The 288,358-nt window shown below is 33.5% G+C and overlaps 1 protein-coding gene across 1 annotated transcript; it reads left to right on the top strand.

Moving 5' to 3' along the window:
• The first annotated feature begins 143,075 nt into the window (after window positions 1-143,075).
• beat-VI (Immunoglobulin domain-containing protein beaten path VI) lies at window positions 143,076-285,986 on the top strand. The gene is made up of 6 exons (XM_075288612.1): window positions 143,076-143,147; window positions 232,296-232,403; window positions 246,827-246,918; window positions 249,491-249,601; window positions 281,145-281,414; window positions 285,440-285,986. Exons 2-6 carry the CDS (start codon window positions 232,319-232,321, stop codon window positions 285,899-285,901), a joined length of 1,020 nt encoding a protein of 339 aa, XP_075144727.1. The 5' UTR covers window positions 143,076-143,147; window positions 232,296-232,318; the 3' UTR covers window positions 285,902-285,986.
• The last annotated feature ends 2,372 nt before the right edge of the window (window positions 285,987-288,358 follow it).

Below are 288,358 nucleotides of genomic sequence, written 5' to 3'. Positions count from 1 at the left end.
CTAAAAGTTAAGAAAATATCATTGGCGCCAAATCACAACCCTATACTTCATTCCTTCAATTATTATTAGAAGTGCATACAAATATGTCTTTTGGCCCTTATTTGCAAACGAACGACGATATCCATATATTACTGATATGAAGTGGAGCTTGTCCAAGAGATATCGAAAAGCATAACATTTAAAAAATAGAATATAGGGCAATACATAAGGCAGAATATAGGGCAAAATATTAAAGAAATCGAGCAATAAGTTCATATCGAAGCTTGATTAAAAACTGATTACAAAAATAGTTCTCCAATTTGTAATTGATTTTTTCTTAATATATTTTTGAACAAATATGGTTAATTTTTCTTACCGTCAAGTATTCGATAGAATAATAGTGAACTCATTAGCAATAAGTGTATGTATAAATTTCATGAACGACAGTAAAACTCGAACTCGAGGTAAAACAGTTATAAGGACAAAATTTTTACTACATTAAATTGAACTGACTGATATTAAAACGTTTCGTAAGTTGTATTACAAAAATTTTCGAGACTTCGATGAAAAACTAACCAATCTTTGTAATTTTAAACTATTTCAGAGTATCAAAACTTAAAGAAAAACAAGTAAGGAAAGTCTAAAGTCGGGCGGGGCCGACTACATTATACCCTACACCACTTCGTAGATCGAAATTTTCGATACCATATCACATCCTTCAAATGTGTTGAGGGCTATATATAAAGGTTTGTCCCAAATACAAACATTTAAATATCACTCGATCTGGACAGAATTTGATAGACTTCTACAAAATCTATAGTCTCAAAATTTAAGTCGGCTAATGCATTGTTTGGAACACAATGTTAGTAAAAAAATATGGGAAACATTTAAATCTGAAGCAATTTTAAGGAAGCTTCGCAAAAGTTTATTTATGATATATCGCTTGATATATATGTATTAGAAGTTTAGGAAAATTAGATTCATTTTTTCAACTTTTCGAGTAAGCAGTGGCGATTTTACAAGGAAAATTACCATTTTTGTCGAAATCGGAAAAACATATATATGGGAGCTATATCTAAATCTGAACCGATTTCAACCAAATTTGGCACGCATAGCAACAATGAGAATTCTACTCCCTGTGCAAAATTTCAACTAAATCGGAGTTAAAAAATGGCCTCTGTGGTCATATGAGTGTAAATCGGGCGAAAGCTATATATGGGAGATATATCTAAATCTGAACCGATTTCAACCAATGCTAATTCCCTGTGCAAAATTTCAACTAAATCGGAGTTAAAAATTGGCCTCTGTGGTCATATGAGTGTAAATCGGCCGAAAGCTACATATGGGAGCTATATCTAAATCTGAACCGATTTCAACCAAATTTGGCACGCATAGCTACAATACTAATTCTACTCCCTGTTATCAATTTCAATTAAATCGGAGTAAACGAACGATATATATGGGAGCTATATCTATACCTATACCTAAATCTGAACCGATTTCAATAAAATTTGGCTAATTCTACTCCCTGTGCAAAATTTCAATTAAATCGGAGTAAACGATTGACCACTGTGGTCATATGAGTGTAAATCGGGCGAACGATATATATGGGAGCTATATCTAAATCTGAACTGATTTCAATAAAATTTGGCACACTTGACTATAGTACTAATTGTTCTTCTTGTGCAAAATTTTTAGCAAATTAGGGTAAAACTCTGGCTTCTGGGGCCATATAAGTCCATCTCGGGCGATATATATATATATGGGAGCTATATCTAAATCTGAACCGATTTCTTCCAAACTCAATAGAAATCTATTCTGAGCCAAAACACATACTTGTGCCAAATTTGAAGTCGATTGGACTAAAAGTGCGACCTAGACTTTGATTACAAAAATGTGTTCACGGACAGACGGACATGGCTATATCTACTCAGGAGCCCACCCTGAGCATATTTGCCAAAGACACCATGTGACTATCTCGTCTCCTTCTGGGTGTGGCAAACATATGCACTAACTTATAATACCCTGTTCCACAGTGTGGCGCAGGGTATAATTATAACTAAAATAGTGGCACAAACTATAAAAACGTTCAAAATAATAATTATTACGAGAATTTCATATTTTTTTTTTAAATTGAACTAACTGTTGGCAAGTGAGATTATCTAAATTGATGCTCGAAATTTGTTATATATTATGAGCTACATTTTTTTTAATTGCATGCGAACTGTATGAAATAAATTGGAGAGATCGAATTTATTCTTCTCAAAATTAGAACGCTATATACCATATAATTGAACGGTCGACACTAGCACTATATTGGGGTGCTCGATAACAAAAATTGGGTCTATATCTTTAAATAAAATCATATATTCAAAGCCAAATAACATTTAAAAAAAAAAATATATAAATAACAAAAAAAATGTTTTTACCAGAAACAGAACTACTTCGTTCGTCACAATTTACTGATATTTAATAACCATGAGATTCTTCCATCTCATAAAAGCAAAAAGATGACATTGAACATATTTGTACGGTTGCTGAAATTTAGTGGGTATACAATTTTTGGCGCATTCATGGACTAAAGAAAATTTCATTTGATGCAGAGATTTGAAAAAAAAAAATGAAATAAACTAAAATAAAATATTTTTTTGGAATAAACATAAATTTAAGCATCAGTTTAACTAGGATTTATTTTTCTTATTTTCAAAACCTGAAATCAGAACAAAATGTTTGCATGTTAACCCATTCAACTCATACTCACGAACGGTTTCGTGGTATGAATTCACGCACTCTACCAAAACTTATCGTGGCGAACAAAAATTCTTTTGATTTGACAACAAAAACTCATCAGGACTTAATGTGACTTACGACTTACGGTGTCTCACACTGAAAAAAATATTGTGGGAAGGCCAAATATTTATATGAATGCGTATTTTGTTTAGCATAGAAGACACGTTTTTCTCTGATATAAAGTTTTTTCCTTGTCCAAAATTCATTTTGGAATTAAGTTTTCGTTAACACGTTTTTAAGGAGTTAGAGTGAAGAAAAATTAAAAAAAGCTGTTTCCTAGTATCAAGTACGAAAACTATAATTTACAAGAAAATTCTTGCCTTAATGTATTTTTACTTGAATTCTCTGCCTCTTTGGTTCTGAATACCAAAATTATTATTGCAAAGACAAAATCTTTGTAAGCGGGTTTGGCTTTTTCACGAAAGATTTGAGGATAGTCAACTGAAAGAATATTGTTGGCAAAAAGATTGTTTATCCTTGTGCTACCAAGACATTTTTTTGTCTAGCATATAAGACACATTTCTCTTATATAAAAATTTTTACTTGATCAAAAGTTTATACAATTCCAAAGTCGTTAAGGTAAAAACCAAAATCTTTGTTTTTTTAGTATGAGCAAATGTAAGCTCATTTTTTGATATTTTTTAGAAGAAGAAAATATTTTTTTCGGTTATATTTAGCAATTACTTCCTTTCTTTGTTTGTGGAAATACTTTTTATAATTGGTTCTTCTATATAATTTTGTTTTTTTTTTTCCCTTCAGTTAGAGGACAGGTCTATTTGCGTTTCTTCTACAATACTAAAAAAATGCTTCTTTTTTTAAAACAATTTTGTTCTTTTTCACATTTCGCAGAATTTAACGAAATTGAAAGATTTGCATTTTTTCTTCTTCTTTCGGATTTAAGGTCTTAATTTGCCTTTACGCTTCATATATGCGGATGTTTGCGTTATTTTGATGAAGGAAAAAGCCTTTCTTAAAAATAGCTCAAGGCTATCATTTTGGGATACCTACATTCATCCCAGTCGTATTTATTTCTTAGCTTATTGTCTTTCTCTTTTGCGAGAACACCATTTAAGGTAGGTTGGTAGCTATTGTCATTATTTATTCCGTTTTTATGGAATTTGTCACATTTCTGTTCTTTATACTGCCTTCTTTTGTCGGGCCTTTTCGGCATCTTTTCCTTTCCGTGCGAATCTCTGAGGACAGTATTTCGTCTTCAGTTCGTTTCCGTTTCCTTCTATCATGGATTCTGAAGATGCGACATCATCCTGTCTGTCACCGTTACTATTTGCAATTTCATGTTGTGCTTAACAACTTTATGCGACCACGCATACACACACACACAGACGGAGAGAGGCTTGAATACATGTACAAATATCTCAGAATATTTGCATGTCAGTTTGAGTGTGTGTGCGTGTGTTTAAATGAATATGAATGGGGAGGATTGAACTCGTGGTTTACTTTGGCATTTGGGAAAATGGTAATTGTTGTTCGTTTAATGCCATTGCGGTCTGTGAGGCATTAAATGCCATAAATATCCCAGTCAGTATTGCTACTGAGCCACTCTTCCACGCTGGAGAATCCTTCCTTTGATGGGTCCCTTGTTGCGTTTGCCAGAGATGTAATTGTTGTTGTTGCGTTATTAACGAAATTCTTTTGGAAAATTAAAATATCTCTTTTTCTCCTATTCATTTGTTTTTGTAGTAGATGTTTACTTCCGCAGTTCAACCATCTTTCATGACATCCATCGCTTTGACAGTTTTAAATTTAAACCGGACAAAAAATTTATTTTTCCACAAAATATGGAGACAATTTCTTTCGGCCATCATAATCTTCATCATGGACCTTGATTATCTTTATTATCTCCAGTGTCAGAGAAGTTTGTGGTGTACAGCTATAGCAGCAGCATCTCTGTAGATTCTTCAATTTCTTGTTTTTATGGCAGATTTAATTAATGAAAGTATTTTGCACCATAATAAGGAACAAATTTAAAGGAAATGCCTTCTTTGTTGCGTTGTGGTGGAACTGTTCAAATGAAAATTTTAAATGTTGATTATGATGGCACTTTGTCAGAAAATGAAAATGGAAGACAATTATTAAAAATGACTACTAAACAACAAAAAGACAATTTGATGGTATATCTCACACTGACAAAAAAAAAAAGCATACTCGGTTCCAAAGATTTTGTCTTTACTTTAAAAAAATTGGTATTGATTCCGAGCCAAAGAAGTGGAGAATACAATTAAGAATACTTTTAAGACACAATTCACTTTTAAATTTAAGTTTTGTGTACTTGCTTCTAGGAAGCAAATTTTAATTTATCGCTTTCTCAGCTTTTTTTCTTCATATGCTATCAAAGTCCTTTAAAAACGAGTTAACGACAACTTTATTTTCCAAATTAGGACTCGACTTCCAGTAGAAATAATGCTATGTTTGAAGTAAAAAACTTCTTTAAAATAAAGTTTTGAAAAACATGTCCTATATTTGAACGATTTTTTGCTTTGTAGTCAAGATGCAAAAAGACAACAAATTTAAAGACAATTTCATTAAATTTAAAGAATTTTTCTGAATTATTAAAGCCAAGTTGACCTTAGCCTAAAAATTTTTTCTTTCGTGTTAAGATACCCATTTATAAGTAAACTCACTTAATTATAAGGACAATACGACTTCATTGAAACGTTTATCGACTTTTGGACAAGGGAAATAACTTTATTTTAGAGAAATGCGTCTTCTATGCTAAGCAAAATTTTTATTCGTATTTTAAAGACATGAAATCTTTGACTTCACGACAATATTTTTTTCAGTGCAGAAAATGAGTGCAAAAGATGCAGTGAAAAAAGAACATACTCGATTTGAACAGAATTGTTCTACTCTTGTATTTTTATATCCTGCGCCACACTGTGGAACAGTTAGTGTATATGTTAGCAATATCCAGAAGAAGACGAGATGGTGTCTTAGGCAATATTGCTCAGGAACGATTCCTGAATCACTAAAGACATTCTTGCAATTTTGAACTCCAAGTTTTTCCATCAAACTACAAAATTTTCTTTAACAAGTGAAAAATCTTAGTTATGTCTATATTTTCTTGAATATATTTTCTTGAATTTATCGAAAAATATTTACTTATTTTTATGACTTCGGAGTGATGCCAACGTTTGTAAAACTGTTTAGTTAAAATTGTCTACAAATATTCAAAATTTTCTAAAATTAATCGAAAGTTTTCTTCCTGGTGGGTTCACTGTTTTTTCAGTGTATTCATGTACAAACAAATGCCAGTTTAAAAATCCAAATTATAACGGATACTTAAATATAAAAAAAAGGCTTTCTTAATTCCATAAAATCTTACCTATATTTGAAGCGCCTTTATCTTAGGATGATTGCATTAAATCAAAAATGTTTTTCTTTACTTTAAGGAAAATTTGCCCTAGTTCAAAGACATACGACTTAATGAAGACACCCAAGATTCCAAAATTTGAGTCCTAAATTTAAGAAAAGCAAATTTTGAAACAATCATTATAAACTATTTTTCAAATAAAATTATTTTTATATTAAAAAAACATTTGCATAAAAACCTATTTTTAGCCCGTACAGTGGAATGTGTTAAACAACAAAGGAGGAAGAAAAAAAAAACACATGTTATTGTGTTGTCCAACAGTTTATGACCTTTTACAAATAACCATCCCATAAAGTTCCATTTTAGTAACTGCTTTATTTTCCTAATGATGTCTTTTGCTTCTTTGAGGCATTTTGGTGACAAAATGGCACTTAAAAGGAAAACTTTATTTGGATGTTATAACATTAGCAATGGCTACAAAACACGCCCCATGATTTGATCCCTTTAAATGGAAATTATGATGGGTCTAATGTCATTCCAAAATAACTTTGGTCAGTTCTAGTTAAAGGCTACTCATTTTGCGGCTTATAAAATTGTCTACATATATAGCCTCCATACAATATGGTCTACAAAAAGGTTACTAAACTAGATATTCTCATGAAAGTCATAAATAATGGAAAATGTTATTTGCCTGTCGACTTGTTTTCCACTTGTATTAAGTAACTGAATGAGTGATATACAGCAATGACCACTCAATGTCTCTTCGGAATTTATTATTATTAATATATAAAAAAGTTGGAATATTAAAAGTAAGTAATAGATTTTGGGGAAATAGAGCTTTTATAAGAAGAAGGAGATGAGACATCTCTGAAATAAAGCTGATCTCAGACGAATTGACATATCATATAAAAATTGAAATTACACATAATTACAAAATCTAAAATACACATAAGATCAATATCAAATATTGATCTTATGTGTATGGTACGGTACGTTATATGGACACGTATATATGGACACTTTTACTACAAAAACTCAAAATGTGTCATATGTTATTTACAGAATAAATGAACTCGTTTCTCTGAAAAAAAAAAATAATTTATTTCAGTTTTATATCGAAATATTTATTTTTAGACAAAATATATAAGTCAAGAAGCAATCACGAAATTTGTACATATTCCTTTCTATTGAATTTTTAGCATCACTGCACTGAAAAAAATATTGTCGTGAGATCAAAGATTTCATGTCTTTAAAATACGAATGCAAATTTTGCTTAGCATAGAAGACGCATTTCTCTAGTATAGTTTTTTTCCTTGACCAAAGGTCGATAAACTTTTCAATGAAGTCGTATTGTCCTTATAATTAAGTGATTTGATTTAAAAATGGATATCATAACATGAAAGAAAAAAATGTTTGGGCTAAGGTCAACTTGACTTTAATAATTTAGAAAAAATCTTTAAATTCAATGAAATTGTCTTTAAATTTGTTGTCTTTTTGCATCTTGACTACAAAGCAAAAAATTTTTCAAATATAGGACATGTTTTTCAACACTTCATTTTAAAGACGTTTTTTTACTTGAAACACAGCATAATTTCTACTAGAAGTCGAGACTCAATTTGGAAAACAAAGTCGTCGTTAACTTGTTTTTAAAGGACTTTGATAGCATATGAAGAAAAAAAGCTGAAAAAGCGAAAAATTAAAATTTGCTTCCTAGAAGCAAGTACACAAAACCCGATTTTAAAAGAGAATTGTGTCTTAAAAGTATCCTTACTTGTATTCTCCGCTTCTTTGGCTCGGAATCAATATCAAATTTTTTAAAGTAAAGACAAAATCTTTGGAACCGGGTATGTTTTTTTTCAGTGTATAATTTGATGATGTTTTTCATTATCTCTCTCATTCGCCATCTTCATTTTATCTTTATACTCTCTCCCTGTCTACTTATAAACATATACTTTTTTATAGGCAATTTCTAAATAAATATATGTCTGCATCCACATATACTATATTTACAACAAAATTTTATGTCCCAAATATAATATCTTCCAACATATTTATATGTATGTTGCAAACCCTTGATGGTTAGGTTAGGTTAGGTTATGTGGCAGCCCGATGTATCAGGCTCACTTGCACTATTAAGTCCATTGTGATACCACAGTGGTGAACTTCTCTCTTATCACTGAGTGCTGCCCGATTCCATGTTAAGCTCAATGACAAGGGACCTCCTTTTTATAGCCGAGTCCGAATGGCGTTCCACATTCCAGTGAAACCACTTAGAGAAGGTTGGAAACCCTCAGAAATTTCACCAGCATTACTGAGGTGGGATAATCCACCGCAGAAAAAATTTTTGGTGTTCGGTCGTAGCAGGAATCGAACCCACGACCTTGTGTATGCAAGGCGGGCATGCTAACCATTGCACCACGGTGGCTCCCTTGATACTAATTTATGAACATTAGGTGCTTGCACTTAAACATCATGTGCTAAAAAATTAAGTCCCAAACAAATTCATACGTAGAAGCATATAAAAAAAAGAAACTTTAAAGACCTTTAAAAATAAGTTAACGACAACTTTATTTTCCAAATTTAGACTCGACTTCCAGTAACTATGTTTCAAGTAAAAAACATATTTAAAATAGAGTATTGAAAATTATGTCCTATATTTGAACGATTTTTTGCTTTGTAGTCAAGATGCAAAAAGACAACAAATTTAAAGACAATTTCATTAAATTTAAAGAATTTTTCTGAATTATTAAAGTCAAGTTGACCTTAGCCCAAACATTTGTTCTTGCATGTTATGATACCCATTTTTAAGTCAAATCACTTAATTATAAGGACAATACGACTTCATTAAAAAGTTTATCGACTTTTGGACAAGGAAAAAATCTTTATATTAGAGAAATGCGTCTTCTATGTCAAGCAAAATTTGCATTCGTATTTTAAAGACATGGAATCTTTGAGCTCACGACAATATTTTTTTTCAGAGTAGGTACATTCCAATAAAGGGTGATTTTTTAGCTATTACCTTGTATACAACACTGGTGTAAACAGCTGACACACTTTCATTGACAAACATCTTCAGTTTGGTCAACAATTTAAGCATAAATCGTCTTACAAACGAACAAATTTTATTATCAAAATACGTGCTCTGTTAAAAAAGTTAATCGCGTGCGAATTGTGTGTAGCTTATTTTTGGTTCAATGGCAGCATTGCAAAAGATACCAATAAAATAATCTCCAAACATTACGAGCAAATTATATAGACCAAACTATACCATTCGAAGAATGATTTCACGATCTTTTCTGAATTTAATGTTTTTTTATACCCTCCATCATAGGATGGGGGTATATTAACTTTGTCATTACGTTTGTAACACATCGAAATATTGCTCTAAGACCCCATAAAGTATATATATTCTGGGTCGTGGTGAAATTCTGAGTCGATCTAAGCATGTCCGTCCGTCCGTCTGTTGAAATCACGCTAACTTCCGAACGAAACAAGCTATCGACTTGAAACTTGGCACAAGTAGTTGTTATCGATGTAGGTCGGACGGTATTGAAAATGGGCCATATCGGTCTACTTTTACGTATAGCCCCCATATAAGGGGACCCCCAAATTTGGCTTGCGAATCCTCTAAGAGAAGCAAATTTCATCCGATTCGGCTGAAATTTGGTACATGGTGTAAGTATATGGTCTCTAACAACCATGCAAAAATTGGTCCACATCGGTCCATAATTATATATAGCCCCCATATAAACCGATCCCCAGATTTGGCTTGCGGAGCCTAAAACAGAAGCAAATTTCATCCGATCCGGCTGAAATTTGGTACATGGTGTTGGTATATGGTCTCTAACAACCATGCAAAAATTGGTCCACATCGGTCCATAATTATATATATCGGTCCATAATTATATATAGTTCGGCCTAATCAATTTAAGACTTATTATTATTGTTCTGTTGGTTAAGATAGTCTTGTAGTTTTAAACTAGCATATGGTTTTACCCCCATATGCAATAAAGTTACAGAATACTTCAAGCCTACTTTTGCCATATAAATTCATTCGATAAACTGTCAATAAATTGTTTTGCATATAGGCATTAATGTGTAATTTAAAAAATAATAAAATCTCTTTCCGTTCAAAGTAATACGTAAAGGATTTACTTAAATTTTATTTAATGTTTACTTTTTATTTAAAGCATTTTAATGAAGCTAAGTAAAATTGTGTGTTTCTTGTTGCTTCCCATGCATATTTGAATATTTGTGAAATGCTATATGAACAAAAAAATTTCTATCGTAACAATTTTTGTGTTTTCTTGTTCAACTACAAATATTCAGACCAAAAGTATACGTGCGATGTCCCATATTCCAATCTCCGACCGAATGTAGTACTCACTCTTTTGGAAAATGTTTCTTTTTGTGTGTGTGAGGGGTCTTTCTAATTTACGACAGAGACAAGTTTTTTTTTGCATTGCCACTTTTCTGTTCGAAGGAAGTCCTCTACTAAAAACTTCGCTTGGTGTTTATTTCTTTGCAAGGGCCATTTGAGGCACTTAAACAAAACTTTGTTGTCCCTGCGACCCAAGGAGGGAATAAACAACGAAAGCAACAAAAGTCAAATGAAAGTGGATTGCTGCGTGGATGTTTTGAACGAAAAGACATTATGGCAACATATTTTTCAAATTTGATTTATTCCGATTTACTTAAGTGCAGGCATGTGAATAGATGTGTTTGCATTTGTGTGTAGGTGTGTGAGTTTGAGTTCCTCCTATGTGTTTGCATGTTTCTGGCCAAGTAAGAATGAATTACAGGGCTTCATGGTGTGGGATGTTTTTGGTGCTGTTGTTTTGTTGTTGTACTCCTACAAGTAAGGAGATTTCAATACCCCCACACACACATGCACTCACATGCATAGCTTCACCATGGTACAAGTGTTTTCCCTTCTGGTGTATTGCTGTTCCTACTTCTAGAGATCCTTTTGAAAACTCAAGTGTGGTGAGCCCTGAATAGAATAATAAAAGGCGAAAAATTCCTTCGTAACAAAATACTCCTCACACTCACCGAACAAACACACGCTCACATACGTCACTGAGAACAAGTGACACTCACGAGAATTGTGCGAACTACGAGAGTACTTCCCCCAACAAAGAATTTCAATTCGCCAAGTGAACGATGACGGTGGCGGAACAATGGCAGGGACGATGAAGACTACGACTAAAGTGTATGCAATTTTCATTTTTTTTTTCTTTTCTGCTATGTTGTTCCGTTTCCGTTAAATATTGTTTACGCTGCCAGATGTTCGAATTGTCTGAATGTTTAGAGGCTAAGAGGGATGGGGCTATATATGAATCGGTTCGGTTCGGTGATTTTCCCCTCTCCAGCTTAAGGTATAGAAATGGTTTTGCTTTGGCATAAGCACGATTAACACGCTTTAGCAATTACATGAATATACATTTAATCTTTGTTGCTTATTCTGTCATCATCATCGTAGTCGTTGTCGGTGTTGTTGTTGTTGTTGTTGTTGTTGTTGTCGTTGCTCTAGTCCTTGCCGCATCTCGAGGAAACGTACATATGCCATTCTTAATTATGTTTGTATGGCAATTCATTTGATGACAATTCTAAGTGAATTGTTATTTTTCTGTTGAAAATTTGCTAGAGATGCTAGAAAATGCGTTTTAAGATTATTTTCATTTTGCTTCGAGGTAGAGAGAATATACTATGAAATACTTTAAGGGGACATGGAAACTTGTAGCCATTTATTTTTTGTTTTTATGTTTTGTATTTTATTCAGTGACATAGGCGATGCAAAACCATGAAATAGCAAGGACTTTGTGATTTTTTTTTTTTTGTTAAATGGAATACAAGTGATTGTTTAAATTGCACAAACGTTTGATGTTTGCGTTTATTTTGAAAATTCTAGCGATACAATTAACTTTTTAATCTAACTCGGAAGATTAAATCGGTTAAAAATTAAAGTGACACAATCAATTTTTTGTCAAACTAAAATCACTAACAGCCGTTTTCATGTAGCTCTGTTAGGCTTCAACTGCCAATCAACAGAAAGTAAATTACAAATATCTTCTCTCCGGTTAACTTTAACTGAAAAAATTTTAGCACTTAATTTCCTAAGTGGCATATGAAATGTACTAATGATATCAATTATTTTTTTTTACCAATTATTTTTTATGCGCAATTAAAACTGAGATTGATACTATCATTTTCGTGCTTGAAGCCAATTCAATTAAAACATTAGTTGGTATAATTAATTTAGTGATTTGTCTGAATACCATCACCGGAAAGATTCGGTTATAACACATCAAATTTTCAGAAGCACTACTCGAAGCCGATATATTTGTTGCACAAATTAAATTTTTACTCATATAATTTTTTTACTCATATCTCGTCCTCGCTTACAATTTAGCTCTTGGTAAGGCTGAGGAGAAATTCTTCGCTATATCACATTACTTTTTGGTAACTTTTTGAAATTAATGCCAACAATCAATTTTGAGCACTTAAAAAAAGGCCTTCCAAAGATAAACAGGTTGGCTGATAAGTCCCCGGTCTAACAAAGAAAAACAATTTTTTTGTCAAAATTCTTTTTTATTATTCAATATTCGCCCTTCAAGAGCGATACAACGATTATTACGACCTTCCAATTTTTAGATACCATTTTGGTAGTACTCCTTCGGTTTTGCCTCAAAATAGGCCTCAGTTTCGGCGATCACCTCTTCATTGCAGCCAAGAAAAAGTCGCTGGGAGCCAGATCTGGAGAATACGGTGGGTGGGGAAGCAATTCGAAGCCCAATTCATGAATTTTTGCCATCGTTCTCAATGACTTGTGGCACGGTGCGTTGTCTTGGTGGAACAAAACTTCTTCTTCATATGTGGCCGTTTTGCCGCGATTTCGACCTTCAAACGCTCCAATAACGCCATATAATAGTCACTGTGGATGGTTTTTCCCTTCTCAAGATAATCGATAAAAATTATTCCATGCGCATCCCCAAAAAAACAGAGCCCATTACTTTGCCAGCGGACTTTTGAGTCTTTCCACGCTTCGGAGACGGTTCACCGGTCGCTGTCCCCTCAACCGACTGTCGATTGGAATCAGGAGTGTAGTGATGGAGCCATGTTTCATCCTTTGTCACATATCGACGGAAAAACTCGGGTGTATTACGAGTTAACAGCTGCAAACACCGCTCAGAATCATCAACACGTTGTTGTTTTTGGTCAAATGTGAGCTCGCGCGGCACCCATTTTGCGCAGAGCTTCCGCATATCCAAATATTGATGAATGATATGACCAACACGTTCCTTCGATATCTTTAAGGCCTCTGCTTCTCGATCAACTTCATTTTACGGACATTCAAAATCATGTTTTTGATGTTTTCGTCGGTAACCACCTCTTTCGGGCGTCCACTACGTTCACCGTCCTCCGTACTTATTTCACCACGCTTGAATTTTGCATACCAATCAATTATTGTTGATTTGCCTTGGGCAGAGTCCGGAAACTCATTATCGAGCCAAGTTTTTGCTTCCACCGTATTTTTCCCCTTCAGAAAACAGTATTTTATCAAACCACGAAATTCCTTTTTTTTCCATTTTTTACACAATAACAAGAGTTGCTTCACAAAAGACGCTCTATCTCACAAACTAATTGACTTACAGACGTAAAATTTTGACACAAATCATTTGAAGGTTGGTACTATATAAAAATAATACGCATTTAATACTAGAGATGCCATCTATGTGTCAGATCGGGGACTTATCAGCCAACCTGTTATGTTTTACATTAATGATTTTGGTATTGATTCCGATCCAAAGAAGTGGAGAATTGAAGTAAGACACAATTCTCTTTTAAATTTGACTTTCGAGTACTTGATACTAGGAAACAAAACGGAATTTATTCGTTTTCTCAGCTTTCTTCTTCGTGTGCTATTAAAATCCTAGTAAAGTGTTGAAAGGCATCTCTATCTTTGAACGCTTTTTTGATTTGTAGTCAAGATAAAAATCCACAAATTTAAACACGATTCAATTAATTACGAAGAATTTTTCTGAATTATTAAAGCCAAGTTGACCTTAGTCAAACAAAATTTTCTTTCCCAAATTTAAGTCGAATCACTTAATTATAAGGAATCAACGACTTATAGAAAAGTTTATCGTCTTTTTTTTTGACAATGAAAAACCTTATATCATAGAATTCGCCTTCCATGCTAAGCAACATTCGCATTCGTATTTTAAGGATATGAAGTCTTTGGTTTCACGATAATATTTTTCCAGGGAAGCTATTCTACCCAAACAAAAAAAAAAAAAAAACAAACAAAAACATAAAAAAAGGTATTTAGCTTTCAGCTTTTTTTCTGGCTTGTTTTTTAGCTATTTTTAGCTTTTTTTATTTCGACATGTTTCTATTGAAATATGGATAAAACGGCCTTTTTATCTAAGTCTTACTTAACGTACACTTTAAGTCTACTATTACCATACAAATTCCTTAGAAAAACTGTCAGTAAATTATAAGGAATATTACCATTTGACTCGTTTATGGTGTCCTTTTTATGGTATTATAATATTCTCAAGTTATTATGTTATTACTAAGTTAAAATAGTGGATCTGAATTGCTTTGCATACTGAAGAAAATATTGTCGTGAAGCCAAAGATTTCATGTCCTTAAAAAACGAACGCGAATTTTTCTTATAATATTTGTGAATTTCTCTTATATAAACTATTTTCCTTGTCCAAAAGTCGACAAAGTATTTTTGTCAGTGTCCTTATAGCTAAGTGATTCAACTTAAAAATGGGTATCTTCACATGAAAGAAAATATCGTTAGGCTAGGGTAAATTTTGAAATAAAATTAATGAAATAGTCTTTAAATTTGTGGAGTTTTTGTATTTTGACCACAATGCAAAAATGCGTTCAAAAATAGAAGATGTTTTTGAACACTTTATTTTAAAGACGTATTTTACTTGATACATATAATAATATCTACTTGAAGTCAAGTCTAAATTTGGAAATTTAAATTGTCGTTAGCACGTTTTTAAAGCACTTTGATAGCTCATGAAGAAACAGATGAAAAAAAAACGAATAAATTTAAATTTGACGCGGAATCAATACCAAAATCATTAGTGTACAAAATCTTTGGAACCGGGCATGCTTTTCTTCAGTGTATGCAAGAAAAAAATTAAGGAAATAAAGTTTTGAATGTGGTATTCTTTTTTTTTTAACATCAAAAAAATACAATAAAAATATCGCGTTGATAGGATCAAAACATTATTAAATGCGCTATAAAAACAAATCTGCTATATGTTAATGGAATGGAATTACATTTACGAAAATTGGACAACAATAGGTTTGTTTGGGTAATTTGCCAATAAAAATTATTCAGTATAAAATTGTAAGGCAGTAAGAATGGGTTTTACTCTCTTAGGTGAAATTAGAAAAAAATTATACGTTCACGAATTCATCATAATTTCAAGGGATTTGATATGACTTAGATATTGTTGTAGTCTCACAGAAGTAGAATTAATATGAATACAATTAAATTAATATACATTTTAAGTGAAATAACTATTTTAAATTTGTTTCAATGAAAAATGTAACTTTTGATACAAATAAATTTAGCTTTTTTCTAGCCATTTTTTAGCAGTTTTTGGGGAAACAATTCTGGCAACGCTGATTGTCTTACTTTCGTAAGCCCTGGTTATAAATACAATGTATTTATAACCAGGGCTGTGGAGCCGGAGTCGGAGTCGGAGTCTGAAGATTTTGCTGGAGTCGGAGTCGTAAAAATTTTGCTCGACTTTATTTCTAAAGACAATTTTGCAAAAGTTTGTTTGTTACACAATTTTTTTTTTTAATTTTATTTCTATTGATATTTTATTTCTATAAAAATTTAAGTCAAAATTTCATTTCTATAGAAAATTTTGCCAAAATTTTATAGTAATAGATTTTTTATTAGAAAATTTGGTCAAAATTTTATTTCTATAGGAAATTTTGCCAAAATTTTATAGTAATAAATTTTTTTATTAGAAAATTTAGTCAAAATTTAATTTCTATAGAAAATTTAGTCAAAATTTTGTTTCTGTAGAATATTTTGCAAAATTTTATTTACTACACAAAAATTTTTCTAAAATTGTATTTTTGTTGATAATTTTTTCAAAATTTTATTTCTATAAGAAAAAATTGTCAAATTTTATTTCTATAGCAAATTTTCTCAAAATTTTTTTACTTACTGATGCTCACGGCTATAAAAAATGTATTCAAAATTTTATTACTATAGAAATATTTTTTTCTATATAAAATTTAGTCAAAATTTTATTTTTATAGAAAATTTTGCAAAATTTTGTTTGCTACACATCTTTTTTATTGTATTTCTATTGATAACTTTTTTAAACTTTTATTTCTATAAAAATGTTTGCCAAATTTTATTTCTATACAAATTTTATTCAAAATTTTGTTTCTATATATTTGGTCAAAATTTGATTTCTATAAAAAATTTTACCAAAATTGTCTAAACAATTATAAATATTTCCCAAATATTGCCCGAGATTTTGTAGAAGTCTGATTTAAGATTTTATCAAAATGTAGATCTAAATACAAAGTTGTGCAGAGTATATTATAATCGGCCCGCCCGACTTTAGACTTTCCTTGCATTTTTATTTTTTGTTAAAATTGTGTTACGTCCCATAACGTTAGATTTAAATTTTAAGTACATAGATTTTGTAGAAGTATATACAATTTTGTCTAAATCGATTCAGATTCAAATTCATGCATATGGGAATATAAACCTATGTAAATAAACAAATTTAAAGGATTTGAGATAGTATCAATAATTTTGGTCCACAAATACATATACTGTTGGTATTATCTCATATTATAATGGGTATTTATATCATTATTTTATTTATTAAACATTAAAACTAAATTTGAAATATAGAGTTAAATTGGCATCTCATGTGAAATTAAGACCTTTTTTTTGCACACATAAATAAATACGATACTTTATATCGATCCACTTACGGTACCCCCACAATAGAACTACAAATTAGTGGTATTAAAATGAGATTTAGTTATATTACCCGGAGTCGGAGTCGAGCAATATTGGCTCGACTCCACAGCCCTGTTTATAACACAACAAATGTAATAGTGATACAAAAAAACTATTTTTTTTACACGAAAAATAATATTATAATTTTTGAACTAACAATAAATTGTTGTTACAGAAAATTTGTAAGTTCAACAAAATTTTTGATGATATAACAAAATTTTTGTTGATATAACAAAATTGGTTGCTAATGTGACTAAAATCGTAATTGTATTTACAAATTGCGTTGTTAGCTCAAATTTAAACATAATGTTAATTGCATTGACAATAAAATTAATTGATATTTTTTGTGTGTATAGAAAAAATATATGTGTAAAAAAGGGGGTCAAATTTACCCCACGTCCCAAAGTACGCAAAAAATTTTTCATCTCACCAGTTAAATCAATGATTATGAATTTTCTTTTAATTGAAATCTACCTTTTTATATTCAAATATTGGAAAATACAGATGGATGGTCTTATCATTTTAGTTTGTTAGAAATTTGTTAAATTTCACAGATTTTTAAAGCATACATTTAAAGTTTCAAATTAATTTGGAAAGTATCCTTAACCAGGGTCTGCATTTTTTCCCGCATAGAAACTCTAGGTAGGAATTAAAATCTACTACCCTGCCAACATTTGGGTGATAGTTTTATCATCTTTCGCTAAGATGTCACCATTTCGGATCGCCACTATTTCGGATCGCGTGGGGTGTTTCCGTTACGAAACAAATTCGACTCTAACAGCGATCAAAAATCTAAATATAGACTCCATACATCGACATAGCTGCTTTCCTAATAGCACCACTCTGAGAGTGCATGTGTGTAAAAAGCCACTATCAACCAACGAGCTTGTGTTGCACAGAGGGAGAGCCTCTGACTTGAAAACGAAAAGTTCCGAGTTCAATGCTCGGTGCATCCGATCATCATTTTTATTTTGTAAAAAATAACTATCGCTTTTATTACTACTTTTAGTCACTGGTTCGATTCCCCGAGAACACTATCGCGTAGTGGGACATTTGTTCCCGAACGGGTATCCTAATTCGATAAGAAGGTTATATCGCCTGCGAAAGTTTTATCTTCCGCGGCAAAACTACTTCGATACACTTTCGGTAGAAAATGTTTGCAGGGCTATATTGAGTTTCAAACATCGCTATAGTTAAACCCACCAAATAGTATTAACACTATTGCTATGTTCGATTACTTAGGAGCTCACACTCTGAGTACGACCCTCTCACAAACGTATTGGGATACTTGGTTGTGTGCATGAATGCAAATGGTGTTGTGTTGTTGGCTTTGTATAGGCATTATGTCGCGTAGTCGTTGCAGACTCTCTCTAACTCTCTTTCTCTGGGTGTCTATAGCGAAATATGAATGCGTTGGCCGTAAGTATCAGGTGGCGTGTGATAACACTCTTGTATAAGATTTGCTACGTGCCATTGATAATTAAATTCTACATTTGTTCCCCTAAACTGAAATGATTTACACCACAGCCACAGTAGTGAACAAAGATGAAATTAATCTTTGTTAATTGTATTGTAAGGTGAATGGTAATGGATTTTCTCTTTTTTTTCTACAGATTTCTATGGATAAAGCAAAATATTTTTAAGTATACTAATGGTATAAACAGATTTGTTCGTAAATCTTATTGGTAAAAAACGTGCATTCTAAAGTATAAATTAAAATTTAAAAATATGAAATAATGGGCGATAATCTACGTTAACTCAATCCAGATGAGTATGTATTCCCAACGTTGTTGAATATCTGATTTAATTCTAATTGGATTGATCCATTATCCTTGGGCTATTTTGTACTTTATATTGAGTTTTCTTTAAGAGGATTTTGTTTCAGTTGTACAGAATATTCGATTTCATTTGAATACTAGCATTAAATTTTTATGGATTTTCCTTAGTCATGGTCACGCAATCATTTCTGATTTGCTATGGCAATAATCCTTGGATATTCCAATCATTTTAAAAAAATATGTAAATGTAAAAAAATATGCTCTATTGCTTTCGCGTCATCCTGAATATGCCATTAGAATAGGAAACTTCAATGGAAATGTTTTGTATATAAACCAATTTTATGAAAGAAATTGAAATTTTAGCTTAACCTCTTGGTCGCTTCATAACCTTTTGTATCGGATCGGTGATGGACATGAAATTGAGAATATTTTCCCTATCAATGAATGTCAATTGTAAAGTCATTGTAATATGAGAGGAATTTTTAAAGCTTCAAAATTGCTTTCTTGCATATCTAAGCCTACAAGGACCTTGTTGTTATAATCGTTAAAATATAAAATATAATACCTTCCACACAAACGAAATTGTAGACCATTTCACTTTTCAAGAAAAGTAGGGTGAGTAACAGGTTGGCTGAAAGGTCCCCGGTCTGACACATAGATGGCGTCGCTAGTATTAAATGCATATTATTTTTATATAGTACCAACCTACCTTTGACGTCTGTAAGTCAATTAGTTTGTGAGATAGAGCGTCTTTTGTGAAGCAACTTTTGTTATTGTGAAAAAAAAAAATTAAAAATGGAATTTCGTGTTTTGATAAAATACTGTTTTCTGAAGGGAAAAAATACGGTGGAAGCAAAAACTTGGCTTGATAATGAGTTTCCGGACTCTGCCCCAGGGAAATCAACAATAATTGATTGATATGCAATATTCAAGCGTGGTGAAATGAGCACGGAGGACGGTGAACGCAGTGGACGCCCGAAAGAGGTGGTTACCGATGAAAACATCAAAAAAATCCACAAAATGATTTTGAATTACTGTAAAATGAAGTTGGTCGAGATAGCAGAGGCCTTAAAGATATCAAAGGAACGAGTTGGTCATATCATTCATCAATATTTGGATATGCGAAAGCTCTGTGCAAATTGGGTGCCGCGCGAGCTCACATTTGCCCAAAAACAACAACGTGTTGATGATTCTGAGCGGTGTTTGCAGCTGTTAACTCGTAATACACCCGAGTTTTTCCATCGATATGTGACAATGGATGAAACATGGCTCCATCACTACACTCCTGAGTCCAATCGACAGTCGGCTGGGTGGACATCGACCGGTGAACCGTCTTCGACCGGTGAACCGTCACCGACTCAAAAGTCCGCTGGCAAAGTAATGGCCTCTGTTTTCTGGGATGCCCATGGAATAATTTGTATCGATTATCTTGAGAAGGGAAAAACCATCAACAGTGACTATTATATGGCGTTATTGGAGCGTTTGAAGGTCGAAATCGCGGCAAAACGGCCCCATATGAAGAAGAAAAAAGTGTTATTCAACCAAGACAACGCACCGTGCCACAAGTCATTTAGACCGATGGCAAAAATTCATGAATTGGGCTTCGAATTGCTTTCCCACCCACCGTATTCTCCAAATCTGGCACCCAGTGACTTTTTCCAGTTCTCAGACCTCAGAAGGATGCTCGCAGGGAAAAAATTTGGATGCAATGAAGAGGTGATCGCCGAATCTGAGGCCTATTTTGAGGCAAACCCGAAGGAGTACTACCAAAATGGTATCAAAAAATTGGAAGGTCGTTATAATCGTTGTATCGCTCTTGAAGGGAACTATGTTGAATAGTAAAAACGAATTTTGAAAAACAAAAATGTGTTTTTCTTTGTTAGACCGGGGACTTATCAGCCAACCTGTTACAGAAAATGTGGTATACCCATTTGTTTTTCGATAGCCAATTTTTTTGTTTTTCTTCGACGAGGCTAAGATTTTACCACATTCATTTTAATGCAACTATGAGCGAAAAATAAGAAACCCATAATTTCGGATATATTTGCGAATTTATTAAAAAAAACACACATTAAGCACGAATTCATAAAATGTGCAGGTAATGTGGTACACCATAATGTAGATTTTTTTTATAAAAAAAAATAAATGCAATATATGTATCGCAATTGCATACATTTTATGCTTATTTAGTACTTGTCAGTTATTTACTCCGAAAAATATACCTTCATACAATGATTAAGAACCACAAAAAAAAACATTCGAGCAGATGTAAATGTGTTTTTGTTGGATTTTTTTTTCAACTGGCACAAAGAAAAAGTTGCAAAAATCAAACTTATCTTTGATTGCTTCATTCTCTGACAGCCACAATCTATTCAGCTTGGTTAATTATTTGTATATTGTTAGATAGAGAAAAAAGCTACTATACCACATTACCAGCCTGTACCACATTTGCTGCATTCATCCTATAGTATTTTTACATCAAGCATTGACATCTTTTACGAATTTGAATATAATTTTTTAAAGGCTAATTCGATTTGTTATACCCTCCACCATAGCATGGAGGTATATTCACTTTACCATTCCGTTTGTAACACATCGAAATATTGGAGTCAGGCCACATAAAATATACACATTCTACTTCGCAATAAAATTCTGAGTCGATCTAGTGATCGGCTGTCCATACATCTTCTTTTGAACGCATTCTAAATTGCGAACGAAACAAGTTATCGATTTGAAATTTGCACCACTCCAGATCTAGTTTGCGATTCGGTCGATTCACGGATTATGTCAAAAGATAAGTCTTTTTTTCGTCGCGGTACGGTACGTTGCCTGTAAATTGGAAAAAAATGTGGGTACAAGTGCATAATAATTTGATTGATCTAACCGTTACAAGTTTTTCAAAATAAACTCTGCAATATTAAAAAAAAAAAATGACGCGTTTTTCATCGACGCCCTCCATATTATATGTCAATTAGAAAATAGTTACTCATACCATTTACAATAATCGTCTATATCATTTTTCTAAAATCTAGTTCACCTTCTCATTTTTGCAAACACAAAAACTATTCCTGTCGGAAATTCACCATAAATGACTCCTCATTATACAATTGAAAAATGACACAAATAATGGTAGAGGGGGACCTTATTCGTTTTTGCATAACGTAAATGTGAAATTATAAATGTAAACAACATTAAATATAATTTTCGTTATACATTTACCCGTATACGTGTTAATTATGATTTGAGTCTGTGGCTTAAACCCCAACTACAGTTCTCCCCCATTTACTAGGATGTGCGAAGGAATATCTCAAACCAAAAGTAGTTCAGACTCCACACCAAATGATTTCGTTTTTATTATTTTTTCTTATCACCACAAACGAACTGCTCTGCAGACGTAAGGCTGGAAGGGGAGAATTTCTTGAAGCAGAACTCATTAAAATTGTTGCACACAGCAAATTGTTGAATAGGAAACGAAGCAAAAAGCGCTGCAGCATTCTTCAAATATCATATTAGAATGGATGGTAGTATGGTCGCCTCTGTATTAAAGTGACTTTTGTGTGAATTTCACTTCAAATAGGCATTGCTTGAATGATTTTCTTGGCGTTTTTGGTCTTCAGTCATGCAAGCAATTTACTCGTCCTACTCCACAAATGGTGAGCCATTAACGGGATTTCAATTTAATATCCTGTAATGACATGTAAATTGAGTATAACATTTAACTGAGGAAAGTATTGTACACGTTTGTATGTGTGTGGGTGGATACGTTAGCTGGTTGTTAGTCCTTAGAATGAGGTGTCATTTCGATTTAAGAATTGACATTGTAGCCGTTTAGGAAAACGAGAGTCTTAATATGGAAGTGGGCTCTTGACGATATCTTCTAATGGTTTCTCTTGTACATTTAGAAATTTTATAACAAAATTGTAATTTAATATTAAGAAAAAGAAAAATAAAATTGAAGTATTTTTTTGGTTAAAATTTTTCTGGGCTTGCACGGTAATTTTTAAATTCGAATAAAGCAAGTATTAAATTATATCATTATTATTTTTGTTTTTTTGATCTCAGCTTAAAGCCATGCATTGACTAAACTACAAGTGTAGCTTAACCAATAGAGGAAAAGTATGCTTGTCAAATTTATTTGGGCAAAGCCCTATAGACTGCAAGATGGTTGGATGTACAGCTGTTTCGGAATTACCACATTCCTCATCAGCATCCTCTACTTCCTTCTACTACCGAATTTATTCTGATAATTGGTTGATAGTTTTGCTGCAAGTAGAGGATGCTGATGAGGAATGTGGTAATTCCGAAACAGCTGTACATCCAACCATCTTGCAGTCTATAGGGCTTTGCCCAAATAAATTTGACAAGCATACTTTTCCTCTGTTGGTTAAGCTACACTTGTAGTTTAGTCAATGCATGGCTTTAAGCTGAGATCAAAAAAACAACAATAACGATTGAAGAGAAGCCAACAATAACAAACAAAATGAATGAAGATAGAGGAAGTACGCTCAAAAACAAACCCAGCAAAATACATTCAAATCGATGATTTTAGTTTGGCAAAGGAAAAGAGATATGCTGGCAAATTTGTTTAGGCAGTAGCCGACTATCAAACACTTTTTCGGGAGGTTCAAGTGTAGTTCACGTTGGGTTGAGTGAATCACCCGAATTTATTCTGATAATTGGGTGATAGTTTTGCTGCAAGTAGAGGATGCTGATGAGGAATGTGGTAATTCCGAAACAGCTGTACATCCAACCATCTTGCAGTCTATAGGGCTTTGCCCAAATAAATTTGACAAGCATACTTTTCCTCTGTTGGTTAAGCTACACTTGTAGTTTAGTCAATGCATGGCTTTAAGCTGAGATCAAAAAAACAACAATAACGATTGAAGAGAAGCCAACAATAACAAACAAAACGAATTATATCATTATTTTAATTCCACGTTCCAATTAACTACCACGTGTGTAAATTGAACTTAATTTTACTCCATTTTTTGTGATTTTCACAATGCGTTGTTGAAGCAAGAAAAATGTAATGAGCTGGTGCATTTATTAAGAAAATTGGCGCCAAATCGTGCCCATTCTAGCCATACTATTTGTGGGAATCATACGACAAATTCCTTCTGCTTTCGTTAATATCGAACTTATGTTTGCGGTCATATTTACTTTAAACCCAAGTTAACTTCCTATAACTTTTGAGACATACGAGTACTTGGAATAAGGAATATTTTATTGAGATTTCGAAATAAATAAGAAAATTGAATTACAAACAAATACTTTTTTGAAAGAAACATATGTTAAGTTAAATCTAGCATTAGTTTATTTACGGACTTTTTTCTGTGTATGCACATGTGTACATTGGATGGACAAAAATATGTAAACGGACGTACGACATTGACCGCGCTGTGCAGGCATCTACAATTCCGAGAGAATTTACCAATTGTGTTGTTGTTGTTATAACAGTTTTTAATGTAGTTTCATCCATTTTGTTCTATGCTTGTGTAGTTCAGCTGGTAGCCAGATCAAGGAACTATGCGACAAGGATGGGATGTGTCCAGAGTGATCTGGTAGTGAGACGGGTAGGCTTAGCTGGGCAAGCACGAAGGTGACGAGTGTCATGTGGCCCTTGATTACAGATGGGACACACGTCAGCTAAAGGGTGATACGGTCAAGGGAAAACGCGTGTAAATCGGTGAAATCGTTTATTTAAAAAATCAAATTAAATTTCTTTTTCAAGTTCAATTAGTATAAAATTCAGGAAAAATATTCAGTTAGGCTTTCGCTTTTCCAAATCCGAATTGCCGGGCCTCACGCTTGACACCTGCCATCAGATTTTGTACAGCCACCTTGTCCTCCTTCTTCGCCGCAGGTTTAGGTTCCGCTTGACAATAGCCCAGTATTTCTCAATTGGGCGGAGCTCTGGCGTGTTGGGAGGGTTCTTGTCCTTGGGAACCACCTGCACGTTGTTGGCCACTCCATGGCCTTTTTACCGTAATAGCAAGATGCCAAATCCGACCAAAACAGTACGGAACAACCGTGTTTCTTCAGGAAAGGCAGCAGACGTTTATTCAAATACTCTTTCACGTAAATTTCTTGGTTGACAGTCCCGGAAGCTATGAAAATGCTGCTTTTCAAGCCACAGGTACAGATGTCTTGACAAACCAGATATTTCTTTGCGAACTTTGACAGTTTTATGTGCTTGAAAATATCTGCTACCTTTCCCCTTCCTTTTGCCGTATAAAACTCCTGTCCCGGAAGCTGCTTGTAGTCGGCTTTGACGTAGGTTTCGTCGTCCATTACCACGCAGTCAAACTTCGTCAGCATCGTCGTGTACAGCCTCCGGGATCGCGCTTTGGCCGTCGTATTTTGTTTATCATCGCGATTTGGAGTCACTACCTTCTTGTGAGTCGATAGTCCGGCTCGTTTTTTGGCTCGATGTACGGTTGTAGACGATACACCCAGCTTATTTGCGGCATCTCGGAGAGAGAGGTTAGGGTTTCGCTTGAAACTACCGGCAACTCTCTTTGTCGTCTCAGCGGCTTCCGGTTTTCGATTTCGCCCCGATCCAGACTTCCTGGCTGTCGACAAACGTTCCCCAAATACTTTAATTACATTTGTAACGGTTGATTTGGCAACTTTTAGCGATTTTGCCAGCTTTGCGTGCGAGTAGCTCGAATTTTCGCGATGCGCGAGCAAAATTTTGATACGCTGCTCTTCTTGCTTGGACGGCATTTTGACAACTGAAGAGTGAATTCCAAAATCAAAATAGGAGCAACATTCTACACACACACACCTTCAAAGTGAGGTGTGTTCAGGTTTTTTAAAAGCAAAATTGAAAGAAATACGTCAAGTTTATATTGACCAAATTTTGACCGTATCACCCTTTACGCTGCTATCAATCACTGATAAGTATGAATTGAGGCGGCTGCACTTGCCAGATCTTAGTTGGGCCAAAACTACCCTTGTCTGCCGTGGGAGGTCTCTCTCCTCCGGTGCTATGGGCGGCGGTCGGACTCCGAGAACAGGATTAACCTTGTAGCTTCTCACCGCTTCAACTACAGTATCCTCATGAATCCTGTTTAGACCTGTTTGGTATGCTGCCTGATCTAGAGGCTCTCTTTTTGTAGAAGGTGAAGATCAACCCTCACATTCCTGGGTGGAGGTTGTCTATCCACATGATGGTGATTCGGATGACAACTTCGATGGCAACCCAAGAGGTACTGCTTTGACAACATGTAGTTGTGTCGACGCACTGGAATGATCTTGGTCTCCGCATAAAGGTGATCCAGGGGTGTACTGCGGAGACATCCTGTTGCGGTTCTAAGGGCAGGTCTGTATGTTATTCCACTGCGTATCGCTCGTTTGAGGTGTCCACACACAAATTGCAGTGGCATGGGCGGACGACTTATAAAGGCAGTCGAATGTGACCCCGAGAATCTTGGGGTAATTTGTTGTCGGAATTGTTTCGCCATCGACTCTGACATTTAACTGCCTGCGTTGAATTCCACGTACGACTGGCGTCCACATATATAATACAGAACCCAACGCTTCGTTCCTACCGGTAGGGACGTGTTCTCGATGTCCTCGAATTATGTGGCATGGTTGACCGTATCGAACGCTTTCGATAGGTCATGCGCCACGAGGACCGTCCTATGACACGTCTTGGGCTGATTAAGTCCCCTATTGATATGTGTCGAAATTGCATGTAGGTCTGTCGTCGTACTGTGTACCTTACGGAATCCATGTTGAGGTGGGCAGCTGGAAAATTCTCCACAAGGCTGGGGAGGAGTAGAGCCTCAAGTGCCTTGGCTACTGGCGAGAGAAGGGATATCGGTCTGTACGATTCACCTTTACTCGAATCTTTGCCTGGCTTCAGTAGTAGAATCACTCTTCCCATCTTCCAGACATCGGGTCTAATGAGTGATTCCAAGAACAAATTTAGAAGTCTGGTCAGGTACTCAAATCCTAGCATTCCCAGATGCTTCAGCATTAGCATTGAAATTCCGTCGGGGCCCAGCGCCTTAGATGGTTTCGCGCTGTTGATGATAATTGGTTGTTGATTGATAATTGTTGATTGGTAACTTCGGCTGCAGTAAATTGTGGTGTGTCGTCGGCTCGGAGACCACGTATGCGACGATTGGCTCTCATTTTCGCTCTATCACTCTCGGGATGCTCGACAATCTGTCGGTTGAAGTATTTGGCGCATCTCTTCGGATCAGTCAAAGTCACGTCGCCAAAGGTGATTGAAATCCCATCATCCCTTGTAGTGGGGTCGAGAGGGCTCTCACTGTTGAACACAATTTACCTTGTGTTCGTCGACTTCCTCTTGTGTTCGTCGACTATCTTACTAATCTCTAGATTTAGGTCTCTGATTCTAGGATCAGCAGGGTTAGCACGACGGCGTTCATCACGCTCGTCTGCGAGTCCCGCCGCTTCGGCTGGGAACGACCTCTAGGCAACATGAACATGAGAGGGGGACGGGAGCTCACTGAAGCGGCGATCGGTGTATTCTCTGAAGCCTTCCCAGTTGGCTTTCTTTTGATTGATAAACGTCCGGCGTTCAGAGGTTATGAAATCGGAGGGTCGGTTAATGGTGAGAATTATGGGGAGGTTGTCCGATCCCAATGAAATGACGGGTTGCCAGGAAACGTCATTTATCAGACCAGGCGACGCTAAAGATAAATCTGGCGAACTGCTGCAGTCACCCATAATTCTCGTGGGGGCCTCTTCGTTCACCGTGCAAAATGTGGAGTCAACTATCTGCTCTGCCAAAGCTATGCCTCTCTGGTCATTACCTAGGAGTGAATGCCAAAGTTCATGGTGGGCATTAAAGTCTCATAGAACCAATCGGTTATGCCCGCACAATAGCCACTCAATGTTTGGGCAATAACCTGGAGCACAGCTACCAACCGGCGGTATATACACATTGTATAGCTCTATCTCGGCAGCCCCAGACTTGACTGCTACACCCATACATTCCATATACCGGTCACTAGTGTCTGGCACAAGCGGGATAGGTCTATACTGCACGGAACGGTGTATTATAAAAGCCAGGCCACCACCTCCACTTCTCGTGCGATCCTTTCGAAGCACATTGTATCCATCACAATGGCGTAGGCTGCAGGTGGAATTCAGCTTAGTCTCCTGGATCGCCGCTATCCTTATCTTTTTCCGATTCATAAAGTCCACGATTTCGCTAATCTTACCTCGGAGACCATTGCAATTAAATTGCAAAAACGATGCACTATCCGGAACTGGAACAACAATATTGGGTGAAGATGCTGCGGCGGAGAATATTGTTGTACGGGAGATGTCGGGGGGTCGCATCCTGCCACTTAGTCAGTATGACTATACTCTCGCAGCGATGTTAAGCCGGAGCAGTTCCGGCAATGCACCCACTCCAAGCACCGGTTATACCTGACCGAAACCGAACGGTGGTGAATCAGGTTTCGGCAGACTGAACAATACCATGGTCCGGGTTTCCCCTCTATCACGGCTCGGACCACCTTCTCCAACACAAAAAGACGGACGAAACAACACGTACACTGATGTGGTAGCAGCTGGCCAATGGATGGGGTCCATCGGGTCAATCCGGTACACAGAACCCTCCGCCGTAGGATTGGACCAATTGTCCGTGTCGACGGGTAGAGGTGTGCATTCCCCACCCTGTATATCCTATACTGGCCACCCTCGTTACTATGAAGCCATTCATCCTACGAATTCAATCGAATATCTTCAATTTTGATACATGGCCTTAGGAAATCCCCGTTTTTAACACACACACAATTTCGAGAGAATTGACCAATTGTCCGTGTCGACGGGTGGAGTTGTGCATTATCCCACCCTGTATATCCTATACTGACCACCCTCGTTACTATTAAGCCCTTCATCCTACGAATTCAATCGAACGGGAAATCCCCGTTTTTAGTACACATATACAAATATGTGCTCGCCTATTGGAGACACGATTTAATATTTCCTCAAGAAATGGACTTTAGCTTAGATGTAGTTTTCATGTATCCACTTTGGGCTAGGACTCTCTCCAGTTTAACACTCAGTTAACAAATATATCAACTCTATTCAACCAAAGTTTCTATTAACGTTTGACTTCAGTTTAGAAAAATTCGCATTGGTTCAGTTATAGAAACCATCGTTATGTTACCATAGCCAATCATAATTTTTTGGTGTTTTTCCTGAAATATCTCCTGAATAAGAAAAGTTATGTACATTTATTTCTAGTATTTACTTTTACTGACATCATATTTTGTTGCCTCAGTTCTATTCATAGACTTTTTCAGCATTAAATCCCAACATCTCCTAACAAATCCTTTGGACATAACAAAAAAATTACAAGCGGTTGTGCAATATGCGATAGTGAATTTTTTGTTCGAGACAACACAGCAAATGTCGCTTTATCATTTATGTAAAGTTCAATGCATATGCATTTCTCCCTGTAAGCTGATGTGTCGGGATTATATTTTTCCACTCAGCTCCTTTAGTTCCTCTAAAACTCTGAAATAACATTTCCAATAATTTTTTTGCACTCAGATTTTTTTTTTTTTTTTTGACAACAGCCATCCGCATAAAAACACTGAGAACTAAAAATGGGGGAAAATCGTTTGCGACAAAAATCAAATTAGTGTCAATACGTTGTTTTTATATTTGTCCATGTGCAGCTGAGTACAAAAAATGCCATAAAATTACTAGAGCTGTTTTTGTGTGTTTCGTTTTTTTTTTTTTTTCTTCTCCTGGTGTCTTTGTTGTTATTAGTACAGGAAACCAACATCAAGCAACAGAGTATGTGAATTGTATACCTGTGTTTGAGGAAACGGAAACATTATTTGATGGTTGTTATTAATTTCTATCAAACGAATGGAAAATTTTGTTGATGTACAAAATACATTTATGATATTCTTATTTAAAATTTACTAATAGGTATTTAATGATCAATTGCAGTTTTAAGCAAACGAACTGAAATGTCCATCATTGCATTTTATTGATAAACCACCACTATAGCTAATTTAATATAATTACAAATCACTATAACACAAAATATAAGCATTACAATGTTTAAACTCCCTACTAAACGAATGACAAAGTTAAAATTCCCCTTTCTTGGACTGACCATGTAGACATTTGTACTTTGTGGGCTTTCTAAAGTATTGCCGAAACAAAAATACTTGTAATAATGTTGTACTAAATTTTCGATCAGTATTTGAACTACATTGCATTTGGGCCTGCAGCAGCAAAACTTATAAACTTTTGTATTTGCAATTTCATTTAGGAGTATTTCTCTTAAGAAACTGACAAACAAAAAACAATCAAACGCATCTCATATTTCGGAAAAACAGTTTTCCCCTACCAGAGTCAAAGTTTTACCAAAGTCACGAATACGGGGACAACAAATAACCCTACAGCGTTTGTTTTTGTGCGAAAACATCAATATTGAAACAGAAGAATTAAGGAGGGGGCAAGAACAACTAAAGGGGGAATGTTGATGGATGCCATTTTGTGTTAGACAAGCTTCTGTGTTTTATTTAGACTCGAGTTCGAAACAAAAAGTTAAACATACGACAACCATGACCAAACTCCCAAACAAAACAAATGGTGCGGACCAAGACCACGAGGAACGACATTGTGAACAAACGGCTATGCGAAGATGGGTAGTTTTGTTCTAGTGGATCAAATGAATGGATGGGTCGACGTTCCATAGTCAATGTTGTGGCCTTGCTAGCAACAACAAACGCAGCAGCAGCAGCAGCAGTAGCAGCATCACTATCTCAACTACGGTCTCCATTTGCAACGTGAAGCCGAAACAGCATTCCGACTATAAAAAGCTGTCAGTTATTGTGTCAGTAAACACAAATTGAAATAAAGTTTTTGTGACATAATGCTAAAATACCAATGGAATTGTTTTTGTTGGTCCTCCTCTAAGCGATGTCAGCCAAAAAAAAACACGAGAGAAAGTTTTTGCTTTTGTTCGCTCAGCTGTATATGGGGCCTGAATTAGAATCTACGTGAGCGCATACATATTTGCGTGTGTGTGTGTGTGTGTGCGCGCATACTGGTGTGTCAAATTGTTGATGAAATTTTATTGAAACCACTCACATACTCAATACAAACAAACATCAAACACACACAGGCACACATACATATGGAGAAATGCTAAATCGCAAAGAAGGATAACGGCAGGGTGATGACGCTAGTGGCGGCTTATAATGAATGACTGTTTGACTGACTGACAATGGATATTAGGCAAAATTACCATAACAATGTTAATAATGATCATTATGTTAAATGTGTCAACTTTGTGCATGTTTTTCTGCTTTGCCTTTCCTCTTCATCTTCAGTTGACGATAGCGCAGAGTTGTATAGCTTTTACTATGCGACAGTGGGTATGTGATGGTCTAGGAGAATGTTTTTCCTCAATTTGATGAAAGGCTACCATTTTAACTTAACATCCAATGGAATGTTTGCTAATAATAACATTTTTAAAGCTTATCTCATAATGTATCCAGTATTTTTTTTGTCGCATCTAATCAAGGAGCATTCGTCTTTATAAAGTTCTTTGGTCTTACGAAACTATCAACTACCCAGCAACTACCCTTGCACTGAATTTGCATCACTTCTTTGGGTGTGATCCGAATTCAATGTTTTGGATGTAAATTAAAAAAATCTGTGATATCTTGTCAAATAAATAATTTTTATAATTTTTTATAATTTGTAATAGATTTTAACGCTTGTCGGAAACGTTTGACCTCAAATATTTTCAGATTCATATTTCAGATTGGATTTAGTATTTCTTTCGACAAAATTTAAACAATTTGCACCATTTTATGAATTCTTAAACTGTTTTTAAACCAATTTAAAACAAAAAAAGTTTAAATTACCCATTAAAAATATGAAAAAAGCATGCTATAAAAAATTGAATGAAAAGAACCGATCCCCAGATTTGGCTTGTGGAGCCTCTAAGAGAAGCATATTTAGTTCGATCCGGCTAAAATTTAGTACATGGTGTTAGTATATGGTCTCTAACAATCATGCAAAAATTGGTCGACATCGGTCCATAATTATATATAGCCCCCATATAAACCGATCCCCAAATTTGGCTTGCGGAGCCTCAAAGAGAAGCAAATTTCATCCGATCCGGCTGAAATTTGGTACATGATGTTGGTATATGGTCTCTAACAACCATGCAAAAATTGGTCCACATCGGTTCATAATTATATATAGCCCCCATATAAACCGATCCCCAGATTTGGCTTGCGGAGCCTCTAAGAGAAGCATATTTCATCCAATCCGGCTGAAATTTGGTACATGGTGTTGGTATATGGTCTCTAACAATCATGCAAAAATTAGTCCACATCGGTCCTTAATTATATATAGCCCCCATATAAACCGATCTCCAGATTTGGCTTGCGAAGCCTCAAAGAGAAGCAAGTTGCATCCGATCCGGCTGAAATTTGGTACATGGTATTGGTATATGGTCTCTAGCAACCGTGCAAAAATTGGTCCACATCGGTCCATAATTATATATAGCGCACATATAAACCGATCCCCAGATTTGGGTTGCGGAGCCTCTAAGAGAAGCAACTTTCATCCGATCCGGCTGAAATTTGGTACATGGTATTGGTATATGGTCTCTAGTAACCGTGCAAAAATTGGTCCATATCGGTCCATAATTATATATAGCCCCCATATAAAACGTTCTACAGATTTGACCTCCGGAGCCTCTTGGAGGAGCAAATTCATCCGATCCGGTTCAAATTAGGAACGTGGTGTTAGTATATGGTCGCTAACAACCATACCAAAATTGGTCCAATCACACAAAAATTGGTCCATATCGGTTCATAATCATGGTTGCCACTAGAGCAAAAAATAATCTACCAAAATTTTATTTCTAGAGAAAATTTTGTTAAAATTTTATTCGGTTCATAACAAAATTTTCATCATTGTCAAAATTTTATTTCTATAGAAAATTTTGTTCAAATTTTATTCGGTTCATAATCATGGTTGCCACTCGAGCCAAAAATAATCTACCAAGATTTTATTTCTATAGAAAATTCTGTCAAAAGTTTATTTCTATAGAAAATTTTGTTAAAATTTTATTTCTGTAGACATTTTTGTCAAAATTTTCTTTCTATAGAAAATTTTGTGAAAATTTTTATTTCTATAGAAAATTTTGTGAAAATTTTATTTCTATAGAAAATTTTGTTAAATTTTTTTTCTGTAGACAATTTTGTCAAAATTTGTCAAACTGAATTATATACTTTGTCAAACTGAATTATATACGTATTGGATCGATCTTTTTTGATTTAATATATACCACGTATGGACATACATACAATTTAGAAGATGGTGTTAGGAGGTTTTAGGATACCTTGCCATCGGCAAGCGTTACCGCAACTTATGTAATTCGATTGTGGATGGCAGTGTTTAGAAGAAGTTTCTACGCAATCCATGATGGAGGGTACATAAGCTTCGGCCTGGCCGAACTTACGGCCGTATATACTTGTTTAGTGTTGTAAATTATTTATTATTATTTTTAATTTCATTTAATTTAGTCAATTTTCTATTAAAGAACTAATTTTTCAATTGTAGACTGGAGTTTTTTTTCCACTACATTGGTGATTGGTGCTATAAGTTTCGTGATTTAAGCAATTAAAAAATTAATTGGATGAATTACAAATCAATTGGTAATGGAAAATTCATATTTTGATGGTTACTAAGGTGTCGTAGAGTTAAACTTTTAAAATATTTTCTTCAGAAGAGCCTTAGTTTTTCAATGTTGAATTATCCCCTATCAGCAATGCTCTTAACATTTCTGAGTGTTTCAAAGCTTTGTGAGTGGTTTCACAATAATGTTAAGTTCCATTCGCTTCACATTTCTATGCCTACAAGAGGGAAGTCCTCTTGCCAATGAGCTTAAAATCTGTGGTGGTACAATAGTTGAATGCGCCATTCAGACTATAAGTTTACGAAATGTCTGTACTTGTAAAGAATCTTACAGTATTTTACGAATTGTTGCCGATAACTAAAACTAATAATTGCATCTGTGATAAGTTAAGTGGTTCAAAAAATATCGATGCGAAAAAGCAAAATTTTCAAAAAAAAAATGTGTTTTACAATGAACATTTTCCGCCAGAAAAATATTAAGCATTGAAAAAACGTCCGGTTTATCTAGATGGGGGAATAGATGGTACTCTAACGTAAGTAATAAGACCAACTAAAGGGTGATTCTTTTGAGGTTAGGATTTTCATGTATTAGTATTTGACAGATCACGTGGGATTTCAGACATGGTGTCAAAGAGATAGATGCTCAGTATGCTTTGACATTTACGGTGAATGGCGATCGCTATCGTTCGATGCTAACAAACTTTTTGTTGCCAAAAATGGAAGAACTGAACTTGGTTGACATGTGGTTTCAACAAGATGGCGCTACATGCCACACAGCTCGCGATTCTATGGCCATTTTGAGGGAAAACTTCGGAGAACAATTCATCTCAAGAAATGGACCGGTAAGTTGGCCACCAAGATCATGCGATTTGACGCCTTTAGACTATTTTTTGTGGGGCTACGTCAAGTCTAAAGTCTACAGAAATAAGCCAGCAACTATTCCAGCTTTGGAAGACAACATTTCCGAAGAAATTCGGGCTATTCCGGCCGAAATGCTCGAAAAAGTTGCCCAAAATTGGTCTTTCCGAATGGACTACCTAAGACGCAGCCGCGGTCAACATTTAAATGAAATTATCTTCAAAAAGTAAATGTCATGGACCAATCTAACGTTTCAAATAAAGAACCGATGAGATTTTGCAAATTTTATGCGTTTTTTAAAAAAAAAAAAGTTATCAAGCTCTTAACAAATGACCCTTTATAAGCAATTGAATGATGTCAAATTCTGTAAATATGAGCCACTCACCCATACAAAAATGCATTTCTCTGTGGCCAAGAGAAATTTTTGTGTGGGTGATTGGCTCATATTTGCATGATTTGTTCACTCAATTGCTTATAACTTTCTCATTTTTCGGTCGATTTTCTTCTAGTTGGTCTTATTACTTACGTTAGAGTATCATCTATACGATCATGGAGAGAATTTTTTAAAATGACTTATACTTTTCTGGCGGAAAAGGTCCATTGTAAATGGAAAGGTTAATTTTGGCATCGATTTTTATTGAACCACTTAACTTATCACAGATCAAATTATAAATTATTATTCATCATCTTAATACCTTTCTTTTAAGTGCCAACAACAATATAATCGGACATTTTTAACTCGGGATATAGTTTGTTTAGTGAAAAAATAGCAAAAAATTCAAATTCAACAACTCATCAAGTGTACAGGATTTTTTTTTTTTGTAAACTAGTGTTATTAGCCCATGTAGAATATTTTTCTTGTGGATATTAAAGTTCATATGTTTCCCAAGTACCAGTAGTTTTTATTTCCATTTAAGAAGTTGATTTAAATTGAAAAAATAATGAATTAAAAAATCAACTGACAGTAATGAGTTTTTATTTCTGAAAAATAGAAAAATTAAGTCAGTTAAATAATTGAAAACTTTCATGGTTTTTATTAAAATATAAATTGTGTCAATTAAACTTTTAATGAAATTAAAAAAATATTTTCAAATAAAATCATAATTGTGTTCGAAAATAACTAGTTACTATAAACATACTGCAATCATGAAATTTTGGCCCAATTTCAAAGAAAAATCTAATTATCGGAAAATTTCCAAACAAATATTCTTTTTCTTTATTTTGCATATCCGATATTCGGATGTAAAGCGATCATACAATGTTACATTGTGTTTTTTTTTCAATTCTCATTTTCTTATAGTAATTGTGTCAGCTCTCGATTCTTAGCAGCATGTATTGTATTCGTTTCATCCCTGTATCCTGTCCAATCTTGAATGTTTTTAAGCCAGTACATTTCTCTTCTGCCTCTGCTTCAATATTACCTTTTAATATAGAGATTGTACATCTATATTAAAAAGTATTTCACTGAATAAAGTCCGTAGTCAAACTAACGATAAATTTAACTCATTATATTATTTTTTTTTCGAAATTTTCCACATCCCTATAAAATTCTCCTATGTATTAAACATTTTATGAAATAAATGTGCATATAAAGTTCAACGACCTTACAATTAAGTTCAATATGAACTAACGGAAAAGAAAATTTTCGTAGAATACAACTTAAAGGGCAATTTCTTTTGTCGTTTTTTAATTTTCCTTTAACCACTGTGTCGAGATTTCATTCCGGATTGCGTGTAAATATTCAATTCAACTTGGTTTATTCTCTGATGGGGGTGTTGTCTCGAAAACCCACAGATTTAAGTGAATATTTACAATGACTGATGATGGCCACTCAACATTCCGAAACCAACACATTAAGTAATTTTACTTGTTGGTTGTTGGTCTCTTTGTGGAACCTATGACCTGAAGCGAGTTATCCATCCAAACGGAAACTGTTAAGTATGGCCGTGTTGTATACACGTGTGTGGGTGTGTGGGTAGGTGATGGTGTCCTAGCTACCTTAACGCTCAACTGGAGTTAAGCACTCAATCAATCTGTTGGCGGTTTTTGAAACTTACCAACCACCACCTCCAACACCCCCAACCCCCTAAAGTCTAAACAGCAATAGAAGTAGCATAGCACCATAAAGCGTAACTCTTACTTGTATCCTTGTCAATATTCTGAACAACAAAACCACTGCAAATATAGCTTTTAGTTGTTAACAAAGAACAAGAAGAAGAAGAAGAAGACGAAAAAAATAAATAAAAATCACACAATTCGTCCGCAGGTTGTGTAGGGAGAATATGGGAAATTATGCCTTCCGATTTAACATCAATGCAAAATACTTCGTGCGCGAATTTTGAGTTTCAAGGAGCATGAATTATTTGAAGAACTTTTCAATAACACACACACACTCACTTCTGCCTCTTCTGCGGCTGCCTTTAAAATATTACTCAGCTCTGTTCCTGATGTGCGAATGCTAAGGCCTTTCTTTTTGAAGTAGTTGAAATTTTTTGTTGGGTTAAGTGAAGGGGAAAAAGAAAATAGCCCTGAGGGGTCTCTATACTAGACCGCCTTAGAAAAATTCCACAGTTGCTCCAACGCAATATCATATATACGCGTATATGGTAATAATCTTGGAATCTCTTTGAGGTACCCTAATATTGAGTTATTGTGCTGATTTCTATAAATTGCTTGGGAAGGCAACATTTCTCTACAACAGCAATTTTGATTTATTGGCTATATTAAAAGCATTTTACGTCTTATACTTGTACGGTGAATACGTGGAATATGTTCTCGAATACTTTCTTAGAAAAACAACATATATTTTTGTTATTTGCTGTGCTATTTCCTTTATTTTCCGGGTTAATATTAAAAGACTATTTCGCTTCGGTATTTTTCTAATGATATTTTCCTCTTTAATTTTCCACCTACATAGTATAAGTAAGCTAAAATGTGAATCTGTTTAATTTGCGAAAATTGTGTAAAAGAAAAATTGAGTTTCAAGCAATTTTCATAATCAGTGCGCCTTCTACACCCTCAAGAAGTGAAGTCGGTCTATATGGAGGCATTACCAAATGGACCGATAAAAACTTAATCCGATACACGTTTTTGTGAGCCTAAAATACCAGAATATTTACAATTTCAGGCAAATCAGATAAAAACTACGGTTTCTAGAAACCCAAGGAGTTAAATCGGGAGATCGTTCTTATGGGGGATATACTAAAATATGGACCGATACTCACTGTTTTCGGCACACCTCTTTATGATCCGAAAAAACCTCTAGATTTCCAATTTCAGGCAAATAGGATAAAAACTTCGGATTCTAGAAGCCCAAGAAATAAAATCGAGAAATCGGTCTATATGGGGGCTATACCAAAATATGGACCGATACTCACCATTTTCGGCACACCTCTTTATGGTCCTAAAATACCTCTAGATTTCCAATTTCAGACAAATTGGATAAAAACTACGGTTTCAATAAGCCCAAGACCCCAAATCGGGATGTCGTTTTATATGAGGACCATACCAAAACATGGACCGATACTCACAATTTTTGGCGCACGTATTTGTGGTCCTACAATACCTCTAGATTTCCAATTTTAGGTAAATTGAATGAAAACTGCGGTTTCTATAAACCCAAGAAGTAAAATGCGGAGTTCGGTTTATATGGGGACTATATCAAAACCTGGACCGATATAGCCCATCTTCGAACTTGACCTGCAAACAAAAGACGAGTTTGTGCAAAATTTCAGCACGATTGCTTCATTACTGAAGACTGTAGCGTGATTACAACAGACGGACATCGTTATATCGTCTTAGAATTTCTTCCTGATCAAGAATATATATTTTTAGTTTTAATGTCAACATCGTTTCTTTCCAATAACACAACATAAAGTTTTATAAAATGTATGTCAGCGGAAAAAAGTTTCCATGTGCTATTTTTAAATCAACACATATGTGATGCAAAGCTCGCAATATTGCGAAAAAATCAAAAAACAAAATATTAATTGCATAAGTGTAAATACAGCTGATCTCGCATTTAAACAAACATATCTAATTTCATTTTGAAAAACCGAGGAAAACAAAAGTAAAGCAAATCAAGTCTGTGAAATAAGAGTTAAATGAAATCATACTCAGTTAATTGGCTTTTTTTCGTTGTTGCTGTCGGTAGGGTTCCACTATTATCGCTCTATTAAAATTGCCTGCATTTTCAAAAGGAGAAAATAAACAATAACAAACAAATGCATAAACTTTTATGTTATTTTATGCCATTAGCATTGCTGTTGTCATTGTCGTTGTGCAACAAAACAAATGCTTTATTAATTAAAAGTGGTCATTGTTGCTTTCGTGTCATGTCGACAGATAATCTTGCAAATTTAATTGAATTTATTTATTCTACTATTTGCTCACATTTAATTCGTTTTACTGGCTGACATCCTGCAGCTGAGGATGTGTCATAGATAAATTCTCGAATCATTGAATAAATATTTATCCAACATGATGTATGAGTGCTAAGAGCAATTTTCAAACAATCGTAAATGTATTTATGATTTCTAACACTTTGTTTTTTGCTGGCACGAAATTGTGGTTATATCCATGCTAAATACAATGAGCAGGTATACACCGTTATTAGAAAGGCTTATTTGGTGATGGTGATTGGCATTATCAAGATATTGGATATTTTCAAATTTTATGAGCTTAGGTTTTTTTTCCACTAATTTGGTTGGTAGTTGGTTTAACGAATATAGGTAAAATAAATATTGTTGAGCCATTTAATGAAATAAATTCTTGTGTTGAATTTATAGAAGTAATTAAATAATTTTAGGGTAGGTTTTTAAAGACGCAGGGAATTGTTGAATATGCAGACAAAATGTTTTTATAATCAGAATGAGGTTAAATTACATATGCAACTTATGTGAAGTCTACAAAGGATATAACCATCAGAGATGGTCGGTATCAAACTTTTTTAGGTTTGCGACAGTCGAAAAGTTGTAAACGTCACATAAGCGTTGTAAATGTAGAAAAATTAACAAACGTCGCAAACTCAAAATACTTTAGTTACATCAGCAATACAGCGAAGAAGTTTGAATTCTCAGGATTGTTAATAAAATTTTTAACGAATTTAAAACTAAATTTATTCCAATGGGAGACTCCAAGAAAAAATTACTACTCGTGACGGTTTATATTTGCTCATAATTAACCTTTCATAAATGAACAAATTTCTGTAGGAACTGACAGCAAAGGACCACATCTTTAGTCTTGCAAAAGTAAACTGCTGTTTAGAGGAAATTTTATATTTTATAAGATGACTTTTTAGAGTCATACTAATTAAAAATTGTCAAAACTCTAGCTTTTCGTTCGCTGATGCAACAGAAGATTGAATGAATATTATGGGCCACGCAAACACCGAATAATTTGAAGTTGTGAAGGAGCAGACTTTTCAATAAACAAACGTTTTGCATCCCTTGTACCTAAATTATATTAAAAAAATGTTCGTAATTTCTTTTACTCAAAATTAGGTTTTCTACATAACATTTAGGACTTTTGCGACATACGTATTATACCGTTGCAAATGTATGTCGCAAAAGTCACTGTTTGCGACAGGCCAACCCTGATAACCATACACCGATCAAGGTAATTCAGCATTTAAGAAATTACCTTGCCCTCTTTTATTAATTAACAAATGTCAGGATGTAGATGACAATGAGTAGAAATAGCAAAAAAACGGCAAAGGAAAATATGCTAAGAAGCTGAAATAAAAATAAAATTTCATACACACTTTCTATTTTAATTTTTTGTGATGAGATAATTTTTATGTTCATGATGACCTCACTCAAACCATTATCGTGGGAACTTGTTTTTTTTTATCACGAATGTATTAACCGGATTTAGAATTACAACTGACCGACTTTCTCCACTATTTTCCACTAGAGCCGCTGCTTGTTAGTTCTATTTAAAGACTCTTTGTAGGCATTAGTAAAGCGTTATACCTTTCCGCACTTTAGTATTTATAGAATGGAAGCGACCGATTTTAAACGTTTACTGTTTAGTACGAGGGATGTTCGGAAACTTCTTAGCCTATTAATGAAAGAGAATAGTTAGATTTTCAAAAATATTTTTATTTTTCAATATAACCCCCTGAAACTTCAATACACTTAGTCCAACGCTTTTCTAGCAATTCTATCCCTTGATTAAAATAGTTTTCCTCAAGGTCTTCAAAATAGTGCTTTACAACTGTAATTGCATCTTCATTTGAGGTAAAACGAGTATTTTTTTAGGTTTGGGAACAAGTAAAAATCACTGGGAGCTAAATCAGGAGAATAAGCAATTCGTTGATTTTAGCCATTGTTAAAACACTCTTGTGCACTGGTGCGTTATTTTGATGAAAAATTATCTCTTTGTTTTGTAAGCCAGGACGTTTTTCTCGAATTTGTACATTTAATTGATCCAAAAGTTTGAAATAGTACTCTAAATTTTTTTAGCCTTTTGCAGATAGTCAGTCAATAAAACACCTATGAAGTCCCAAAAAACCGTTGCCATAACCTTACCAGCCGATTGAATTGTTTTTGCCTTCTTTGGGGCACTTCCTCCAGCTTCATTCCATTGTTTGGATTGTTCTTTTGTCTCTGGAGTTGAGAAATGTTCATTCTTATGCGTTTTTGATCGACTGTTAACAAATGCGGCACCCATCTTGCAGAAAGCTTTTTCAACTGTAGTTCTTCATGCAAAATTAAATGGAATCAATCATCTGAGATGTCCATGATATTAGCAATTTCACGTACTTTTATTCGTCGATCATTTAATTCCATATCATACACTTTGGCTACAATTTCTGTTGTTGTTACTGTTTTTGGACGTTCATCTTCAATGCTTGTACGACCACGTTAAGCAACCCAATTTTTTTACTGTTGCATATGAAGGAGCACTTTCACCTAACACATTCACCATATCTTTATGAATTTCTTGTCCCGATAAACCTTTTTTATAATTAATGACAGCACGCATTTCTAATTTTTCCATCGGAAAAAAAATGCGGATGCGTCTTTTTTGAACACCTGTTTCCATAGACAAATTAGAAGAAGACGCTGTCTTGTCATTGCAATACTGAAGCACCAGAGAACTCTGCCAACAAAATATCATAAAGTTTGCGTCGACGTGTCTCTCAAATGTATTGCCGTTTGCTTCGGAAAATATCATAAAAATTGTGTTTTTCATAAATTTCTGAATTAAAAACCACAAAAGCAATACCAAAACGATTGTAGAAAGTTAAAATAAAACGTATGTGTATGTTAAAGCGAATATTTATTATGGTTTTATGTAAATATTGCTGTTTTAATTTATTCCTGGGCAGAGCTGCCTTGGGAAAAATTGACAAATAAAACAATTTTTCTCTCATAGCCCTCTACACCTTGACATTTGTTTTCTCTTTATAAGAGCACAATGCTTAATCTTGTTATACTCAATTATCTTTGTGTTTCTATATGAAGGAGTTGCCAGATCGAAACAAAATTTAACATGTGTTCATAACAGAGATGGAAGTTTCCAAAACACTAACCTTTTTCCGCTTATACTGCGCTGTTTGTGGTAGGTTAAGAAGTTTCCGAACTGCACTCGTACATTGGGAGCTTTTTTGCATTTTAAAACCGTGTAAACCGTGTTCTGTATTACAAAAAAGAGTCCATATTAGAAGTGATCGTTTTCCGATGATGATAATTTAAATTTTTAAATTCATGTGGAAAAAAGTTAATTTTGTTAAATTTTCTACGACATTGCAAGAAAACAATTTTCTTCGTACCAAACGAAAACTTAAATTCTTTTTATTTTAGATTTGGTAGAAATTTCTAAAATTTTTTATAAATTATTAGAGTACTCGAGTCGAGTGGCAACGGGTGATAGCAATCCCTTAAATGAATTTAATCAATGGTACATTGGAGCGTATGTGGTATATATCCATGTAACTGTTATATCCCCATACGCACCCATGTACCACTGTGAAATATTATGTGTGGAGAAACATATAAAAATAATAGTAAAGGGTGATTCTTTTGAGGTTAGGATTTTCATGCATTAGTATTTGACAGATCACGTGGGATTTCAGACATGGTGTCAAAGAGAAAGATGCTCAGTATGCTTTGACATTTCATCATGAATAGACTTACTAACGAGCAACGCTTGCAAATCATTGAATTTTATTACCAAAATCAGTGTTCGGTTCGAAATGTGTTTCGCGCTTTACGTCCGATTTATGGTCTACATAATCGACCAAGTGAGCAAACAATTAATGCGATTGTGACCAAGTTTCGCACTCAGTTTACTTTATTGGACACTAAACCAACCACACGAATGCGTACAGTGCGTACAGAAGAGAATATTGCGTCTGTTTCTGAGAGTGTTGCTGAAGACCGTGAAATGTCGATGAATGAAATGTTGCAGCAATTGGGTTTGTGTTATTCGACCACATGGAAGATTTTACGCAAAGATCTTGGTGTAAAACCGTATAAAATACAGCTCGTGCAAGAACTGAAGCCGAACGATCTGCCACAACGTCGAATTTTCAGTGAATGGGCCCTAGAAAAGTTGGCAGAAAATCCGCTTTTTTATCGACAAATTTTGTTCAGCGATGAGGCTCATTTCTGGTTGAATGGCTACGTAAATAAGCAAAATTGCCGCATTTGGAGTGAAGAGCAACCAGAAGCCGTTCAAGAACTGCCCATGCATCCCGAAAAATGCACTGTTTGGTGTGGTTTGTACGCTGGTGGAATCATTGGACCGTATTTTTTCAAAGATGCTGTTGGACGCAACGTTACGGTGAATGGCGATCGCTATCGTTCGATGCTAACAAACTTTTTGTTGCCAAAAATGGAAGAACTGAACTTGGTTGACATGTGGTTTCAACAAGATGGCGCTACATGCCACACAGCTCGCGATTCTATGGCCATTTTGAGGGAAAACTTCGGAGAACAATTCATCTCAAGAAATGGACCGGTAAGTTGGCCACCAAGATCATGCGATTTGACGCCTTTAGACTATTTTTTGTGGGGCTACGTCAAGTCTAAAGTCTACAGAAATAAGCCAGCAACTATTCCAGCTTTGGAAGACAACATTTCCGAAGAAATTCGGGCTATTCCGGCCGAAATGCTCGAAAAAGTTGCCCAAAATTGGACTTTCCGAATGGACCACCTAAGACGCAGCCGCGGTCAACATTTAAATGAAATTATCTTCAAAAAGTAAATGTCATGGACCAATCTAACGTTTCAAATAAAGAACCGATGAGATTTTGCAAATTTTATGCGTTTTTTTTTTTTAAAAAAAAGTTATAAAGCTCTTAACAAATCACCCTTTAATATAAATATAAATATAATACCAATGAGGTGCTTGCAGATTATGTGCAAAGCTTAAATAGTTTATGTGGCCCAGAGGTCTTTTTCAATGGTCCTTTAATTTGGACACTATTATTGTGATATTTTTCATTCTGTTTCATGATTTGTGATGCAGAAAATTCCGAATTTCCAGTCCATATTTTGCAGAATGGGTATTTTGGGAATTTTATTGTATACACCTAGAAACAAGTGAACCCACCATAAAAGAACATTTAGGTTTATATCAAAAACAAAAATATTTTAGTAATACAAATAAGTGAATAATTTTTTGTTAAATTGAAGAAATTTTATTAAAAATATTATTTTTTTTGTTTAATAAAATGTCATATTTTGGAAAAAATGGAATTAAAAATTGTTAAAATGTCTTTAGCGCTATATGAAGTTGTACATAGACATAGTTTAAGTAAAATTTACTCATTTCTGAAATTTATGAGCTCAGTTTTAGTAGACTTCACCCATTTTACGAAAATATGAAATACTCTTTATAAAACTGTTTTTTCTCATTTTTTGTTTACGTCATTAAAGTAAGCACAAACTAATTAAAATAAGAAAAATTTCTTCACATTTGGCAAAATTGAACTAAAATTAACTAAAATTAAGTTAAATCGGCCATAAAACAAATTCGTTATCTTTTTTCTGGGGTACAATCGAACAATATTTCTCAGATCAAAAAATAAATTTATTATAGCATTTTGTTTTTTCTTTCTATTTTGTGGCTTACACAAACGATTTTATACACATGTTTTTTTGTAAATCCATTAATACAAATAAGTGCAAAAGCAAAAATTCTAATTTTTTTACAAAATTACCGAAATACCCATTACGAGCAGAGATAAATAAGATTAAGTTAAATGGCAGCCCTATTTATTTTCATATTGTGATCAGTGTTGCCACAGTTGGTAGAAATCTACCAAAAATGGTAGGTGTTTTATTATTTGTAGATTGGTAGAATTTTTGATGTTTTAGATTTTGCAAAATATTCCACGCCAAATAAATTTGGAAAAATTTTCTATATATAAAATTTTCTGTAGAAAAAAATTGACAACATTTTCTATAGAAATAAAATTGTGACAAAATTTTCTATGGAAATAAAATGTTGACAAAATTTTCTATAGAAAAAAAAATTTGACAAAATTTTCTATAGAAATAAAATTTTGACAAAATTTTCTATAAAAAAAAAAATTGTTGAAAAAATGTTGACCAAATTTTCTATAGATATAAAATTTTGACAAAATTTTCTATAGAAATAAAATTTTCACAAAATTTTCTATAGAAATAGAATTTTGACAAAATTTTGTTTAGAAATAAAATTTTGACAAAATTTTCTATAGAAATAAAATTTTGGCAAAAATTTTCTATATAAATAAAATTTTGACAACATTTTCTATAGAAATAAAAATTTGACAAAACTTTTAAGAACAAAAATTTGATTAAACGCTGCGAAATAAGGTTTTTCCTATGGTTGGTGTTTTGTTAAAAATTTGGTACTTTTGGCTCGAGTGGCAACCGTGATTGTTATACGAGGAAAGATGGCATTGAACTTTACATGAGTAATTCAAATATTATTAGACAGAGTAAGAATTAAAGTTCGAACGACAATCGAAAAGTTCTAATGTCAAAAGCCTAATTCGGCAATTTTAGTTACATTAAATTTTAAGGCAAGTTATGTTATATCTAGGATTATTGCTTGAGTAATATTTCATGCATATGGTATCCACTCAGATGACTTTTATACAAATAAAAGAAAAAAATTATCTCCATTAATGGTATGCTATTGTCGGCCAATTTGGAAATTCATTTATTTATTTCTCTTTGTTCCATAAGAGCTTAACGAACATCAGTGTCAAATTACGCCTGGCCAGCTTCAGTTGGTCATGAATCATGTGTGTGTGTGTGGACTATGTCACTTTGTCGACAACCTCCTTTCTGTGAAAGCACTTGTGTAGCTTACAAAAACACACACACATACACCCACACTTAGTCCCATGGATATTTCAATTGAGAGGTTTGTTTTGAGATTTTGGAATCATTGTAGTTTAGTTTCAGATGGCGTTGAATGCTGTCATTGATAATGTTGTGGGATTAAAGAAACAAGTATTGAGTAAAAATTTTCCCTCAAAAACCATTCAAAACATAGCCACAAGCTTATTTATCATTTCCTCGACATTGTTGTCATCGTCGTTGTTGTTGTTGTTCTGTAAGGGTTTTGTTTTCCATGTCGTCGAAGGAAATGCCTGCGGTGACGTTTCCACAAATACATTGTCATCGAGCCTTTAGTATTACATGAAAATGAGAAAACTATAAGTGAAAAGCTATCCAAGCTGCAGTAGTTCGAAAACATAAATTGAGGATTAGAAATGGAACTCTTTGCCAAGGGACAACATTCTGTCGTAAACAAAAATATATCATAATAACAAAAATAAATATTTCAAAGGAAAGATTAGCTTAAGTTATATATTTTAATTATTTTTTAATTGTCAACATAACAATCAATTAAAAGTATCACTTGTATTTAAGTAATACAGAAATGATAAATTTTTTCTTTGATAGCGTGTAATAAATCAAATATTTCAAATTAAAAATAGTTAAGAAAAAAAGCATAATTTAAATACTTCGTTTTAATAAATATATTCTTTAAAATGGGATATACATATTTCTATTCATTTAATGTTTTATTTCTTCTTTTTTCCAGGTAACAGAAACAACTATTAGACAAGTGTGTATTGAAATATGTGATAAAAAAAGAGTTACTAAAATTTTCGAAGAAGTAATAAAGAGCTTAAGTTGGAAGGATGAGATTATAAAATACTCTATATGAATCCTATGAAACTAGCGGTACTCGGTACGTTTTACATGTATATTACAAAACCAAAACAGCAACCATTGTTTAACCATGTGACTCGTTAAAATTTTCTTTGCAAAGTTCTACTTACGAATCTACGATAATATCATGCAGAGTCAAATTGGAAAAAAAATTGTTCGAGAAAGAGGCGATGATGTTAAAATTAAACCTATATACGAGGGCAGTTCGGAAACTTCTTAGCCTAGCACAAAAAACGCGGTATAAACAGAAAAGTTAAGTATTTTGGAAACTTCCATCTCTGTTATGAACACATGTTATTTTGTTTGGTCTGGCAACTCCTTAATATAGAAACAGGTGTTCAAAAAAGACGCATCCGTAATTTGTTTACAATGGAAAAATTAGAAATGCGTGCTGTCATTAAATATTTACATAAAAAGATTTATCGGGACAAGAAATTCATAATGATATGGTGAATGTGTTAGGTGAAAGTGCTCCTTCATATGCAACAGTAAAAAATTGGGTTCCTGAATTTAAACGTGGTCGTACCAGCATTGAAGATGAACCACGTAGTGGACGTCCAAAAACAGCAACAACAACAGAAATTGTAGCCAAAGTGCATGATATGGTATTAAATGATCGACGAATAAAAATGCGTGAAATTGCTAATATCATGGGGATCTAAAATGATCTAGTCCATTTAATTTCGCATAAAGAACTACAGATGAAAAAGCTTTCTGCAAGATGGGTGCCGCATTTGTTAACAGTCGATCAAAAACGCATAAGAGTGAACAATTATCAAGCTTGATTGGATCGTTTTAAGCGAAATAAAATGGAGTTTAAGCGTCGTTTCATAACTGTTGATGAGACATGGATCCACCACTATACTTCAGAGACAAAAGAAGAATCCAAACAATGAACTGAAGCTGGAGGAAGTGCCCCAAAGAAGGCAAAGAAAAAATTAAATCGGCTGGTAAGGTTATGGCAACGATTTTTTGGAACTTCAACCTTTTGGCTCAATTAAATGTACAAATTCGAGAAAAACTTCCTGGCTTACAACACAAAAAAATAATTTGTCATCAAGATCACGCACTAGAGCACAAGAATGTTTTAACAATGGCTACAATCAACAAATTAAAGTACGAGTTGCTTGACCACCCACCTTATTCTCCTGATTTAGCTCCCAGTGACTTTTACTTGTTCCCCAAACCTAAACAAATTCCTTGCTGGCAAGCGTTTTACCTCAAATGAAGATGCAATTACAGTTGTAAACCGCTATTTTGAAGACCTTGAGGAAAACTATTTTAATCAAGAGATAGAATTGCTAGAAAAGCGTGGGACTAATTGTATTGAAGTTTCAGGAGATTATATTGAAAAATAAAAATATTTGTGAAAAACTAACTATTCTCTTCCATTGAAAGGCTAAGAAGTTTCGGAACCGCCCTCGTAGTGAACTCCACATCATCTATTTTTCTCTATATGACAATTTTTCTGAATATCACTTGATAGATACAATGATGATCAGCCAAATACTTAACCCGCAAACAAGCAAAAATATGCTTCCAAATATGGCAATGATCCTCTCATTAAAATGCTATTTGTGACCAGTGAGAGAGTAGAATGCTGTGAAATCCAGACAAATTACGGTAATTGATATAGTAGATGGTAGCTCAATTCAACCAATTTAATCATGAGAAGACACGAGATTCACCATTATAGTGAAAGTCACATGTTCTTCCCCAAGTGAACCGTTTTTAGCCTTCTCACAATTTGGGAATCCTCTTTTCCGTGCAGAGGGGTCCATGTTTTTGTCGCCTGTCAAGAAGAAACTGGTATTTACACTTGCTACACGGAGTGGTAATATATGTCCACACATTTTCGATATCCAAAATTATATATAAACCAAAGAACATTTGAAACACTTACTATACGGGCATTATCGTATCTTCATTCGACCTTCTACCAAGACTAAATCGTAGGTTCTTGGAACTCTATCATCCATGTTAGCTAGTTTCGGTGTATGTGGAGGTGACTCATACAATCTTATTATGCCACCAAGCCCAACATTTAAGAAAATGTAGGTGGACTTTATATCCCAATAGTAAATTCCTTTTGTAATACTCTTGTATTAGGGGGATAGGCTATGTGTAAGACCAAACTCGTAAATATAGAAACTATACCGAAATCTAAACTAATGTGGATAGTTTGAATGTGTTGACAGCCCCTTTCATTTAATTAAAGCAAGTGTACTTCCAAGTGTATATTCCACGTATTCGGAATACTCTGGTACCGAAATGGTGAGCGTTTACTGTATTTTTCGCGAAAAATTTGTTGCTCTCTTATATTCCAGCATGAACGTAAGCTTTTCGTATAGTTTCTTCGGTTTTCTTATGGACCGTTGCCATTCGACTATCAGTAAATATATTCGCACTCATTGGCTTCTGTCTGTGTTAAATAATTTGGTACAAAATCTTGGTCCATAGATATTAACACCCTTATCCGGGTTCCATCGCCACTATCGTAGACATCTGTATAGGACATAAGAAATACTTAATTAAAACTTTGATATTAAGTGATAAATTTTAAATTAAATTTTTATCACAAAAAGGGAAAGCATAAATTGATTGAATTGAAAGTTAAAATTGTTATTGACTTCGGTGAAGTCAATAAAAATTAACTCTAGCTCGTAACAATTTACAGAAATTTCATTGAGGGAATTAAGATTGTAGGTTAGGTTACGTAGCAGCCCGATGTATCAGGCTCACTTAGAATATTCAGTCCATTGTGATACCACATTGGTGAACTTCTCTCTCATCACTGAGTGCTGCCCGATTCCATGTTAAGCTCAATGACAAGGGACCTCCTTTTTATAGCCGAGTCCGAACGGCGTTCCACATTGCAGTGAAACGCTTAGAGAAGCTTTGGGACCCTCAGAAATGTCACCAGCATTACTGAGGTGGGATAATCCACCGATGAAAAACTTTTTGGTGTTCGGTCGTAGCAGGAATCGAACCCACGACCTTGTGTATGCAAGGCGGGCATGCTAACCATTGCACCACGGTGGCTCCCAAATTAAGATTGTAAAAATAGGTATAAAATCACCTATTTTATTTACACTTTGGTTTTCCGTCGCAATTTTGAGTCTACTACGGTACTGTGATTAGCATTTACCCTCTTCATAAAATTTACTCCTATGAAATTTCATTGAACATTCTTAGCAATATTGGGGTTTATAATGAATGGAAATATTATAATTTACTTTCTCAAAGAAGGGGAATACGAAAATTAAATAAACTATATTTATAGACCTTAAAGTAATATTATTTTGTATTCTGAAAACACTTTACTACTACATATTTCTTAGGTCAAATCGGTATGTATCCTTTTTTGTTCTTCCAATTATTTAACTGTTTTTACAACACATAACAGGTGTTAACAAAGGTCAAATGTTTGTTTCGGTCTATGACATCCATCCCCCCTCCCCAGGAGGTCTCTAAATACAAACGTCATAGGCCAATCGCCGTAACATTGGTGAATATATAAAAATTAACTTTTATCATGGGAATCGATAAATCTTTAAGTAGTTATCATTTATTTATACAAGAAAACAACAAAAGGTTAGAAAAACGACCACACAAAAGTGTTATGAGTAAGGGGCTAGGGGTGGTGTTCAAGAAGATTTGCTAAGAAAAAGCAACAAACATATGAAGGACTATAAATCCAATCCCCTAAAGACTTTTTGGCTCCACAGCAACCTCCGAATCTGGCGACAATATCGTTCTCTCCCTTTCTCTCAGAAAAAAAAAATGAAATCTTTTATACAGCTACTTCTGTTACTAGAACACAGCAAACAAGAAAATTGCCAAAATGTAGTGAAGTACAAGGGGAGAGGTTAGGGGAATTCTTTGGTTTTATTTTAATACCCCACAGGATGTTTGATGTCGTGCGTATGTCATCAATCTTATTTAATAGTGCTTATATAGGAGCAAATACACACGCACACACTCTCTTATCCCAATGTCAGAGAGACAAGTCAAATATGTGTGAGTGTGTATCAACTGAGGACCAAATAAATAAATATAAGTCCGTCCATCGTTTATTTTACGAATAAGCCAAAAACCTCTGTCACACACACACATACTCGACCACACTAATTCTCCATGCATGTGTAAATGTAAGTATATGCACTTAGGGGCGAATACAATTGAAATATTACTGGTGTCAGCTGTTAGCTGTTAGAGACTCAGAGTGTTTGGTGCTATTCATGCTGTCTTTGCTGATGATGCCACTCTCTTACTGTGAATGTGCTACTCTCACATTAGTTGAAGATCTCACTGTCGCTATGCTTCATGCAGTGAGAAATATATTGAAAAATTGCTTATCACCCAAAAAGCACTAACAATGCTTGTGGCTCCTCTTTTTTTGTGTTTCTTTTTTTGCTATGGCAATAACAAAGTGACGTTGATAATGACATTATTTATACAAAAATAAAACGCAGAGTTGAATACGCAATTGTTCTTCTTGGGCTACAATCGTCAAAAAGTATAATGGATTGAATTTAATATTCATTTGGTAAATTGATAAGTTTCCACCATGCTAAAATCCATTTTAATTGAAATGGAAATTTTAATCTCTTTTCCATCTGTTTCGTACACCAAAGAAGAATATTAAGAAACCTTTGGTATTTGTTAAATCCACGCAATTTCATTGGAAATGGGTAGAACCATTGTCATGGTGTTGGCAGAAAAAGTTGAGCAACACAAAGAGAAAGCGGAAAGTATTTTTATTATACTTTCCTATATGGAGGCCATTCGTTTTGTAATAAATCGAGTTAAAAGTTTTGGAATTTTGAAAGTTTTTATGATCATGAACTGGATGCTTTGGAAAGACAATTTTAAGATAATTTCTATTCTAATACAAAGTATAAAAATTTCGAAATTGCTTTCAAAATGTTGACTACATTTCCAATACCTTTTGATTAGCTCTATACTCGTATATTTGATGAAAAGACAACGAATGAGCAATTAGTGTAACACTATGAGAACGCTTTTTCATAGAAACGAAAGCTCATTTAAGATGATCTGAATAAAGTTTATTATAGTCACCCTGTAGTTGAGCTCATTTTGAACAATTTTTATACTTTCATATGGCGTCTGATCTAGCCCGAATATGGGCTTTGTAAGCTAACGATTTTTATATAGCTTCTATACCGATTTGATTAATTGATAAATTAAAACACTCCTGATGAAGTTCGAAAGAGCCAACGAAACGTTGAGTAAAATGTGAAATGAATTAGTTTTATTTAATTCATACAAAAAACTAACTGACCAAAAAACCCAGTTTGAACAATGGAATAAATTCTAGTTATTTGGTGTTTTCATAGACCATTACAAAAAAATGTCCAAGTTGACTGAACAGTTTCTACATTCCCTTTTATTTATTTTTAATTTGTTTTTAACCTATTTGAAACACACAAAAAATTAATTACCTATTAAAAATATGAAAAAAGCGAGTTATAAAGAAATGGACTCAAATGAACTTCCTGTGCAGTTAAAATAAAGAACATCTCTGGGAGAGCATTTTTGAAAGTTCTTTTAAAGTTGTGTCTTGAGATGAACTTCCAAATTTTGTTGCAGGGATATTGCTCTACGACCCAATAAAGGGTATTATTCTGGGTCGCGGTGAACTTCTGAGTCGATCTAAGCATGTCCTTCCGTCCGTCTGTTGAAATCACGCTAACTTCCGAACGAAACAAGCTATCGACTTGAAACATGGCACTAGTAGTTCCTATTGATGTAGGTCGTATGGTATTGCAAATGGGCCATATCGGACCACTTTTACGTATAGCCCCCATATAAACCGACGCTCAGATTTGGCTTGCAGAGCCTCTTAGAGGAGCAAAAAATATATGGTCTCTAATAACCATGCAAAAATTGGTCCAAGTCGGTCTATAATTATATGTAGCCTCCATAAAAACCGATCCCCAGATTTGGCTTGCAGAGCCTCTAAGAGAAGCAAATTTCATCCGATCCGGCTGAAATTTGGTACATGGTGTACGTATGTGGTCTCTAACAACTACACAAAAATTGGTCCACATCGGTTCATAATTATATATAGGCCCATAAAAACCGATCCCCAGATTTGGCTTGCAGAGCCTCTAAGAGAAAAAAATTTCATCCGAGCCGGCTGAAATTTGGTACGTGGTGTAAGTATATGGTCTCCAACAACTACGCAAAAATTGGTCCACATCGGTCAATAATTATATATAGTCCCCATATAAACCCAGATCCCCAGATTTGACCTCCGGAGCCTCATGGATGAGCAAAATTCATCCTATTCAGTTGAAATTTGGTACGTGGTGTTAGTATATGGTCTCTAACAACCATGCAAGAATTGGTCCTTATCGGTCCATAATTATATGTAGTCCCCATATAAACCGATCCCCAGATTTGACCTCCGGAGCCCTTTGGAAGAGCAAAATTCACCCGATCCGGTTAAAATTTGGTACGTGGTGTTAGTATATGGTCTTTAATTATACATAACCCCAATTTATACCGATGCCCATATTTGACCTCCGAAGCTCATCCGATCCGGTTGAAATTTGGTACGTGGTGAAATTTGGTACACTGCGCCAGTGTATGGCCGCTAACACACATGCCAAAATTGGTCCATATCGGTCTATAGCTATACATAGCCGATCCCCAAAAATAATCTACCAAAATTTTATTACTATAGAAATTTTTTTCAAAATTTTATTACTATACAAAATTTTGTCAACATTTTATTACTATACAAAATTTTGTCAAGATTTTATTTCTATATAAAATTTTGTCAAAATGTTATTTTAATTTTGTCAAACTGAATTATATATTAAATTTATATACGTATTTAATATATAATTCAGTTTGACCGGCCGGTTTGATCGGCCTGTTTTTGTTTAATATATACCCCGTATGGACTAACTTATAATTGAGAAGACGGTGTTAAGAAGTTTTAAGATACCTTGCCAAGTGTTACCGCAACCCAAGTAATTCGATTGTGGATGACAGTATTTAGTACAAGTTTCTATGCCATCCATGGTGGAGGGTACATAAGATTCAGCCTAGCCGAACTTACTGCCGTATAAACTTGTTTTTTCTGAATATAAGACATGGGATCTCCTTAAAATATAACTAAATTTTTAGTTATATATGCTATCTACTCTCCATAAGGACATGGACTATAAGAAATGTCGTATTTTTTCAATCACAATTTCTTTACAACATTTTTTTAAAAATTTGTTCATCCATTGTTTTTATCTGTTAGTATTTACCAAACCCCAAATGAACGCAATTTATACATATCAAAAGCTTTTTGTCCCTAGAGTGCTTCATGTCACATTATCCCCCTTTTGGATGTGATTTACTATCCCCCTCCATTATGGGATATTGGGAATTTTACGAATACACCCATAGACGAAAGAAAGACTCTTTTTTTGTCAACGCACTAAACATCCATAGATCCTTAACAATGGTACTCCTTAACAATGTTTCAATTGCTTCCTTCCTATAAATAACAAGTTTCTTCTTTATCGAATGTAAAGAAAAAAACTTTGAGGCAAAACGTGACTTCCAAAAATGAACTTTTTCCCCAAAATTCCTTGAGTTGAATTATAAACAAAAACTAACAAAACGAAAAGTTGCAAGGAAAAAGAATTTGAACTTAAAAATACGATTGTATCGTGATGTTAATAAATTCGAATCAGTTATTAAATTGTCTATAATGACCCCCAATACTTTGTTGGAGAAATGCTTTTACTCTCAACATTCAAAGGAACAACTTTATCCAAAGTAAATTTGGTATTGATTGGAATTTCTTGGATATTTCGAGTGTTCCATTTTGGTAGCCAGGGGCTATTCGAAACTAAGCAACAGAAAATTATTTGTTGATATTTTACGTGTTAAACAGAGAAATTGTGTTAATTGTATGGCAAAGGTCATCTACAAAAAAATAGAATTAACAAATAACAGATCCCATGAAATATTATCCGGATAGTTTTGTTCAAGATTTTCTTTGTTAATATGGATATATTCCTTGTATTGGATATTTTCTGAAATTTTTAGTTTGTATTAATGTTTATAGCATCTATGTATTGTAATAAGTTAAAATTAACCATCTACACTCAAAAAAAGTGAACTCTATGTTTCACTAAAGCCAATTTAACTTTGCTTTAGTTCATGGTATTATTATATATGGAGAAAATTTCGTTTACTCTAATAATTTTTTGCGTACCTTAGTTAAATGAACTAAAAAACGGGAAAAAATCATACACAAATGAAGTAAAAAGATTTACTAAATTCTTACCTCCCACAAAATAGTTCATTATTTCTTTAAATTTGTAAATTTTACTACAAATCTCCATCATGAACTTCGTATGTCACTGAAGACATTCTTGCAATTTTGAACTCCAATATTTTCTCTCAAACTACAAAAATTTCTTTAATAAGTGGAAAAAAATAATTATGTCTAATAAATTTTCTTCAATTTGTTGAAAATATTTACTTATTTTTGTAATATCGGCGTGATGTCAGCGTTTGTAATAGCGTTTAGTTAAAATTTTCTAAAAATATTAAAAATTTTCTAAAATTAACTAAATGTTTTCTTCCCGGTGGGTTCACTGTTTTTTCAGTGTATAAACTTTTTCACATTCATAATAATTTCGTGCAGATCAGTCGTTAAAATGTCCTTTTATTTCTTAATTTATTTTGCTACCATGGCCCAATATTTTTCCACCAGCCGGAGTACTAGGCTGTATTTTGAAATTGTCTACCACGATACAAAATGTATGCCATTGTTGGCATACCATACGCGATTGCTTTTGTCTAGATCACTTTGGGCCATTCTAAATTCGGTCAAAAATATATAGACAATTAATGGTGATTAATAATATTTGTGAACAAAAATTCCTAGAAATTCCTGCGTTTACATCCGGTAAAGCGGGAGCGAACATATGGTAAAATTCCCATTTCCAGGGAAAATTACATGGACACTTCATATAAGATTTATTTAGAAAATAATGTAATGCCCATATCGGTTGTAATTTAAAGATTTTTTATGAATACAATATGTGAAAAAAATATTCATACAGAAAACCACGAATAATATTTAATACCAAGATGGCTGGTAGATTTTTCGCTTTCTTTTATGCAGGCAGAGATAAGTTTTTCTTTTTTTTTTTCATACTGGCAAATCTTTAATAAAATTTAATACCACATTTCTTCGGCAAAATCTCATCAACATAATTTTATTGAATAATAAAAAAAAGTAAAGTCAAGGCTAAAAGCCACTACCATTCTCGTGTAGACTCAAAATAAGCAACAATGCAACTCTATTGGACCATAAGGCGATATCGTATACTTGCACCATTATAGCAACGATAAAAGGACTCTTTAAAGAGGAAGAACTAGCAATCATGTATTTTCATTATGTATGACAAGGAATAATGGTCTGATACAAAATACAAAAGTTTTTTTTTCGTACGCATAAGAACAGAGACGGATATAAAAGAAAACCCATGTAAACACATTCACACAGATGACTATAGAGACCCAAGAAAACACTTCAGCACACATATCAGCTAAGAATACAAAGCAAATGGCAAAGATAGAGGCAAAATGAGAATGGATGAAAAACAGGTCTTAAATGCATCTCATACACCCTCAAAAAAAAAATCGCTTTTCTAACATATGTTCCAAACACATTTTGCAGGAAGCACATATATTATTGGATATTGCCGAAACATTATTATGTTTGTTTTATGTGAACATATTATATGTTTGGAAGCATTTTGAGCCCAAAAATATTATATGCTTGGAAGAATTTTCTCCCCAAGAAGATTGTGCTCATTCCCTCACCTAATTTTCACTTCCACGAAATTTTTAGTTCTTGGCACCTTTTTCTGTAATATAAATAATGTTGAAGAAATTATTCAATTTTATAATTTTTTTTTAAATTTTACCTTTCGCCTGGACGGAGAATCGAACCGGGAACCATGCAATTTGTAAGCCAACACACTACCACTGGGCTACGTAGCTGTTATAGTCACCAATAGACAATTATCGTTATAAGTTACATTTATATAGCATCCCATCAAAAAAAAGAGTCGCCAGAAAAGTAGTGAAAATTTTCTTTTTGGATTCGGAAGTGGTGCAAAATTGGCGCAGAAGCGATGATTTTAACATGGGCTTGTCATAGGATGGAAGTCCTCCATTTCAACTGCCGTTGCACTGAATTTGCATCACTTCTTAAGGTGTGATGCGCATCCAGTGATTTGGATGTGAATAAAGAAATTTTGTGATATTTTGAAAAATAAATAATTTTTACAATTTTTGTATGATTTTTAACGCATTATAACGCTTGTCTAGAACGTTTGACATCAAATATTTTTAAAAATTCGCAATTTTTCTAGAAAGGATTTAGCATTTTTTCGAAAAAAATTAAATAATATGCACTATTTTATTAATTTTTAATCTGTTTCTAACCCATTTGAAACAATAAAATTTTAAATTTCCCATTAAAATATGAAAAAATCGAGTTATAAAAAAGTGACTCAAATGAACTTCCTGTGCAGTTAAAATAAAGAACATCTTTGGGAGGACATTTTTAGAAGTGCTTTTAAAGTTGTGCCTTAAGAAGAACTTCCAAATTTTTTTGCTGGGATAGTTTGCAGCGCCCACCAGCCCATGCAAACATAACATTATTTAACATTATATTATTAGCATACGTTCCGATTTCTTTTAACGAACCAAGAAAAAAAAATTGTGCCCATAATGCCAAAATGATAAACAAAACACATGTCCACACATACATAAAATGCTGCTCTCAAGACGAAAACACACGCTGTTTCTTTTTCAAATGTCCATTCTCTTGGTTGCGAATGTCTATTCTCTTTACTCCGAATACTCATTCTAATATTCAAATTAAATAATATTTAGACTTAAGCATATCAAATTTTTGGCCTTATAAAACATTTTTCCGAAACAACATACAAGCGGTTTCACAGAAATTGCTCTCTTTTCATTCTCTCGCTGTGTTATGTTGATATCTTTCGTCAACCCTCCCGGTTTCCATCTCTATTTCTTTCTCTATACTCTCTCTCTCTCTCTCTCTCTCTCTCTCTGTCGCTCTCTGAATAAAATATCACAACATATATATGTTTACTCGAAATTTGTAAATTTATATATGTTTACATTCACACATATTATTTTTATAAAACATTCATGCCCCAAACATAATATATTCTAACATATTAACATATGTGTCCCAAACATTTAGTGTTAGTTTAGGAACATTACATGTTTGCACTTAAATATATTGTGTTTACAAATTGTGCCCGAAACACATTTTGTTTATATCGGAACATATGAAAAACATATTTTTCTAACAGTGTACTCATTCGCTTGCATTGAGAAACTTTACTGTGTTTACTATCGCAAATTCACACATGTTCGTTAACGCATTGCAACTGCATTGAGATTACATGATATAAAATACACGAACTATGGCACCAGTATATTGAGACATGTGACAGTGGTGGTGAAATAAAGTAGAACACACATTATTTCAAAACAAAATTAAAAACAAATATTTTTGTTTATTACTTATTTTTGTAAGCAGTGGTATTTTTGACATTTAAAAACATAAAGATCGGATAACTCTAACTTGTCAACTCTAATTGCCTACCAGAGTACAAAATTTACCTATGTAAATTTGATAAATGATAAGATATACCTACTATAGAAATAGAAATGTGCGTGAGCATGGTGAACAAACCAAATGTTGTGCGTGAACGTGAGTCACAAATTTCAGAAAAATACGCTTACGAAAATAATCCCGCTCACGGACATAAAACACTTACGAGTTGTATTCATTTACAATTTTATTGACACCTACACGGACAAAAAAGACTGTTTTTCATATGTTTGTGTGTAAAAATCATATGTTTGGAACTCAAATTTTTTAACCCAATATTTTTAAGTGCAAACATATAATGTTCATAAACTAGCATAACATGTTTGGGCATATATGTTAATATGTTAGAACATATTATGTTTGGGATATAAAATGTTTGTAAATATGATATGCTTAGATATATTAATTTAGAAATAGCCTATAAACATATATGTGTTTAGAAAGAGAGATCTAGACAGTATGCTGCAAGTAAAATAATGGAAGTAACCAATTGGCGCCTTAATAATATATTCACACATAGAAAATGCCCTAAGGTAAAACATAATATGAATTTTTATAGCATACTCTCAATATAATTTTAGAAAATGTTGTCTAAACTTTACTACAAACGCAGATTTCACTTCGATTTCAAAAAAATAATAAAATATTTTTCGATAAATTCAAGAAGACATAGACATAGACATAATTATTTCCTATCACTTTTAAAGAAACTTTTGTAGTTGGAGGAAAACATTGGAGTTCAAAATTGAAGAAATATCTTTAGTGCCATACAAAATTCAGGATGGATGCATTATTGCTAAAATGTAGCTATTTTGTGGAATACTCGAATTAAGTTTGTATTAATGCTTAATTTGTTTATAATTTTCCCCTTCTTCAGTTCATTTAACTAAGATACGCAAAAAAAACTATTAAAGTCAATACGTAATACTTTCATGAACTAAAATATGTATAATTAAATAGACTTTAGTGCCATATAGGGTTCACTTTTTTTGAGTGTAGATTTTTACTCGATTCACTTTTTATTTAGTAATTGTTTTGACAAGATCATCAATTTTAAGATTTTAAGCTATGACGAACATACTCCACAAATAAATGAGAAATTCTTATTTTAAACAATAACCTTTGGAAAAGAGTTGAATTCTCAAGTTTTTCTAAGGTCTATTTCTAATAGACCTTAGACAATATATACGTCTCCATTCATGCTCTCTTCAATATGAATGAAAGCATCACAGGGTATTGAAATCAAATCTAAGGATCTTTTAAGGGTTCTCACATTTCTTATATATAACATAAGAGTATTACTGTTGTTGAAGCCGATAGCTTTAGCTACCGGAAATATTTGTTTCAAAAATTTATTTTAATAAAGATTTTACTAATATAAATATATATATATTTTTTTTTTTCATTTACTTAATTGTGAAAAATTCCTTTAAACCTAAAGCTAATATTTTGAAATCCATAAATGTCCACTTCAGTATAGTTATTTTTTTAACCTAAAAACTATCCAAATTTTTGTTTTAAATAATATATGCAATGAAACAATATATCCTAAAGGGGTATGTTTGGCATTATTTCGAAGAAATAACCATTTCGGTATGTAACTTCAAATACTCCACTGTTCTTGAAGCCAAAAAAGCCTTCATGATTGTATATAAGGACATGAGATGCAGTACTTTGTATGACGATATTGAAATTGAAGCAATATCTGTAGCTGGTGCCGATACCAATGTCGAAGATGTGCATGTACGTATAGTTAACATGCTTAGCTAAACCTCATCTCTCTCAAACCAAACACTCAACTGAGATATCATATGTGAGCTAAATACTGTTCCACGCCTTTCGTATGTTGCCGCAACAACGATATGAACTGTGTGTGTGTGTGCATGGGTTTGCTGTTATTTCGCTTCATGTTGATAGTCGATTGTTGTTGTTGTTGCTGTTGATGCTTTGTGATGTCAAGTCAATCGTCACATACAACACTCTTTTATCTTCGTTCGTTATTGAATCGTTTGTCGTTGTTTGTGCAAATGGAAAAAGAACAAACAAACATTTGTCGCACATTGCAGCAATATCACAATCTCATGCATACGAAGGTGGTTTAACAAGCTTCATTACTATGTCTTCATATAGCATGTTGAAAGCGAAGTTTACTCAAAAGACAGAATTTTTTAATCGTCTTTGTTAGCTGAATTTCCTCTTCGTTAGAAAAGAACGATTTTTTTAAAAGCATTAGAAATGGATGGAAGAATTTAATGATTTTTACCAAAAAATTATGTAGCTATATGTGATTGTAATCCGATTGCTTCCGGTATAAATAGCGTTCTTCATTGTAATAAAGTTCAATAGTATGAAAATTTCATGAACATTTAAAAATAGATATACGGGCGCCTAAGACAATACTCAAAAAGATTGGGCACTACCAACTTTATCATAGCGAATTTATGCTGATGAAAGATCGCCTTATTCTTCTCAAAGGGACATCCGTAGTTCTTCATTTCGGAGTCGAGTCTGTACAACAATTTCCCATTTTAGCGTAGGGATGTTGTCAGCTCCATTTTAATACAGCATAGATTCAGTTCACAATTTTCCCTTAATGTAGTCATGTGCAAAGACAATAAACTTGAGGAAGATAGGAAATTGGCTTGCGTCATACCAAATGTTGCATTTACCATGTTAGTTCCATACATGTTTGTATTTTTTTATTTATTTTTCGTTTTTATTTTTTAAATGAAAAACTTAATTTTCTTAATGAAACAATGTTAAATTTTAGGCTACAACAAAAAAATTACATTTTCCCCTTTATGGAAATTTATTTCGTGCACTTAATTTATTTTAATTTGCATTTTAATGATATGTCAATACTTGTCGTATACGCGTTTGGTTCGAGTATGAAACTAACACGGTAAATGGTTTGATCTCCTCAGTAGCCAATTTCCTATCTTCCTAGAGTTTATTGTCTTTGGTCATGTGATCGTTGTGCAATTTTTGAGGACCAAACCTTGTGAATTGAAAATGTCACAACTTTCTTCTTCAAGTGCATATTACATTAAATTTATTTATTTTTTAAAGTATTTTAATCCATAATAAATTACGATATTAATCCCCATTTTCAGGAAGCTCCGTTAGTGCTACGTTAGCTAACGAACTTTTAAACCGTACTATGGACATGTCTGTCATCATGTCTATATATTCCATATGTCAGTTAGGAATTTAACTGCTAAAAAATTTTCAGATAAAGTTAACCGGAGAGAAGATATTTCGATCTTACTTTCTGTTAAGTGGGAGTTAAAGTCTAACGGAGATACATGAAAATGTCCCTAAATGTGATAGGTACTAACAACAAAAGTTTTGACCTAATATTACATTAAATTGTTTTTAGATGGTGTAGGAAAATAGTAGTATTAAATTTAATGTTTTGTTTTTACGAAAATCTTAAAATAGAGAAGTATTATTTTTTGGAGGAAATTAAAAAACAATTGAAATTATTTTGAACTGCACCTTTATATATATATATATATATATATATATATATATATATATATATATATATATATATATATATATATATATATATATATATATATATATATATATATATATATATATATATATATATATATATATATATATATATATATATATATATATATATATATATATATATATATATATATATATATATATATAAAGGTGCAGTTCAAAATAATTTCAATTGTTTTTTAATTTCCTCCAAATTACAATAATACCGGAACTGACAAGACCCTTAGATTTGAACTGGATTTATACTTATTCAACGCAGCTTTTGTTTCAAAAGTTGTGTCGATATTTTTTTGCAGGAAGCACATATATTATTGGATACCGCCGAAACATTAATATGTTTGTTTTATGTGAGCATATTATATGTTTGGAAGCATTTTGAGTCCAAAAATAGTATATGCTTGGAAGAATTCCCCAAAGAAGATTGTGTTCATTCCCTCACATATTTTTAACTTCCACGAAATTTTTGAGTTCTTCGCATCTTTTTCTGTAATACAAATATGCTGTTTTTTTTTTAATGTCTATTTTCTTGGTTCCGAATGTCTATTCTCTTTATTCCGAATACTCAATCTACTATTCAAATTAAATAATATTTAGACTTAAGCATACCAAATTTTTGGCCATATTATAAAACAGTTTTCCGAAACAACATACAAGCGGTTTCACAGAAATTGCTCTCATTTCATTCTCTCGCTGTGTTATGTTGATATCTTTTTATTCAACCCTCCCGGTTTCCATCTCTATTTCTTTCTCTATACTAACTCTCTCTCTCTCTCTCTGTCGCTCTCTGAATAAAGTATCACAACATATATATGTTTACTCGAAATTTGTAAATTTATATATGTTTACATTCACGCATATTATTTTTATGAAACATTCATGCCCCAAACATAATATATTCTAACATATTAACATATGTGTCCCAAACATTTTGTGTTGGTTTAGGAACATTACATGTTTGCACTTAAATAAAGGGTGATTCTTTTGAGGTTAGGATTTTCATGCATTAGTATTTGACAGATCACGTGGGATTTCAGACATGGTGTCAAAGAGAAAGATGCTCAGTATGCTTTGACATTTCATCATGATTAGACTTACGATCTGCCACAACGTCGAATTTTCAGTGAATGGGCCCTAGAAAAGTTGGCAGAAAATCCGCTTTTTTATCGACAAATTTTGTTCAGCGATGATGCTCATTTCTGGTTGAATGGCTACGTAAATAAGCAAAATTGCCGAATTTGGAGTGAAGAGCAACCAGAAGCCGTTCAAGAACTGCCCATGCATCCCGAAAAATGCACTGTTTGGTGTGGTTTGTACGCTGGTGGAATCATTGGACCGTATTTTTTCAAAGATGCTGTTGGACGCAACGTTACGGTGAATGGCGATCGCTATCGTTCGATGCTAACAAACTTTTTGTTGCCAAAAATGGAAGAACTGAACTTGGTTGACATGTGGTTTCAACAAGATGGCGCTACATGCCACACAGCTCGCGATTCTATGGCCATTTTGAGGGAAAACTTCGGAGAACAATTCATCTCAATAAATAGACCGGTAAGTTGGCCACCAAGATCATGCGATTTGACGCCTTTAGACTATTTTTTGTGGGGCTACGTCAAGTCTAAAGTCTACAGAAATAAGCCAGCAACTATTCCAGCTTTGGAAGACAACATTTCCGAAGAAATTCGGGCTATTCCGGCCGAAATGCTCGAAAAAGTTGCCCAAAATTGGACTTTCCGAATGGACCACCTAAGACGCAGCCGCGGTCAACATTTAAATGAAATTATCTTCAAAAAGTAAATGTCATGGACCAATCTAACGTTTCAAATAAAGAACCGATGAGATTTTGCAAATTTTATGCGTTTTTTTTTTTAAAAAAAGTTATCAAGCTCTTAACAAATCACCCTTTATATTGTGTTTAAAAATTGTGCCCGAAACACATTTTGTTTATATCGGAACATATGAAAAACATATTTTTCTAACAGTGTACCAAATGTCAAGGCTCTAGGTTTAATGACAAAAAAGATATTTATTTTTGACGTCTCTGATTGGTAATTTAGAACACTGTGCGACGACACAGCCGTCGCCTACGGTGGAGAACGATTCAGGTACTACTTGCGCTGTCTCATGTCGGCAGGCATATACCTTTTTTTCACCGTACCATTCTTTTAACTTAACTCTGTAGGTTAATTAGTTAATATATGTTTGTACTGTATACAATTAAGGTCACTCCATCAGGTCTAGTGGGCAGCAAAAAAATTTGAAAGTTCTTCCAAAGGCACAATTTTAAAAGCACTACCACAAGATGCACTCCCAATGATGTTATTTAACTATCCAGGAAGTTTTTTTAATGGAATATTTTATAACTTGGTTTTTTCATACTTTTAATGGATAATTTTAACTTTTTTTGTTTCAAATAGGTTAAAAACAGAGTAAGAATTCATAAAATTGTACAAATCATTTAAATTTTGTCGACAAAAATTCTAAATCCAATGTGGAAAAATTGTGCATTTTTGAAACTATTTGAATTTTTTAATTTACATCGAAAACATTGAATTCGGTTCATACCTTTTGAAAGGGGGGAATTCCGTCCTATGACAACCCAGCAAAAAAAGCGTCGCCAAAAAAGTAATGAAAATGTTCTTTTTGGATCCGGAAGTGGTGCAAAATTGACGCAGAAGCGATGAATTTAACATGGGCTTGTCATAGGACGGAAGTCCTCCATTTCAACTGCCGTTGCACTGAATTTGCATCACTTCTTTAGGTGTGATCCGGATTCAGTGTTTTGGATGTAAATTAAAAAATTCTGTGATATTTTGTCAAATAAATAATTTTTATAATTTTTTATAATTTTTAATGAATTCTAACGCTTGTCGGAAATGTTTGACCTCAAATATTTTCAAAAATTCACAATTTTTTCAAATTGGATTTAGATTTTTTTTAACAAAAATTCAATGATTTGTACCATTTTATTAATTCTTACTCTGTTTTTAACCTATTTGAAACGAAAAAAGTTAAAATTACCCATTAAAAGTATGAAAAAACCAAGTTATAAAAAATTTAATTAAAAGAACTTCCTGGGAAGTTTAAATAAAGAACATCATTGGGAGTGCATCTTCTGGAAGTGTTTTTAAAGTTGTGCCTTTGGAAGAACTTCCAAATTTTTTTGCTGGGAAGCCCATGTTAAATTCATCGCTTCTGCGTCAATTTTGCACCACTTCCGGATCCAAAAAGAACATTTTCATTACTTTTTTGCCGACGTTTTTTTGCTGGGTTGGTTAGGTTAAGTTAGGTGACATCCCGATGTATCAGGCTCACTTCGAATATTCAGCCTATTGTGATACCACATTGGTGAACTTCTCCCTTATCACTGAGTGCTGCTCGATTCCATGTTAAGCAGCACTCATTGGGACATAGTCGCATGGGATGAAGTAGCAAATCTGAACTTTGTGTTGAAAATAAAGTAGTTCCTTATTCCTTTCCAATCACTGTCTCTTACCACCTAATGGGTTCATCATTATTGTAGCCATTAATAATTTCCGTCAACAGTTGTATTACATACTACTAGCCCAGTAACTTACATACACATTTGAAGAGATACTAGTACATATTTATTTTAGAGTTGCATGAATCATTCACAACTTGCATAAACGAATTCGTCACGTCCCTGAAAAATTCTCAAGTCACGAACATTTTTAAATTTTATTGCGAAAGTAGAAATGCAAGATACTGAAGAAAACAAAATCCAAAATTTTCCTTATGAAATCTCTTTTTTGTGAATTTTCTTTTAATTTAACAGAATATAAATTCTGTTTGAACAACTAATTTATGCAAAAGTTTACATAAATGAAAGTGGCTAAATGACTTCGAAGCCATTGCCTTGCAGTAGAAGGGAACATTTATATTCATGAGAAATAAACAACGGAGATTGGCTTTTTGATGAAAACCATATTTCCAGTAAAAAAATAAATTGGAGGATGAAAACATTTTCATTCATATGACAGTGATTATGACAACACATTTAATTATATAATAAATATTTGATAATTCAATAAAATTTGAAGCACAATGATTATTCAAAAAAAAAAAGACACTTCGTCTAGTGCATCAAAAATTTTCCCTTAATTTTTCTAACATTATCATATCGTTAACACTCAATTATTCAAGATTTCACCTTCGATAAGAACTTATATGAATACTACTTCGTGGTACTTAATAAGTCGAGGGTTATGCTAATTTTTGCGAACAATTTTATTAAATTTAATTAATAATATTTGTTTGTTTAAGGCACTTGTAAATCGAAACTCTGATCTCGATTTTCTTATTTCTTATTAATTTTGGGTGTATCGATTCAGTAAGAGATTATCTGTATTTTAATTTCTTCTATTAACTGTATGTAACAGATTTAACGTTGTAAATTAGTCTTAGGTACGGAGAGAAGCGACCAATTTTTTTATTTATTTTTTTTTTCATTGCATCTTTTGGCATGCCATTTCTCGGAAAGGTGAAGGAAATACTTAGTCCATTACGAAAAACAAAAGCTTGCATCTAGATATCGTAACAAACATCCTCCTATAGCTTTTGTTTCTACTTCATTATACTTAACACCTTGGCTACAAGGTTGATCTAAAAACCAAACTGAATACCAACGACAGAAGAAACTATGCTAAGTTTAGCCCCATTCTTATGGTAGTACAGTGTACAAGTATTAGTTGGCGATGTGGCATTCTACGAAATAATATCAAAGTAAGATCCTTTTATGTTCCTGCTTTGAACCGGCAATTATTGTTTGCTTCTGTATTATTTCCCTCTGTAAGTATCTGTCTTTCATCTCACTTCGCTTCGCCTAACTGTTCGTACTGTTAACTGTGATAAATTATCGAGTTGTTACTCTGGTGGCATACAAATTCATATCTTCTTGGACACCCCTTTGTGAATAAGATGGCATAGAGTCTTGTCCCTATTCCATATATAGCTGAGCTTGAAGTAGCCGTGGTCCCCTTAGTTATTGGTGCTGTGCATTTAGTAGTTTCACTCCTTTCTTCAAAAGGAATTCTTTGTTTGGTAATTTCTTTCAATTTTTTTTCTCATCTCTCTTTTATGAGCTTGGACCAACCATACTGGTTGTCGCAGTTCCAGTAGCCTTGGCCAATTGCAAAATTAAAAATTCATGTCGAGTCGCTATTGTGCTCTCGATTTTTTTCCCAGCGTTTTCTATATTTGCGGCCACTGCAGAGAATGCGTATAGAATCCACAATTATGTATAATCATCAAATAGCAGCGGTAGCAGCAGCAATAACAATAGCATTGGCAGTAGCCGCACCAAAGCAACTAAAGCTGCAGCATTGGCCCCTCACCTAATAACCAGGCAAAGAACAGCACAAATATGTCTCTGCCAAAGCAATATTGGTGTGGATATATCTCCAACCCTAAAAATTGAAAGAACCATAACGAAAATTTCCGAAAAAAATACAAAATGCCAGGACAAACATTAGCAGTACGATGACTATACCAGCTACCAAGGGGAGAACCAAAAAACAAATAAAAACAAAAAATGTCATGGCTTTCCTTAATACCAAAGGCTTATGGAGTGACCTTCTTTATCATAAAAAAAAATCCACATCAGCAGAGCTCCCACAAAGTCGTTTTAACAGTCATTGAGGAAATTGGATCAAATGGATCTACCTACGTAAGCTCAGCGGAATATGAAAAATGAAAATGAGTTTCACTTTTGTGCGAAGCGAATAAAAGTATTAAATTTAATACCAAAAAACAAAAACAAAAATGAAATCGATTCTCACTATATTTACTGGACAATTGCTTAAATAAACGTTGCTTTAATAATATTTAGTTGTGAGTGTTAAGACATTCAAAATCTTGAGTTTTGATCATCTTTAATTAAACTAAAAAACAAAAATATTAATGTTAATTATTGATGTGAAATTCTAAGCAATAAACATAGATGGATAGAAAGTTGGGTGGAAGAATTTTCGAATTTTAGTTTAACATTTATTTTAAAATCGCTCAGATTAATTTGAATTTATTTAATATAATAACATTTTGTTTATTTTATTCATGGTGAGGAATCATGGCGTTTGCATATGTCCTTTAAAGAGTGTAATCGTTGCGCCAGTTTTGGGGAAATTTTTAAATTTGTTTGTTTGCTTGTCCAAAAGTCGACAAGCCTTTCAATGAAGACGCTTTGTCTTTATTGTTATGGTTGTACGTGAATATCTATATTAACAGACCTCGAAAAGATAATGAACATTCGATACATGAGATCTGTATCCTCATTTTACTGGTCCAAGATTTAAAGTCAGATAGGTCGCTTAAACGTGTATTTATTTAAAGAAGCCGCATCTTTGGCTCGGAATCAATACCAAGATCCTTGAGGGATCCATTATCTTTCGATCCAAGTAAACTTTGTTTTGAATATAAATACATATGTAGACAAGGTGGCTGATATGTAATGCAAAGTAAATCGATATATCTTTTGAACATCAAACTTTGACAAGAACTGAAAAAATATTGTCCTTATATGGAAGATTATAAAAACGCTTCAAATATAGGCTAAGGTTATGGTCACATTAGTCAAATATTTGACCAAAATGAGTGTCAAAAATGTTTCCAGAATCATTTTACAAATATCTTGATACGGTTTTTGGAAACTAATCCTATCATGATGTTATAAATCCAATATGAGCTAAATATGTTTTCCGTCGCCACGGATTCTTTTTTGATTTGTGTCAAATATTTGCCAATTGTGACCATAGCATAAGACTTATTTTATAGGTTTGCATCTTCGGATTAACGTTTTTATAACCTCCACCATAGGATGGGGGTATATTAACTTTGTCATTCCATTTGTAACACATCGAAATATTGCTCTAAAACCCCATAAAGTATATATATTCTGGGTCATGGTGAAATTCTGAGTCGATCTGAGCATGTCCGTCCGTCTGTTAAAATCACGCTAACTTCCGAACGACAAAAGCTAATGACTTGAAACTTGGGACAAGTAGTTGTTATTGATGTAGGTCGGATGGTATTGCAAATGGGCCATATCGGTCCACTTCCCCAAATTTGGCTTGCGATTGCTCTAAGAGAAGCAAATTTCATCCGATCCGGCTGAAATTTGGTACATAGTGTTAGTATATCGTCTTTAACAACCATGCAAAAATTGGTCCACATCGGTCCATAATTACATATAGCCCCCATATAAACCGATCCCCCGATTTGGCTTGCGGAGCAAATTTCATCCGATCCGGCTGAAATTTGGTACATGGTGTTAGTATATGGTCTCTAACAACCATGCAAAAAGTGATCCACATCGGTCCATAATTATATATAGCCCCCATATAAACCGATCCCCCGATTTGGCTTGCGGAGCCTCTAAGAGAAGAAAATTTCATCCGATCCGGCTGAAATTTGGTACATGGTGTTAGTATATGGTCTCTAACAACCATGCAAAAAGTGATCCACATCGGTCCATAATTATATATAGCACCCATATAAGCCGATCCCCCGATTTGGCCTCCGGAGCCTCTTGGAAGATAAAAATTCATCTGATTCAGTTGAAATTTGGTACGCGGTGTTAATATATGGCCTCAAACACCCATGCAAAAATTGGTCGAAATCGGTCATTAATTATATATAAACCGATCCCCAGATTTGACCTCCGGACCCCTTGGAAGAGCAAAATTCATCCGATTCGGTTGAAATTTGGTAAGTGGTGGTAGTATATGATATTTAACAACCATGCCAAAAGTGGTCCATATCAGTCCATTATCATATATAGCCCCCATATAAATCGATCTCGAGATTTGACCTCCGGACCCCTTGGAAGAGCAAAATTCATCCGATTCGGTTGAAATTTGGTACGTGATGTTAGTATATGGTATCCACCAACCACACTGAAAAAAAAGCATGCCCGGTTCCAAAGATTTTGTCTTTACTTTAAAAAATTTGGTATTGATTCCGAGCCAAAGAAGCGGAGAATACAAGTAAGGATACTTTTAAGACACAATTCTCTTTTTGTGTACTTGCTTCTAGGAAGCAAATTTTAATTTTTCGCTTTTTCAGCTTTTTTTCTTCATATGCTATCAAAGTCCTTTAAAAACAAGTTAACGACGACTTTATTTTCCAAATTATTTTCGACTTCTAGTAGAAATTATGCTGTGTTTCAAGTACATTAAAATAAAGTGTTGAAAAACATGTCCTATATTTGAACGATTTTTTGCTTTAATTTAATTTAATTTATTTTATTTTCATATGTAACTAAGCCTTACAAAGGCCTTATACAGTTACTTAAATCAACATTTTAAATACTACTCAAAACAATTCTCTTATTTCTAACATTAATATACTAACAATAATACAACAACAGGATACTACTTGCTTTGTAGTCAAGATGCAAAAAGACAACAAATTTAAAGACAATTTCATTAAATTTAAAGATTTTTTCTAAATTATTAAAGTCAAGTTGACCTTAGCCCATACATTTTTTCTTTCATGTTATGATATCCATTTTTAAATCAAATCACTTAATTATAAGGACAATACGACTTCATTGAAAAGTTTATCGACCTTTGGTCAAGGAAAAAAACTTTATACTAGAGAAATGCGTCTTCTATGCTAAGCAAAATTTGCATTCGTATTTTAAAGACATGAAATCTTTAACCTCACGACAATATTTTTTTCAGTGCATGCAGGAATTGGTTCATATCAGTCAATAATTATATATAGCCCCCATATAAACCGATCCCCAGATTTGACCTCCGGAACCTCTTGGAAGACCAAAATTCATCCGATCTGGTTGAAATTTGGTAAGTGGTGGTAGTATATGATATTTAACAACCATGCCAAAAGTGGTCCATATCAGTCCATTATCATATATAGCCCCCCATATAAACCGATCTCGAGATTTGACCTCCGGAACCCCTTGGAAGAGCAAAATTCATCCGATTCGGTTGAAATTTGATACGTGATGTTAGTATATGGTATCCAACAACCATGCAGGAATTGGTTCATATCAGTTCATAATTATATATTTCTACGCAATTCATGGTGGAGGGTCCATAAGATTCGGCCTGACCGAACTTACGGCAGTCTATACTTGTTTTATATCAGAAACTTTGAAGTTTCTGTTATAACTGGATTTTTAAACTGGATTTTAATGAAAATTCGATGAATGAGATCTGTATGAAAATTTAAATGCTATTGATTATAGGATTAAAGCCAGAGAGGTCCCTAGAAAAGTCTTTGTTTTAAAGAAGCCAAAGGTCAAAATCTTTGAATCCAAGTAAACTTTTTTTAATGTGTATTATGTCCTTCAAAATGGAAAGTGTGTCTGCGGAGATTTTGTTGGCCATTGTGCGTAGACATCAAGCGAAGAACCTTCTTTGTAAGACATTCTTGGTTAAGGCATGTTTATTCCTATTTTAATCAACAAAACCACACTGAAAAAAACCTGCCCGTTTCCAAAGATTTTGTCTTTATTTAAAAATTTTGGTATTGATTCCGAGCCAAAGACGCAGAGAATGCAAGTAAGAGTACTTTTAGGACACAATTTTCTTTTAAATTTGGGTTTTGTGTACTTGCTTCTAGGAAGCTAATTTTAATTTTTCGCTTTTTCAGATTTTTCTATTCATATGCTATCAAAGTCCTTTAAAAACGTGTTAACGACAAATTTATTTTCCAAATTAACACTCGACTTCCAGTAGAAATTATGCTATGTTTCAAGTAAAAAACATCTTTAAAATAAAGAGTTGAAAAACATGTCCTATATTTGAATGATTTTTTGCTTTGTAGTCAAGGTGCAAAAAGACAACAAATTTAAAGACAATTTCATTAATTTTAAAGAATTTTTCTGAATTATTAAAGTCAAATTGCCCTTAGCCCAAACATTTTTTCTTTCATGTTATGATACCCATTTTTAAGTGAAATCTCTTAATTATAAGGACAATACGACTTCATTGAAAAGTTTATCGACTTTTGGACAAGGAAAAAACTTTATGCTAGAGAAATGCGTCTTCTAAGCTAAGCAAAATTTGCATTAGTATTTTAAAGACATGAAATCTTTGACCTCACGACAATATTTTTTTCTGTGCAAGTCTTCTCGATAGGTTAGGTTATGTGGCAGCCCGATGTATCATGCTCACTTGGACTATTCAGTCCATTGTGATACCACAGTGGTGAACTTCTCTCTTCTCGATACTGTTTTCAGAACATTTCAGCATATATTTTGACCCCGCCTTTGACGAACACGAGCGGGGAGCGATCATCAGCCATTGCAGCGGCTCACACCATTACCATCGGCGTTACTTGAGCTCTGATGGTCAATCAAAGAAGTAAGTTTCAGCTGACCTGGCAAGTGAACAACAATTTGGTTTGTTCACAAATTGCTCAATTTGGAATGCAAGCAACTCCTTGGCTATATCCACTCATATGTCCATATGTGTTGCATCCGTTCTCCAGATATCTTCAACGTACGAGCAATTTTCCTACCACTGCGGCGTGGATTTCAATCAAATCCATTCTTCAATTTTCGGATCATGCACTATGAACCCAGTTTTGTATCTGTTTGTTTAATATTGAACTCATGTAAACATGACATTTCACTATTATATTGATTGTCTAAATAATTGAATGCAATTATCAAAGCAAAAGAAAAAAAAGAAAAAAAAAATTACATATAATTGTCTAACAATTACAAAGCATTCAAATGAAAACCACTAACAAAAACCCCATGGATGTTATTGCCATGTATTCATGTAATCATTCAAATTGAACTGTCAATCATATGCCACAATGCATTTGCTACATCGTAATCGATGCGTATGAAAAATAATCGATCTAACTCAATCCATAACTAACACATGCGAAAACACACAAACACACCCATTGAAATAATTGAAATATTGGAGGGTATGTTTATTCTACAATCGAGACATATACAGCAATTCACTGAAATATATTGATTCATTTCGGACCTAATAAAAAACAAGTATATACAGCACTAAGTTCGGCCGGGCCGAATCTTAAATACCCACCACCATGAAACAAATATTAGGGTTTCCTTTGAAATTTCAGGAGGGCTCGAGGACTTGAGGACACTTCCCGAAGATAAATTTAAAGATTTCACCTATGAGGACTATATCAGATTCTTGGATTTATAAGAACCAGTTTTATTTGAGTTTTAGAGGAATCATTAACATACCTTGTAAGTGTGCAAGAAAATTATAAAATAACGTCTTGATTTGAAATCTTAAATCTGTAGAAGTAAAATCTGAAAATAAAGTTTCAAGCAAGTTTCATGATCAGTGCGCCTTCTACACCCTCAAGAAGTGAAGTCGGTCTATATGGAGGCATTACCAAATGAACCGATAAAAACTTAATCCGATACACGTTTTTGTGAGCCTAAAATTCCAGAATATTTACAATTTCAGGCAAATCAGATAAAAACTACGGTTTCTAGAAACCCAAGGAGTTAAATCGGGAGATCGTTCTTATGGAGGCTATACTAAAATATGGACCGATACTCACCGTTTTCGGCACACCTCTTTATGACCCGAAAATACCTCTACATTTCCAATTAAAGGCAAACAGGATAAAAACTTCGGATTCTAGAAGCCCAAGATGTAAAATCGGGAGACCGGTCTATATGGGGGCTATACCAATTTTTGGCACACGTTTTTTGGTCCTACAATACCTCTAGATTTCCAATTTCAGGTAAATTGAATAAAAACTGCGGTTTCTATAAGCCCAAGAAGTAAAATCGGGAGATCGGTCTATATGGGGGCTATACCAAAACATGGACCGATACTCACCATTTTTGACACACCTCTTTATGGTCATAAAATACCTCTAGATTTCCAATTTCAGACAAATTGGATAAAAACTACGGTTTCTATAAGCCCAAGACCCCAAATCGGGAGGTCGTTTTATATGAGGACCATACCAAAACATGGACCGATACTCACAATTTTTGGCACACGTATTTGTGGTCCTACAATACCTCTAGATTTCCAATTTCAGGTAAATTTAATAAAAACTGCAGTTTCTATAAGCCCAAGAAGTAAAATCGGGATATCGGTCTATATGGGGGCTATACCAAAATATGGACCGATACTCACAATTTTTGACACACTTATTTGTGTTCCTACAATACCTCTAGATTTCCAATTTCAGGTAAATTGAATAAAAACTGCGGTTTCTATAAGCCCAAGAAGTAAAATCGGGAGATCGGTCTATATGGGGGCTATACCAAAACATGGACCGATACTCACCATTTTTGGCACTCCTCTTTATGGTCATAAAATACCTCTAAATTTCAAATTTCAGGCAAATTGGATAAAAACTGCGATTTCTATAAGCCCAAGACCCCAAATCTGGGGGTCGGTTTATATGGGGACTATGTTAGGTTAAAGTGGCAGCCCGATTAAGATTCAGGCTCACTTAGACTATTCAGTCCATTGTGATAATGGGGACTATATCAAAACCTGGGCCGATATAGCCCATCTTCGAACTTGACCTGCCTGCAGACAAAAGACGAGCTTGTGCAAAATTTCAGCACGATTGCTTCATTATTGAAGACTGTAGCGTGATTACAACAGACAGACAGACAGACAGACAGACAGACAGACAGACAGACGGACAGACGGACAGACGGACATCGTTATATCGTCTTAGAATTTCTCCCTGATCAAGAATATATATACTTTATATAGTCGGAAATCGATATTTCGATGTGTTACAAACGGAATGACAAACTTATTATACCCCCGTCACCATTCTATGGTGGTGGGTATAAAAACAATAATGACATTCACTTAACTTATTAAAGTATATGAAAATTATGCCAAAAGGTCATAAAAACGCTTAAATTTTCTAAATTGTAGTAAAATTGTTGAAAAAATAACAATTAAAATGTCAATTATATACTCAAATTGAAGTTACATGCTTATTTGCATTTGAGGAAAAATGTATTTGTTTGAGCATGAAGTACTTAATATCATGGAATATGTTAAATGAACGGATGTTTCTTTAATGCACCTGAAAAAATATATTGTCGATAGGCCAAAGATGTCATGACCTTTAAATATGAATGCGAATTTTAGTTAGCATAGACGACTCATTTCTCTGATTTAATGTCCTTAACACATTTTTAAAGTGCTTTGATGGCACTTGAAAAAAAAAATCGAAAAAAAGGAATAAATTAAAATGTATTTCCTAGAATAAAGTACGCAGATCTCAAATTTAAAGTAGGATTGTGTCTTAATAGTATCCTTGCTTCTGTAAAGACACAACCTTTGGAACCGGGCATAGGTTAGGTTAAGTGGCAGCCCGATGTATCAGGCTCACTTATACTAATCTCTTCTTCTCATTTATCACTGAGTGCTGGCCGCTTCCATGTTAAGCTCAACAACAAGGGACCGCCGAGTCCGAACGGCATTCCACATTGCAGTGAAACCACTTAGAGAAGCTTTGAAACCCTGAGAAATGTCACCAGCATTACTGAGGTGGGATAATCCACCGCTGAAAAACTTTTTGGTGTTCGCTCGAAGCAGGAATCGAACCCACGACCTTGTGTATGCAAAGCGGGTATGCCAACCATTGCACCACGGTGGAACCGGTCATGTTTTTTTAGTGTGATAAACAGGAAGGTATGTCATGTCGTAAACAATGAAAATTAGTATAAGCCAAGTTGATCATGACCATACTTTCGCATAACCAATGGCTCCATCATGTCTACGATATGCTGACAAATTATATCTTAGCTTCTATATCAATTCTGGGCGCACTTATCACTTAGCCCCTTACCTATAACTTGGTCCAAAGGAAGAAACACAAGATCCTAAATCATAAGGCCTCTGTGGTCAATTGTGATCACCTCTTCCGGGGACTACACTGTCCGAGAATTTTCCAGGAATGTTGCTTGTGGGTAATTTAGTCCGACTTGTTCAACTTATGCGTTCTCCAAGTTAAAACCATCAAACTTCGACCAACCATACATTGTAACTTTTGATCAGTCCTTAACTAAAGTACAAAGATTCAGTCAGACAAAACAATTTGACTATTTATTTTAATAAAAAATAGCTTACCAACCTAAATTTTAGGGCACCAAATTTAGTTAAAAGAAGAAAAAAAAGTCCATAATCTTTATTTGATTTATTTATTTTTTTTTTCAACTAATTCAGGACATTCATCTTTTAAATGGGGTTCCTCCGTGAAAATCGTATGCCTTTGAGGCTAACTTTCCTTAATGCAAAGAAAAATGTTTTTAAATAAGAGGTATAATCTTTAAATTAATTAAAATATTTAATATTTGAACTAAATATAAAAAATTTTCAGAAAGTTTTTAAAAAGTTTAAAATCTTTCTATATGAAACTACTTTTCCAATACCGTTTGAGGCTGTGATAACCAAATTTGATTGAAATCGGTTCAGATTTAGATATAGCTCCCATATATATCTTTCGCCCGATATGGACTTATATGGCCCCAAAAGCCAGAATTTTGGCCGAATTTGGTTGAAATTTTGCACTAGGAGTACAATTAGTAGTATAGTCATATATCTTTCGCCCGATATGGACTAATATGGTCCTAAAAGCCAGAGTTTTGGCTTAATTTGGTTGAACAGGGAGTAGATTTAGTATTGTAGCTATGCGTGCCAAATTTGGTTGAAATCGATTCAGATTTAGATATAGCTCCCATATATATCTTTCGCCCGATATGCACTTATATGGACCCAGAAGCCAGAGTTTTATCCCGATTAGCTTGAAATATTGCACAAGGAGTACAATTGGTAGTATAGTCATGTGTGCCAAATTTAATTGAAATCGGTTCAGATTTAGATATAGCTCCCATATATATTTTTCGCCCGATATGGACTTATATGGCCCCAGAAACCAGAGTTTTGGCCCAATTTGGTTGCAATTTTGCACTAGGAGCACAATTAGTAATATAGTCATGTGTGCCAAATTTGATTGAAATCGGTTCATATTTAGATATAGCCCCCATATATATGTTTTTCTGATTTCGACAAAAATGGTCAAAATACCAACATTTTCCTTGTTAAATCGCTACTGCTTAGTCGAAAAGTTGTAAAAATGACTCTTATTTTCCCAAACTTCTAATACATATATATCGAGCGATAAATCATAAATAAACTTTTGCGAAGTTTCCTTAAAATTGCTTCAGATTTAAATGTTTCCCATATTTATACCCTAAACCACATAGTGGTCAGGGTATAATAAGTTTGATCGGCCAAAAAATGTGCCTACCAGAAATATTGATTTTAGACCCCATAAAATATATACCGATCGACTCAGAATCACCTCCTGAGTCGATCTAGCGCTTGGTGTCCGTCCGTCCGTCCGTCTGTCCATGTATTTGTTGTTCACAGGATTCCGGTCGCAATTATTAACCGATTTTGATGAAATTTGGTATTGAATATGGAAGAAATCGGATCAAATTTAGATATAGCTCCCATATACATGTATCGCCCGATTTCGACAAATGGGGTCACGTTGCGCGTTTTTTCAAACGGATCGTCACCAAATTTGGCAAAAGGTAATCTTTTCCATCGCCCTTCAAGTCTGCAAAATTTCATCCAAATCGGTTCAGATTTAGGTATAGCTCTCATATAAATATATGTATCGCCCGATTTTCCCAAATTTGGCCACAAATCCTTTATTTATCAACCGATCTTACTCAAAGTTGGCTAAATATAATATTCTATAGCACTTACTATATGTGCAAAAAATCATCGAAATCGGTTCAGATTTAGATATAGCTCCCATATATATGTATAGCCCGATTTTCCAAATTTGGTCATAGAACCTTTATTTATTAACCGATCTTACTAAAAGTTGGCTAGATCGAGTCCTCTATAGTACTAACTATATGTGCAAAATTTCATCGAAATCGGGTCAGATGTAGATATAGCTCCCATATATGTATCACCCGATTTTGAAAAATTCGCCCCTAATAACCTTATGTTTGACCATACAGGCCTCATTTCTTAACTGATCTTACTCAAATCTTGCACAAGGTAACCTTTTGTGGTATTAATCAAGCCCACAAAATATTATGCAAATTGGTTCAGATTTAGATATAGCTTCCATATATATGCATCGCTCGATTTTCCCAAATTTGACCATAGTACTCTTATTTATTAACCAATGTTACTCAAATTTAAAATTTTGATGTACTAGCCGATCGTACTTATACGTACTTGTAGCTCTTACATAAGAATATTGCCCGATTTTTACAAATTTGTATTTATTACCAACACTAATTTAACGATTTTCTCTTTTTTAATAATGGGCTCAATATTTGTGGCATACTAACTCCGTAGGTGCAATATCAACACAGCCAGTGTTGCTAGAAGTAGGGGAAATTCCCTATATGTAGGGGTTTTCTAATATTTAGCGTCTTGTAGGGACGTAGGGCCACAATGTAGGACATTTTCACTCCACACAATTTGTAATAATTTTTACATTTTGGGGGCTCTAGAGGAGGAAATTAGAAGCCGGCAAGGCTTGATCTTTAACAATGTGTGGTAAAGTTTATTCCTGTAGAAAATTTTGTCAACATTTTATTTCTATAGAACATTTTGTCAAAATTGTATTTCTATACAAATTTTTTTTGCAAAATATTATTTCTATAAAAAATTTTCTCAAAATTTTATTTCTGTGGAATTTTGTCTCAAAATTTTATTTTTATAGAAAAATTTCTCACAAAAATTTGTTTATAGAAACTTTTTTCAAAATTTTATTTTTATAAAGATTTAACAAAAAAGATTACTAATTTGGGTAGAATTCTACCAACTGTGGCAACCGTGGGGGTAATACAAATTTATACTCTAAGTTATATACGTTGCATATTCATGTTTTAAGATAATAAAGTATTGAGAACCATTTTTGTTTTGTAAATTTTTTTAAATTTAACGAAAAATATAGTAGGGAAAATTGTTTGGGAATGTATGGGAAAGTAGGGAACTTTTTTTGTCCTTGTAGGGTAAACCGAACATTTTCCCTGACAACATTGACTATGAGCTATAGTCAGATTGACACAAAGCACCCATAGACATGCACCCCTTAATTTTGTTAAATATGCAACTGCGGTTTATCTCCCAGACCTATATGTTACCCCACAAATGCTTATGATTACTAATTCTGTAATGGTGGTTTAGGGTATGATATAGTCGGCCACGCCCGACTTTCTACTTTACTTACTTGTTTTTTACTAAAATTGTGTTCCACCCTAGTGCATTAGCCAACTTAAATTTGGAGTCTATAGATTTTGTAAAAGTCTATCAAATTCTGTCCACATCGAGTGATATTTAAATGTATGTATTTGGGACAAACCTTTATATATAGCACCCAACACTTTTGACGGATGTTATATGGCATCGAAAATTTAGATCTACAAAGTGGTGCAGGGTATAATATAGTCGGCCCCGACCGACTTTAGACTTTCCTTACTTGTTTTTCATTAAATTTGGCAGCAATATTACTTGACACTGCTTCATCATTTTCATAATATTATTTGTATCAGTGAGGTTTCTGTGGATCAGATTATAAGTGGCCCCTTTTCTCACATACTTCATTCATATTTATAAACATTTATTCAATAATTCGAAATTTCATTGAAATATTAGAAAATGTATTTTAAACTTTCAGACATGGATATAATATATGTATATTTCTACTCTATATGTATTTTTATATACCACTGTTTTTTTGTTTGTTTTCATTTTTTTACAATTTTTAACAATATTTAAAAATTTCTTTTCTTTTAGGTACGTGTGACAGACTAGTGTATTTGCCTGGTAAGAGTAATATAAACATTTTTTATTGACATTTTTCCAATAAATTAGTCAACAATTGTTTATTTTGCAATATAATAAAATGGCCTTTGGAGATAAAAATATGTTGATTGCAGAGTTTATTTTGCACTTATGTAATAAAACAAAGAGAACAACAAATTCTTTTTTTTCATTTAAAATTTACTATCGATATACCTTGTTTGAATTAAATATAAGCTACCTTATTTTAGAATGTTCTAAGTCAACGAATGTATTTATTTCATTCTGGGGAATAGTAGCGTTCATTACAGACTAGATCGAAAGAATTCTGTTCGATAATTTTACGAAGAATTCTTCATGAACTATGCTTCGCGAATTCTTCATTAAAATAACGAAATTTTTACTCATTTTCGTAAATTTTACGAAGAACATTTTACGAAACGTCTACCAAATATTATACATGAATTTTTCTTCCTAACAAGTTCGTACTTTTAACGAAACTTTCTTCATATATACTCCTTTTTCACTAAAATAAATAAATAAAATAAATAAATTTAATTACAGTTTTTCGACTTGGCATATTATACCATTAACGTATGAAAATACTAAATGAAGTATTTTGTACACACTTAACTGTAACTGATGTGTTAGCACATAGTTGTTGGTAGAGACTTCAAAATCTCTTAAATTTAATTTAAAAAAAATAAAATATCAGCATTTAAATGAAATGTCTTATATTCATATATACACACTGTTAGAAAAATATGTTTTTCATATGTTCCGATATAAACAAAATGTGTTTCGGGCACAATTTTTAAACACAATATATTTAAGTGCAAACATGTAATGTTCTTAACTAACACTAAATGTTTGGGACACATATGTTAATATGTTAGAATATATTATGTTTGGGGCATGAATGTTTCATAAAAATAATATGTGTGAATGTAAACATATATAAATTTACAAATTTCGAGTAAACATATATATGTTGTGATATTTTATTCAGAGAGCGACAGAGAGAGAGAGAGAGAGAGAGGGAGTATAGAGAAAGAAATAGAGATGGAAACCGGGAGGGTTGACGAAAGATATCAACATAACACAGCGAGAGAATCAAAAGAGAGCAATTTCTGTGAAACTGCTTGTATGTTGTTTCGGAAAACGGTTTTATAATAAGGCCAAAAATTTGATATGCTTAAGTCTAAATATTATTTAATTTGAATACTCGTGTAAAGAGAATAGACATTCGGAAGCGGGCATTAAGTTCGAGTTTTGCTAAAAAATTGAAAGAGGTTATTTTCTTTAAAATAAATTATTAAAGAAAAGTAAAAGGCAAAACAGGTCATTTTAGAACGATAATGCCAACTTAATACCTGCCTTAAGGGTAAAAATGAAATTAAGTACCAAACACGATAAGTTTTAAATGCATTTAAAATAGTGTTAAATGCTAGTAAAAAACTGTTCACGGCTAACTAAATTTATGTGTATATTATAAAATTATTTATGTATGTTTATACTCGACTCCACGTTCTTCTTTTGTTAGAGTTTTTGAATTCCTTCCAACATTTCAAGCTTTTATACCAAAAACAGTTTTTTGCTACAAAATTGTTATTTTTGCAATAAAAAAAAATTTTATCCAAAAGCTCAGTCCATTTCGTTTATATCAAGCACTGTTCTTTTCTGACTGTAAATCTTTAATAACACACATTTCGAAGTTTCATTGTAAAAATTTCATTTAATAATATAAAAATATAAATACAAAAATTAAACAAAAATTGGTGTTCGGTCGGAGTAGGGATTGAACCCAGGACCTTTTGCATGCAAGGCGGACATGCTAACCACTGCTCCACGTGGCCAACAAATATATGTTTCTGTTGAATAATGTTTTGTTTGCATCGGCTCGTGGGCGCTGCAAACTATGCTATATAAATGTAACTTATAACGATAATTGTCTATTGGTAACTATAACAGCTACGTAGCCCAGTGGTAGTGTGTTGGCTTACAAATTGCATGGTTCCCGGTTCGATTCTCAGTACTCATCGGCTCGTGGGCGCTGCAAACTATGCTATATAAATGTAACTTATAACGATAATTGTCTATTGGTAACTATAACAGCTACGTAGCCCAGTGGTAGTGTGTTGGCTTACAAATTGCATGGTTCCCGGTTCGATTCTCAGTCCAGGACAAAGGTAAAATTATAAAATTGAATAATTTCAACATTATTTGTATTACAGAAAAAAGTGCCAAGAACTAAAAAAATTCGTGGAAGTGAAAATTATGTGAGGGAATGAGCACAATCTTCTTTGGGGAAAATTCTTCCAAGCATATAATATTTTTGGGCTCAAAATGCTTCACAACATATATGTTCACATAAAACAAACATATTAATGTTTCGGCAGTATCCACTAATATATGTGCTTCCTGCAAAATATGTTTGGAACATATGTTAGAGAAGCGATTTTTTCTGAGGGTGCAGTGGCGTGCAGAAATGAGTACATAATTATTTTTTTTTTTTAATTCTAAACGAATAAAAAAAGCAGCAATAAAGAAACTCAAAATAATTTTATTTCTTCTTCAATTCTAAATAATAATAAAAAAAAACTAAAAACTCAAAACAAAAAGAAAAGAAAAGAAAAGAATTCAGAGAGATTAATAAATGTATTTAAAAATAAAGGGATATGGACCAAGTACTAGAAAATGTTCCAACTGACACCAGTACAGAAAAGTGCAAAATTGAGTACATGCGAGGTTTTTGTTGTTATGTTTATTTATCTCTCCGAATTCTTTACTTTTTTTTTGAGTTTTTTGTTGCTGCTTTTTTATTCGTTTAGAATTGAAAAAATAAATTATGTACTCATTTCTGCACGCCACTGTATATATGTAAAGGGTGATTCTTTTGAGGTTAGGATTTTCATGCATTAGTATTTGACAGATCACGTGGGATTTCAGACATGGTGTCAAAGAGAAAGATGCTCAGTATGCTTTGACATTTCATCATGAATAGACTTACTAACGAGCAACGCTTGCAAATCATTGAATTTTATTACCAAAATCAGTGTTCGGTTCGAAATGTGTTTCGCGCTTTACGTCCGATTTATGGTCTACATAATCGACCAAGTGAGCAATTAATTAATGCGATTGTGACCAAGTTTCGCACTCAGTTTACTTTATTGGACATTAAACCAACCACACGAATGCGTACAGTGCGTACAGAAGAGAATATTGCGCCTGTTTCTGAGAGTGTTGCTGAAGACCGTGAAATGTCGATGAATGAAATGTCGCAGCAATTGGGTTTGTGTTATTCGACCACATGGAAGATTTTACGCAAAGATCTTGGTGTAAAACCGTATAAAATACAGCTCGTGCAAGAACTGAAGCCGAACGATCTGCCACAACGTCGAATTTTCAGTGAATGGGCCCTAGAAAAGTTGGCAGAAAATCCGCTTTTTTATCGACAAATTTTGTTCAGCGATGAGGCTCATTTCTGGTTGAATGGCTACGTAAATAAGCAAAATTGCCGCATTTGGAGTGAAGAGCAACCAGAAGCCGTTCAAGAACTGCCCATGCATCCCGAAAAATGCACTGTTTGGTGTGGTTTGTACGCTGGTGGAATCATTGGACCGTATTTTTTCAAAGATGCTGTTGGACGCAACGTTACGGTGAATGGCGATCGCTATCGTTCGATGCTAACAAACTTTTTGTTGCCAAAAATGGAAGAACTGAACTTGGTTGACATGTGGTTTCAACAAGATGGCGCTACATGCCACACAGCTCGCGATTCTATGGCCATTTTGAGGGAAAACTTCGGAGAACAATTCATCTCAAGAAATGGACCGGTAAGTTGGCCACCAAGATCATGCGATTTGACGCCTTTAGACTATTTTTTGTGGGGCTACGTCAAGTCTAAAGTCTACAGAAATAAGCCAGCAACTATTCCAGCTTTGGAAGACAACATTTCCGAAGAAATTCGGGCTATTCCGGCCGAAATGCTCGAAAAAGTTGCCCAAAATTGGACTTTCCGAATGGACCACCTAAGACGCAGCCGCGGTCAACATTTAAATGAAATTATCTTCAAAAAGTAAATGTCATGGACCAATCTAACGTTTCAAATAAAGAACCGATGAGATTTTGCAAATTTTATGCGTTTTTTTTTAAAAAAAAGTTATCAAGCTCTTAACAAATCACCCTTTCTATAGAAACCATTTACTTACTCAAGTTTGGTAATTAAATTGCCTATCCCTGAATCACTTTAGCAGTATGCAGCAGACTGAAGTTGCACAATGGACTATAAATCCAAAACTCTAAGACCTCAATGTATTAAAGAAACCAAACAATGGACACACAAACGTTGTATATAAAAACTATTCTCAATTGGATTGCTTGTTAGATGAAGAAACCATAATTTGTTGTTATTATTTTTCGATTTAAATTATTTCATTTATAACAAAATGTTTGTCAATTTATCCCACTGTTTTCGCATGTCAATAGTAGTACTTAATATACATCAATCAGAATTTTTTCGTAGTAGTGTGCTGATATGTTATGCAGCAAAATAATTCGTTTTATACCCTCCACCATAGGATGGGGGGTATATTAACTTTGTCATTCCGTTTGTAACACATCGAAATATTGATCTAAGACCCCATAAAGTATATATATTCTGGGTCGTGGTGAAATTCTGAGTCGATCTGAGCATGTCCGTCCGTCTGTTGAAATCACGCTAACTTCGGAACGGAACAAGCTATCGACTTGAAACTTGGCACAAGTAGTTGTTATTGATGTAGGTCGGATGGTATTGCAAATGGGCCATATCGGTCCACTTTTACGCATAGCCCCCATATAAACGGACCCCCAAATTTGCCTTGCGGATCCTCTAAGAGAAGCAAATTTCATCCGATCCGGCTGAAATTTGGTACATGGTGTTTGTATATGGTCTCTAACAACCATGCGAAAAATGGTCCATATCGGTCCATAATTATATATAGCCCCCATATAAAGCGATCCCCTGATTTGGCTTGCGGAGCCTCTAAGAGAAGCGAATTTCATCCGATCCGGCGGAATTTTGGTACATGGTGTAAGTATATGGTCTCTAATGACCATGCAAAAATTGGTCAACATCGGTCCATAATTATATATAGCCGCCATATAAACCGATCACCAGATTTGACCTCCGGAGCCTCTTGGAAGACCAAAATTCATCTGATTAAGTTCATATTTTGGTACGTAGGGTTTATATATTGCCTCAAACACCCATACAAAAATTGGTCGAAACCGGTCCATAATTATATATAGGCCCCATATAAACCGACCCCCGGAGCCCCTTGGAAGAGCAAAATTCATCCGATTCGGTTGAAATTTGGTACGTGATGTTAGTATATTGTATCCAACAACTATACCATTCATATCAGTCCATAATTATATATAGCTCCCAGATTTGACCTCCGGTGTCTTATTGAGAAGCAAAATTCATCCGATCTGGTTGAAATTTGGTACGTGGTGGAAGTATATGATGTTTAACAACCATGCCAAAAGTGGTCCATATCAGTCCATAATCATATATAGCCCCCATATATACATTTTTTGTCTAATATATACCACGTATGGGCTAACTCACATTTTAGAAAACGATGTTAAGAAGTTTTACGATACGACAACCCAAGTAATTCGATTGTGGATGACAGTCTTTCGTAGAAGTTTTCACGCATTCCATGGTGGAGGGTACATAAGATTCGGTCTGGCCGAACTTACGGCCGTATATACTTGTTTTTGTTTGTAAATCTGTTGTTCAAAAGCAAAACATGTCGGAAATACCATAAAATGATAGAATCAGATTAAATTTCTTCGAGCTTACCTCTACAATAGTAGCTCTGTGATACTTTGGTCCATTCTCGGCCGTTTTGAGATGATCGACACTTTCGTATTTTTTAGTGCCAACCTTTCTACTCAAAATGACCCAAGCGCAAAAGTCCCCAATTGAGAATGCCTAGTCATCGAAGTTGTTTGTTCGAGCAAAGCTCGAACAACTTGGCTCTTTCCAGTTTAATTTTTTTATTTGAGTTCGTACAGATTATGGAATTTCATTGTCGTCAGTCTTAGCTAATTTTTCGCTACATGTTGCACACATTTATTTTCTGTTAATTGATAGTTAAAACTTAATGGATCTTCATGAAAATGACAGCAAATAAGGCAATCGGTTCTCTTAACTTTATTTTGTATTATTTATTTCATTCCGAATTTGATTTTCAAGGAGTTATATCGGCACTTGCTTAGCGGATTTACTTTGAAGGTATTTTTATGACCAAGTAAACTAATATTCGATTCAGTGGTTTCTAAATCTTGCCCTTTTATTTAATATTTTTTCTTTGTGCCAAATTAAATTTTCCTAAATGAAAATTTAAAACCTTCAGAATTCAGTAAACATTGTCTTCTACCAAACCTTGGATTCGAGCAAATAAATTAAAAAGTTTTCATTCATGCTGTTCAAGTTCACTCACATGGCACATTTACAAAAATGTTTACCGACACACTTACATTTTCTTGATTGTCCAACCACTTACGTTTCTATGTTTGTCCGAGTGAGAGAACATATTTTTGTGAGCATGATGCTTGCGTCTATGTGTGTGTGAGAGAACATCATAATGTTTACTTAAATTTAAATGAAAATTCATTGTTTGTTACGTTTAAATGGAAATGCTCAAATAAAGTTTTACAAATATAAGCCTGTGATACACTCAAAAGAAAAAATATCCATAAGTAAAATTAAAAATTTATTGGTTTCATTAGGAAAGCAAAATTAATAGGGAAATTCGATCTAATTCTAAGAGTTTATTTCTAGTTATTTCGCTTCATATTTCCATTCATCCCCCCAACATAGATTGTTCTTTAAATTGTTTAAAACAAAAATAAAAATTTTGTAACAATTTTTTGTGATAAAAAATGTAACGAAAGAGTAATGTTCGCGACTCCCATTTTTCAAAGGCCTTTTTATTTTTTAGGTATTCCCAGTATAAGGTTGGCATAGTGCCATAGTTCGGCTTTCGAACCGAAAAACAACCCATTTCCACCGTCGCTTTTTTGCATCAAAATTGTATAAAAGTATAACCATCGTGTTTATATGTTTGCTCTTTTAAATTAGATTTTGGTCAAAAAAACTGAATAGAGAACACAACTATAGTGTTTATTCGGGATTTCAATTGGAAAGCCGTCTCGTTTGCAAAAACCCGGACAATTTCCAACAACCGAAGGACGGTATGTACTGAAAAATTTAATCGGCGTGGTCAATTCAAAAAGCGTAATTTTTAAAGGAAAATCTAAATTTATTATCACAAGGAAAATATTTTTTTTTTAAATTCATATGCACATTGAATCTAGTGGAATTTCTTTGTTACAGTTTAATGAAAGGCACACCACTCTTGGTTATTATAATTCCAAGTAGCAGATAAATCGTACATAAACTTAAACTAAGAATATTCTATTTTTTTTTTCTTTCTTTAAATGAATAACAAGTAGACAATTTTTTGGGTGTATACGTATCCTTTGAATTTGAAATGCGTTCAATTTTAAATGTTTTAATGATTTTTGCTTGCACCAACAAGTTACTACAAACATGGAAAAATTTACTTACAATGGACTTTGATAGTAAAGGGTGATTCTTTTGAGGTTAGGATTTTCATGCATTAGTATTTGACAGATCACGTGGGATTTCAGACATGGTGTCAAAGAGAAAGATGCTCAGTATGCTTTGACATTTCATCATGAATAGACTTACTAACGAGCAACGCTTGCAAATCATTGAATTTTATTACCAAAATCAGTGTTCGGTTCGAAATGTGTTTCCGCTTTTTTATCGACAAATTTTGTTCAGCGATGAGGCTCATTTCTGGTTGAATGGCTACGTAAATAAGCAAAATTGCCGCATTTGGAGTGAAGAGCAACCAGAAGCCGTTCAAGAACTGCCCATGCATCCCGAAAAATGCACTGTTTGGTGTGGTTTGTACGCTGGTGGAATCATTGGACCGTATTTTTTCAAAGATGCTGTTGGACGCAACGTTACGGTGAATGGCGATCGCTATCGTTCGATGCTAACAAACTTTTTGTTGCCAAAAATGGAAGAACTGAACTTGGTTGACATGTGGTTTCAACAAGATGGCGCTACATGCCACACAGCTCGCGATTCTATGGCCATTTTGAGGGAAAACTTCGGAGAACAATTCATCTCAAGAAATGGACCGGTAAGTTGGCCACCAAGATCATGCGATTTGACGCCTTTAGACTATTTTTTGTGGGGCTACGTCAAGTCTAAAGTCTACAGAAATAAGCCAGCAACTATTCCAGCTTTGGAAGACAACATTTCCGAAGAAATTCGGGATATTCCGGCCGAAATGCTCGAAAAAGTTGCCCAAAATTGGACTTTCCGAATGGACCACCTAAGACGCAGCCGCGGTCAACATTTAAATGAAATTATCTTCAAAAAGTAAATGTCATGGACCAATCTAACGTTTCAAATAAAGAACCGATGAGATTTTGCAAATTTTATGCGTTTTTTTAAAAAAAAAAGTTATCAAGCTCTTAACAAATCACCCTTTATAAACTAACACCAAAATTAAATTTTTTTAAGATATTTAATGTATAGAAAATTTTGAAGAATTTTTTTGTAAAATGTCTTCAAAATTTTATTTAAACAACAAAAAATTATTTTTATAGAAAATTTTTCTCCGAATTTTATTTCTGTTTTCTCAAAATTTTATTTTTCTAGAAAATTTGGTCGTAATTTTATTTCTATAAAAAATTTTCTTAAAATATTTATTTCTACATAAAACTTTGTAAATAAGGAAAAAAACATTACTAATATTGTCGTTAGAATTGTTGTTGTGTCCTTAGAAACCAGTTTCATATAGTTATCACAGTATTTGTTGTTGACTAGAAACGAGACATTGTGTGATCGTTCGCCAATCAGGTGAATTCAGCAATGTCTTTAAAAATATATTTCGATTTGTTGGTACATTAGTGTAGTAACAAATCGAAATCTAAAAAAATAAGATTAAGGGATTGTAAAGTTATACGAAAAGATGATGCACAGTGCGGGTGAAAAATGGTTAAATTTGGGAAAAATAATTCTCGTATGTAAATTTCATAAGAAATTAACATAAAAGAACCAAATTGAATCATCTCACCCGGCCAGATCTCGCTAAAGACTATGGAAATGTGTAGTGGCCAACACTGAAACATATATGTATAGTCAGGCTTGCGAGATGGGTATCTGGCATTTTCTTTTCAGTAACTTAGTGATGTCAATTCCCTTAATCTTCCTGTCCAATAAGCTCGACTAAAATATTGTAATAACTTCTAGTTTAAATGATTTGGACATTGAACCAGCCTGCATTGATATCAGGCTAACATAAAAATAACAAAATTGTATATCTATAGAAAATTAGAGTACCTCCCCAAAAAAAAGCGTCACCAAAAATGTAATGAAAATGCTCTTTTTGGATCCGGAAGTTGTGCAAAATTGACGCAGAAACGGTGAATTTATCATGGGCTTGTCATAGGACGGAAGTCCTCCATTTCAACAGCCGGTGCACTGAATTTGCATCACTTTTTTAGATGTGATCCGAATTCAATATTTTGGATGTAAATAAAAAAATTCTGTGATATTTTGTCAAATAAATAATTTTTATAATTTCTAATGGATTCTAATGCTTGTCTGAAACGTTTGACCTCAAATATTTTCAAAAATTCACAACTTTTTCAGATTGGGTTTAGCATTTTTTTCGACAAAATTTAAATAATTTGTACCAATTTGAAACAAAAACAGTTAAAATTGCCCATTAAAAATATGAAAAAGCATGTTTTAAAAATGGAATGAAAAAAAACTTCCTATGTAGTTAAAATAAAGAACATCATTTGGAGTAGGTTAGGTTAGGTTCGGTGGCAGCCTGATGTATCAGGCTCACTTAGACTATTCAGTCCATTGTGGTACCACATTGGTGAACTTATCTCCTATCACTGAGTGCTGTCCGATTCCATGGTAAGCTCAATGACAAGGGACCTCCTTTTTATAGCCGAGTCCGAACGGCGTTCCACATTGCAGTGAAACCACTTAGAGAAGCTTTGAAACTTCAGAAATGTCACTAGCTTTACTGAGGTGGGATAATCCACAGCTGAAAAACTTTTTGGTGTTCGCTCGAAGCAGGAATCGAACCCACGACCTTGTGTATGCAAGGCGGGCATGCGAACCATTGCACCACGGTGGCTCTTATCATTTGGAGTACATCTTCTGGAAGTGTTTTTAAAGTTGTGCCTTTGCAAGAACTTCCAAAATTTTTTTCTGGGTCGTAGTTGCAAAATCTACCATAACATCAAGAACTCTACCAATCTACAAAAAAAAAAACCTTTTTGGGACATGCAACTATAATAAAAACTTCTAAACCATATTGTGATGTTATTCACCGGTGGAAAATGGTCACTGTCCAAACGGTATTCGATTTTTATGGCGAATTGTCTTTCAAAAACAAGAATCGACTCAACAACCGATATTGCCATTTTTTATTCCCGTTTCCAAAAACGGTCAAAATAAAATCGTCATTCCTTTTTAACACCCACCACCATAGACTGATTATGGTGCTATCAAAAGTTTATATTCTGTTAGTGATACATCGAAATATCAATTTCTATAGAAAGTTTTGTCAACATTTATTTTTATAGAAAATTAATTCAAAATTTTATAGAAGTTTTTTTCAAAATTCTATTTCTATAGAAAATTTTTTCAAAAATTTATTTCTATAGAAAATTTTGTCAAAATTTTATTTCAGAAGAAAATTTAAGTATCTCTTAGTTGGAGAGGAATGTTTGGCAAAATCCATTCTATCATTTTTGGTAGAATTCTATCAAATGTGGTAACCGTGCTCCTAATACAGTACTAAACCATTGAAAATTTTTAAAAATATTGTGGGCTTTACACCCAAAATATAACCTTTTTTCGCGTGCAAAATATATTTTTATATAAGTCTCTCTTTCTTGTCAAAACAAATACGAACAGAGATATTTCTTTAACAGTCAAAGGCAAGGACAATAAACAACAATACCAATACAACAATTTGTAACCATTATGCGTTGCAAAGTTTTTTTTTTGAAATATTTCGACAAACAATAAAAGGACCAGAATAACACAAAATGGAAATTGAAATAGGATCTGAAAAAAAACAAGTTTAAAAAGAGCCAGAGAAAAACGAAAATACACCGTCACACACACGCCTTAGTTATACAAGACTATGTAGATAGAGGTATTTATACTTTTTTTTTCAATTGTATATGACTAAAAAGAGACCAGCCGCATCCTTTTCCATGTATGGGTATCTCTGTTCAAGTGTTTACGATTTTATTTGAGTTTCTGATAGAGACGAAACTTTTTTTTGCCTACTTTGGTTAGCTGTAGGTGGGAGAATAAAAAAGGATTTTTATGTTTGTATTTAGGTAAATATTTGAAAAATAACGTAACAAATATCCATAGATCGTTGTGTGTGTGTGTGTGTAGTGTGAGGGTAAACACATCTACAAAATCTAAATATATAGTCATTGTCATTTACTCTCGCACCGGCATACACATACACACATATGCCCATATGGCAAACAATAAAATATTCTCAATTTTATACATTAACATTAAAATAAAGATAAACCCTGGTAAAATCTCTAAACTCTTCTACTCATTCATTTGCCATCAAAGTGTTCAGGGACTGTGTCGTTTGATACTGAGAATGACAAAGAAACAACCTCAAATGTATGCCTGGCCTGGTTCAAAAACTATTTTTGGGGTTATTCGGTGTGATGTGGTGGTCGGACCATTGTTTACTCTATGTAATCGTAATGGAACATTTGCATGGTTTGTATGTGTATGTGTGCGTGTGAGTGGTGTTAGCCCTCAGAGATTGTTTGCCAAAAACTTTCCAACTAAACAAAACAATTAGAGGTTTTAGAAAGGTTTAACCGACCTAACCCCAAATGGAAATTTGCTTAAATGGACGGGTATTATTATATATTCACATGTCCACATACTATACGCTAACTAAAACACACACACACACATTCACACGCTTAGATAACTAATCGTATATCGCAAATATTCGGACGGTCACTCAGTTTTACACAAATTTTGTTAGCATATCTTTGGGTTTACTTTAGAAAAAGGCCTTAACGAACTATCGTTCCATTAGCTGATAACTATTTGATGTTCACTGAACCAAGTGATTGGGATGTGTTATCCTTTAAAAATAAAATTCCCTTTGTGATAAAAAGGATGCATATAAATCAGTATTTCAATGAATTGCAAAGATCCTTATTAACGGCTAATGTAAATGAATATTATCGAAATGTCCAAGCGAGTTAGGATAGAATTCTTGGAAGGTCAAGGCAGAATGGATAGATTTCTTAAAATAAGGAATACCATTTACTTAGGATGGATTACAAGCTTGTTATAGAAATGAAATCAAAGAGTTTCCTTCCGTCCTTTGATGGAACAAATAAAGTGATGTGATATCTATTAGTGGCGGCGATATCCTACACATTCTATTAATATATTTGATCAGCGTTTGCTTTGTTTTTAAAGCTTTATAACTGAAAGGAGACGCTCGAGGCAAAATGAGGATGAATGGGATGAATGAGGTAGCAGTTCGTAGGTTGATTTAATCTATTTTAATAAGGGGAAAAAGATTTAAAATTTCATAGTGAAAGATAATCTTTTTCTTTGAAAAGTGATTTCAATTAATCGTCGACATCGTGTACTTATACAGTTAAATCTCTGTTCACCACTGTGGTATCACAATGGACTGAATAGTCTAAGTGAGCCTGATACTTCGGGCTGCCACCTAACCTAACGTTTAGGTTAGGAAACTGTGGGAAACTGGGCGTGCCATCAACATAAAAATTTTCATGGCGTATTGTCTTTTAAAAACAAAAATCAACTCAACGACCGACATTGTCATTTTTTATTCCCATCATTGGCATTGTTTTTTACACCCACCACCATATACTGTTGATAGGGCAATCAAAAATTTACATTCGAGATATCAATTTATGACTATATAAATTCTTGATCAGGGAGAAAGTCCAAGACGATATGACACAGTCCATCTATTCGTCTGCCTGTTTGTTCAATAATGGCGTTATCGTAATGAAATATGGGATTTGTTTGTTTTTTGCCTACAAGAAGATCCTACAAGCGGAGATTTATTATATCGATCCAAGTTTTGATATATCCTCAAGATTTGGTTTCGTGAACATATTGCCGCTGTAGTTTTTAAATGTGAAAAATAGATATATATCGTGTCCACAAAGATCTGTGTCGAATTTGCTTTATATTCGTCCTTTCTTTGCTAAAGGCCCCATATAGGCTTCTAGGCACCGAAATTTTTTATTATTTCCGTTTTATCTGACGAGAGCGAATACTATGCAAGGTAACTAAGAGACTGTCCTAATTTTGAAAAAAAAAAAATGTTGGTGCAATGGTTTTTGACAATCGCTCCCCAACAAAAAAATTTGGAAGTACTTCTAAAGGCACAACTTTAAAAGCACTTCCAAAAATGTCCTTCCAGAGATGTTCTTTATTTTAACTACTCAGGAAGTTCAATTTTTTTATAACTCGCTGTTTTCATACTTTAAAGGGCAATTTTTACATTTTTGGTTGCAAATATGTTAAAAACAGGGTAAGGATTAATAAAATGGTATAAATTATTTAAATTTTGTCAAAAAAAATCTAAATTCATTCTAGAAAAATTGTGAAATTTTGAACATATTTGAGATCAAGGGTTTCTGACAAGCGTTAGATTGCATTAAAAATCATAAAAAATTGTTAAAATTAATTATTTGTCAAAATACCACAACATTTTTTAATTCACATCCAAAACACTGAATTCGGATCACATCTAAAGAAGTGCTGCAAATTCAGTCCAACGGCATTTGCAATGGTGGACATCCGTCATATGACAAGCCCGTGTTAAATTCATCTCTTCTGCGCCAATTTTGCACCACTTCCGGATCCAAAAAGAACATTTTCTCTACTTTTTTGGCGACGCTTTCTTCGCTGGGTCCTTATGGCAAATGGACCGGTAAAGGACTAGTTATGGACCAGTCCCATTTTTGGTCAAAACATAAGGGAGGGACCGACCACTTTAACATGTCGATGTCCTCATTCCAGAGTACGCTAAGTCGACTTAGCATTTTTTGACGGAGTTCGTTGTTTTTTATTCGGATTGATGTGTATTGCATCCAGTTAAAAATTTATTGGACACTTCCATCAAAAGTTATGGTTAAAATTGTACGTAGTCTGTGACAAAAGTTTTAAAAATTTCCAATCCAAAAAGCTTTGTTCGGTCTAAAGTGGTCTAAGTCGTTTTTAGCCATGTTCTATTATAACTATTTTGAATTCGAACATAATAAAAAATCTACAATAAACATGAGTTTAAGAACGAAAAAAAGGAAATTTATATCTTATACGGTTTTTGAGAAATTAAAAAAAAAAAACTTTGAACTTGTTACCTGTAAAATTCACTTTTTAGACTTAAATGTACACTTTAGAACACGTAGGGACTGGTCACCTACCCACTGGGTGCCCTATCTCTGAAAATGATTCAGAAATAACTAAAATGAATATCGAAAAAATGATCCAATTTCTTTATAATGTCTGCATAAAAAATCATGTGTAAAAATGGCTATTTCTCGCAAAACTGTTATGTAAACGTTTAGTTTTATTTTCCTTATTCACCCATTAAAATAAAAAAGCTTCCATAAAAATGGTTCGGATTCCCAATTTGTAATCTAGAAGTAGGTGGCAGCCCAATGTATCATGCTCACTTATGCCCATGTTCTCAAATCCACTTCCAGGTGAATATGAATCAATTCCACGATTTCCTTGTCCTACAATCCATTTTCAACGGAATTTTCGTGAAATCAATTCACTTGCAAAAGTCTTGGTGAAAGTTGAATTATGTCCAAGATGGGTGTATTTCCGGTTAAAAAAAGTACTCGCGTAAAAAATTTGAAATGTTTTATATTTATTTAATACATGTGTTTTATTAAAACTACGTCACTTTTAATTAAAAAAATAATAAATTATAATAAGTCTATTGATTCCACTTATTTTGATTTCCGCCTTAGTGAATTTTTGGTTACAGAAAAGTTAAAAAAAGATCGTGGAATTAAGAACACCAAATTTTCACGTTCGTGGATTTGGAAGTGGAATTGAAGTGGATATCGGAACATTGTGATACCACATTGATGAACTTCTTTTTATAGCCGGCGTTCCACATTGCATTTGAAACCCTCAGAAATGTCACCAGCATTACTGAGGTGGGATAATCCACCGCTGAAAAACTTTTTGGTGTTCGGTCGAAGCAGGAATCGAACCCACGACCTTGTGTATGCAAGGCGGGCATGCTAACAATTGCACCAAGGTGGCTTCCTAGAAGTTGAGTAAATTTTGATACTGCAAAATTTTTAAACTTTTTTATATCATCGTCCAATAGCAATTAGGCAGAAGTGCCCTGTTTTTGGACTAGAAGTTAACTTCAATGAAGAAATTAAAAAAATCAGTTTTAAATTAAAGTAGAAAAAAAATAATTTTTAATTTAAATTTGTTTAATTTTTGTTTTCATTAATACGTGATGTGAAATGAACGCAGTTTGCCTCCAAAAAGCCAACGAGTGAGGTTCAAATGTTTACCAGAATGAATATTTTAATATTATTTCTATTATTTTTGTGACATTTAATTGTGCAAAATTAAAAATTATTAAAACAAAAAAAAATTTACTAGAGACTTGTCCAAAAATAACTTAATTGAAAGTAGAAAAATATTGATATAGATTGAACACTTCTACTAACAATTATATACATTTACGGAATAATTCAAATAGAGAGCTAGTTAAAGTGTATTTTGAGAAATGACGATTGGCACCATAACATTTGCCGCCCACTGTATGGGTTTCAGTGATTCTCAAACTGATATTGCAGACATAGAAAATAATTCCCATTCTTTTACAGCGTTTAGGTTTGGAACAATAGAAGATTCATTTTCATTAGCAGTAAACACAATGTATCATTGAGTTTGAATCATTTGGTTTATTTCAAAATTTTGAAAATAAACATTTGTGAAGCCTTCTCTAGTTTTCCATTTTTAATTATTCAACAACTCCGAAATAACATTCATCTCTTATCAATCGAAATTTAAATCCTTAATTCAACTCACTGGACTCCAGTGGTATTCATTTGGCTATTCCAGAATTGAATACCACATTCAGTTACTATTGTTTGGTTCATGAAATGGAAACTAGAAAAACGTAGGCAACAATGGAAAACAAACCAATGGGAAGCACAAACTCTAAATAAACAACATCCTGGGCAAAAAAAAAATTTTTTTCCAACTACCAAATATATTCACAATTTGGCTAAATTTTCTCCCTTCAGTTTTGTGTTTGTGCGTACATTCTATCCGGGTAAAAAAAAGAACAAAACTACAAAGGCTTCTCTAACATACGATGCCCAAACTCAAAACAGTGGATTTTTGTGAATTTGATGGTATGTTATCCAATATCCCCTCTGGTTTTATGTTGGATTTTTGAGTGGTGCAATTTTTCCCTCATTCAAAACAAAACAAAGAAAAAAAAAGTAACAATACGGCGCCGACATTTCATTTTCAATTGGTCTCAATTTCGGCTGAATTGAAATGTTGTTATTTCAATAAAATTGCTATGATGTGTTTTCCTTGTTTTGCTTTTTTTGAATTATTTGCCACAAAGGCTACAAATTGCTACAATTTTCAATGCTATGATCATTTTAGTTTTTCTATGAAGTTGCCCATGAAAACTGAGTATAGACATATTTAGAATAAAGGTCTCTAGAATGGTTCATTAAATCGTACATTGATACAAAGGCAAGTTCTAAGAAAAGACTATTATATTAAAAGCAAACACAAATGCGATGATTTAACCCTCTCGACCCCGAATTTTTATAAGTATCGCTAATTTTTTTTTTACTTTTAATCATGTTGAAGTCATTTAAGAAGCGTCTAGCCAAAATTTGGGGTCGCCACGCCCATTCGTGTAGGCGGTAGAGAATGTTGCTTGTGGGCAACTTTGGGCAATTGTGACTACAAAATAGTTTGTTTTGTAATGATAGACGTATTACGTTTTATTGGATTTCTTTTAAAGTTTTTTGTTATTTTACAGTAAATATATACTTAGTTGCGCGCGTGAGTGGAATTTCACTCGCGCTCAAACACATTCACGAAGAAATATTTGTACTCACGCACTCCAAGTGGCGTGAGCTCCTACCCAGCTCACGCCAATTCACGAAATGAAAAGTCATATACGCGCACGCTCCCACATGAAGAACGTTTATGCCTCACGCTTTCGCACGATTCACGACAATTGTCGAAATTCACGACAGATCTCGCTATTCACGAATATTTTAGGAACACGACAATTTTCGTGACTCAATAAAATTCTCGTAATTCACGAAATTTCTCGTAACTCACGCTATTGAAATCTTAAGCGTGATTAAATAAGTAAAGGCAATTAAAATCGGTGAGCTTGAACTTAATCGGGAACGTGAATTTGTTCGCGATTGTGACTTTTTGTGTCTCTCTTTTACCGTGAGTGTGAATTTTATCGTGAACATGAATTTTATCGTGAACGTGAATTTTATCTTGAGCGTGTGAGTTTGATTGTAAGCGTGAGATGGATCGTGAAAGTGAATTCTTATCGGGAGCATAATTTCGGAGAAATTTTACTCACTCACAATCACGAATACAATTAGAGTTTTACTCACGCTCACTCGCCACACATTTTTGTTTAGTTCCGTTCACGCACATTCACGAGATTTCGTTTAAATTTCATTCACGGCTTCGCGTGAATCACGCGTTACTCACGAAAATGTTTTGTTTTTTTTTTCTAACCCATGACAATTTTACTGGCGGTGTAAAAAACCAAAGTATTATAAATCGCCAATATTCCTGCTAATCCACTAGTATGTTGCCAAGAAGGTCGATATCTATGGCTTCTTCCCTTTTTACGATTCCTTCCAAATTCCCCCCTGCACTACATCATCGCCGCATTTCTCGTCACTGGGGCATCCATATCGAAGCTCAAAATTTGTTCAAAATCATTGTTTTTCAAACCTTTTTTCTCTAGGTCTTATGTCCACAAATATGTAATTTTACTACCACAATTGCCCAAAGTTGCCCACTGGCAACTTTTCAATTTTAAAAATTTCTCATCTGTTGTTTATTTGCAATTCTAAGATTTGACTTTCAGAAATATTTTATTTGACATGTACTACAACATATTTAATAAAAACTTTCAACATTTTAGTTGTAATTTTTGAAAAAAGTCACATGTATAAAAACCTCTTTTTAAATTCGCAAATATTTTTTTCTTGAGGCACGTGTGTATTAATGAAAAAATGTTCGCTAATTGACAACCAAATTAGCTGATTTTTCATTCAACTTGAAGAAAACACTTGTAGCTTTCGATACCGTTACAGTTTTATGAACAAAAACAAAAACAACGCTGACAGTGAGTCTCAAACACACAAAAAGTTGCCCACAGGCAACTTTAGGGTCGAAAGGGTTAAGGAATAAATCTAGTTTTCTATCAAATCCACGGTTTCGATTCAAATTGCTTTTTATCTATCAAGTCAACAAACCCCTTTAGATTGCAAAACTGCAAGTTTACATGGACGATATTTTAATTTTATTGACAATTGGTATTTTATGTTGACTAAAACTTTTTATCTTCAAATACAGACAACAAAACGATTCGTTTTAATTTTGGAGAAGTACCGACTCTTCATGATGAGCGTATTCGTCTTTTAGTGTTTATCAACTTTTAATAGTAACCTATATCGAATTATATATACAACAAACATTTCCAAGATTGGAGCCACCAGGAGGTGGTGGTAAATATGACGATAGGGAGAGCCTTAACCTGTTAATGCACAATGTTACCTATTTGCAACATTATATTCAAGACTCTAAAAAAATTTGCATAAGGAGCAAAAGTCATTTCATTTTGGCGTTATATCAATGGTTTGTACGTAATATTATGTCACAGCGTGGAAGACCATTAGCAGTTTCAACCACTAAAGTGATCAGCTGTCCGATGGTGGTAGTCCAGCAGTTCATGGGTGAGATGGTAGCAACTTGTAATGAGAGTTTGATTCATGTTCGTAGAGAGTGTAAGGCTGGGACCCAGTTAAATAACCACTGCCCGGCAGAGTTTACTATGTTGCCGAAGCAGCAGGAGTTGGGCTAATCGGGTAAAAATGTTCTCCGTGGCTTACGGTATTGGCCAAAGCTATTTAACACTTTTAACCCTAGAAAGCTTATCCTACTGAAAGTTACGGATAAGCTAAACATACGTCTGTGGGACGTATCATAGTTTGTCATCACGTGGACAAAATTTGTGAATTTTTGTTTTAAATTTTTGTACTTACACCGATTCTATATAAAGGGTGATTTGTTAAGAGCTTGATAACTTTAAAAAAAAAAAAAACGCATAAAATTTGCAAAATCTCATCGGTTCTTTATTTGAAACGTTAGATTGGTCCATGACATTTACTTTTTGAAGATAATTTCATTTAAATGTTGACCGCGTCTGCGTCTTAGGTGGTCCATTCGGAAAGTCCAATTTTGGGCAACTTTTTCGAGCATTTCGGCCGGAATAGCCCGAATTTCTTCGGAAATGTTGTCTTCCAAAGCTGGAATAGTTGCTGGCTTATTTCTGTAGACTTTAGACTTGACGTAGCCCCACAAAAAATAGTCTAAAGGCGTCAAATCGCATGATCTTGGTGGCCAACTTACCGGTCCATTTCTTGAGATGAATTGTTCTCCGAAGTTTTCCCTCAAAATGGCCATAGAATCGCGAGCTGTGTGGCATGTAGCGCCATCTTGTTGAAACCACATGTCAACCAAGTTCAGTTCTTCCATTTTGGCAACAAAAAGTTTGTTAGCATCGAACGATAGCGATCGCCATTCACCGTAACGTTGCGTCCAACAGCATCTTTGAAAAAATACGGTCCAATGATTCCACCAGCGTACAAACCACACCAAACAGTGCATTTTTCGGGATGCATGGGCAGTTCTTGAACGGCTTCTGGTTGCTCTTCACTCCAAATGCGGCAATTTTGCTTATTTACGTAGCCATTCAACCAGAAATGAGCCTCATCGCTGAACAAAATTTGTCGATAAAAAAGCGGATTTTCTGGTTTGATTATAGAAAATTATTTTATTTATTTAACTTAAATTATATTCGGCGCTTTAACAATTCAATTGCTGTTTTATATTGTAGATTGGTTTTCTCGAGGTTACGAAAGGCAATGAGTTTAGAGCATTTACTCAGCAAGTTCTCTAGACGGCGCCAACAATCGTAGTTTCCTGATATTTACTTTTTCAAAAATTTGAATTACTTCATTTAGCCTAAATTGATTTTTGCTTTAAAATTCTATTTTTTCTAATTATTTGTTTCCTTTTAAACTTTTAAGATGCTGATTAATATATTGAGGCTCCATTTGATAGTGTAATATGACCCAAGTATTAGAACCTTTGGTGTGAAAATTTCTCTTGGAGTCTTATTTTATTTGGAACGGTATTTGGTTGTGCCAGTCACCGGCTATTCTTGATAGACTGAATTTATTCTAAAATGTGAAACCAAGTCCAATGTACAGACAAAGTTCAATAACTATTTTATATGAAAAAGTATAAGTTCAAATTCGGTTTGCTTAAAAAGAAATTTTGTTTAAAAAATTGTGGAAGACATCAAGGAATTTTTGGTCAATTCATATTTGATTTATTATTTGAACACATTCGTAAATACAGAATAGTTATGCTAGCTTAAATACAGTGGCAGGCTCACTTCCATTATTCAGTCCATTGTGGCGAAATTTTCTCTTAGTTGTGCTATTCTACACTGAAAAAAAATTTGTCGTGAGGTCAAAGATTTCATGTCTTTAAAATACGAATGCAAATTTTGCTTAGCATAGAAGACGAATTTCTCTAATATAAAGTTTTTTTCCTTGTCCAAAAGTCGATCAATGAAGTCGTATTGTCCTTATAATTAAGTAATTTGACTTAAAAATAGGTATCATAACATGAAAGAAGAAATGATTGGGCTATGGTCAACTTGACTTTAATAATTCAGAAAAATTCTTAAAATTTAATGAAATCGTCTTTAAATTTGTTGTCTTTTTGCATCTTGACTACAAAGTAAAAAATCTTTCAGACATGTTTTTTCAACTCTTTATTTTAAAGAAGTTTTTTACTTGAAACAAAGCATAATATCTACTGGAAGTCGAGTCTTAATTTGGAAAATAAAGTTGTCGTTAACTCGTTTTTAAAGGATTTTGATAGAATATGAACAAAAAAAAAAATTAAAAAGCGAAAAATTAAAATTTGCTTCCTAGAACCAAGAACACAAAACCCATATTTAAAAGAGAATTGTGTCTTAAAAGTATCCTTACTTGTATTCTCAGCTTCTTTGGCTCGGAATCAATACCAAAATTTTTAAAGTAAAGACAAAATCTTTGGAACCGGGCATGTGTATGTTTAGCTCAGTGACAAAGGACCTCCCTTTTAGAACCGCATATGAACGGCGAAAACTTGTTGATATTCCTTATTAATTTCGAATAAACTATTAACACCAATCACCGACAGCTACCAAAGGTAACTAAATACCTTCCAAACCTTCCTTTTTTATATGGAGTAAGTACCCAGCAAAAAAATTGGATGCCCTTCTAAAGGCACAACTTTAAAAGTACTTCCAAAAATGTCCTCCCAAAGCTGTTCTTTATTTTAACTACTCAGGAAGTTCTTTCAATTCAATTTTTTGTAACTCGGTTTTTTCATATTTTTGAAAGGAAATTTTAACTTTTTTTATATCAAATAGGTTAAAAACAGAATAAGGACTAACAAAATGGTACAAATTATTTTAAAAAAAATGCTAAATCCGTTCTAGAAAAATTGCAAATTTTTTTAAAATATTTAATGTCAAACGTTTCAGAAAAGCGGTGCTTTAAAAATCATTAAAAAATTTAAAAAATTATTTATTTGGCAAATTAATGAAAAATTGTTTAATTTACATCCAAAACACTGAATTGGGATCACACCTTAAGAAGTGCTGCAAATTCAGTCCAACGGCATTTGCAATGGTGGACATCCGTCATATAACAAGCCCGTGTTAAATTCATCGCTTCTGCGCCAAATTTGCACCACTTCCGGATTCAAAAAGAAAATTTTCACTACTTTTTCGACGACGCTTTTTTTTGCTGGGTATTCATAAAACAAGGCTGAGCTCAAAGATCTATTGGCATATGAAAGAGCGTCAATTAACACACATTCACGATTCTTACTCTTGCATGAACTACTTAAAGTACCCCCGCTCACGATCAGGCCCAACAATTTCAGAAACCAAAATGAACATGACTTACGAAATTTCCCCTGGGTTTAGAACCCAGTCGTGAGTAAGGTTCAAAACGAAAAGAGTTTGTTCGGGAGAGTATATAAGTATTTTCGAGAAAGTGAGTACTACTATCAGCGCTGGACTTATCGTGACCGTATGTTTATGAGTGTGGCTTTGTTTTCGGAAGCGTATGTTTGTGAGCGATATTTCCCAAAAACTACTAACAGACACTTACACACAGATTATTTTCGTAACACGCTCACCTACTCAATATTGATACACTGTCCAAACATGAGTCATAAAATGATTAGTTAGTTACGTTTTGTCAAAAAAATCAAAAAAAAATCGAGTTTTTGTAATCTTCGAAATCGACTAATAGAATTAAATTTTTTTTGGACACTGAAACACTAATGACACTGTCAAATTAAACAAAATTTTTTTTTTTGCCCTGTCAATTTAGTCCACCCTAATATGTGTATATGTCCTTCTATTCTACCAATTTTACCATAATGAAGTCAATGCTATACTGAATCCAAAACCATTGTGGCAATAGAATAATTGTATTAATCAACCCAAAACATTTTGTCCAATCAACAATAACACAAATACATATTAGTAATAACAGAGAAAACAAAAACAACAACCAAAACACATACCCATACATAAAAAAATTTTAATCAACAAATTGTATGTATCTCTGGGACAATAGATTTTCGGGGCGAGCAATATGGCGCTGTTTCATTATAAACCGCAACAAATGTGTGTTTTTTTGTTTGTTTTGTTTTCAAAAGTTTCTAAAACAATCAACTAAATAACCTCGTAATATTTTTTCTGTTGTTGTTCATGTAGATTTTTTTCTTTTTTTTTGCATAATGCCCATTAGTTCCCCTTTGTTGGGTGCAGTTATTTTTTCCGCTCTATTGAGTTAACATTTGCATTTTTTGCAAAATTGTGGGGGTGAGGAATGGGGTATGGAGATTTGCAACCAGTGTTGCATTTACATACATTTCTAGGCGGTATAGAAGACTCGCAATGCATGGCCGTAATCTTTGGCTGTTGTTTTTTTTTTTTTTTTGAAAGTTGCAGCATCCATGGCCAGAGCACAACCTTCGCGGCAAATTATGGCTGCCAGAGACGCTAATGATCGTTTAAAAACTTAATGCAGTTACCAGCAGCTATTACCCACACACACATACACACATATTGGAAGAAGGGTAACAACAGCACCAAGATATGGCCCCTTTTTTGCTACATCCCAATGGGCCAGCATTCGAATAATCACACTTCAATGCTTTAACGAAACCAGAAGGCTGTTGCTGCCGCGGTGATTACATACATTCAGTTTCTTAAGCATGAGCATCGGCCGCAGCAGTTGCAGTTTTGTGGTCCCCATGTATATCTGATGGTCTTAACTCTGGGGTTTAAGTGTCAGAAACAATTTCACCTCTTTGTGTTAAAGTTTACATCGATTTTCCTAAGAAGATGTTGCCAGAGCACGGCATATGAACGCAAGGCATATGGTCTGGTTAACACGCGGTATATACGAGCTAGCGAGAAAATGACGTACCCGGAAGAAATTCCCATTATTTTCATTTTTACGTTACTTTTTCGACTCATGCAAGCGAAAAGCAATTAAAACTTTGAAATATTCAACCAGGCACGGACACGGCAGGGGGACAAACGTTGGGTATCCCGAAGAGAAGGGAGACTGATAAGAACACTGAGATCATCACAGGGACTGACTAATGCCCATTTTAAACTAGTCCATCTCGCCTATTCGCCATTACTTGTGGCTGAGACTTCTTTAGCAGGCAGATGTTTCCATACCGCTAAAATTTAGTTTTATGCTAACAACTGAAACTTTTCCTTAACTATGGGCTATCCACAGAGGTGTTGCCACAAATACTTTGTCGTCTTCGTCATCATCTTCGTTGTGGAAGTCCACGCTTGTCGTCATCATAGTCATCAGACTGAGTTTTCTCGCCATACCCCTACAAGTGCTGCAAGTTCATTATGGATGTTTATTTTGTAGTCCTCTATTTTTATTTCTTCTTTCCTTCATTTTCTTCACTAATAACTCTCCCTACTGTGGCAGAATCTTAATGCTGAATTCAAAGTAGAAGAATAGGAAAAAGAAAACTTGAAAAAAAAAAACAACAAGAACTAAATCTCCCAGCTTTTACGAGAAAGAACTAAGCGATAATTGCTTACTGATGCTTCACTTCACCACAAGCAATTTGGGAGGTTTCGCGTTAAGGTTAAAAAGACTAAACCGTGAAGGGAACCTCCACGCAAAAAAGGAGACGAATTAAATTTAAGAAAAATACGAGGCATATCAATATGAGATAGGAAAAACTAGAATTCTTGGAATTCTTTTATTTATTTAAGTCTGTGGATTGTAATCCTTAATATTAAATAAAATATTAAAAAATTTACTTAGAGAAGTTAAAAAATCCAAATCAAATTTATTTTTAAATTTTTTTTAAGTCCTTTAAAGTTCTCAAAATTTGCTCGTTGCAATACAACATTTTTTTCTGATTCAATCACGAAATTAGTTGATCCAATAAGTCTGTTAATTGAAATGTCTTTAATCACGAAAATTATTGTATCAAACTCATTAAAAAAATACTTGATTATAAATTAATTGAGCCACCTTGGTGCAATGGTTAGCATGCCCGCCTTGCATACACAAGGTCGTGGGTTCGATTCCTGCTTCGACCGAACACCAAAAAAAAAAATTTTTCAGCGGTGGATTATCCCACCTCAGTAATGCTGGTGACATTTCTGAGGATTTCAAAGCTTCTCTAAGTGGTTTCACTGTAATGTGAAACGCCGTTCGGACTCGGCTATAAAAAGGAGGTCCCTTGTCATTGAGCTTAACATTGAATCGGGCAGCACTCAGTGATAAGAGAAAAGTTCACCAATGTGGTATCACAATGGACTGAATAGTCTAAGTGAGCCTGATACATCGGGCTGCCACCTAACCTAACCTAACCTAACCTAACCTAACCTAACCTAACCTAACCTAACCTAACCTAATTGATTTTGTTAGCTAATTTCGATTTTTCAATTTAAAATTTTTCAATGATTTAAACAAAGCTTTAATTGTTGGCGATTGCAAAACTCAATTTTTTAATATACTTACAACAAAATTTAATTGTATCAATTATTTTTTTTTATTAAAAATGATCAATCTTTGGATTGATTGATTTAGAGCCTCAAATTGCAATTAATTATTATTCGAGCTTTATGGACAAAGAAGATTAAGAAGATTAATTAAGACAAAGAAGATTGAGGAATTTGTTACCGTTAATTGAATGATTTAATTATACCCTGCGCCACACTGTGGAACAGGGTATTATAAGTTAGTGCATATGTTTGTAACATCCAGAAGGAGACGAGATAGACACATGGTGTCTTTGGCAATAATGCTCAGGGTGGGTCCCTGAGTCGATATAACCATGTCCGTCTGTCCGTCCGTCCGTCCGTCTGTCTGTGAACACATTTTTGTGATCAAAGTCTAGGTCGCAATTTAAGTCCAATAGCCTTCAAATTTGGCACATGTTCCTAATTTGGGTCAGAATAGAACCCTGTTGATTTTGGTAGATATAGCTCCCATATATATCTATCGCCCGATATGCACTAATATGGACCCAGCAGCCAGAGTTTTGCACCGATTTGCTTGAAATTTTGTACAAACATTACACTTAGTCGTATAGGCAAGTGTGCAAAATTTGACTGAAATCGGTTTAGATTTAGATATAGCTCCCATATATATCTTTCACCCGATATGGACTTATATGGCACCAGAAGCCAGATTTTCGGCCGAATTTGGTTGAAATTTTGCACTAGGAATACAATTAGGTGTATCGTGAAGTGTCCAAAATTTGATTGAAATCAGTTCAGATTTATATATAGCTCCCATATATATCTTTCATCCGATATGGACTTGTATGGTCCTAAAAGCCAGAGTTTTGGCCCAATTTGGTTGAAATTTTGCAGAGGGAGTAGATTTAGCATTGTAGATATGCGTGCCAAATTTGGTTGAAATCGATTCAGATTTAGATAGAGCTCCCATATATATGTTTTCCTGATTTAGACAAAAATTGTCAAAATGCCAACATTTTCCTTGTTAAATCGCCACTGCTTAGTCGAAAAGTTGTAAAAATGACTCTAATTTTCCTAAACTTCTAATACATATATTTCGAGCGATAAATCATAAATAAGCTTTTGCGAAGTTTCCTTAAAATTGCTTCAGATTTAAATGTTTCCCATATTTTTTTTTTCTAAAATTGTGTCTCACCCTAGTGCATTAGCCGACTTAAATTTTGAGTCTATAGGTTTTGTAGAAGTCTATCAAATTCTGTCCAGAAGAGTGATATTTAAACTTATGTATTTGGAACAAACCTTTATATATAGCCCCCAACACATTTGATGGATGCGAAAATTTAGATCTACAAAGTGGTGCAGGGTATAATATAGTCGGCCCCGCCCGACTTTAGACTTTCCTTACTTGTTTTTTTTTATTGAAAAAGTTTTCAGCTTATATTACCGTTTTTAATGGAATATTTTTGATATGAGATATTTTAACTGAAGAAGACTTCAATGTAAAGGCATACCAAAATAGTCATGACGTTGGAGATTCCATACGGGTATATGAGTACCAATAATCATTCTATAAATACATTAATTACCTTAAAACTGAACAAAATAAAACATTTTAATTTACGGTTTTTAAGATTTTCCAAATGGATTTATCTGCATCTACATTGATACGAGGGCTGAGGATCAGTAAAAAGAACAAACACTAAAGCAAATTTAATGAACCTTCTGTGGGATTTCTTAATGCGTGGATAATGGGTACCACAAACATAGAATTATTTGCCTTTAAAGAAATAACATTATCAAGAAAATAAATCTCTATTGGTCATAAATTTCGATTTGGAGGAAATGAATATTTTATAATGAGAAAAAAGATAAATTTGACAACCGATATAATGGGACGATTAAATGCTAGATTAAAAAAAGAAAAGACAGACTTGGCGAAAAATGTGCTCCTTCACATCTCCTGCCTCGAAACGCTTGTACTAAAGGGTGATAGGGAGCCACCGTGGTGCAATGGTTAGCATGCCCGCCTTGCATACACAAGGTCGTGGGTTCGATTCCTGCTACGACCGAACACCAAAAAGTTTTTCAGCGGTGGATTATCCCACCTCAGTAATGCTGGTGACATTTCTGAGGGTTTCAAAGCTTCTCTAAGTGGTTTCACTGGAATGTGGAACGCCGTTCGGACTCGGCTATAAAAAGGAGGTCCCTTGTCATTGAGCTTAACATGGAATCGGGCAGCACTCAGTGATAAGAGAGAAGTTCACCACTGTGGTATCACAATGGACTGAATAGTCTAAGTGAGCCTGATACATCGGGCTGCCATATAACCTAACCTAACCTAAAGGGTGATACGGTCAAAATTTGGTCAAGGGAAAACGCGTGTAAATCGGTGAAATCGTTTATTTAAAAAATCAAATTAAATTTCTTTTTCAAGTTCAATTAGTATAAAATTCAGGAAAAATATTCAGTTAGGCTTTCGCTTTTCCAAATCCGAATTGCCGGGCCTCACGCTTGACACCTGCCATCAGATTTTGTACTGCCACCTTGTCCACCTTCTTCGCCGCAGAAAGCCAGTTTGCCTTGAACTGCTGCTCGTCCTTAGCAGTTTTTTTGGTCTTCTTTAAGTTCCGCTTGACAATAGCCCAGTATTTCTCAATTGGGCGGAGCTCTGGCGTGTTGGGAGGGTTCTTGTCCTTGGGAACCACCAGCACGTTGTTGGCGGCGTACCACTCCATGGCCTTTTTACCGTAATGGCAAGATGCCAAATCCGGCCAAAACAGTACGGAACAATCGTGTTTCTTCAGGAAAAGCAGCAGACGTTTATTCAAAAACTCTATCACGTACATTTCTTGGTTGACAGTCCCGGAAGCTATGAAAATGCTGCTTTTCGGTGCACGGTTGTAGACGATACACCCAGCTTATTTGCGGCATCTCGGAGAGAGAGGTTAGGGTTTCACTTGAAACTACCGGCAACTCTCTTTGTCGTCTCAGCGGCTTCCGGTTTTCGATCTCCCCCCGATCCAGACTTCCTGGCTGTCGACAAACGTTCCCCAAAAACTTTAATTACATTTGTAACGGTTTATTTGGCAACTTTCAGCGATTTTGCCAGCTTTGCGTGCGAGTATCTCGGATTTTCGCGATGCGCGAGCAAAATTTTGATACACTGCTCTTCTTGCTTGGACGGCATTTTGACAACTGAAGAGTGAATTCCAAAATCAAAATAGGAGCAACATTCTACACACACACACCTTCAAAATGAGTGGCGTTCAGGTTTTTTAAATGCAAAATTGAAAGAAATACGTCAAGTTTATATTGACCAAATTTTGACCGTATCACCCTTTAACCCAGCAAAAAATTTGGAAGTTCTTCCAAAGGCACAACTTTAAAAGCACTTCCAGAAGATGCACTCCCAATGATGTTCTTTATTTTAACTACCCAGGAAGTTCTTTTAATTCAATTTTTTATAACTTGGTTTTTTCATACTTTTAATGGGTAATTTTAACTTTTTTTGTTTCTATAGGTTAAAAACAGAGTAAGAATTCATAAAATGCTACATATCATTTAAATTTTGTCGAAAAAAATGCTAAATCCAATCTGAAAAAATTGCGAATTTTTGAAAATATTTGAGGTCAAACGATTCCGACAAGAATCCATTAAAAATTATAAAAAAATATAAAAAATATTTATTTGACAAAATATTTCAGAATTTTTTTATTTACATCCAAAACATTGAATTCGGATCACACCTAAAGAAGTAATGCAAATTCAGTGCAACGGCTCTTGAAAGGGAGGACTTCCGTTCTATGACAAGCCCATGTTAAATTCTTCGCTTCTGCGTCAATTTTGCACCACTTCCGGATCCAAAAAAACATTTTCATTACCTTTTGCTAGGAACCTTTTTTGGCTAGGAAGCAATAAACCAGAATATATTCTGAGTCGACTAAATTAAATTTATTGTTTTGTTTTCAAATATAGAAAAATTACTCGTTGGACACAAATATCAGCCGAAAGAGAAATTCAATAGGAAGTCGTTCTTGTCAACATGGATACTATTTTTTTGTTTTCAAATTTTTTAAAAAGTTCGACTACCCTTGGGCCAGGAGTATCAGATTAAAAGGATTACCACAGAAATACTGAAGTAGAAGCCACAACTAAGTTACAAGATATTTTGTGAAGCATCCTAATTTGGACAAACAAGTGGAGAATGCACTTAAATGAAACTAAATCAGTACACATGGTATTTACAAACAAAAAAATGTATCATACGCCACTATATTTGAACGGTACAATAGTACCTTATGTAAGAACACAGCAAAATATTTGGGTATGATCCTTGACGCCAAATTTAAAATGGAAAGATGAGGTAAAGAAACAGAATAAGGAAATTAAAATAAAATTCTTCGTGATTAATTTGATGTTGGTGGACCAATGGCCATGCGAAAATTGCAAACTATGCAAAAATCCGAAATTGGCGAAGAAATTTTAGAGGCTCATAAAATCCGAACGGCAACCAATCTCCCAAAATACAGAAAATATTTTTCACCTTTCATCGAGTACTTTCGGCTGGAATAAATGATTTTTTGTTTGGAATTTTTGAGTTGCACTGCTTGTTTAGGATATTCATTGCAATAAGCCAAAATGCAAACACCAACCTTAATAGACCATTGTCGTATTTTGAAAATACAAAAATAAACTTTTAGAGAATCTCTTGACAAACCACAATTATGCCTTGCAGCAATAACTTCAACATTTAGCCCTGCTCGCAGAGTCTTTAGTGGTTCTTATGGTTAAGAAATTGTGGCTGCTTTTATTATTCATTTTTCGCTAGTTTCTCTGTAAAAAGCGAAATGAATGAATTTCTCATCGTTTAAGCATTTTTAAGGACTATGAATGTGCAGCAGCCCCACTCGCCAAGCCCCAAACAATTTCAAGAGACAATCTAATGACTTTGTAAATGACAATGACAGCAATAACAACAGCAGATGCCAGCGGCAATTAAAAGTACTTGTCTACCAGCACCCAACCCAGTTTCCCTTCCAATCTTGTCATCATTCCACATCGACATCATTTAGTGGCACTAATGTCATACCTAACCACTATCACCATAACCATCTGAAATCCTCCTCTCCCAGTTTACTACACCTTTGTAGAATATCCGTGTAGAGCACGAAGGGCTCTTCATTACCTGAAGCAAGCTTTTCGTCATTTTGCCATTCTGCGAAAAGTTTTGCGTCTTAGATGGAGTGATTTGGCTTGTGTTTAGGTTTTATGCATTTCCGTTTCCTGTGCACAACGCCACCGTGATGCTGTGGTTTATACTCTCGTTACGTTTTTGCCTTTTTAAAGTTAATGAAGATATTCTGGTGCCGTTTCTTATTAAGGCACAAAAGCGAAAATGTCCTTTGCGTTTATGGCATGCGTGGGTGTGTGAAGTAAGGGGGGGAGGGAGAAACTTCAACAATTTACTTAGTGATTATGGTGAATACTAATTTCTTTGTCCCTAATCCCAAGCCAAAAACTCAATATTGTGGCAAGCCTTCAATGTCTTCCTCGGCAGCTGAAGAGTATAACATGGTTGGAACATTGGCTAAGCAGATGGTTTACTAATGCTGCCGAAAACAGCGAAATCCAAATTCGCTTAATAAGATAAAGTGATTATGGACTAAATAATTTTCTTACTTTAAGGGACCGCAAAGCCTTTTGCTTGATTTCCTATGGTGGAAGTAGAAGTTTGTTTAAGCCTTGAAAAGTATAAAGTTTTTACTTTTATTAACTGAAAAGAAAATTAATTAGAAGGTTTGATTAAAATAAGATAGCAAGGCTGCGCTATTTAATCAGTATAAATCTCCCAAAAAAAAGAGAAGCATTTCAATTGTCGAATTTAGAATTCATTATCTATTTACAACAAAAATAAAAAAAATGAAATTGAATTTGAGATGTTATTTTTAAATGGAAATAAATAATAATTCAAGAATAATATTTTATCACTAACAATAAGCGAATAATAAACGCCACGGTGGTACTTCATGGTATTAATAGGTATGTACTGACATCACGTACCAAATTTGATTCGGATCGGATGAAATTTGCTCCCCCAAGAGTCTTCGGAATTAGAAAGAAAGGGCTATGTATGGTACGGCAGAATCGATTTAAACCAACACTAATCAAACCAAGTTCATATAAAGCTTGAAGATAATTTTTACAAAATCGATGTACGCTAAGTCTAAAAAGTGAATTTTACAGGAAACAAGTTCAAAGTTTTTTTTTTTTTTTTTTTTTTGAATTTCCCAAGAACCGTATAAGATATAAATTCAGTTTCTTCGATATTAAAATCATGTTTATTGTTGATTTTTTCTAGTATGTACGAATTCAAAATAGTGATAATACAACATGGCTTAAAACGACGTAGACCACTTTAGACCGAACAACGCTTTTTGCCCTTTTTGAATTAGAATTTTTTAAAACTTTAGTCACAGGCTACGTACAATATTAACCATAACTTTTGATAGAAGTGTCCAATAAATTCGAACTTTTAACGGGATGCAAATCACATCAGCGTTGCCAATTTAGCTATTTCCCCGCTAGATTTTGCTTTTTTTAAGTCGTTTAGCGGGGAAAAAATGCATTTGGCTTTTAGCTTTTTTCTGGCTTTTTTCATAACCGTTTAGCTATTTTTAGCTTTTTATACACTTCACCACTACTGTGGTACAGGGTATAATAAGTTTGTGCATTTGTATGTAACGCCAAGAAATAATAGTCATATACCCATCTTTTAGTATACCGATCGGCTTAGAAATTCTTAGTCGATTTAGCGATGTCCGTCTGTCTGTCTGTCCGTCTGTTTTTATATGTAATTTTGTGCACAAAGTACAGCTCGCAATTTGAGTCCGATCGTCCTCAATTTTGGCATGGGGTCTTTCTTCGGGTCAAAGACAATCGCTATTGATTTTGGAAAAAATCGGTTCAGATTTAGATGTAGCTCCCATATATATTTCGTCGAGTAGAATATATTCAGTTGACTCGATAGTTTCCACAGAGAATATATTTAATATGCTTTTTGATCTAATTGGTTCATATTTTGTAGTCATATTTCACACTGTAATACTACACTTTCTACAAAACGGTCGAGTTTTAAATGAACTAGGCCGAATAATATATCACAACCCACAATTGACCACATATAATGCCGAGATTTAACCAATATCCTCACGCAGAGAACGAATATGATCACCTCAAACATGTTTCAAGAGCAAAATGTTATTTTTGTATGGTGAGCATGTAACATGTTTGTCACTAAAATGTTATTTTCTCGTTAAATATAACCTGCTTGCCGAAATCAGATACAGGATTTCCGAGAAAATAACATGGTTGCGAAAACCATGTTACATGGTCACCACCCAACAATAACATTTTGCTCTTAAAACATGTTTGAGGTGATAATATTCCTTCTCTGGGTGCTTGTAAAAGCGCCACTATAGCAAAAATTTTAAATATTACTTAAATTTTCCTTTATCTCGAATACGTATTTCTCGCTCAATAAATCGTAAATATTATTTCGTACAATTACATTTAAATTGCTCTAGCTTTATATTTCCAATATTTTGTAAGTACCATTGTGTTTCATCCCAGGGTGTTAGCCGATTTAAATTTTAATTCTAGAGATTTTATAAAAGTACAAAAAATTGTATCCATATTGTATATAAATTATAAAAATATGTTTCTAATAAAAGCCTTCATAATAACTCCCAACAAATTTGAAGGAGTTGAAATGGTAACACAAAATTTTTGGTCTACATAGTGGGGAAGAGTATAATATAGTCGGCTCCGCCCGACTTTAGACTTTACTTACTTGTTTTTGAAATAAATTACACCCAGAGATGGAATATGATCACTCGGTTTTTTTCCTCGGTTTTAGTTAATTTAACTTACGTGCACAAAAAATTATTAGAGTAAAGGAAACTTTCTCCAAACATAATAATTCCATGAACTAAAATAAAGTTAAATTGGCTTTAGTGAAATAGAGAGTTCACTTTTTTTTGAGTGCATGTTATTTTCTCGGAAATCATGTATCTGATTTCGGCAAGCAGGTTATATTTAACGAGAAAATAACATTTTAGTGACAAACATGTTACATGGTCACCATACAAAAATAACAGTTTGCACTGAAAAAAAACATACTCGGTTCCAAAGATTTTGTCTTTACTTTAAAAAATTTGGTATTGATTCCGAGCCCAAGAAGCGGAGAATACAAGTAAGGATACTTTTAAGACACAATTCTCTTTTAAATTTAGGTTTTGTGTACTTGATTCCAGGAAGCAAATTTTAATTTTTCGCTTTCTCAGATTTTTTTCTTCATATGCTATCAAAGTCCTTTAAAAACGAGTTAACGGCAACTTTATTTTCCAAATTAGGACTCGACTTCCAGTAGAAATTATGCTATGTTTGAAGTAAAAAACTTCTTTAAAATAAAGTTTTGAAAAACATGTCCTATATTGGAACGATTTTTTGCTTTGTAGTCAAGATGCAAAAAGACAACAAATTTAAAGACAATTTCATTAAATTTAAAGAATTTTTCTGAATTATTAAAGTCAAGTTGACCTTAGCCTATTAATTTTTTCTTTCATGTTAAGATACCCATTTTTAAGTCAAATCACTTAATTATAAGGACAATACGACTTCACTGAAAAGTTTATCGACTTGTGGACAAGGAAAATAACTTTATTTTACAGAAATGCGTCTTCTATGCTAAGCAAAATTTGTATTCGTATTTTAAAGACATGAAATCTTTGACCTCACGACAATATTTTTTTTTCAGTGTGCTCTTGAAACATGTTTGAGGTGATCATATTCCTTCCCTGCGTGTAGTAACTTTTAAGTGGATGAAGATATTAAAGGATACAGATATCGTTTATAGAATTCTAATTCATATGCGATGCAGGTTTAGTTTAAAAAAGTTTTCTTGATTTAAAAAGAAAAAAAAGCAAAAAAAAAAGATGAAAATTTAAACCAAAGATGCAAAATTCTCAAAATAAGTCTTAGGCTCTTTAAGCAAATTTTATTTAAATCCAAAGATTTCTTGTAATTAAAAATATTTTTCTACACTTTTTAGAAAATTTACTTTATAAAGGCGAGACTTAAATTTCTAAGATTTGAGTCCTAAATATTGAATAGAAAGTGTTTAAATCAGTGATTAAAATTTTCTTTTAATTAAAATGTTTTCATTACAAAGAACTTCGCCCCTGTTATAACTTACAAAACCTTTGATTAATCTAAATTAATTATTGCACCATTCTGCCCAAAGCTCTTTTTCATTTCATCTCAATATAGATTTTGTACGTCGAAATCCTTTTCAATATGTCGAAATTCCTTTTGATAGCTAGCCTTTACCGAATAAACTTGGTTAAACATTTTCCGCTCGAATAAACATTCAATGTGTATCTTATCCTAAAGTAGGGTAAGGAGCAAAAAAAGCCAAGTGTCATAGACATTATACTGGTATTAATTACATCATTTCATTGAGGGCTGACTTTCACGTGCGATTAATAATTAATACCATCAAAATAAAACCACATATGCCAAAGAGACCTTTGCCAAGGAATCTGGGTCATCTTTTAAAAGGAAGGTAACCCTTAAGGGATCAATTATGTCCTGATTTATGCTCGATTATTTTCTTAGATTACGCAGACATATACAAATTTACATAAATATTTATGATTATCTTGGCCATATTCATTTCAACAAAAAATAATGGTAGTGGATTGAGGACAACAGTTTAGGTGGAAAAACGATACGCGATATCTGGTTAAAGCTTATAGACAAATAATGTTCATACACATAGAGACCTTCAATAGTCTTTAAAGTTTAGTTGGAATTTAAATGTGGTAAAGTGTTTAACATATATACATGAACTCAATACATGGCTTTAAATCGCTGCTAATCCCATAAAATTTTTGGGATAATTTTTGAAATATTTTAGTATTATAACAAAAATTCGACTCTACAATGAAAAATATGCATGCCCTGTTCCAAAGATTTTGTCTTTACACTAATGGCTTTGGTATTAATTCCGAGCCAAAGAAGCGGAGAATTGAAGTAAGGATGCCTTTAAGCCACAATTCTCTATTAAATTTAGTTTTTGCGTATTTGATTCTGGGAAACCAATTTTAATTTACATGTTTTATCAGCTTTTTACCCTGCGCCACACTGTGGAACAGGGTATTATAAGTTAGTGCATATGTTTGTAACACCCAGAAGGAGACGAGACAGACACATGGTGTCTTTGGCAATAATGCTCAGGGTGGGTCCCTAAGTCGATATAACCATGTCCATCTGTCCGTCTGTCCATCTGCCCGTCCGTCTGTCTGTGAAAACATTTTTGTGATCAATGTCTAGGTCGCAATTTAAGTCCAATCGCCTTCAAATTTGGCACATGTTCCTAATTTGGGTCAGTATAGAACCTTATTGATTTTGGAAGAAATCGGTTCAGATTTAGATCTAGCTCCCATATATATCTTTCGCCCGATATGCACTAATATGGACCCAGCAGCCAGAGTTTTATACCGATTTGCTTGAAATTTTGTAAAAATATAACACTTAGTCGTATGGTCAAGTGTGCAAAATTTGAAATCGGTTCAGATTTAGATATAGCTCCCATATATCTTCCGCCCGATATGGACTAATATGGTCCTAAAAGCCAGAGTTTCGACCCAATTTGGTTGAAATTTTGCACAGAGAGTAGATTTAGCATTGTAGCTATGCGTGCAAAATTTGGTTGAAATCGGTTCAGATTTAGATATAGCTCCCATGTATATCTTTCGCCCGATATGGACTTATATGGCCCCAGAAGCCAGATTTTCGGTCGAATTTGGTTGAAATTTTGCACTAGGAGTACAATTAGTAGTATAGTCAAGTGTGCAAAATTTGATTGAAATCGGTTCGGATTTAGATAGAGCTCCCATGTATATCTTTCGCCCGATATGAACTAATATGGTCGCAGAAGCCAGAGTTTTACCCCAATTTGGTTGAAATTTTGCACGAAGAGTAGAATTAGCATTGTAGCTATGCGTGCCAAATTTGGTTGAAATCGGTTCAGATTTACATATATCTCCCATATATAGCATTCGCCCGATTTACACTCATATGAGCACAGAGGCCAATTTTTAACTCCGATTTAGTTGAAATTTTGCACAGAGTAGAATTAGCATTGTAGGTATGCGTACCAAATTTGGTTGAAATCGGTTCAGATTTAGATATAACTCCCATATATATGTTTTTCTGATTTCGACAAAAATGGTCAAAATACCAACATTTTTATCACAATGGACTGAATAGTCTAAGTGAGCCTGATACATCGGGCTGCCACCTAACCTAACATTTTCCTTGTAAAATCGCCACTGCTTAGTCGAAAAGTTGTAAAAAGGACTCTAATTTTCATACATACATACATATATATCATAAATAAACTTTTGCGAAGTTTCCTTAAAATTGCTTCAGATTTAAATGTTTCCCATATTGTTTTACTAACATTGTGTTCCACCCTAGTGCATTAGCCGACTTAAATTGTGAGTCTATAGATTTTGTAGAAGTCTATCAAATTCTGTTCAGATCGAGTGATATTTAAATGTATGTATTTGGGACAAACCTTTATATATAGCCCCCAACACATTTGACGGATGTGATAGGGTATCGAAAATTTAGATTTTATGTCATTATATTTTTAGAGTTTATGTCATTATATTTTTGTTTATTATTATATTTAATTTCTTATTAATGTAGGTAAAGCCTTTAGTATCGTTATTTATTGTTTTAAATTTCATTTGAGCTAAGATGAAATATTTTCCATAGATTTCTTCTTTGCATATTAACAATTCTGTATACTTGACCTTGTATATTTTGTTCTTTCCCATTTACTGCACTAATTTCCCTGTTGTTTTTATTTTTTGCAATTTGCTTGGCAACTCAGTTGCACTCTCAGCATAATTAAGAAATAGCTATTTTGTATTTTTATTTAGTTTTTCACGACCATGACCCAGTTTCCCCATTGTCTTTTCTGCTAAACACTAATAAATGGTAATTTTTTAATGCTATACAATTTTACAAACTGGTAAGAGCGATGTTTCTCAAAACATTGGAAATTTAATGTTTAGTAAAAAGTAAATAACGAATAGTGAGTTAAGAGACGTTTTGTTGATTTTTATTTTGTAATGACTTGGTTCTTCAAGCGTAATTTTTTGGTAAAACAAAATGTTTAAAAACCAAATCTTGGACAATACGATTTTTAAACTATTTAATAAAATTTAAATATTTTAATAAAATGAAATAAACTAAAATTAAAGGAACCTGCACAAAAACAATTAATGTTTTAAATAAAAATTAATTTTTAAGTCAAACAGAGTCTCGTTTGCTGGTCGAAAATAAAGGTGCTAATGCTTGCCTTAAACCTATTTTGGTATAGCAATAGAAAATTTTTCATTCTTATATTTCGCCTCTACATAATTTTTGTATTTCTGTGTAGTATCGATATTTTTATAAAATTCCCCCAAAAGCTTCACTTTGCTTTTGCTTCATTGAGAATTCATAACATGCCCACAAATAAGTTTCGAATATTTAACCATGAATAGCGAAACATAAATTTTATATGTTTACATATAGAAACCGATTTTTACCTTTATTTCTTTTTAATCACACTTTTAACGAATGATTTTCCACAGAAAAGTGCTCTTACCAAGAGTTCTTTGGATCAAATCATGCCAGTTATAGTTACGTATATTTCTTGGTATTCTCAAACTATTGTACGAAAAAAGAAACCTTTTTTACATTCACAATTGTTTTGCTTCACTTTGCTCACTTGAATGTACACCATTAAGGTTTTCATCCAAATCGGCCCACATTGACTCTAGTTTGATGCTAAAGCATGACTGACCCAAATTTTTGTGAAATTGGTGGATGTTCCATTTTGCTGTCCGGGTTCCATTTACGCTGGAATAGCAATAGGTTATGCTGTTTTTGGTGTTCTTGATTCTATTGCCATTCACATTTTTTCCTTGCTTACATAGTTTTGTTAATATTTCCTTTTAGAAGGCGGTGACTAACGGATACGTAGAGAATTACTATTTTTTCAATTCCACACCACAACTTTTTGCTTTAATTTATATTTTTCTTTTTAATCCACAACATTGTATGGATACAGTGGCTTGAACTTGGAAGACTAAATAAAATAGCAACAAGCATCGGATTAATAATAGTAAGCATTTTATACAATCGTGGATTCCATACTTCTTAATATTATTTAGTTTGATTGGGTTTTACATTTAAAAGATGACATTTCGTAGCAAAATATCTTTACCCTCAGTTTTGTGATTGCTTGTTTTAATTTTACATATTATCACAATTTTAATGCGAGCTAATTGGACATGAAGACTAAGGAATTGGTATTATTAAGTTATTGAAAAGAAAATGCCAGATACCTACACACAAAAAATTTTTTTTCTGATTCAATCAAATTAATTGATCCAATTAATTTTTTAATTGAAATGTCTTCAATCACGAAAATGATAGTATCAATCACAGTTGTAATTGGGCATAGAAAAAATTCTTGATTAAAAAATTAATTGATTTTTTCAGCAAATTTCAATTAATTTTTCAATTGATTCAATTAAAAATTTAATTGATGTTGATTGTAAAACTCAATTAATGTATTAATTAAAAAAGGTAACTATTTTTAATTACTTTCTGAATTGGCTTAGAGTTTTTGTTTGGATTAACAAATGATTGTTTGAAATACATTTTTAATTAAAAATAAAAAAAATCAGCACTTTTTTTAACCCTTTCTCTACCGAAAAGACACCAAATTCTATTTTTCCACTTAGCTTTGATTTATTTCTCGATGTTATTTTAGAGTAGAGTCTTTAATCTAAATAACCTATAAATATTTTCCATATTGGTGAGTTCCAAAATACATTTTTGTAAACTTCTTTAGAAATAAACGAAAAATACGAAAATTTGAGACAATTTTTCTACTGTATGTTTCTAGTAAATGGACATTCATACGGAAACTATAGCTGACACTTTTTCGGGTTCTTTTTTGTATTTTTGCTCACACTTTGAAGGACATTATAGGCCAAATAGCGCTTATTTTCGTAAGGCCACTTGGTCACAATTCAAGAATCAAATTTTCAAAACAAGCTCATATAGCTCTTGAAGTATTTGAAATTTTTGTTCTACATGCTGTTAGTTAGTACAAGTAAAAACAGAAGAAACATGAAAGTTTTTAACATTAGGTTTATTTCGGTAGTGAAAGGGTTAACTGAATTAGTCTTCCGAATTTGATTAAAAAGTTAATTGTATCAATTAATTTTTTAATTAAAAATTTAAAAATTTTCAATCATTGACTTAATTAACTTAATGTTTCTATCATGATTAAAAAGTTAATTGTATCAATTAATTTATTAATTGAAAAAATTTTCAACTTCAATTAACTTTTTAATTGGAAATATTTTGGTGATATTTTTTCTGTGTATCTTACAAACCTGACTATACATATGTTTCAGTGTCGGTCAATCCACATTTCCATAATCTCTGGCTAGGTGAGATGATTTAATTTGGGTTTTATATGCTAATTTCCTATGAAAATTACATACGAGAATCATTTCTACAAAGTTGAGTCATTTTTTCACCACCACTGTGCATCATCTCCTCATATAGCTACAATCCCCTAATCTTATTTTTATACCCACCACCATGGAATGGTGACGGGGGTATAATAAGTTTGTCATTCCGTTTGTAACACATCGAAATATCGATTTCCGACTATATAATGTATATATATTCTTGATCAGGGAGAAATTCTAAGACGATATAACGATGTCCGTCTGTCTGTCTGTTGTAATCACGCTACAGTCTTCAATAATTAAGCAATCGTGCTGAAATTTTGCACAAACTCGTCTTTTGTCTGCAGGCAGGTCAAGTTCGAAGACCGACCTCCCGATTTGGGGTCTTGGGCTTATAGAAATCGTAGTTTTTGTCCGATTTGCCTGAAATTTGAAATCTAGAGGTATTGTAGGACCACAAATACGTGTGCCAAAAATTGTGAGTATTGGTCCATATTTTGGTATAGCCCCCATATAGACCGATCTCCCGATTTTACTTCTTGGGCTTATAGAAACCGCAGTTTGTATTAAATTTACCTGAAATTGGAAATCTAGAGGTATTGTAGGACCACAAATACGTGTGCCAAAAATTGTGAGTATCGGTCCATATTTTGGTATAGTCCCCATATAGACCGATCTCCCGATTTTACTTCTTGGGCTTATAGAAACCGCAGTTTTTATTAAATTTACCTGAAATTGGAAATCTAGAGGTATTGTAGGACCACAAATACGTGTGCCAAAAATTGTGAGTATCGGTCCATGTTTTGGTATGGTCCCCATATAAAACGACTTCCCGATTTGGGGTCTTGGGCTTATAGAAACCGTAGTTTTTATCCAATTTGTCTGAAATTGGAAATCTAGAGGTATTTTAGGACCAAAAAGAGGTGTGCCGAAAATGGTGAGTATCGGTCCATATTTTGGTATAGCCCCCATATAGACCGATTTCCCGATTTTACTTCTTGGGCTTCTAGAATCCGAAGTTTTTTATCCTATTTGCCTGAAATTGGAAATCTAGAGGTATTTTCGGGTCATAAAGAGGTGTGCCTAAAACGGTGAGTATCGGTCCATATTTTAGTATAGCCCCCATAAGAACGATCTCCCGATTTAACTCCTTGGGTTTCTAGAAACCGTAGTTTTTATCTGATTTGCCTGAAATTGTACATATTCTGGTATTTCAGGCTCACAAAAACGTATATCGGATTAAGTTTTTATTGGTCCATTTGGTAATGCCTCCATATAGACCGACTTCACTTATTAAGGGTGTAGAAGGCGCACTGATTTTGAAAAATGCTTGAAACTTAATGTAAAATTTCAAGATTTTACTTTTACAGATTTAAGATTTCAAATCAAGACGTTATTTTATAATTTTCTTGCACACTTACAAGAGATGTTAATGATTCCTCTAAAACTCAAACAAAAATGGTTCTTATAAATCCAGAATCTGATAAAGTCCTGATAGGTAAAATCTTTAAATTTATCTTCGGGAAGTGTCCTCAAGTCCTCAAGCCCTCCTGAAATTTCAAAGGAAACCCTAATATTTGGTTCATGGTGGTGGGTATTTAAGATTCGGCCCGTCCGAACTTAGTGCTGTATATACTTGTTTTGATTTAAATTTTTTACTACATTACTGTGACAACGAATTGAAATCTACACAGAAAAAACAGTGAACCCACCAGGAAGCATTTAGTTAATTTTAGAAAATTTTAACTAAATCTTATTACAAACGTTGACATCACGCCGATATTAGAAAAGTAAGTAAATAATTTTCAACAAATTCAAGAAAATTTATTAGACATAATTAATTTTTTTCACTTGTTAAAGAAAATTTTGTAGTTTGGAAGAAAAATTGGAGTTCAAAATTGCAAGAATGTCTTTAGTGATATACGAAGTTCATGATGGATGCATTTGTAGTAAAATTTACAAATTGAAAGAAATAATAGACTATTTTGTGAGAAGTACGAATTTAGTAAAACTTTTTATTTAATTTTTGTATAATTTTTTCCCGCTTTTTAGTTCATTTAACTAACGTACGCAAACAAATATTAGAGTAACGGAAACTTTCTCCATATGCAATAATTCCATGAACTAATATAAAGTTAAATTGGCTTTAGTGAAATAGAGAGTTAATTTTTTAAATTAAGTTTTAGAGCCATTGCTGAATTCACCTGAATCACATGTTTTTTTTTTTTTTTTTTTTTTTTGTTTAAAGGACACAATTGGATTTCTAAAATATCTTTAGCGCCATACAATAAAATTTACAACTATTAAGAAATTGTGGGAAATACGAATTTTAGGAAAAATGTGTGATTCCAGTAAGAAAACAGGTTTCACTTTGAAGTATCGGCCATAATTTAGCTTTTTAGACTGGCATTTGTTTGTACGTGAATAGCGTTATTGGCTTGGAATCAATATCAAAATCCTTATGGAAAGGTCAAAATCTTTGGATCCAAGCTTGTTTTTTAACAATTTTTTTTATTGCCAAAAGCCAAATAAAAATAAAGTGCTCGAAAATTTACTTTTTTAATTTTCTACCCTGCGTGGCGCAGGTGTGGTATTATAAGTAAGTGCATATAATTACAACACCCACCAGGAGATATTATAGACACATGGGCTCATGGTGGGCCTCTTAATCGATCTAACCATATCTGTCTCTCTGTGAACACATATTTGTGATTCAAGTGTAGGTTAGGTTAGGTGGCAGCCCGATGTATCAAGCTCACTTAGACTATTCAGTCCATTGTGATACCACATTGGTGAACTTCTCTCTTATCACTGAGTGCTGCCCGATTCCATGTTAAGCTCAATGACAAGGGACCTCATTTTTATAGCCGACTCCGAACGGAGTTCCACATTGCAGTGGAACCACTTAGAGAAGCTGTGAAACCCTCAGAAATGTCACCAGCATTACTGACAAACTTTTTGGTGTTCGGTCGAAGCAGGAATCGAATCCACGACCTTATGTATGCCAGGCGGGCATGCTAACCATTACACCACAGTGGCTCTAGGATGCAGTTTTAGGCCAACATGCTTCAAATTTGGCACAAGTATGTGTTTTTGGTCAAAATAATACCCTGTTGGTTTGGGAAGAAACCGGTTTAGATTTAGATATAGCTCTCATATATATCTTTCGCCCGATATGCACTTATATGACCCCAGAAAGCAGAGTTTTACTCCGATGCACGTGAAATTTTGCACAGGGAGTATAAATAACATTTTGACAGTGAATGACAAATTTGGTTGATGTGGTCAATTCGAAAAAGATCACATACATATGTTTTTCCGATTTGGGTAAAAATGGCCCCAATACACAAATTTTTCCAAAAAAATTGTAAAATTATTTCATTGGCAAAACTTTAACGATAAATTTCGTTCATATTTCAGTGTTTCTGTCAGTGTATTGCTAAAAAGTTTCTTCTTAAAAAATTACTTATGAAGATCAAGACAAATACGACCTTTATTTGGTGAGCACCAAAAAACGAATTCAAACGAACCAAGGTCTGGAATGTGAAACGGGGAAAATTAATAAAAATTTTAAATGACATTATTGTGCTACCCGTTTGGCAAAAATTTACCACAATATTAGCTCTTCCTGAGAGAAATGGAAAAAATGCCCATTCCCTAAAAATATCCTAGGTGCCAACAGTTTGCTAAGCTTAAAACAAAAACCGCCTAAGTGCGACATCGATAACAGATTTTTGGCCAATATAATTGGCCCAACATTTGTACATTACTTTTGGCTTATCCTTCTTAGCACATCTCATATTCCACTGTCTCGCGACGATTCTTCCACCAAGGATAGTTTTCGTGGTCGCTATAGGTATTACTCTAGTGGATGGTGGTGGCTATGCTGGTTGGATGCTTGGTTAGCTAGCAGTAAATAGTGAAACATGAACGGTGACTAATATCCATCTGCCACTTTTTGTCCAAAACGAAAACAACATTGGATGAAGAAGAAAAATAGTGGCACTAAAAAAACCAAAAAAAAATAAACGTTGTTGGAAGTAAGCTAACACAGAGTGTATCTGCCACTTGCTGGGAGGGTTGGAATAAAACTCCTTCCTTTGTTATTCCGAGAAGATATCTTCTAAATTGAATCATTTGCTTGGAGTTTGTTTTCACAAAAAACCCGCTTCCTTCATTCGCGTTTATTCATTCATCTTCTGTGTACTGTTTGTGTTTTTTGTTGTATTTTGCTCTTTTTTGGAGGAGCCGCAGCAGTTTCATCCAAATTACTTATGTTTTCGATATGTAGTGGAGAAATAGAGCTCGTTTTTGTAGTTACCAACATAGTCAAAGTCTATGTCCTTCATTTTATCCTGGCATATCTATATGGGAGGAGGGATATAGTTTTCAGGGACTCTGGCATTCTCCCATTGCTAGCACAGCCATTTTGGCCTGACAGGAGTCATGTCGCCTTTAGCTTTAAGTCATGATTTACGATCAAAGACAAGTGGTAATTTTAAATGTCCTTTTTTTTGGTTTCATATTTTTGTGGTAGTAGGGAATCTCGTTTCTTTGGCATTGGTTTATCTGAGAATGGCTTTTTTCGTTATTATGGTTATATTTGGAAATCTGATTTTTTTGTTTCATGGGAGGCTTATTTTAATTTCAGACAAAGTGGAAGGAAATTCTGCCATGACAAAAAATAAAGCAAAATGTTGAACTTCAAACACAAGCTATGTCTAAGTAATCAGATTTAATTAAGTTTGTCTTTTTTCTTCTTCTTGGTGGTTCGGTCGCTGGCTTCTTTGGCGTTTTTCAATTTTGTAGTAAATATTTTGTCTCTATTAAATGTCACCAAGATAATCTCCAGAAGAATGTTTATGATGGGACATGTTGACATTGACAAGGAAGGGAGAATAGAAGAAGATTAAATAAACAAGATAAAGGAGGAGTAGGACCTCCTTCTCCCTGGGTTTGTGGGGTTCATTTGAAATTGGAACACAAATGAATGGGAATATTTCTCATATTTAAACTAAAATGAATTCATTTTAATTTTGTCATCTTTGCATTAAGCTTAAGCGGAAAATATTCACAAAAGTTTTAATTAAAATTGAATTGAATCAATTAAAAAATATTTAATTGAAATAATGTTATCAATTAATTGTTTTATCAAAAAATTAGTTTGATACCCAATTAAAACTGCGATCGATACTATCATTTTCGTGGTAGAAGACATTTCGTATAAAAAAAAAATAAATAGATCAATTTATTTCGTGATTGGATTAGGAAAAAAATTTTCTGTGTGTAGGTTTTATTCATTTGAAATTGGGATTTATATGTCATTTAAAGATTTTTTTAGTTTTTTTTTCAAAATTTTTTAGCACATACAGAAAAAAATGTCACTAAAATTTTTCTAATTACAATTTTAATTCAGTTTTAAAAAATATTCATTTAAAAATGTAATTGATAGAACAAATTTTTTAATTCAAACAAAAATCAATAACAAAATTTTGTTGTATCAATTAATTTTTTAATCAGAAATTGACTTTGGTGATTAAAAATTAATTGGGTCAATTAATTTCGTGATTGAAAACAAAAAATATTTGTTTGTGTGAATATTAGAGGTGTGCACGTGAGTAATAGTTTACTCACGCACACTCACGACCGAAAAATCATACTCACGCACGAAAATTTCGTGACTCACGAAAAATACCGCGACTCATGAAAAATATCATGACACACGAATAATTTTATGATTAATTTACCTTACCGAAGAGTCTGAAAACATGAGCATTAATAAAATCGAGTGTTATTAAACTCTTAACATCCCAGATGTCACTAACATTGTAATTGAATTTAACTCGTAAGCATTTTATGTTGGTGAGCAGAAAAAAAAATTTTCGTGAGTGTAATTCGTTACTCACGCACACTCACGAAGATATTATTTTCATGACTCACGCTCACGCACGACATTTTGGTTTGTTAATCACCATCACGCACACTCACGCTGTTGTCAGGAGCGTGACTAACGACTCACGCTCGAATAACGAAAATTTTCGTGAGTCACGACAATTTCGTGTCACGTGCACACTAGAGGTGTGCACGTTCTTTACATATAGGAAAATGTTAACTTCTTCAAGTACAAACGACGTTAGGCCGATTTTCGAGAGATATAAAGTCATAAATTTTCTCACAAACATTAAGAGCTTTTTCTACTCTTCATTTGTGCATTTCTATATAACTTAAAAAAGTTTAAATAGATTCAAACATTTTGACCTCCCCTTAGGAATTTGGTATTTATTCCAGGCCAAAGATGCGCTTTCTTCAAAATAAAGGCATTTTTTAGAAACTTATCTATCCTTAAATCTGGCATCAATAAAATGAAAATTTGAATAATCATTTCATTTATTGAACTTTCATTATCTTTAATAGCAGTACATTAATAATGCTATTGACGTGCGAAGAAATGTCAGTTAAAATTCGAAATTATAACAGATATTTCATATTAAGAAATATTTCTTGATTCCAAAAAATAATTCTTAGCCTAAAAATTCAATACACCAAAGAAGATGCGGTCTGGTGATTTCAATAGACGGATATCTTAATGCCCATTGGGAATCTCATAGCAAACATTTTATTAATGGGCTCTCCAAACAAACAGTTTTGTGTCCTGCACATGATGAATGTCAACTAATATATGTATGCGTCCATCCGAGAGGTAAGCGTGTATAAAATTGTAAGTTGAAGCAAACATGCGTTCCATACTGGGTATAACTTGCCAGCAGTGCTCTCATAATACAATAGGCTTCTCTGGTTTAGGCTTATTAAAATTTCATTTCATCTAATGTCTTAAGAAAAAAATCCAATCCCCAGGCAAAATTTGCTCTTGGCCATATTCCACCACATTCACAAGGCGGCATTTATCCGCAATTTATGTCATTTAGGTTCATCTCATTGGAGTACGTTTCAACTCGGCTCACTCCCGGTATATCAGGTCATGCGACCAACCATATAAATGGAAATATCACGTTTTGTGTTTTTTCCATTTTTCTGCCTGAAAGCTTTTGTACCAAGACTAGAATGCTTCCACGTTTAGGACAAAATGCCCAAAGGAAATATTTTATCAGGTGTTTTTTTTTTTTTCATTTTATACTCATGTTTCACCCGAATGGATTTGTTGTCACGTGTGAAGTAATTTTTGCTACGCTTATACACCTCCATGAGTGCAGTAGATTTTGTTTAAAGTAATTCTTAAATTGAAAATATTTTATGGGATTTTGAAAGTTCAAAGAACTTTGACTTGAAAATTTTGATAATGAAAAATAGAGAAACGAAAATAAAAATTAAAAAAAAAAAAAAACAAGTTATACAGCAGTAAGTTCGGCCGGGCCGAATCTTAAATACCCACCACCATGAACAAAATATTAGGGTTTCCTTTGAAATTTCAGGAGGGCTTGAGGACACTTCCGGAAGATAAATTTAAAGATTTCATAAGAACCATTTTTGTTTGAGTTTTAGAGGAATCATTAACATCTCTTGTAAGTGTGCAAGAAAATTATAAAATAACGTCTTGATTTGAAATCTTAAATCTGTAGAAGTAAAATCTGGAAATTTTACATTGAGTTTCAAGCAATTTTCATGATCAGTGCGCCTTCTACACCCTCAAGAAGTGAAGTCGGTCTATATGGAGGCATTACCAAATGGACCGATAAAAACTTAATCCGATACACGTTTTTGTGAGCCTCAAATACCAGAATATTTAGAATTTCAGGCAAATCACATAAAACTACGGTTTCTAGAAACCCAAGGAGTTAAATCTGGAAATCGTTTTTATGGGGGCTATACTAAAATATGGACCGATACTCACCGTTTTCGGCACACCTCTTTATGGCCCGAAAATACCTCTAGATTTTAAATTTTAAGCAAATTGGATAAAACTTTGGATTCTAGAAGCCCAAGAAGTAAAATCGGGAAATCGGTCTATATGGGAGCTATACCAAAATATGGACCGATACTCATCATTTTCGGCACACCTATTTATGGTCCTAAAATACATCTAGATTTCCAATTTGCCTGAATAAAAACTACAGTTTCTATAAGCCCAAGACCCCAAATCGGGAGGTCGGTTTATATGGGCACCATACCAAAACATGGACCGATGCTCACCATTTTTGGTACACCTCTTTACGGTTCTAAAGTACCTTTTGATTTCCAAATTCAAATAAATTGCATAAAAACTACGGTTTCTATAAGCCCAAGAAGTAAAATCGGGAGATCGGTCTATATGGGGGCTATACCAAAACATGGACCGATACTCACCATTTTTGGCACACCTCTTTACGGTCATAAAATACCTCTAGATTTCAAATTTCAGGCAAATTGGATAAAAACTGCGGGTTCTATAAGCCCAAGAAGTAAAATCGGAGATCGGTCTATATGGGGGCTATACCAAAATATGGATTGATACTCACAATTTTTGGCACACGTATTTGTGGTCATAAAATACCTACAGATTTCAAATTTCAGGCAAATTTGATAAAAACTGCAGTTTCTATAAGCCCAAGAAGTAAAATCGGGAGATCGGTCTATATGGGGGCTATACCAAAATATGGATCGATACTCACAATTTTTGGCACCCGTATTTGTGGTCCTACAATACCTCTAGATTTCCAATTTCAGGCAAATTGGATAAAAACTACGATTTCTATAAGCCCAAGACCCCAAATCGGTAGGTCGGTTTATATGGGGACTATATCAAAACCTGGACTGATATAGCCAATCTTCGAACTTGACCTGCCTGCAGACAAAAGACGAGTTTGTGCAAAATTTCAGCACGATTGCTTCATTATTGAAGACTGTAGCGTGATTACAACAGACAGACAGACAGCCAGACAGACAGACAGACACACAGACAGACGGACATCGTTATATCGTCTTAGAATTTCTCCTTGATCAAGAATACATATACTTTATATAGTTGGAAATCGATATTTCGATGTGTTACAACCGGAATGACAAAGTTATTATACCCCCGTCACCATTCTATGGTGGTGGGTATAAAAATCAGAGAAGATCAAAAGAGGGACGTATTGTTCCTTTAAGGCCTGGTACCATCTCCACGGGAGTACATGATTTTCATATAATCAATAAAATATTCCAGAAAACAGTCCATGACAAAATTTCCTGTATAAATAAATGTTTGACAACATTTCCTATAGAAATGAATTTTTAACAAAATTTCCTAAAAAAATGAAATTTGACAAAATTTCTTATAGAAATTAAATTTGACAAAATTTCCTTTAGAAATGAAATTTTAACAAAATTTCCTATAGAAATGAAATTTTAACAAAATGAAATTTTGGCAAAATTTCTTATAGAAATGAAATGTTGACAACATTTTCTTTAGAAAGTTAATTAATTGGCAAAGTTAACCAACTATTACATACATATGTAATATTTAGTATATTCTCACACGTCATTTATAACCTTTACTGCTAGAATATTTAGTTAAAATTAAAGTGCTGACAGTTGAAGACTAAATGATTTTTTTTTTCTAGTTGAGTTTAAATTGATCATTTTTTTAATTGTCAAACGATCGAACATTTTTCTCATGTATGTCTACAATTTAAATTTGTTAATATTTTTTCAAAGCACTATCAAACTATTTTCATCATGGTTTGGTAAATGTCGTTGTTGCGTTTGAGTTTTGTAGAGTTGTAGAGAATAATCTGCAAATTTATGTGCATTTTAAGGTTCGTCTCTACGAAGTGCTTCAAAACGGCATATAGAAAATTTGAATAAAAATCTCAAAGTCAAATAATGCAAATATGCGTCAGGAACAGACGTCCTACTACGGACGTCTTTACGGATGGCTTTGCTTGTATTGCAAATACATGACAACAAGCATGTTTCCAGAAATAAAAACAACTTCCAACTGCCTACTGAACATGTGGCATGAATGCATTTAAGGCGTATTACAGTTTGTAAGATTTAAATACAAGTATGGGAAGACTCTAGAATGAGGTACAGTGATTAAATATGGATAAAAAATTTCCATATACTAATAAATGGTTTGAGAACATCATGAGTTTGAAGGACTTTGAATCTCAGCATATTTATATAATATAATAAATTATTATCGCTAAATAATAAAGATAAATATTATTATTCTTATATAATTAGTTTTCACCAACAAAATATATATTAATATTGTCGATATCGATTTGTTTCGCATCGAAATGCTAGTCTCAGATCTCATAACTTGCCATCGGTTTAAGGCGTGGTGAAATTATGATTAGATATAGCTATGTCCGTCCGTCAGTTGAATTCACTCAAACTTCCGAATGAAACAAGTTATCTACTTGAAATTTGGCTCAAATAATTGCATGATGATCTGGTTAATGATCTGCTGTTAGTATATGGCTTCTAATAACCGTGCACAAAATGGTCCCATATAAACTGATTCCCAGATTTTTCTTCTTGAGCCTCATAGAGATGCAAATTTCATCCAATACTCGTACGGTCAAAATTTGGTACGTGGTATTAGTATATGGCCTTTACAAGCATGCACAAATTGGTTCATATCAGTCCCTTATTATAGTATATAGCCTCTATATTAAACGATCTCCAGATTTCATTTCCAGAGCTCCATGGAGGTGCTAATTTCATAAACATTTTCGACTACGTAAAGGGAGGGAGATCAGGGAGAAATTCATATATAACCGCTTGTCTGCCTTTTGTAATCACAGTATTCAATAATGAAGCTATTTTGCAAAAACTTTGTCTTTAAGCTGCGGGCAGTTCAAGTTCAAAGATGGGCCAGATTTTGATATAGCACCTCTACAAACCGACCCCCCGATTTAGGTCTTGAGCGTCTAGATTTCCCAATTTTGATCCGATTTGCCTGAGTTTCAAAATATTGAGGAAGTTTGGGTGAATAAATAAGTGTACCGACTATGGTGTGATTCGGTTGTCATTTTTATATAGCCCCCAGAAAGCCCGATCTCTTGATATGCCTTCTTGGATTTCTATACACCGCAATTTTTGTCCGATTTGGTTGAATTTCAAGACCTAGAGTTATTTTGGATACACACATATGTACGCCGGATATGGTGCGATTATTTACGTACACATAGACCGATCTCCCGATTTTCCTTCATTATTCATAATAACTTCCCAAAATTTTAAATTAAATAGCTCCCCAAAAATCGTCCTTTGTAGAGGACATTGGGGACATATTTCATTTCTTATTTTGGGGAGTTATTCCATGCTTATTTCACGGAGCCTTACTTCCTACAGGCAGATCACCTCAAACATGTTTCAAGGGCAAAATTTTATTTTTGGATGGTGGTCATGCAACATGTTTGTCGCAAAAAAATTGTTTTCTCGCCAAACATAACATGCTTTCCGAAATCCGGTGCATAGTTTTCGAAGAACTAGGTGATTCCTTCTCTGGGTGTATATAAACATTTTGGATTTTATTTGTTTTACTTTTTGGGGCACTATTTCAGTGGACCGTTTTTACACCCTTCACCACTACTGTGGTACAGGGTATAATAAGTTTGTGCATTTGTATGTAACGCCAAGAAGGAAAAGTCTGAGACCAATCGTTTAGTATACCGATCGTCTTAGAATTAAATTCTGAGTCGATTTAGCGATGTCCGTTTGTCTGTCTGGCTGTCTGTCTGTCCGTCCGTCTGTCTGTCTGTTCATGTATTTTTGTGCGCAAAGTACAGTTCGCAGTTTAAGTCCGATCGTCCTCAAATTTGGCATAGAGTCGTTTTTTGGGACAAAGACAATCGCTATTGATTTTAGAAAAAATCGGTTCAGATTTAGATATAGCTGCTATATATATTTAATCCCGATCTGGTCATAATTGGCGTGTTTATCAACCGATGTTCTTCAAAATCAGTACATTGGAATATTTTATGAGTCTCGAAAAACTTGCAAAATATGAGCTAAATCGGTTCAGAGTAGAATTAGCATTTTAGTTATGCGTGCCAAATTTTATTGAAATCGGTTCAGATTTAGATATAGCTCCCATATATAGCTTTCGCCCGATTTACACTCATATGACCACAGAGGCCAATTTTTTGCTCCGATTTAGTTGAAATTTTGCACAGGGAGTAGAATTAGCATTGTAGCCATGTGAGCCAAATTTGGTTGAAATCGGTTCAGATTTAGATATATCTCCCATATATAGCTTTCGCCCGATTTACACTCATATGACCACAGAGGCCAATCTTTTACTCCGATTTGCACAGGGAGTAAAATTAGCATTGTAGCTATGCGTGCCAAATTTGGTTGAAATCGATTCAAATTTAGATATAGCTCCCATATATATAAAATGGTCAAAATACCAACATTTTCCTTGTAAAATCGCCACAGCTTAGTCGAAAAGTTGTAAAAATGACTCTAATTTTCCTAAACTTATATACATAAATACATCGAGCGATAAATCATAAATTAACCTTTGCGAAATTTCCTTAAAATTGCTTCAGATTTAAATGTTTCCCATATGTTTTTACTAACATTGTGTTCCACCCTAGTGCGTTAGCCAACTTAAATATTGAGTCTATAGATTTTGTAAAAGTCTATCAAATTCTGTCCAAATCGAGTGATATTTAAATGTATGTATTTGGGACAAATATAGCACCCAACACATTTGACGGATGTGATATGGTATCTAAAATTTAGATCTACAAAGTGGTGCAGGGTATAATATTGTCGGCCCCGCCCGACTTTAGACTTTCCTTACTTGTTTTCTATATAAAAATTTACTTATATGCCTTACATCCAACTGGCTCTGAAAGCCATAACAAGATCTTAAATTCCAAACTCATTTTCCCTATTGCTTGGTTTGTAGAATTATCTCAAACCTTTAGAATAATTTTGTCTTCTATTTTCCGCTATATAGAAACCATAATTTGTTTCTCCTAAGATAAATCCCCCTTAAGTTACATACATTCACCAACTTTTCATAAGTATGTACACCTGTATGGTTACGAAGAGGTTTTGCTACAAAAATGTCACCGTTTAGAATATATTTGAAATTTAAATGGAAATTTCACAGCTGTAATGTTCTGTGAACGTACACGTTCACCCCCTATGCCATGGATAGTAATTCAGATTCAGTTTATTATAAACCCGGTTAGTTATTCATTCCTCAGCATTAGTCCTGTTTGTTATGACTCCTCCATGAAGCTCCCATGGGTTGCATGCGCGATGTCTGGATTGCCGGTTTCTAACATTTACTACATGTTTGCTTTAATATAAGGAAGACTATATATATATGTGTGTGTTGGATGCATAATCAAAATATTCTCGCATATGAATGTATGTTTGTGGTAATACAGGCATTCAGGGAGCACTTGGTGTATATGTGTGTGTGTGTGTGACAGATGTATATACTCGTACTTATATAAACTCTAACATATGCGAAATTATGAATAACACACACACTTACACCAACTTAGTACATTAGAAGCAACTCTTAAGTCATTTTCTACTCAAAATTCTACTACTATGTCCATAGAGTAGAAGCTTTGGTTGTTGAGTTCTCAAGTCATCACAGTCCTTGGCGCAGTTATGGTCTCTGTAATGTGCTGTTGCATAGCTTGTTCAGAGATGCGGAAATGCAAATTTGCTTGAAAATGCTGGCGGCTATTTGCCAAAAGAAACCGCAGTATGAGTTTATTATAAATTTACGTTTTAATAAGTTTTCGGTATACCCAGCCATATAGGATTATGACCAGACCACAGTATCTGCCATTAAGAATCTCTTAAAGCTTCTGCTGAGGGTATTTAAAGGGTCATACAATGTTTTCATATGGTCAAGTGTAATGGTGGGTGGAGTCAACAATGTAATTATTTTATGAGAACCTTCTAAGCATTCGACATAGACTATGAATGCATAATGAAAAAATAACATAAATAAATAATTAAAATTGAAAATTATTTATGATGTACTTGGGAATGACCAAGGGAAATATATTGAGTATTTTTTCTTTTTTTTTAACGGAAAATTAGTGAAACTACACACTGTTATTTACGATTATTGAGGACCTCTGCACAAATACTTAAAAGGTTTATCAAACAAGTACAAAAAACAAAAATAATATATTAATTTGTTTCATTTCATTTAAAACATTTAATTCTCAATGAAATGCCGATGTCGATATTTTTGTTTTTTTTTCCTGGATATCCAGAAGGATAAAAGTAAATTTAAATAGTAAAGAGAAAGAGCTCTTTTGATCGAATAAAACAAGAAACTATTTTAAAATAACTCTATTGAAAAATCTACGAATTTATGTTCCAGCCCCACACTTTCGGATCCTAAATGAATATATTCTTTGCTTTTTTGGTGATATTTGTTTTGCTGGGATATAATTTCCGTTTTAGCTGACCCATGTCAGGTTAATTCATTTAGATTTTACATGTAAGTAATATGCGTGTTTTCGTTCTGATGGACGAAGTTATTACAAAAATTGTCCTCAGACTCTAAATAATTATTTGATAAGATAATATTTGGAAGAGTATTTAGGTTATTATTTTCATTACGAATAAATAATATTGAAAAACAGACAAAACAGTCTGCATGGATACCAGGCTAACTTAAACAAGTATATACAACCGTAAGTTCGTCCAGGCCGAATCTTATGTACCCTCCACTTCTACTAAAGACTGTCATCCACAAACGAATTACTTGGGTTGCGGTAACACTTGTCGATGGCAAGGTATCTTAAAACTTCTTAACACCGTCTTCTAAATTGTAAGTTAGTCCATAGGGTATATATTAAACAAAAAAGGCCGATTATATAATTCAGTATATAATTCAGTTTAACAAAATTTTCTATAGAAATAAAATTTTGACAAAATTTTCTATAGAATTAAATTTTGACAAAATTTTCTATAGAAATAAATTTTGACAAAATTTTCTATAGCAATTAAATGGGGGTTATATGTATGAACCAATTTTCGCATGGTTGTTAGATACCATATACTAACACCACGTATCAAACTTCAACCGAATCGGATGAATTTTGCTCATCCATGAGTCTACGGAGGTCAAATCTGGGGATCGGTTTATATGGGGGCTTTATATAATTATAAACCGATGTGGACCAATTTTTGCACGGTTGTTAGAGACCATATACTTATACCACGCACCAACTTTCAGCCGGTTCGGATGAAATTTGCTTCTCTTTTGGGTGCTATATATAATTATGGACCAATTTTTGCACAGTTGTTAGAGACCATATACTTAGACCATGTACCAAACTTCAAACTGATGAGATGAGTTTTGCTCCTCCAAGAGGCTAGGGAAGCCAAATCTGAGCGTCGGTTTATATGGGGGCTTTACGCAAAAGTGGACCTATATGGCACATTTTCAATGTCATCCGACCTACATCAACAACAACTACTTGTGCAATGTTTCAAGTCGATAGCTTGTTTCGTTCGGAAGTTAGCGTGATTTCAACAGACGGACGGACATGCTTAGATAGACTCGTAATTTCACCACGACCCAGAATATATATACTTTATGGGGTCTTAGAGCAATATTGCGATGTGTTACAAACGGAATGACAAAGTTAATATACCCCCCATCCTATGGTGGAGGGTATAAAAACGTAGGCTCCATTGGGATAATTTTGCGGGATATAATTGCGGATGGAACTGTTACCAAAGCCCAAGTTACTCCAGTATGGATAACTCGCTTTAGTAGAACTTTATATGAAATCTATATTGTAGGGTATATAAGATTCAGTCCGTCCCAATTTCGGCCATATATACCTTTCTTTTATCTGTGTATCAAATTGGATAATAAATATTTTTCTCAATCTTGCCGAACCAACATCAAAATCTACATTTTTGAAACATTTTAAAAAATTTATGTTGTTTACTTGTTAACATGACACCATACGTGTTAAGATGTTGTTAGAGATTTTAAACTAATTTTTCATAATTAATTTAAAACTGACTGCCTGTCGCTGTCATATTACCAGTCAAACTGACATTAATTAACACATGAGCAGCGTCATATAGAATGAATGACTGGATCCCGGCTTACCAACGAAGTGCTTTTGAAAAAAAAACATCGCTGCCACTCAAATCCAATGACGACTAGGACATAGGAACAAATGAAGATGAACGCAAATAAAAAAGGCAGAAGAAATACGAAATAAAACAAATTATGAGATGTAATTAACAGCCATAAAGCAAAAACAACAAACATGGTAAGTGCTTAAGATAGAAAAAAAAAACGATTCTTTCGCAATCACTCACACTCTTATCGTGAATATCTAGGAAGAGGAGAAAAAGCACCAATCAAACGAGGATGGTATCAAATTAAATGGTAATTTTATTTTCGATGATTAATATTTATTTTTGTTCTCTAATCTCAAAATATAAAAGACAGCCCTCGTATTTGCTACGTAATGGGACTCAAGAAAATCTGATGTATTGTAACGGAAATCATTCTGAAGTATGCTACAAATGTTCTTGGTAGGAGTTAGTATGCACTGGAAAATTTTGCATAATTTTATAGGCTACATTTCTTTCCTGGATTGTTTGGTTAAATGTTCCATAGATAAAGAACTTCTCTCTTATCAATGAGTGCTGCCCGATTCCATGTTAAGCTCGATGACAAGGGACCTCCTTTTTATAGCCGAGTCCGAACGGCATTCCACATTACAGTGAAACCACTTAGAGAAGCTTTGAACCCCTCAGAAATGTCACCAGCATTACTGGGATAATCCACCACTGAAAAACTTTTTGGAGTTCGGTCGAAGCAGGAATCGAACCCACGACCTTGTATGCAAGGCGGACATGCTAACCATTGCACCAAGGAGGCTCCCCCCATTGCACCACGGTGGCTCCCAACCAATCTAGCAAAATCCAGAAAGAGATTTTTTCCACTTTCGGCTGGGATAAGTGATTTTTTGTTTGGAGCCAAAAACTTAAATATTGCGTCACAGTGTAATCATTGGCATTTTAGTTGAACTAGGCCATTCTGTGAAATAATATGCGTGTTTTCGTTCTGATGGACGAAGTTATTACAAAAATTGTCCTCAGACTCTAAATAATTATTTGATAAGATAATATTTGGAAGAGTATTTAGGTTATTATTTTCATTACGAATAAATAATATTGAAAAACAGACAAAACAGTCTGCATGGATACCAGGCTAACTTAAACAAGTATATACAACCGTAAGTTCGTCCAGGCCGAATCTTATGTACCCTCCACTTCTACTAAAGACTGTCATCCACAAACGAATTACTTGGGTTGCGGTAACACTTGTCGATGGCAAGGTATCTTAAAACTTCTTAACACCGTCTTCTAAATTGTAAGTTAGTCCATAGGGGTATATATTAAACAAAAAAGGCCGATTATATAATTCAGTATATAATTCAGTTTAACAAAATTTTCTATAGAAATAAAATTTTGACAAAATTTTCTATAGAATTAAATTTTGACAAAATTTTCTATAGAAATAAAATTTTGACAAAATTTTCTATAGCAATTAAATGGGGGTTATATGTATGAACCAATTTTCGCATGGTTGTTAGATACCATATACTAACACCACGTATCAAATTTCAACCGAATCGGATGAATTTTGCTCATCCATGAGTCTACGGAGGTCAAATCTGGGGATCGGTTTATATGGGGGCTTTATATAATTATAAACCGATGTGGACCAATTTTTGCACGGTTGTTAGAGACCATATACTTATACCACGCACCAACTTTCAGCCGGTTCGGATGAAATTTGCTTCTCTTTTGGGTGCTATATATAATTATGGACCAATTTTTGCACAGTTGTTAGAGACCATATACTTAGACCATGTACCAAACTTCAAACTGATGAGATGAGTTTTGCTCCTCCAAGAGGCTAGGGAAGCCAAATCTGAGCGTCGGTTTATATGGGGGCTTTACGCAAAAGTGGACCTATATGGCACATTTTCAATGTCATCCGACCTACATCAACAACAACTACTTGTGCAATGTTTCAAGTCGATAGCTTGTTTCGTTCGGAAGTTAGCGTGATTTCAACAGACGGACGGACATGCTTAGATAGACTCGTAATTTCACCACGACCCAGAATATATATACTTTATGGGGTCTTAGAGCAATATTGCGATGTGTTACAAACGGAATGACAAAGTTAATATACCCCCCATCCTATGGTGGAGGGTATAAAAACGTAGGCTCCATTGGGATAATTTTGCGGGATATAATTGCGGATGGAACTGTTACCAAAGCCCAAGTTACTCCAGTATGGATAACTCGCTTTAGTAGAACTTTATATGAAATCTATATTGTAGGGTATATAAGATTCAGTCCGTCCCAATTTCGGCCATATATACCTTTCTTTTATCTGTGTATCAAATTGGATAATAAATATTTTTCTCAATCTTGCCGAACCAACATCAAAATCTACATTTTTGAAACATTTTAAAAAATTTATGTTGTTTACTTGTTAACATGACACCATACGTGTTAAGATGTTGTTAGAGATTTTAAACTAATTTTTCATAATTAATTTAAAACTGACTGCCTGTCGCTGTCATATTACCAGTCAAACTGACATTAATTAACACATGAGCAGCGTCATATAGAATGAATGACTGGATCCCGGCTTACCAACGAAGTGCTTTTGAAAAAAAAACATCGCTGCCACTCAAATCCAATGACGACTAGGACATAGGAACAAATGAAGATGAACGCAAATAAAAAAGGCAGAAGAAATACGAAATAAAACAAATTATGAGATGTAATTAACAGCCATAAAGCAAAAACAACAAACATGGTAAGTGCTTAAGATAGAAAAAAAAAACGATTCTTTCGCAATCACTCACACTCTTATCGTGAATATCTAGGAAGAGGAGAAAAAGCACCAATCAAACGAGGATGGTATCAAATTAAATGGTAATTTTATTTTCGATGATTAATATTTATTTTTGTTCTCTAATCTCAAAATATAAAAGACAGCCCTCGTATTTGCTACGTAATGGGACTCAAGAAAATCTGATGTATTGTAACGGAAATCATTCTGAAGTATGCTACAAATGTTCTTGGTAGGAGTTAGTATGCACTGGAAAATTTTGCATAATTTTATAGGCTACATTTCTTTCCTGGATTGTTTGGTTAAATGTTCCATAGATAAAGAACTTCTCTCTTATCAATGAGTGCTGCCCGATTCCATGTTAAGCTCGATGACAAGGGACCTCCTTTTTATAGCCGAGTCCGAACGGCATTCCACATTACAGTGAAACCACTTAGAGAAGCTTTGAACCCCTCAGAAATGTCACCAGCATTACTGGGATAATCCACCACTGAAAAACTTTTTGGAGTTCGGTCGAAGCAGGAATCGAACCCACGACCTTGTATGCAAGGCGGACATGCTAACCATTGCACCAAGGAGGCTCCCCCCATTGCACCACGGTGGCTCCCAACCAATCTAGCAAAATCCAGAAAGAGATTTTTTCCACTTTCGGCTGGGATAAGTGATTTTTTGTTTGGAGCCAAAAACTTAAATATTGCGTCACAGTGTAATCATTGGCATTTTAGTTGAACTAGGCCATTCTGTGAAATACTGAAAATTTCCCCTCATACTACGCCCCTTCATACCACTCCCCATCTCTTTACTAATCTTCCATCATCTCCATTTGGTATAAGTCGTCCTAATGAAAACAAGGAATATAATGTACCTAACAAATGCAGATGCCATTGGATACCTAAGAACTCCTCAGTTCATACTGAAAAGATACATGGTGATGATAAATAATTTGTAGTACAAATTTGTTTTATTACAAAGGAATCTGGCTTCTTCGTACTGGGTTTGTATGTTAGAGAATCTGTATTGCTACGTGGCCGTTCGTATGTGAGTGCAAACAAATACGCAATCGTAAATAAATAAACACTTGAGAAAATGTGCGTACGATTCTCGTTTTTTGTTTTCTTCTTGGAATTCTTACCGTTTTCCCCTTCCCCTCATTACGACTACATTCATTAAGCTTCCCTACCAGAAATACTATAATGTTTCATTATCATCATGATCATCTCGTTTTTGGCAAATGACTTTCGCTTTTTTTGCTATATTTTATTTAGGGTCGAAACATTGAAGACGTTCGTATTGTTGGTGCTATTGGCGGTGGCCATTAGTGAATATGTTCCGTAATTGCAGTTTGTCAGGTGATTAAAAACCTAATAATTGTTTTGTGTTTACCATGGGAACGTTCCTGGCAATTTCACCGTTTGGCAGGACTACATCAACCAGCATTGCCGCCACGTACCTTGGCCATGTTGTTGCAATTTTTGCTGTTAGTGCTGGATATAATGGCATGTAATTACTCGAATCTCCAACTCATTCCCGATGCATTGTTAGCACAGACTCACGCACTTGATTGTGATACTGACGGGGTGGCCAACATAGGAGCATAAACATCAAGAACCATGATGGTGGTGGTAAAAGGCCACAATAGAATCCAGGATGCTTAGTAGACCCAAACAATTCAGGATATATTGCTTTTAACATTGTGCGCATACATATACCTATGGTTGTTACACTGTGGCATTTGTTGTGCTTGTATGTGTAGAACAAAAATTCTACAATACTCTCCTGTATGTGTGTGCGGGGTGTATTTCTATCCATTTCGATATGTTCAGTTGTTGGCTCATGTTGACCTATGTGAAACTTCGAACTTTATTCAATGGGTCGGAATGTTAATTTATGTGGCACATTAACGTTCCAACCATTTGTTTCTCCCGCATATTGTCCGAGTGAGCAGTATGTTGGGGTAGGGGTTTGGAAAAGTTTTGTGGCTTTTCACATTGTTGCATTTCCTGTCTCGATCCAATTTTCCCATTGTATTTTTACAAGAACATTGAAATGATTTCACAGACATTCCTCACATGAATAAAAGGGGATTTGTGAAAGCCAGTGAAGGATGGCATTAAGATAATTTTTTTTTGACTTACCACGACTGTGATTGATACAATTTAAGAGTAATTCTATGAAATGTTTTATGTGGGATATTCATGAGTGCACTTTGTTATCAGCTTACATTGCCGTATATATTAAATTACTAAAATTATTCTAAAGCCAAATGATAAAGTAAAAATGCCATAGAATCACTTCAGACAATTTTCAGTAATATTAAGAAAATAAATTTATAGATATAAGAATGGCGCTAAATTGGAACAGAATAAATAGAACCCTTTATAGAGACAGTTTCCATTTTTATTAGTAACGTTTTTTCTTTTTGATTTTTTTTGTGTGTACCTATTATGGATTCTTTTGAAAAGCATTTATTAATAAATGAGGATAATCTTTAGCTACCTTTTTACTATAAATTCTAGTTAGGGATCAGTGCTGCCGCTACTACTTCAATCGAAGTATTTTGCTTCATTTTCACAAAATTTACTTCGTCACTCCTTCTTCCAAAAATCTGCTTCACTTTTTGTTCTGCTTCAAATTTTTAAATTTTTTTCCTATTCCTTTAATTACGATGAACATAGCTGTTTTAATCATTGAATTATTAACCGATGTGGACCAATTTTTGCATAGTTGTTAGAGACCATATACTTACACCATGTACAAAATTTCAGCTGGATCGGATGAAATTTGGGGGTCCGTTTATATGGGGGCTATACGTAAAAGTGGACCGATATGGCTCATTTGCAATACCATCCGACCTACATCAATAACAATAACTACTTGTGCCAAGTTTCAAGTCAATAGCATCTCTCGTTCGGAAGTTAGCGTGATTTCAACAGACGGACGGACGGACATGCCCAGATCGACTCAGAATTTCACCACGACCCAGAATATATATACTTTATGGAGTCTTAGAGCAATATTTCGATGTGTTACAAACGGAATGACAAAGTTAAGATACCCTCATCCTATGGTGGAGGGTATAATAAAATGAATTCTATTGTTTTGTTTTCAAAAATGTATGCCACTTCAATTTTATTCAATCTACTCCACTTCTTTCCATAATCTACTTCACTCCATTTTTCACTAGCGCCAGCACTGTTAGGGATCCAGTCCGTTGTCCACTCTCTTATCAATCTGTTCTCTCCAATTCTACGCTGACACTAAGAGAAATGGATCAACCCCAAGACCGCGACATGATTAGTCTCTGGTTTGTATGGACCAGTCCCAGTCCTGGTCAAAACGTATGGAAAGGGCCTGTCACTTTAACAATGGTTTGGCATTGGCGGGGTAAATTTACACTTTACACTGAAAAAAATATTGTCGTGAGGTCAAAGATTTCATGTTTTTAAAATACGAATACAAATTTTGCTTAGCATAGAAGACGCATTTCTCTAAAATAAAGTTATTTTCCTTGTCCAAAAGTCCATAAACTTTTCAATGAAGTCGTATTGTCCTTATAATTAAGTGATTTCACTTAAAAATTGGTATCTTAACATGAAAGAAAAAAATTACAGGCTAAGGTCAACTTTAATAATTCAGAAAAATTCTTTAAATTTAATGAAATTGTCTTTAAATTTGTTGGTTTTTTGCATCTTGACGTTCAAATATAGGACATGTTTTTCAAAACTTTATTTTAAAGAAGTTTTTTACTTCAAACATAGCATAATTTCTACTGGAAGTCGAGTCCTAATTTGGAAAATAAAGTTGCCGTTAACTCGTTTTTAAAGGACTTTGATAGCATATGAAGAAAAAAAGCTGAGAAAGGGAAAAATTAAAATTTGCTTCCTAGAAGCAAGTGCACAAAACCTAAATTTAAAAGAGAATTGTGTCTTAAAAGTACCCTTACTTGTATTCTCCGCTTCTTTGGCTCGGAATCAATACCAAATTTTTTAAAGTAAAAACAAAATCTTTGGAACCGAGTATGCTTTTTTATCAGTGTAGGACACGACTAGGGCTCGTTCTACAGATATTAACATCAAGTGAGTATAGAAATCAATAAAATATATGAAATTTTAAAAAATTGTTACAAACTGGAGCACTGGTACCAGTCTAGTGATAGGTCCATTATTTGCACCAATTTTAAATAAGTCAGAAATTTTTGTTTTTGGGTGAATGTTCAGATATTCGGAATTGCACATCGCAGTAATTTTCTTATAACAAAAAAGTTGTTAGGCTGCAGGCTGAAACTGTATCATGACATTTTAAAATTTATAGCATTGTTGAAAAAAAAATTAATAAAAAGTGGTCTACATATTTACAAACCCTGGCGATATTTTCAAACTCTTAATAATTAATGCCTGTTTTCTCTCTTTCTTTTAGATTAAAATTCACAATATTACCCGCTTTCGAAACCATCTAATTGAAAATAAATAAAATACTTTTAAGGTAAGAAATAAATAAAATATTTAAAAGAATATTAAATGGGAATCAAATGTTGTCACAAGTCATATGTGTATCTTAGAAATTCAGTATAGACTTTGGAAATTACATACCTTGTCACATGTACATATTGACAATTGTAAGTATTTGTCTGTTTGTGTGAGTGTATACGTTAAATTTGTCTTTGGCAAACATTTACATATGTTGCTTTTTATCAAAACATCGATCGAAAATGTCCATGTTGGCTCTGTGTCTGACAATAACGAATAGATGGGCATGAATATGTGAACAACATAGGATTAGATGAAATGCAAAGAAAGTTAACCTTTGTTTTGTGATTACTTAGATATTTTTAATAGGCTCTCAACCATGGAATCCATTTCTCTTTTAAGGGAAAAGTTTCTGGACCGTGTTTTCTCTCTAGGAGGTCACCGAGTATGTGCTACATGGCCGGTTTACTTTTTTTAAATTAATCTAACAATAAATCGGAGTGCAACTTTAACCTACGTGGCCGGTTCTTTGCTATTTAGTTATGTAACATTTTATGAAAAGGATGCAGTTCATTATTGACTGCATACCGTCTTATTGGGAATAAGAGATTTTTTTAATCTATCATTGCACCACTTGAAATAAATCAAAGTTTAGTTGCTCTTAAAGAAAATACCATATAACAAAAGCGAATTTTGTTTGCCTGAATTTCTTATTTTATAATACTTTCCTTCGGAACGATATTCCCCTTTCTTATTTAGTATTTTTTTTCAAAAAACAACTAACCCTGAATTTATGAAAGTTTTTTCAATGATTCTCCGAAATCTGTTTTTGTTTTTTTTTTTTTTTAATTATGAAAAAATACAAAGTTTTCATATGAGTCCTATGAAAACTTTGTATTTTTTTCTGAACTATTCTTCAACAGAAAAAGAAATCTTCCTTCAGTGTATGTTAGTTAATCTTTTATGCATTTGATACCATAAATACGTATATGTACTTGACTAACATAACACTCCCATAGATATCTGTGTGTATGTGTGCGGCAATACTTATGCATAATATCACATTCGTACATATGGAAGGTTGAATATCTTTAAGTGAATATGTGTTGCGTATCTGATGATATGACAACAACCTTTGTGCATGTAAATATTGTTGTCTGTGTCGCCTAGAAAACCACAGAAACATTACCCACATCAATAAATCAAAGTCAAAAGGGCACAAAACCAAATACCAACTTTCTTTCCCATCCACCTCTTTACACGTCCATACATACACACACCACGTTATTGGGCCCCTTTGACGAGAAAAGCATCAACGACAGCGACAGCATTAACGACAACATTCCCATAGATACATACACACACTCATATGGAGAGTCCTGTCGTGCCTCTGGAACTTCCTTAAATGAAACTTTTGTATCATCTCTAAATGGGGTTGGACCGAACACAGTCATTCTTACACAAACAAACATAGCGACCGACTATCTCCGACTCTTCCAGAGACATAAGCAAACACACACACAAACACAAGCTAATAGTTCAGCTCGTGCGAGTTCCGGTGAGAGTGTTTGCATACATGAGTGCGTGAGTGAGTATGTTTGCCGGTGGCGGCGGGTTCATGTAAATAATGTTTGTCTTGTATTCCATTCCGATGAACGAAGTAAGGTTCATTGCAACACCATCATTATCATCATGATGATGATGATCATCATCATTGTCATCCTCAATAGACGTTGTCTTCACTGCCTACTCTATTCGGTTATACGAGTATTGTCGTCATCCTTTTGTATTCTTCAAGTGTTGCTTGTAATTGTTTTTGTTGGCTTGTGGTTGGGGCTGTTGCATTACAATCACTTTTTGCCTTAGCCTATGGTCTAACACACACTTTAGTTAACTGCATAGTGGGAGATGATAATGCTGTTGTATTAGTGTCCCTCTGTGTATGTGGCTGTACGGGCAGTTTGTGTATCACAATCATTTTGTGATATTCCATGCGGTACAATAACACACTTCAATAAAACGTGCCCGAGAGCATACAATGGGGAATTTAAACGGACATTTGATGTCACTGAATGCTAGTGTTGCATTGCTACTCAAGAGAGAAAACAAAGCAAACAATTTCTTATACACAGTGAGCGTAATAATTAAGTATAGGTTGTTCAATTGTTACAAAATACCGTTCATTTAAAGTTTTTTATTTACTAATTTGGGAAATATTTGTTGGTTTACGAAACGAGTCAATCTCTACTTAAAGAAAAATTAAAAATAAGAAATTTAACACAGAAAAAATTCTATTTGAAGACAAACATTTAATACATTTTATTTTGACGCTCATTGTTATTTGTTGGTCAATTTTTCTACTTTCATTTCATATCGAATGGAATATAAAAATTGTTTATGATTGGTAATACTTGGGATGTGTAATAAACTTTATGCGCTTTACAGACTATCAGTTATTCCGGACGGAATGTTGGTGTTTGTAAAGAATCTTACAATGTGTCGGATCGATACGACTTGTCGGCGATGACTAAATAATCGGTAAATGTGTTATCGATCCCATAAACATGCAGCAGTATCGATTATGCCTTCGGACTTAACTTATAATGTGCACAATATATGGGATATGTTCGACACGAGCACTGTCGTCCGGAATAACTGATAGTCTGTAAAGCGCATTATCTTCTTTCTTTTAGTCTTGTAATAAAGAAGAAAATTATAAAAAAAAAAACAGTTTAAAGGTCGACTTAAATTGTAGCATAGGGTGTAAAAATCAGTAAGCCATAATATCATTACATATATTAAGTTAAAATTTTGCAAAAATGTGTCCATATCGGTCCATAATTAAATATAGCCCCCATATAAAGCGATCCCCAGATTTGACATTCGAAAACCCTTAGAGGAGCAAAATTCATCCGATTCGGTTGAAATTTGGTATATTGTGCACGCAATAAAAAAACGTTTGAAAAACGTGTACCGAAAACGTTTTTCTTTCGTTAGATTTTTTTGAATTGCTTCGAAAATTTTAAACTTTTATCACCAAAAAAATTCGTTAGTTACAAAATGTTTATTTTTTCAATAAATAAAGTTATTTTTTAAAGAACAACACAGTCCATTTCGTTTATATCAAACACTGTTCTTTTCTGACTTTAGGTCTTTAATAAGACCATTTTACAGTTCAAAATTTAATATAGTACAATGTAATGTTGAACATTTTTTCGGAATCTTCCGAACATATCTGGTCGAAGCAGGGATCAAACCCACGACCCTTGGCATGCAAGTCGGATGTAGCAACCACTGCTCCACGGTGCCAAACTAAATGTTTGTTTCTGGTAAATAAACTTTGTTTATTCGGTTCGTGGGCGCCGCAAGCTATCCTATATAAATATAACTTATATGGATATTTTTCTAATGATGACCATAACAGGTACATAGCTCAGTGGTTACAAAGTGCATGGTCCGCGGTTCGATTCTCCGTCCAGGCGAAAGGTAAAAAAATTTTAAAAATTTATAAAATCGTATAATTTTTTCTACATTGTTGGTATTACAGGAAAAGGTGTTAAGAACTAAAAAACCTCGTGGATGTGAGGGAAAATGCAATTAGCAAGAAAACAATTTTTTTTTTTGAGTTAGTATTTGAAATTGTTTTTACATCCTGGAAAAGAATAAACGTTTATCACAAAAAGTTTAACTTTTCTTCCAAATACACTTACTTACAGCGAAAAGCAAATGAGAAACGAATTTTGTTTGTCTAAAATTTCGTTTGGGAGGAAAGAATTATTTTTTTGCGTGTGCTAGTAAATGGCCCCCAGATAAACTGATCCTCTATCACACAAAAATTGATCCATACATACAGAAAAGAGAGTGGTTGGAATTCCGTTGTAGTAATGAACATTCTACATTTAGAAATAAATATAAGTTGTTTATACCAATTTTCAGTATTTACATGTATTTGTTCGTAGCTGTAACTATTTGGTGAGACTTTCAATAGAATTTCTGTCATGCTACAAAATAAATGGTTATAGCAACCAAATCTACCTCCTTTGAAAAATGTTGAGTCAAATTAGTTGATACAACCAACCGTAAGGAAATTTGTTAACTATAAACAACATTTTCATATAGCACTCACAGCCGAATGACGTTTGAAATTTGCGTTAATAAAAAATAATTGAAGTAGAAAAATGTATTTTATTTCAAACTTTTAAATCGAAGCAATAAAATGGGTCAAAAATGTCGATTCTTCGCATATCTTCACCATGGATGGGATCGCAACATCTTTCGTGAATTGTGGGTTTTTGGACAATATTTGCCCAAATCACTTTAATCGATTCTATGAAAAGTATGCAATTGCGCTGTGTAGACTACACGGACGAAAAAGACTGTTTTTCATATGTTTGGGTGTAAAAATTATATGTTTGGAACTCAAATTTCTTAACACAATATTTTTAAGGGCAAGCATATAATGTTCATAAACTAGCGTAATATGTTTATGACGTATATGTTAATATGTTAGAACACATTATGTTTAAAACATAAAATGTTTGTAAATATAATATGCTTAGATGCAAATATATATTAATTTGGAAATAGCCTCTAAACATATATGTGTTTAGACAGAGAGACCTAGAGAGTATGCTACAAGTAAAATAATGGAAGTAACCAATTGGCGCCTTAAAAATATATCCACACAAAGAAACTTTCATTAAAATTTTTTACTACCAGTGTATACCCTAAGGTGAAACATAATATGTTTGAACAATACAAACAATATTTTGTTTGGACCAATTCTGAAAATATATATGCTTGAAGCAAAATGTGTTTGGGGTAAATGTTACAGAAGCGATTTTTTTGAGGGTGTACATGACTACAATCTGGGTAAAGCAAATTGTGTGTAAAATGTTGGCATTCTGGCCATATTTCTTCAAATCGGAAGAACATATATACGGAGGCTTTATCTAAATCTGAGCCGATTTGGATTTGGAGAATGTGAAATCTACTCTCTGTGTAAAATATCAAGTCAAATCTTGTTTAGTCTCGTGGGTAAAATATGTGTATTATTGTCATATTTCCCCCTTCAAACCAACATATATTGGAGCTATAACAAAAGGAAATAATAATAAAATACTTAATAAAAAACTGAACTTCTCTCATCGAAACATTTGATATGGGTGTTATTTAGAAAGCGGGACCATTTTATTTATAATTCGGTTCTATGTACTTCGAGGTTTGATCAACACAACCAAATGATGCAGGTGACAAAAGAATTTATTGGTTGACAAAATCAACTCTTTATGTCATGTAAGCCCTCCTTGCCATCGTTCGATTGGCAGGACCGAATTATTTGGGAGACATAACTGCCAAGTAATCGCAGCTGCAACTACCAAAAGGAGTTTGGCAATAAATTCGATCGTTCCAACCAATCTGTATTCTCTGTGTAGCGGTTCACAATTGTATATAGCCCCCATATAAAGCGAGACCCATATTTCAATTCCTCCTCTCTAATTACCGAGCTAAAATTCATATCGGTCCGTAATTATTTGTAGACTTCTCTATATATACCGGTCAAGAACTGAATTATATACATATTTAATCTGCCTTTTTGTCTCATATATATCCCACGTATGGATTAACTTACAATTTTGAAAACCATTTTAAGAACCAACCCAATTAATTCGATTGTGGATAATAGTCTTTAAGTTTCTAAACAATCCATGGTGGAGGGTACGTAATATTCGGTTTCTTTCAGCGTTGGTTTATCCCCTCTCATTAATGCACGTGACAATTGAGAGTGTATTAAAGCTTCTCTAAGTTGTTACACTGTAATGTGAATCGGCTATCAGAAGTAGGTCCCTTGTCAAGAAGTTTAACATAGAAATTTTTTTCAAAATTTTATTTCCACTGAAAATTTTGTCAAAATTTTATTTCTATAGAATATTTTGTTAAAATTTTATTTCATTTTTTTTTTCTGTAGAATATTTTGTCACAATTTTATTTCTATAGAATATTTTGTTAAAATTTTACTTCAATAGAAAATTTTGTCAACATTTTATTTCTGTAGGAAATTTTGTCAAAATGTTATTTCTATTGCAAATTTTGTCAAAATTTTATTTCTTAGAAATTTTTTCTATTGTATTAAAATTTTATTTCTATGGAAAATTTGTTAAACTTTTATTTCTATAGAAAATTTTGTCTAAAATTTATTTTTATTTATCTATAGAACATTTTTAAAGTACCTTGAATCAACCGTCCAATCCTATAAACAGTAAAAAATTAATATTTTTGGAAGAATGCTACCAACTATGGCAACCGTGATTATAATACTACGGTAGTCTTTGTAAGCGGCTATAAAACTAAACAAAAATATTTGAAATTGAGAAGTTGACAAACAAAATTTTATTTCCTTTACAAGACAATAATCTTCCAATGAAAATTGTTGTTTAATTTTGGGGAAAAGACTTTTTCGCTAAAAAAAAATACCTTTTTGTTACTTTCTTAAAAATTGTATTATCCATCCCTGTTTTTCGGTCTTTTTCTACCCCATTATCTACCTCTGTTTATATTTATGGTACAATTTTTACTTGGAAAATCTCTATGACGCCAGGAGGAATCGAACTCAGCCCTGTTGTTTTGTAATCCAACACACTACACCCTACTCCACGGCATGGATTTATTATAACTACTATTAACGGTGCCCATAATCGCTGTAGAGGTTATTCTTTTTGAGAAAAAAATTTCAAGAAAAAAGCAATTTTTCAAGAAAAATTTAATTAATTAATATTTAATAAGAATAAAAAAAAACAAAAAAATAAATTTAACAAGTAAGGAAAGTCTAAAGTCGGGCGGGGCCGACTATATTACACCCTGCACCACTTTGTAGATCTAAATTTTCGATACCATATCACATCCGTCAAATGTGTTGGGTGCTATATATAAAGGTTTGTCCCAAATACATACATTTAAATATCACTCGATTTGGACAGAATTTGATAGACTTTTAAAAAATCTATAGACTCAAAATTTGAGTTGGCTAATGCACTAGGGTGGAACACAATTTAAGTAAAAAATATGGGAAACATTTAAATCTGAAGCAATTTTAAAGAAACTTCGCAAAAGTTTATTTATGATTTATCGCTCGATTTATATGCATTAGAAGTTTAGGAAAATTAGAGTTATTTTTACAACTTTTTGACTAAGCAGTGGCGATTTAACAAGGAAAATGTTGGTATTTTGACCATTTTTATCGAAATCAGAAAAACATATATATGGGAGCTATATCTAAATCTGAACCGATTTCAATCAAATTTGGCACACATGACTATACTACCAATTGTACTCCTTGTGCAAAATTTCAAGCTAATTGGGATAAAACTCCGGCTTCTGGGTCCATATAAGTGAATATCGGGCGAAAGCTATATATGGGAGCTGTATCTAAATCTGAATCGATTTCAACAAAATTTAGCACGCATAGCTACAATGCTAAATCTACTACCTGTGCAAAATTTCAACCAAATTGGGCCAAAACTCCGGCTTGACTATACTACTAATTGTACTCCTACTGCAAAATTTCAACCAAATTCGGCCAAAAATCTGGCTTCTGGGGCCATATAAGTCCATATCGGGCGAAAGATATATATGGGAGCTATATCTAAATCTGAACCGATTTCAATCAAATTTTGTACACTTGAGTATGCGACTAAGTGTTATGTTTGTACAACATTTCAAGCAAATCGGTATAAAACTCTGGCTTCTGGGTCCATATTAGTGCATATCGGGCCAAAGATATATATGGGAGCTATATCTAAATCTGAACCGATTTCTTCCAAAATCAATAGGGTTCTATTCTGACCCAAATTAGGAACATATGCCAAATTTGAAGGCGATTGGACTTAAATTGCGACCTAGACTTTGATCACAAAAATGTGTTCACAGACAGACGGACATGGTTATGTCGACTCAGGGACCCACCCTGAGCATTATAGCCTAAGACACCATGTGTCTATCTCGTCTTCTTCTGGGTGTTACAAACATATGCACTAACTTATAATACCCTGTTCCACAGTGTGGCGCAGGGTATAAAAATAAAGAGTGTAAGCAGGATTCCAACCAGGACCTCAAGATATGATTTTAATTACTGGTATTAATAAAAGGAAACACTTTTGGTGTGCACATGTAAGTTATTATTTTTAAATCCCAAGTAATACTACTAGTAGTAAGTTTTTGATTACCGGTATTACTGGAAGAAGCACTAGTGCTTACCCAGTTTTTGCTGGGACACAATGTTATACAACAAGTATAGTATAATTTCGGAACGAAAATAATAAATTAATTGAAATGTAATCATCTTTAGAACAACAAAAACTTCTTACACAACATTTTCTATATGTAATGTGTACGAACTGAAATCCTTATGACAAAACATTTGCAAATATGGCCTTTGTATAAACGTTTTTGTTTTCCATCTAATCTAACATTGATTGACAGTGACTGGCCTAGAAACCTAAAGCCACAGAAACAGATATAACAACCGCAACGGAGACGAGTTGTTGATAACATTTGATAATGGTTTATAATGGCTTAAGTTTTAGTTTCAAGTAACAATTTTATTTTCCTCCACTCAACCGTACACATCAAAATTAAATGAACACAATCGCAAATATATACATGTGTCAAACACATACACATCCAGATCCAACAATAGCTCTTAGGATATCGAATAGCTTTTCATACAATATTATGTTTTGTAGCTTTGTGTATGAGTAAAACGACATACACACACGCACACACACATGCATATGCATAATCACCCACATATCCTGTGAGTGGTCCCCTGAAAGAAATATAAAATGATGTTAGTTTCTATTAACATATATGGCCTATCATCCACATCCAAAATATGGCACATATATATACAGACACACATTTACACGCTTATCAAACGCCCCCTTGAATATGACCCTAGGACTCTTTGGGGGGTTTTTAAATCAGACATCTTCATTGTCCATGCATGCAGATAGTGAGAGATAGAGAGGTTAGACCACAGTTTTACCAAAACTAAACGAATTTATGGTTTTACTGTTATTTAGAGAAATGCCAAGATTTTTAGAGAATTTCCAAAAATTTCTATGGGACATTTATTTTGAGATATTAATACCATTCAGTTTTAATTTAAATATTCATCATTAAGATTACTTGGATTTATTCAAAGGGTAATAGGTTAGAAGATAATAATGAAAGTTTAATTATTAAATATGAGATTGAATGACAGAATTTTTGGCAAATGAACTCATTGATGTTGACGAATTGAATAATATCCTGCTGGATGTAACGTTTTCTATCTTTCAAATATGGTTATCATATTCTATGGCTGAAATATGTCATGTAAAATGATTAAAAATAGAAAAGTCTATAAGCTGGCTATGAAAACAAGAAAGTATGAATTAAAGCTAACTATACAATATTCTAAGACTCGCCTTCTGAGTTAACTGCAAATTTGAATTAATAATTTTAATAGAAGAATTTGTTGAAAAATGTGAGGAAGATTTGAGGCAGAATGAGTACACTTTTGCTATGACCACATTTTTTTGTGATACAAAAGATTTTGCTATGTATTCAAGACACATTTCTCTGTTATAAAGTTTTTTTTTTCCTTTGTCCAAAAGCCGATAAACTTTTCAATGAAGTCGTTTTGTAGTTATAATTAAGTGATTTAAAATAAAAATGGATATCTTAACTTGAAAGGAACATTTGTTTGAGTAAGGTAAACTTGATTTTAATAATTCTGAATTTTTTTTCAAAATTAATGAAATTGTCTTCAAAATGTGTTATTTTTTTGCGTCTTGACTACAAAGCATAAAAGCATTGAAAAATTGGAAATATTTTGCATGGCGGACTGACTCTTATGTACCCTCGAAGAATTTCCTAAATGGTAGTTAAAAATTCCATAGTTTCATTATATTCTCTGAAAAAAAAAAAAAATGGAATAAAATATAGTTCAATCTTCGAACGAGGTAGTTAATTTTTCCCATAAAATAGTTCACTTTTGTGGGTATAGAATTGGTATCAACAAGCGTTACATACATTCATGTAGTTCTGTTTATAGACAACATACAAGCGTATGCAAATAAACTTTATTTGTAGAAAATATACCACTTTAGTCGATTATTATCTTACAAATGATATACCAAATACAAATTGTGGAAACAGAGATAATGTAATTTTATACACAGAAAAAAATTGACGTAGTTAAACTAACGCTAAATTTAACTTATTTTATTGGAAAAATTTATTTGCTAATAGTTAAATTTTATTATTTTCTTCGAAATGTTCCACAGTTTAATGAAATTTTACTTTTTTTTTTTAAGTATGTCTCAAACATTTTGCGAACTAAACATGGATATAAAGTTCAATGACCGTACACATAAGTTTAATATAAACTAAACGAAAGATGATTTTCGGACGATTCCCAAAAATAGTAAGACTGAACTACTGTATGGTTAAAATGGTCATGTTTTGGCGCCAATGATTTTCATTGGTTTGTGGAAAATTTCACAAAAAGTAATTAAATTTAACTACTAACAAATTATTTTTTTACAATAAAACTAAGTAAAATTTAGCGTAAATTTAACTACGGAAATTTTTTTCTGTGTTTATTACATTCTTACTAAGAAATTTCATGAAACCAAACCTCAAATGAACAGTGTTTGATGTAAACGAAATTGACTGGGATTTTAGAATAAAAAGTTGTTTTAAGTTTTTCTTTCCACCACTATTTTAGGAGCTTTATCTATGGTTTGGATTTTTTTCATGAACTTACACTATCTGCTCGTGTTGAAATATCATACAATAATGATCTTATTAGAAAAAAAATATTAACCCTCCTTGTTTTTTTTTGAGGATGTTGAAAAATAATGTAGTATTTCAGTATAAAAGTTAAAAACATACTTTTCCTCTGTTCGTTAATCTAATCTTGTAGCTTAGTCATCCGAAATAGAAAAAACAAGCATATACGGCCGTAAGTTCGGCCAGGCCGAAGCTTATGTACCCTCCACCATGGATTGCGTAGAAACTTATACTGAAGACTGTCATCCACAATCGAATTACTTGGGTTGCGGTAACAGTTGCCGATGGCAAGGTATCTTAAAACTTCCTAACGTCGTAATATATACCACATAGTCCATACGTGGTATATATTAAACTAAAAAAGGCCGATTAAATACGTATATAATTAAGTTCAAAGTTTCTATAGAAATAAAATTTTGACAAAATAAAATTTTGACAAGTAAAATGTGGAAAAAAAAATTTCTATAGAAATAAAATTTGGAAAAAATTTTCTATAGAAATAAAATTTTGACAAAATTTTCTATAGAAATAATATTTTGACAAAATTTTCTATAGAAATAACATTTTGACAAAATTTTCTATAGAAATAACATTTTGACAATGTTTTCTATAAAAATAAAATTTGGTAGATTAGTTTTGGCTCGAGTGGCAACCAAAATTATGAACCGATATGGACCAATTTTTGTGTGATTGGGGATCGGCTATATATAACTATAGACCGATATGGACCAATTTTGGCATGGTTATTAGCGGCCTTATACTAACACCACGTTGCAAATTTCAACCGGATCGGATGAATTTTGCTCCTCCAAGAGGCTCCGGAGATCAAATCTGGGGAACGGTTTATATGGGGGCTATATATAATTATGGACCGATATGGACCAATTCTTGCATGGTTGTTAGAGACCATATACTGACACCACGTACCAAATTTCAACCGGATCGGATGAATTTTGCTCTTCTAAGAGGCTCCGGAGGTCAAATCTGGGGATCAGTTTATATGGGGGCTATATATAATTATGGGCCGATGTGGACCAATTTTTGCGGGGTTATTAGAGACCATATACTAACACCATGTACCAAATTTCAGCCAGATCGGATGAAATTTGCTTCACTTAGAGCAATCGCAAGCCAAATTTGGGGGTCCGTTTATATGGGGGCTATACGTAAAAGTGGACCGATATGGCCCATTTGCAATACCATCCGACTTACATCAATAACAACTACTTGTGCCAAGTTTCAAGTCGATAGCGTGTTTCGTTCGGAAGTTAGCGTGATTTCAACAGACGGACGGACGGACATGCTCAAATTTCGATGTGTTACAAACGGAATGACAAAGTTAATATACCCCCATCCTATGGTGGAGGTTATAAAAATAAATAATTCTTTCTGCTTAACTACGTGTCTTGTTGTGGTTCTTGCTCTTTCCGTCTTATTAACCCTTTCACTACCGAAATAAACCTAATGATAAAAACTTTTATTTTCCTTCTTTTTTTACTTGTACTAACAGCATGTAGAACAATAATTGTCATTTTGAAAACCTACCTCAATTACTTCAAGAGCTATATGAGCTTGTTCTGAAAACTTGATTCTTGAATTTTGACCAAATGGCCTTACGAAAATAAACGCTATTTAGCCTATAATATCTTTCAAAGTGTGAGAAAAAATACAAAAAAGAACCCGTAAAAATATCAGATATCATAGTTTTTGTATAAATGTCCATTTACTAGAAACATACAGTACAAAAATTGTCTCAAATTTTCGTATTTTTCGTTTCTTGTTAAAGAAGTTTATAAAAATGTATTTTAGACCTCACCAATATGGACAATATTTATAGCTTATTTAGATGAAAGCCTCTACTTTAAAATAACATCGAGAAATAAATCGAAACTAAGTGGGAAAATAGAATTTTGTGTCTTTTTCGAATGTCCTTCTAAGTGGACATCAGTAGTGAAAGGGTTAAGGGTAAATAATTAAAAAACAAGTATATACGGCAGCAAGTTCAGTCAGGCCGTATCATATGTACCCACCACCATGGATTGCGTAGAAACTTCTACGAAAGACTGTCATGCACAATCGAATTATTTGGGTTGTGGTATCTTAAAACTTCTTAACATCGTTTTCTAAATTGTGATTTAGTCCATACATGGTATATATTAGACAAAAAAGTTATGTATAGTTGTCTATAAATAATTACGAATCGATATGGACTTTTTGTACGTAGAGAGCCAGAGTTGAAATATGGGCGTCGCTTATATGGGGGCTATATACAATTATGAACTTGATATGGACCAATTTTTGTGTGATTGGGGATCGATTTATGTGAGGGCCATATATAACTATAGACCGATATGGACCTAGTTAGGCATGGTTGTTAACGACCATATACTAGCACAATGTACCCAATTTCAAGCAGATCGGATGAATTTTGCTTCTCCAAAAGGCACCGAAGGTCAAATCTGGGGATCGGTTTATATGGGAGGTATATATAATTATGGACTGATAGGAACCAATTCCTGCATGGTTGTTGGATGCTAACATCACGTACCAAATTCCAACCGAATGGGAAGAATTTTGCTCTTCGAAGGGGCTCTGGAGGTCAAATCTGGGGATCGGTTTATATGGGGCCTATATATAATTATGGACCGATATCGACCAATTTTTGCATGGGAGTTTGAGGCCATATATTAACACCACGTACCAAATTTCAACTGAATCAAATGAATTTTGGTCTTCCAAGAGGTTCCGGAGGTCAAATGTGGTGATCGGTTTATATGGGGGCTATATATAATTATGAACCGATGTGGACCAATTTTTGCATGGTTGTTAGAGACCATATACTAACACCATGTACCAAATTTCAGCCGGATCGGATGAACACCATGTACCATATTTCAGCCGGATCGGATGAAATTTGCTTCTCTTAGAGGGCTCGCAAGCCAAATCAGGGGATCGGTTTATATGGGGGCTATATATAATTATGGGACGATTTCGACCAATTTTTGCATGGTTGTTAGAGACCATATACTAACACCATGTACCAAATTTCAGCCGGATCGGGTGAAATTTGCTTCTCTTAGAGGCCTCGCAAGCCAAATTTTGGGGTCCGTTTATATGGGGGCTATAAGTAAAAGTGGACCGATATGGCCCATTTGCAATACCATCTGACCTACATCAATAACAACTACTTGTGCCAAGTTTCAAGTCGATAGCTTGTTTCGTTCGGAAGTTAGCGTGATTTCAACAGACGGATGGACGGACGGACATGCTCAGATCGACTTAGAATTTCACCACGACCCCTTTATGGGGTCTTAGAGCAATATTTCGATGTGTTACAAACGGAATGACAAAGTTAATATACCCCCATCCTATGGTGGAGGGTATAAAAATATTAACCCTCCTTGTTTTTTTTTTTTTTGAGGATGTTGAAAAATAATGTAGTATTTCCAATACGATCTTCCATATTAACATCATGAAATCTAAAGGATTTTATCATAATAAAAGATAAAAACATAACTTTTCTCTGTTCGTTAATTTAATCTTATAGCTTAGTCATCCGAAATAGAAAAAAAATAACTTTTTCTGCTTAACTAACGTGTCTTGTTATGGTTCTTGCTCTTTCCATCTTATTAAGGGTGAATAATTAAAAAAAAAGTAACTGTAAAGTAAATCATTCATGCAAACCCATATTTTTGCTCGGAGAAGTCTTTTACTGCAAAAACCGCCTTTACTAAATTAGCATGATTTCAGTTATGGAAAGTCAGTTTTGGCCTAGAGAATGGCTGGCTTTGTAAATTTTCTTGAAATTTCCTTGCTTACTTTCAACCCACATTACACTTTTTCTTTTGGTTTTACTTATTCTCGTAAAAAATCTGTTGAGATTAAATCAATGCAATTGATTGAAAAAGAATGTCAAAAATATATGCAGTTTAAATTAATTTGTGTCAGTTTATATATAAAGATATATGCAAATTCCTGATAATAAAAATTCAATGAACGATAAGTTTATTTCTTTTCAGTTACCTAATGCTTTACTTTCACTTCGTTGGTTGCATAGGTTCATGTATTCAGGATTACCTTCAAATATCAAAAAATCCATTCCATTCACTTAGAGTATGTGTGTATGTGTGAATGGAAGAACCTCAACACACACAGATGGGCAAGCACACCTACATATATAATTGAAAAGGATCAAAAGTGATTTGTTTCCACAACCAGAGTAGAATGGTATCAGTGTAACCCTTCAGATGAAAGTTCTTGAAATACCTTTTTCAATGACTGCAACCATATTTTCACCCATGCCACCCTCTCTGACCCTGACTGGTTACGGTGGGCTGTATAGCAGAATTCTGATTTCACTTTGAACCGAACAAATTTGGTTTTGTGGAAATCTAAATTCTATCAGGTGTTGCTTTAAACCAGGTTATCGATTTATTTTCAATGTTCCTTTTTCACATTTTTTTTGTTTCTCTATTTAATCAAGTGTAGGTTTTTGGGATAAACGAATATATCGAAATCTTTTCACAATTTACATATATGAGGTATTTGCGAAGAAAAATGCCAGTTATATAACATACCAATAAGTTGGCAAAAGCAAAGCCTGTATGGAAGCCTTATTATACACAAAAAATATCACCGAATCATTGCCAATTAAAATGTTGATTGATGTCGAAACATTATAAATTAAAAATTAAATGATTAATTTTTTAATTAAATTAAAAAATTAAGTCAGTTAAAATAATGATTGAATTTGTTCACATATAATATGTAAACACAGAAAAAAATTCACCAAAATATTAAAAATTTGACTGAAGCTGGAAGTTTTTTCAATAAAAAATGCAATTAACGTTTAATTAAACTCGGAATTTTTTAGTATTTAATAAAATAATTAATTGAGACAATCAAGTTTTTAATCAAAATAAAAACATTAATTCAGTTAAGAAAGTGATTGAAAATATCAACATTTTTAAATTGGATATTTATTGAGTTTTGCAATAAAATTTTTAATAGAATCAATAATAATTGAAAAATGCTAATGAAATAAATTAATCAATTTTTAATCAAGTAATTTTGTTATGACCACTTAGAACTATAATTGGTACTATCAATGAATGATTTAAGACATTCTAATAAGAAAATTAATTGGATCAATTGAATAAAATGTTTTTTGCGTAATAGAATCGTTAAATTTTGAACCAATAAAAATTATTTAAAAGTGCCGAAGAAAATATTTAATTTTTTAATCGATAATATTTTTAACTGCCAATTAATTCTGTGATTGATACTATCATTTTCATGATTGAAGTACTTTCAACCAAAAATTAATTTAACAAAGTAATTTCATGATTGAATCATAATTGTGATTTCAGTTAATTGCAATTGACTGAATCTTCTCATATATTTTATATCGGTGTAAATGTTTTTTATACAAGTGTAACATTGTTTATGTGTTTTTCTTTTTTAGGAAATTTATTGAATGTATTAAATATTTTCAAAATGGTCTTACCTTAAATAAAAATAAACAATACGCCCACATACAAATACAGTTAGAGAGCCCAAAACCTAGGCCATTCAACAAGGTTAGCTATGATAAGGAGATCCTTTTGTATTGGAGATTTCATTGGAAATCCTAATCGATTTCCCTTGGCCATATATATGTATGTGTAATCATACTGTGAACATATAACCTTCCCCTCCTATCAATTTATGGGGTCATGAGAGCAAATACACAAACAACTGACCTTGAATTGGGTCAAGTGTAATCCTTCGTAAATCGTCTTTGACAACACAAAATATCTTCAACTTGTTTTGAAATTAAACCAATGGTTGTTAGAACAAGATGTTTTTTTGCTATTTTTTATGAAAACATTTTCCATGAACCGTAAAAATGTTAGATCTTGATGTGTTTTATGAATAAACACAAGATTCCATGAAGACATGAATTAAATTGGACATGCCTATAGGAAATCAATTTTCAAATACTAGAAAAGCAGGCTTAAGGCAGAAAATATTTTCAAAAGTATATACACGTGCATGGATTATTATCATTTCTTAAAAAGCATAATACAAATATTTCAAATTGATTTTAAAATAATATCTAGAATAATATTTCATAGAGTATTATATTTTTCTATTTCGTTACAGGTAAGAATATAATTTCTATGTAATGACATTTTCGGAGATCTCTAGAAAAAAGTAAGTTCTTTACATTGGAAAAATACAATCATTCAAAACGAGTGCCCATAACATAAATGACGAAAATTGACAAATACAAAAGTACAAAAAACTAAAAATGTAATGTGGATGAAATGCTATGGTCGCCTTTCATTCTACCGCGGATTCTGTTAAAAAAATTCATTAAGCCACAGTGCATCATGTCCGCGGTCATGGATTCAATCACGAACATTAGAAATCGTTCCTCGGGTATTAACAGGTTGGCTGATAAGTCCCCGGTCTGACACATAGATGGCGTCGCTAGTATTAAATGCATATTATTTTCATATAGTACCAACCTTCAAATGATTCGTGTCAAAATTTGACGTCTGTAAGTCAATTAGTTTGTGATATAAAGCGTCTTTTGTGAAGCTTTTGTTATTGTGAAAAATGGGAAAAAGGAATTTCGTGGAAGCAAAACTTGGCTTGGTAATGAGTTCCCGGACTCTGCCCCAGGAAATCAACAATAATTGATTGCTATGCAAAATTCAAACGTGGTGAAATGAGCACGGAGGTCGGTGAACGCAGTGGACGCCTGAAAGAGGTGGTTACCGACGAAAACATCAAAAAAATCCACAAAATGATTTTCAATGACCGTAAAATGAAGTTTATCGAGATAGCAGAGGCCTTAAAGATATCAAAGGAACGTGTTGGTCGTCATTCATCAATATTTGGATATGCGGAAGCTTTGTGCCGCGCTAGCTGACATTTGACCAAAAACAACAACGTGGTAATGATTATGAACGGTGTTTGCAGCTGTTAACTCGTAATACACCCGAGTGTTTCCGTCGATATGTGACAATGGATGATACATGGCTCCATCACTACACTCCTGAGTCCAATCGACAGTCGGTTGAGGGGACAGCGACCGGTGAACCATCTCCGAAGCGTGGAAAGACTCAAAAGTCCGCTGGCAAAGTAATGGGCTCTGTTTTTTGGGATGCGCATGGAATAATTTTTATCGATTATCTTGAGAAGGAAAAACCATCAACAGTGACTATTATATGGCGTTATTGGAGCGTTTGAAGGTCGAAATCGCGGCAAAACGGCCACATATGAAGAAGAAAAAAGTGTTGTTCCACCAGCGTTGCCAATTTAGCTTTTTTCCCGCTAGATTTGGCTTTTTTTGAAGACGTTTAGCGGGCAAAAAATGCATTTAGCTTTTAGTTTTTTCTGGCTTTTTTCATGATCCTTTTAGCTATTTTTGGCTTTTTATTTTCGACATGTTCCTATTGAAATATGGATAAAACTTCATTTTTATCTAATGCGCTTTACAGACTATCAGTTATTCCTAACGGAATGTCGGTGTTTGTAAAGAATCTTACAGTGTATCGGATCGATACGACTTGTCGGCGATGACTAAATAATCGGTAAATATGTTATCGATCCCATAAACATGCAGCAGTATCGATTATGCCTTCGGACTTAACTTATAATGTGCACAATATATGGGATATGTTCGACACGAGCACTGTCGTCCGGAATAACTGATAGTCTGTAAAGCGCATAAGTCTTGCTGCCAGAATAAGGGTTTCCACATATTTCAAAGCTCAATTGAAGCCTTAATAATTATTCCAGCCATTATGCGGGCATTTTTGCAGCAAATACACCTTGTTGTAAAGTTTTTTTCCTGGTATTGATAAAAGTTATCGTACACTTTAAATCTGCTATTACCATACAAATTCTTTATATAAACTGTCAGTAAATTATTAGGAATAATATCATTTGACTCGTTTATCCTTTTTATGTTATTATAATACGTATTCTAAAGTTACTATGATAGTACTAAATTAAAATAGTAGATGTGAATTGCTTTGTACACTGAAAAAATATTGTCGTGAGGCCAAAGATTTCATGTCTTTAAAATACGAACGCGAATTTTGGTTATAATAGCATATGTAAATTTCTCTTATATAAACTTTTTTCATTGTCCAAAAACTGATAAAATCGTTTTGTCCTTATAGTTAAATGATTCAACTTAAAAATGGGTATCTTTTCTAAAAAATTCTTAAAATTAATTAAATAGTCTTTAAATTTGTGGAGTTTTTGTATCTTGACCACAAACCAAAACAGCGTTCAAAAATAGAAGAGGTTTTTCAACATTTTATTTTAAAACGTATACACAGAATAATTTTTACTTAAAGTCGAGTCTGAATTTGGAAATTTAAATGTCGTTAGCACGTTTTTAAAGCACTGTGAGCTATCACAGTGCTTTACAAACATGAAGACAAAGCTGAAAAAACGAATTAATTCAAATTTGACTCGGAATCAATACCAAAATCATTAGTGTACAAAATCTTTGGAACCGAACATAGAAATAATTAAGGAAATAAAGTTTTGAATGTGGTATTATTTTTTTAACATCAAAAATGCAATTAAAAATCATCGTGATAGGATCAAAACAAATCTGCTATTTATTAATGGAATGGGTTTACATTTACAAAAATTGGACAACAATAGATTTGTATGGGAAATTTTCGAATAAAAGTTATTCAATTAGAATGGGTTTTATTCTCTTGGGTAATATTAGGAGTAGTGTACACGTTCACGAATTTATCATTAATTCATATATATATATATATATATATATATATATATATATATATATATATATATATATATATATATATATATATATATATATATATATATATATATATATATATATATATATATATATATATATATATATATATATATATATATATATATATATATATATATATATATATATATATATATATATATATATATATATATATATATATATATATATATATATATATATATATATATATATATATATTTGATATTTTCTAATGTAGTTCTATGTGACATTGGACTTGTTGATTATTAACCAGCTGATAATTGCAAGTTTACCGGGAAAAAAGTTTTTACTACGAAATATAAATGAAGGACTTCAGTAAAAATTTGTGATAGTAATCAAAATGTATCGAGTACACAAACAGAGCTAATATGACTTAGATTTTCTTACAGTCTCACAGAAATGGAAATAAAATGAATACAATTAAAATAATATGCATTTTAAGTTAAATAAAGCCTTTAAGTTTGTTAAATTTCAATCAAAAATGTGACTTTGATACAAAAAATTTAGCTTTTTTTCTAGCTATTTTTAACATTTTTTAGCTTTTTTTGGCTAGTTTTTGGACAAAAAAAATGTATTTTTCTTTGCTAGAGCGGGGACTTATCAGCCAACCTGTTATTACCTCACAGTAATGCTGCAAAAAACTTTTAAAAATTTCAAAAATTATACACTTGGTTTCACAACAATTCGTTTGGGCTCTGCTATAAGAACCCAGCAAAAAAATTTGGAAGTTCTTCCCAAGGCACAACTTTTAAAGAACTTCCACAAAATGCCCTCCCAGAAATTCGGAAAAAAATATTAAATCCTTTCTAGAAAAATTGCTGTTTTTTATCTTTTCCTCTGTTGTTTAAGCTACTCTTGTAGTTTAGTCAACAATATGGTTTTAAAGCATAGATCAAAACAACAAAATATGATTAAAGTACAAACCCACAATAAAAAATAAAACACGAATGAAGTAAGAGGAAGCACGCTCAAAATAAACCCAGCCAACTGCGCTCAAATCGATGATGGCAAAGGAAAGAGAAGTGTGGTTCACCATGGGTTTAGTGAACTGCCTGAATTTATTCTGATAATTGGTTGATAGTTTTGCAGCAAGTAGAGGATGCTGATGAGGAATGTGGTAATTCCGAAACCTGCGTCCACCCAACTATCTTGCAGTCTATAGGGCTTTGCCCAAATAAATTTGACAAACATTTTTGTTATCTGTTGTTTAAGCTACTCTTGTAGTTTAGTCAACACAATGGTTTTAAAGCTGAGATCAAAACAACAAAATATGATTAAAGTACAAACCCACAATAAAAAACAAAACACGAACAATAAAAAATGTTAAATATTATTTATTTGTAAAATATCACAAAAATTCTTAATTCACATCCAAAATATTGAATTCACCTCACGCCTTAAGAAGTGATATAAATTCAGTGTAGCAGCTGTTGAAATGGTGGACATCCGTCCTATGACAAGCCCATGTTAAATTCATCGCTTCTGCGTCAACTTCCGCTCCACTTCCGGATCCACTACTTTTTTAGCGACGCATTTTTTTGCTGGGAAACAAAGCTAAACAAAAAGTTTATTCGAAATAATTGTATATTTAAACAATGTATTGATATTTTTGGTTGGATTAAGTATAGTGGCAACCGATTGAGTTTTGCGATCAAAAGCTATTATATTTTTAATTGACCCAATTAACCCTCCAACGGTTGAGTCATCTATTTCTCTTATACGGAGCGCTGGTCCTCAAGGACCTTGTGATTCTTTTATGAACATTTTTTGTACCCTCCACCAATATGTATTCCATTTGAAACACATCGAAATATTGGTCTAAGACCCAATTAGAAACATATATGGTATTTAGGGTCGTGGTGAAATTTTGAGTCGATCAATCACACCAACTTCCGATTGAGACAAGCTATCGACTTGAAACTTTATTAATGTAGTTAGTTACTATTGCAAAGGTCCATATTGGTGCAGCCCCATATAAATCGAAAGCCAGATTTGACTTCCGAATCCTCTTGGAAGAGCAAAATTTCATAATTATATATATATATATGTCCCATATAAACAGATCCGCAGATTGGACCGTAGCCTCTTGGAGGAGAAAATTTCAGCGGATCCCACTGAAATTTATTACTTGATGTTAACTAACAACTTTGCAAAATTGGTCTATATCTGTCTATAATTATAGGTCCCCTATAAACCGACCCCCAGATTGACCCTCCGGAGCCTCTTGGAAGAACAAGTGATGTCAGTATATGCTCTCTACACCGAAAGAATTCTCTTCGTTAATTTTACGAAGAATTCTTCATTAACTATTCTTCCTGAATTCTTCATTAAAATAACGAAATTTTCATTCATTTTCGTAAATTTTATGAAGAACATTTTACGAATATACGAAACTTCAACGAAACATTCTACATTAACTTTTCTTCGTAAAAAGTTCGTACTTTTAACGAAACTTTCTTCACATTTCATGAATTTTGTGAAGAAGTTTTTACGAATATTTTACGAAACATTCTGCGTTAAAATTTCTTCGTAAAAAGTACGAAACATTTTCTTTGAAATAACGAAGAAGTATCATTGAAGTTGTAAAATTTCCGTTCGAGGCATTAAATTGTGTTTTATAATGTGCTTGATTGTATTCCTTTATTTTATTTTTTATGCAAGCCTATGCTACTTCTCATTTGGGTAATAGCGCGCTATGAATAAAAGTGAAGCAATAAAACTAAAAATTATTCAAAAACTTAAGATGTAAAATCTGATGTCATTTTTCACACATGCAACTACAACCAAATGCACTTTCGACTATAAAGTGACTATAAAGTGAAAGTTTTTCATAAAAAGTACGAACATTTTTCATAGAAGCTACGAAAATTTTTCATAAAAAGTACGAAACATTTTCATAAAAAGAACGAAATTGTTTCATAAAAAGTACGAAGATTTTTCATTAAAAGTACGAAGATACTTCATAAAAAGTACGAATTTTTTTCTAACAAACTACGAAAATTTTGAAAGAACTTTTCTTCGTAAAAAGTACGAAATATTTCGTACTTTTAATGAAAAGTTTCTTTGGTTGTAAAACAATGACAAATTTCGTACTTTTAACGAAATTTTTCGTTCTTTTTACGAAGAAAATTCTTTCGGTGTAACAAACAAATACAAAAATTAGTCCACATCGAACCATGATGATATATAAACCAATCACCTAAGATTTTACTTTTGAAGCCTTTAATTTCATGTCCTCCGGTTGAAAGTTAGCCGTCTAATTACCATGGTAAAATTGGTTCATATCGTTTGCTGAGCATCAGTCTCGTCGTCTTCAACAGCTTTGTCATCACTAATTTCTTCATTGATGTCTATATGTGTTTCTGTTTCAGTTTCAGAGATGTGTTAAAAAAGCGAAAAGACAGTGCATTTACTAACGATTTATCGGAATTTTATTACAAGAGCCCAGAGGACCTTTTCACACCTTCCCGTAATAAACACATTAAAATTTTAATAGAAACTAAACTATTAGTCGGATCACTTTGAAACTTTCTTTTAAAGATTCTAGATAAAATGTCCGTGGAGGTTGGGTATACTTTCCTTGCACCATCAAGGAGTAATTTCAGTTTGATAATAAAAACGGTCCCCAGGGACCTTCTCACCAATCCGAGAGATAAAAAATTAATTGAATATGCCAAGGAAATTAATTAATTAATTTCCTTGAAAATTAACTATATTTTTATTTCTTATTAATACTGTGGTTGTCATTGTCATTTTAGTGATTGAAACAATTTCAATTAAACAAGTATTGGAACATTTAATTTTGTGATTATCATTTACTGTCTACCAACCAAGGTAAAATAACTTAAGAAATTTCATATTGAAATATATATTCCCTCATGCAAAGTCTTAAAAGGTCTGTTAACGAATATTTTTCATAATCTTACAAATATCTATGAAGAGATTATGATTTTTTTTTACTTGAGCAAAAAGAAACCCCAATAAAATCATTTACGACCATTTTTACCTACGATGAAATCCAAATCGATGGCCTTTTCTTTATCATAGTGACAACAATAAATAAAATATTATGCTTGCGACAAATCAAGGAGACAAAAAAAAGAGGATCTCACAGAAGAACATCACCAAGTGTTGATAGACCCTCAAAAGGACATTTACGTATGAACACCTTGTGCAACAAAGCTTCAAAGCCCTGCATAAATAGAAGACAAATACTAAAAAAATATTAAATGATGACGGCAACAACAACATCAACACAAAAGAACACAAAAGGAATGCTTTTAATATTTACCTTTTACAAATATTTTGTGGTATTTTATGTTTATCTTTCAATCCCGTATCTCAGTCCCGTCAGCCCATGGGGCCCCATCCTAAAGAGAAGAGCAAACAAAGCAAATCTAAACTGAACTGAACTGAGCTGAACTCAACCACCTGACAAGACAAACAACTGAGAAAAAGAACCACATGCAGCCTACAAAGGACCAATTGTAGTCCTGAAGAAATCTTTGCTTTTCCCACTTTTTTCTTTTGCTCTCTATGTTATTGTTGTAATGTTTGTCAAGCTGTCGCACGTTTCTCCCTTTTTTATGAATTCTTTAGGTTTATATATTTTTATGTGAAGGCACAATTATTAGGTTGTGCAAATATTCGGTATTTGTAGAAATTTTTACCTCCGCCTCCCACATGGTTCATTGTTTGGCTATGACTGCAATGGAGAAACAAAATCCGGATGGTTGGGCAAATTTACTATTATTTACTTTTGTTCTTATTCTTCTACAATTATGTTTAGTTTGATATTTGAACATAATTTGGCTTAAAATATGAGGCAGCGCTGCGCTATTGTATTCTGTCAACGGGACAAGAAAAAGGAAAATAATGTACCTCTATATATTCGGGGGGATGACAACTACGACGACGACAAATGTAATGTCTCAATAATGTACAAGAGTGCTAAAACTTTATGAAATCATATATTTCAGAGAACAGGACGAACAAGGATCTGTAAACATATACGTTGACATACATTGCCCACAAATTCTCGTGAAAACACACTGGAAACTCACCGGTAAAAACAAAAGACAACAATGTACTCATTTCACTGAGACTCTTACATAAAAGTAAATCGCTACAGTGGTACAATGATGGGTGAATTTGCGTTTTAGTCCACTTTTTCTACAAACTTAAATGTAATGTATAGAGTTTTTTATTATGTACAATAATTACAATTTTCTTAAGAGTCCATTTTTATTTTAATAAAAAAAACCAACGGATCTTTAGATAAACGGACATACCCTTTAACTATAAATAGAAGTCTAGGTCGGCACGAAAGAATATTTACAGACATTGTTGACAATTAAATTCCTATTTTATAAGAAAATATGGCTGTAATGGATGATGAAACCAAATTATTGACAGAGTTTTCTCAACTTCTGGTTAAGATTTTTATGAAATTGATTTACGTTGTAGTTACCTTGACTACCAAGCAAACAAATTTGGTAGGTGTTCTAAAGTCACAATTTTAAAAGCTCTTCCAAAAATGTCCTCCCAAAGATATTCTTTTACTTTAACGACACATGAAGTTCTTTCGATTCAAATATTTATAACTCGGGTTTTCATATTTGTAATGAATAATTTTAACTTTTTTTGTTTCATCTAGAGTAAGACAAATTATTTAAATTTTCCAAATTGCCAACAACTTAGCCCAGATAATGTCTGATTGCACAGAAGAGTACACACAAGGGACTCTAACTGGGTTCAAATAGTCGAAATAGGTTCAGATTTTATTATAGGTCGCACTATGCATTTCTACATAGAGAATACTGAATGGATGAGATGACCAAATTAGGCTCCTTTTGGCAATTGAAGATACTATCTGTTGGCATTAGGTTTACCCGACTAGTTCTGTCGGCAATTTATACAATATCAGTAATTAAAAGTTAAGGAAATTTTGGACGTACATTGCGGCTCCTATGTACCAATATAGGAAATCGTACTATATGGGTGCTGCATATGTGAACAAAGAATACAGTGAAGTTCCCCTTTAAATCAGTTCTGAGAATCATATATTCTGAGTATATTGGGAAGGAAGGACTTTTCATGTTATACACTTCTTGTTATACCCTGCACCACACTGTGGAACAGGGTATTAACATATAAGTTAGTACATATGTTTGCAACACCCAGAAGGAGACGAGATAGACACATGGTCTCTTTGGCAAAAATGCTCAGAGTGGGCTCCTGAGATGATATAGCCATGTCCGTCTGTCCGTGAACACATTTTAGTAATCAAAGTTTAGGTCGCAGTTTTAGTCCAATCGACTTCAAATTTGGCACAAGTATGTATTTTGGCTCAGAATAGAACCCTATTGATTTTGCGGTTCAGATTTAGATATAGCTCCCATATATATACTTCGCCCGATATGGACTTATATGGCCCCCGAAGCCAGAGTTTTAACTTAATTTGCTTAAAATTTTGCACAAGAACAATAATTAGTACTATAGTTAAGTGTGCTAAATTTGATTGAAATCGGTTCAGATTTAGATATAGCTCCCATATATATCTTTCGTCCGATATGGACTAATACGGTCCCAGAAGCCAGAGTTTTACCCAATTTGGTTGAAATTTAGTAGTGTAGTTAAGTGTGCCAAATTTTATTGAAATCGGTTCAGATTTAGATATAGCTTCCATATATAGCTTTCGCCCGATTTATACTTATATGACCACAGAGGCCAATTTTTTACTCCGATTTAGTTGAAATTTTGCACAGGGAGTAGAATTAGCATTGTAGCTATGCGTGCCAAATTTGGTTGAAATCGGTTCAGATTTAGATATAGCTCCCATATATATCTTTCGCCCGATATGGACTAATACGGTCCCAGAAGCCAGAGTTTTACCCCAATTTGGTTGAAATTTTGCACTAGGAGTACAATTAGTAGTGTAGTCAAGTGTGCCAAATTTTATTGAAATCGGTTCAGATTTAGATATAGCGCCCATATGTATCGTTCGCCCGATTTACACTCTATGACCACAGTGGCCAATCTTTTACTCCGATTTAATTGAAATTTTGTACAGGGAGTAGAATTACCATTGTTGAAATCGGTTCAGATTTAGATATATCTCCCATATATAGCTTTCGCCCGATTTACACTCATATGATCACAGAGGCTAATTTTTAACTCCGATTTAGTTGAAAACTTGCACAATTTAGCATTGTAGCTATGCGGGCCAAATTTGGTTGAAATCGGTTCAGATTTAGATATAGCTCTTATATATATGTTTTACTGATTTCGACAAAAATGGTAAAAATACCAACATTTTCCTTGTAAAATCGCCACTGCCTAGTCGAAAAGTATATCGAGAGATAAATCATAAATAAACTTTTGCGAAGTTTCCTTAAAAGTGCTTCAGATTTAAATGTTTCCCATATTTTTTTACTAACATTGTGTTCCACCTTAGTGCATTGGCCGACTTAAATTTTGAGTCTATAGATTTGTTTGAAGTCTGTCCAGATCGAGTGATATTTAAATGTATGTATTTGGGACAAACCTTTATATATAGCCCCCAACACATTTGACGGATGTGATATGGTATCGAAAATTTAGATCTACAAAGTGGTACAGGGTATAATATAGTCGGCCCCGCACGACTTTAGACTTTCTTACTTGTTCTCAATGATTGATAAATGAATGTTCTTATGCCTATTTTAAATACAAAAAAAAAAAAACTTGGAATTAGAAGTTAAATCATGTTTGAATATGGCCTATATGTGTGAGTTATACTTCGATTGCCTATTTAAACAAGGTGCCCTTTATTATTATGCCATAAACCCACTGTCAAATTTTAAGCCACAGCCAAGATTCCACAAACCTATGGTATTTACTATAGAATAAAGAGCCGACCAACTTCTACAGGAAGAATTTAAACAAATTCCTGCCGACGCAAAAACAGCATGAAGACGGAAGCCTAAGGCCAGCTAACCAAATAACCAACCAAAGACAAAGGAAGAACTTCATGCCGGCATAACAAGCAGAGGGAAAGAACCGTAAAAGTAACCAAAAGACAAACTTAGAGCACATAGACAAAACTTCAAATTGCTAGTAACAATAGCCTAGCCAAAAACAATAACAACAACAAACGGGCACAGGACAATGATAACAATAAACATTTTTACTGTCCTAATAAAAGCCAAACAAAGGACTCTTCATTCGCATATTAAGGACGTTTGACTGAATAGTTGACTGGCTGAGTGACTGGGATCCTTGATTGCTTTAACACACACACATATATACACACATCTCCTAAAGCTTACGATATTGGACTTATAGGCCTCCTCCTTTTCGGAAATACTCTGATATGTATGAGTATTTTGTGGATGGAACTTTTGCAACAGCAGGATGAAGAATATCTCCCCATTTTGTGGAGACTCAAAATGCTGATGTTCTTGTCGTCTTCATCGTCATCGTTGGCCTTTATTGTGATTTGCCAATATTCATTATTTTATTTGTCCATAAAGACAAACATATTTTTCCGGGGCCAACGATATCCATACTCACTTGCTGTATAGGGAAATGACGACAAAACAAGTCCACGATTACACGAGACTGGTCAGAATGGGGTCTGTAGTAAATAAAACTAAGGCCCATTCATGAAGTGCAGAAAGCCATACAGAGACCACAATCTACATTAATTTTCCTTTTAGCATATTGTTAAACATTTCTCGATGAAAACTCACCAAAAACAAAATGAAATAAAAAAATGTTTATATATCGTATCATATATAGTGGTTAAGGCAACATAGCAAACATTTTCGATGAAAGCAATTGCAATGGGGAACGGAGAACAATATATGAAGAAGGTTGTATAAATCAACATCGAAAATTTTCTAATAAAATACATTACGCCGAAAATATATAAAGGTAAAGTGCAATATATGGAACTAAATTCTTCTTCCATGACTTTTGGATGTGGTGAAGCTCATGGTCAGCTCAGATCGATTGTCTGCAATAAACGAACGTAGTTGGTTACGGCTGTCGTAGAAAAATTATTTGGGAAAATCTTCATCTCAAATATCTAATCGGCGTAAAGAATAACTTTTTTCATTCGAAATTTCCATTTTTTTGCAAAGCTTTCTCGCATTTATTCCTGTATTAATTTTCCTATATACAGTAGGTAACAGCTTATTCCGTGCAGTAGAGTATTTAGCATCGAATCCGTTATAAAGAATAATTTTTTTCATTCGAAATTTCCATTTTTTTTTTGCAAAGCTTTCTCGCATTTATTCCTGTATTAATTTTCCTATATACATTCCTCAGATAAGATTTTATATTAAAACCCAAAACCATTTCAAAAATTATCCCCCCCCCCTTTCACCATGAGGCTATAATAAAAAATGTTTTGGGATCACTAAATTTAATGACAATTTTTATTCATTTAATTTATGTCTTTTCACGGTGAATAGAAGCGAGATCAATGACAAACAAATCAAAGTTGTTAAATGTGGCGATAATTAAAAATTTTATTTCACAGCTTTGTCGCCATAAGACTTTTATCATCAGCCAAGGGCAGAAACATTCTACCGGATAATGAAGCCGTGCTGTTCACGCAGATATCCTTGTGGTGTTGGTTGGGACATTAGTTTCACTTTACTCATCAGTGGTAGACCGCATTTTATTGACATTACAAGGCTACAGTAAAACAACAAATCGTAAATGGTATATGAAGGGTGCTATGGGCTCATACATACGCACATTTGTGATAGGAAAACTCAATAAGAGTACCTCCTGGACCTAAGGATGAGCCGAGCTAAGCCTTGAACTAAATTGAAGATAAATTGGCGAAGTATTTGAAAATTATCAAGTTCGTATATCTCAATTACTCATGACGAATTAGAAGAATTGTCTATCTTCAACATATAAGTACAATGGCCACAGAGGCTCTTAATGCCATATTGCATCTACTGATTGTCGATGCAATGATACAACTGTAGTAGGTGGGGCTACACAATCTACGTTGTTGGAAGAATACCACAGCCACAGACAGATACTTAAAATAAACCCATATTTTGAATAGAAATTTTAAACACTGATTTTCAGTAGTGAAGAAAAGCAACGTAACCGTTTTAAGACTCCAAAATTTTCCATAGAATAAATTAGCCTAAATATATTCTCAGACACTGAAGCTGCCACAAACTATCGTGAAACTCTTTCGAAGTGACTGAACAGTTCAATATTTAGCTAATATGGAACTAGCATATCCATATACAAGCATTGGATGCCGAAGTAGCAATAAACCAAAGTAGTAATCAACCGAAACTGCAAGAAATCTATCTTTAATCTATTACTTTAATCATTTAAAACTGTGTTATATGTTAGGTTAGGTTAGGTTAGGTGGCAGCCCGATGTACCAGGCTCACTTAGACTATTCAGTCCATTGTGATACCACATTGGTGAACTTCTCTCTTATCACTTAGTGCTGCCCGATTCCATGTTAAGCTCCATGACAAGGGACCTCCTTTTTATAGCCGAGTCCGAACGGCGTTCCACCTTGCAGTGAAACCAACCACTTAGAGAAGCTTTGAAACCCTCAGAAACTTCACCAGCATTACTGAGGTGGGATAATCCACCGCTGGAAAACTTTTTTGGTGTTCGGTCGAAGCAGGAATCGAACCCACGACCTTGTGTATGCAAGGCGGGCATGCTAACCACTTCAGACATAGCATAATTTCTACTTGAAGTCGAGTCTAAATTTGAAAATTGAAGTTGTCGTTAACACTTTTTTAAAGGACTTTAATTGCACGTGAAGGAAAAAACCAGAAAAAACGAGTAAATTTAAATTTGCTCCCTAGAATCAAGTACGCAAAACTTAAATTTAAAAGAGAAATCTGTCTTAAAAGTATCCTTACTTTAATTCTCCGCTTCTTTGGCTCGGAATCAATACAAAAACCATTAATGTAAAGACAAAACCTTTGGAACATTGGCATGCTTTTTTTTCAGTGTAAATATGGAAAAATATGTTACCTCAGTAGTTAAAGATTAAATTAATATAGTGAGAATTTCATACAGGCGAGTGACCCCAACATGTGATTCGGTTTAAAGGATCATATGTAGGGAACACTCAAGGGGGTGGTCATGGGAATATTAAAATTCAGACCCCCTCCTCATCTTGGCCTTGGAAATCTCGAAATTGATCAATAAATTAATGAATAAATAAGGAGTCACCGTGATGCAATGGTTAGCATGCCCGCCTTGCATACACAAGGTCGTGGGTTCGATTCCTGCTTCGACCGAACACCAAAAAGTTTTTCAGCGGTAGATTATCCCAACTCAGTAATGCTGGTGACATTTCTGAGGGTTTCAAAGCTTCTCTAAGTGGTTTCGTTGCAATGTGGAACGCCGTTCGAACTTGGCTATAAAAAGGATGTCCCTTGTCATTGAGCTTAACATGGAATTGGGCAGCACTCAGTGATAAGAGAGAAGTTCACCAATGTGGTATCACAATGGACTGAATAGTCTAAGTGAGCCTGATACATCGGGCTGCCACCTAACCTAACCTAACCTAAGGTCAACACAATTATACTTTTCGTATTCAATTACATTCATAAGAGGTCAGATGCGGTCAGGTGAGTGTTGACTGTATTTTATAGAAAAGTATGAAGAATATAACGTTTTCCCATCTAAAACTATGTTTTTGAAAAATTCATTGTCACATTAAGCCACAGTAATCAAATCAACTGGAAAAATTATTCGTTAATAGTCGATTTTTCCAAAACCAAAAATGCATTTGAGTCAATGTTCAAAAATAGAAAAAATTTATTAAACGAATTTTATGTTAATCAATAGTCGTTGTCGACATATTTAATAAACTTTGATTAGTTGAAATGTCGTAAGAAATGTCCATAGCACCATTTAAGTATGTGCAAATTTATGATCTATACCAACCACCCTATTATATAAATATTTGTAGTTAAATACGCGAGCGTGTGTGTGGGCATTTTTATATACTTAACTTTCAGAGATTTTATTTTGTTTTGTTAAAGCTCACTCATAGCTTTTTTCATTTCCGTTTCCTGTCCTTGAATGTTATTGTCTCTCCCTCATTCCATCCATCACTATTCCCCTCTCACTCTCTCTCTCTCGCAAGTATGTGAATGCTAGCCACTTTGTCTTTGCATAGAACATTGTCATTTGCGACGGGTACTCTCTCCACATCGTATATGGCTCTCCAGTGAGAAGTGCAGAAATTGCCAATGAAATCACCATTTTATGACTGGACTTTATGGTGGGTAAATGGTGAAAGCCTCCTTGGTTCCTCTGCAAGCGGTCGTTTGTACGATTTTGATACTCCCTGACCCAAAAACGCACATCACAAACATAAAGAAGGACAGCAACGACATGGAGGTCATCTTGTGGGAGCATCCTCTAATGTATTCGTATATTGCGTACTTAGAGAGACATTCTTGGAAAGCATTTCTCTTTTATGGTTGTAATTATTTGTAAATTTCTTCTTTTTCGTTATTTTGATGAGGCCACTCGGACCATTTGGCCTTTGCTAAGCATCGCAGTACTTAAAGAGGCATATTGTGGTTTCTAGATGACCATCTGCAGGTTCTGTTAATGATGAAATGAAGTGATAATGCAAATTTTAGTGATGTCACATAGGTTGGAGTTATTCTATTTAGCTATGGTAAAATTAAATCTAAAGTGCTTTGTGAGTGAGTGTTAGATGTTAAGTTTATTTCCTTTTGTTTATGGAGATTCTAAAATATCCAGCACAGTATCTTATGTTACAAAGAATTTCTAGTTCAAGAATAATTGTGACCACAATTCACTCACTCTGGTTAGAGCACTATAATTTTGATATATTGTAAAAAATTGTTCCATCCGTCCGTATGCCTTGCAGAAAAAAATTCAATGGAGTTGCAGAGAAAGGAAAGAAATTAGCCTTGTATTGTAAAACTGTAAATACACTAAAAAAACAGTTTAAATAATTAATTGTAAAGTATGAATACATTTTATATATGAATACATTTTTTTAAAGCTATCTACCTTCAAATCTAAACTCTGTAAAATTAAAACTAGGATACACATCTCATTCTTATATCCTCCAAAAATATTCATGTACAAATAAATGACAGTATACAAAATTCAAATATAATGAAAAATTAGAAGTTTCCTTAAAGTAAAGAAACATATTTTTGATTTAAGATTAAAACGCTTTAAATATGGACTGAGATTTATTTTGAGAATTTATCATCTTTGGTTATTTTTTTTTTTTTTTTGTTGACACAATTTTTACTTCGTTTTATGTTTATTTAAATAAGCCGTATCTTTGCAAATAGGTCTTAATCCAATGATTCAATATCTCGTGTAATTGTAATCAGAGTCTAGGTCGCAGTTTTAGTCCAAACGACTTCAAATTTGGCACAAGTATATGTTTTGGCTCAGAATGGAACCCTATTGATTTTGGAAGAAATCGGTTCAGATTTCCATATAACAGATTGGCTGAAAAGTCCCCGGTCTAACAAAGAAAAACACATTTTTTTTGTCAAAATTTGTTTTTATTATTCAACATAGTTCCCTTCAAGAGCGATACAACGATTATAACGACCTTTCAATTTTTTGATACCATTTTGGTATACTCCTTCGGTTTTGCCTCAAAATGGGCCTCAGTTTCGGCGATCACCTCTTCATTGGAGCCACATTTTTTCCCTGCGAGCATCCTTTTGAGGTCTGAGAACAAGAAAAAGTCACTGGGGGCCATATCTGGAGAGTACGGTGGTGGAGAAGCAATTCGAAGCCCAATTCATGAAATTTTGCCATCGTTCTCAATGACTTGTGGCACGGTGCGTTGTCTTGACTGAACAACACTGTTTTCTTCTTCAGATGGGGCCGTTTTGCCGCGATTTCGACCTTCAAACGCTCCAAAAACGCCATATAATAGTCACTGTTCATGGGTTTTCCCTTCTCAAGATAATCGATAAAAATTATTCCATGCGCATCCTAAAAAAAAAAACAGCGGACTACATTACATTTCCAGCGGACTTTTGAGTCTTTCCACGCTTCGGAGACGGTTCACCGGTCGCTGCCCACGCAGCCGACTCTCGATTGGACTCAGGAGTGTAGTGATAGAGCCATGTTTCATCCATTGTCACATATCGACGAAAAAACTCGAATGTAATACGAGTTAACAGCTGCAAACACCGCTCAGAATCATCAGCACGTTGTTGTTTTTGGTCAAATGTGAGCTCGCGCGGCACCCATTTTGCACAGAGCTTCCGTATATCCAAATATTGATGAATGATATGACCAACACGTTCCTTTGATATCTTTAAGGCCTCTGCTATCTCCATCAACTTCATTTTACGGTCATTCAAAATCATTTTGTGGATTTTTTTGATGTTTTCGTCGGTAACCACCTCTTTCGGGCGTCCACTGCATTCACCGTCCTCCGTGCTCATTTCACCACGCTTGAATTTTGCATACCAATCAATTATTTTTGATTTCCCTGGGGCAGAGTCCGGAAACTCATTATCAAGCCAATTTTTTGCTTCCACCGTATTTTTTCCCTTCAGAAAACAGTATTTTATCAAAACACGAAATTCCTTTTTTTTCAATTTTTTCACAATAACAAAAGTAGCTTCACAAAAGACGCTCTATCTCACAAACTAATTTACTTACAGACGTCAAATTTTGGCACGAATCATTTAATATGCATTTAATACTAGCGACGCCATCTATGTGTCAGACCGGGGACTTATCAGCCAACCTGTTATGTCTTAATCCAATGATTCAACATCTCGTGTAATTTAATGTTTTGATCTTTAAATCAAAAATGTTTTTCTTCTTTGTGGTAAATTTGCCTTAATAACAAGACATATGAGTGTAAGGGAGGGGCGTAAATTTTATACACTGGAGGTAATGAAAAAAAAAATAATAAATCAAAGATTATGTAATTCTAATTGAATTTTCTTTTATCCTGCAAAACAAAAATCGTAGAATTTAAAGACGAACCCTTGATATGTAAGATGTGGGTCAGATTTATTAAAGCCTAGATGACCTGTTCGGTTCCATGGAAATTTCTTATATGTAAAGAATATGTCCTTTTAAGGATAACAACTCTCTGTGCTTACTACAATATTTTCTCCATGTGTTATTTAGCTCTTTCTTTATAAGAGCCCTCCATCATTTTTCTTCCTGTTTCCTACTTGAGTTCCTTGAAGTATTTTTCAACTATGCATGTATGAAAATGCGAAAACATGGGAAATCAATTAGGATATTAACCTAAGGCTACATATGTGGCACACAATTCATATTCATAAAATGTGAAGAAATTGGTGTGGTTGCATGTGAAGCAGCACTTGTCGGGTTTTCCTATATGTGAGCTAATAAAATTGTTAAAAAATAGCAACAAATTAAAACCAAAAACTACAACAACTTTAACATCGTCAGTAAAATACCTGCAAAGGAATTTCGTTTTTTTATGGAGAGCGGTCTTAAAGGCAATTACATAAACAAACATGCAAATATTGTAACCATCAGTGAGTGACCATTAAAAAAAAAGAGTCCTGCATGTTGACTGATTAATTAACGAATTCTCTCTTAATGAACTCATTTGGGTCAAGTAAGACATTAAAGTTAATTTGTGCAAAAGAACATAAAATAGAGCTATGATATTATGCCATCAGACCATTTCAACTTGAATAATATAGCCCTCATATTGAGGAACCCGTAATATTTTCCAAACAAATTAAATTTTTTTCAATTGATTGATGCTAAAAATTATATATATTTAATGATACAGTTGGTAAATATAAAATAATAAAGGTGTGTAAAAAACTAACGCTTTAAATGTTTTTTATACCCACCACCATAGGATGGGGGGTATATTAACTTTGTCATTCCGTTTGTAACACATCGAAATATTGCTCTAAGACCCCATAAAGTACATATATTCTGGGTCGTGGTGAAATTCTGAGTCGATCTGAGCATGTCCGTCCGTCCGTCTGTCTGTTGAAATCACGCTAACTTCCGAACGAAACAAGCTATCGACTTGAAACTTGGCACAAGTAGTTGTTATTGACGAAGGTCGGATGGTATTGCAAATGGGCCATATCGGTCCACTTTTACGTATAGCCCCCATATAAACGGACCCCCAAATTTGGCTTTCGAGGCCTCTAAGAGAAGCAAATTTCATCCGATCCGGCTGAAATTTGGTACATGGTGTAAGTATATGGGCTCTAACAACCATGCAAAAATTGGTCCACATCGGTCCATAATTATATATAGCTCCCATATAAACCGATCCCCCGATTTGGCTTGCGAGGCCTCTAAGAGAAGCAAATTTTATCCGATCCGGCTGAGATTTGGTACATGGTGTAAGTATATGGGCTCTAACAACCATGCAAAAATTGGTCCACATCGGTCCATAATTATATATAGCTCCCATATAAACCGATCCCCCGATTTGGCTTGCGAGGCCTCTAAGAGAAGCAAATTTTATCCGATCCGGCTGAGATTTGGTACATGGTGTAAGTATATGGGCTCTAACAACCATGCAAAAATTGGTCCACATCGGTCCATAATTATATATAGCCCCCATATAAACCGATCCGCCGATTTGGCTTGCGAGGCCTCTAAGAGAAGCAAATTTTATCCGATCCGGCTGAGATTTGGTTTTGGAGCCTCTTGGAGGAGCAAATTTCATCCGAGTGAGTTGAAATTTGGTACATTGTGCTAGTATATGGCCGTTAACAACCATGCCTAACTAGGTCCATATCGGTCTATAGTTATATATATATCCCTCAGATACATCGATTTCCAATCACACAAAAATTGGTCCATATCAAGTTCATAATTATATATAGCCCCCATATAAGTGACCCCACATTTCAATTCTGGCTCTCTACGTACCGTGCAAAAAGTTTTTATTAATTATTTAATTATTTGTAGACTTACCTATACATAACTTTTTTGTCTAATATATACCACCTATGGACTAACTCACAATTTAGAAAACGATGTTAAGAAGTTTTAAGATACCACAATCCAAGTATTTCGATTGTGGATGACAGTCTTTCGTAGAAGTTTCTACGCAATCCATGGTGGAGGGTACATAAGATTCGGCCTGGCCGAACTTACGGCCGTATATACTTGTTTTTTTTAAACCCTTAGTAATTATACCGTTTCAGGACACAAATCTTAGAAATTATGTCCTTTTTTAAAGTCGTATAGTCCAAAGCAACTTAAGGAAACTTTTTCTTAATGTTACGATTTAGAAAAATCGTTTTTAAATTAACTGATATGTTGAATCTTTAGATTTAAATTAAAAAGGCTTCAAAAATAAGTTAAGTCTTATGTTAAGAACATTGCACGTTTGGCATAAAGTTTTTTTCCGAATTAGGACAACATTTTTTCTTTGAAGTATCTACTATAATTTGGATTTTTAAATTCGCATTCATTTGTAAACGAATAGCTCTAATAATATATCGCAAAAAGAGAATGCAAATTCGATACATCAGATATGTATCCTAATTTTAATGTTATTTAAAGCAAGCATGTTCACAAAAAATGTCTTTGTATTAAAATACCGCATCCATGGCCCGCAATCAATGCCAAAATCCTTAAGGGAAAGTCAAAATCTTTAAATCCAAGTAAACTTTTTTTTAAGTGTATATTCTGAGTCGTGCTGAAATTCATAGTCGACCAATTGTCTTGATACACTGAAAAAATATTAACGTGATATTAAAGATATATAGATTTTATTTTGTTTCCACATTGTTTTACAATTCAAAATTTCTCAATATACACTGAAAAAAATATTGTCGTGAGGTCAAAGATTTCATGTCTTTAAAATACGAATACAAATTTTGCTTAGCGTAGAAGACGCATTTCTGTAAAATAAAGTTATTTTCTTTGTCCAAAAGTCGATAAACTTTTCAATGAAGTCGTATTGTCCTTATAATTAAGTGCTTTGACTTAAAAATGGGTATCTTAACATGAAAGAAAAAATTTATAGGCTAAGGTCAACTTGACTTTAATAATTCAGAAAAATTCTTTAAATTTAATGAAATTGTCTTTAAATTTGTTGTCTTTTTGCATCTTGACTACAAAGCAAAAAATTGTTCAAATATAGGACATGTTTTTCAAAACTTTATTTTAAAGAAGTTTTTTACTTCAAACATAACATAATTTCTACTGGAAGTCGAGTCCTTATTTAGAAAATTAAGTTGCTGTTAACTCGTTTTTAAAGGACTTTTATAGCATATGAAGAAAAAAGCTGAGAAACCGAAAAATTAAAATTTGCTTCCTAGAAGCAAGCACACAAAACCTAAATTTAAAAGAGAATTGTATCTTAAAAGTATCCTTACTTGTATTCTCCGCTTCTTTGGCTAGGAATCAAAACCAAATTCTTTAAAGTAAAGACAAGATCTTTGGAACCGAGTATGCTTTTTTTTCAATGTACAGTTGTGGTTAAATTATAAAAGAATCTTTAGAATCTTAATGACAATAACTTTTAAGTTGTCTGTCAAATACCCTAGTTTGCTATTTTGCTGTTAAATAATCTAATCTATATATTTGATATATATTACACTATTAAAATTGCTCTCTGATTATATGTGTTCTATACATAAGAGCACTACGCACATAGTTATACAACCTCTCCCATCCATCATCAAAATTACCATTTAGAATGGTTATTAACTCATTTTCATTAACATATGTACCGCCCAAATACCTCACCCTGAATTCTCGTAAGATTGGACATTTGGCTATGAAACGATGCAAATCTTCAACTTCTCTTTTATTTGCCGATGGTACATTCGTGTCCTTCAACTCCAAATTTGTTTCCATTCAACTGAAGTACATTAGCCCTTGTTTTCATTATGATTGAAATTTTTTTCCAAGTTCCAAAAATTACTCATATACTCAATTCCGGTATCTGGATTCAGAAATCTTTAAAATCGTGTACTTGTTTTAGCCTTTTCCAATTTCTCTATTAATTAAAGATTACACAACCTAAATTTACAAAATATTAAGGACAAATTTCTTTAAAATAATGAAATTTTAATTAAAATAAAGTTTTTAATCTTTGCTTGAAAAATTTTTTTCATTATATTTAGGACACAGATTTTGTAAATTTGCATCCCTCCGTTAACGTCGCATGTCTTTGAACTAAGGCCAATTTTCCTTAAAGTAAAGAAACACATTTTTGATTTAAAGAAATGGTCCTTAAATTAACTGAAATATTGAAACTTTAGATTTAAGATAAAAACGCTTCAAATATAGGCTAAGACTTATTTTGAAGATTTAGCGTCTTTGGTTTAAAGTTTTTTTGGAATTAAGAAAATTTTAATTTTTCGCTTTCTCAGCTTTTTTCTTCATATGCTATAAAAGTCCTTTAAGAACGAGTTAACAACAACTTTATTTTCCAAATTAAGTAGAAATTATGCTACGTTTCAAGTAAAAAATATCTTTAAAATGAAGTTTTGAAAAACATTTCCTCTTTTTGAACGATTTTTTGCTTTGTAGTCAAGATGCAAAAAGACAACAAATTAAAAGACAATTTCATTAAATTTAAAGAATTTTTCTGAATTATTAAAGTCAATTTGACCTTAGCCCAAGCATTTTTTCTTTCTTGTTATAATACCCATTTTTAAGTCAAATCACTTAATTAAAAGGACAATACACACAAAAAAAAATTTTTCTGATTCAATCACCAAATTAATTGATCCAATTAATTTTTTAATTGAAATGTCTTCAATCACGAAAATGATAGTATCAATCACAGTTTTAATTGGGCATAGAAAAAATTCTTGATTAAAAAATTAATTGATTTTTTCAGCAAATTTCAATTAATTTTTTTAATTGATTCAATTAAAAATTTAATTGATGTTGATTGCAAAACTCAATTAATTTATTAATTAAAAAAGGTAACTATTTTTAATTACTTTCTGAATTGGCTTAGAGTTTTTATTTGGATTAACAAATGATTGTTTGAAATACAATTTTAATTAGTCTTCCGAATTAGATTAAAAAGTTAATTGTATCAATTAATTTTTTAATTCCAAATTTTAAAATTTTCAATCATTGACTTAATTAACTTAATGTTTCTATCATTATTAAAAAGTTAATTGTATCAATTAATTTATTAATTGAAAAAATTTTCAACTTCAATTAACTTTTTAATTGGAAATATTTTGGTGATATTTTTTTCTGTGTACGACTTCATTGAAAAGTTTATCGACTTTTGGACAAGGAAAAAAACGTTATATTACAGAAATGCGTGTTCTATGCTAAGCAAAATTTACATTCGTATTTTAAAGACATGAAATCTTTGACCTCACGACAATATTTTTTTCTGTGTACATACTATTACAATATTTATTCGAGCTTATCTGACGAGACGATTAATTGATACTATAAAGTTATTGAAAAGAAAATGCCAGATACCAATCTACACAAGCCTGACTATACAAGCTTTGGAACATTTGTGTAGTGTAGGAGATGATTCATTGGCTGTCTTATATGCTAATTTCTTATGGAAATTACATACGAGAATTATTCTTCCCAGACTTGCTGAATTCACATGATTGTTTCTAGTCAATAACATATAATGTGATAACAAATCGAAACTAGTTTTAAGGACCAACATTGTTTCACTTGTAAGAAAGGGAGCATCCGATTTTTTCAAGTCGCATATTCTTGTTTACCTTAAACCAAGTTTCTTTAAATGCGCGTGCATACTGGTCTATAAATGCTGCATAGGTGTATGCCTTACTAGTGTCAGATTTTACAGAATATGCCATTTATTATCGTTGTTAATAAATGGCAGATTGTTCATTGCCTCTGACATTTGAAAAGTGAATTCTCAAGTTCTGATCTAAACACCCTTGTATCAGTAATCTCTTTTTTGTGATAAAAATTTGTTAATTATATTTTAGCTATTCTGTTTAAGAGATTTGCAAATGAAAAAGAATTTTAATGAGTTCGTTTAGGCCAAATGAAAAAAAACTTTACTTTTTTGCTCCTCGCCAATGAAAACATTGCAATGACATTTTGTTTTTGTTTCTCAGATTTGTTGAGAAAACAAAAACAAATGGAAAAGACTTAGGCAAACAATTAGGTTTATGCTATTTTGACAGTTAATCGGGAGGAGCTATAGAAACAGCATAAAAAAATCTCGCTTTCATGAAAAACTTCACATATGTTTAAATGTGTTTTCATTTTATTTTTTTTTTTATATTTCTCAAGCAAGTACCCATTAAGATTTTAATTTAAAACACATAAAACATACTTTGCCGAATAAGCGAGTTTGCATATGTTATTCCTCAAATACCCCCTTCTTTTGATTATATCAAGTTTGTAATGAATTTTGCTCTTTGCTGTTCCATAATTTTCCGAAAACATTAAAGAATTCTAAAGTTATTTTGGCTCATTGTAACAGCGTGGATACTTCTCAATCTCAGCTCCTATTACCCCCATCACTTATCAAAATTTGCCTAAGCTAACGAATGGGCCGTTGTTTATCATCAACAGCAGCAACATTTAACTTCCCCTGCTTTACTTTATACTTATCCCTCTATTGCCTCATCCATAGCCCCGAGCTTCTACATAGCTATATACAATGCCATTTATTCCACACCACCCCGCACCCTGACAAAAAAAAAGAAAATTATGAACGTAAAAGGATCGCATAATGTATGTGGATATTTTTTGGTAGAAATTCATTATAAATTATTTGTATGTGATACATGCATGCATTATATCCCTCGTATGATTTTAACACAACGTCAATTCAAGTTCCGGAAACGGGCTTTCAAATAAAATTTCCTTCATATTCGCAAAAGCTTACACATACCCATACACATAAACTCCATGTGTGTGTTAGTTACGATGAGGGCGAAAGGTTACAATTTGAAGAACCAACAACAACAGCAACAGTAACTAACAACTCATCATTAGCGGAGAAATCAACATCAGAATTAAAGTCATCATCGTCAGCTAAATCAGCAAAGTCGTCGTCATCAGTGTTAGAAGTAAATGAGCCCACGTAAGCTACCCTAATACACACCGTATGTCAGAGTACTTTGTATATTTGTCTCTACTTCCGCTCGCCTTGGCAAGGTACCTTTTTTGTAAATGAAAATTAAGGAGATGGTGTTGATTATATGAAACAGTATGCGAATATGCTGATGCTGATGATGAAGAGGGCCATGTCAAAGGACAAAGTTTGTGTTTGGTCTTGCTCGTTTCGTTTTTTTTTTATTTCTTCCTCATTCGCAAACAAACTGTAATGCAAAAAAAAAAATTGAACCTTTTTACTGGTACTTTTTGAACAAATCACACTTGTTTGCAATGTTTTAACCTCTAGAAATGTAAGTTGAACAGCAATTTAGAACAGTGTTCTGTGAAATTTCATTGAGAAACTTGACACGGGAGACAACACAATCTTATGATTTTAAAGAAATCGAGTAATATTCAATGATTTGTATCTGGCTTTAAAAATTCTTTATAGCTTATGGACCACTTTGCTTCTATCTACTTCAATTACAAAAACACAAAAACAAAGATATACGGTCGAAAGAGCCTATAGCGTGTAACCACCAGCACAAAATTTTGCTAAAGACTGACATCCACAACCGAATTACCTGGATTGTGGCAACAGCAGTCGATAGCAAGGTGTGTTACAACTTCTTGAGGCAGTCTTCTATTTGAAAGGCATGTACTCATAATACTCCGAATTTGCCACTAATCTGGGGATAAGTTTATGTAGGGTCTTTATATAATTATATCCCAGTAAAAAGCGTCGCCCAAAAAGTAGTGAAAATGTTCTTTTTGGATCCGGAAGTTGTGCAAAATTGGCACAGTAACGATGTATATAACATGGGCTTGTCATAGGGCGGATGTCCACCATTTCAACAGCCGTTGCACTGAATTTGCATAACTTCTTAAGGTGTTATGCGAATTCAGTGTTTTGGACATGAATTAATAATTAAGACAATTTTCGTGATCAGTGCACCATCTGTATCCTCAAGATCTGAAATCGGCGGCCTTACCAAATAGACCGATAAAAACTAGATCATATACACTTTTTTGTGGGTCTAAAATGCCAGTATATTTTCAATTTGTGGCGAATCGGATAAAAACTACAATTTCTAGAAACCCTAGGAGTTAAATCGGGAGATCAGTTTAGTGGGGCTATTCCAAAAACATGGAGGGATACACACAATATTCAGCGCATCTAATTGTAGTTCTAGAATCCAGACCCCAAATCGGAGGGTCGGTTTATAAGGGGGCTATGTCAAAAACTCTACCGATATCGAAACATGGTCCGATAATCACCATTTTCGGCACATCTCTTTATTTTCCTAGAATACTTCTAGATTTCCAATTTCAGACAAATTGAATAAAAACTACGCATTCTAGAAGCCCAAGAAGTAAAATCGGGAGATCGGTCTAGATGGGGGCTATATCAAAACATGGACCGATATTCACCATTTTCGGCACACCTCTTTAAGGTGCTAGAATACCTCTAGATTTCCGATTTGAAGTAAATTGGGTAAAAATTACGGATTCTAGAAGACCAAGAAGTAAAATCAGAAGATCGGTCTATATGGTGGCTATATCAAAACATGGACCGGTAATCACCATTTTCGGCACACGTCTTAAGGGTCCCAGAGTACCTCTAGATTTTACATTTCAGATAAATTGGATTAAAACTACGGATTCTAGAAGCCCAAGAAGTAACATCGGGAGATCGGTCTATATCAAAATATGGACCGATACACCTCACTTCCGGCACACCTCTTTATGGTCTTAGGATACCTCTAGTTTTCTAATTTCAGGCAAATCGGATAGAAAATACACTTTCTAGACGCCCAAGAAGCAAAATCGTGAAATCGGTCCATATGGGGGCTATACCAAAACATGGACCGATAGGCACACTTTTTGATGGTCCTTTCCTTTAGATTTCCCATTTCAGGCAAATTGGATAAAAACTACAGTTTTTATAAGCCCAAGACCCCAAATCGGGAGGTCGGTTTATATGGGGACTATATCAAAATGTGGACCGATATAGCCCATCTTCGAACTTGACCTGCCTGCAAACAAAATACGAATCTGTGCCAAATTTCAGGACGTGATTACAACAGACAGTCAGACGGAAAGACGGGCAGACGGACATGCTTATATCGTGTTAGAATTTCTCCTTGATCAAGAATATATATATATATATATATATATATATATATATATATATATATATATATATATATATATATATATATATATATATATATATATATATATATATATATATATATATATATATATATATATATATATATATATATATATATATATATATATATATATATATATATATATATATATATATATATATATATATATATATATATATATATATATATATATATATATATATATATATATATATATATATATATATATATATATATATATATATATATATATATATATATAGTCGGAAATCGATATTTCGATGTGTTACAAACGGAATGACAAACTAATTACACCCCCGTCACCATTCTATGGTGGTGGGTATAAAAATATTTAAATTTCCCATTAGAAATATGAAAAAAGCGAGTTATAAAAAATTGACTCAAATGGACTTCCTGTGCAGTTTAAATGAAGAACTTCTTTGGGAGAACAATTTTGGAAGTGCTTTTAAAGTTGAGCCTTTAGAAGAACTTTAAAAGCACTTCCAAAAGATGTACTCCCAAAGATGTTCTTTATTTTAACTTCAAAGGAAATTCTACTAATTCAATTATTTATAACTAGCTTTTTATTTTTAATGGGTAATTATTATTTTTTGTTTGTTTCAAAAAGGTTAAAAACAGAGTAAGCATTAAAAACATGGTACAAATTATTGAAATTTTGTCGAAAAAAATTTGAAATCCAAGAAATATTGCGAATTTTTCAAAATATTTTCATTCAAACATTTCGGACAAGCGTTAGAATGTAATAAAAATCATGAAAAATTTTAAAAAATTATTTTTTTGTCAAAATATGAAAACATTTTTTAATTCACATCCAACACACTGAATTCGAATCACAGAGTAAGAAGTGATGCAAATTCAGTGCAACGGCTGTTGAAATCCATCCTATGACAAGCCCATGTTAAATTCATCGCTTCTGCGCCAACTTTGCACTACTTCCGGATCCAAAAAGAACATTTTCACTACTTTTTTGGCGACGCTTTTTTTTTACTGGGTATCCCAGTTAAAGTTCAAGGGCATATACTGATATCGCATCCGATTAAATTTACTTCTGCGTAAGGCATTGAGTTTGGGAAAAAAAACTCAATGGTCTTTCAGGAGAAAAAAAACCCTATGGACCGGTTGTATGGACCCTAGTGACTTCAGGGCCAATATAATCAGTATTTCAGGCTTACTTTCGATATTTCAAGCTTACTTTGACTATTCATTCCATTTTCATACGACAGTGGTTAAATTCTCTCTTATCAGTGAGTATTGCCTGATTTTATGTGTAGCTCAATGACAAAGGACCTATTTTTTATAGCAGAGTCCAAACGGCGTTCCACATTGCGGTGAACTCACTTAGAGAAGCTTCGGAACACTCAAAAATATGACCAGCATTACTGAGAGGGGATAATACACCGCAGAAAAACTTTTTGGTTTTCGTTCGCAACAGGGTGACGCAACGCCGTATGTAGACATGGTGGGCATGCTAACTAGTGCACCATATCTTTTGATCTAGTGTATAATAACACAGTCAGATGTTATATTTTGTATATGCTCCTGAAGAATACCACAGTCTTTTTTAATGGATCTGGAGGCCTAACGTTTTTCTACAGATCCATATGTGGTCTGAAGGAAGATTCAAATTACACTGTGGATGTAATTATGATGTAATTCTCTCTCTGCCTACTTGGTACTGGGAAACTAATACGAACTTCGTTCGTTTTTCTACTTTTTATCGGTGTCGAAGTGCTTCACAAAAGTTTTAACCACAACTTAAATTTTCACATTGAGACTCGGCTTCAAGTATAAATTATGTTATGCTTGAAGTAAAAGAGTTTTGATGAATCGTGTGCCCAAAAGTAAACATCAGTCGTCTTTTCGCCACCAAAAGAAGGAACTGTTCATGCGTCCAGAATGTGTGTTTTGGCGATACCTCAATCGCAGTGGCAAAATTGCTTCGACAATTGGTTAAACACAAGTGTAAAAAAAGTATAAAGATCTCAATGAGAAATATTTTGAAAAACAATGAAGATTTATACGACGATTAATATTCATTTTGGTTCTCTTAGGCAACTCTCGTACAATTTTTGGCAATCACAGATTTTCGAAAATTAAATTTGAAAAAATTTAAATATGGTAACCAATGAACAACTTTACTTTTTGAGCGTTCTATATTCTAGAGTTGCACTTTATGAAAATGGCTTCAAACTCGAAAGGTATTATATTAATCCGTTACCTACAGCAATTAGTTATATTTGGATCTTTGTTGCTCGATTTGCCAGTGAATCAACATCGTTTTCTAAATTGTGAGTTAGTCCATACGTGGTATGTATTAGACAATACGTAGAGAGCCAGAATTGAAATATGGGGGTCGCTTATATGGGGGCTATATACAATTATGAACTTGATATGGACCAATTTTTGCGTGATTGGGGATCGATTTATCTGATGGCTATATATAACTATAGACCGATATGGAACTAGTTAGGCATGGTTGTTAACGGCCATATACTAGTACAATGTACCAAATTTCATGTGACTCGTATGTAATTTGCTCCTCCAGAGGCTCTAAAATCAAATCTCGGGATCGGTTTATATGGGGGCTATATATGATCGGATGAATTTTGCTCTTCCAAGGGGCTCCGGAGGTCAAATCTGGGGATCGGTTTATATGGGGGCTATATATAATTATGGACCGATTTCGACCAATTTTTGCATGGGTGTTTGAGGCCATATATTAACACTATGTACCAAATTTCAGCCGGATCGGATGAAATTTGCTTCTCTTAGAGGATTCGCAAGCCAAATTTAGGGGCCGTTTATATGGGGGCTATACGTAAAAGTGGACCGATATGGCCCATTTGCAATACCATCCGACCTACATCAATAACAACTACTTGTGCAAAGTTTCAAGTCGATAGTTTGTTTCGTTCGGATGTTAGTGTGATTTCAACAGACGGACGGACGGACGGACATGCCCAGATCGACTCAGAATTTCACCACGACCCAGAATATATATATACTTTATGGGGTCTTAGAGCAATATTTCGATGTGTTACAAACGGAATGACAAAGTTAATATACCCCCCATCCTATGGTGGAGGGTATAAAAAGTTAAAATTATCCATTAAAAGTATGAAAAAACCAAGTTATAAAAAATTGAATTAAAAGAACTTCTTGGGTAGTTAAAATAAAGAACATCATTGGGAGTAAATCTTCTGGAAGTGCTTTTAAAGTTGTGCCTTTGGAAGAACTTCCAATTTTTTTTGCTGGGTGGTGTCAAACGGAGAGTGGACGGTGTCAATCTGACAATGATATGTTAGTATAACAACAAGCGTTGTCAAAATAACAATCAGCGTTCATGATCTGGAAACGTAATGATTACGAATTTAGAAAAAAAATTAAGCTACCGCGACTCGAACTTGGATTGTCTGCTCCATACGCGTTAACAGTGAGATGACTGTTAACACATTGCACCACCGACGGAGGTTCCATAAGAATTTCTAACGAATATTTTAAGACTTTTCATGAAATGGTGAAACTTTCGTTGTAATTTTTCACAAACGTTTCCGTTTCATTTTGTTACCCTCCGTTCACGATTTTGGAAGGTGATTGTTATTCTATTAGAGTAGGTTTCGGACCATGTAAAGAATGTGAATTTCTGTTCATCTCCTCAGTATACTAGCTGTAACCACAACTTATAAATTATTTGATATATTTACCCCCATATGCAAAAAAGCTAAAGAAAACTTCAAGCCTGCTTTTACCATATAAATTCATTCGATAAACTTTCAATAAATTGTATTGCATATAAGCATTAGTATATAGTCACCATATAACTTGTGTATGATCCGCTATAAATTCGATTTGTGCTGCAAGGATTTTACAACCTGTGATTTTTATATCCAACATAGAATTTTGTTCAAAATCCATGGTAGGGGAAAGTGCTATTTCTATCATCAGGCTAGAAATTTATTTTAAAATAATTTTTTCACAATATATTCGTGCAATGTAGTACTTACAAATTTATTTTATTCGAAGCACTGTTCATCTTGTTACACCTGAATGTCGGTGTGTTGTAATATTTCACATTTTTTGTGTTTGTTTTTGTTTAATTTTGGATTACACCGTAACTACGCTTTTTTGTGTGTAATGTGGGTATGAAAGCTTCAATATTTGTTTGCCCATGTAAATGTATGGGTAAATATTAGAATGAATGTATGTTCGTGTTTATGAACATATGGCAGTGGAGGTAATGCTAAACTTAATCAAGTACTTTTAAACGGAAAGAGAACAACATCTAGAAAACGCACGAGTTAACATTGACGCCATATGCAAATAAACTCTCAACATATATCTTTTAATCTCTACACACTTACACAGAGACGCTAACGAAAATGAATTGTAGCACATTTGGAAATTACTTTCAACATCGTTAGGCAGAAATTGACGAGAGCAAGAAGATAGATTTGAAATTTTGTGATATTTTTTACTTCGGTGACTATAAATCAAAGAAAATTTCTCTCGTTATGGAATGTGACAAACATTACATTTGTAGAAATTTCACTTAATTTTTGGTTTTGTGTTTATGATGTTGTTAAATGAATTGAAAGACTATTGACATTAAGTAAACACCGCAACATAAGGTTTTTATTTTTTCTTTCTCCAACTAACCTTAGGAATATTTGTGGTTTTCTGTTATTACGTAATACATATTCCAAATATTCCATATGAATAACTATTTGCTTTCACCACAAGGAATACAATTAAAAATTTGCAGAGAATTTCTCTATATTCTCATTCACATTAAATATGTCAATATTGAAAAGTGCATAAGTAAATAAAAATGCTCTTTGTTTATTCCAAATTGAATTATCATATTTTTTATAATTTTGTCATATATTGATTTGCGCTTAAGGCTATATGTTGACTAAAATAAAGGGTAATTTTTTATGTTTTATAGTTTTGGCAACACTGGCTAAACATCTGACGCACCTTTCGTTTCGTTATTTTGTTTCATTGTCAAACATCTTCAGGTTGATACAATTTTGGTTAAATTAACCATGAATAGTCTTACAAACGAAGAAGGCTTGCATATTATTGAATTTTGTTAAGTAAGTTCCTATCGACAAATTTTATTCAGTGACGAAGCTAATTTTTTGGTTCAATACACACAAAAAAATTTTTTCTGGTTCAATCACGAAATTAATTGATCCAATTAATTTTTTAATTGAAAAGTCTTCAATCACAGAAATGATAGTATCAATTAAAAAATTAATTGATACTATTAATTTATGTGGTTGATTTTTGTTTAAATTAAAAAATTTGTTGAATCAATTAAATTTTTATTTGAATATTTTTTAAAATTCAATTAAAATTTTAATTGGAAAAATTTTCGTGAAAATGACTTTTTTTTTGTTTATCACACAAGTAAAAGTAGTACAATTAGTGATTATTGCAGAATTATTTCCAAATAAAAGCGATTTTGGACCATTATGCGATGGGTCTCAAACTGGTTCTTCTTGGCACTACATACACATGCACAAAATTATTATACCTTGAACTACAGTATAATCTGAATAAAGTCAGTTTATAAAATTATCTAAAATGTTCACGTTTTTAATTAAAATAGTAAATATAAAATCTATTATTTAAATGATAGAATTTGGGACCATTAAATGGTCGGGAAAATCATGTACCTGACTATTCAATTTTTTGACTTTTTGCAGGAAAAAAAAGTATTTTTATAGGTTACGTATAGCCATATCTAGAACCAGCGAAAGAATCTTATAAAAACATAGATTTTCATTTTGCGCAGCAGTCGTGTATATAATGTTGCTTGGAATGGACGGAGAATACGGAATTATTGTGTTTTGTGTTAATTTATTTATTCAGAAGTGGCACGTGGTTTGATGTGAACACAAAAAAGGGAAGTGCAATTGAAAAAATTTACCTGGTTTTGTTCTGCATTTTGTTATATGGTATCATTTATTTTTATTTGCAGTTACATGATTTCTGCGTTTGTACATTTGATGGGCGCGAACAAAAGAGACTATTTTTCATATGTTAGGGTGTAAAAATTATATGTTTGGAACTCAAATTTTTAACACAATATTTTTAAGTGCAACCATATAAGGTTCATAAACTAGCATAACAATGTTTGGGACATATATATTAATATGTTAGAACATATTATGTTTGGGACATAAATAGCCTGTAAACATATATGTGTTTAGAAAGAAAGACCTAGAGAGTATGCTGCAAGTAAAATAATGGAAGTAACCAATTGGCGCCTTAAAAATATATCCAAACTAAAAACTTTTCATAAAAATTTACGCCCTAAGGAGAAACATAATATGTTTGAACAATACAAACAATATTTTATTTGGACCAATCCTAAAAATATATATGCTTGAAGCAAAATGTGTTAGTGGTATGTGTTACAGAAGCGATTTTTTTTTTTTTTTTTTTTTTTTGAATGTAAACATAAATACATTTACAAATTTCGAGTAATCATATATAAGTTGTGATATTTTATGCAGAGAGCGACAGAGAGAGAGTATAGAGAAAGAAATAGAGATGGAAACCGGGAGGGTTGACGAAAGATATCAACATAACACAGCGAGAGACTCAAAAGAGAGCAACTTCTGTGAAACCGCTTGTATGATAAGGCAAAAAAAATTGATATGCTTAAGTCTAAATATTATTTAATTTGAATATTAGTAAAGTAGAGTAAAGAGAATAAACATTCGGAACCAAGAGAATCGACATTTGGAAAAAAACAGCACGTGTTTTCGCCTTGAGAGCAGCATTTTATGTATGTGTGGACATGTGTTTTGTTTATCATTTCGGCGTTATGGGCAAAATTTTTTTCTTGGTTCCAAAAACTAAAAAAATTCGTGGAAATGAAAATTATGTGAGGGAATGAGCACAATCTTCTTTGAGGAAAATTCTTCTAAGCATATAATATTTTTGGGCTCAAAATGCTTCCAAACATACAATATGTTCACATAAAACAAACATATTAATGTTTCGGCAGTATCCAATAATATATATGCTTCCTGCATGTTAGAGAAGCGATTTTTTTTTGAGGGTGTCAAGATCAAAACCTTTTAGGTTGTGACCATGTTCTTTTAACTGGAAGAAAGACATTTTAAGATCGTGACCATTGTCTTTTTGATTCAAACAACATTCTTTTTATCAATATAATAACACTTTAGATAAGGACATTTTATTTTTCTTAGAACTATGTTCACTGAGCCAACATGAAAATGTTACATGGTCGTCGCAAAAATAGCTCCTTATATTATTTTGCTCTTCGAATATGATCGTGACAATCATGTTTCTTCTCTGCGTCTGATGAATCAAATGAAGTGCTATAAAATAAAAAAAAAAATAAGTTATACATTATAAATTATAATTATCTAACTCTCAAATAATATTTACAATGTCTCACAATGGAAATATTTATGGTATATACAAAAAATGTTTAACATTACTATTTTTAATAACTCCATTTAAAAAAATGATTCCTGTAATACTATATAGTTAGCACGCCTCACTTTAACTACGTGTATACTTGCCCACACAAACTTTAGTAGAGTATAAATATTCTTTTTGAAACCTCCATTATGGCAAATATATGTTTTTGGTTTACTTCCATTAATGTTCTAGGTTGAGATTCGACATAGCTCTTTGGCAAACTAATTTAGGCCAAAAAAGATTTTAAAATGTGGCCAAAATGTGTTGCTTGAACTCCACATAGAGCTCGTGACCCAGTTCAGAGCGTATATCCTTTATATTCTATTCTTCGTATTCGATTCAACGTCCCACATAAAACCAATTCGCCATAAATGAGACTTACCAGGGAGGCGACATTCATAAATCCTAACTGGTGAACATGTTTCCATATACAAATTAAATGTGGTGGATGAATGGTTGGTCTTTACGTGTATTTATGTGAGCATTTCATTGCGTATCGTATCCAGTATTGCCAGGTTATTTTTGAACCTTACCACCAAATCTTAAGAAAAAAAACCAAATTGGTCTAGAATTTTTTCCAAAACCTCCAAAAATTTTGTTGCTAATAAGTTCAAAATAGCTTTCCAAATTTTGTGTAAAAATCCTGAAATGATAAAAAATCAACCAGCAAAAAATAAAATGATGCAATTTATAAATATATCAATACCTGCCATTTAGGTAATACAAAATAATTCAAGGTATAAATGTTTTAAATCAAATTAGTTAAAAATAATTCTGTTTATATAAAGTGAAAAAACAAAAAAATTAAAATTCATTTATTATTTGCCAAAAGAGTCAAAAATTTATAAAACTTCTCCAGTTGCAGTTTACAATTTATTGGAAGTAAATAGTTTAATCGTTTCACCTGTAGGTGAAAAATTATAACATCCATAATTGAAGGAATACTTATATCTTTAAATGCTTCCAGCGGTTGAAGTTAACATACGATACTTAATTCGTTTTTAACTATGTCGAACTTTGAAAATGCTTTGTCAACAGATGAACGTAGTGAAAGTAAATCTAATGCATACTTGTTTATATTTAGGAACTTGGGCTGACCTCCCATACCATTTTTTCTTAAAATTTATGGCAGAATTGCTTCGAATTTTGCTGAGAATTGTTCAATTTTACCAAGTTTAAAATATTTTTTTACCCCTAAAAATACCCCTAGGCATGATAAAAACCCTACATTTGTGGGGAAAACCCCTAACCTGGCAACACTGATCGTATCTGTGTGTGCGTGCGCTTGTTTGAGTCAATGCATATGCGATGGTGTTTCTATTTTCTTAATGTATATGAATGTGTGCACGTTTGCGTGTGTGTGTGTGTTAGTATTTTATGGTACTTGGCTCTTGTGGGGCTAGCCAAGTGGTGCTCCGTTTTTTTTTGCTTTCTTTTTTAGTATTTGTATTATTCTATTCTTTTACCATTCTGCCTCTATATGGTAACCCTCAACGGTGGCAGTAGGGGTAGTGTAACAATAGCGGATAACAGAACCAACAAACGAGTGGAAAGTACTCATAAATATAAATGAAAATATTTTACCAACTAGAAATAAACATACACACACACATGTGCATACACACATACACTCACTCATTCACTAACAAAAACACAAACATTTTTATTCTCATCAGCATCAGTATCATCATCATCATCCACTTCATCATTCGGTTCTCTAACAAATTTGCATTTTCTGCCTGACTCCATTCTTGGTTGTATGCATTTTTGAACAGAAGCACTGGTAGGATTCCTTATTTCTGTTTCTGTTGTTCCATTAGGTCTGCTTGTGGTGTTACTGTTGTATGAAAGCAATTCTCTAAATACCCTTCACCACCAACAGCCCTGTTAACCGAATAAATGTTCATTTTTTCCCCATTGTAAAAGAATTTACATAAATTATGAGGAACACTAAGAAAAATTAATGAACAATTTCATCGTTGTTTTGAAGGAATCTATTTGTAAAACGATCTAAGTTCCATGAATGCAATCAATTTTTTTTAACGAGGATTGCTCATTATGTTGTGGGCAATGTATTAGGAAGAAATCAATATTCCTTGAACTCTGAAAGAGAAGGTATTTCTAATTCTATAAAATCCATTGTAGATATTAATAAATTCAATACATGTAAGAAAAGGGAAAATCGACATTGTATAGCAAGAGATACTAGAATCGAAAATCGACTTTTCGATTTAATTGATATTTTTTTATAAATAGTTGTACCTTGTAGTCCTTTTGATACGCCTATTGGTCGTCTGCATGACATAACTCACAAAAGGTTTCAAACTCGCGAAAGCAAAACGAAGGTTTCTTGAAAAGTCTAAAGTCTATCTTTCCTAAATTTTAAATAGATGTGAAGTAAACTTTTCCAGTAATCGAAAATTTGACTTTTCCAAATTTTTAAAAAGTCGGCTTTGCAAAGCTCTATTAACCGATGTTCATCTGTCTGTTGTAATCACGATACAGCCTACAAAAATATACCTATCATGTTGAAATTTTGCACATACTTGTCAAGTTCGACGATGGACAATGCCTAAGTAGGTCCAGGTTTCGATATAGCGCCCATATAAACCGACCCTCCGATTTGGGGTCTTGAGCAACGAAACACCACAGTATTCATCCGATTTGCATAAAAATTAAAACGACTAGGTACTTTAGGTCCATAAATATGTGCGCCGAATATAGTGTGAATCGGTCTATGTTTTTACATAGCTCACATCTTTCTATTTGGATTCTTGGGCTTCTAGAAATCGCAATTTTTCATTTTCATTCAAATGGGATGAATGAAATTCTAAATTTAGAGATAGCGTAGGTCTGCAAATAAGTGTACCGAATATTGTGAGAATAGTTTTGGTATAGCCTTATATAGGCCGATCTCCCTATGCTCCCTTGGCTTTTAGAAATCACAATTTTTACCCGATATTCCTGAAACTCGAACTCTAGAAGTATTTTATTGATGACCACCGAATGGGGTAAGTGGGTAATAGAGGGTTAAGGGGCTACTACTACCTACCCTATTTCCGATAATGACAATTTTATTTTTCTCTTGGAAAATTATAAAATTGGACTAAACCCATACAATTATTTTGCATTAAAAATATGTTAAGTTTAGCTTTCAGTTTAACAATGGACTTCTGTGTACAAAAATGTCTCTCCAAGACATTCCAGGGATGAAATCGCAATACAAGATACAAGTAAGGATGACAGGAAAATACACAGAGATTAAAAAGATTTGATTTATTTATGTATTACTTAATTTATTATAATTACAAATTATAATAAACTTATTTATACGAGCACTAGCAACTAGAGGCTATCGGACTAGAGACAAAAAAGAACTATGAATAGAATAATATAAATATTGTAGAAAATAATTATTTTAAGGTTTGTTAGTTGACCTTTGGAATTTTACAATTTTGGGATTATTTGTTTGGCTTGAGGTCATGGACTAATGAAAAATGCTGGTGTTAATGTTTTTCATTCTAAGACTACGATAAAAACGGAAGACAAATCAAATGTAGTATATAAAATAAAATGCGATGGGGACGAAAACAATCCATGTCCGATGGCTTATGTTGGCACCACTAAAACCCAATTAAAAACAAGACTTTCTGCCCACAAATCCGACCAAAAGATGAAAGACAAGCCCTTAGATCGAAAAACGGCACTTGCAGCACATTGCAAAACCACAGGACACATACCAAACTTCAAAAATGTTGAAATACTGACGATGGAAGAGAATACTAGGAGGAGATATACATTGGAGATGCTACATATAATAAATACTCCCCCTGAGGAACGCATGAACTTCAAAGCCGACACAGACCACTGTGCACAGATTTACTGAAATCTAATACAAAATCACAAACACAATTAATATAATAAATAAGTTAGACATGAGCATTGTAAGGAGAAAGTCTATTACTTTGTAAAATGTAAATACAATTAATGTTATATTTTTGTTTCAAAAACATTGTTAAAGTTAATATTGTAAAATATTTAAATTATTACAATTTATAGATAATATCTCGCTGAAGATGATCACCGATGGTGTATCGAAATATCCGAGAACAGCAATATTTCAATAAAAAGTAATGAAGAACATTAACACCAGCATTTTTCATTAGTCCATGACCTTAAGCCAAACAAATAATCCCGAAAATAATTATTAATGATGCCCGTGGTGCTAAGATTATCATCTCGAGATGCATTTTTGTCAACGGTGGTTTAAATCCTCAGTAATATTGGCAGCATTTCTAGAAATTTGTCTGTGGTGCTTAATAGTTTGCTTTATATTCCTAACAATCGTATATTCCCCACTGCGTCTGCAAGATATCCCATTATGATGTGAAAATTAATGCAGTAAATGTAAAAATTAATGTATTAAAATAAAAGTTGGTTAATGAAAGTTACATCACTATTCAGATTTAGGCAATACTCGTATGTTTACATATCCAATAATTTTAGTATTGTATAAAAAAATATGAAACTCGTGATTGCACTCCCCCAATTCTTCATTGTATTTATTGCCATAGTTCACTTCTACAAAATACCTTCATACTAGTGTCATTAGCTGAACTCAATACTTCTCAAACTGTGTTCTCCATACAATGATAACAATAGGCGAATACAAAAACAATGCTCAACCAATCAACCAATAACTGCTCAAACCAAAATTTCAATATCACCATACTTCGTTAATTAAAAATATGTTAAAAATATGTAATGGTTTGGGTTATAAAGGGTGATTTGTTAAGAGCTTGATAACTTTTTAAAAAAAAAAAACGCATAAAATTTGCAAAATCTCATCGGTTCTTTATTTGAAACGTTAGATTGGTCCATGACATTTACTTTTTGAAGATAATTTCATTTAAATGTTGACCGCGGCTGCGTCTTAGGTGGTCCATTCGGAAAGTCCAATTTTGGGCAACTTTTTCGAGCATTTCGGCCGGAATAGCCCGAATTTCTTCGGAAATGTTGTCTTCCAAAGCTGGAATAGTTGCTGGCTTATTTCTGTAGACTTTAGACTTGACGTAGCCCCACAAAAAATAGTCTAAAGGCGTCAAATCGCATGATCTTGGTGGCCAACTTACCGGTCCATTTCTTGAGATGAATTGTTCTCCGAAGTTTTCCCTCAAAATGGCCAAAGAATCGCGAGCTGTGTGGCATGTAGCGCCATCTTGTTGAAACCACATGTCAACCAAGTTCAGTTCTTCCATTTTTGGCAACAAAAAGTTTGTTAGCATCGAACGATAGCGATCGCCATTCACCGTAACGTTGCTTCCAACAGCATCTTTGAAAAAATACGGTCCAATGATTCCACCAGCGTACAAACCACACCAAACAGTGCATTTTTCGGGATGCATGGGCAGTTCTTGAACGGCTTCTGGTTGCTCTTCACTCCAAATGCGGCAATTTTGCTTATTTACGTAGCCATTCAACCAGAAATGAGCCTCATCGCTGAACAAAATTTGTCGATAAAAAAGCGGATTTTCTGCCAACTTTTCTAGGGCCCATTCAATGATTTGCAAGCGTTGCTCGTTAGTAAGTCTATTCATGATGAAATGTCAAAGCATACTGAGCATCTTTCTCTTTGACACCATGTCTGAAATCCCACGTGATCTGTCAAATACTAATGCATGAAAATCCTAACCTCAAAAGAATCACCCTTTACTTGAAAAAGTAACAAGTATATACGGCCGTAAGTTCGGCCAGGCCGAATCTTATGTACCCTCTACCATGGATTGCGTAGGAACTTCTACTAAAGGCTGTCATCCACAATCGAATTACTTGGGTTGCGATAACACTTGCCGATGGCAAGGTATCGCAAAACTTTTTAACACTGTCTTCTAAATTGTAAGTTAGCCCATACGGGGTATATATTAAACAAAAAAAGGCCGATTAAATACGTATATAATATAGTTTGACAAAATTTTCTATAGAAATGAAAACTTGACAAAATTTTCTATAGAAATAAAATGTTGACAAAATTTTCTATAGAAATAAAAACTTGACAAAATTTTCTATAGAAATAAAATGTTGACAAAATTGTCTATGGAAGTCAAATGTTGACAAAATTTTGTATAGAAATAAAATGTTGACAAAATTTTGTACAGAAATAAATTTTTTACAAAATTTTCTATAAAAATAAAATTTTGACAAAACTTTCTATGGAAATAAAATTTTGACAAACATTTCTATAGAAATAAACGTTTGACAAAACTTTCTATAGAAATGAAATTTTGACACAACTTTCTATAGTAATAAAATTTGACAAAATTTTCTATGGGAATAAAGTTTTGGTAGATTATTTTTGGCGATATGGACTAATTTTTGTGTAATAAGTCATCGGCTATATATAACTAAAGACCGATATTGACCAATTTTTACATGGCTGTTAGAGGCCATATATTGACAAAATGTACCAAATTTCAACCGCATCGGATGACTCTTGCTATATATAATTATGGACTGATATGGACCAATTTTTGCATGGTTGTTAGATACCATATACTAACACCATGTACCAAATTTCAACTGGATCGGATGAATTTCGCTCCTCCAAGAGGCTCCTGAGGTCAAATCTGGGGATCGGTTTATATGGGAGCTATATATAATTATGAACCGATATGGACCAATTTTTGCATGGTTGTTAGAGACTATATACTAACACCACGTACTAAATTTCAATTGGATCGGATGAATTTTGCTCCTCCAAGAGGCTCCGGAGTTCAAATCTGGGGATCGGTTTATATGGGGGCTATATATAATTATGGACCGATATGGACCAATTTTTGCATGGTTGTTAGAGACCGTATACTAACATCAGGTACCACATTTCAACCGGATCGGATGAATTTTTCACCTCCAAGAGGCTCCGGAGGTCAAATCTGGGGATCGGTTTATATGGGGGCTATATATAATTATGGACCGACATGAACCAATTTTTGCATGGGTGTTAGAGACCGTATACTAAGACCACGTACTAAATTTCAACCGGATCGGGTGTATTTTGCTCCTCCAAGAGGCTCCGGAGGTCAAATATGGGGATCGGTTTATATGGGAGCTATATATAATTATGGACCGATATGGACCAATTTTTGCATGGTTGTTAGAGGCCGTATACTAACATCAGGTACCAAATTTCAACCGGATCGGATGAATTTTGCTGCTCCGGGAGGCTCCCCAAGCCAAATTTGGGGATCGGTTTATATGGGGGCTATACGTAAACGTGGTCCGATATGGCCGATTTTCAATACCATCCGACCTACATCAATAACAACTACTTGTGCCAAGTTTCAAGTCGATAGCTTGTTTCGTTCGGAAGTTAGCGTGATTTCCACAGACGGACGGACAGCCGGACAGACGGACAGACGGACGGACGGACGGACGGACGGACGGACATGCTTAGATCGACTCAGAATTTCACCACGACCCAGAATATATATACTTTATGGGGTCTTAGAGCAATATTTCGATGTGTTACAAACGGAATGACAAAGTTAATATACCCCCATCCTATGGTGGAGGGTATAAAAATGACATAACCAAACCGATTTTCAAACAAAAAAAAATAAAGTTAGCCATAACAAATCAATAATAAACTAGACTTTTTCGTAACACAACTTGTTTCAAGTTGGCAAGACTATTAGTGACATCTGATCCAAATTTCATTTCAAGGTCATTATTGGAAATTTATTAATGATTGTGTCTACCAAATGGCCATTAATGCACTTTTCACCATCTCTTCATGAACATTTCGTTAAAAATGCAAACAATGTCGTATGGATTCTGGCCATTCTCAAAACTTATGAGACCGCTCCGAAGTATATGTTTCGGATTGTTGGAGGATATTAAAGGTGACTCGAAAAAAGCGCTGATGGCTAAAACGGAAATATTTGGTGAAATTTATCAAGAGTTTTCATTTCATTATTTGTGTCATTCATTTGCCTTTGATAAATGTTAATTATTATACCTTCATTATACAATATGCTATAGTCGAGCGCCCCTTAATCATTTTATAATTTCAAACTAGGAATGATATACACATATAATACATGAACATATACAGTGTCAACTATTTTTTATTGAAATAAATAATATTAAAAAAAACAATTTATCGCATAAACTTTTCATTCTAAATTCTATTTCCTGCTTTTGCAGAGTGTAAATACCGCAAAATAATATCCTTTTTAATGTTTTTTTTTTCATTTTGCGTATGATAGAGTTGTACTGTCAGTTTGCAAAATCTGAATTTTTGGCTCTAAACCATGTCAGAGATTTGCACTTGTTTAGAGAACTCATCAAAAATACATTAATAAACACAAAACACCCTCCCATATAGAGAGAGAGAGAGAGTGGGGAGAGAGAGTTGAATAGACAACCACATCTAAATACAGAAAGTGAAAAATACCTTTGCCTCTAGTGGTGATACCACTTTGTGAATGGGTGTGATGGAAAATCCCAAATGAATGAATGACCGACCGACAGCTTGAAAAGGGAAGTCCTACGGAAATATTTCAACTTGAAGAGGTGAAAAGCATCACCGAATGCAGGTCATCTACACCACCATCATCAGCGGCATCCTAGTGGTTGTCATCATTTCATCATCCTGCTTCTCATCATCACCATCACAAAACGGGTGTAAACAAAATAAATAAATTAAAACATGAAAAGTGAATCAAAACAACTGGCCTCCAGCCAAAACTATGGTAGCTGTGTGGTCCCTGGGACCGAGGGTAAACAATTTAAATCCTATCGCAGAGATCTAAAGTAGTTCAACAAACATTTGACAAAGATTTTCATCTTTGATGTTCACTCAGGTGGAGAGAAAAAGCTCTTTGCTTTGAATAAAGTGAGGGCACTTGTTATGACATTCCCTTACAGAGTTGGTTTTATTCAAATTGGAATGCTGACAACAAGCGTCCATCAAACATGCGATGTTATACAAATAAGTGTAAAAGATATTTTGATGTGTTTACATCATGATGGAACAATTTAAAGTGAATTACCCTCGTCGCCCCCGCCCCCAAGTTCAGTATCCAATCTGTGACAAGTTCAAAAGTTCTTTAGCTGAAGGGATTATTTTGAAATGGAAATCAGTAAAAAGGTTGGGGTGAATAGTGCTGCTATAAATCGTTGACTTATTTGATAAGTGTTTGTAGATTGATATTGATATGGGATTTTGTTTTGGAATATTAGGACTCTCCTTGAGATGTAAATTACAACCAAAAAGCGAAACCATGTAAGCCTAACAATTTATCACCACAAATTTTGATGCCATTAAATTTAGTGGTCCTATCGTAAAACTTTTGTCTTAGAAGAAATCTCTACACTAGCATTTTACAAATATATCGAATATCTTGGTTTGACATCATATACACTGTTTATGAACAAATAAATCCAATCCACCTTCATCTCCCAGCAACTAAAAAAAAAGAACAGCCATAGAAAAAATATTATACAGGCAAAACAAACTGCCCCATAAATCAATGTAAACATCAGGAAAAATGGGAAAAACAAAAGAAACTTTTTATGATCTACAGTCTGATTATTTGTTACACCATAACAAATCTCTTCATGGACTAGAATTGCCTGGCTGAGATGTATGTGACTGGGCAACAATGTAACTTTCGAAGTAAAAACCAAACTATACCATGACACGGCATATGGATGGGTTTGTGTGGTGCCGAGTGTATAACCACAACCTTGTCTATTTGCTTAAATGCCACTTTAATTCAAAACTCTAGAGGACCAACTATTATTTACTTCAACTTTTGTTGATTTCGTGTTTCTTGCCATGAGCATTGTATTATTCTTTTGGCACGTAATACTACATATGGAATTAGGTTTAGAAAAGCGATAGCACGGGGAGCATTCACAAAGTTTTAAGCACTAGCTTCGGTTTTAGAGAAGATGTCACTAATATTCCTTTGGTATGTTAGCTCTAGTTGTTCTACAACTTGCAGCATAGTAAACCTAATATAATAAATAAAATGAAAAATATATAATAAAAATACAAATAACACAAAAAAACTATCAAAACCGACTAAATGATCATATTTTAATTTAGATATTTCCTATAAACATGTATGTGTTTAGAAAGAGAGACCGAGAGAGTATGCTGCATATTCACACAAAGAAAATTTTGTTAAAAATAATTTGGGCCAACGCTGAAAATATATATGTTTGAAGCAGAATGTGTTTGGGAGTATATGTTATAGAAGCGATTTTTTTGAGGGCGTAGTCAATAATTGTCATAGTACGTACAGACTTGTAAAGATTTAATCCGTATTCGTATTAGGTTAAGTTAATACTGTGGCAGCCGTTTTTTAGGTCACTTTAAATATTAGTCCATTCTCTACGGTCGAGCCGCCAATTTTATTTATATCATCAAAAAATTTAATAATAATTATTGTAGGTTTTGTCCAAATTTTTAATTTTCCACACACAATCAATCCGTATCAAATTGGTATAATAATTTTGCAAACACATAGCTCAGAGACTATTAATGAATTGTAAATTTACTAAAATACATATATCAGAATAATATATTGTTTAACATATTCAAAAAAAAAATCCTTTTTTGTGCGATTTGAATGCTCAAAAAAGACAACGAACTATCTATGGTGTAGCCCCACTAACTTGTCTCAGGACGAGCCGTTCGGTATAATTTTACACCACCAATGACAAATCTTTGTTAAAGTTATCCCTTCCATGTGTTTTTCCCAGAATTGCGACAGGTTCATACACACAGGGTCTAAACTTATACCGGGGCTGAGGTTCATCCATTTCTTGTACACCGAAAAAATTCTCTCCGTTAATTTTACGAAACATTCTTCATTAACTATTCATCTGGAATTCTTCATTGAAACAACAAAGTTTTCATTCATTTTCGTAAATTTTACGAAGAACATTTTACGAATATACGAAACGTCTACGAAATTTTCTACATTAACTTTTCTTCGTAAAAAGTTCGTACTTTTAACGAAACTTTCTCCAAATTTCATGATTTTTGTGAAAAAGTTTTTACGAATTTATGAATATTTTACGAAACATTCTGCGTTAACATTTCTTCACAAAAATTACGAGACATTTTCTTTGAAATAACGAAGAAGTTTCATTGAAGTTGTAAAATTTCCGTTCGCTACATAAATTGTCTTTGATAATATGCTTGAGTCTATTGCTTTATTCAATATTTTTAATGCGTGTCTACGCTACTTCTCATTTGGGTGACAACATGCTATGAATAAAAGTGAAGCAACCAAACTAAAAATTATTCAGAAACTTCAGATGTAAAATAGTTACAATATTTTTCAAACTTGTTACTACAATCAAATGCACTTTCGACTATAACATTTTTTTCTAAAAGTTTTTCATAAAAAGTACGAAATTGTCTCATTAAAAGTTCGTAACAATTTCATAAAAAGTATGAGCAATTTTCATAACAACTACGAAACAATTTCATAAAAGGAACGAAATTGTTTCATAAAAAGTACGAAGTTGTTTCTTACAAACTACAAAAAATTTGGAGGAACTTTTCTTCGTAAAAAGAACGAACGATTTCGTACTTTTAATGAAAACTTTCTTTGGTTGTAAAACAATGACGAATTTCCTACTTTTTTTTTATTAATATAATTTATTATTCTATTAAAAACTTTACAATAATGTTAAGGCCTCAGCGCCGTAAGGCATTTTTGAGGCAAGTTGGAAAATGTGTGACAAAGATAAATGTTTTTAATATATTATAATTTTAAAAATATAAGTACGAAATTAAAAAATCAAAAAGAAAGAAAAACAAAAATAAAAAAAAAATTACAAAAATAAATCCATACCATAAACCATAAATCTTGAATGTAATTTAAGCTAGAAGTATCTCAACATTTTCAAGCAAATATTTCTTAAGTTTGGTCTTAAACAGCGATATATTAGATGCATGCTAATATATCGCATTAAATAGGGAAGTACCAACGAACTCAATTCTCTGTTTCGTAATTTCCAATCTATACCTCACTACCCTTAAAGATTTTCTGTTTCTAGTGTTAAAAGCAGATTGATTCCTGGAAAACTTTAACGTAGAATAGCCGATATTTTTCTAAGTCTTATAAATATATAGCAACAACTGATATCTATACAAACCATGTACAGGCAAAATATTTTTAGAAATTTCCGCGTATAGTGGTATCGTCAAAAACCTCATGGGCAATTGTTCGTTCTTTTTACGAAGAAAATTCTTTCGGGTAGGGTTGTGGCGAACTTCTGTCTTAGTGATGAATGCTCAACAATGCCATGTGTTACTCAATGACAAAATACTTCCTTCTTAGATGCTATTGCGAACGGCGTTTCACATTGAAGTGGGACCACTCGGAGATGTTTTAAAACACTCACTTTTTTGGTGTTTGGTCGATACAGGGATTGAATACACGACCCTTTGTGTGTAAGGCGGGCATGCTAACCATTGCACCACGGTGACTCCGCATATGCATTTTCTATTAACCAAAATTTCATTCAGGGTACAAGCGATCTTATGAAATGTATCCTGTTTAGCGCCTTGTCCAACTTCAAATGCCAGTCTGCCAATAGAGGGTAGTGAATTTTCGTACTTTTATCATTCAATGTTGACTTTTGTGGGTCACCTGAATTACGCTCACCAAAAGCCAAAGCGTGAATTAATCGTTAATCGATTTTTTCGGTAGGCGTAAATAGAACATGACCAAACATTATCCAAATGGTATTTCGCTGGAGGTTTTATTTATACACAAATTTTTTAACACAATATTTTTAAGTGCATGCATATAATGTTCATAAACTAGCATAACAAGTTTGGGACATATACGTTAATATGTTAGAACATATTATGTTTGGGACATAAAATGTTTGTAAATATAATATGCTTAGATGCAAACATATATTAATTTGGAAATAGCATATACACATATAAGTGTTTAGAAAGAGAGACCTAGAGAGTATGCTGCAAGTAAAATAATGGAAGTAACCAATTGGCGCCTTAAAAATATATCCACACAAAGAAAATTTCATTAAAATTGTTTACTACCAGTGTATGCCCTAAGATGAAACGTAATATGTTTGAATATTACAAACAATATTTTGTTTGGATCAATCCTGAAAATATATATGCTTGAAGTTTGGGTATATGTTACAGAAGCGATTTTTCTGAGGGTGTAGTGAGCATGACCGCCTTGGATGCATGGGTTCTATCTCAGTTATAGTGCTGAGTAGTTCTAAGTGGTTTCACATCTTGTGGGAATCGTCAATAATTTGCTCGAACTTAATATAAAAAAATGCAACATTAATATAACTTTATTTACAACAGGACTCTTTTCATTGTTCACTGTTTGTGATTTCGAAGTAACGACATTGTGACATAGTAAGCGATAATTTCCAGCTTTTGATACTTTGTCAAAATTAATTTGTGGAAACTTCTCACAGCGCATGATGAAGGAATCCGTCTGTGTAAGGATATCTATGTCGAAGATATATCTTTACATCTTTATTTCGTGCTTAGTCAAGGTACTCGCTTAAAATTCTATTTACTAAATATTGACGATAACCTAAAACGTCTTTCTCGCATACTTATCTCAAACAATACCTACATGAAAACAATTGATACAAGTTTTAAATTAATTATCACAGTTCTCCGAAAACCAACACATATATGACACACATTTCATAGGAATATCTCATGTGAAATACTTTGTTTATCGAAAATATCCCAATTTAGGACATTCTTAAAACTTTGACAGAATGGTTTCCAAGTTGCTAAAGTTGTTAAAATAAACTAAAAAATTTGTTTTTACGATCATTATCAGCAGGGACCACCACAAACAGTGGTTGCCATAAATTATCACCGCCAAGTCATTATACTGTAGCAACAAAAGCAACGACATCCAATGAACATAAGCACACATACACACATACGAATACATGCAATGTTTTGGGGTGTGTGAGGAAACCCAAAGATGTCGTTAAAATCGTAACAAAAAAGTGGTCAATAAAATTCAAAAGTTTTTTGACGCCATGTGCAAAAGTTTGAAGTTGCAGTGTTGCTGCCACTATCTTCAACCCGCAAAAAGGTGTGCTTTTGTGAATACCACTCATTAGGGGTGATAAAGTTGGAATGAGTGGTAAATATAGTTGTGATTATATCCAACATAACTAAAATTTTGTTCTATAATGGAAAGGATGGTAAAACGACCATATGTATGTATGGGTTATTCCCTTGGAAGAAATTTCGATAGATTATTGGAGATAGTTTTTATCGAACATCGTATAAATTCAGTCCTTTATTGTGTAGCCATAAATATACGCAGAAAAGGAATATGATCACTTCAAACATGTTTCACGAGCAAAATGTTAGTTTTGAGCGGTGAACATGGAACAATTTTGTCGCAAAAATGTTTTTTTTTTTTAGATACAGGTACATAATTTTCGAAAACATAATATGGTTGCGACATTTTTTTATATGTTGCGACAATTTTTTTACATGTTCACCGCCCAAAAATAACATTTTGCTCTGGAAACATCTTTGAAGTGGTCATATTCCTTCTCGGCGTGTATTCTGTGGCTAAATATATTTTCACATGTTTAGCTGTAAAAATTATATCTTTGAAACTCAAATTTTTAGCATATTAGTTTTAAATGCAAGAATGTGATATTCATAAACTAGTATAACATGTTTGCGACATATGTATATGTTAATATATTAGAACATATTATGTTTGGTACATAACATTTTTTTAAATATAATATGTGTGGATAAAAACTTATATTCATTTAGAAATTGCCTATAAACATATATGTGTTTTGGAAGGAGGAATTGGCGCCTTAAAAATATATACACACAAAGAAAATTTAATTAAAAGTTTTTTTCTACCAGTGTATGCCTAAGATGAAACATAATAAACTTGAACAATACAAACAATATTTTGTTTGGACCAATCCTGAAAATATGTTGAAGCCGAATGTGTTTGGAAGTATATGTTACAGAGGCGATTGTTTGAGGGCGTGGCTACAGAAACCAATCATAACGAATGGTGAGTATCATGCACAAAATTAGTGAGAGGCAACGGAAGAAATGAAGAGAAGAAAAAATGTGATCCGAAAATGTGAAAAATAGGGAATAAAATGAAGAAATCTCTTCGAAATTTGGTACTGCAAAGTGAATAAGCATATATTGATGTGTTTGGTATTATAATCTAAGTTTGGCGGAAATACCATATGGTTGGTAAGTAGCTACTTAACTAAGTTCTAAGCATAGAATTGGAAGCCACAGAATAAAATGTATCGTTTCCAACAGCCCGTTCGATATCGCCTAAGAAAAGTTAATTTGTATGAACAAATCGAAAACAGATGTGCATAACACTCAAGGAAGCTTCTATTTGCCCCTTAGTCTGGGATAGCACCGATCTAGTCTCTCTAGACAGCCATCGCCGAACGATGGTTATCTTATTCCCAGCACCACTCTACACTGGTAGGAATCTACTGCCTTCTGAAATCCATCTGTTGGAAATATCTATTCTCCCACAATGCCAGAATAATTTCCTCAAATTTTTTTCCTTTCTACCTTATCAATCATAACTTTGCTTTTATTTTCCTTAATTTTCATTTTTAATTCGATTCGCTTGACCATTTATACAAGTCTCCTTTTTGCGCAGCACATTTCCGATAACAATAGGAGCTGTAATAACATAATTGAATACTTATCAAAGTACGCTTTATATATTGAACACGTTCGACAAAGCAATAACCAACTCTTTGATATTAAAAACGAACAAGTCGTCGATTTTTTTTTTGCTGCTGAATTCAAGTACTCCCATTCCTATAGACCATCTATAGACAAAAAACGAAGAAAATATAAAAAAAACTCTTCAGAATACTAACTTCTTCCATACACTACCTCTACATAACACCGAAGAGGACAAAGGACACGCAATGGATTTATTTTAGTCACATACAAACATTTCAATGACCGAACCGGTCGACCGAATGCACTCATGAAATATTACTGTTTGCCAAGTCGAAACTTTTCTCGTATCCATTTTCAACCTTATGGCCCCCAATTCATTCTCATTCCGATACTGGTCAGTCATTGGTAATAAACAGCAAAAGAAATCGAAGAAACGATCTATTTTGGATTAATGTTCGAAGGAGTTTACAATGAATGTCCTCTCGTTTGAGCAATAAGGGCAAACACACAGACATACAAGCGTATTGGTTGGATAACGCTTCATTTTGGGGGGGGGGGGGGGGGGGGGGGGGGTCTTATCAAAAGGATTCTTTACCGAGTTCTTACATTTAGAAAAAGAAAAAAACTAAAGAATATCTAAAGAAAAGAAAACTATTTTTATGCTTCATTTGTTGTCGAAAGGAATAATCGGGTGGCCATTCATATCCAACGCACCCAAACACACTCTCACACACATGGGAAAATCCCTGTCTCTCTCTCTCTTTCTATTTACCCTAGAAGTGGAAAAAGAGGAAGTTAAGCTTCTTAGATTCCGGTTAAACTTTTGCGTACTATTTTCTTATAGAAAAACTTTTCCTTGGTTTATTTTTCCCTTCTTTTGGCGATTCTGTCGATATGGCCACTATTAATCATCGTCTGTTTTTAAAATTGGAGATTTTAGTAATGTGACAATGGTTTATTGAGAAAAATGAATGGGAACAGCAATTCCTTTGGAAGGGTTAAATAAAAAGTTTAATTAGAGTAAGATTGAATGAGAACGAAAGAAATAGTTTTCTTTTTATTTTTTATATAAACTGAGATACGAAGAGAAAAGAAAACTAACAGTAATAATATTGTAATGAATTTTGCGGAGACGATAGTCGTATTTATCTTATTTACCTAATTTTCACAAAAATCATAATTTATTTATTTTTAATTTGATGTGCTATAAAAGTTCTTTAAAAACTTTTTAACGACACCTTAAATGTTTAATTTCAGACTCGAGTTCAAGACTCGAGTTCAGTTCGGAAACTTCTTAGCCTAGCACAAAAAGCGCGGTATAAACAGAAAAAAGTTAAGTGTTTTGGAAATTTCCATCTCTGTTATGAACACATGTTTAATTTTGTTTCGATCTGACAACTCCTTCATATAGAAAAAGGTGTTCAAAAAAGACGCATCCGCAATTTTTTTACAATGGAAAAATTAGAAATGAGTGCTGTCATTAAATATTTACATAAAAAAGGTTTGTCGGGACAAGAAATTCATAATGAATGATAATGCTGAATTTAAACGTGGTTGTACAAGCATTCAAGATGAACCACGTAGTGGACGTCCAAAACCAGCAACAACAACACAAATTGTAGCCAAAGTGCATGATATGGTATTAAATTATCGACGAATAAGAGTGCGTGAAATTGCTAATATCATGGACATATAAAATGATCGAGTCCATTTAATTTTGCATGAAGAACTACAGATGAAAAAGCTTTCTGCAAGATGGGTGCCTCAAATTGTTAACAGTCGATCAAAAACTCATAAGAATGTACATTTCTCAAGCTTGTTTGGATCGTTTTAAGCGAAATAAAATAGATTTTAAGCGTCGTTTTATAACTGTTGATAAGACATGGATCCACCACTATACTCCAGAGACAAAAGAACAATCCTAACAATAGACTGAAGCTGGAGGAAGTGCCCCAAAGAAGGCAAAAACAATTCAATCGGCTGGTAAGGTTATGGCAACGGTTTTTTGGGACTTCAAAGGTATTGTATTGATTGACTATCTGCAAAAGGGTAAAACAATAAATTCGGAGTACTATTGCAACTTTTTGGAACAATCAAATGTACAATTTCGAGAAAAACGTCCTAGCTTACAACACAGTATTGGCCGACTGGCTGGCATTGTTTTAATTGTTTAATATTCCGTTTAGGCTTAAGATTTTCGTTAGTTTAAATGTTCTATTATTGGCCTCTTTGGCTTTAGTAAAGTAGAAAATCATATTTAGGCATAAAGATTCTGTTTTTGTTTCTCATTTCCCATCGTTTTTGCTATTCCAAGACATCTCCAATCTTTTGCATTCTCGTTAAGATTCATTTCAATTTTCTTTGTGTTATTAAAAGCTTTTAGTCGCTTTAATTATATTTACATAGTTTGCTATGCGTTTGCAAACTTCATTATTTATACAAACATCTCAAATGCATATTGTTAAATAATTTATAGAACATTAGAATAAATTTTAATAATTCTTCAATATCACTTGAAAGTTCTGCTTGAAAATGCATGACATTATCTTCAAATTATTGGATTAGACAGAACATTGCAATGTTGTTAAGTCCATTTAAATTGGGGGATAAGTGAATGTATTATGGCTAAGATTCAAAATATGATGAACATTGATCATGATATACTGTGCAACTATCCCACTAGGCTGTTTTATACAAAGAGAGTACAACTCTCTAATGCCCAATCCCGCCTTTAGGCGGGCTTCGTAAAATCAGGAAGCTTTTAGTAAAACACACGTTAAGACAACAAAAATGGGTAAAATAAAAAGAAAACTTAGTACAATCTGTTCAAGAGGCTTTGCAGTATATACTGAATTTTACCGCATATATTTTCTTTTTCCATTTTCTTGCTTTTGTGACGTTACCATTAAATATTTAATCAGCTGGCAAAAAAATTGGGGCATTAGAAGGTTAAGTACGAATAATTTAAAGAATAGATTTAGTAATTAACCACGCTATGTACTATTTTACGAAGTAAATAAAGATAAATTATGCATACAATATTCAAATATTTTAACCGTTAAAAATTAATAAAAAATTTTAATAAAATTTTATACAGCGAAAAAACTTCTCAAAGACAAGCAAAATTTCAGTAATATTGGTTACAGTTTAAATGTAGTTCAATCATATGTATATCCTCAAAAAAAAACTTGCTTCTCTAGCATATGTTCCACATACTTAAGTGTCTGCTCTCAAGGCAAAAACAAGGCAATGTCTATTCTCTTTACTCTAAATACGCAATTTAATATTCAAATTAAATAATATTTAGACTTAAGCATATAAAATTTTTGGCGGAGCCTTATTAACATGCCAAGAGCATAGCCAAAACATAACATATGAGCTCGCAAAACAGTTTTCCGAAACAACATACAAGCAGTTTCACAAAAATTGCTCTCTTTTGATTCTCTCGTTGTGTTGTGTTATATGAAAAACATACTTTTATAACACTGTGTGGACTGTACGCAAAAAATTAAAAACGCGTGGCAAAGATTGTTCGTTTGTTAAATTTTTATACCCTCCACCATAGGATGGGGGGTATATTAACTTTGTCATTCCGTTTGTAACACATCGCAATATTGCTCCAAGACCCCATAAAGTACATATATTCTGAGTCGTGGTGGAAGCAAGCTATCGACTTGAAACTTAGTACAATTAGTTGTTATTGATGTAGATCGGATAGTATTGCAAATGGGCCATATCGGTCCACTTTTACGTATAGCCCCCATATAGACGGACCCCCAAATTTCGTTTGCGGAGCCTCTAAGAGAAGCAAATTTCATCCGATCCGGCTGAAATTTGGTACATGGTGTTAGTATATGGTCTTTAACAACCATGCAAACATTGGTTCACATCAGTCCATAAATTTATATAGCCTCCATATAAACCGATCCCCCGACTTAGCTTGCGGAGCCTCTAAAGGAAGCAAATTTCATCCGATCCGGCTGAAATTTGGTACATGGTTTTAGTATATGGTCTCTAACAACTATGCAAAAATTGGTCGAAATCGGTGCATAATTATATATAGCCCCCATACAAACCGATCACCAGATTTGTTGTCTCTTGGAAGACCAAAATTCATCTCATTCAGTTGAAATTTGGTACGTGGTGTTAATATATGGCCTCAAACACCCCTGCAAAAATTGGTCGAAATCGGTCCACAATTATATATAGCCCCCATATAAACCGATCCCCAGATTTGACCTCCGGAGCCCCTTGGAAGAACAAAATTCATCCGATTCGGTTGAAATTTTGTATGTGATGTTAGTATATGGTATCCAACAACCATGCAAGAATTGTTTAATATCAGTCCATTATTAAATATAGCCCCCATATAAACCGATCCCCAGTTTTGACCTCCGGTGCCTTATGGAGAAGCAAAATTCATCCGATCTGGTTGAAAGTTGGTACGTGGTGGTAGTATATGATATTTAACAACCATGCCAAAAGTGGTCCATATCAATCCATAATTATATAAAGGCCCCTTATAAACCGATCCCGATATTTGGTTTTTGAGCCACTTAGAGGAGCAAATTTCATCAGAGTCAGTTGAAATTTGCTACATTGTGCTAGTATATGACCGTTAACAACCATGCCTAACTAGGGCCATATCGGTCTATTGTTATTTATAGCTCTCAGATAAATCGATCCTCAATCACACAAAAATTGGTCCATATCAAGTTCGTAATTGTATATAGCCCCCATATTTCAATTATGGCTCTCTACGTACGGTGCAAAAAGTCCATATCGATTCGTAATTATTTGTAGACTTACCTACACATACCTTTTTTGTCTAATATATACCACGTATGCACTAACTGACAACTGACAATTTAAAAAACGATTTAAGATATCACAACCCAAGTAATTCGATTGTGGATGACAGTCGTTCGTAGAAGTTTCTACGCAATCCATGGGGGAGGGTACATAAGATTCGGCCTGGCCGTATTTACTTGTTTTTCTTTGAGATGTTTTTTTTACATTTTCATTGTTGCACTAAAGAAAAACATTTTTAGTCGAAAATCTAGTATGGATTCAATTGTGCTTGCAAAGGTTTAAAAACTCATTTACTATGAAGATGTGGTAAGACTATCGTTTATCACAGATGATCCCTTCCCATTTACGTTTACTTTCTTTTTTATTAATCATCTTCGAACCTACTTCATAAACGTGAACCAGGGGTCAGCATTCAATTACCATTTGTTTGTTTAAGTCTGAAACGTTTGTCTTTCTTAGGCCATTCACTCAACATTTCAAGCTAATTTAAGACAAGAAGCCATTAAAATGATGTACAAACTTTTCATGGGTGTTTTTTTTTTCCTGAAAAATTTTTTTTTCTGTCATTTCAGTTGTTCGTTACTCTACTATCACAATCACAAATAATTGAAGTATATTTTATTTTTCTTCATCAGCTTGATGCTGTCAATCTTTGTCTCCATTTGTGCATTTAAGTGTTATAAATGATTTCATTCATGTCCAAACAATCACAGGGCCATCAATAAATATTCCATTGTCTGAAGGAATGTTCTTTTTCTCGTTTGTTATTGAACTTTCAAGAGAATTTTGTATTTAGAGTCCTAGGACTCTATGGCATTTTTTTATGTTAAACAAATAAAATAGGGCCTTTGTAAATAGAAATATCTCAAATTGCTTGGATTTAAAAATGTTTTCAATTTAATTAAATTTCTAAATAATCATAAATATAAATAAAATGTGTTAGCTGAGATAGTATAATGGGTTGTACACTACATCAAGAAATGGTGACAGCACAGTAATGTTGATGGCCATGAAAATTATCCTTTCGTAAATATAGGTCCTAAACACTTCGCTACACACAGAGAAGAAATATGATCACCTCAATCATGTTTCAAGAGCAAAATGTTATTTTTGGATGGTGACCATGTTTATCGCAAAAATTTTGTTTTCTCGCAAAACATAACATGTTTTCCGAAAACAGATACATAATTTCGCAGAAAATAACATGGTTGCGATAAAAATGTTACATGGTCACCATCCAAAAATAATATTTTGCTCTTGAAACATGTTTGAGATGATCATATTCCTTCCCTGGGTGTACACATGGTCCTCTACATAGGAAGGATTATTTCTCAACCTAAAAAAAATTTAATGAACATCTTAAAGGTGTTTTTACCATATTCCAGCTACTTCAAAAGTTCGGTGTGGGAATTTTTTAGTTAATCTCTAGAAAGTATATATTAATTGGCCGATTTCGATATAATATAAGCTATAGCCTGCTATGCAAATCGATCTTAAAAACTGTCCCCGTTTTTAGCCGATCCACTTGAAAATGAGTATTTACGTTCTAGTCTCCACGCTGTACATGAATTTAGGTTTTAAAATTTTCTTAAAGAGAATTTCTTTTATACGATCCATAGTGGAGGGTTAATAACATTCAGCTCGTCCCAATTTCCCTTTTTTGAGTTACGTTTCTAAAAAGTATTATTTTGTCGTCTTGTATACTATTAGCTTTTCATTCTCTCTTTCGTTTTCCCCAAAATATAATTTAAGTTTATTTACAGACTATTAATACTGGCTCTTAATTTAAATACCTATCAATTAAGTTTTCTATATTTTTCTGCATTTTGATAAAAACCAAATAATTTAAATAAATTGCTTTGTATCTTTAGATACTTTCTACTCGATTTAACTTCAATAAAAAGAAACCAACATGGTAATGATCAAGCTTACGAGTTACAAGTTCCTGAGCTGTTTATGTTTCCTTAAGGCTCTGTCTTAACACCCACAAATCACTCCCTAATTTCGGGGCAAACTTTGTGGTTGTCTTCAGCTCAATTAAAAGATTATTGTCTGTGGTCTATGTTATGGAAGGCTTTAATGATCCCAAGGAGTATCTTGACATCTAAAGCCAAGGAAACTATTTGGGGCGTTTTTGACATCTGGGGAGGTAACATCCACTCTTCACTTCAGAAATTTGAGGAAACCCCATATGACATTTCCATTTCCTTTTGGTGGGGTCTTTGTGATTGATAAATGAACCAACCCAATTTACCAGAGTGGGTATAAATGAGACTTAATCAAAAATCCATTTGAATATGCTCCTAAGAAAATGTGGCAGGGTGAACAACAGTAACAAAAACAAAACAGAATATTATAACATTTCAAATCTCTTTAAATGTGTTTTTATTGCCTTGTCGAAGAACACATTCTCTTACATACACACACGTACACGCAAATGAGATCCGTTTTCTTGTTTTTGTGTCGTCATCGTCATATGTGTAGTCGTTAAGGGCGTTTCCGGATCCTTTAATCAATAAACACTTATATATTCAAAAGATAAGACATAAACATCCTCCCATTGCCATCTACCATCATCATTCCCATGCATTGTCGAGGCCAAAAAATCGTTATTCGTACACCAAACAAAATCTGAAAACAATGAAGCGATACGTTTAGGCTTTTATGAGATAACAACCAAATGAAAAGAAAGAAAAAAAAACAAAAAAAAAAAAAACACAGGAGGCAGAGGAAAATCATTGGAAATTTTTTGAAACATTCAGTCATTGCCTGCAGATATGAAATGATGGAGCAGCTGTGCACAGGAAGAGAAATGGCTTTGTTGTGTGGCCATGCTGCCATTTCTTTGGCGGATATATTGTGAACAATCATTAGGTTCTATACACTGGTTTCAAATATCAATTTTGTTTTTCTAAGAATTAAAGAATTGGAATATTCTAGAGTTATTTTTTGAGGTTTTCAATTTATTCAATCACCAACAAATTTCCTTTTCTCGAATATTTGTTTCCAATTTTTCATGAAAATTGTACTTCAGTTCCATGGAATTTTTTTAAAGAATAATATTCTACAAGTAAGGACAAAATTCCTTTAAGGTCCAGTTTATCAAGTTTTGATAAAAAAAAATAGGGAAATTTTTTATTCTGCTTTACTAACAATCAAGGCCGTATTCAGGGGGGGGGGATGAGGGGGATCAAACCCCCCCCGAAATGAATGAATGTTTTTATATAAATAAATATATATTTTTAGCTGCATAGAAAAATCTTATCGAAGATGTTGAAGAAAAGCTGAAGGTTTTATTTTGAAAAACGCTTACCTATAAAACTTGCATAAATCATAGAATACTAGTTGAAAAGCCCGTTAAACGACGGTCGAAAAAACAAATTGTTTTTGTTCTCGCACCACAAATTTCATTTTTGGAAAATGTCTTTCTGCGTTTTATGTGCGTTTGTTGTTCTTTTTATGAACATGACTCGCTTTGTTTGGCCATAGCAACAACAACGAAACAGCCAAACACACATGTGTAAATGAAATGGCGCAAAACTGCGAAAAGAACATGCCTAATTCAGCGATGGAAGCACTTGGAGAGTGCAATAAAGAGATATTTCCAAACGTGCATATTCTTTTAAAAACTTTGGTCACTTTGCCAGTTACTCAGGGATGGAAAATACAATTTTAAGGAAGTACAAAAAAGGTATTTCACTCGAAGATTATTGTCAAGAGACTGAATTTTAAAGAAAATAAAATTTTGACACAATTTTCTATATAAATAAAATTTTGCAAAAATTTTCTATAGAAATAAAATTTTGCAAAAAAAAATCTACAGAAAAAAAATTTTGCAAAATTTTTTCTATAGAAATAAAATGTTTACAAAATTTTCAATTGAAATAAAATTTTGACAAAATTTTCTATAAAATTAAAATTTTGCAAAATTTCTATATAGAAATAAAATTTTGACAACATTTTCTACCAAAATAAAAAATCGATAATATAGAATCTCATTCTTTTTTCGACTAAAACATTCTTGAAGTTCAATAAAATCCTGTTTTTGACTATGTCCTTTACAAAATCGAGATTTTCTTCCCACATGAACATGTCTGTTTTGCCATATTTGTAAAAGGCTATTAGCAAATAAGGTTGATAAAGACTTTCTCAAAATATTAAAATATTTTGTCAAAGCTATTGTACCATAAATCTGATATCGACTCAAAAATGTCTACACAAAAGGTACTAAATCCTTCGCGGGGGTATTATGGTACTGACCGGGGTGAAAAAGTATTGAAAAAAGTACTATAGTACTGCATTTTCCATCCCTGCAGTTACTATGTGCTCTTCCGAACGTTCATTTTCAACAATGAAGAGATTAAAGACGTATCTTAGAAATTCGACTAGCAAGAGTAGACTCAATGGATTGGCATTAATGTCGGTTCATCGCCATATAAATGTGCCGACTGAAGAAGTCATTGATTTATTTGCTGCCCAAAAAAAAATTTAAAAAAAAAATCTCAAAAAATTGTTACCATGAAGATAAACTATGATAGGTCTCACAGTAGAAATTATGCTATTTATGTTTCAAGTAAAAAACCTCTTTAAAATAAAGTGTTGATAAACATGTCCTATTTTTGAACGATTTTTTGCTTTGTAGTCAAGTTGCAAAAAGACAGCAAATGTAAAGACAATTTCATTAATTTTAATGAATTTTTCTGAACTATTAAAGTCAAGTTGATTTTACCCCAAAAAATATTTTTTTCATGTTATGATACCCAGTTTTAAGTAAAATCACTTAATTATAAGGACAGTATGACTTTATTGAAAATTTTATTGACTTTTGGGCAAGGAAAATACCATTACATTAAAGAAATACGTCTTCTATGCTAAGCAAAACTTGCATTGGTATTTTAAGGGCATGAAATTTTTGGCCTTACGACAATATTTTTTTCAGTGTAGGGTAAAAGAGCAATCTAGGATTTTAATTTTTTTAATTTAAAAGATGTGGCCTTCAAAAATTCTTCTTTCTTCAATTGTAATAAAGTTTCTTATAATTAAAGTTTCGTTATTATAAAAGGTGTAGATTTTCTTTAAATTAAAGTTTATTTATTTTATAAAAGTCAATTTTCTTTTACTTAAAACTTATTTGTTATAAAGAAATTTGTCATTTATATTAAGTGTCCTAAACTTAGGTCGCATAACATTTCTTTGTTTCTTTTATTATGTTAGGACCTAAAAACCCTCATTATTTGTATCGCTCTCTTCTTATATGTTCCGGGAATATTCCCGTCCATTTGATATTAAACTAATACTTGACTGACATCTTGTGATTTTTGCATTAGCATTAAAAATTCGTTCACAATTTGCCCATGACACCATGACTTTATATATAAAAGCCTTGATAGACGGTAAATGTTTCGCTGTTTTCTTGAGTCCATGGTTTCGTTGCAAACCACTGTCTGTAAAATTTCTCAATAATGTATCTAACAGTAAAACTACATATTTAGATGATAAAACTGACATATGACGTCACGCCCGTTCAATGAATATATAAAGAGAATATGACTGGCAGACAGGCTTTCAGAATTAAAAAGAAGGAAAATGGGAGAAAGTCATGCGAAATAGAAGCATGTTAAACAGCACATAACATGGCCTTAAGATCTTGACAAATGCAGAAATGAACCATCACCTTCTCTCTCATCCACCCATCTTGAATCCCTTTGGCATGATTTCTCTTCGTTTGTGTGTTTCCTTCCGGTACACATACATGCATACACACACATATGCAAAAAGCTCATATAAATGGAATTTGTTTCGCTTTAAAATCATCGTCATCTCTTAAGGCATCAAGTGCAATACAAATTGATTGACTTCTTCTCCAAAGTGCAGGAAAGCTAAGGTCGACAAAAAAACAGGGAAACAATGACTGCAAGAAGAAAGAACATCAGCACGGCTTACACAATTTAAAGCAAAACGAGAACGAAAAAAAGAAACATAGCATGTAAGAAAACACAATATCCGTATCCCAATCCCAATCAAAATCACTTAAAACGGAAGTCTATAGTAATGATTCAAAGGTTTCCGTATTTTTTGATGAACACTTGCATGGCACCCACTCCATAAAACCGAAATCGAAACACGCACATTTCCGTTTGTTTCTTTTTTAGTCCGACTTTTTTTATGGGATTTTTTCTATTGTTCTTTGCTTTGTTATGCATTCGATTACTGAAAATGTGCATTTCAAAAAAAAAGAAAAAATTTTTTTGGAGAATTGTTTGCCTTGTGTTTTTTTCCTTGTCCTCTTTAACTAAAGATAGCAACAAGAATTGGAAATCAAGAACTAAGCCTGTGGTGTTAGTTAGGTTTTTGTTTTTTTTTTACATTCTTCCCGTTCCCAATGCGTTGAGAGTCTTTTATGTTCATACTTTAATGAGACAATTCTAGAGAAGTTCATAATGATTTCTCTTCATTTGTGACTTTCCGTTTACAATTTTTTGTAGTTTTTATTTGTAGTTATTTATTGCTGTAAATTATGGAGATACGTTTCAATAGATTTTTTTTTTTTTCAATACAGGTGGAAAAATGCAATTTAAGGAATTTAGTGAAAAAAAATAATTAAATAAATTATAGTGGATACACATTTTATTTTTTTTATACCCTGCGCCATACCGTGGAACAGGGTATTATAAGTTAGTGCATATGTTAGCAACACCCAGAAGGAGACGAGATAGACAAATAGTGTCTTTGGCAATAATGCTCAGGGCGGGTCCCTGTGTCGATCTAGCCATGTCGTCTGTCTGTGTGCACATTTTTGTGATCAAAGTCTAGGTCGCAGTTTTAGGACAATCGACTTCAAATTTGGCACATGTTCCTGTTTTGGGTCATAATAGAACCCTATTGATTTTGGAAGAAGTCGGTTCAGATTTAGATATAGCCTCCATATATATCTTTCGCCCGATATGGACTAATATGGTCCCAGAAGCCAGAGTTTTACCCCAATTTGGTTGAAATTTTGCACTAGGAGTACAATTAGTATATATAGCACCCAACACATTTGACGGATGTGATATGGTATCGAAAATTTAGATCTACAAAGTGGTGCAGGGTAGAATATAGTCGCCCGACTTTAGACTTTCCTTACTTGTTTTATTTGTATTCGTTTTATTCTTGCCTTTACCTGAAATGAGCAAACATAAAATCTTCTTTTTATCAGTTTTGTCAGCTCTTTAAAACCCGAAACAGCTGTACATCCAACCATCTTGCAGTCTATAGGGCTTTTCCCAAATAAATTTGACAAGCATACTTTTCCTCTGTTTGTTAAGCTACACTTGTAGTTTAGTCAATGCATGGCTTTAAGCTGAGATCAAAAACAACAATAACGATTTAAGAGAAGCCAACAATAACAAACAAAACGAATTTTTTAATTGAAACAAAAATCAATCACAAAAATAATAGCCTCAATTAATTTTTTAATTGGATCAATTAACTTTTTAATTGACCTTCAATTAATTTTTTAATTGATACTATCATTTCTGTGATTGAAGACATTTCAATTAAAAATTAATTGGATCAATTAATTTCATGATTGAATCAGAAAAAATTTTTTTGTGTGTATGTTTGAACGATTTTTTGCTTTGTATTCAAGATGCAAAAGACAACAAATTTAAAGACCATTCCATTAATTAAAAAAAAAAATTCTGAATTATTAAAGTCAAGTTGACCTTAGCCTAAAAAATTTTTCTTTCATGTTATGATACCCATTTTTAAAGTCCAATCACTTAATTGTAAGGACAACACGACTTCATTGAAAAGTTTATCGACTACGCTTCTACGCTAAGCAAAATTTGCATTCGTATTTTAAGGACATGAAATCTTTGGCCTCACGATAATATTTATTTCCATGTATATTACCAGATAACTTCAAAATTAATCATTTTCAGTCAGATGGTGAGGCGTATTACTAGCACCGTCCTTATGAAAATTAAAATAAAAACCCCAACTAATTGCATCCTTAATTTGTAATTTTTTAAGCTTCGTGGACAATTAGATTGCGGTTATCTCGGTCCATTGCCAAGTCAAACTGTAAAGTTTTGGTTGTTATGGTAAAAATGGGAGATTCTGTGGATCACAGTGCATTCGCAGGGGAAGAAGTGGTTTTTCAACCGTATTGCGATTAAAATCTTTTAGATTACATAAATTCCAACATATGATATCGATTTAACGAGTGCCTCTAATCTATTACCATACAAATTCCTTCGATAAACTGTCAGAAACATATTATGAATATAGGCATTCGTGTCAAGAGAAAACTTTGTTTGTCTCAAGTTTCGTTCCTCACAAAGAAACTCTTCTTTCAGTGTATTAGCAAGTAGCAGTCCTTGCTTTATTCGAGATTAAAAAATTAAAATTTTTGAGAAGCTACCCTACGGGAAATTGGTGCAAATTGCAACTGACGGAACTGGTATCGGTGATCCAGTTTGTTGCAGTTTTTAAATAGAGATAATTTTACTCGCTTGATATAAAAATCTTATTGGATCTACACATTTGGTGAAGAAGAATTACCGGAATAACCTATTGTTCAACATTTTTCAAAAGTTTTTAATTTCTGGTGCGATTCGGATAACCAAACTGAAACAGATTTCTAAGAGTTTGTCCGAGACTAGTTCATGAGAACCTGTCTATGGAGTGCTACTACTAAAATGCCCCAGGACGTGTCCTTAGGAACGAGTCCAAGGCGTGTCTTAAAGTGTAAATTTACCCCGTCAATGACAAACACATGTTAAAGTAACCGGTTCCTTTCCATACGTCTTGACCAGAACTAGGACTAGTCCATGCACGCCAGGGACTAGTCCTGTACCGGTCCTGTGTTTGATCCATTTCCCGTAGGGTAAATACAAAATTCATGAAGTAGCCTACAAACATAGGCTTCATTATGTTTTATTTATTTATGAAATCAAAATTAGATTGTTGTTTTTTTTTTTTTTTTAATTATTCCTTTATTAGCTTAAAAAGTGTTCCACCAGAGTCCTAACACATTTCAAACAAACTTAGTTCCAACAAACAGTTGTTATAAGATTCGTTGCAAATTTAAAGAACATCGGAAAAGTAAAACGATGTTCAGAAGTTGGTAAAAATCTATTCCTGCTCAAAAAATGTTGTGCAAAAACCAAATATAAAAAAATATGTGTCAACATTTTGTAGAGTAATTACAACAGATATACAATTAAACATAATGCAAACACCTAAGGACTTCATCGTAAATATTCACTTCATTGGAAATCAATATTTCGTTGTTCGCCAAACTAAACCAATTTCATTAAACGTACTTAGAGAATACATCATTCTATGATAAAGTTTAAAAAACATTAGAATTAAAATTATCTAACAATACATAAAAATAATTGTGAGATCTCTATAAATTAAAAACGTCAAATATGGCTTATCTGTATACCTCTATTGAACGCAATTGCATTGCAAGCAAATTAAGAAGCAGTCATTATTTGTCGATGATTCTTGGCAAGCCAGAACGGCATACTTCAGTGAGACCCACAAAACCTGACCATTGTACACCATGGATTTGTGTCCTGTTGGAGGGCAATCATAAAAATGTTATTTATATTGTTCACCAAGTGTTCCTTGTTCCTGACAATGTCCTCTTGTCCTCCAATCTCTTGTTTGGTTTCTCAACATCCATGTTACAGTTGTTCCTGTTGTGGTCCAGAAAAGATAATTAAAAAAGTTGTTATAACATCATCATAAAAATTTCATCAGAATTCGAAAAATTGAAGAATGGCAAGGCATAAACTTTTGAATTGTTTGCAATATCTGGAACATGAAAAATTTTATTTTATTTGTCTGGCTTCGTTTCATTTCAAAATTGAAATCGGATAAGAGTGTAAGAAAAATAAATTTGGACAGGCTTACCATGAAATATTTGAAATAATTGCACAGAGGTGGATAAATTAAATTTATTTATTTATTTTTACATTACAAACTCATAATTCATTTGGGATATTAGTAAACATAAATTGTGGTATATATGAATCTCCGATAATGAACATTTCTGCTGGTAGCTCAGACCTCAACCACTTCCATTTCAATACTGACTACAAATGATCACCAAACAGTCGCTAATTTGTTAAGCCCACCCTAACAAATTAGCGACTGTTTTTTGATCATTTGTATTCAGGGTGGTGTTAACCCCACCCTAAGGAGCCACCGTGGTGCAATGGTTAGCATGCCCGCCTTGCATACACAAGGTCGTGGGTTCGATTCCTGCTACGACCGAACACCAAAAATTTTTTCAGCGGTGGATTATCCCACCTCAGTAATGCTGGTGACATTTCTGAGGGTTTCAAAGCTTCTCTAAGTGGTTTCAGTGCAATTTGGAACGCCGTTCGGACTCGGCTATAAAAAGGAGGTCCCTTGTCATTGAGCTTAATATGGAATCGGGCAGCACAATGGACTGAATAGTCTAAGTGAGCCGGATACATCGGGCTGCCACATAACCTAACCTAACCCCACCGTCCTTAACTGCCACTGTGATATACAATCACATAACCCAACAATGGCAGGCCCTACATCCCAGTCACTGCGTCGTGTCCAGTATAAAATGGTAAATAATAAATAAATAATTAAAATAAATAAATACGATAAAAATATAATAATGTTCTATGACCCTATCCAACACTCCCACCCTAATTCTGAGTACATTATCCTCATATATGAGGGAAAACTCCTATTTCTATCATCAATTTGTCGTTTATGTCCTACTTGGCTCGCATATAGCGCTTTCGACCAACGCCAACGGGTCTCATCAGTAGGCATATAACCCCCTCTACTGATACATTTAAACATAACCAATATATATAATATTAATAAAATAAATACACAAATATATAAAATAACAAGTATAAACGGCCGTAAGTTCGGCCAGGCCGAATCTTATGTACCCTCCACCATGGATTGCGTAGAAACTTCTACGAAAGACTGTTATCCACAATCGAATTACTTGGGTTGTGGTATCTTAAATCGTTTTCTAAATTGTGAGTTAGTCCATACGTGGTATATATTAGACAAAAAAGGTATGTGTAGGTAAGTCTACAAATAATTACGAATCGATATGGACTTTTGCACGGTATGTAGGGAGCCAGAATTGAAATATGGGGGTCGCTTATATGGGGTCTATATACAATTATTGATATGGTGATTGGGGATCGATTTATCTGAGGGCTACATATAACTATAGACCGATATGGACCTAGTTAGGCATGGTTGTTAACGGCCATATACTAGCACAATGTACCAAATTTCAACTGACTCGCATGAAATTTGCTCCTCCAAAAGGCTCCAAAACTAAATCACGGGATCGGTTTATATGGGGGCTATATATGATTATGGACTGATATGGACCACTTTTGGCATGGTTGTTAAATATCATATACTACCACCGCGTACCAAATTTCAACCAGATCGGATGAATTTTGCTTCTCCAAAAGGCACCGGAGGTTAAATCTGGGGATCGGTTTATATGGGGGTTATATATAATTATGGACTGATATGAACCAATTCCTGCATGGTTGTTGGATACCATATACTAACATCACGTACCAAATTTCAACCGAATCGGATGAATTTTGCTCTTCCAAGGGGCTCCGGAGGTCAAATCTGGGAATCGGTTTATATGGGGGGCTATACATAATTATGGACCGATGTGGACCAATTTTTGCATGGGTGTTAGAGATCATATACTAACACCATGTACCAAATTTCAGCCGGATCGGATGAAAGTTGCTTCTCTTAGAGGGTCTGCAAGCCAAATTTGGGGATCTTTATATATGGAGGCTATACGTAAAAGTGGACCGATATGGCCCATTTGCAATACCATCTGACCTACATCAATAGCAACTACTTGTGCCAAGTTTCAAGTCGATAGCTTGTTTCGTTCGGATGTTAGTGTGATTTCAACAGACGGACGGACGGACATGCTCAGATCTACTCAGAATTTCACCACGACCTGGAATTTATATACTTTAAGGGGTCTTAGAGCAATATTTCGATGTGTTACAAACGGAATGACAAAGTTAATATACCCCCATCCTATGGTGGAGGGTATAAAAATATGCATTATACAGATGTTGGACTCCAAGAACTCAACACAACCATTCTGTGTAATCCTTAGACTCCTCCAACTGATATACATATCACCTAGACATTGGACTCAGAGGACTCAAACACAACACAAACACGTTGTGGAATCCCCCGATTCCCACGTCTGTAAATCAATGTCTGACATATGCCCACCCATCTAATCTGCCTCAGACACCCACCCGTCCTTTTGTCCAACACCCACCCTACTTGTCACAGTAATTAAACCCCAGCTTCGTCCCCTACACCTATATGCGGACATTAATGGAAACCTAACATAGAAGCCCAATATAACTAATATTATATGTTCTAACGATCCATTTTCTACTGCTCCGTAACGGAACATCAATGGTGTTCCTAGACCACTATACCATCATTTAGGCCATTGGCCCTACTTCACAGTCGGGAGAAAGACTATTGTAGGAAAATCCGAGTTTCCTATATCCCACCACTCCCCTCCTACCAAAACCACCAATGTAGCCTTTCCCCGTCTAGTCTCAAGCGTCCCGTATGTCCCCAGTACCCGTAGCTCCAATCAGCATCCAAACATATATGACTGAAATGTTGACAAGAGCCATTTAATACAATCTTGTGTACCTCTTGGACTACTCACTCTGAACAAAATTGTCTCGAGTGGAACTCCTTTGTCCTTGCACTGATAATTTTAGTATTAGTGAATTATTCGAATTTATTCAGATAATATACAATCAACAAAAGTTTAGGGATTCAAAGATTTTTACCTTTCCTTGATAATTTTGGTATTGAGCTATATATGCGGCTTCTTTAAAATAAAAAACCTTTTTCAGAGACCTTACGGCTTTAAATCTGGGAGCACTAAAATTAAAATTAAGATACAGATACAGATCTCATTCATCGAATATTCGATCTCTTTTTGCGATATATTTATAAAGGTATTTATATACAAACAAATTACAGTTTCAAAATACAAATTAAAATAGCTACTTCAAAGTAAAAAGAGTTTTCTTGGTTCAAAAAAAAAAAAAAAAATTAACGAAAGATGAAAATTCTTTAAAATAAGTATTAGCTTATATCTGAAGCATTTTTATCTTAAATCTATCCTAAATTAAAAATCCAATATATCAGTTGATTTAAAGACGATTTCCTTAAATTAAAAATGTTTCTTTACTTGAAGGTGAAATTTCTGAAATTTGTGTCACAAATTTCATGAAAAAAAATTAGAGCAAAAACTATAAACCTTATTTCAATTAAAAGGTCATTATTTTAAAGAATTTTGTCATTAACACTGCATAAATTAGCCATCTTATGATTTTAAACTGAAAGTAATGAGAAATCGACAATAATTTTTGTCAGTGTTTTTCATTCCAATTATAATGAGTATTATCATTGTTTTCGGGAACTTCCAGTTGTGGTATTGACATCTTAAACAAATACTTTAATGTCTCTTACAGATTTCACCAAAATGATAAACGGTTGAAGTAATCTTACATTGAAAATCCAAAAAATTTCTCCACTCTACATATCTAAATTGAACATTTCTTTAGATTAAGCCCTATTATTAATCCCTCAAAAATTTGAAACATTCTGACACATTCTATGAACCTTTTAAAATGTTTGTTTGAGCCAAGTAAAACTTGAAGACTAAATCTATAAAGCAAACACTTGAAAAGAATGTTCTCCACAGCTTCATCGAGATAAACATTCACAAGGATGAATAAGATATCCTTTAGGCACACATCCATATGAGCCCTTACAAATGGGCACATGTATGCATGGTTGAGTGCTTGAGGAACATCGATATCCTTTCGGTGTTCTCTATCCATTTAGGATTACAAAGTGTAAACTTTGGCAAAATCTAAAGTTGCAAAAACTTATTTATGTTTTGGCCACACTCAAAGGCAAACACAAGCGACAATGTGAAGCTCAACAATCATTGTGACAAGGAACACTCTCTATAATTTGACCACAATGGTGCTTAAGTAAACACTAGCAAAACTATGGACAAACTCATCACCTGAAACAACAGCAGCACATACATTTCTGCTCTTGACATACTCCATTTTATATACACATATGAGATGGAAATGCAAAAAAATGTTTCTGAAAATTTTGGGAAATTTAAGACATAGTTAAAATTAAGTTTTATTGAAATAATGAAAAGGTGCCTCAAAGCTCTAAATGGACGACGTATTTCAAATTTTAAGCAACTCGACTTCGGGTGCTCGAAATTAAATAGTTACTGCAGACTGGTCTTGTCTATACAGAAAAAAGTCTCTTGTTAAACTGATGCTAAATGTAATTTATATTTATTGCAAAAAAAATATTTTTTTAGTTACCCAGCAAAAAATTTGGAAGTTCTTCCAAAAGGCACAACTTTAAAAGCACTTCCAGAAGATGCACTCCTAATGATGTTCTTTATTTTAACTACCCAGTAAGTTCTTTTAATTCAATTTTTTTATAACATGGTTTTTTCATACTTTTAATGGATAATTTTAACTTTTTATACCCTCCACCATAGTATGGGGGTATATTAACTTTGTCATTCCGTTTGTAACACATCGAAATATTGCTCTAAGGCCCCATAAAGTATATATATATTCTGGGTCGCGGTGAAATTCTGACTCGATCTGAGCATGTCCATCCATCCGTCTGTTGAAATCACGCTAAGCTCCGAACGAAACAAGCTATCGAAACTTGGCGCAAGTAGTTGTTATTGATGTAGGTCGGATAGTATTGCAAAAGGGCCATATCGGTCCACTTTTACGTATAGCCCCCATATAAACGGACCCCCAAATTTGGCCTGCCGATCCTCTAAGAGAAGCAAATTTCATCCGATCCGGCTGAAATTTGCTACGTTGTGTTAGTATATGGTCTCTAACAACCATGCAAAAATTGATCCACATCGGTCAATAATTATATATAGCCCCCATATAAACCGATACCCCGATTTGGCTTGCCGAGCCTCTAAGAGACGCAAATTTCATCCGATCCGGCTGAAATTTGGTACATGGTGCTGATATATGGTCTCTAACAACCATGCAAAAATTGGTCCACATCGGTCCATAATTATATAAAGCCCCCATATAAACCGATCCCCAGATTTGGCTTGCGGAGCCTCTAAGAGAAGCAAATTTCAACCGATCCGGCTGAAATTTGGTACATGATGTTAGTATATGGTCTCTAATAACCATGGCAAAATTGGTCCACATCGGTCCATAATTATATATAGCCCCCATATAAACCGACCCCCAGATTTGGTTTTGGAGCCTCATGGAAAAGCAAATTTCATCCGAGTCAGTTGGAATTTGGTACATTGTGCTAGTATATGGCCGTTAACAACCATGCCTATCTAGGTCCATATTGGGCTATAGTTATATATAGCCGTCAGATAAATCGATTCCCAATCACACAAAAATTGGTCCATATCAAGTTCATAATTGTATATAGCCCCCATATAAACGACCCCCATATTTCAATTCTGGCTCTCTACGTACCTTGCAAAAGTCCATATCGATTCGTTATTATTTGTAGACTTACCTATATATACTTTTTTGTCCACGTATGGACTAACTCACAATTTAGAAAACGATGTTAAGAAGTTTTAAGATACCACAACCCAAGTAATTCGATTGTGGATGACAGTCTTTCGTAGAAGTTTCTACGCAATCCATGGTGGAGGGTATATAAGATTCGGCCTGGCCGAACTTACGGCTGTATATACTTGTTTTGTTTCAAATAGGTTAAAAACAGAGTAAGAATTCATAAAATGGTACAAAGCATTTAAATTTGGTCGAAAAATTCTAAATCCAATTTGAACAAATTGTGAATTTTTGAATATATCTGAGGTAAAACGTCTCCGACAAGCATTAGAATCCATTAAAAATTATAAAAATTATTTATTTAACAAAATATCACAGAAACTTTTAATTTACATCCGAAACATTGAATTCGGCTCACAACTAAAGAAGAGATTCCAATTCAGTGCAACGGCTGTTGAAATGGAAGACTTCCGTCCTATGACAAGCCCATGTTAAAATCATCGTTTCTGCGTCAAATTTTGCACCACTTCCGGATCCAAAAAGAACATTTTCATTACTTTTTTGGCGACGCTTTTTTTGCTGGGTAATTTTTAAAATTTTTTAAGACATTTTCCCAGTCTAATGAATTTGTCATTCTTCCAAGTATGTATGTCTCAAAAAACTTGTATGAACTGAATGGCAGTAAAATTTCAATGTCATACAAATAAGTTCAATGCCAACTAAAACAGAAGAAGTTTTTCGTACACTTCTCAAAAATAGTAAGAATGAACTGCATCCCGGTTAAATTGTAATAATTGCGCCTGTGATGTTTTTCTTTATTTTTAGTTCATTGCTTTGCTTTTCGAATAGGACTAGTCCATACCTTCAAGGGACTAACCCTATACCCATCCTGGGGTTGATCCATTTCCCGTAGAGATGTTTGTTGCAATTATGTTATATTCACGAAGCTTACACATGTATCTGATGTTGGCAAGCAGGTTTATGTTTGTCAAGAAAAACAAAAAAAAACTTTTGCAGCCAAAATATTCCATGTTTCCAGACGAAAAATAGCATTATAGTTTTGAAATAGGTTTTGGGTGATCATATCCTTCCGAAATGTAGTAAATAGTGAATACACAAGACATTTTGTCATCGTTCACCAATCATGTGAGCAATGCCTCTAAAAATAGATAGGAATTGTAGCTATGAGAGAAGATTATTCACAGTGGTTGTAAAAATTGCTTCAATTTGGGAGGAATAATTTTCGTATGTAATTTCCTTAGGAAATTAATTTACAAGACCCAAATTAAATCATTTCACCCCGCCAGATCTACATTAAAGACTATGAAAACTTGCATTAGCCAGCAAAGAAACATATGTCTAGTTAGGCTAGTGGAATTGGTATCTGCCGTTTTCTTTGCAATAGCTTCATATTCAATCAGTTCCTCAATATTTCATGGCCAATAGGTTCGTATTGGAATTGTAATAATAACATAATATAACTGAATTTGTCGATTTTTAACAGTATTTAACATCACAAACCAAAACTATTCGTTGTTGTTTATAAAGATATCATTTTGTATATTTTTCATTACAGAATTCATCATAACCACAGACACAATGATCGGTAAAAGAAAACAGCTGAACGAATGGCTTAATTGGTTGGTGGGGATATGCATAATTATAGCAGACATCAGTTCACATGGTAAGTAGACACAAAAATCGATTTTTATGAAAAATCATAATCTATTAAAATCATAAAATGCCGTGTCTTGCACACCATTGATTATAAAAAAAAATTATATGAATTACCACTTATAATGAAGTTATATTTTTCCAAGTGTGTTTTTTTTTTTAATATTTACCTCTTGTAATACCTCCTATTATATCCAGCCATTCATCAAGAAATCCGATTTAATTTCAATATATTGAGATACAGGGACCAGCAAAAAATATTCCTTTTGTTATTTCTCGGAAATGTAGAATATGTTGTATGCTTGTGAAAGACCACTGATAAAAATTTAAGTAATCAACATAAAAGATTATGTGCTCTAGAATGATTTTTCCTTCGATAAAAAAATGAAAATCTCCATTCAACATTTATACCACAGGAAATTCTACTCCAATGCAACACTGGTTCAACATCTTTTGGTTTTTTTTCCCAGCAATGCCATGAAAACGGTAATAATTGAATTTTCAATTAAAAATAACATCTCATAAAAACAAGAAATGTAATAAAATATATATTTATAGTGTATACCATACAATACAGCCAGTAGGCAATATTCAGGAAAATGAAAATTACAAAAGAACTCCATGGCAAATGAAGGGGGTTTTTCATACAGGAATCGTATACAGCCAAACCAACGTCCATTTGTAAAGTTGGCTGAGTGGATACTCAATGGATTATTACATTTTATTAATTGCATCGACGGTGTGCAATTGCCATAAATTATAGGGAATAATGTATATTTGTAGACCAAATTCAAGGACAGTGATCTATGTATACCCGAACCAAAAATTGATTAAGTACCCAGCAAAAAAATTTGGAAGTCTTCGCAAGTCATAACTATTATCGTACATCCAAAAAGGCTCTTCTATAAACAGGCATTTTTTCTTCATAAACATTCTATGACTCACGCAGTTCTCGTAATTAAATTAACTTTCCTGAATGATAAATAAAGTAGAAGTGAAATTAAAAAAAAAAATATAAATTGAAGTTATTCAAGTACAATTTTCATTAGATTTTTTTAAATCAACTTAAACTAAAGAGATGACTTCCACCCTATGATAGGTCCATGTAAAATTCAGTGCCTCTGGACCAATTTTACACTGCTGCCAATGGGAGCCACCGTGGTGCCATGGTTAGTATGCCCGCCTTGCAAAAATAGGGTCGTGGGTTCGAATCTAATTTCGGCCAAACACCAAAAAAGTTTTTCAGCGGTGGAATATCCCACCTCAGTAATGCTGGTGATATTTCTGAGTGTTTCAAAGCTTCTCTAAGTTGTTTCACTGCAATGTTGAACGCCTTTCGGACTCGGCTACAAAAAGGAGGTCCCTTGTCATTGAGCTTAACATGGAATCGGGCAGCACTCAGTGATAAGAGAAAAGTTCACCACTGCCGTATCACAATAGACTGAATAGTTAAAGTGAGCCTGAAATATCAGGCTGTCACTATACCTAACCTAAGAACCAATATGAAATCAACGTAGCGGATGCTTAAAAATGTGACTTGTGCCCTATGGCAAGAGATACATTTGTATAGATCACATATTGAAAAAACTGCCCGGCTGCAAAGTCAAAATGATTTTTCATTAATAATTTTGGTTCTAGTTCAATAGAATATTCTTTTACAAAGAACCCCTTATTATTGTTGTATCTCTAAAATCTTTAGACAAATCATATCGTTGAAAAGTTGGAAAAAAAATTATATTTCAAGGACAAGAATTGTTTCAGTGCAGCGGATGCACATCCCAGCAAAAAAAATGGGAAGTTCTTCTCAAAAATGCTCTCCCAAAGATGTTGTTTATTTTAACTGCACAAGAAGTTCATTTGAGTCAATTTTTTTTACAACCTGCTTTTTTCATATTTTTAAAGAGATTTTTTTTACTTGTTTCAAATAAGTTAAAAACATATAAAGAATTAATAAAATGGTACAAATTATTTAAACTTAGCCGAAAAAATGTTAATCCTTTCTAGAAAAAATGCGAATTTTTGAAAATATTTGATGACAAACGCTCCAGACGAGCGTTTGCATTAAAACTCATAAAAAAAAATTAAAAATTATTTATTTGTCAAAATATCGCACTTCCAAAACACTGAATTCTCCTCACACCTTAAGAGGTGATGCAAATTCAGTGCAGCGGCTGTTTAAATATTGGACATCTGTCCTATGACAAGCCCATGTTAAATTCATCGCTTCTGCGTCAATTTGGCAACACTTCCGGATCCAAAAAGAACATTTTCATTACTTTTTTGGCGACGCATTTTTTACTGGGATTATAAATAGACATCGTAATTTGCATATCATTTTCCGCTTTATTATCATGGTTTCTTGACCAACAACTTTTCCCCTTTAGTTAACCATTTAATGTTCATGTATTATTAAATTTCTCTAGGGCAATTTCCATTCCAATTAAGCACCATGTGCTTACGATCAATATGGATAGATTTCTTACATCAATGCAAATGGAAATCCCCATCAGTTCAGCTTTAATATGATGCAGCAGGTAAATAGCTTATATGCTCCAAGGTAACTTACATAGTTCGTACCAAATTGAAAAATATTTTCCAACGAATGCAGAAAAGTGAAATAAAATTATGTTCAAATTAAGAAGGGAAGAAAAATGTAGTAAATACCAGTACCACACCATGAAGTAAAAGTTAAATTACTATCCCACACATCATGTCACAATTCGTGTTAATTAATCGATTGTTTTCAGGGAGTTGCAGTAAATATAAATGTACTCCCAAATATGTTATATTTCACTGCATAAACTTTTAAAATCTTATCTTATGAATTCTTTCGAGTATTTTTTTTAAGAAAAAATATTCAATCTCAAAAAATGGACGGAAAAGTTATTATTCTTACCGTCCAATGCAGAAGTATTGCAAAACAATTTTCTAACATGAACTAGATCCTTGTGATGAGCTACTCCTGTTACATTGGCATATGTAGAAGACATTTTGTTTTTTCATTTTTTTGATGAACCACGTCCAGGTGTTCAGGATCAAGTAACAAAACCGCATCATATTTGAAGCAGTAGGGGTTCCAAAAGCACACTTGAACCATATCATCCTTTAATTGGAAACCAAAGAAAGTGTTATGCAACGTTTGCTAACTTCGATCAGCAAGTGCAGTGGTGAGACTATTTTAGACCAATGTTTGGCGTTGTTTAAACGCACCACGAGGGAGTTTGTCCATCATGAATTGGTAGTTAATTGAAGCTACTGGTAAGCATAGGACACCATATAAAAGGAAACAATGAAGTTATTCCACTGCACCATCGGTTTGAGAGGGTTTTAGTAAAGTATGGGTATTTGTTGTGCATATTGGCCCAACTCCTATTTTACGCCTTGGGGAGTCACCGTGGTGCAATGGTTAGCATGCTCGCCTGGCATGCACAGGGTCGTGGGTTCGATTATCCCACCTCAGTAATGCTGGTGACATTCCTGAGTGTTTCAAAGCATCCCTAAGTGGTTTGGACTCGGCTATAAAAAGGAGGTCTCTTGTCATTGAGCTTAACATAGATTCGGGCAGCGCTCAGTGATAATAGAGAAGTTCAATATCGGTCTGCCACTATACCTAACCTAACCTACGCCTTGGTCACGAGAGATTTAATACCGTTTCTCTCCATACATTAAAATGTATTGAATAAAAGCTAAAAACTGTTATCCTCTCACTGGGCTCAATAAAAATGGTTTTCTTTTTCAAACTTAAAAAGGTTACTCACTGGAAAAATAGCAATCATCGCTTCACTCGTATAAGCTTCGTCAAGTTTTTAGATTCAAAAGAAGACAAAATCTTTGTTCCTTAGATTAGGGGTATCTTCAGGAATTGATTACCACTTCTTTTTGCTATGATAAAAGACTCGGCTCAATTACGCAAAACACTCTTCTCTCGAGAAGAGAAGGCTTTCCGGAACATGTTGTAATCATAATTGGGACAATATAAAAATTGTCACAATTATTATCTGTCCATCTGTGAGTATTTATTCACCGATAATTGTTTTGTAAGTGACAGCTTTATTATCCATGGAACATATACTTGCGTTGTTTGTGTAAAGTGTTCCTTTACATGAATGATTTGTCGGTCACAGTAATGCTGCTGAGTGCCTAGATTGACATATAAGGACAGCTTAAAAAAACCAATTGAGTTACGAAAAGAGTTTTATATAGAAAACGGATGTGAAAACATCTCAACAAAACTTGTATTAACTTAAAAATTTAATTGCTACCATTCACTTTTTTTTTAATCAGAACAAAATCAAATCACAACAAATACTACACCGAAAAAAAGTGAACTGTTTTATAGGAAGAATGAACTACCACCAAAATTGAACTAAATTTTACTCCATATTTTGAGATTTCCACAAAGCGTTGTTAAAACCAGAAAATTTTAATGCCCGGTTGTACTTTTCAACTGCAGTTCACGAAATTATGTTACATCATCCCATAGAAGTAAAAATTAACTAAAAATAAAGAAGAAAATCATTGGCGCCAAATCATGACCCTTTTACTCATACAGTAGTTCATTCTTACTATTTTTGGGAATCATACAAAAATTTTCATTTGTTTTAGTTCAAATTGAACTTATATTTACGGTCATTGAACTTTATACTCACGTTTCATTAAGCTGTGCAAAATTTCGATAAAAATAATAAAATTTAACTACAAGCAAATATTTTTTTTCCTATAAAAATAAGTTAAAATTTAGCGTTAGTTTAACAACGGAAATTTTCTCTGTATAGAATATAATTAAATTTGTATTTAGAACAAGTAAGATAAGTCTAAAGTCGGGCGGGGCCAACTATACTATACCCTGCACCACTTTGTAGATCTAAATTTTCGATACCATATCACACCCGTGAAATGTGTTGGGGGCTATATATAAAGGTTTGTCCCAAATATATATATTTAAATATCACTCGATCTGGACAGAATTTGATAGACTTCTACAAAATCTATAGACTCAAAATTTAAGTCGCCTAATGCAGTAGGGTAGAACACAATGTTAGTAAAAAAACAAGTAAGTAAAGTCTAAAGTCGGGCGGGGCCGACTATATTATACCCTTCACCACTATGTAGACCAACATTTGTGTTACCATCTCAAATACTTCAAATCTGCTGGGAGCTATATAAAGGTTTGCATTTCCAGATACAAATACTTATAATGGAGACAATTTTTTGTACTGCTGCAAAATCTCTAGAATTAAAATTGAAATCGGCTAACGCCCTGGAATGAAACACAATGTTAGTAAAAAATATGGGAAATATGAAGCAAGAGAAATTTTAAAGCAATTGTACAAAAGAGCATTTATGATTTATCACGCGATATTTATGTATTCGACAATATATATACAATTTTTTGCTACTCAGCAGTGACGATTTTACAAGGATATTGGTTAGATCTTGCCAAGATATGTGGTCAAGTGTGGATTGTGATATATTATTTGGTCAAGTCGGGCGAATTGGAGCCATATTTAAAACTCAACCGTTCTGTGGAAAGTCTGGCATTACACTGTGTAGGATATGACAATGATATGGGGAAATCATCACAGAATTTTGTGTAAAGTGTGGGAATTTGGCTTTATTTGTATAAACCGGAAGAACGAATATATGGAGGTTTTATCTAAACCTGAACCAAATTAGATCAAACTTGACAAACTTAAATATCATATTAAATATATTCTCTGTGGAAACTATCCCGTCAATTGGAGGAAAATCCCGTTGACAATGGGTCCAAAATATGAAATAGTCTACCATATTTTCCCACCTCTGGTGTACATATATATGGGAGCTATATCTAAATCTGAACCGATTTTAACCAGATTTGGCACACATAACGATATCATTAAACGTACCTCTCGGTCAAAATTTTAAGGAAATCACTGCAAATCTCTGGCTTTTGAGGCCATATAAGTGCAAATTGGACGAAAGATGTATATGGGAGCTATATCTAAATCTGAACCGATTTAAACCAAAGTTGGCACACATAACTATACCATTAAACGTACCTCTCGTGCAAAATTTAAACTAAATCACGGCAAAACTCTGGCTTTTGAGGCCATAGAAGTTCAAATCAGACGAAAGATATATATGGGAGCTATATCTAAATCTGAACCGATTTCAGCCAAATTTGGTACACTTACCGATACTATTAAACGTACTCCTTGTACAAAATTTGAAGCATGTCAGGGCAAAACTCTGGCTTTTGAGGCCATATAAATTCAAATCGGACGAAAGATATATATGGGAGCTATATCTAAATCTCAACCGATTTCAATCAAATTTACCAAGCATTGGTAGAATGTCAATTCTACTCTTTATGCAAAATTTCATGTAAATCGGTAGCCTCTGTGGTCATATGAGTCTAAATCGGACGAGAGATATATATGGGAGCTATATCTAACTCTGAACCGATTTCAATCAAATTTACCAAGCGTTGGTAGAATGTCAATTGTACTCTTTATGCAAAATTTCACAAAAATCGGTAGTAACCTTTGGCCTCTGTGGTAATATGAGTCTAAATCGGACGAAAGCTATATGTGGGAGCTATATCTAAATCTGAACCGATTAAGCTGATATTTTGCAAGTTTTTCGAGACTCATAAAATATTCGGATGTACGGAATTTGAAGAACATCGGTTGATAAACACGCCAATTATGACCAGATCGGGGATAAATATATATGGCAGCTATATCTAAATCTGAACCGATTTTTTCTAACATCAATAGCGATTGTCTTTATCCCAAAAAACGACTCTATGCCAAATTTGAGGACGATCGGACTTAAACTGCGAACTGTACTTTGCGCACAAAAATACATGAACAGACGGACGGACGGACAGACAGACAGCCAGACAGACAAACGGACATCGCTAAATCGACTCAGAATTTAATTCTAAGACGATCGGTATACTAAACGATTGGTCTCAGACTACTCCTTCTTGGCGTTACACACAAATGCACAAACTTATTATACCCTGTACCACAGTAGTGGTGAAGGGTATAAATATGGGAAACATTTAAATCTGAAGCAATTTTAAGGAAACTTCGCAAAAGTTTATTTATGATTTATCATTCGATATATATGTATTAGAAGTTTAGGAAAATTAGTGTCATTTTTTCAACTTTTCGACTAAGCAGTGGCGATTTTACAAGGAAAATGTTGGTATTTTGACCATTTTTGTCGAAATCAGAAAACCATATATATGGGAGCTATATCTAAATCTGAACCGATTTCAAACAAATTTGGCACACATAGCTACAATTCTAATTCTACTCCCTGTGCAAAATTTCAATTAAATCGGAGTAAAAGATTGGCCACTGTGGTCATATGAGTGTAAATCGGGCGAACGATATATATGGGAACTATATCTAAATCTGAACCGATTTCAATAAAATTTGGCACTGGACTATAGTACTAATTGTTCTTCTTGTGCAAAATTTTAAGAAAATTAGAGTAAAACTCTGGCTTTTGGCGCCATATAAGTCCATATCGGGCGAAATATATATATATGGCAACTAAATCTTAACCGATTTCTTCCAAAATCAATAGGGTTCTATTCTGACCCAAAACACATACTTGTGCCAAATTTGAAGTCGATTGGACTAAAACTGCGACCTATTTTTATTACAAAAATGTGTTCACGGACAGACGGACATGGCTATATCGACTCAGGAGCCCACCCTGAGCATTTTTGCCAAAGACACCATGTGTCTATCTCGTCTCCTTCTGGGTGTTGCAAACATATGCACTAACTTATAATACCCTGTTCAACAGTGTGGCGCAGGGTATAAAAATAGATTTTTAATTGGTATCAGTGATTGATATTATCAATTTCGTGGTTGATAATTGGAAAAATTAATTATGTGATTATAACCAAAATGTATTTCGTTCTGTATTAAAGACAATTAAATTAGTGTAAATTTACCATAAATGAATACCTTGTACTAAATTGAAGAAAAGTAAAGTTACCTTTCCATATAAATTCAAAACCTTAAGAAAATATTCAAAATTTTGCGTATTTAAAATTCAAACCTTAAGAAATCGGCTTAAATTTTGCTTTCTGAAAATTAAAATATTTTAATATCTTTCTTTTCGTCGAGTGTAATCTCATTTGGTGTCTCTTAAAAACAACACTTCCTTTGTCACAGAGCTTATGGCCTTCCAACAATGGACATATGCTTGTAGCAGTTACTTTTACTCATCTGATATAAGTGCAGGCATTAATAACAGAGAGTCACTCCATCGTTATCATGATGTCAACAACAGTAATAGGAGAACGACAAAGCTGGGACCGAAACAATGTCGAACCATTGAAAAGAGACCTGAATCATGCAGAATAAACCGACAATAATGAAATTTGTCATTTCACCTCGTCATTCATTAATGTATGCGATTAAATAATTAAACGATTTAATGAATTTACATTTAATTTAACATTTAACATGTAGATTATCGCTTTTATATTCACTTATTGTTCATTGCATAATACAGTCGATAGTATTTGTTGTGATATTGAATATTTCCATTGTCCAAAAATTTGTGTTTGTATAAAATTCCTAATTAATGTGAGGTCTGTGTTCGTGGAACACAATGTAAATCAAAAATAAAATTCCAAAAAAGCAGGCAATTATTTTTCAAACGATTTAGTTGAGTAAATATTTGCTTTAAAATAAATTTTAAAAATGAATTATGTATTAGTGAAAATAGCATTTTTCACTTTAAAATTGGTAATAATTGGTCGAAACTTTGTTTAACGAATACCTCATTTAGGGTAAATCCAATTTAACGAGGGGCGATTGTCTTGAGTATTCTAAATAACGAATAGTTGAACCAATTACGTTTGATTTTAAGAAATGTATTTAACAGGGATATCAAAGTTGGAAGTTGACTTCTCGAAGTCTAATTTGACGGTTGGTAAATCCAAATATATCTGTAATTTTTTTTCGCCGTTATTTTAACAATTTTTGCACGAAGTAGTTCATTTTTTCATAGTATTTAAAACAACAAATGTAACTTATATCTTGTCTTAACTTATATATATCCAATAGGAAGTTCAATTTAATTGGACATGGGTGCGTATACTTCATAGTATGCATCATTATCATAACGTATACGGCACTTGGTCAGGTAGCCTACTAATCGCAAATTATACTGTGGATGATAGTGATGACGAAATGTAGTGAAAATAACGTTTTTTTTAGGGAACGGTATCTCGGGGATTTTACAATATTTTCGCTCAAGCTTTCCTGGGAATTAAGTGCGGCCTAATTTTGTTTGTATAAAATATTGCTATATTTAAAAAAAAAAATATATATATAACCAACTTGGTAAAAGAAGTTCCATCATCAAGTATAGTTTTTTAAGATTTCCATTTACAAAATATAAAGAAAAACACAAAGAAATTTCATGCAAGTGTCATGTGAATGTAAGTTAGCTAATTCATTTTGTATTACAAAAAGACAGGCAACCAGAGATTTAGATTTAATTAAAAGAAAATGAACCCCTTTATACATTTTAGGTGAAGCTTGGCCTCCGTTGCGTCAAATTGGATAAATGGTTGTCACATTGAAGTACTAATTCAAATTAGTTTCAATTCAGATAATTCTGTTGCTATACGGAAAATACAAAACTAAATATAAATAAATTTGTTGAATATGCATAATTATACTCTGCGCCACACTGTTGAACAGGATACTATAAGGCACAAATGCTCAGGGTGGGCTCCTGAGTCGATATAGCCATGTCCGTCTGTCCGTGAACATATTTTTGTAATCAAAGTCTAGGTCTAGGTTTTAGTCCAATCGACTTCAAATTTGGCACAAGTATGTGTTTTGGCTCAGAAAAGAACCCTATTGATTTTGGAAGAAATCGGTTCAGATTTAGATATAGCTCCCATATATATATATATATATATATATATATATATATATATATATATATATATATATATATATATATATATATATATATATATATATATATATATATATATATATATATATATATATATATATATATATATATATATATATATATATATATATGTATATATGTATATATGTATATATATATATATATATATATATATATATATATATATATATATATATATATATATATATAGGTTAAGGTTAAAGTGGCAGCCCGATTAAGATTCAGGCTCACTTAGACTATTCAGTCCATTGTGATATAAATATATATATATATATATATATATATATATATATATATATATATATATATATATATATATATATATATATATATATATATATATATATATATATATATATATATATATATATATATATATATATATATATATATATATATATATATATATATATATATATATATATATATATATATATATATATATATTTCACCCGATATGGACTTATATGGCCCCAGAAGCCAGATGTTTACCCTAATTTGCTCAAAATTTTGCACAAAAAGAACAACTAGTGCGATAGTCAAGTGTGTCAAATTTTATTGAAATCGGTTCAGATTTAGACATAGCTCCCATATATATCTTTCACCTGATATGGACTAATACGGTCCCAGAAGCCAGAGTTTTACCCCAATTTGGTTGAAATTTTGCACTAGGAGTACAAATTAGTATGTAGTCAAGTGTGCCAAATTTTATTGAAATCGGTTCAGATTTAGATATAGCTCCCATATATATATATATATATATATATATATATATATATATATATATATATATATATATATATATATATATATATATATATATATATATATATATATATATATATATATATATATATATATATATATATATATATATATATATATATATATATATATATATATATATATATATATATATATATATATATATATATATATATATATATATATATATATATATATATATATATATTTATATATATATATATATATATATATATATATATATATATATATATATATATATATATCTTTCGCCCGATTTCCACTCATATGACCACAGAGGCCAATTTTTTGCTGCGATATAGTTGAAATTTTGCACAGGGAGTAGAATTAGCATTGTAGCTATGCGTGCCGAATTTGGTTGAAATCGGTTCAGTTAGATATAGCTCCCATATATATGTATTCTGATTTCGGCAAAAATGGTCAAAATACCAAAATTTTCCTTGTAAAATCGCCACTACTTAGTCGAGATGTTGTAAAAATGACTCTAATTTTCCTAAACTTCCAATACATATATATCGAGCGATAAATCATAAATAAACTTTTGCGAAGTTTCCTTAAAATTTCTTCAGATTTAAATGTTTCCCATATTTTTGTACTAACATTGTAAAAAGACTTTAGACTTTCCTTACTTGTTATACCCACCACCATAGAATGGTGACGGGGGTACAATAAGTTTGTCATTCCGTGTGTTACACATCGAAATATCGATTTCCGACTATACAAAGTATATATATTCTTGATCAGGGAGAAGTTCTAAGACGATATAACGATGTCCGTCTGTCTGTTTGTTGTAATCACGCTACAGTCTTCAATAATGAAGCAATCGTGCTGAAATTTTGCACAAACTCGTCTTTTGTCTGCAGGCAGGTCAAGTTCGAAAATGAGCTAATCGGTCCAGGTTTTGATATAGTCCCCATATAAACCGACCTCCCGATTTGGGGTCTTGGGCTTATAGAAATCTTAGTTTTTATCCAATTTGCCTGAACTTTGAAATCTAGAGGTATTGTAGGACCACAAATGCGTGTGCCAAAAATGGTGAGTATCGGTCCATGTTTTGGTATAGCCCCCATATAGACCGATCTCCCGATTTTACTTCTTGGGCTTATAGAAACCGCAGTTTTTATTCAATTTACCTGTAATTGAAAATCTAGAGGTCTTGTAGGTCCACAAACACGTGTGCCAACAATTGTGAGTATCGGTCCATGTTTTGGTATGGTCCCCATATAAAACGACCTCCCGATTTGGGGTCTTGGGCTTATAGAAACCGCAGTTTTTATCCAATTTGTCTGAAATTGGAAATCTAGAGGTATTTTAGGACCATAAAGAGGTATGCCGAAAATGGTGAGTATCGGTCCATATTTTGGTAAAGCCCCCATATAGACCGATTTCCCGATTTAACTCATTGGTTTTCTAGAAACCGTAGTTTTTATCAGATTTGCCTGAAATTGTAAATATTCTGGTATTTTGGGCTCACAAAAACGTGTATCGGATTAAGTTTTTATCGGTCCATTTGGTAATGCCTCCATATAGACCGACTTCACTTCTTGAGGGTGTAGAAGGCACACTGATTACAATAGATGTTAATGATTCCTCTAAAACTCAAACAAAAATGGTTCTCATAAATCCAGAATCTGATATAGTCCTCATAGGAGAAATCTTTAAATTTATCTTCGGGAAGTGTTCACAAGTCCTCACGCCCTCCTGAAATTTCAAAGGAAACCCTAATATTTGGTTCATGGTGGTGGGCATTTAAGATTCGGCCCGGCCGAACTTAGTGCTGTATATACTTGTTTTTTACTAACATTGTGTTCCACCCTAGTGCATTACCCGACTTAAATTTTGAGTCTATAGATTTTGTAGAAGTCTTTCAAGTTCTGTCCAGCTCGAGTGATATTTAATTGTATGTATTTGGACAAACCTTTATATATAGCCCCCAACACATTTGACGGATGCGATATGGTATCGAAAATTAAGATCTACAAAGTGCTGCACGGTATAATATAGTCGGCCCCGCCCGACTTAAGACTTTCGTTACTTGTTTTTTCTATGTTTTTATTACACTTGAGTCCGTTTTAAAGGTGTGAAATCGAAAAACGTTCTTGTTATTTTTAAAGCAAGTTTTTAATGCTTCAAAATTCGAAGTTCCCACATAAACAATAGAGTCTTTCTAAATATGTGATAACTATATATTTTTGCAATTGATTTATCATTACAAAATATTTCGTCTTGATGTTGGACATATTTTTTCGATATTGCGGGTTTTTCTTTCTCTAAATCGCTACAACTAATACCAACAGAACTTACTAATTGTACTCCTAGTGCAAAATTTCAACCAAATTGGGCCAAAACTCTGGCTTCTGGGGCCATATAAGTCCATATCGGTCGAAAAATATATATGGAAGCTATATCTAAATCTGAACCGATTTCAATCAAATTTGGCACACATGACTATACTACCAATTGTACTCCTTGTGCAAAATTTCAAGCTAATCGGGATAAAACTCTGGCTTCTGGGTCCATATAAGTACATATCGGGCGAAAGATATATATGGGAGCTATATCTAAATCTCAATCGATTTCAACCAAATTTGGCGCGCATAGCTACAACGCTAAATCTACTCCCTGTGCAAAATTTCAACCAAATTGGGCCAAAACTCTGGCTTTTAGGACCATCTTAGTCCATATCGGGCGAAAGATATATATGGGAGCTATATCTAGATCTGAACCGATTTCAATCAAATTTTGCACCCTTGATTATACGACTAAGTGTTTCAAGCAAATCGGTATAAAACTCTGGCTGCTGGGTCCATATTAGTGCATATCGGGCGAAAGATATATATGGGAGCTATATCTAAATCTGAACCGATTTCTTCCAAAATCAATAGGGTTCTATTCAGACCCGAATTAGGGACATGCGCCAAATTTGAAGGCGATTGGACTTAAATTGCGACCTAGACTTTGATCACAAAAATGTGTTCACAGACAGACGGACGGACAGACGGACATGGTTATATCAACTCAGGGACCCACCCTGAGCATTATTGCCAAAGACAAACATATGCACTAACTTATAATACCCTGTTCCACAGTGTGGCGCAGGCTATAAAAATTTACTTCTAGACTTTGTGCAATTTAGTCACTACCAAAAGTCAATTTTTTTTTGACTAGAATTGGAAAAAGCATAAGTTGATTAATCACAATGACAGATATATGGCATGTTATTACGAATTCAACCATACAAATTTCGTTTCTTTTTTTAACCGATCTTACTACAATTTAACAATTTGTCACAAATAATTTGTTAACGAATGTCATTCTCATTGGCCAATCAGAAGTGTGGTTGATAAAAATTGTTCAAATAAATTTGAAAATTTTTAATGAAAGATTTAGAATTTTAAGTATGTTTTAGTCGAAATATTTAATTTGAACTACACTCCATTTTGTATGGCAATGCATGATAATTCCTATTTCATTTTCGATACAGTAAAAGAGTTTACTGCTTGTGAAAATATTTTGACATTTTAATTAGTGATTCCAAGTAAGAGTTTATTGAATTTAAAAATTCAACTCACTCCTTTCAAGCTCTTTTATATATTTTTTGTTCTCATTTCAACATTCATTCGTCAACCAACATAAATTTAATCCTGTGTCATTTTTTCTGCTCTTCTTTCTTTACAGTTGATTGTCTGAAAGATCTGAAAATATTTGTACCAGATGCTGTTATTATGGGCAATGCAGCAACGCTGTCGTGTCAATATGACCTGGAACAGGTAAGTAAAACGCTGACTCACACAAACACACATCGAAATTCCGCTTTTTGTTTTTACTGTAGACATTTTCTTGCTGGAAACTTTATTAAATATTTCTCACAAGTCTTTGTGCTCATCAAGCTTTGTGAAAGATATGGAGAGAAAAACCTCATAGCTGTGAACTAAGCCAAGGCATGAGGGAAATGTTGGCCATGAGCCCATCGTGATTGTTCGTATCCAACAACCTTAATTTTTTCTTAGTTTCCTTTCAAAAACAAAAAAACCGTAATGTTTTTCCTAAGTCAACATTATATGCAAGTACGTGATGAGGTATATGGAACAGGGGTTTTTACATTTGAATGGCAGGATTTAAAATTGTCAAAGTGATACAAAGGTTCAACATTTTAATAAGTACACTTTGTAGCACATCGAAATATTGACTTCCGACTATACAAAGTGTATATCATTGATTAGGTAGAAATTCGAAGACGATACAACTACAGCAAAAAAATAATTCTCTCCTCCCAAACGAAATTTTAACAAACAAAGTTCGTTTCTCATTTGCTTTTCGCTGTAAGGAAGTGTATTTGGAAGAAAAGTATATTCTTTTTGTGATAAACGTTTATTCTTTTCCAGGATGTAAAAACAATTTCATAAAGATTAACTAAAAAAACATTGTTTTCGTGCTAATTGCATTTTCCCTCACATCTTTCTCACATTCACGAGGTTTTTTAATTCTTAACACATTTACCTGTAATACCAACAATTATAAGAAATTACACGATTTTATAAATTTTTAAATTTTTTTTTTACCTTTCGCCTGGACGGAGAATCGAACCGCGGACCGTGTACTTTGTAAGCCAACACACTAACCACTGAGCTATGTACCTGTTATGGTCATCAATAGATAATTATCCATATAAATTATATTTATATAGCATAGCTTGCGGCGCCCACGAACCGAATAAATAAAGTTTATTTAACAGAAACAAATATTTAGTTTGGCAGCGTGGAACAGTGGTTGCTACGTCCGACTTGCATGCCAAGGGTCGTAGGTTCGATTCCTGCTTCGACCAAAGTTTTTTTTTTGTTGTTTTTTTTTTACATATATTCCAGATATGTTCGAAAGATTCCGAAAAAATGTTCAACATTACATTGTACTATATTAAATTTTGAACAGTAAAATGTGTCTTATTAAAGACCTAAAGTCAGAATAGAACAGTGTTTGATATAAACGAAATGTTGTTTCAAAAATAACTTTTTTATTGAAAAAAAAATTTTTTTTGTAACAAACTAATTTTTTTGGTGACAAAAGTTTAAAATTTTCGAAGCAATTCAAAAAACTCTAACAAAAGAAAAACGTTTTCGGTACTCGTTTCCCAAACGTTTTTTTCTTTGCGAGTGTGTCCATTTGTCCGTTTGTTGGCACATCTGTTGGTTTACGTTTTGATATAGCCCCCATTTAAACCGACCCCTTGTTGGGTTTCTAAGCATCTAGACATCGTAATTTTCCAATAGAAAATCTAGAGTATTCAAGGTCCAAAATTGTATATTGTATAGCTCCCATATACGACTATATGGGCTTCTAGACACTGCAACTTTTGTGCGATTTGCATAAATCTAGAATTATGTTAAATCCATAAAAAAATATGTCAAAATTGGTTTACATTGGTCCATGTAAAGCCTCATATTGACCCTATGTAATGTTTTTTTTTTTATTCTTGAACATGCCGACACCGCAATTTGTATCTAATAGTCATGAAATTGGAAATATAAAAGCAAAATTTGTATGTCAAATTTGGCTTATAACTATACGTATTTGATATATACTTATTGTGTTCCCAATTAAAAGAATAGATTATAAAATGATTAGTTAGACCCACCCTCAGAAAAGAGTCAACGAGAATTTCTACAGCCGATTTAACTTTATTTTAGTTTATTAAAATTAGTTGATTTTAGTAAAGTTTTTATCTTACGTTAATGTCATGAGCTAAATATGGGAACATTTCGAAATTCACATAAAATATTTAATGTCTTACTAAAATGATTAAATTGTGTTCATAATTTTCTAAAGTAAATAAATTTTACTTAAATTTAGTCTGTCTTGATCTTTGTATAGCACTAAAGACATTTCAAAAATTTTCCACTACAATTTTTACCATTCAAAATATGACATGTTCTTATTTATTTCAATGCATCTTCTTTAATTTGGCAATAATTAATAATTCATTTTTATCCTGCTACAATTTTAAATATTTTAATTCCATAATAATTGTCTAAAAGAAACCTACATTTTCTTCCATAGTGGTATCAAATTCTTTTGAGTGAATTAAAGGGTAGAACCCTTTAAATATCAAATTTCAATCACATTTAATATGCACCACTTTGTCTTTTTGGCTTAGGATTTTATTGAGTAAAATATTAGCCTTCTACAAGGCAGTGCTGGAGAAAAAATCCTAATTAAATTAATTGCACGGTAAATTGTTTCTAAAACTGATGTTGTTCATCTTCATTTTTCTTCAATGCTCAGTTTGTGTCCGTTTTTTTTTTTTTACTCACAAGTTAATTTTTTCGTTCTTTCTTGTCTTTTCAGGCGGCCTTGTACTCGGTGCGTTGGTATTTCGGAACAGAAGAATTCTATCGCTACGTGCCAAAAGAGTCACCACCCACCTTGGTCTTTCCAGTATCTGGCATCAATGTCGATGTAAGTTGTTCAGAATTTTATTATTTCACCATCTCGACAATGCCCCGCGTGACATCCAACTAACAAAGTGGTATTGCATTCCTCAGCTATAAGAGGATCCTGTTGATGTCTTGTACGCCCTCGCCTGCACACACCCACACTCACCTCGCCTCGTTTATCACTGAGTGTAACTAATATTTTAGTTACTAGCAAAATTTACTTTAGAAGGACCACTTTAAACAAACAATCAAGCAAACTTAGATATCTGGCTATGTGTATACACGCAGATGGCCGTTACAACATTCTCTCGTTCTGTCGAAATCGTTCGCTTCGCTCTTAGCCTATAAATCATGAACACGCGCTGGCACTCCAAGTATTTCTGGGTTTCCTTATAGCTTTTGCTTATCACACCATCATACTCGAGACTATCCCCAATTGCATTGTGGGGGTTAGACCATGTGGGCCAGAATGAAGTGTTTAGAATATCTCTGTTGCTATTCTCATAAGCTTCACGTGTTGGTATGCAAAAATTTTCCAAGGGCCATTCGAGTATCTCACGAACACAGCAATGATACTTTGTCTCAGTCCCCAATCAAAACAGGGGTTATGGCCTACTGCAAGTAATCGCATCGCATCAAATAGTTAACATACTCGTACAGTGTGACTTAAAGGCAACAAACGCTTATGTATGGCTTTCGTAGAAAAACACTGGTGAAGGCTGTTGCTGTGACATGACACAGAAAAATTGTGTTTTAAGTACCATCACGTAATTAAATATTTCATAATTTTTTTTATTCAAAATAGGCCCAATCACGGAAATGATAGTATCTATGACTAGTATTACCAAATTGCAGATTCAATTAAATTTTTTAAATCAATCAAAGAAGTTAATTAAATAAATTAATTTTCTTAATTGGATCAAATAATTTTTTAATTGGTTGTATTTACTATCATATATATGATTGGACCTATTTCAATTAAAATTTCATAAGATCAATAAGAATTTAGTGATTCAAGTAAACAATTATTTTTTTATGTGTGACTGATTCTTTGCTTAAGTTAAGTTAGGTTATTTGGCAGCTGGCTATTTCAGGACCACTTAGACTATACAGTCCATTGTGTTAGCAGCTTGAATTAAACAATTAAATCAACCAATTAAAATTGTAACCAAATACTTTTAATTTTAATTTTTACTAACAACATGTTTATTCAATCCAAGAAGGTTGTAGGGAACTTTGTTTATTGCTCCATAATCAAACTTTGGTACTGCCCTCACTCCTTATTTTCTGAGAAACCAAATTTATGACAAATGAAGTTTTCTTTTGGCGCTAAAACATTTTTAAACAAAATAAAAAATATAAGAAGCAATTGTTGCATCATGATTTTCTTTGATCTTGAAGAAAATTATTTATAACAAAGGAGATTTTCGTTTGTTTAAATTTGATTGTAAGCATATGCCAATTTTAATTAAATTAACATAAACTTAACTGTAACCGTATTTTTTTCAACCGAGAAATGGATCGCTACGCTTTTTAAATATTTTTGGAAATTTTCATTACTTTAAGAAAATTTCAAGGAAAATGTAATTTTTCTTTGAATTAAGTTCATCGATAAACTATTGTTGAGTTAATCTACGACGAAAGTCGAAATGAATATTCTAAGTTGCTACACTGAAAGATGAGTTTCGAAATTTTAGACAAGCAAAGTTTTCTTTTAACGCAAATTCCTTTTAAAAATAAATTAAAAACTTTAGAGACAATCACTGAATCGCTTATCATAAATTCGGATTAATTTGCTACAAAGCAAAATATACGAAAGAGGAATTTCGTTTGTCTAAAATTTCATTGTGGAGGAAAGTATTTTTTTTCTTTGGGTGTAACATAAATAGGTTTCGTATGACCCAAAAAGGAAAACGTAATATTTAATAACTAAAGCGATTAATATTAGCCTGTGTATAATAGGTTGGCTGATAAGTCCCCTGTGTGACACATAGATGGCGTCGCTAGTATTAAATGCATATCATTATAACCACCACGGGGGTATAATAAGTTTGTCATTCCGTTTGCAACACATCGAAATATCGATTTCCGATTATATAAAGTATATATATTCTTGATCAGGGAGAAATTCTAAGACGATATAACGATGTCCGTCCGTCTGTCTGTCTGTCTGTCTGTTGTAATCACGTTACAGTCTTCAATAATGAAGCAATCGTGCTCAAATTTTGCACAAACTCGTCTTTTGTCTGCAGACAGGTCAAGTTCAAATATGGGCTATATCGGTCCAGGTTTTGATATAGTCCCCATATTAACCGACCTTCCGATTTGGGGTCTTGGGCTTATATAAATCGTAGTTTTTATCCAATTTGCCTGAAATTTTAAATCTAGAGGTATTTTATGACCATAAAGAGGTGTCCCAAAAATCGTGAGTATCGGTTCATGTTTTGGTATAGCCCCCATATAGACCGATCTCCCGATTTTATTTCTTGGGCTTTTTTATCCAATTTACCTGAAATTGGATATCGAGAGGTATTTTAGAACCGTAAGGAGGTGTGCCAAAAATGGTGAGCATCGGTCCATGTTTTGGTATGGTCCCCATATAAACCGACCTCCCGATTTGGGGTCTAGGGCTTATAGAAACGGTACTTTTTATCCAATTTGCCTGAAATTGAAAATCTAGAGGTACTTGAGGACCATAAAAAGGTGTGCCGAAAATGGTCCGTATCGTTCCATGTTTTGGTATAGCCCCCATATAGACCGATCTCCCGATTTTACATCTTGGGTTTATAGAGTCCGTAGTTTATATACAATTTGCATACAATTTGGAAATTTATAGGTATTTTAGGACCATAAAGAGATTTGCCACGAATGGTGAGTATCGGTCCATGTTTTGATATAGCCCCCATATAGACCGATATGCCGATTTTACTTCTTGGGCTTCTAGAATCAGGAGTTTTTATCCAAGTTGCCTGAAATTGGAAATCTAGAGGTATTTTCGGGCCATAAAGAGGTGTGCCGAAAACGGTGAATATCGGTCTATATTTTAGTATAGCCCCCATAAGAACTATCTCCCGATTATCTCCTTGGGTTTCTAGAAACCGTAGTTTTTATCCGATTTGCTTGAAATTGTAAATATTCTGGTATTTTAGGCTCACAAAAACCTGTATCGGATTAAGTTTTTAGCGGTCCTTTTGGTAATGCCTCCATATAGGCCGACTTCACTTCTTGAGGGTGTAGAAGGCGCACTGATCATGAAATTGCTTGAAACTCAATGTAAAATTTCCAGATTCCCAGATCGGGTGAAAATCTACAGATTTAAGATTTCAAATCAAGACGTTATTTTATAATTTTCTTGCACACTTACAGGAGATGTTAATGATTCCTCTAAAACTCAAACAAAAATGGTTCTTATAAATCCGATATAGTCCTCATAGGTGAAATTTTTAAATTTATCTTCGGGAAGTGTCCTCAAGCCCTCCTGAAATTTCAAAGGAAACCCTAATATTTGGTTCATGGTGGTGGGTATTTAAGATTCGGCCCGGCCGAATTTACTGCTGTATATACTTGTTTTTATATAGTTCCAAATGATTCGTGTCAAAATTTGACGTCTGTAAGTCAATTAGTTTGTGAGATAGAGCGTCTTTTGTGAAGCAACTTTTCTTATTGAGAAAAAAATGAAAAAAAAAAGGAATTTCGTGTTTTGATAAAATACTGTTTTCTGATGGGAAAAAATAAGGTGGAGGCAAAAACATGGCTTGATAAATTCAAGCGTGGGGAAATCAGCACGGATGACGGTGAACGCAGTGGACGCCCGAAAGAGGTGGTTACCGATGAAAACATTAAAAAATCCACAAAATGATTTTGAATGACCGTAAACTGAAGTTGATCGAGATAGCAGAGGCCTTAAAGATATCAAAGGAACGTGTTGGTCATATCATTCGTGAATTTTTGGATATGCGGAAGCTCTGTGCAAACTGGGTGCCGCGCGAGCTCACATTTGACCAAAAACAACAACGTGTTGATGATTTGAGCGGTGTTTGCAGCTGTTAACTCGTACTACACCCGAGTTTTTCCGTCGATATGTGACAATGGATGAAACATGGCTCCATCACTACACACCAATCGACAGTCGGCTGAGTGGACAGCGACCGGTGAACCGTCTCCGAAGCGTTGAAAGACTCAAAAGTCCGCTGGCCTCTGTTTTTTGGGATGCGCATGGAATAATTTTTATCGATTATCTTGAGAAGGGAAAAACCATCAACCGTAACTATTATATGACGTTATTGGAGCATTTGAAGGTCGAAATCGCGGCAAAACGGCCCCATATGAAGAAGAAAAAAGTGTTGCTCCACCAAGACAACGCACCGTGCCACAAGTCGTTGAGACCGATGGCAAAAATTCGTGAATTGGGCTCCGAAACTGAGGCCTATTTTGAGGCAAAACCGAAGGAGTACTACCAAAATGCTATCAAAAAATTGGAAGGTCGTTATAATCGTTGTATCGTTCTTGAAGGGAACTATGTTGAATAATAAAAACGAATTTTGACAAAAAAGATGTGTTTTTCTTTTGTCAGACCGGGTACTTATCTGCCAACCTGTTAAAGTCACCAAAATATTTTTTGATTCTGCACTTAACCTTCTTTTCTGCAACGTCTTTTCTAACGTCCAAAAATATAAGCATTCTCCTAATTTAGATTGCTTCAGTTCATATGAACTTAATTATATACCATCTCGCCTTTGAAATAATCACAACTAATTAGATAGTCTTAATGACAATGGAAACTGTTTTTGTTTCACTATGCCATGCTACTAGCTAAGGCAAAAGATCCAATAATAGAAAAAGTGCAACTAGAAGATATAATGATGTTGAGATATTTTTCCCAGTAATTTGGGTAATTCGACTGCTATGGCATTGATGCCTGCAGTCGCCCACGACTCCCACAAATCAATTAATAATGAAATAGAATTACTATGCTCACTGAAGCGAAAGTTATTGATGAGGCTAAAGAAATGAAGGCAGAGGGAAAAAAATAAAATTTTCTACAGCAAACTCTTATACAAACAGCCACAATAAATTTCTTTTTTATTGTTTTAATTATGATGAGTTATTATTTCTTGCATTTATTTTTTTAATTGCTTAGATACCTACTATAAATGGAAATTAATTCAAACTTTTATTGAATATGGATTCAGAAAAGTAAAACGAACAAATCAAAACTTTTAAAGCTTCAGGTCGTTTCGAATCCTTGGGGGAAGATGAGAGTCAAGTTTTCTTTCAATCGAATTGAGAGTTGCCGTAATAATTGAGTTTAATTTTAAATGAATCCAACAAACAAAACTAAAATGCTTTAGAAAAAAAGAAAGAATGATATAAATGAAAAAGCTTAGTGCCTAAAACAAGTAAGGATGAATCGTCCTTCTCTGTCATATACAAGTCATCTTTTTACATTATTGTCTGAAATTGGAAATCTAGAGGTATTTTAGGACCATAAAGAGGTGTGCCGAAAATGGTGAGTATCGGTCCATATTTTCGTATAGCCTCCATATAGACCGATTTCCCGATTTTACTTCTTGGGCTTCTAGAATCCGAAGTTTTTATCCTATTTGCCTAAAATTGGAAATCTAGAGGTATTTTCGGGTCATAAAGAGGTATGCGAAAACGGTGAGTATCGGTCCATATTTTAGTATAGCCCCCATAAGAACGATCTCCCGATTTAACTCCTTGGGTTTCTAGAAACCGTAGTTTTTATCCGATTTGCCTTAAATTGTAAATATTCTGGTATTTTAGGCTCACAAAAACGTGTATCGGATTAAGTTTTTATCGGTCCATTTGGTAATGCCTCCATATAGACCGACTTCACTTCTTGAGGGTGTAGAAAGCGCACCTATCATGAAAATTGCTTGAAACTCAATGTAAAATTTCCAAATTTTACTTCTACAGATTTAAGATTTCAAATCAAGACGTTATTTTATAATTTTCTTGCACACTTACAAGAGATGTTAATGATTCCTCTAAAACTCAAACAAAAATGGTTCTTATAAATCCAGAATCTGATATAGTCCTCATAGGTGAAATCTTTAAATTTATCTTCGGGAATTGTCCTCAAGTCCTCAAGCCCTCCTGAAATTTCAAAGGAACCCCTAATATTTGGTTCATGGTGGTGGGTATTTAACATTCGGCCCGGCCGAACTTACTGCTGTATATACTTGTTTTTTTGTCAAAATTGGTTTTTATTATTCAACATAGTTCCCTTTAAGAGCGATACAACAATTATAACGACCTTCCAATTTTTTGATACCATTTTGGTAGTACTCCTTCGGTTTTGCCTCAAAATAGGCCTCAGTTTCGGCGAACACCTCTTGATTGTAGCCAATTTTTTTCTCTGCGAGCATCCTTTTGAGGTCTGAGAATAAGAAAAAGTTGCTGGGGGCCAGATCTGGAGAATACTGTGGGTGGGGAAGCAATTCGAAGCCCAATTCATGAATTTTTGCCATCGTTCTCAATGACTTGTGGCATGGTCTTGGTGGAACAACACTTTTTTCTTCTCCATATGATGACGTTTTGCCGCGATTTCGACCTTCAAACGCTCCAATAACGTCATATAATAGTCACTGTTGATGGTTTTTCCCTTCTCAATATAATCGAAAAAAATTATTCCATGTGCATCCCAAAAAACAGGGGCCATTACTTTTCCAGCGGACTTTTGAGTCTTTCCACGCTTCGGAGACGGTTCACCGGTCGCTGTCCACTCAGCCGACTGTCGATTGGACTCAGGAGTGTAGTGATGAAGCCATGTTTCATCCATTGTCACATATAGACGGAAAAACTCGTGCGTATTACGAGTTAACAGCTGCAGACACTGCTCAGAATCATCAACACGTTGTTGTTTTTGGTCAAATGTGAGCTCGCGCGGCACCCATTTTGCACAGAGTTTCCGCATATCCAAATATTGATGAATGATATGACCAACACGTTCCTTTGATATCTTTAAGGCCTTTGCTATCTCGATCAACTTCATTTTACAGTCATTCAAAATCATTTTGTGGATTTTTTTGATGTTTTCCTCGGTAACCACCGCTTTCGGGCGTCCACAGCGTTCACCGTCCTCCGTGCTCATTTCACCACGCTTGAATTTTGCATACCAATCAATTATTGTTGATTTCCCTGGGACAGAGTCCGGAAACTCATTATCAAGCCAAGTTTTTGCTTCCACCGTATTTTTCCCCTTCAGAAAACAGCATTTTATCAAAACACGAAATTCCTTTTTCCCTTTTTTTTACAATAACAAAAGTTGCTTCACAAAAGACGCTCTATCTAACAAACTAAATGTCAAATTTTGACACGAATCATTTGAAGGTTGGTACTATATAAAAATAATATACATTTAATACTAGCGACGCCATCTACGTGTCAGACCGGGGACTTACCAACCTGTTATATATGTTTATAAGAAATTTCCACACTTATATATGTATGCATCCAGAGATATTATATTTAAAGAAATCTAATGTCGCAAACATCATATGTTATAACATATTAACATATATGTTCCAAACATATTATATTAATTTATAAACATTATACGTTTGTACTAAAAAAGATTTTTTAAAAATTTGAGTTCCAAACATATATTTTTTACATCGAAACATATGAAAAACAATCTTTTCTTGTCTGTGTACTACTAAAAACATATTCTTTTTATGTTTCGATGTAAAAAATATATGATTGGAACTCAAATTTTTAAAAAAAATCTTTTTTAGTGCAAACGTATAATATTTATAAATTAATATAATATGTTTGAAACATATATGTCAATATGTTATAGCATATAATGTTTGCGAAATGTATATATGCTTGATGCAGAATATGTTTAGGAGGATATCCCAGCAAAAAAATGGAGCACTATTTCAGTAGGATTGTAAGGAAGAGAGGTAGTACCAACTGCTTACAAAACAACCGAATCAGCGCTGATTTTTGTGGGCGATGTCCCGATTTAGAGCAGCTTCTACAAAGCGCTGATATAATTGTTCATTTTAATAGAAATATTGCCCAAAGGTAATCTAAAATCTTGATTTTAGCATTGTTGGCGTGAAGGAAAACAGCACTACCTTTCATGGGTCTATACTGCATGAATTGGTTGCAATAACGTAAACGAATGATCATAAACTAGTTTGATTACTCGTTTACGTTATTGCTATTATTTGTTATTTTTGCTGGGATGTTACAGACGCGACTTTTGTTTTTTTTTTTTTTTTGTTTTGAGGGTATAGAATGAATCCGTAATGCAGCACATCACGAGAAGCCTAAAATTGAAATTTTAACCTATTTGATACCTACCGGGAAGTATTATCAAATTAAAAACGTTTCAGTACTAAAATCATTAATACAAGTTGATGTCGATTACAACAACTGTCATTGTCAAACTACAAACCACGTATCACTCATGTCATAGAGTCAACTATGACTTCTAGAATCCATTGGAAAACATGGATCATGTTTTGGAAAACATTAAAACTAAAATCACAATGACATTCTGGATAATGTGAACAAAAAAAAAACTCATTTGCAAAACAAGATGGAAGTATCAATTTGGCAAAAACATGCGTCTAAGCGTTATTTGTGGGGACATAGTTGGAATGTTTTGATGTGATGCTTTAATGCAATCTCTTAGGGATAACATTCTGGCGAATTGCCTAATATGTAGGTGGTATTTGCACTTTGCACTAATCATTACCGAAGCTAATGACCAATGATGTGATGCAATTCACTTTGCTTTGTATATTCCTAGCTCTCCATTCCATTACCTCTTCTATAATTTTATTTCCCACCACTACTTTGGACCCCTACCGTGGGTTCAGGCCGGTTCTTCTATGCATTAAAGGCCTATATGGGATTTTTAATTTTATCCAAACAAATATGTTGCCGATTTTTTTATGTTTTTCCAACGCCATTGGATAATAACAGAATTCCTCTGTCATGCCAATCGGGATAGTTTGTTATGGTGTTGCAGCTACATACTGCAATCAGCATTGCTCAACCGCAATTTGGCCCAATGCATGCGATTGGTTTGTTTGTTTCTGCCTGCCAAATACACTATCCGCACCTGATCAATGTTCAGCCAAAGGCAATACAAACGAAATGTTAAAAACCACAATGTACCATAGGGTATTGGGTATCTCAAATACACGAGTTTATTTCTATATGCTATTAAACAAAAGAAAGATGCTGTTCTAATGTGGAAAGGACTATCATTATTTCGCATCAAATGAACTATATTAAAATTCTATGAAAATATGGCCTATAGTTATCGCGCAATCGTTCTAAAAAATATTAATTTGCATCCAGGAATTCATGAAGTACGACGCTCTTTATTTTCGATCCTCCCTATTAGACATATACAAAATTTTCATGTTGAAAAACAAATATTGAAAACAAAACATGAAACGTGGTAGCCGCATCCATTGAATTTGTATAGTTTGGACTAGAACAACATCAAAATTAAGAGGAAGGGGCAGTCATAGACAATCTCATCCATTCAATAAACACAGTTGGTCAGCCTAGTTAGCAACTCTATACATTCCTCCATTGATTTTTTCATATTCCCATATTTACGTATAAGTATGTGAGGGCATTTTCATCAGTATATGTATGCCAAGTATCCTAGGATATAGCACTGGTTTCGAAAATAAATTAGGCTACGTAATTGAGTTTTTCACTGAATAACTATGAAATACTTAATAAGAACTAAGAGAAAATACACAGGAAGAAATATCTTTAAATTTAATAAAAATGTTATAATTACAAATTGTTAAAGTGATGCTAAATTCCACTTTGTTTTATTGTCAAAAAATTATTTGGTTGTGGTTTAATTTTAATATTTTCTTCGAAATTTCCTCAATATCCCTCCAAAATTTTATGAGCCAAAATGGCTACAAATTCAGAGACCGAACTAAAAAGCTCAACTACTAAAGTAGAGCGAAAGAAAAATTTTGTACGTTTCCCAAACATAATAAGAACCCGACATCCCACTTCAAAACGTACGAAGGGGAACGATCACTTTAACATGGGTTTGTCATTGACGGGGTACATTTACAATTTAGGACACAACTTGGACCCATTCCAAAAGACTTGCCCTGGGACGATTTAGTATAACTAACCCATAGACAGGTCCTCATGAACCAGTCCCGAAAAAAATAATGTTTCAATTAGAGCATCCGAGTCGCACCAGAAAGGAAAACCTTTTGGAATATGTGGAACAATAAATTATTCTGAGAATTCTATTTCAGTAAACGGGTAGATCTAAAACGATTTAAATATCATTAGAGTATAGAAACCAAGAGGTTATATGAAAATTTACAAATTGCGACAAACTGGATAATAGTTCTTTGATAGGTTCGATATTGGTAATTTGAACCAATTTCCCGTAGGGACTGAACTACTGGACGTTTAAAATGGTCTTGATTTGGCACCAATTATATTTATCCCCACTATCTTGGGAAGGATGATGGTATTCTAATAAGTTTGCCATTCCATTTGCTACACGTCCAATTATGAAGTTCCGATAAAGTATATTTGGTTGAAATTCTAACTTATCTAAGGTGCCCCACACTAGAGACTTCAATAATGAAGATTTCGTTTTGGAATTTTGCACAAACTCGTTTTTCTGTAAAAAAGATGAAGTTCAAAGATGGGCTATATCGATCCATGTTTCGATATAGCCCCTATATAAAACGATCCCCCATTTGGATTTCTTGAGCATTTACAACGCATTATTTTTATCCAATTTCTCGTGAGGTCAGTATTTGAAGCAATTCAAAGTACAAATTTGAAGCAAATCAAAGTCAAAATTTGAAGCAAATGAAAATAAAACTATGGCTTCTGGGGCCATACAAGTGAAGTAACACCGCATTTGATCAATATCTAATGAGGTCCCCGAAGCCAAAGTTTTACTTTGATTTGCTTCAAATTTTGCACAAAGAGTACAATTAGTGATATATTTAAGTGTGCTGAGCTTGCTGGACATCGGTTCAGATTAAGATATAGTTCCCATATAAGTCCTACGCCCGATTTAGTCTGATATGACCACAAGAGACCAAATTTTCAATCCGCCACCAAAGTTTCACTTCGATTTATTGGAAATTTTGCAGAGATGGTAGAATTAATATTCTAGATATGCATACTGAATTTAGTTGAAATCGATTCAGATTTAGATATAGCCCCGATATATGTATATCTTTCGCCTGATATGCACTTACAGTGACCCACATAAGTATTGGCACACCAAACAATTTTGTTTAAAACCCATTTTTAAAAGTGATATGAATGTATTTTAAATTAAAAAAATATTTTAATTTGGATTCTAACTGCACTAAGAATCTAGATAATTTTTTATTTTAAAAAAATTTTGTTTTTTCAATATTTAAAATATAAAAACTTAAAACAGGGAAATATTTTTTTTTTAAATTCCTATTTTTTTGGGAATTAAAAATATGAATTGAAAATGTTATAACTTTTGAACTAATTGTGATATTATTATGATTCTTGCAGCGAAAATTGTTTTAGGAAATGTTGCTGAATATACTATTCCCAAAATTAGTATAAAAAATCCCCAAAGTAGATTTGACAGCAAATTTCTTACTTTCTGAATAATTGCAGATTTTGGGAACAGAAAAACTCATATACTACTTGCCCAAAATGGCCGATTAAAGCTTTAAACGTATCCTTATTTCTTGTTCTATAAGCTGAAATTTGGTACATGGTGTTAGTATATGGTCTCAAACAACCGTGCAAAAATTGGTCCACATCGGTTCATAATTATATATAGCCCCCATATAAACTGATCCCCCGATTTGGCTTGCAGATTCTCTAAGAGAAACAAATTTCATCCGATCCTGAAATTGAGGACTTTACCTGGACACCTCAAATATATGGACAAACTTTGTGTGTCCACTTCAGAGAGGTTTCACTGTATCCTCAAAAACATTTATCTAATTCCCCGTGCTATATTACAAGATATACAAGAAATTCTAATTTTAATTTTAATAAAGGATTTTAAAGGATTTTATTTAAAGATCTTGGTTAAATCTGGACATCATTCTCATGTGGTTTTCAGGACGTTAATCGTTATGTAAAGTTTCTATTCTACTATCATAGAGATACTTCCGGTGCTCATTCGAAATTCATTTTGAAATTACAACACAATACAAGAAGCAATGTGACAAGGCATTTCAAAAAACTTCCGCTTTGTTCTTTTTTTTCCTAACCCATTCAAGTTTTGTTGGGTCTCCAGTTTTTGGACTAAAATAAAACTAAGGAAGGATTTGCAAAAGAACATCCAAATATAATCACACATTTGTAGATCCTTTGAAATTCAAATATCCACACACACACACAAACATTCCATCTTCCATTCATTTATTACAAAACAACAGTGGCCACTGTAAAATATCAATGTGTGTGTGTAATATTGGCTACCAAGAGGCACAATCACACAGCCGTGTGTGTAGCTTTGATGTTAGCGGAAACGATTTAAGTAAATGAGTGGTTTCCGCTTTCTTTTTTATAATCCTAGTCAACACTGTCTACTTGTGGAATACATGAATATGTGACGTCTAGTTGTGGCCTGGGAGATTTTGGACGTATAACTATGGCATTGCACAAAAGTTAATTCCTGGATTGTGAAGCTTTACTCGTTCCCTTTCTTTATTTTTGCATATTTTATGAATTATTTTGGTAACAATGCCATTGCGAAATAGAATTCACATGTGTGGTGAAAAGCAGAGACAAACATTTCTAATGAATAACTTTAGAAAAATGCTACTTGCTGAAGCATATCATTTTGGTTGTGCCACGCATTTGTCCCAATCTATTTATACTATTTATACATTTCCTCCAGACTAGATCTTCTACAAATAAATTAAGTATAAGATAGTATTAAATTTAATTATAAAATATACTAATAACGTTATTTATAATACCTTTAGAGATCTAAAAATATTATAATACAACATATATTAAATTTATAATATAATATCTTAAATATAATTTATTTATACCCTGCGCCACACTGTGGAACAGGGTATTATAAGTTAGTGCATATGTTTGTAATACCCAGAAGAAGACGATATAGACACATGGTGTCTTTGGCAATAATGCTCAGGGTGGGTCCCTGAGTCGATATAACCATGTCCGTCCGTGAACACATTTTTTTGATCAAAGTCTAGGTCGCAATTTAAGTCCAATCGCCTTCAAATTTGGCACATGTTCCTAATTTGGGTCAGAATAGAACCCTATTGATTTTGGAAGAAATCGGTTCAGATTTAGATATAGCTCCCATATATATCTTTCGGCCGATATGCACTAATATGGACCCAGCAGCCAGAGTTTTATACCGATTTGCTTGAAATTTTGTACAAATAGGTTAGGTTATGTGGCAGCCCGATGAATCAGGCTCACTTAGACTATTCAGTCCATTGTGATATAACACTTAGTCGTATAGTCAAGTGTGCAAAATTTGGTTGAAATCGGTCCAGATTTAGATATAGCTCCAATATATATATTTCGCCCGATATGGACTAATATGGTCCTAAAAGCCAGAGTTTTGGCCCAATTTGAAATTTTTGCACAAGGAGTAGATTTAGCATTGTAGCTATGCGTGCCAAATTTGGTTGAAATCGATTCAGATTTAGATATAGCTCCCATATATATCTTTCGCCCGATATGGACTAATATGGTCCTAGAAGCCCGAGTTTTGGCCCAATTTGTTTGAACTAGGAGTTTTGCACTAGGAGTACAATTAGTAGTGCAGTTAAGTGTGCAAAATTTGATTTAAATCGGTTCAGATGTAGATATAGCTCCCATATATATCTTTCGCCCGATATGGACTAATATGGTTTTAATAGCCAGAGTTGTGGCCCAATTTGGTTGAAATTTTGCACTGGGAGTAGATTTAGTATTGTAGCTATGCGTGCCAAATTTGATTGAAATCGGCTCAGATTTATATATAGCTCCCATATATAGCTTTCGCCCGATTTACACTCATGTGATCACAGAGGCCAATTTTAACTCCGATTTAGTTGAAATTTTGCACAGGGATTAGAATTAGCATTGTAATTCTAATGTGATCACCCAAAATGTCCTTTTCACGGGAGATAGAAGGGTTCTAATAAAGCTTATTCATACAATACAGTCGCATTAGACTAAAGAAGGCATATTGTAAGACATCTTCATAAGCGGTTGCTACAATCTACTGAGCATAACTATCCTTGAGATTAAACCATATATCCCTTATCCTTTTTAGCAAAAAACCCAAATATCTGAATAGATTTTGGTAATTCTACTTGGCAACTAAGTGATTGCCTCTTAGCGACCATTATGTTGCCTACTATTACCTTAACTCCTAGAGAGAATAACCACTTGATGGTGGCAGTTACATTTTCATTTTTGCAAATGTCCTTTTCAGTGTTGGCTTGTGAACTTTTTTAATCTTGATATTTTTGTATATTCTTCGTTGTATGTGTCCGTTCATGTCAAGGATATGTGACAGAGTTAATCCTTCTCAAGTGTGAATGTGTGAACATTAATTTTTGCATTAATTTGTTGCTTTCTGGTTTTTATGATAACTTTTAATATTTTAATGGAGCCATTTCTTGATATACAAAAAAATTTAGGATTTAACATGAACATGAATTCTATGAAAACCCATCTTCCCAAAATGTTTTGATATTTGAATCAAAGAAAAGGACATCAAACAAATCTATCCATGATGCAAAGTAAAAATACCAAAAATTAAGACAAAATGGTAGCTGGAATAAAAGGGGGTCTCATTAACTGGAATTTATTTCATAAATTGGAAGAACTTGCTATCTCTGAAATACATACAATTGCAATTTATTCAAACCAAAGTCGACGTAATTTACCATTAATAGAAAAATAATGTATTGCGTATATGAAAAGTAATCTTTTGCCTTGGCAACATAAAAAGCCAAAAAAAACACAACATTGACACTGACACTTATATCCATCTATGTGTCAACTTGGAGCTCATTATAATTAATTTACTTGGAAAAATGTCTCCTACAAAATGTCAGAATAATCCATAGAATTTCCATTTTTTCTGGAAGCAAAAACGATATTAATATACAAATCACAGCAATCAACACTTCAGCATCAAATCGCGTTTCTTGGCAACATAACAACATCAGCTGATATTTTAAATGTTTCTCTTGCCGCCACCAGTATTGGATGTAAATGCTGGCAGGCAACCATAGAACCCAAGAGGCATCAGTAGCAGATATTGGACGTTTTGGCATTGCTGTGAAAATGGAATCATTAAAATTAATTAAAAAAGAAACACATTTCAGAAAATAAAATCTTTTGAAGTACACATTTTAGATTCAAATGGAAAAACAACAAAACCCAAACACACACACACAAACACCCCCAGACAATAAACCCCCTTCTAAATACCATGAATATGTTAAAGAATGTGGGCGAGTGTGTGAGTGTATATTTGTGTGTCACAGGAGATTAGAGTTCACCGAGAATGAGAGACAGTGACACTGACACCTAACAGTAGAAGAACATTTGTGGAAGATGAAAGGATTTTTCATTCTCCCCCACACACCTCATTACATTCTCAATGGCCCTGAATGCCATGCCATCACTAGCAACTACATTCAAATCTCAATGTTTCCAACCGTAGCCACAATGACACAAACTCATCTCAGTGCAACATGACAACAGCAATTGCAATTAACATAGAACCGACCGAGCGACCGACCATCCACCTTCGATATCAAAAATCCTTGAACACCAAATAGGAGACAACTTAGTACGATTTCGCCTATTACAATCTATTCATGATATGCATTTTAAAAACAATGTTAGCGTCGAGTAGTCAGAAATTTTCAGGACCAAAATTAAAATTTGAAATTTTTATGAACCGGAAGGATCATGAATGTGAAAAAGCATTTCAATCCATTGGCATGTGACAAAAATAGTGGCCAATGCGATTAAACCTTGTTGATCTGTAATCAGCATTTATAGAGTTAATTAATAAAATAACTGAATTTGTATTATGTCATGCACGGGAGCCACCGTAGTGCAATGGTTAGCATGCCCGCCTTGCATACACAAGGTCGTGGGTTTGATTCCTGCATCGACCGAATACCAAAAAGTTTTTCAGCGTTGGATAATCCCACCTCAGTAATGCTGGTGACATTTCTGAGGGTTTCAAAGCTTCTCTAAGTGGTTTCACTGGAACGGCTATAAAAAGGAGGTATTTTTTCTCACACATACATTCTCAACTTTATTTGTGCGCATCAGTTATTATCCTCTGAAAGAACTGACCACCGCATTTATTTGGTAATTGGTTGGGGTGATAACTAATGATTTCTGTAATTTTCAGGAGACTTAGGAAGACTTCTTGAGGGAACAGTAGAATAATAATATTTGATTTGGGAGGCGTCTCCTACTCATACACCCTAAAAAAACCGCTTCTCTAACATACGATATGTTCCAAACATATTTTGCAGGAAGCGCACATATTATTGGATACAGCCGAAAAATTAATATGTTTGTTTTATGTGAACATATTATATGTTTCGAAGCATTTTGAGCCCAAAAATATTATATACTTGGAAGAATTTTCCCTAACGAAGATTGTGCTCATTCCCCCACATAATTTTCACCTCCAAGATTTTTTTTAGTTCTTGTCACCTTTTTCTGTAATACAAATAATGTTGAAGAAATTATTCAATTTTATAATTACACCCTGCGCCACACTGTGGAACAGGGTATTATAAGTTAGTGCATATGTTTGTAAAACCCAGAAGGAGACGAGATAGACACATGGTGTCTTTGATAATAATGCTCAGGGTGGGACCCTGAGTCGATATAACCATGTCCGTCTGTCCGTCCGTCTGTCTGTGAACACATTTTTGTGATCAAAGTCTAGGTCGCAATTTAAGTCCAATCGCCTTCAAATTTGGCACATGTTCCTAATTTGGGTCAGAATAGAACCCTATTGATTTTGGAAGAAGTCGGTTCAGATTTAGATATAGCTCCCATATATATCTTTCGCCCGATATGCACTAATATGGACCCACACCGAAAGAATTCTCTTCGTTAATTTTACGAAGAATTCTTCATTAACTATTCTTCCTGAATTCTTCATTAAAATAACGAAATTTTCATTCATATTCTTAAATTTTACGAAGAACATTTTACGAATATACGAAACTTCTACGAAACATTCTACATTAACTTTTCTTCGTAAAAAGTTCGTACTTTTAACGAAACTTTCTTCATATTTCATGAATTTTGTGAAGAAGTTTTTACGAATATTTTACGAAACATTCTGCGTTAAAATTTCTTCATAAAAAGTACGAAACATTTTCTTTGAAATAACGAAGAAGTTTCATTGAAGTTGTAAAATTTCCATTCGCGGCATTAAATTGTCTTTTATAATGTGCTTGAGTGTATTCCTTTATTCTATTTTTTATGCAAGTCTATGCTACTTCTCATTTGGGTGATAGCACGCTATGAATAAAAGTGAAGCAATAAAACTAAAAATTATTCAAAAACTTAAGATGTAAAGTAGTGATGGCATTTTTCACACTTGCAACTACAACCAAATGCACTTTTGACTATAAATTTTTTTTCTAAAAGTTCGAACATTTTTCAGAAAAAAGTACGAAAGTTTTTTATAAAAAGTACGACTGTTTAGTCGAAAAGTTGTAAAAATGACTCTAATTTTCCTAAACTTCTAATACATATATATCGAGCGATAAATCATAAATAAACTTTTGCGAAGTTTCCTTAAAATTGCTTCAGATTTAAATGTTTCCCATATTTTTGTACTAAAATTGTGTTCCACCCTAGTGCATTAGCCAACTTAAATTTTGAGTCTATAAATTTTGTAAAAGTCTATCAAATTCTCTCCAAATCGAGTGATATTTAAATGTATGTATTTGGGACAAACCTTTATATATAGCCCCCAACACACTTGACGGATGTGATATGTTATCGAGAATTTAGATCTACAAAGTGGTGCAGGGTATAATATAGTCGGCCCCGCCCGACTTTAGACTTTCCTTACTTGTTTTTTTTTTTTTAATTTTACCTTTCGCCTGGACGGAGAATCAAACCAAGGACCATACTGTTTGTAAGTCAACCCACTATCCACGTAGCTGTTATAGTCACCAGTAGACAATTATCGTTAAAAGTTACATTTATATAGCATAGTTTGCAGCGCCCACGAGCCAATGCAAACATAACATTATTTAACAGAAACATACATTTGTTGGCCACGTGGATTAATGTTTAGCATGTCCGCCTAACTTGAAAAGGGTCGTGGGTTCAATCCCTGCTCCGACCAGACACATTTTTTTTTAATTTACATATTTATATATATACTATATTAAATTTTTATAATTAAACTTCGAAATGTGGGTTATTAAAGATTTACAGTCAGAAATAGTGCTTGGTATACACCCAAAAAATTAATAGAGAAAAGTTGACTTGATTCAAGCCGTAGCGGTGTCAAAAGAAAGTAAGTACGAATTTTCTAAATCCAAGAAGAAATTTCTTAATTTAATCCCGAAAATATTAAGTACAGATTCCTTAATTTTAGAAATTTACAATCGTGTTTGTGCTCTTTTTAAGTACGCCAAGTGAAACTCTATTTAAACCTAATCAGTACTTGATTCAATCCGCATTTAAGCTTACATTATACCCAATAGCACTTAACTTGAGCCAAAATGAATTTGTTTTAAGCGGATTCAAGGCTTTTTTATTCTTGAATATCCTACTATTCTTGATTCAGGAACGATCTGTACATGATTTAATGCCCTAATCTGGTAATACATATATGGGGAAAATATCATAATTTGAAGGTATTTTCTACCTTGCCAGTAACAAAAATATAAAAAGATGGAAGTGTAAAATGAGGCTGCCAAACAAAAACACAAATTGTTGGGTATTGATTCCATGCCAAAGAAGCGAGAAATTGCACTAATCATTCATAAAAGATGGAACTCGTTTTAGGGTTTCCTTATTTGATTGGGTGTTCTGAATTCCACAGTTTTTTTGAACTCATTCGGAATCAGCTCGATTATAAAACAAACAAGCATATACGGCCGTAAGTTCGGCCAGGCCGAATCTTATGTACCCTCCACCATGGATTGCGTAGAAACTTCTACGAAAGACTGTCATCCACAAATTTCAACTCACATGGTTGTTAAATATCATATACTACCACCACGTACCAAATTTTAACCAGATCGGATGAATTTTGCTTCTCCTAAGGCACCGGAGGTCAAATCTGTGGATCGGTTTATATGTGAGCAATATATTATTATGGACTGATAGGAACCAATTCCTGCATGGTTGTTGAATACCCTATATTAACATCACGTACCAAATTTCAACCGAATGGGAAGAATTTTGCTCTTCCAAGGTGCTCCGGAGGTCAAATCTGGGGATTGGTTTATATGGGGCCTATATATAATTATGGACCGATATCGATAAATTTTTGCACGGGTGTTTGAGGCCATATATTAACATCATGTACCAAATTTCAACTGAATCAGTTAACACCATATACCAAATTTCAGCCGCATCGGATGAAAATTGTTTCTCGTAGAGGCTCTGCAAGCCAAATCGGGGGATCGGTTTATATGGGGGCTATATATAATTATAGACCGATGTGAACCAATTTTTGCATGGTTGTTATAGACCATATACTAACACCATGTACCAAATTTCAGCCGGATCGGATGAAATGTGCTTCTTTAAGAGGCTCCGCAAGCCATATCGGGGGATCGGTTTATATGGGGGCTATATATAATTATGGACCGATGTGGACCAATTTTTGCATGGTTGTTATAGACCATATACTAACACCATGTACCAAATTTCAGCCGGATCGGATGAAATGTGCTTCTTTAAGAGGCTCCGCAAGCCAAATCGGGGGATCGGTTTATATGGGGGCTATATATAATTATGGACCGATGTGAACCAATTTTTGCATGGTTGTTAGAGACCATATACTAACACCATGTACCAAATTTCAGACGGATCGGTCGATAGCGTGTTTCGTTCGGAAGTTAGCGTGATTTCAACAGACGGAGGGACGGACGGACGGACATGCTCAGATCGACTCAGAATTTCACCACGACCCAGAATATATATACTTTATGGGGTCTTAGGGTAATATTTCGATGTGTTACAAAAGGAATGACAAATTTAATATACCCCCATCCTATGGTGGAGGGTATAAAAACGGAAATCAAAATAAAAGGACTCAAAAATTTTTAGTTCATTACTTCTTTACTGAATATAATATTTTTAATAATCAACTTTACAATTTTCAAAGTGATTACTGTTTTAACTGAAAATGTAAGCATCACGGATATAATTAAACTCCCACCTCAAATTTTCACAAATTTTTGCATAAATATGGAGAGTGGAACATTATGTTCGTGAAACTGATTCACTTTAGCTTATTTCAGTGGCATATCTCTTAGAAATATTTACGGTAGAAAAACAATGTTAAATTAGATTTAAATTCCATTTCCATTCATTTACAACTTTTTCCATTAGTATTCATCCATCGTAGCAATAATTTCGATTTTCTTTTCAAAATAGGTTTGTATCATAAAATATCCTTGGGCTGTAACTCTTCCTACTGCCAATTGTCAGGTTAATTTTCATATTTCCAATTCCAATTTTTGTTGTTGTGATGTGGCTATGGTGCCATGCAATTTCATTGTTATTTTCCCCCCGATGCCCTGAGTATCAGCATCAGCACAATGCATTGCGAACGGATGACTACCCCTTTGGCGTTAAATTGTGTGTGTGTGTGTTGCATTGTTTTCACAGATTGCAAAACAATGGCCAACTGTAAGGCCAAATCATTCATTCAGTGCTCAATGTACCCATTTCTGATTATGGTATGTGAATATCCTGAAGATGTATTCTGGTTCACTTTTAGCATTTGCGGCTACAAGCTGATGTGGTTGTGGTTTGACATATGTGTATGTGGGTGTGTTAGAAAAAAATTGGGGTTTTTTCTGTGTTTGTGTGGAAAAGTTTTTAGATTTTCGAGTGCTATTTGGCGTTTTGTTTGTGAACGAATATTTTGCTTTACATGGAGAGGTACAAAAAAAAACACAAAACAAAACAGAGACAAATTCATTGGCCATTTATGTACCACATTCATAGTCATCACATATGGTAGCTGTGAATGAATGCTTGCATCAAATATACCCCACAGAGATGAGGGCTGTGATGATGTCAGGACCATTTGTCCCATAAATTCAAAAACCTATTCCATGTCCCTTTCCAGCCATTTGACTAAACAAATGGAAACAAAAAATTTGTACACCATTGACAAACGTAAGAGCAAAAGGCGACAATGTTGACCAAATTTCAATTTGCTTTAATTAAGTTAACGAAAATTGATAAAGGCTTTGTTGGTGGTTAGCAACATGGAAGGACACTGTTGTATGTTCCTACTGCAGTTTTCAATGGTCATTGAATTGAGATCTACATTGGGCTTTGTGTAACCCTTACAACGAATTTATTTATTTAAATAATAGCAATGTTATTTCGTTATGCTTTTGTAATCTAAACAAATGTATGTTTGTAATCTAAACAAATGTATATAAAAGTTTGCTTTCAAAACTCTCTGAGGTTCTACTGTTTCTACTTATGAATACTTCACATAGAAAAATAAGTAAACATATATAGTAAGAATGAACTACCTCTTTCGAAAATTGAACTAAATTATACTCCACATTTTGAGATTTCCACAAAGCGTTGTTAAAACCAGGAAACTGTAATGTCCTGGTATACTTTTTAACTGCAACTCACGAAATTACACCATCTCGTAGAAGAAAAATTAACTAAAAGAAAAGAAAACTTCGTGGTGCCATTTGAACCATATTGTAGTTCATTCTTACTATTTTTGGGAATCGTACGAAATTTTTGTTTGAATTTTAGAGAAATTTTTTGCATTTCGCCCAAGTGTTCAAAATAATGAGATGAAGTAATAATGGTTTCAAATCGAATTTGTAAATACATTTCCTGGAACTGGAGTTTTACCCAAATCTTTATGAACTTAAATTCTGTGAAAAGAAATTGCGGTATCAAGAATATCCCCATCACCATCCTCTAATGGTGGGTATAAAAACGACAGAATAGATTTTTCTTGGTTACTTTTTCTTAATAACACTAACACTAAACACTAAAAATAACGGGATATCTCAAAAACTGTTCCATAAAAAAATGTTTAACACTCATTTACGAATTCAGCAGATCAAAAAGTCACCTCTCATCAAATGTACATGAAAAAATATTTAAATTTTGTTCTTTTTTGGTTGTAGAGGCGAAGCTCAAACTTAGTATCCACCTTAAGGATGACATCTAGATATGGCAATCCTATCTGACATATGTCGTTGTGCCTCGGGATGAATGTGAAAAAAGGATCTTGCCTTGGCTCATCTAAATACAATTTTTGGGTAATTTTTCCTTAAATCATTTACACGCTATGTCTAAACTATTAAGATCAGTTAGTTAACTTTTGTTTAATTGAGAGACATCTGCTCTTATGTGGTAGTCAAAAACCCAAAGTGTCAGTAAATTTTATTAATTTAACAACGCATTCTATAAATCGTACATTAGGATTTAAAATATTCTTTATAGGATTTAAAGCAGTTAATATCGCCATAGACATGTGGTCCTATATTAGCAAATGGAACTACCGGACCAGTTGAATAAAAAAAAAAAATAAACGAATCTGCATCAATATTTCAAATTCCAAACTCAAGTGGTAATAATTAACTCAAAATTAAATTTCGATTTGTGGGACCTTCAATGAAAAACCAAAAAACATTTATCGTAGTACGCTATTCAAATAAAGTCCCTATAGTAAACTCTAAATAAAAGTGAATTTGCAAGATTAATCTAATGTACAAATTCCACTTCAATGGTTCATTACATTCAAACATGAATAAAAAAGCAAGGAAACTCTAAAAACGGGCATGTCCGACTATATTATACTTTGCTCCATTCTGTATATCTACATGTTCAATACAATCTCAAATCCTCAAAAAATTTTATTCCCACATACGTATATTAAATTCTGAACCTATTTTTTACACTATAAAATATTAAATCTCTAGACATAAAACATAAAATATGGGATATATAAAATTCACAAAAGTGTCTTTATGATTTATCGGTCGATAGATATGTATTAAAAGTATAAGAACATTTTGCGATTTATCGACTTAGGAGTGACCAAACTCAGAAGAACGTACATATGGGCGCTTTGTCTAAATCTGAGCTGATTTCGATCAAATTTGGAACACACTGTTAAATTGTTGAGTGCAAATCGAGCGAAAGATATATGTGGGTGCTATATTTGAATCTGAACTGATTTCTTCCACAATCAATTGGTTTCTTCTCTGACCAAAAAAAGATACTTGTGACCAATTTGAAGTCGATTGACCTACAACTGCGACATAGATCACAAAAATGTGTTCACAGACAGACGGATGGACGGATTTGGCTAGATCGACTCAAGATTTCGTCCGGGTAAAATAAAAAGAAAACTAAGGGTAAAATAAAAAGAAAGCTAAGTTGAATCTGTTTAAGAGGCTTTGCAGCATATACTCCATTTTACCGTATAAATTTTTCTTGTTTAGTTTTCTTGCTTTTGTGTCGTTAACTTTGAATATTTAATCAGCTGACAAAACAAATGGGGCATTATGGGGTTAATATTTTCTTAGTTGTGTTGACCTTTCTGTGTATGTATAATTAAGTGTTGCGACGAAAAGAAAATAAAAAACCAAAATGTTCGCTTTTCATAAATATAATGTAAAAGTATATATTTCGACGTCATTCTAAACCAGTATTTATACCCTGCTCCACACTGTGGAACAGGGTATTATAAGTTAGTGCATATGTTTGCAACACCCAGAAGGAGACGAGATAGACACATGGTGTCTTTGGCAAAAATGCTCAGGGTGGGCTCCTGAGTCGATATAGCCATGTCCGTCTGTCCGTGAACACATTTTTGTAATCAAAGTCTAGGTCGCAGTTTTAGTCCAATCGACTTAGAACTTGGCACAAGTATGTGTTTTGGCTCAGAATAGATCCCTATTGATTTTGGAAGAAATCGGTTCAAATTTAGATATAGCTCCCATATATATCTTTCGGCCGATATGGACTTATATGGCCCCAGAAGCCAGAGTTTTACCTTAATTTGCTTAAAATTTTGCACAAGAAGAACAATTAGCACTATAGTCAAGTGTGTCAAATTTTATTGAAATCGGTTCAGATTTAGATATAGCTCCCATATATATCTTTCGCCCGATATGGACTAATACGGTCCCAGAAGCCAGAGTTTTACCCCAATTTGATTGAAATTTTGCACAGGGAGTAGAATTAGCATTGTAGCTATGCGTGCCAAATTTGGTTGAAATCGGTTCAGATTTAGATATATCTCCCATATATAGCTTTCGCCCGATTTACACTCATATGACCACTGAGGCCAATTTTTAACTCCGATTTAGTTGAAATTTTGCACAGGGAGTAGAATTAGCATTGTTGCTACACGCAAAGAAAAAAAACGTTTGGAAAACGTGTACCGAAAAAGTTTTTCTTTTGTTAGAGTTTTTTGAATTGCTTCGAAAATTTTAAACTTTTATCACCAAAAAAATTCGTTTGTTACAAAATTTTTATTTTTTCAATAAAAAAAGTTATTTTTGAAACAACAACACAGTCCATTTCGTTTATATCAAACACTGTTCTTTTCCGACTTTAGGTCTTTAATAAGACACAGTTTACAGTTCAAAATTTAATATACTACAATGTAATGTTGAACATTTTTTCGGAATCTTCCGAACATATCTGGAATATATGTAAAAAAAAAACAAAAAAAACTTTGGTCGAAGCGGGGATCGAACCCACGACCCTTGGCATGCAAGTCGGACGTAGCAACCACTGCTCCACGGTGCCAAACTAAATGTTTGTTTCTGTTAAATAAACTTTGTTTATTCGGTTCGTGGGCGCCGCAAGCTATGCTATATAAATATAAGTTATATGGATATTTATCTATTGATGACCATAACAGGTACATAGCTCAGTGGTTAGTGTGTTGGCTTACAAAGTGCATGGTCCGCGGTTCGATTCTCCGTCCAGGCGAAAGGTAAAAAAAATTTAAAAATTTATAAAATCGTATAATTTCTTCTACATTGTTGGTATTACAGAAAAAGGTGCTAAGAACTAAAAAACTTCGTGGAAGTGAGAAAGATGTGAGGGAAAATGCAATTAGCCAGAAAAAAATTTTTTGAGTTAGTCTTTATGAAATTGTTTTTACATTCTGGAAAAGAATAAACGTTTATCACAAAAAGTATATACTTTTCTTCCAAATGCACTTCCTTTCAACGAAAAGCAAATGAGAAACGAACTTTGTTTGTCTAAAATTTCGTTTGGAAGGAAAGAATTATTTTTTTGCGTGTATGCGTACCAAATTTGGTTGAAATCGGTTCAGATTTAGATATAGCTCCCATATATATGTTTTTCTGATTTCGACAAAAATGGTCAAAATACCAACATTTTCCTTGTAAAATCGCCACTGCTTAGTCGAAAAGTTGTAAAAATCACTCTAATTTTCCTAAACTTCTAATACACATATATCGAGCGATAAATCATAAATAAACTTTTGCGAAGTTTCCTTAAAATTGCTTCAGATTTAAATGTTTCCCATTTTTTTTTTTACTAACATTGTGTTCCACCCTAGTGCATTAGCCGACTTAAATTTTGAGTCTATAGATTTTGTAGAAGTATATCAAATTCTTCCAGATCGAGTGGTATTTAAATGTATGTATTTGGGACAAACCTTTATATATAGCCCCCAACACATTTAACGGATGCGATATGGTATCGAAAATTTAGATCTACAAAGTGGTGCACGGTATAATATAGTCGGCTCCGCCCGACTTTAGACTTTCCTTACTTGTTTTAATTTATAAACGTTTACATACAATTTATGAATACCACAATTAAACATTTTTTTGTGAACACTAAAAAATGCAAAATAAATGATTTTTTTGTGTGTATTGTAACGAAATTTCTCCACCAGGTCTATTCCTCCCGGGAGTGCTACCTATAGTCCCCGGCCGTGCTCAGTCATGGGGAGTTCTTTCCCTGAGAACTAGTTTGGCTTCGTTAACTTAAATGAAATTTTGAGGTAGCTAATTTAATAAAAAAAAAATCGAATGACATGAAGCCAAGAAATCCATATTCATTATATGATATGGACATTTTTAAGGTGTCCTTAACCGCCATCCTTTACCTTTCGTGAAACCAAAACGCAAATTTAGAAATTCATTATAAATATATATAAATCTATTAATCTAAAAGTCCAATATTAACATAATTTCCGAATAAAATAATGGTATTTAATGTAAAAGAGACTAATGGGCAAATCGTATATTGATGAAAATGTAGTTGAAATTAATAATGGATGTAAAAATATTAATTTTATAAGGTAATCGAGTGGTGCAATAAGTATCGAGCTTATACAAAACGGGATGCAACGAAAAATGGACTCACCTCTTAATCCCTCGAAGTCATCTGGCCAGTTGACGGACGATTTGGGTTGTGGTCATCTGAATAATAATTAACAATTGTATAGAGCTCGATGGACATAACTGGATAGAATAAATATTAGATAAATATGGTATTTAGTGTAACTTAAGATCTAAAACTTCTCATCTTGAAACGATCCGATAGAATAATAAGGTAGAAGAAATCCACAATGTAAAGGACACGTTAGAAGTAGTGCAGGACTTCGGGAATTATAATGGACTGATATGTAGAACGTAAACTCGGTATCTTTTGTGGCACAATATTTCGTATTCGCTTATCTCCAACTGATTGTCCAATAGATCAGATTGGCCTCTCTTCAACCGATTGTATTCGCCAAATCCAAAAAATGTTAATTTATTACGTTTTTCACAAAAGATAAGCTCTCCACGAGGTATGGGATAAATTTAGCTCATCCAAATTCGTAATAAAAAGGAAATTTATTATCAATTTTCGCCAACGTTTCCGGCTTCTTTATACTTTTCCTCAATATTTTCTAATTTCTTCAAGCCAAATTCTTCTTATTATATCCTTATCAATTTACAAATATTAATTCTTTCTATTTCAAGTTTCAAAATCGAAATCCATCTTTTCTCTGATTTTTTTTTCTATCCTACTTTTTTTCTTCTTTTTCAAACAATTTTCCTTAGTAACCTTGAACAGACTACTTTTTTAAACTCAAAATAAATATAAAATGATATAAAGTGAAATTATAATGAAAATATAATATTGACCTCACAGTATGTGCAAATCATTACAGGTGTGACCGCCAAATGCGGACACATTTTTCAAAACACTTTTCCTCCTCAAAATGTTGGCTCTCATAATTTGCATGAATGCATGCATGCATTTTTCCACGATTCTTCAATTCAGATGGTTTGGCTGATTGTTCGCCCCACCGCAAAGGTGGCAGAACGAATTGAAAATTTGCGGTTACAAAAATTCAAAAACATAAATTTTCAATTTAGACCCAAATCATGTAGCCCGATCGAGAGCATATCGGAATGAGTGTGTGTTTGTTTGTGTCTACGTGCAAATGTAAATGGCGCTCCTTTAATTTTTGGATGGTAGGTAGACGTGTCGAAACCAGAAAAAGCAAAAAAAAAATCGGAAAAATAATAATTTTTGTATAATCATTAGCAACAACACCTGGTTACGACGTTCTTTGTACGTGCCATAACCACCACCAACGCCAGCTTCAGAGTCCTTTGCAAATTAAACATTAACATTGGTATGGCTTTCGGCAAAAATTTACACACAATCCCTTTAAATTTATAGACAATAATTTGCATAAATTGAAAATTTAAAAATTTTATATGTGTACTTTTGGGTACTCAAAGTATAAATAGCAACACTTTTGCGAGGGCGGAATATAGACCATTGATGGTCACCGCGGGCTGTTGCTACTCAGTGTGGCGGTCATAAATTACAATGTCAGAATTCGGCAAACCTTTGCTAGGCCAGTGACTCTCGTTCACTATGGACGGTATTCAGAGATTTTTAAACGGCCAGTTTATTATGTTAACATGGCTTCCAGCATTGGCGTAGTTAATAAAACATAAAACCAAGCCACGGCACGTACACTTGAATACAATTATCCTCGACGATAAAATTGTTTAACAAAATTTTAATTACAAATTAAAAACAATGCTATCGATTATGGAGACTATAAGAAAAAAAAAACACACACACACACAAATGGGGAAACCTGTCACTGGCAAAATTGAAACAATAATAACGTTCACATAGGAAGAGTTAGCGGTGCTATATTATGATGGGTCTTATACAAGGGGAAATATTAAATTAATAATTATTCGAAAAGTTTAATTTAAAGTTTAAACCAAAAATAGGAAATAAATTGATTTCGTCCAAATTACAAATGGTATAAAGCTTTTAAATTTTATTCATCCTATGATATCTAAAATGAAAGTAAAAATTATCTATTATAAAAATAAGTATTACGATTTAACTAAAGCTAAGAAGAAGGAAATTATTAAACACTAGCTTTAATAATTTATCTATCCCTATTCGTCGAAGAGCCGACGAAGCTTGGATCTATGCTTAAGAAAAATACCATCAATTTGCTGAATGGATAGCTGAAAACAACACAAATCAAAAAACCAGATCTTGTTGATCTGGTCTTCGAATATAAAGATATGGTGTTCTCGAAATTCCTTCCGATCGGTTAAACTTTCAACTACTAATATTTTGCATATTGAAAGCTACTCCAGAAATTGACTGTTACCACACTCAAAAAACAGTGAAACCACCAGGAAGGAAAATATTGATACCGTAGTGGTGAACTTCTCTTTTATCACTGAGTGTTGCCTGACTCCAATGATAAGGGAGCTTAATTTTTATAGCCCAGTCCGAATGGCGTCTCACATGGCGAAGTCACTTAGAGAAGCATTCAGAAATGTCACCAACCGCACCGAGAGGGACTAAACTTTTTGGTCTTTGGTCGAAACTGGTATAGAACCCATGCCCCTTTAAATGCAAGGTGCACGTTAGCATGTACATCTTACATTTAAAGGGACATAATATAATGCACCACCGTGGCTCCCAAGAAGAGAAGCTTTCAAACATTCAGAATAACACCAACCTTATTGAGAAGGAATGCAAGGTGTATGTACATGCTGACTAATGCACCACGGTGGCTCCCATAAAAAAAGTTTCCTTTTTTTAATCTGAGTAATTTTAAACTTAATACCTTCACCTAAAAAAATCCATTTAAACACAGAATTTATTTCAATGAACGGGGCAAACACTTACGCTGACAAAAACAAATTGAATAACGAACAACAAAAAAAAAAAAAAGAAAAACATCTACGAACATCTATATAACATACACTGAATCAAAAAAGTTCCGTGCACGCAGAGAAGGAGTATGATCACCTCAAGCATGTTACAAGAGCAAAATGTTATTTTGGATCGAAGAACATTGTACTAATTTTAGTTTGATGTCAGCCCTACTAGCAACCATGTAGCAGAAGCGGTTTTCTGCATCAAAAAATCCGTATCCGTACTATGATAGTTTTTACAAATAAAGGAAATTCAAGCTTCAATAATGTCTTCCCTGGGTAAAGAAAGAAAGTAAGGTTAATAAACCTGTGAAATCGATGAAGAAAACTTTATCAAAAAATCGATAAAAAACGAAAATTGTTCACAACATAATGCTATGGTATGCCATAACTTTTATTTGTAGTTTAGTTTTTTGCTCCATTTTAATTAAATATATTGTTCTTATAAAAAACAAGTATATACAGTACTAAGTTCGGCCGGGCCGAATCTTAAATACCCACCACCATGAACCAAATATTAGGGTTTCCTTTAAAATTTCAGGATGGCTTGAGGACTTGAGGACACTTCCCGAATATACATTTAAAGATTTCACCTATGAGGACTATACCGATTCTGGATTTATAAGATCCATTTTTGTTTGAGTTTTAGAGGAATCGTTAACATCTCTTGTAAGTGTGCAAGAAAATTATAAAATAACGTCTTGATTTGAAATCTTAAATCTGTAGAAGTAAAATCTGGAAATTTTACATTAAGTTTCAAGCAATTTTCATGATCAGTGCGCCTTCAAGAAGTGAAGTCGGTCTATATGGAGGCATTACCAAATGGACCGATAAAAACTTAATCCGATACAATTCAGGCAAATAGGATAAAAACTTCGGATTCTAGAAGCCCAAGAAGTAAAATCGGGAAATCGGTCTATATGGGGGCTATACCAAAATATGGACCGATACTCACCATTTTCGGCACACCTCTTTATGGTCCTAAAATACCTCTAGAATTTCAATTTCAGACAAATTGGATAAAAACTACGGTTTCTATAAGCCCAAGACCCCAAATCGTGAGGTCGTTTTATATGGGGACCATACCAAAACATGGACCGATACTAACAATTTTTGGCACACGTATTTGTGGTCCCACAATACCTCTAGATTTCCAATTTCAGGTAAATTGAATAAAAACTGCGGTTTCTATAAGCCCAAGACCCCAAATCTGGAGGTCGTTTTATATGGGGACCATACCAAAACATGGGCCGATACTCACCATTTTTGGCACACCTCTTTATGGTCATAAAATACCTCTAGATTTCAAATTGGATAAAAACTACGATTTCTATAAGCCCAATACCCCAAATCGGGAGGTCGGTTTATATGGGGACTATATCAAAACCTGGACCGATATAGCCTATCTTCGAACTTGACCTGCCTGTAGACAAAAGTCGAGTTTGTGCAAAATTTCAGCACGATTGCTTTATTATTGAAGACTGTAGCGTGATTACAACAGACAGACAGACAGACAGACAGCCAGACAGACAGACGGACATCGTTATATCGTCTTAGAATTTCTCTCTGATCAAGAATATATATACTTTATATAGTCGGAAATCGATATTTCGATGTGTTACAAACGGAATGACAAACTTATTATACCCCCGTCACCATTCTATGGTGGTGGGTATAAAAACATGGCGCTTGTATGGATACTTTTTTGATTCAGTATACGTAACATACATATATGCTCGCAAATGCAAATGCATTTATAAAAACCCAAATCAGCACTAGACATTTATGGAGGTTTTTATGTTTATGTTCATACAAATAATAACACATACACACATATCTGTGTATATTTATGTATATAGAAATACCCAGATAAGTTTTACGATTATGAAATTCAGGTGTTTGTTGAGCTATTCAGCACTTCGTTTGAAAAATAAAAAAACGACATTTATCCTATCGCTGGTGAATACAGATTTTCAGCTGCGTGTTATTTTCGTCATATTTCGTCTGTTTTAATTCCATTATATTCATATTCATATTTTTTCACTCTCATGCAATATTCGGATGATTTTCAACACTTTTTTGGTTTGATTTTCCTTTCACTTGCAGCTTTTGAATTCGGATGCCACATCGGTCACCTTGAAAGGTGTTACACGTGAACTAACAGGCAGTTATCAGTGTGAGGTCTCTGAAGATGCTCCCCTATTTCACACCGATATTCGTTCAGCCCATATGCAAGTTATTGAACTGCCTAAAGATGATCCCACTATGCAGGTTGAAAAGAAGATAATAACAGCGAATGATTATTTCAAGGCTGTCTGCACGATTGGACCCTCATATCCAGCGGCAAATATAACGTGGTATATTAATGGAAGAAAGGTAAGTTGAACTTGACATTCTTTGTAGGGATATGTTTTGAGTAGTAAACTTTTGTGTTGTTATATAAAGAGTGGTTAAAATTTCAAGGGCCGATGTTGATTTTGAATAAAACTTAAACTATTTAGGAAATTATTGTAATTTTATTTTATTATGATATATTGGAACCAATTATGTATGGAACCAAATATCGGCCAAGTGGGCGCCGCGACCTCGGTGGCACACCTTCATCCGATGGTCCAAATTTTCGATGACGCTGAGGCATAATGGAGGTTCTATGCCGTTAATATGACGTCTTTAGCTCTTGAATTGTTGGTGGCTTATCGACGTACACCTTTTCTTTCAAATAACCCCAAAGAAAAAAGTCCAACGGTGTCAAATCACATGATCTTGATTACGTGAGATAACACGGCCATTGAATTTGTTGCGCAAAAGAGCCATTGTTTCGTTAGCTGTGTGGCAAGTGGCACCGTCCTGCTGAAACCACATATCGTCCACATCCATATCTTCCAATTCGGGCCATAAAAAATTCGTTATCATCTCACGATAGCGAACATCATTCACAGTAACTGCCTGACCGGCCTCATTTTGGAAAAAATACGGCCCGATGATGCCGCCAGCCCATAAACCGCACCAAACAGTCACTCTTTGTGGGTGCATTGGTTTTTCGACATTCACTCTTGGATTCTCATTCACCCAAATGCGGCAATTCTGTTCACTGAGGTGAAGAATCCACTGAGGTGAAAATGTGCCTCATCACTGAATATGATTTTCTTCGAAAATTGACCATCCACCGTTGCCATTTCTTGGAACCATTCTGCCCATTCACGACGTCCATGGTTCAAATTGAATAAGTCTGAAGTAAAGAAATGTCAAATAAAATTCGGAAAAAAACTTGGCGTTTAGGTGTGATTCACATTCAACATCGCCCTTACAATTTAACCACCCTTATTATGTTTGCCATACCGTTTTTAACATATGTCGATAATATCGATAACATTTCACATAAAACATATCCGTTTTAGATTAGTGTGACATTCTTAGGAGATCTGGCAGTATCCATTAATATTTCTACCTATTACGATCGGCCATAACCAACGGAGTTCTCTTGCTCAAATTAGGCGTAGAAAATCTTTACGACCAGACAAGCGAAGTCCGAAAACAGGGCGTACAAAATTACATGGCTTTATCCGTCCCTATATTTACGTATAGCACTTTCTAAACTGACCCCCAGATTTGATTGAACCTACTAGAGGTTTATATCTCATTCGGTCCCAATTTGATCCCTATACATTACTTCATGCAGAACCTGACAAAAGGGGATTCATGCACGAAAAATATTATTTTTTTAACAAAAAAATAATATATAACAAAACTTTTGACTAATTTTAGAAGATTTTAACTAAACAGTATTAAAAACATTAACATCACGCCGATATTACAAAAATAAGTAAATATTTTTCGACAAATTCACCTGTTAAAGAACATCTCGTAATTTCAATGAAAAAATTAGAGTTCAAACTTGGAAGAATGTCTTTAGCGCCATATAGTGCAAGTTCAAGATGGGCGCATTTGTGGTAAAATTTAAAAATTTTATGTAATTCTATATAACTTAATTTTTATACCCTAAACCACATAGTGGTCAGGATATACTCGTAATATCTTTGAGATACAAAACAAACAAGTATATACGGCCGTAAGTTCGGCCAGGCCGAATCTTATGTACCCTCCACCATGGACTGCGTAGAAACTTCTACGAAAGACTGTCATCCACAATCGAATTAATTGGGTTGTGGTATCTTAAAACTTCTTAACATCGTTTTCTAAATTGTGAGTTAGTCCATACGTGGTATATATTAGACAAAAAATTTATGTATAGGTAAGTCTACAAATAATTACGAATCGACATGGAAATTGAAATATGGGGGTCGCTTATATGAGGGCTATATAGAATTATGAACTTGGTATGGACCAATTTTTGTGTGATTGGGGATCGATTTATCTGAGGTCTATATATAACTATAGACCGATATGGAACTAGTTAGGCATGGTTGTGAACGGCCATATACACTATGTACCAAATTTCAACTGACTCGGATGAAATTTGCTCCTCCAAGAGGCTCCAAAACCAAATCTCGGGATCGGTTTATATGGGGGCTCTATATATGATTATGGACTCATGTGGACCACTTTTGGCATGGTTGTTAGATATCATATACTACCATCACGTACCAAATTTCAACCAGATCGGATGAATTTTGCTTCTCCAAAAGGCACAGGAGGTCAAATCTGGGGATCGGTTTATATGGGGGCTATATACAATTATGCACTGATATGAACCAACCCTGCAACCAGTACCATATACTAACATCGCGTACCAAATGTCAACCGTATCGGATGAATTTTGCTCTTCCAAGGGGCTCCGGAGGTCAAATCTGTGGATCGGTTTATATGGGGCCTATATATAATTATCGACCGATTTTTGCATGGGTGTTTAAGGCCACATATTAACACCACGTACCAAATTTCAACTGAATCAGATGAATTTTGGTCTTCCAAGAGGCTTCGGAGGTCTAATCTGGTGATCGGTTTATATGGGGGCTATATATAATTATGGACCGATGTGGACCAATTTTTGCATGTTCATTAGAGACCATATACTAACACCATATACCAAATTTCAGATGATCGGATGAAATTTGCTTCTCTTAGAGGCTTCGCAAGCTAAATCGGGGAATCGGTTTATATGGGGGCTATATGTAAGTATGGACCGATGTGGACCAATTTTTGATGGTTGTTGGAGACCATATACTAACACCATGTACCAAATTTTAGCCGGATCGGATGAAATTTGCTTCTCTTAGAGCAATTGCAAGCCAAATTTGGGGGTCCGTTTATATGGGGGCTATACGTAAAAGTGGACCGATATGGCCCATTTACAATACCAGCCGACCTACATCAATAACAACTAATTGTGCCAAGTTTCAAGTCGATAGCTTGTTTCGTTCGGAAGTTAGCGTGATTTCAACAGACGGACGGACATGCTCAGATCGACTCAGAATTTCACCACGACCCATAATATATATTCTTTATGGGGTCTTAGAGCAATATTTCGATGTATTACAAACGGAATGACAAAGTTAATATACCCCCATCCTATGGTGGATGGTATAAAAATGCGCCTACCAGAAATATTGATTTTAGACCCCATAAAATATATACCATAAAATATATAGAAATCACCTCCTGAGTCGATCTAGACCTTCGTGCCCGTCCGTTAATGTATTTGGCGTTCACAGGATTCCGGTCGCATTTATTAACCGCTTTGAAATTTGGCACACGGTGTTTTTTTACTCTGCGTCCGCATGCTATTAAATTTGGAAGAAATCTATTTTGACGTATCCAAGAACATTTTTTAGACAAAAATAATTTCTTCATTTGTTAAAGAAAATTTCGTATTGGAGAAATTGTAACAAAAACATTATAATTACCGTTATAATGTTTTTGAATGTACCCATTACAATTAAAGGCATCTGGGATATAATAGATTTAGGTTTAGATTTACCTCCAAAACAACATAAGCGTAAATGTCGAAAAACGTAGTTTTGAAATGAATAAAATATCTTATTATAAATTAAATTAAAATTGAAGACGATTTAGTAAGAATAATAATTAATTTTTGTTGTCTAACAAAAGTTCATATCTGAAGGAAAAAATTAAAGTTAAAATTGATTTAAATGCCTTTAGCGCTGTATGAAGTTCAAGAGAAAGATTACTCAATTACTCATTTCACAAATAATTTATTAGCACAATTTAAGTAAACTTGACACAAATTTTCAAATTTAGTAAAATTGTACTCATTTTTATAAAAATTGTTTTCTCATTTTTAGTTTATATCATTAGAGTAAGCAAAAATAATTTAAAAAAAAAAACTAAAAACTCGTTCACTGTTTGCATTTTGTATAATCACATAGATGCAATTAAAATGTTTTTAATTGTTTATATCTATTTCTATTTTTTGCTTTTAGGTTTATAAAACACCATTCCAGCGAATTACACAAAATACAAACGAAGGTTCCGGAACCGTATCATCTTTGGACATTTATCCACACAGTCAAGTACTACAAGGCTTCTTTCAGGCCATACCCAAATACCAGACCAGCATTTTACTACTCTGTGAGGTGTCCATATTGCATGTATTCCACAAAAATGTACAACAGCGAATACTTCTGAGTATAGGACCACCAACGACAATATCTCCAAATCTCTTGGGTCTAGAGGGTTCCAAACGAATGAATGGCGATCCCGACAATTCAGCCTTAACTGGCAGGGGGCCAGGACTGACATCAAGTAGACTAAGCGTTCTACCATTGACACTGATAATTGGTTTTTGTCTCAGTCATTATCTAATGAGGCGAAGGCAACCCAGTATTCGAAGAAGTGATTCAACGATGATTCCATCACTTAATAGCCACTTTCATCAACTGTGACCAAATGGCCATTGTTTATAAATACTAAAATCAAACAAATAAAAATTAATATACATTTTGTTTCTCATTTTTGTTTTTTGTTTTGTTAAACCAAAGAGCATACATTCGTATATACATTAGTTCTATATAGAGAAAAAATAAAAAAAAAACAAAAAACTAATAATTATAATAAAATTATTGAAAAACAAGTAAACAACAATGCGATAAGTAAATAATGAAATTAATGAAAACAAACCAACATAAATAAAAAGCAAAAAAAAACACAACAACAACAAAACAAAAATAGATAATAGATCCTATATGGTATAATACCTATATGAGAATGAAGAAAAAAATAACGAAAGAAAAACTGAATGAATATGCAAAATATTATTTCATTCAGATTCCATCTGAATAAAATCGATTGCAAGGTTACACAGCATCCCAATTGGCCACACATAAAATGGGATAATGTAGTCGAGGTATTCCACCAGCCTATTGTCAGATAAAGTTTTTGTTTATGTTTAATAAATAAAATGAACAGCAAGTCACCAGCACACAAACGATGTGTTTATTATTCTGTTATTATTATTATTTTATTAAAATGTTGAAATTGTTTAATAAAATTTATTTTATGCGCATGAGAGGAGAAAAATGTGAACATACATGCAAATAAAAATTATGATAATTTTACCATATGAATATTGATTTACTATACAAGCAAAAACAAACAGAAAAGCACAATTGCATCTAAATAAACAATTTCACAACCAATAATGTATTTATGTACCCTACATCATGTTGGTTTTTTTAAATTTATACAGCATTCATATTATTCCAAGGAAATAATTTTTTTATATTTATCTTGTGAGATCAACTTTTCTCAATATGTTTTTATCCTATCCAAATATTTTGAATACTTTTAAAGTAGACTGTTCAAGGGAGCCACGGTGGTGTAATATTTAACATCCCAGATTTCTATACAAAGGTTCAATACCAGGTTCCCGGGTTTTAAAGCTTCTCTAAAGTCACAATTTGTCTGGACTTAGCCATGATAAACAAGGACTTCTTTATTTTGGTATACTAAAAGAAGAGATTTCTTTTCTGGGGAACGGAATTTTTGAATTTTGACAAGCATGCCCACCATGGATAATACAAAGGGTCATAGATTCAATTCCAGTTTCGACCAAACAACACAAGTTTTTCAGCGGTGGATTATTCCCCCTCAGTAATGCTGGTGTCATTTACGAGTGTTTCAAAGCTGCTGTAAATGGTTTCACTGGTCAGCACTCCGTTATAAGAAAGAAATTCACCATTGTGGTATCACAATGGACTGAATAGTCTAAGTGAGCCTGAAAAAACGGGCTGCCGTAAACCTAACCTAGATCATCGTTGCATTCTTTTGTCGCTAAACATTGTTCCTTAAAAGCAAACAAAAAATATTAGGGATGATCTCTGAAACGTTTGTTATAAATTCGAGTTTGGTTGAAAATTACACTTTCAATATCATATTGAAATTAATAAATACTCCAAAAAGTTGAGAAAATTTTACCGCAACACTCTGAGAATTCTATCAGAAGATCAAGATGGTTACATCAACGATAATATTCTAAAATCTAAAGCTTCAAAAATCTAAGAATTGTTCACAGAAAAAAATTTCACGAAAATTTTTCCAATTAAAATTTTAATTGAGTTTTAAAATGTATTCAATTAAAAATTTAATTGATTCAACAAATCATTTAATTGAAACAAAAATCAATCACAAAAATTAATAGTATCAATTAACTTTTTAATTGACTTTCAATTAATTTTTTAATTGATACTATCGTTTCCATGATTGAAGACATTTCAATTAAAAAATTATTTGGATCAATTAATTTCTTGATTCTTCAAAGATTAACTGAGAGATGACTAATGATTTTTTATGTTCAGAGTATGCTGATACACCCAAAGAAAAATACCTTCCTTTGGATTTCAAATCTCAATTCAAATAACTTGGGGTTGAACTAGTGAATTGTGGTTCATAATTATATATGTATTCCTTTCGGGATAAATAATAAAACTGTGGCTTGATATTTGAAATTATAATTTGTGAAAGTTTATTGCAAATGAAAAACTCATAAGGAATGAACAGTAAAATTATGTATATCCAATTTTACAATAGATAAACCCAAGCATATTTGATTGAAAAAAAAAATCATTTTACAAAGTGTTTTCATAACAAGTTTAGATTATTATCTTAACATTCACTAGTTCAACCCCAGTTTCGATAGAACACCAACAAGTTTTTCAGCGATGGATTGATTATCCCCTCTCATTAATGTTGGTTACATTTCTGAGTGTACAAAGCTTCTCCTACACAGAAAAAAATATCACCAAAATATTTCCAATTAAAAAGTTAATTGAAGTTGAAAATTTTTTCAATTAATAAATTAATTGATACAATTAACTTTTTAATCATGATAGAAACATTAAGTT

Source organism: Haematobia irritans, chromosome 1, assembly GCF_050003625.1.
Source record: "Haematobia irritans isolate KBUSLIRL chromosome 1, ASM5000362v1, whole genome shotgun sequence".
NCBI classification, from domain to species: Eukaryota; Metazoa; Arthropoda; class Insecta; order Diptera; family Muscidae; genus Haematobia; species Haematobia irritans.
Note: the sequence above shows the minus strand (reverse complement) of the source record. Positions and strands in the feature narration are given on the sequence as shown.

Bases quoted from the DNA above. Each gene is read 5' to 3' on its own strand.
- beat-VI (XM_075288612.1), top strand. From the start codon at position 232,319: ATGATCGGTAAAAGAAAACAGCTGAACGAATGGCTTAATTGGTTGGTG. The intron at 232,404-246,826 runs GTAAGTAGACAC...CTTTCTTTACAG, and splicing joins AGCAGACATCAGTTCACATG to TTGATTGTCTGAAAGATCTG. The intron at 246,919-249,490 runs GTAAGTAAAACG...TTGTCTTTTCAG, and splicing joins GTCAATATGACCTGGAACAG to GCGGCCTTGTACTCGGTGCG.